This window comes from Rhinolophus hipposideros, assembly GCF_964194185.1.
Source record: "Rhinolophus hipposideros genome assembly, chromosome: 19".
Classification (NCBI taxonomy): domain Eukaryota; kingdom Metazoa; phylum Chordata; class Mammalia; order Chiroptera; family Rhinolophidae; genus Rhinolophus; species Rhinolophus hipposideros.
In genome coordinates this window covers 45458410-45746767 of record NC_138065.1, presented here as the reverse complement: position 1 = coordinate 45746767, position 288358 = coordinate 45458410, and positions in this window count along the sequence as shown.

The following is a 288358-nucleotide window of genomic DNA, read 5'->3' as shown; positions in this document are numbered from 1 at the left end:
AAGCCAAGCCATTGAATCACAAGTTATTAAGAAGGTAACAAATAAGAAACAAAGAGAGAGAAGAGCTTTTTCAAAGAGAAAAGGCTAATAACTAACGCGATGTCAGAGTTTTGGATTAATTGGTGCCTTTGAACTCGAATTCCTATTGTGTCCTTACTTGGAACAGGAACAGGGAATTGCTGTAAAATTAAAGTAGGAGAAACCACCTAAGAGCTTAGGTAGAATAAAGATTTCTTGTAGGTTAGAATCTTGTCTCTAGCACTTATCAGCCATTGATCTTGAGCAACCTCTGAGCCTCACTTTCTTCTCTACAACATTGGGATGATAATCTCTCACAGGGTTGCATGAGGTTTAAGCAAGGTTAGAATAAAATGAACCTATCATAGTAGGACCACCCAGGTTGGAATAAATACCTAAGATCACGCAGGGAAGTATGGGAGATCGGCAGGTTGTTATATGTTTGTTGCGTCGGTTGAGTAAACTGGAACAGAAGAAGTAGGAAGCTCAAATAGGAAGAGAGGCTGGAAATGCCTATTAGTTGGACCCCTCTTCTGACTGGGGCAGCTGTTCTCCAAGCCTGGCATTCAGCCATTTTACCAAGAAGGACTCCTAAGCTTAGGGAACATCAGAACTTCCCCAAAGTCACACAGTTGGTCAGGGGCAGAGTTTCTAATCCAAGTGCATTTGGGTAAAGAGCTCAAGATAAGCGCCAGGGAGCCAGAAAATCAGTGAGTCTGGGGTCCTAGCATAGGAAAGTGCAACCATATGGGGTTGAGGCAACATGGCCAGTGTATTTGCATTTTTTCTGTGTCCTGAGACAGAATGATCTATTAGTAATTTAATTCATTTCCTGCAGTCGGTGCAACATAATTCTCTGACAACGTGCATTCAGGCCAGTCCACAGGGGGACCAGAACAAATGAAGCAGGGCTGTCAGAAATCATGTTCTTTACATGAAAATAGATCAGGCAGTGGGGAGGGGGCAAACCAGAAATAGCCTGACAGAGTGAGAGACAAAACCTGTGAAACAGTGAGAGGGGGCTGAGACAGCCGTGATGTAGTGAAGGAAAGGCAGCTACGGACAGAAGAGCAGAGGGAGGAAAGAGATGGAATGGTTTGTTTTGGGGATTCTGATAAACCATCCGTTCACCCCCTTTGGCAAAACCATTCCTAAAAAGACAGGGTATTTTAAAGTATGCCAGAGTGGTGAAAGGACCACTTCCTTGGTAGTCTACATGGCCTTCCAGGAACATGCATTTTTCTGAAGGAAATAAATGGATGGCGAGATAACATTTCCCCCCAGATTTGAAATTATTACATGTTTATTATATAATATTTGGAAACTACAGAAAAGTATAACGAACAAAATCACCCATTCCACCACACAGATGTCACCATTAGCATTTTGTATGTTGATTTCATGCCGTGATGTTGCAAAATAAAACATTTACGAATCTCCAAATTCCTGGACAGAATTGCATGCTGCCGAGGCTCCTGAAATCTCCAGCTCTCTGTGTTCAAATTCTTACCTGCTCACAGATTTTGAACTTTGATTTTTGCCTAGTCTCTTCTATGTCATAAAATATATTTAAAAACATTAGTGAAATCCACCCATTCTTCCATCTACTGCCTCATTTCTCAGCTCCACTTCTTGAAAGAATTGTTTTCATTGATGTGACTTCATCTCTAATTTATTATTATTTTAAAATTACTATACAATATATACTTTTATATTCTTCATATAATTTCATATTCTTAGTTACTAATTCTGATGGTTAATCATATGAGTTTATAAGTTAATAATGGCTTGTTTGAAAATGTTGCTTCATTTTCCACGTACTCCCACAATGTCCTCCCCCAGTGACCCTGTATCAGCAATCACCACTACCCTTTGCTGTTCCTGGGGTTGGAGAGAAATCTGGGGTTCTAACTGCTCTTCCCTGGACTTCCATCCATCATTTCACCTCATCCTCTCAGTGCTGCTATGGTAGATTGGATTAGTGGACCTAATGCTTCTCCCCTCCCTTCAACTCTGCCCTTTGCCATGTGACTTTGCAGTTCCTTTCACTTAGGAGTCAGAGTCTATCTATCCCCCCATGCCTTGCATTTAGGCATGGCTGTGGCACTTCCATTGACCAACAGAACAGGTATGAGTGACCAATCTGAACCTCGTCATTAAGGAGTTGAGAATTTTCACATGTGTTCCTGGACCTGTGCCTTCATCATGAGACAGACATGACTGTGCTAGTGTGCGGCCTCAGGAAGAGGATGGCAGACACGGGGAGCAGAGTTACCCCCGCTGGGGAGCCTGGCCAAGCCCAGCCTGGAAAAGCCCCAGCTGACCCCCGCATGCATGTGCGATCCCACTAATATTCAGCTGGGTGAACAAAAGTGCACACCACTGAGGTTTTATGATTGCTACACGTGTTCATTATGATGATATCTAAACAGTGCACCTTGTTCCTCCAAAAGCTGAGGTTATGGGGGGTTGGGGGGGGGATATCATCTATTTTCTCTTTGTCATCTTCTTTTCAAACACCACTTCTCCTAATTCACCTGATTTTCATGGTCTAAATTTTAACATCTCTCTCAGTTTTTCACCCTCCCATTCACTTTTCCCTTCCCAACATCTACCGTTTTTATTCCTTTTATTGTCATTTTCAAGGATTATTCCAGGGTTGGAGAAATAAGAGATAAATAAATGTATTTAATCAGAAGTCCCTCTTTCCAAAAACACTTTGCTCTTTTATGATGACAGAGGCAATGCTGTAGTTCACCAAACAATTTTTCTTCCTCTTCTGGGTGCAGCCCTCCCAGCTGCTCACATGTTGATTCTGGCCTAGATGACTAGGTTTGACCAATATAATGAAATGTGAGCAGAAATAATTTACTCCACTTTTGTGACTCTCTCCTTTCCCTACCATATTATATGTGGTATATTGGAAGTGATTATTCATTTAGTCGTTAGATTACAGAATATAGAAAGGAATTCTGCCTGTGCTGGGAAAGGAAAGGACATCTTTCACATATGGATACGTGGGATTTGTATCTGCCGTTTGGGGGAAGAGGAAGAGTAACTTGTTATTCATACAATACATAAACACATGCTGTTCAGTGGGTGCATGATGCTGATATTGTTTAAATGTTAAATATGAATAGGAGGGTGTGTTTGGACACCAAACATCCAAAGGGGTGAACTGTAGTAGATATTATTTATTAAGCATTGTATATTGCCTGAGATTCTCAGCTCTTCTCTCCACTTATTCTAGGGTGTGACGCTTAAAATAACATTGTTCAGACTTAAAGCCAGTTTCCAGTCTAGATTCTGCTAAGTAGAGGCAGTCCTATGACTGCCCTGACTTCCTCAGGAAGCTGTGATGTTCAGACCTCATCCTTTGTGAATGAGCGGGCACACGCCACTCAGAGGCACTGTTTTCTCTTGATGGGTTATTCGTAGTCCAGCCAATCAGGTGACTCAAGGGAAGCCACCGTACTTTCACCTTATGTGATAGGGAACTTCTGGACCCACACTCCTTGCCATGTGCTTTCTATGTACTGGCACTATGCCACTTTGTTCATCTTAAGCTTCAAAGTGCATTCAAGAATCACAGCATCATTGTGTGGGAACAGTATGGATGTGATGGGATGACTCAGGGTCCCTGCCAAGATAACTGGCCCGAAGTATGGAACAGACAGTAAGGATACTTCCAGAAGAGAGAGTAGCCCATCACCTATTCAAAAGGAAACATCGAAAATCACGAGAGGCAGAAGTATTCAATAATTCAACTTGAATACTTCCAGGATAATTTTCACATAGGTCATTATGAGTTCTTTGGTGTATTCCTCCTAGGTGGTGACCTCCTCAGCTAATCTGTCATGATGCTGGGCTTGCTGCTTGGTACTGGTTGTGCTGGGGGGGACTTGGTAGCCATTTTAGTGTGTGCTGATAACACCAATCCTTTATTTTTAAAAAAGATTTTTATGAAAATATACCTGACGTGCAATATTATGTTAGTTTCAGGGGTAAATCACAATTATTCAACATCTATATGTCTAAAGAAGTGACCACCATGATAATAAGTCCGGCAAACATCTGATACTGTACCACATTATCACAATATTATTGACTATATTCCCTGTGCTGTACAATTCCAACCACTTGGCCTACTTCTGCAGCCTTCTGGCAAACTCCACTAAATTACATGACCTAGTACCCTAATAATGAAATGATCAGCAATGAATTCTAGGACTGGAGACTCAGCGAGCCATGCAAGATGTCTCTTCTCCCATCAGTAGTCAATGGAAGAGACTTGAGAATAATGCTTCAAACCTGACGTAGCATTTTCTCAACCCCTGGGCTATAGCTACCGATGTTTTTGACCCAGTTATACTTATCAGACTGAAAAATATGCCCTTTACAGCTGTTCTTATGAATGGACTTCCCTCTTTGCCTTGGATGAAAAGGATCTTCCTCCCGGGGGTAGGCAACTGATCATTACTAACCACCTGCCAGCATCTCTGAAAGTGACCTCAGTGACTAGTCTCACAGCTTTCAGGATTGAAATGGTATAGATTTCTGACAGTGGGATATAGTGCGTATATACCACCTTTGGAATCAGAAGTAATTTAAGAAATCAAGATTCATCTCCTTCAGGACTCCAGCAAAGATCCATGGAAACAGGCTACAGCCCAGGGCTTCAGTCAATCGGTGCTAGTCACGCAGAAGGCAGGCACCCCAGGAACCTGGTCAAACCATGGGAGGGTCTGATATTTCCCTAACCAAGAATGTTAATGTAGGAAATCTTGCCAGAAAATCACCATGTGACACAGCTGCAATTCCAAATCTTAGATCTCAGTTTCCTGCTCACATCAAGAGTAAGGTTGGTACTTCATCAACCATAAACTCAGCGCTGGCAAAACTGGGGGAGAGCGAAATTCCACCACTCCCATGTTGCTGAACTGAGGCTACTGATTGTGCAAGGTGAAGGATTGATGCTTTCCCAGTCACAGAGTAGAAGTCCCACAGCATAAGGGCTAAAGTCCAACATTTGGCCCCACTAAATTCCTAGGCCTTGAATGTAACAGGCAACAGGGAACCTGAATACGTATAATACCTATATCTAAGAGGTTTTTGTTTTTTTTCCCCAGGGAATGGTGCTCCAATAAGCTTAGTTGGGTTGCCAACTTGCTGTCTGCCCTGTTTTGCATGGTACTCGATACTCTGGTCTTTCTCTCTCTCCACACTCTTTTCCCTGATGACGTCATCAATTTTCATGGTTTAGAGTGTCATCTATATGCTGTATTTGTACCTTCAACTTCTTCTCTGACCTCAGGAATTTCATCCCCAACTACTTACTTAGTATCTCCATCTGAATGCCTCATAGACATCTCAGATTTATGGCCCAAGTTAGATCACTTTATCTCTTTTTCTCCACTGCTACTCTGCTTTTCTACGCCATTCTTCTACCTGTCACATGGATGTCATCATCTGTCACCTGGAATACAGATTCATCTTTGCCCTCCGCTGCCCCCCTCTCCTACGGCAGACAAAGTGATCTTTCAAAATGTAAACCAGTTCATCCTATTTCACTGCTTATTGGTTTTTGACAGAACAAGTGCCGAATTCATATGGTGTAAAAGGCTCCCAACTACTTCCATGGTAGCACCATCTCATCCTTCAAGACTCAACTTGAAAATCACCTTTTCTGACCACTTTCTTATCATCTTATCTAAAGAAAGTCCTCATTCGTATTCTTTAACTAAGTACCTTTAACAGTTTGTAACCATTTGTTCGTTTAACTGTGAGAAGAGTTTGCTCCATTCGTTTCACAAGGGCAAGTATCATACCTGTTTTATTCATCATCATTTTCCCAGATACGGGTCAATGACATGTATACAGTAAGTGCTCAATAAATACTTATAGACAAAAATAATTGACACATACCTAGTGTGTGTTTACTGAGCATATCCTTACAACAATTCTTGCCTTTTTGACGTTTGCTGTTCTTCTCTCAGTTGATGACCATTTTTTTAAACAAAGAAATAATGCTATTTTTAATCAGTCTAGGAGAGTTGAATGTTTATTCAGTTAAGGAAAACCACACATATGAATACGCCAAGGTACTGATCAGATTAGCTATCTAGCTCTGTGATGTACTCTTCATCTTTCTACTTCAACACAACTAAAAACTGTGACATATCACAGATCTTTGGGATTGCTTAAAAATAGTTAAAACCATAAATATGAAATCTACCAACTCCAAAGGATTCCCTATGCAGTTTTGTATTAAGGTTTGTATTTTAATGATGACTTCCTATGTAATTATTAAAAAATTATTAGCCAAAGAATATCTTTAATTTCTTCAAAAAGGATTAGCGGGTAGTATACTTACTAGTGCCATATAAAAATGTTCTCGGTAACTGTTTGGTTGGGTATAAAACTTGGGCTAACAATCTTTCTTCTCACAGCTACCAAAATTCCAGATGTTGCTCCATTGTCTTCTAGCATTTATTGGTGAAGAAAATCAGTTGACACCAACCAGCCTAATATTAATGCCTCTGTAGATATTCTCTCCATTTGTTTTCCTCCTATTGTCAGGGGTACTGATAGGATTTTTTCCTCTTTATAATTCAAAGATTATGCTTGACTATATCTGGGTATAGAAATCATTTTATTAATTTTATCTGTACAAGTGAGCAATTTTGGCCGTCCCAAAGTGAATTCCTTTTTCAAATCAAGAAACATTTTTAATAATATCTTTCCTCATTTAATCTGGTTCCAGTGGTTTGGGTTTCCTTTTCAGAAGCGCTTCTAATTATCTGGTAAAGCTGCTGTCTTCTATCGTCTACATTCATAATCTTCTTTCTCATTTCCCCCCTATTTCCTCTGCATATCTAAAGAGCTTCTCAAGTTACTCTTGCCAATTGTGATTCAATTTTTCCCCTCAGCCTCAAATCTATTCCTAAGTGCTTCTAATGCAAAATCAAATTCTTCTACAGGACACCCTGATTTATAGTTACTAGACTTGCACTTCTTCATTCCCCCAACTTGTATGCTATTTCTTTGCATGATCACAGTAATGACCTAAACTAGTGTTTAAGATCTCCGAATGACTCTGAGTGACACAACACTAATACTATTGCCATGCCGGCTCAATTACCACACTTGGTTAGCTAGGGAGGCATATCCTGCAAGCATGTTTGAGCTGTGAGACTCTCATTCACATAAGCTCTATAGCGAGGCTCTGAATGAAACAGAGCAAAGGAGGAGCAGAGCGGAGGTAGAACATGGGCACCTCCTCTGAGGGCACCAATTAGGCAAATGCACTGCCTCTGGCAGGACCTAGCCCTGAAGGTGAGCAGAAGATACCTTTGGGGAGACATAATCTCGTGCCAAAGAGCACAGCTTGGGGAATGGAGCAAGGGCTGGATTCCTACCTGTCCCCTTGGCGGGGCACCTGTGCTTGCTTTGCACAAAATATGCAAATGTACATGGCAGCTCTGGTTCCAGTTTCTCCTAAGGCCAGAGTTATCATTTTATGACTTGGTTGTATGAGTAAATAAATCTTTTGTTTGTTTAAAAGAATTCTATCACTTACAACTAAATGAAATTGGTCGTCCCAGACATCTGTTATAATTATTCCTTTAAAGGCTAACTAATAAGGTGCAGAAAGTGTTGGAGTCAGCAATTGGCTGAGGCACAATAGAAAGTCTGAGAACAGCCGTTGTTGCTACAGACTGAAGCAGCCTTACTACATGTTAAGGAGTAAACTGAGAGCTAAGGTTACACATATCACCCAAGGAACCAGCTATCAGGACATTGAATCTCTCAGACACCATCTCACAGTATCCTAGAATTGGGAATGAGGGTCATTTCCTTAGTTACAGGCACCAACTTAATAAGACAGAGTACAGTATATTTATACCATCTTGAACAGTCTAAAAGAAAATGACATAAAAATAGGTCTTCTGGTCTACAGTGGAGACATGGAAGCTACTTAGGCACAGTGAATTGATCTAGTCTCTGGGCCCCCGCCTTTCCCCAGTATGGGGATCGAGCTGAGACCAAATGCTTGCTTAGCTCTTTGCCCGCCCTGTCCTACTTCTCTCATTCCCTTTTTCAGGAGAGAATGCCCTGTATAAACCAAGGGCACTCAAATCCCTGACCCAGGCTCTGCTTTGAGGAAACCTAACCCCTGACAGACAGTAACAGCTGCCCCAGAGGGATGTGATCAAACATAACTGGGTCTGGTTCAGAAGTAAAAGAGCTGTAGTAGTTTTCCTACCATTTGTAACTCTAGCCTCCAGAATTATTTTGTACCCTAACTGTCCTGGTTTATCTAGCTGACCTACTCACTTAAGCTGACGTTTTGGGGGTCCTCCAGGCTCAAAAGTGTTCCAGAACTACCTCTTGTTTAGATGGTCATGGTCTTTTGTAACGCAGGCCACATCATGCTCTGTGGTGACCTATACCAGCGAAATTCTGGATTGTCCAGAGAAGTCTTACAGCCTCCAAACAAAGCTATGCAACCTGTGGGTGTGAGGTATGTAGGTGTCTGTGTGTGTGTGTGTGTGTGTGTGTGTGCGTGAGATCGAGAGAGAGAGAATGTGAAACATGCCCTGCCATAGGACATATAACCTAAAGTAAAAACTAATTTGCCAGGCTGAGCCTGGGGATAATGTCAGGAAAGACACTTATTCGCTGGGACTGCTCTTTGCTTTCAGGCCACCGCACTTATTGCTGCTACTATAACTTATATAAAATCCTATGCCGTTGTGTACTAACAATGCCCCTAGCAATGCCAGTGCCTGGAAACCTGCCTGCCATCTTCACTGGCACTGATGCCACCATTCATACTAGGCTGCTGTTTCTGGATTAATCCGCTTTCATGTTGGTGGCAGAGAGTCAGCCATTTCTTAACCTATGCCGTTAACAATTTGGATGCAAGTACCAAATGAGACTCATCCTTTCAAAACTTTGAATCATGTTTACAGTTCTTTACTTTCTGTTTCCAGGACCACTCTGAACTCCAAAATGAGTCAGTATGTTCTTTTTGCCAGGATAAATGGCTCGTCCATGCCCAGAACTCGTTTTGCCTGACTGATTTCTCATCTCCACGTAGCAACAATTCTTTAGCCCTTCCCCCGCCTGCTTCCAGTTAGCTACCTCTGTCTTGATTTCAATCAACCCGTTACATGTCGGTTGTGCACTTTTTGTTCTGACACTTTTGCCATCTAAATAAAGATTATTCCAGATACAATGTACTGCGTGCTTCAACATGACACTCTGATTGGCAGCATTTGTTATTAACACAGAAGCCATGTCCCCAAAGTCACACTAGCCAGGGGTGAGTCATGAGAGTTCAGCTCACACCAGCAACGCCATCCTCCCCCCACCCCCATACGTGCCCGCAGAGCTGTGTCCAGTCTTCTCTAAGACAATAAGGCAGAGAACTGGTAGAATCATCTAGATAATCAGGGCAAGACTCATCTCTCGTATGGAGGCATGTACCATCAACATCTTCAACAGGGAAAATAGCATCAAGTGGGCATGGAATCACCTCCCATCCATCTTCATAGATTTGGGTAGCACGTCTGGCTTCCCCACCGAGTCCCATTTGAGCGGTACAGAGGCCAGTCCCCTGAATGCAAATGCTTCTACTTAGAATGCCCTTTGTCACTGCAAGACAGGATCCGCATATTGGGAGACCTGCTAGCACCAATTTATTTCAAAAGAAGAAATTTATGAGCCATTGGTGCTCAGAGTCATTTTACATTCAGTGCCTCAAAGGGAATCAGAGACGTGGTGAGGGAACGGGCACAAATGCTGCTCTGGTGCTTCCTTGTCTAGAACCTTCAAAGCATCAGCACACGAAGAGGCATATGTGTGCTGCTCTGAGTTGTTGGGGGCTTTTCTAGTCTAAAAATATTTACTCTTTCGTCAGGCCTTACAAAATCAAGTTTGGAAAGACCCTCCTTCTCCCCGCCCTCTTTTCTATCGACATTCACAATTCACAAACAGTCCGGATGAACAGATGTATAGACTATTCGGTGGAAACTAACACGGTGATAAAGGTTTCAGTATCTAGTGCAGGTAGTCAAGGAGCAGATCTCCAAGTAAAACAACCACTTCCACATCTAGTAACAAGGCAAGGAAATATCATCGGCAAGGTTGCCTCAGAGGCATTAACATACAGGAAAAGGGCTTCTATTTCATCTCATTTTACCTTGGTGTATGAGCATGGCTAATACCCAAATCAAGATACGTATTTATGCCATCAAGGAGAATACATTTGTCCACATCATCTTGGAAACTAGAATGGATCATGGAATATTGATGAGATGGTAATAATAGAAGGTGAGAGTCCAGAAAGCAGACTAACAATGTAAGAGTGTTTATCCAGTATCGTCCAAGAGAAAATGACACTATAAATGTTGAACACCATATCTGCTACCTGGAGAACTGTGCCCTAGAGTAAAGCAAGGGCAGTGGACATTCTCTGCAATTTCCTGGGCAATTTCACCCACTCTTATGCCTTCATTTACAGCTGATGACTCTCAAAGCAAGCCCCAGACCTGCTAGACATCACTACATGGATATCCCGTAGACATCTCACAATTCATAAATATAGAAAGGGCCTTCTCCTCCAGTGCAAACTTGGAGCTCCTTCTCCCTCAACTGCCACAGCCAATCAATCAAAGTCCATTAATTCTTCCTCTGTAATATGGCTCAAACTCCATCTTCAATATGGATCTTTCTATCACAAATGCTACGACTTTAATTCAGGTCTATCTCATGATTATTTCAACAGTCTTCTAAATGGTTTCCCTGCCTCCCACTCCGTCTACATCAATTCATTCATCTTCAAACGTCTCCCCCCTCCACCATCCAAATGATTTTTAAAACCACAAATATGCTGACGCACTTGCTTTGCAAGGATTCCTTAGTGCCTTCAGGCTGAGTCCCAAATGCTTCATAAACTTCCCATCCAACCCCAAATATCATCATCCTCTTCCTTGTACTCTACAGTCCACCATCCTACACAATTTTGATATCCTGGAGAAGCTACTCACCCTCTGCCCTGGCCCTTTCCCTTCTCTTTTACCTAGCTGGATCCTGTTCATCTTTCAAGACTCCACTCAGGAGCCTCTGGTTTGGACATCTTCCCATAGAATCATTTAACATTACATAGCACATATTGTAAAGGTCTCCTCTGATGAGGCTCAGTTCTTGAAGATATGCACCAGGTCTTGGCTCAGCAGGAATATGCTCAATTTAAAAATCCTGGTCTTAAAAAATCCTGGTCTTTTGTAGAGCATGGGACATGTCTTGTAAAACTCACCAACTCATTTTTATTCAAAGCTCTCTGACTAACTTCAAATTGCTACTCCTGTACCCTGTTACCTTGATATGGAGAAGAAATATAGTCTACAAGACAAAAGCATCCCCAATTTTCATAAGACAAATTACTCTTTGTAAAGAAGAATCTGAATTACCAAACTCCACACTTAATTATTCAGCATATGTCAATTCTAGGATTGCTTCCCCAAGATGAACTGAAGAAGGTGAGGGGCTGAAATGTCAAAGGAAAGTCACTCTCTATACTGCGGCATATACCCCCAAGGACACAGGCCATGTGACTTGTCAGGGTGCATTTTTGGCCTGACCCGTGTTCTCTGGCTAACTAGCTGTAGGTGGCTGGCATTATCATGAAGGACGTGACAACACAGCAAGCTCTACCTCCCATCGAACAGTGAGGAAAATGGTGGTTGGAAGGTATAATGAGGCAATGGACTTGCAGGGCTTTCTGTCTTCACCTCCATGGAAACTGTTAAAAAGTTTACATCGGATTTCCTACTGATACAAATGGGACCTCAAACTAAATACCTTCCATTCTTCTCACAGATGTGCAGTCAGTGGGCATGTATCAGATACAAAGGAAGCCATCTGTCTTTTCCACACACCTATTGTTAGGAAATCTTGAGGGGCCTTTTAGCATTTAACCCAGTCTGCCCAGGGCAGCACAGCAGGGGTAGCCTTTCTGGCTCTGACCAAGGGCACTTGGAGAACGTATTGGGGGGAAAAAGAGACCCATAAAAATGATAAAAAAACAACTTATTTGCATCAAAACAGATGATGTCTTTAAATGCAGCAAATGAGGTCACCTACCAATGCCCAGTCTCAGCCTGGATCTCTATAGACAAGAAGCCAACAGTTTCAGCTCTGCTTCTCAGAGAGGATACAAGAGAAATGTCCTACGTGAGGATTATCAAATATTAGAATGATTTATTCAGCGTGAGGAATACCATTTCTTATTCTGAAAAGCTATAAAGAGAGAAGAGAGCCAGTCTATTTGGGATGGCAAGTGTTGACCTGTAGGAAGGCTGGGGCATGGAAACCATGGGCTCTTAGATTCCCTTCTGGCCCCGTGATTCTATAAATCTTTCTAATAGAAGATTGTCAGATACACCGTGTGATTTTTGTTTATATTTTCCTCTGAGTTAAAAAAAAAAAAGAAAAGCTAAAAACCACGGCAGGTGGCTCATCGGAGGGGCAAGTTTTCAGGAGAAAGGAGGTCTTTTCTCTCCTGTATAAATACCCACTGGCCATCCCGTGGACTTGACTGACACTTGTGAAGAAGAGCCTTGAATAAAATTATAAGCCAGGAGAACATACATGGAGCAGGCATTTTTCCTAACATTGATAAGAACACAGCCATGTTATCAGACAAGCTAAGCTGGTGCCTGATAATAACGTCTTTATTGCTAAAAACATAACACTAAGATTTTGGAACGTGAACAGAACCTTCAAAAGAAAAACAGCGACGAGAAAAATGAATGAAAATTGCCCAAAAGGACCATGTGAGATTCTTCTATACTTAGGAGAACACAGAAAAGATATTTCAGAGTGTGTCCCATTGGGTGAAAGTTGACACTCTCATTTTAAAGCTTCATAAGGGAGGCTGTAAAAGACCAATAAAAAAAAAATTCTTATAATTAGGAGGAGTGCACTAAATTTTAAGATATATTTATGGATGTTTGACTATGATGGCTAAAATCCTATAAAATGTGAAGTCATTCAAATATTTTGTATTCAATGTTGTATGTTTAATACACATAGTTATTTGGATACCCTTATGTCTGCTCAGTAATTATTAGCAATGAGGCAAAGTATCACCAGAAAATGCCCTGCTGTTATGAGCGCATATTATTTTAAAAACATAAATTAGAGGTTAAAAAAATATATATCTGGGCCGGCCCAGTGGCTCAGGCGGTTAGAGCTCCGAGCTCCTAACTCCAAAGGCTGCCGGTTCGATTCCCACATGGGCCAGTGGGCTCTCAACCACAGGGTTGCCGGTTCAATTCCTCGAGTCCCGCAAGGGATGGTGGGCTCTGCCCCCTGCAACTAAGATTGAACACGGCACCTTGAGCTGAGCTGTCGCTGAGCTCCCGGATGGTTCAATTGGGTGGTGAGTGTCCTCTCAACCACAAGGTTGCCGGTTCGACTCCCACAAGGGATGGTGGACTGTGCCCCCTGCAACTAGTAATGGCAACTGGACCTGGAGCTGAGCTGCGCCCTCCACAACTAAGATTGAAAGGACAACAACTTGACTTGGAAAATATGTCCTGGAAGTACACACTGTTCCCCAATAAAGTCCTGTTCCCTTTCCCCAATAATATATATATATGAGAAATATATAGAAAAGATTACATCTAGGTGATAAGGTGATTTCTTTTAATACATTCTCAAATGTGTAATACATCTCCATTTCAAGATTTTCAAAGTACTGTTCTGACATTATTAATTAATTGCCACAACACCAAAATTTGGAAGGAGAAGGAAGGAATTCATTTCAAGTGTTAGGTGAGAAAACAGAGGGAGCCGAAATCATTGGCTTGGCTTCTACCTCAGTAAGATGGGGGCTTGGAAGAACAGTAACGGAAGATAAAGAGGAGAAGACAGTTCTATCCGTAGGTAGCCTGTTCTGCCGCTTTCTCCAGTCTCCATGTCCTTAGAACCCAGCCTTAGGGAGTGTCAGGGATTCAGAACTCCTACGCGAGTTTGTCATTAGTTCAGAAGACATGGCCCTCCTGTAGAAATCAATGCCACACCTTGGTCTCACTTGCAGCCTAACTGTGTCCAATCATCTGGCTATCACACAGCAGCTGAACACCCACCAGCCACAGAATGGCTGAATGAACTCTAAGAATGCTGTACTGTGGCAGTCTATGCAGCAGGTATAAATAACAAAATCCATGTGTGTTGACATATAAAGTTCTCGGAGACATATTGCTGACTGAGAAAAAGCAAGCTACCGTATGATATACACATTATGACATTATTAATGTTAAAACACACAAATGATACTATATCTTTCTACATGTAACCGGCTTATTGAAAAATCTGATTCATTGGGATACAGATATGGAATCGCTTTTTTTTCTTTCTTTCTTTTTTTTTTTTTTTCCAATCACTGCCTTTAACTGTGTTGAATCTCCATTTTCAAAGCCTCAGTGACGCCAGGACAGATACCCTAGATTTCTGATTCCTTTCACATATTAAACACTCCAGTTTAGTCTCATCTACTTATCCCACTTTAAGTCATCAATTTCATGCCCTTCCTCTAACCTAAGTCAGTCTGACCCCAGCCGAGGGACTTGGAATCGGGGAGATGCCTGGTCTACTCTTTGGTTTCTTCTGCTCTTCCCCCCTCTTCTGGGTCTCTCTCCTCCAGTACACTGGAGTAGAGAGGTGAAATTGGAGTCTCTGCGCCTTTGAAATCCTTTCTTGGTTGACATCCACTGGCCTGTAATGCCAGTGAGTTGGCAGGCATCTTTCTTGCATAACACGAGTGAGTGCTTCCTGAAACAGATGAAAAGCTCTGATTTGACCTCTTCTGACCCACCTTCCTAGTGGTTCATACCACATTCTCTTGCTGACTGGGGCCCTTCTTCTGGAAGTCAGCCATCTTGGTCACGTCCTCCCTCTATGTCCGCTGGAGGCACAGAAAACCCCTCTATCCTTGCCAAACCAAAAAACGCGTACGTGGCAGCTTCCTATTACCTTCTCTATTCAGTTCTCTTTACTCTCTGCTCAAATAGGTGCTGAGTGAAGATCAGCAAGTCCGCTCCCTAAGCACATGTCCCATTAGGGACCTGTCTCCTCTTCTTGCAGAGACTCTCCAAATATAAAAGTGGTCCCCTTGGAGCCATCCTGCTTTGGCTTGAGGATTAGGCTAAAGTAACTGCTCTGGCTCCCTGTGGAGATGGAAGAGAAGACCCACAGCACTCTCTCTCTAAACTAACACATACCATCTCTACTTCCTTTCATATTCTCTTGAGGGGGGACTTGTCTGGTGACAGTAGCAGGGTTAATTATACTGCGTCTTAGAGAATCCTGCAGGGAGGTCCCCAGGGACTCCTCAGAGGCACTGCCCTCCAACACCCTGTTACAAACAGCTACCTGTATGTTTGCAAAAACTGATTGACAGTGTTCTCCTCTGGGTAAGGACCGGGGGTGATGTGTGGTGGTAAGCTGGCTTTATTTTGTATTGTTTGGGTTTTTGCAAAAAAGAATGTTTTCGTGTATTTCAATTCATTAATTCAAACGAATATGGACTGGTCTATAGAGATACCATGGATGTTTTAACCAAGGCAGCCAAAGTTGGTACCTCAACCTTGATCACCATCTTGTGCTAAGCATTGATTCTACACTGATACATTTTCTTCAAGTTTCATTGGGGAGCTGCACTTCCTCCAAGAGCATAACTGGCAAGTGGAGCCATGGAACACAGACTCTCTTCACCCACGTTGCTAGCAGGACACAGATTACAAGTCAGCATTACCCTCCATGGTCCACCTGCCATAAATCTGTGTGATCATCTGCTAGACTCTGACTAATGAGAACAGCAGAAACCCTGCAGGGTGGGAGGGGCAGTCTGGCAAGAGCGCACAGAGGGAAAAGGTGGCCTGGGTCTCTCATGCTGGGTGCCTCCCGGAGTTACTACATGTCAGGGCTTCCTGACACGCATGTAGAGGGCTTGGGAGGGGGCTTAGTCAACAAACAAGAGTCGTGGAATGCTCTCTGTGTCATTCTGCATATCCAGAATAAGAGAAGGTCCCCAAGAAACCTCTGTTGGCAAAGAAAGGAAGCAATATAGTCAGCTTCTACTGGGGTGGCAGTAGGCACAAAAACACTTCTTTGCCAAGACTTAGGAATCCCAGGGGATATCTGGAAAGGACAGGAGTCTCCCATTTCTAAAAAGCTTCACTGACATTGGACAGATGATACAAATGAAGATTTCGAAAAAGAAATTGGAAGGTTTCAGACAGCAGCACAAGTACTCTAATTTTGCTTTAAGACAAGTTTACCCTAGAGAGTATGGAGCTCTAAAAACTCTTCCAAAATTTCCTCCATGACCTCGCCCTTTACCATCAAATTACAAGACAACGGTCATCCTTTTGTTGTAGAAATTCAAACACATGTTCCTTCATTCCTAGTTTACCATTTGGGTTTCTATTATGACACCTCTTTGCGCAAAGACATACAAAATTTGGTGCTAGAAAGGAACTTGGGAATAATTTGGTACAGCCACCTCATTTCACAGATGTGAAAGGGGGAGATGTGAAGTTAGCGGCCCAAGGGCTCACTGTGCTGGCAGGTGAGGCAGTACTGGATTCCAGCTTCTCAGATGCCCCAGTCCCTCCTTTTTCACCATGTCGTCCTGCCTCTAGTGGCACAAAGGAATAGTTCAGAACGGTGTAATTCACCCCACGAGCGCTGTCCTCTGACAGCGGAGCTGAGCTGAAGGAGAGTAAGAGCGCCTTAAACATCTGCAGACTCTCTCGATTACTTTCACATACACACCTCATTGGATTACCACTCTGAGGAGCGAGCAGCACGGCCATGGTCAGGCCCATTTTACAAATGTGGCAACTGAGTCCAGAGAGATGGCATAGTTTGTCCCAAATCACACAGAAAGTGTCAGCTCAGGCTCTTAGTGTAACTTTACTTCCGTATCATCAATCACAAGCCTTTGTATTTTACACAAATTGTTAACATCCTGACTGGCTACTTCACGCCTGAACTTGATGTTTTATTCATCGCCACATGGATAAGCCACAGATTAACCATGTGCTTATTTTCAGATGTGTCTGCTAGAATTTTATCCTGAGAATATGGTGTATTGAATTTAACAGCCAGAAAGAAGTACAACATGAGCCTTGATTCAAAGAAGGACAATGTGAGCCTGCTTTTCATTTTCTTAGCTGGGCTGGATGTCTTTAGAGACCGGTTTCCATCCGTACAGACTTACAGATAATGTAGGAAGAGCGTGGTCAGAGATCCAGAGGTGGTGTTTCTCCCTCTGTCCGCCTGCTTCACCCCCAGAGGCTTCCGCCCCCCACAAAGCCTCCCTCAGCTGATTCTGTGAACAGTAAAATAAGTTTGCTACACCAGGCAGGCCTTGACACACGGCTTGCTCAGCCTTTGTCACCAACCACTTGGCCATATTAATTTCTGTTACGGGGGGAGAATTGGTCAGTGCAATCTAAATGGGCTTTTCCTATTTATTGATACAATTTCATGGCAAGAGCAATTTTCTGAGCTTATTTTCCACTCCATTGAATCCCATGTTACTGCAAATGAATATATTCCTTGGTCAGTGCAGTGGCAAAACACAGTCGTAAGTGCTTTATGCTTCATTTGGATAAAGAGTTCAGGATATTACCAGTATAAAAGAAGTTGAGGGCCATATTTCATTAGAAAGCTGTCTCCCCTGTTAATAAAGCCTGATGTTTGTGGTGGATGTGTAAAAAACTGGAGCATTTCCCACCAACACTGTGTGTTATGGATTTGTGGCTGTGGCTGGTATTCAGAAAGAGAGTACAGCGGTTCCAAACAGCACCCGAGGAGTCACCCCCTACCCCCACCCTCACCCTCTGCAGTCAAACCAATGACAACACTCCAGCCTGGGGATAAGGAAGAAACTGGATTACATGCTGAACGTTTTACAGAACATGGAAACTCCCACCCCTTAGGCCGAGGTTCGTTCTCCTTCAGGTGATGGCTTTGCTGCCACTAAAGGAAGGCTCATGCTGCCATCATAAGTACAGGAGGTACCAGGTAGAACTGCGGTGCGCTCATGTGTCGTGGACTTTAAAAATGACCTCGTAGATGAGCTTCTTGTATTCTATCTGTTGATTAGATAGAGGAAAACGTGGCCACATCTCATTTCTCGAATAGGAGAAGTCAGGAGCAGCCCAGACAACACTGGAGAATTCAGACTTTTATAAAAACTAGGTTATTCTCAAATTAAAGGCTTCCCATTGTCATCAACAAAGGATGAAGAGAGCACTCTGTTCTGAATCTGGACCCATGACCCAGTCTTACCTGTCCCCCCATCTCTAGCGCGCATGGGCCACATCGTAACACTATCCCAGTTGTAATGGGTTCACACTGAAGCTAATCACTCATTTTAGTCGCTAACGCCCGAGGAACAATAGGAGGTATTGGCTTTCACAGGTGATAGTAAGAATACCTTCCAAATCCAGGATATAAATGCTCCCTTTGATCAGTTACCTGACAGTTAACTGTCCCACACTCCATCCTCATTGAACTCCCCCAAAACGTCCAAATCCAGGTCAAGAGTTGTGTCACTGGCCTAATGCCCTCTCATCGTCTCCTTGTCAGCCACATTCATGCATCCTGCCTGTCAGGCCCCCACCCTCCACCTTCCAGTTTCCTATCCTGGAGGCGAGCTTTTACCCAGATTGCCATTTCAAATGCAAAAGCCACTATTTCATCAAGCTCATTTTTTGACTCAAAGCGCAACACCTTGGAAATAGCCACATCAAAACCAATTTGTAACAAGATCTCATCCAGACTTCCATTTAATGCATATGTTCTCAAAGATACAAAGGATGCCGAAAACATGTATGTACATTTTAAGAAAGGAAAAAAACTATTAAAATTGTAATAATATATACCGATAACAAAAGATGAATACAAGTCACGTTTGACTTCTGCAATTACAAGAGGTGCTCAAAGTGGTTACCATCAGCGTCCAGACACTTCCGATGATGGCGAACTACTGCTTGAGCAATGCTGACCAAAGTGTCCTTGTGTACACATTTTTTGGCACCCCCGACATGCATCCTGACCAAGGTGAGATAGTTTGTCATGTTTTCCCTTGAGATTTAGTAAAAGACGCTTTAAAGAAAAGTCCAAAATCATTTTGTCTGAATTAAGGGAGAATAAACAATTTTTGGCTACATTTTAAAATCATAACTCAATCAGCACAGGCAAAGCCTTTCTCACAGAGTTAACAAATGTGAGTTAACATTGGGTCTCACACAGGTGGGGCTCAGTACTGGTCCCCTTGTTTCTTTCCCCCACTAGGAATCTTCCCGATTTTCTACCTTTCTTTCTTAACTTAGAACTTTGTTCTGTCATTTAAGATGAGCAGCGTGAAAATAAGACCATCGAAGGAGAACTCTTGGGTGTCTAACATTTGCTCAGGAAGACCTGTCTTGTAAGGTTTTATAGCGGTTTTTCTTTTTTCAGTATTTGTGCATTTGTTCATACATTGTTTGAAAATAGATATTTATTGAGCACTCACCATTAACCAGGCACTGCGCTGCGTACCAGACGCCCTAAATCCTGGACTTGAAGACTCTTCCTCTCTGTGGGAAAGACCAAGACAGAATAGATAACTTTAATGCTGTTCAGATGGTGTGACAGGACCCTAGGATGGTTCTGATGTAGGCATACGGAGAGCGCCTGTTTGTCAAGTGAAGCCCAGTTACAACGTAGGGGCTTCTAGTCCCGGTCATGAACCACCTCAAGTGCTGAATCCAGTATTTTTCTGAAGAACTGCAATGTGTTGAAAGGCCTGATGAGAAAAGGGCATTCATGGGACAATCATGAAGAAGACTCGTCGTCATGACAGTGGGAGGGGCTTGGACCATGATGGATGATGAGCAGCCGCGCAAGAGCCAGCGGACACAGAGGTGGGGGAGGGTCCCCTCAGCAAAGGTGAACATCAGAAAACAGCCATAGACCACATATCAGAAATTATTAGAGTGCTTGGAATTTCAACGACCGTGGGGTTAAGGGAGAGGAGGAAAAAAATCCTAAACTAAATATTTTCCCAAAAAAATGAGGAAAAGTTTGCCTTTAATGGGTAAGATTACAATTGCTCACATTGGTGGAATTTCAGATTTAACAATTAAGGTAAATTCAGATATAGGGACATAGAGTTCCATTTCTACAGCAGAGTCTATAACGATGGAAATCATGCCATCTACATAAACATGGTGATTTTTACGGTACTAGATGATGAGCTTCTGGGATCAAAGATTTGGTATGGCTCATCTTTTGAAGAGTGAGAGGAGTATAGATTTTGGGAATCAGTTCATCTGGCATTTGAGATTTACCTCTATCATTTATTAACTGTATAAACTTTTGGAGTCTGTTTCCCCATTTGCAAATTATAGATCATGAAAGTTACCATCTATGAAGGGTGTTGTGAAGATGGAAGTAAATAATGTGGGGAAAGTGTCTGCTCTCAGATCAATTAATGTTTTCTTTTCCCCTTATATCTCCTCTTTCCCCAGCACACAGAAAAGAACATAGCACATAGTAGGTACTCAGTAAACACCTGGCGTATTTTCCCTTGCCATCCATCTGCCTGTAATAGCCTCCCATTTTGCATTGCTCACAATGGTCCTGGAACAGCAACTCCTTCCTCTCCCTTAAAACATTTTTACGTGAATCTTAATTAGATTAAGTCCTTTCAATAACCTAATGAAGCGGTTATTTTCCCCCTGTTGCAGATTAAGAAACTGAGGCACAGAATGCTTCAGTAACACAGCTAGCAAGATGATGAAACCAAGGTATATCCAACTCCTATACCTCTAGCCACTTTCCTCTCCTGATGCCAGGTCCATCGAAATTCAAGGTCACTACTCCTCCCACTCTACACGTGCCTTCCTCTCACAGATCAGTTTTTCTTCTTATAAATTCCTCATTTAGTTTGAGATAGCTTTGAGGAAGTTAAACCTTAAGCTCCCAGGAGAAAAACTTTGTGATTTTGAGCTCTACAAAGCACTTTGGCATGCAGCCACCTTTTCACATTTTTGCTAAATCAGCCAGTAAGCTCTTAGTGAGAACCAATATTTAGTCTTAGGTTCTGAGGGATTCTGAAACTGCGACTAAAGATCTTGAGCCATGGAGACAGATGGGACCCTGAAATTAGCCTAATCAGTGACATGCAGTTCCCTTAGACTTCTGTTTTCTTCACAGGTGCTGTCGTCTGATGGGGCTTGGCTGCCCAACTCCAGGAGAGGGAAGAATCCAAAGAATCCAGTTCTTTGGATTTTCTATTTTATGAGATGATAATCACTGATGTTTCCTTCTGCACCTTGAATATCAAAATGAGGCCCTCTCATCCACCAAACCTGGCCATTTCCGGCACAATGTCAAGTTTAATAGAGAAGGGCTTGTTCTCCACTGTATCCCGAGAGCCTAGCAACAGGGCGTGGCACATTGTAATCCCTCAATAAATATTCACTGCATTAATAATGAAATAAATTTTCCTTCTCATTTTGAAAACTCTGACTGGAAAACAATCTTTCCCAGTTGCATTCTTTCCCAATTGACTCAGTTTGGCCGGACAGGGGAACGGGAGTGACATACACTGACCGTTACTCTCTGCCAGGTGCAATGTTTGCAATCCACGATGTTATTCAGCCCTCCTAACAACATATTTTTATTTTGCACCTCCATTTTACGGATAAGAAACTAGATCATAGAAGATAAGGTAATGAGCCCAAGATAACACAGCGGGAAGTCACTTCTATGTCAATGATTTTTCCACCGCACTGTGGAGCAGTTCTCATAAAGGCCAAGAAAATGATTAATTTTCATGGTTTGCTCTCTTTTCAACAGTGCTATCAGACAGTTTGATCTAATTATCATTACCAGGAAGCATAATATTTTTTAGCACTCACTATGTGCCACACATTGTTCTGATGCTTTACATGTATTAACACATTTAATTATTTCAATATCCCTATGAAGTGAATGATATTATTCCTATTTTATGGAGAATGGGTGGGAAATTTGAGCACAATCAACTTGCCCAAGGTCATATACCTAATCAGGTCCACATTTCATATCTAGGCAGATATAACTTCTCTCCCAAATCTACCCCTATTGGATGTCTGCTAGGATCAGCTCAGGGTTACCCAAGACTAGCCAGAGCCCACCACCAGAGTGAAGGATTCCCCTGAAGCAATACACACCTCCTAGACACCAACAAAGTAACTCTGGCAAATTCTGGTTTGGTTTGAACTGGGTAAGTGGCCCTTTCATTTACACCAACTAATGTGTGACATAGCCATGCTTTCTGTCTTCTCAGAGCAATCACAGTTTGGAACGTTGCTACAATTTAGCTGGAGAACTAGTTCTGTGATTTGTTAACGGGAGACTTAACAGTTGTGAATTGCACCAAGTTTTGTCACTTCACTGATGAACATTCTGCTCAAAGTCACTAGATGGTCACATTTTAAGAAACTTCAGAGAGTAAATGACACAGCTGAGGCCACTAGCACATTATACAGTAAAATGACTCAGGATGTAAATCAGACAGAATAGTTAAAATTCCGGAAGCAAGAAGTTTGGGAGGTATAATTCTCTGAGGAAATAAAAGCTGACCAGGTGGAGATGAACCAAAGTGCAGAAGAATCTTCCTTCAGTGTCCTCATCTACCTACCACTATAAAAACTACTCTTGTCCTCAAAGCTGAAAATGAAAGTAATCTTTAAACAGGAGACTGAACATTAATTTTTCTGGTGACCTACCATGTGAATACAATAAATAATATCTTTTCTATTTTTTGTTATAACTGTCCAATAAATATGGGGAATTCTAGTTTTCATTAAAGTCTCTAGAGTCACCCGAGGATTTAACCAGGAGAGGCTAGGGATATGTCTAAAAATATATTTTCCCCACATATGGTAGCCAATTTTTTAAATCAAGGGCACTGACCAGCAGGTGAAGAGCCTGCAATTAACCTGAAATTGAAGAAGGTTACCCTAGAACATTACAGGCAAGCTTTTCCTTTTAAGCTATCCCTACTCATGGGTGAGGCCAAACAGGCACTGTACAAAGGGATTCTTCTCCATGTCTGTTCTAGCAACACAGCTGGAGAAAGGAACAGACATCATCTGCCACTAAGGGTTAATTCTCCCTGGGCCACAAAGGTCTTCTTCTCTCTTCACTTTCCTTTTGCCCCCTCTCTCCCCTCAGCCGCCACCATGCTCCCTGCCACACACCCAAGGCAATGCACTCGTATAACCATACATTCTAGAATGACAGCCAAGACCAACGAGGGTTCCCAAAGACGACCTGAATTCCAGGGAGCTTCAAGGTTACCCTCAAGTGAACCAGTCTCACATAAACTGAGAAGGGCTACTGAGAAAAAAAACGAGAAACATTTCTCCCAGTGAGTGAACAAGCCAAAGACTGACAAGTCTAAAAACCCAGCCCTATCCTCTTTCCTAGCATCTACAAACCACATTAAATTGGACATTAAAACACACACGCACACACACACAAAACAAAAAAACCCACCATTCTTGTGTAAGTAACCACATGCCATTGAACAGCCACTTCTCTTGACTGTGTCTCTACTTCTCTGTGTCTCCATTCCCTCATCCATAATGAAAGGATACTGGATTAGTAGATTAGATGAACGATCATGAACTTCTCGTCCTCAAAAATACTGTGATTCTAAAGGCAAGCACATTGTTTCCTTCTTGTTGATTCATAAATTCGTATTTATTCACATAACTTGAGGACCCTCGGCCATTTTATTTTTTTATTTTTAGCTCAAACATATCCATACACTCCAATGTGTCTCAGCATTCGGGGTCATATTTCCAGGGACAGATGGCGTTCAATTTAGATTTTGTGTTTCTAGACTGAGTGATGAGTGAGATTCTTGAAAATCAAAGTCATACATTTGGAAAGGGCGGTATTTTGAAAGCATGGGTGAGAGAGATATTATTGGTTGAGATGTTCCCGAAGCAGGCTTATAGTTGTCAGTGAATGCCACCCATCAGCAGGTGACCTACATTCATAATTTATTATTTACTACTGATGTCTGTCCAACCTGTTAGAAGCAGACGCACATGTGGTTCCTGTCAAACACAGTGATAAGTAATATTGACTCATGTCAGTGTCACCACGTCCAAGTGAAACATTAGCACTGGGTCAATTTCACAGGCACATCGACCAACACAGCACAACGTCTGCACAGAGACATTGATGCTATTGAGAGAGGCTAGAGATTTTTCCTGGACCTTTACTGAGCTTGACAAGAGATGGTTTATAGGCAGAAGAGACAGTTAGCTCTGCTGAATGTCCAAGATACATGCTACATTAAATACAGTGCTTTTTTTTTTTCTTAACATGTTGCCAAGGTTGCTTACGTAAGTTTGGGAACATTGAAGGGTTCACTGAGTTAATATTAAAAAACATGAAATACTTGACCCCAGGAAGAAGAACATAAATACGGCCACTGCTCTTCTGAAGTCTAGACTATATAATGGCAGTGGTCCCTAGTGTACTTTTGGGCATCCTTTTCATTTCCCTCCCGTTGGAATAATATAACCAAGGTTTACGATATGGTACATGTATAATTAAATGCAGATGATACGGTATTCCTGGCAGGACAATTCGAGATGTTGGGTTGACACTACAAAATGTCACGACCACCCTGAGCACAGAATTGTTCTTCCAGGAAATAAAATCTATAGTAAAATGGCTCACTTATAAAAAAAAGTCCATGCTGCTAACGCTGGTGTTGATTGGGAAGTTTAGCCATTTCAAGCATTGTTGATGCATTCATCCACTTGACAAATATTTGTCGAATGCCTACTATGTGCCAGGCACTGTGCTGGGCGCTGGGCATGTAACAATAATATGTACCCACATGCACTTTACAGTCTACACGGGAGACTAAGAGCAAACTGACATAGTACCACACAGAACAGTTATGGACCAGGGTAAGTTCTATGCAGAACACAAGCATGGAGATACTAGAGGAATAATGGAGAAAGGCAGCAGCTCTGGCCTATGCTACCAGAACAAATGGGATGATCAAGGAAATTACCTAAGGAAACTGGTAAAAGCCTGTTGGCTCCCTTATATGAATCATGGAGGACACTGGTACTGGTAGATGCCAGAATGGCCGTCACGAGGCTGGGCCTGGAATATAGTCAGTGTACCTGGGAGGCAGCATGCTGGCCAGGGTTACGGATCGGAACACCGGGACTCAATTCTGGCTTCTGCCCATTGTTCCTGGGATTTTTCTCATATACAAAGTGGGACAATATGTGTTTTGCTTATGTCCATCATGGTAGTGGCGAGGAGCAAATTAATATAAAATTATAAAAAGCTACACAAGTGTTAGTTGTGCTACTATTAGGTCAACCCTAGGAGTTTCACGTCCTATCTCATACCTTCAGGATGCCAGCCATGGAGACATTATCCTGTCCTTTTCCTTCCGGCTTTCTACATAAAATGCCAGGAATGTACACTCTGCCTTCTGGCAAACTGCACTCTCTGACATCCAGTGTGCACAAACTTCAGTCCGCAAGCAAGAGAGGCATCGTCAGTGCTCTACACACCAGGCGTCGGGAAGATGTTTATTAGTCAGTTGTTTGAGGTCTTGCTGGTGACTTCTTTTCAGTGATCAAGTTATATAAGGAAATAATCAGTAAATAGAAAGAGTGCCTCATTATGCAAAGTGAAATACAATCTGCCTTAGAAAGGAGAATCACGCCGAGAAGCTTGCTGAACAGACTCTGCCTCCAATTAAGCTCCGATTAAAGAGCTGTATTTTCGTCGGAAATCCATTCTCCAGAATGACTTTAGATTTCCAGGGACACGGTCCACACCAGGAGAATAATGAGAGCATGCTGTTCTCTACCATTCTTTTCCCCAAGGAACTCTGAGTACCATCCTGACATTGTCTCAGCTTTTATCTTCAAACCCGTTGGGAGGATGAGGAGTAGAGATTCTCTGCTTCTAGACAGAAGCATCAGGGCGGAGGTGGGGAGATCCCATGGGGTTTGTCTGGGGAGCCAGGGTAGGAATTAAAGCCAGGTTCCAGGTGCTTCCTCACCAGTCTTGTTGGTTCGTGTCATTTAAGTACCGATGGGTATGCGGGGTTATATGAAGAGTTATAAATAACAGAGAAACTGCCTTGGCCTCTGAGACAACAAAGATGCTGGTGTGAAAAAAGCACCTGGATAAACACTGAACAAATACACAAATTAAATCCCAGGCATCCAAGAGCATCTCATAAACATTATGATTGTGCTCTAGCATGCAGTGTTCCACAAAGACCAACAATATATTAATACCATATTTCATGAAATTGAAGGTGATCGTCAAGACACACTATTATCGTTCCTTATGCTAAGAAAAAAAAATGTTGCCAATTAAGCTCTGAGACATTGCTTTGCTGACATTGATTATAGAATACACCTTGATTTTAGAGATATGAAAATGTTTTTTAGGTAAATTGATAAGTTTGTTCTTTTTAGCATATCCCTAAAAAAGACACACGTGAGCTAGGAAAATTACAGAACATTGTGTAGCTAATTTCATAACATTTTTGAGGGTCTTCTCTATGAGGAAAAACAAGGACTCCAGAAAAATAGGGGCTTGAGGATGGACATGAAAGACACCTACAGAATTGTGCAGGGTCCAGGGCACACAGCACGAGGACCTGCTCACCAATCCTGGAAACCCAGAATTAGTGGGAGCTCATACAGGATTAAAGGAAGAAATTTCAGAAGCAAAAGGATGTGTTATTTCACACAGCAGGCAATCTACATAAGGAACTCATTACCCCTAGAGACAGCACAGACTGAAAAAAACATAATTTGGTTCAAAAAAGGATTTTAGATAAATTCGTGGATGTTAACGCCATAATGGAGTCCATCCTCTATCCACTTCAATACTCTTATTAAGACATCACTTCAGCGTTTTCTTTCTGTGCTAAATAATAGTGCTTCCTCTAGCTTTCCCTAGTAGCCCTCATTTCCTAGCCCTTCAATTTTATCCGTCCTCTTTTAAATCAGTGGTTCCTTTTAATGAGGTTTCCCCCTTTTAATGAGTCCCTGGAAACATAACCATGGAAAGTTCAGGTATAATGTAATTCTAGGTCACTATTAGAGTTTAAAACTCATTGAGGGCAGAGACATATCATCTTTATCTTTGAAACTTCACAGCACGCAGCACAGAGCTTAGGATACATTTCTGTTGGATGGATGAGTGAATGAATGAGCGAATGTGTGTCAACCCGGTTATCTGGAACCCTTAGTGAGACCCAGATTGCTTAGGGGTCCCCATGCTTTGTGTGGATTGTTTGTGTGCGATGGCAGAATTTGGGGGCAGGGGTTGTGGGGAGGGGAGGGTACACAGGTTTAAAAGAAGAGGGATTTGGGTCCATTGCCAAATGCCCACATTTGATTATAACTCCTACTACCACTACATTTAGGGGATATGGGAGCTCATCACGAGCCCCCAGTCAGGGTTCTGTTCTTGCCATGGGACTCAAGAACAGATCAGGTGGACAGGTAGAAAAGCAGGCAGGCTGAGTTGGTTTTTGTTTTGGAAGTGGGGGAAGAGATGTTTCTGCCCACAGGAAAAACTTCTTTTATAAAGCAACTGCACAATGCATGATCTGCAATGATTCTGCAGCTGTCAGCGGGGTCAGCCAACCGACTTCCGGAAGCGAGGCGGTTGGAGTATCACCCTGCTATCACTATGCCCTGGGGATTTCTAGTTTACAGAGAATCAGGAGCTTTCAGTTATGATATACCCCCAGGGCCAGAAGGGAGACTGGAGAATTAGGAGTTGTCTGAGGTAGCAAGGGGCTAGCAACATGAGGACATAAAGGTTGGCTTCACTTCCTCTGAGAGTAGAGGGTCCCCCGCTTGCTCGTGGGCATGGAGTGTTTATGGATATTTTCTTAATTAGAAAGACCATTCCTACCTAGAAGGTGGCTACGGTGACCTGGACGAGAATCATCCAATAAGCCTGAGCTGTATTCCAAAAGCACAGATATGGCCTGTGACATCATTTAGGACACACATAAAGAAAAAAGAACGGTGAATGTCGCTGTGATCTCAAGGATCATGTCCCTTTGGCTTCCTTATTCAGCAGTCTAGATTCCTGCTAACGAGGACATACTAAAGGAAAAATAATTACACACACACACACACACACACACACACTTGTGTGTATTCATTTCTTCATAGCAGCTTGGTAACATCCTTTTTCAGACAAGTTCTAAAACCTCGCTTTGACAACAAGAGCTACTTTATGAACATCTGCCTATTCCCCAGTGGCCTGAGTTAGCACTCATCACTGTGTTCTTTATATACTGTATTTATGGAAATGACACCATGTGAGAATGAGATGCTTTATGGCTGGAAACCTCTGTCTTGTTACGTAGGATTTATGTGACCTGAGGGGGCAGCCTCCATCACTGGCCTTAAGCCTGATGTCGACGTTCTATACATTTTCCCTTCTTCTTTGTTAAAGAATTGGGGATTCATTTTATATTGTATTATGTATTGTATTGATTTTCCTGCTTCTCTATTTGCTAAATATAAAAAAATAAATAAACCAGAGGAATACTGCTGAAGGCGTGTCTTTTGTGATGTATGCATGGGTCTGCGTGCGTATGTCTGTCCCTATGCACGCGTGCGTGCGTGTGTATGTGTGTGTGTTTCTGTGTCTGTGTGTCTGAGTGGTTGGGACTTCTTGAGACCACACAAGGGACAAATCCTAGTCCCAGATGAAAAACACTCCATTTCCTCTAAACATCCATCTCATTTGAAGCAGTCTGAAATTCTTCAAAAAGCACAAGGAGAGAGGCGACATCCTGCTGCATACACTGACCACATTTGTGAGTTTCCTGAAACTTCTCATTCTCTAAGTCCCATTTATGTTCACACACATTTTGCCTTCAGTGTCACTCATTGCACATCCTTGCTGCTACCAGTTTCTGCCTCTCTCCGAGGACAAGGACAGATTATTTGGTGTCCCCGAGCTTCTAGACAAGAGGTTTGTCTTCTATTAGGGTCAAAAACAGCTAGGGCTCAGTTGAGTGGACCAGAACCAGGAACTGTCCAACACATTTATACTTAAGGACCTTCCTTCAAAGACAGTGTGGAGAAAGCAGGAAGAGAAACCAAATGTGGAGACCTGTGGGCTCTCAGGCTCTCACTGCTTGCCTTGACAATCTTTGTAGGGACTAAAACAAACTTTCCGACTACGAGCAAGGTACTGTCTGAGAGCGTCCACATCTGCTACTGCTCTAATACAAAGTGGCACTTTCCAGGCCTCAGTTTCTGTATGTGTTACCTCCGTGTTGTAAAGAAATTGAAGTGTGGAGAAGTTGAACGGCTGGTCCAAGAGCAATAAAGGAGAACGATGGCCAAGTGGGGAGGCAATCCCAGCCCAATCCAGCAACCCAAAGTCATGGCCAACAGCATGGCACCCAGAGCCCAACACTGCCTTCTACTCACGTCCTCCCTGACGGGATGTCTCTAAGCCTCAGGTATATCCTAAGTGGAATCACTAATGAGGGCCGATTCCACCTCATATGAACTGAGAAAGGGATTGAATCAGATGATGAATGTAGAGCCCCTAAGCAGAGTGCCTGTTCCATAGTAAACTACAATATTTTATTCTTATAGTTTATACCATTATTCTCAAAGGGAACCTTTGAAAGTTTCACGTGGTCCCAGGGTATCACATGGTTCATTCTGATAAAGTGATTAGAAACATGCACATTACCCAGGAGACATGGAAAGTTAATTTTTCTCTGATATATAAGCTTAGCATAAGGTTTTTATGAGCTAAAAATGTCTAATAAAAAGGTTATAGAGGGAAAAAAAATCACCAAATCAATTATTGCCTGGGGCAATAAAAAAAATTAAAGAAATATCTTTAATTACATTTGTAAGCTTCTAAATTCTAAAGGTTATTGGGGTCTAGCCTTCCTTGCATACCCTCAAAAATTAATCCTGGTTATGTTCCGTATTCCAAGCAGTGATGGTCCAAGTATTTTCTTTTGCTTTCATGAAATGTCCTTGCTCTGCTCTACAGCATGGCACATTTTTACTTTAAAATTTGGCATTACCCATCTTCCCTCCTTCCCTAAGGAGGTTTCTAGGGAAATAAAGACCAAAATATATAGCCTTTAGATTTAGGTGAGTCTTCAGTTAGATTTTTGCTGTACGATCAAACATCCTAAAAGGGAGAGATTTAGAAATATCTCCATTTCTTTAGCTCATGATTCTCTTAGGTGGTGCTTTTGTCCTGGGTTGGGGTGGGCTGAGCAAATCTCTGCTAGGAATGCCACATTGTACTCAAACGGATAATCTATTAACCCGAGTCAACTCACAGTGCCTGAGGGATACACATTGAAAGCTGGTAAATACGTGGGTTTTTTAAAAATAATAAATTAATGAATTAGCTCATTAATGGATGAACAAGTGAAGTTATCTGCACTTGGCTCTTTTTGGACACTGTATGGCATAGGGCCCCCTCTTGGAGAATTGCAAAGCAATTAATTTATTTTCCTCAGCAACTTCCTAATGCTCCTTATCTCTCCAATACTTTCTGCCTTCCCGTTAGACACACACCCAGCGCTGCCCTCCCTGAGTGCTGCGCTAAGTAAATTGCATCACTTCTCCCAAGTCTCCCTTCCTTCTTTCCCTGTAAAACTCGCATTTTTTCAATGCTCTGTGAAAAAGAAAGTCTTCCCCACTTGATAGGAGGAACTACAAAGTCACGCTGCAAGGGCAGGGATACTGGGAGGACACGGTGGCCATTTTTGTCATTCACCACAGATTATATAATTTATGGGTTCCAAAGTGCACCATGTCACCCCAGATCACTAGGTAGCATAGAAATGTTGCTATGGAAAAGAGAGCCGGGCACCTCTTTCTAATACTCTTCTTTCTATTTAAAAAAGTGCTCCTGGGTGTCAGCAATTCTCAACCTAAAATAGACGTCTCAGCCCCAAACAGCCTTTAAGCTCTTTAGAATACATTCATCACAGACTGGAGAAGTGACAGACACACTCTGAAGAGGAAAGCCCAGGACCAAAGCCATCATCTGTCACTTCCGACAGAGGGTGGCATGTGTGCTGGGAGGGGGAGCAGAAGCTGGAGAGGATGAGGCTATGGGGCAGGCCGCCCTGGGTCACCGCCCACTGCTCTGAGGAGAAAGCAGGGCAGGGAATTGGGGGCCATGCAGAAAATGGGAGAAAATCGGAGGCCCAGGTCTGTGAAAGTCTGCTTTAAAGGAGCTTGATTTCTTAGAGTTTGAAACAGGCTGGGCGTGACTGACGGTGGGACTGGTCCTCTACTTAACTGAACGGGGCTGGCGATGATGCTTGGTCGCCTCCCTAAACCTGAAAGTCGGTGGACCATCACCAGATGCTTCTACTTCCAACAGGGTAAAGGAAGGTTCTAGTAGACGGTCTCAGTGACCAAAGTTACCTGTACTTTTCAGCTCTGAGATGCATCCTAACTCGTCACACCGACACTTCCACATGCTGTCACAGAGCTCTGGCACCGTGACTTCCGCACATTCTGTGCGCTCTGCTCTCCTCTCTCCGTCCCCACCGCCAGACCTTACACACCCCGACTGTGGCTACACAGGCTCCCAACTGAGCTTCCTGCCTCGGGCCTAATGCCTTTCTATCAACTCTGCCCTCTTTCTAAAACGTAATTCTGACAATGTCACTGTCACCCCGTTTTCAGGTTCCACACAGCCCTCAGGATCAAGTTCAGATATTCTGGCAATGCCCTCCCATTTCTCTGTTCTCCCCAGCTCCACACACCTTTCTTCCTCCCACCCACCCTTCGCTACATACCTCCAACACAGTCAGTTGCAATCACTTGTGATTCCTTAAAATATAACACGCTGCTGTAGGCTTCCAAATCTTTGCACATACTCTTCCCTCTTCCAGGAAAACACTCTCTCTGCCCACGTCATCCAAGGCTTACTCATCCTTCTAAAATCAGCTCAAGTATCACCTCTTCCAAGAAACCTTTCTCCTTCTTCCTAATCTGATATAGATGCCCCTGCTCTGTGCTCCTCTCATCGTCTTGCTATCTCTGTCACAGCTTTGCCACATTCAACTGAAATGGGTGTTCTGTTAGCCTGTCTCAGCCACCACTCTGCGTGACTGTGTTTATTCGACTCTCCCGGCGTCAAGCACAATGTGAAAGCTGGCTAACTGTTTTTTGAATGAATGAATGAATGAATGAATGAATGAATGAATGAATGAAGTTATCTGCACTGGCTCTTTTTGGACACTGTATAGTTCAGGGTGCTCTAGGAGAACAGCACATGCCTAATTTATCGTGGCCAGCAACTCTCCACCACCAATTTCCTCTCTCTTGGGTTTTTCCAGCATATTCTGCTCCCAGTTAGACACATGCCGAGAGTTACCCATGACAACCCTGAGAAGTAAATCATGTAATGTCCCCCAAATCATCCCTTCCTTCTTTTCCTTTAAAACCCCCCTTCTTTCAGTGTCCTGAGGTAAAGAGAAAATTGACAGGTAATACCATTTACAATATTTACAATGAAGTGGGAACAGCTGAAAATAAAACCCCTTACAATTCCATACCGCTTTCCAGCTTATGCAACTCTCATTTTCATCATCTTTATCTTTCTAACAGGCAACCCTCCAAGGTGGGCCACGGAACTCCTCTCCTTTCATTATATACCTGAGAAAACTGCAGCTCACAGAAGTTTTGTAACTTTGCCAGAACCCTATAAGTACTTAGCAGGAGAACTTCAACTCGGATTCTTTTAAATGCTTTCTTTCCCATTTCAGTTTTCAAAAAATTGTGTTTGGATGGGTAAGCCAAACCTTACACATAACAGGAAAACAATGCTAATTATGAAGATAGAATAGAGGCAAAAGGACTTCTCTAAACTTACCAAATAATACTATGTAGATTGCTTTCTCTCCCCCTACATGGCTGAGCAGGGCTAGTTAGAGGTAAGATGGTTATAGATTCTAGATTCTTTGATTCCATATGTATCCACAGTGAGTGTAATTCTACAAGCAAAGTTCATAGAATAAGAGATACTGGAAACTTTACAAAATCACATTAATATGTTGATAAGGGTCTTGGCTGATGTCCTGAGGCCCATGGTTGCCTCATCAAAAACCCACAGCTTCTCATTACAGGTAGATTTCTCCCAGAGCCTGTATCCAAGTCCATGACAAAGTGGTCTGCCCCACAGATCTGTAAGGAGACCATCCTAACACTCACAGGAAGCAGGGGGTCTAGCATGAGTGAGAGAGTGGAGAATGAAGGGAGAGAAGAAACAGGAAGGAGCACCTGAAAAACTCTAAGAAAAGGAGCTCCAGACTGTAATTATTAGCCTTGCATCGGACCTATATGATTATCACCCATATCTACAAGGGACAGAGCTGGTTCCGGGCAGGAAAGGGGGTGTACAGTGTATACTTTCCACCTGCACCTCCTCCCTGCCGCCGTGCCCCACCACCCCTGAGAGCATCTCTGGCTGCACTCGATACCTATAAACACTTACTGACTGATTGACTCCTTCGCCCTGTTTCATTCGGAAAAGGAACTTCCATGATGCATGCTCTCTGATGGGTGTTAACATGTCATCTTCACATTTTGTGTCCACCCTCACATGCCTCAATCCCACACTTCCTTAGTCTCAATCTTCTGTATATATATTTTTCTCATCAGCTTTCCAAATCGTTTCCACCGCCCACAAATCCATGTACATTCTAACTTTCACTCAACACAGAGGATGACTGCTCAGACTAAAGGCCTGCCTATTGGGAAGAGTTTTCTTGACAGGGTCTTTCCAGTCCACCCCGAGTGACCACGTACTGCCACTGTTCGCCAGCCAGCACACACCCATGTAAAGAGCTGAGCACCCTTAAATCAAGCTCAGTCACGTTCCCCTTCCACGAGCTAGCTGAAAGAGGCCATTGGCGTGAACGAGGAGAGGGGCACTGGTGCCACAGCGGCAGATGACATGGCACAGAGGCTACCTGGTCACACTGCTTGCTCATGCCCTCTGTCCTTCCCCTGCTTGACCCCAGATGTACAACATACAATGACATATTACACTGAGTTATTGCCAGACCTGTCCAATCTTTCTCAGATCCCGATGGGAAGTTTTAGATGCGTGACCACGGGTGCTCTGTGATCTCTGTCTCTATTCTGTCTCCACCAGGCTCCCGCAGCACATCAGATTTTGCAGAAATAGTCCAATTCTTCCTTGCAGAGAGCATGGCCCCCGTTCTAGAACCCCAAGGTACCTTGTTCTTCTCCTGTTGATCTTGCCACAAACTCCACATGGCATCTTTTCTCACCACTAATTCCTCGGATACTATAACATCTGCTGTCGTGTAGGACCCACGTGGCAGGCTGCTTAGCCCGTAACCTGACCCTGTGGAAGCGCCCTTTGCTGCTCTGAGCCCTATTCAAAGCTGGCAGCCTTTTGTATAACCTGCCACATGGATAAAGCAGTATTGTCAGGCGTGAAATGTGCTGCTTCCAGGGTCTTCCAAGGACTACAGGCCCATGCTTCCTGCTTTGTGATGGGAGGAGCAAGATGCAATGATTTGCATTTATTTTGGAGGGGATGTCCTAGAATGCCCCCGTGATTGGCCTCCTACAAGCTTTACTGATACTACAGCCTCCTGAATATTCAGAGTTTAATCTTCCCCCTTCTTGAGAGCACGTGTCCTACCAAGGTCTCCAACGTGCTCACCACTTCCTGCTTACTCAACCCGATTAGCATAATGTCTTTGATACAGCATATCAAGGTGATGTACTTTGGGACATCCAACCAACCCAAATCTCTTTGGTTTGTATGATGACCGAAGACAGAAGAATTAGCACAGCCATGGGGGGGAAATGCAAATACATATTATTGTCCAGTCCACAGAAACACAGACTGCTTCTGATTCTCTTTTCCAACAGGGATGGGAAACCAAACATTGGCCCAATCAATGGCCACAATCCATGTACCTGAAGCCATGTTAACCTTTTCAGCAAGAGATACCTCATTTGACAGGGCAGCTGCAAGAGGGGTTACAACTTGGTTGACTCTGTATAAGATCAGTGTGGTTTTTCTACAGGTACCAGATGGGGACTTAAACGGAGTTACGATGGGGACCATCACTCCCGATTCTCCTAGCTCCCTCCTGGTAGCACTAACTTCTGTTCTCCCCACCACTGGAATGTAATTTTGTTTTGTTTTTACTTACTATCTTGTCCAGGGGTGGAGAAGTTTAGGCCCTTGCTTTGACCTTCCCCATTGCTTCCCCACAGATAGCATTAACCCCACTGGCCAAGGACCCAGTGTGGAGGTCACACCAGTTACCAAGTATTTCTATCCCAATTATGCTTTTGGGGACTAAGGAAATTACTACCGGGTGATTCACAAACTCAAGAAACCAACAGTTGCCTAGACCTTTGTCAAAGTCCATATTTTACCCACAAATCTCTGTCTTAACAGAGGGACCACAAAACTATTCCACATCTTGAGGGATCAATGGTAACTCTAACACTGTGTCCAACAGCCCTTGGAATGTCTGGGGATTCCTTTTCCCCGGTCCCTGCATAAACTGCTGAACACCCCTTTGGGGAAGAGCTGAAGAAATCCTGACTGGGTACCTGGCCATGGCATTGCAGTCTCTCATTTCAGAAGCCCTGTTTCCTCTTCACTCAATGAGTTTGGGATTCTAAAATTGGTTCAGGCCCAGAAAATGGCAAAGAACCATGGCTTTTTATTGGGGTGAATGCCCTGAGCCCCTTGAGGACCAGTCTTGGTTTCCTCTGATGGGACGAGCTCAATAACATCTTTGTGGCATGCACATGTCTTCTGCCTCTATGGACGCCACAGTCTGTGACAATTCATAACTCTCGGCAGATCACATCTTCTTGACTGCTGTTCCAACCTTGTGGTTCTTTATGAAAATTACAGCCACCTGGCTTCTGATTGTTAAGTGCTGCCACCTGGCCTTAATTTTTTTAAGGGGTGCAATCATCCATTGATATCACTGAGCTCTCTTCTATGATGGTTTCTCCTATCATTCTCCACGGCCTATAACCAAGAGGCATCACTGAAGTTCTTGCTGGTGGTGCCCCTCTCCTCAGAGCTTTCTGTGTGGCCGTGGTAAACTGTATACTCTCTGGGTCTTCCCATGATGGGGTTTTTGGCTTTCCATAGTTTATCCATTTCAGCATGCCTCCTTTCCCCAGTCTTTGAATCAGTTTGTCCATCTTCTTTCATGGGAATTCTGGCATTTCAGCTTCATTCAGGGTGGGCTAATGATTGTTCATGCTTCCAGACTTTGTAACAAGTCTGCTGTATCTCAGGGGTCCTTGACACAGCATTACATCCTATATCTCGGAAGATGACACCTAATTTAATATAATCTCCCTTATCCAACCATGTATTTTAGTTCCCTGGATCAAGCACCTCCAGAAACAGGCTGTGATACAGGGACTCAGCTCCTGCTCCCCGCACAAGAACGCAGGACATGGTGAGGCCAAAAAGGAACACCCACAGAGCCATAGATGGGGGAGTCATACCACTACATTCTCAATGGCAGCTGGTCGAGACACAAAAGCAAACATCCGCCAGTACCCCAACAAGGGGTCTTCCTGCACCCCAGTCTCACTGGCAGATGGGCAAGACACAGAAAGCAGGATTCACACGATCCACAATCCACCATCCATGCTTGCTAATCCACACTTGCCAGCCGCAATCTGCCGTCTGCTTCTCTGCCAACCAACCGACCCCTTGCTAGTGCAGCCATGACAGTTATATTAGTGGCTCATGGCTAACTGGTGACAGCTGATGGCCATCTGATGACAGCTGACGGCCATCTACTACCCGAGCCAGCACCTTTCCATGTGAGGTCAAGAGCCTGGAAACTGCTCTCTGGGATTCTATCCCCACACAGGCCCCACTCCTGCCAGTACATGCTGGCTAAGTCCTGCAGCTTTTTCCAGGTATCATCACTGTCTTTTCTTCACAGGCCCCGCACTCTCTGGCTGCCAGTCATAGGTCTCGTGGCCAGGAGGGGAGATGGGACAGATCTTAAGGGGAGCACATGTTGTTTCTTGAGGGACAGGTCTCTGCATTTTCTTCAAGCAAGAAAGGGTGTGTGTTAGATCTAAATCAGGATAGGTGGGTCATTTCTATAGGCTCAGAGAATTCAGAAGAATCTAGAAATTCAAGATGGTTAGAGTCATCAATCCAGATGTCCCCATCCTATGTGTCAGTGCCCCCTTCTTTCCTAACTAGAGCCCTGACCTTAGCATAATAGACCTTCCTTGGAGTTTAACCTTCTTTGGAAGTCAGTTACTCCACTGATTAAATTCTGGTTTAGCTCCGCAGCTTTCTCTGCCCTCCCACTACATGAGGTGAAAGCCTTTGTCAAAAGGTCTCCCAGGCTTCACATCTGCGTTTATAATTGCTTGTTAATCATTCTAACTCTGCCTCTGTCTCTTGGTCTTCTGTGGAGGTCAGCAAACTTTTTCTTCATAGGGTTGTATAGTAAATAGTGTAGGCTTTGAGGCCATAAAGTCTGAATCACAACTATTCAACTTGCCTTTGAGGTACAAAAATGGTTATCAACAGTATGTAAATGATGGATGTGGCTGTGTTCCAATCATACTTTATGTAGTAAAATAGACAGGGGGCAGTATTTTACCCGTGGGGCATGATGGTTTGCTATTCTCTGGTGTAGTGCATCAGTCAAGCTTAGCAATAGCCACTGAATTCCACTGTTCTTCTAGTTGCCATTCCTCCCATAATTCTGAAACACTTGATACACAGTAGCCCTTTCCACTGGCATAGCCTTCAACCCTGGTGAAAGTCTTAAGACCTGAACTTCCTCCTCGTGCCAGGGGCTATCTGTGCTCTGTTAGTGCTGGGCCTCAGTGTTAGAGAAGCACTAAGTCCTGAAGCTCCCAAATTCCATCATCACACCTGCTTTCTTAGACCAACTTTAGCATCAGCTGTTGCTGGTTGAGTTGTCTGGGAAGCAGAAAAGGAGGGAGCTTAGTGCAGAGGCTGCCCGTGAGGGAAGTCACTGTGAGAGGGCAAAGAAGAAAGACTGGGCTGCAATACCAACCCAAATGACAGCCGGAGCCAATCCAATGGGGAGCCCTGGGGCTCAAATGTCCCAACAGAGTTGCCCTGCATTGACCCTAGGTGGCCGTGCCTATTTCCTCCTGCCTCTGTCAGTTATTGGATGTAGGTCACTTTAGGAAGAGGTGGCCTCTGACAAGCTGCTCCTTGTGGGGACCCGATCCTGCAATGATCTGAGAGCTGAAGGCTGTCTGCACACAGTACTCCCTGCAGCTGAGGCAATGATTTTTCTTTGAGGGAGGACTGGGTCTGCATGGCTAAGGACATCTCAGCCCTCTAGGCTTAGCCCGCTTACCCACCAGGCTCCCCTTCCAGCTCCGGCCATCTAGGTTAATCCTGCCCCACCCACACCGGCCCTGCTCCTGCCTCTTCACTGATTCCAGCTACAGTACATGTCATGGCATTTCACATGGTCTGCACCCCAAGTTCCTTCCTTCTTTTGCGGACTGAGAGTCAGATATTTCATCTGGCTTTCATCACTGATATCTTTGCTTTTCTCAGAATCAAAGCCTTCCTTAATACTGATTTGCACTGTTATCTCTGCTGCCACTCCTGTTATGTTTCTGAGCACGGTGAGTGGGTAAGCACCTGTGGGAGGCTTTTACCAGTATTTATGTTTGTCTTCAAAAGCAAATAAGTGCAGACTTACTGGGGGTGGGAAGGAAAACCCACAGACAGATAAATCCAAAGCTTTGATATAAATGGTCAGACAGGTGACAAAATGGCCTCCTATCGAGTGGGACCAACAGAGCTTGCTTATCTAGAGATAAATCGGCAGCGGTCAGCCTGGGCTAATTTGTCCAGTGCCCCGGGGCAAGTCATTTGTGCTCTATTTCCCACTCCTGTCAGCCCATCCGTATATAGGGAGGAACAGAGTTCCTCACCTGCACTTCTGTTCCCTGGGGGGTTCATGACCATTAAAAATGCATGTTCTTTTGAAAAGGTAATAAACAAGTAATATTTTGAAGAAATGGAAAATATGGGGGTAGGGAAGGAAGAGATACCCAGGACAAAACTATAGAAAATGAGTTAGGTTTGGGAGGAAGCTAAGCAAAGTAAAATGAAAAAAAAAAAAAAGTGGAGGAAGTATAATGGATGAAAAATAAGGTATAAGCAAGGACACTGAAGAAACAGGAGGAAGAAGAAAAAGAGGGGTACACAGATGATAAGGAGGAGGGACAGAATGGTGAAGAGGAGAAAGAAAAGAAAGAAGAAAAGGGGGTCATGGAAAACCAGTGTGAGCAGCACCCTCTCTGGAACAAACCATCGCACATGCAGACTGAGACTGAATCTCATCACGGAAATGAAATTGGCAACCTAGAACATGGAGGAAAGGACGAAGCCAAGGTCTTACAATTTCTGCAACTACAACCCTGCCTTGCCCCTTGTTTATTTGTCCAACACAGCTTGTTGGCTGGGACACAATTCTCCCTAGAGTCCAGAAGGCTAACCTGAAACACGTTCCTAGAAAAATCAGAAAAAATTTCAGCTTCTAACAAAGATGAGAACCTTCAAGGGCAGGAAATTAACTCCTGTAACGTGGATCAGATTCTCTGGTTACCCATTCCACTCGCTGCATCATCCGTACTCATATTGGTTCCTCAACAATTATGGGAAATTCTTTTTAAGGCCAGGAGAGAGTTGCATGTTGCCTTTGCCTGCAGATTTAGTACTCAAAGAATACCATAAGAAATTTAAGGTAACGGGAATTGTTTTTTTAAATACAGCTTTATTGTGCTCTACTCCCCTGCCAGCAGTAAAGTGGACTCCCTAAGTAGGCTTTGTAAAAGCAGATTATAAAAGCAAAGATTTAAGATAAGCAGACATGCAAGCCCCCTACCTGCTGTATACCCCAGTCATTGAGAACCTCCGAAGGCACATGCTAGAAACCAGCACAGATTTTTATATTCACTTTGCCTCAGTTATACAGGTATCAGACTCCCAGTCAATCTCCTTCACCTTTGGCAGTAATTATCCCCCATCTCTGAGTTGACTCTCTTCTTCCCTTTCTCCCCATACAGTAGTTTTAGCCCTCCAGGGTATAATTATTTCTTTGATCCAGAGGACAGAATCAAATTTGGTTTTATAAAGAATCTCTCATGGCTATAGCTCAGAAAGAACACTTGGAAAGGCAAGGCTGATGCTCCAATTTTAATACCCCATTTCTCTGTGCTTACTTGGATAGAGAAGCCTCTCTGACCCATTTTCACCCAGCTGTTGGGGCTCAGACCACACCACTATGAGATACAGAGGAAGCCCTGAATGATCCTCAAACCAAGGAAATGGACTCTCCTTTCCTGGCATCGACTAGAAAGTAGTCAGTTGTATTAGCTATTGTCTCCTTTTATTTACAAGGTCTTTGAAGCTCATGAGATTGCATGAGGAAGTGGGTCAGGTGGAAAGGAGGGTTTGAAAAGCTCTCTGAAATGGGAAGAAATAGCGAGGATGGGAAAGTCCTGAGGGCAGTATATTCTGGAAAGAGATCTTAATATTTCCCCTTATTAAATGCCTGCTACGTGCCAGGAACTTTATATGAATTATCTCTAGTCAAGGTATGAGATTCAGGCCAAACCTGGGTTTAAATCTTAGCTCCATCTCTTACGAGTTGTAGGATCTTGACAAATGAGCTTGCCTCTCTGCGTCAGGGTTGTCTCATCTGTTAACAGGGATAATAACACCTACTTCACAGAATAATTGAGGACTATTACTGCCAGTTAATGTAATATGTTTACTAAATAGTAGTCATTATTCTTATCATCATCTTCAGTACAACTCTTCTATCTATCCATTTAAAAAATAAAGAAACTGAGGCTCTAGAGAGTTTAAATAGCTTGTTCAGGGACATAGAGCCAATGAAGAACAGGCCTGGGATTTGAGCCCAACTCTGCATGACTCTTCGCACTGGGAAAGGACACCTCAGAGCACCCAAGATGGTATCCCTGGCAACTGCGGAGCAGCTTGGTGATGGTTTTTCTAGTTATCAGCAATACAACAATTCAACGTCCAGGTGTAAACATCTCCATCCCCTACTCCTGCCTCCTCAAGGCTTGGCTTAGCTTATTGCACTGACCTCCGGAGGGTTTATTTTGGTTCAGTGGAAAAATACGCCAGTGAAAAAGGAGTCATGGATAATTTTCTATCTTACATTGGAAAAACATCTGACATTAAACATTAGAGGAAGACCCAAGAAATGTATTGCTCAGTAGCACTTTGCCTGACAATTTCCCTCTTTGAAGTCTCCATTTTATTCATTTATTCAACTAATATGTATTGAGCAGTTACCACCTGTCAGGCTAAGAATACAGCAGTAAACAGGAAGACAAGGTCCTTGCCCTCAAGACTAACAGGAATCATTGCAAAGACATCTTAACTGAATATCAAAACAAGAAGGAGCCTTAGAGGTTATCTCACCAACACCATTCCGTCTAAAAGAGTCTTCAATAAAAATATATAATTATAATAATTGAAGAAACGCATAATTGAAGTAATTACATGAGTTAAATGAGAAAGAAAGAAGGGTCACAGATTTTAATAGAAGCATGATGGATGGATTTAGTTAATTAGATAAAGCATCTTCTTTACACTAATCCCCCCTAAAATGGGCTTGTCAGTCATGGAGCTTGCCACATTCGCCATCCCTTCAAAGGAAAATTGCCTTCTCGTGTGGGGAATGGCACTGGGGTATTTTATAAATAAGGGCTGGCCACTTATTGAACAACATAGAAATCTGACCCAAGTGTGGTCAGCCTATGCACTAGTCACCAGCCCTTTGATACTTTTGTAGAAAAAAAGTTCTACACAAAAGAGGTAATATAATTTTACAAGACATACAGTATCTTTCCCCAGAGTTAGAACAGGGGGACATTGACAAGACATATTAGTAATCAGGACTTTAAATATATAAACTCACTAGTTATCCAAACAAACAATGAGGGAAGTCCCGTTATCGTCCATATTTTACAGATGAGGGGATTGAGGTTAAGTAACTTGCACAGCTGGTACGGAAGAGAGCGAGTGTCTGAAACCAGGTATTTTAATTTCAAAATCTATGCTCTTAGTCATAGTGGATCTCCAAACAGTGGAAGGAGAAATGAAAAAAAGGCACAAAGAGAAGCATCAACAGGGAATGACAGAGTCTCACGAATGGTGTCAGAGTGCAGATCTACAGATTCGCGCTCCTAAGGGGACAACAGAGGGGGCTCAGGTGCTCAGCACTGTCTGGGGACACGGATGATAGATGTTCCTAGATTCCCTGAGGATACAGTCTTCTCTACGGCCGTGTGTGCCCTTTCAAGAAACTTCCACAACTAAGATACCTCGAGCAAGTTTCCTGCAGCCCTAGTACCTAGCGCTCTTTCAAGTATGAGTTACCTATATATAAAATTCTAGAATTCCAGGGTTTATAAGCCATATCTTTTGAAACATTATATCCATTTTTTAATCTCTCTCTCTCTCTGTCTCTCTCTCTCTCTCTCTCTCTTTCTCTCTCTCTCTCTCTCTGTCACACACACACACACCCACAAATGTAAATTGAGAATTGCTCCTGATGAGAAGATCTCGGGAAAGTGCAACCTGGAGGGAAGCTGACTACCTGCACCCCTACCGTTTCTGTGTTCAGCACATGGAGAAAGCTGGCTGCTGGCTGCAAATCTCCCTAAGGACACTGGGCATCATCCGGTAGGAAATCTCAGCTAGCCAAGCCTGCCATGCCTCACCTGTTTGTCACATATACTGGACTCAGGCCAATTTGTAAAACCTCTGGACATCTGTCTGCTCTTCCCCTCACTTGCCCATGTTCTTTTGTCCATCCCAGACTCTCGACCCAGACTCTTACTGCTCCTTCCTTTCCCATATTTTGAGGGTGCCCTCTGGAGTTCTCATTGCTTATAAGTGAATTGCAGTTAAGTATGTCCCTTCCTTTATACATAAAACAGGTCAATTAATGGTAAGTGCTTTATCCTCACTGTTCTATCTTCTGAACCTTTTTTTTTTTTTGGTTGCTGTTATTCTTAGACATACAGTCTACATATGCAATCTCCTCTAACCCTCTTCAAAAACTCTTTCAGCTTCTTTATTCATTCAGAGCAGTCCACAGGCAATAACTACCATTTGTCTTTTCACAAAAAATGTATAGCTGTTTAGATAAAGGAAGATCTGAAGATAGAATTTCATTTGTGCTAAAAGTAGAGGAAGATTCTCAGGTGAGGATGGACCTTGAAGACAACGACCTCTCTTACTTACCATAATTGACTTCAATATTAGTCCTGGGTACAAATTACTCTAACAGAAGATGAAAAGCATTTATTGCTTGCAGGACAAGAACAATCTTTATCCACCATTCCTGACTGGAATAGGAATACATCTCTATCCCATATGTCAATAGGATGGTGAGATTGAAATCTCCATAGGCAACACAATGGCATTGTTAGCAAGGAGAATGAAAACATGTAAATAACAACTCCATGTTATTTTAAAAGTTAACTAACTTAAAAAAATACAGTGGAAGTTTTCTCCTTCAAATTTTCCTTGATTTTTCTTTTCTAGTGAAGGCGACAACCCTGCCAAGTTTGAAGCTTATAGCTTTAGACATTTCTGAGTTACACAATCACAGGAAAGAGATTGACGTATATTCTTTGAGAGGTGGACTTGAAGGGAAAAAAAGAAAAAAAAAACCTGTGTGGTCTGACTTAGAAGCAGAGAAGCTGGTGGAATTGGATCAGTTAAAACTTTCAAAAAAAGAAAAAAAACAAACTCACTTCAGGATGAGACATGAAGCATGGCCATTGCCAGGCTAACACTTTTTGTGATGAGAAAGATGAATAAGGTGAAATGTCAGAACAGAAATGGCATATGGGTCATAATTACCCAGGGTTTCTCTTATGTTCTGGATTCGAGTCCACAGCTAACTCTAGCTGACTCGAGCAATAATCACTCACATAAACACAGCAATTTATGTGATCACATAAACACAGGAATAAATATGTTCAAGGACTCTAATATCCTCAACTCAACTCTTGGATATGGGTCTTATTAAGCCCATTTTAGGAAGAAGGAACCAGAGACTCACTAAGATTAAATCACTTGTCTAAGGACACGTAGAGGTTAATTGGCACATCTCAGAATGGAAACTCAGTTTTCCTGACTTCAAATCTGGGGCTCATTTCATTAGGCCGTAGAAGAATGGGTGTGCTAGCCAATTAGGCTAAGTCATTGGATCATTGGATCACCAAAGCAAGGTGCTACTCTGCATATATCTACCAACATAACCAGGGCTGTAAAACTCAAAGTAGATTTTGGCTCATAGACAGGAATGAGAAAACTAAAAGATTCATGCCAATGGTAGCATAAGTACCATAGTTTGCTCTACTCCAGCTCAGATTAAAGGAGAAATAACTTTCTAATGGAACATTTCATCTAATGACTTTAGTTTTCCATGACACTTAATTTTTTATGTAAACTTTATAAATCCTAGAGGGAAAGAGTTGCATTTTATCATTAATCAAATGTTATAAAGTTCTAATTATGGAACAGGCATTGTCCTAAGTCCTGGGAATATAAAGAAAAATAAAAGTATCGTGACATAAACTACTTCCTAGTAGTGTAGAAAAAAAAGAGCTATTACACAATATAAATATAATAAAACAGAATGAACAAAGTACACTCTTCCAGGGGAGTCAGGATAAATCTTTATAGAGGTGATATTTAAGCTTAAACTAAAAAGGAGAAAAGAAGTGAAGGTACATTCTACAAATTAGCTCGTTTATGTTATTGTGAATAACATTCGGGGCCAAGTCTGACACGTGGGGAAGGGTTAAGTGCCTAGATTATGCAGCATGTTCAGAGATTTCCAGTATTTTCTCTTGTGTTGTGGTATCAGGTTGGCTTCACATTTATTATCCAGTTTTGACCATGGCTTCAGGTTTTAAAGACCCAGATTTTAAAGACTTCACCCACAGAAAGACACCAGAATTTTTTTCCCCCAGCTTTAATAAGATATCATTGACATATACCATTGTGTAAGTTTAAGGTGTATAATGTCTTGATTTGGTACACGGAGATATTGCAAAATGATGACCACCACAGTGCTGGCTAACACCTCCATCATCCCACTGTGTGTGTGTGTGTGTGTGTGGTGAGAACATTTAAGATCTACTCTCTTAGCAACTTTTAAGTATATGAAAAAAGGATTATTAACTATTATCACCATACTCTACTTAGATCTCCAGATGATGGATTTTATTAATTGACATTTTGAAAAAGAATGGAACCCTTATTTTATATAGGATACAGTATCCTCTTGGATTAAGAAACTAAAAAAAAAATCTCAGTAACAGCTATTACAAACTCAAAGATCTGTGTCTGGAAAAGTCCAAGGGAACTAAGTTTGCTCAGGAAAGAAACTGGATTTGCTTGAAAAATACGCATCATCTTATTATCCTACCAGAAGCTGTGGGAGAAAGAAAGAACAGCTTTCCTTAGGAGATCTTAGAGGAGTGCCTAGACCTACCTGAATGTGAAAATAAAATCTTGGGGGCCAACAGACAGACATGAAAGGAAAAAAAGTGATGTTTCTGGATCAAATGGCTCAAAACAAGAAAAGGGGAGGGGATGTTGTACTTGTTCTAGATGCAAAAGGGTTGTTCCAGTCCAAAGGAATCCCACAGAACAACTGAACACGTGCCTAACCTTACCTGTAGTATCTCCCTAAAAGGAGCTCAGATCCTAAACCACTCATTTTAAAGCTGAAGACAGTCCCTACTTGCAAAAGCAACTGGGGAACCACTCTGGAAAGTTGGGATGGCTATATAAAGGATTGCAGGAAAAAAAATAAACAATTTTAATAAAGACCAGCGTAACTACTCATAGCAATACTGGGTGCCGAGTGTAAAAACAGCTCAGTTTTTTTAGGGGGGGTTAATGTTTTATGGTCTTTTTATCCTTCAAATTAACAATGAGAAATTAAAACACTTGAGGGGAAGTGTCATAGGTTATTGCAGGTGATTAATGTTTAACAACCCAGTCTCCAGGGGAAAAAAATACTAACTTTATTTGCAATGTATGCCAATTTCATGATATGAATACTCCCTCCGTGATTTATTTCAAGGTTTCAATCCTGAATGGGGACTTGGGAAGAGACGCACGTGGTCAGCTTTGTGAGCCCATTTGAGCCAGCTCCAGCACCCCACTGGGGCACGGATTTATTGGATTACGCTCAAAAGGTGAGCTTTGGCCTCTAAGGGAATCCGAGGCACAAATAAAACGTAGTAACAGGGACCTGGGGAAGACAACAAAAGACCAGGTTCTGGACTGCTTTGAGTGTTGACCTGCTACAACAATGCTTCCTGGGTGAGGTTAACCAACTCAGGGTTGGACATTGAACAACAGATGATCTTATTGAGCAGAATGCACTGACTTCTCGTGTCTCACTGCAAGGGCTCCCAAAAGAAAAAAATACACAAACGTACATTTTTCAAAAGCCAGTGTCTGGGACTGGACTGGTACTCAGCTTGAATGTACTGGCAGGTATGTAACAAGCTGCCCATATGTCTCATCTGCAATCAGCATCTCTCTTGGTTGGTTGGTGCCCACGCTCTACTGAAGGTTAACGATTTGAGAGTTGTTCCTGTCTAGGCCAGAAGTTAAAAGGGAAAGAGGAAAGGGAGAACTTGGTCCAGTAAATATCGCCAGCCTTCTACTTGGTAGAGAAGGAAAAGAACTAACTAAAGAAGGAGGCTAAACTGTCAAAATCTCAGCTGAACCTTTCTCAAAGGCACAGGGGAACTAGCAAGGAAAATGAAACACCAGAGTCCTATCCCATTATTGCAGAAAAAAAATGATGGGAGAAAAATGTTACTGAAGGCCTGTAACACCCAAATGCAGTGGGAAAATAAGAATCACAGGGCAGATGTGCTTAAGGGTACAGACTTCAAAAAAGGTCGATTGCAACTTCCATTCAGGAGTCTTCCAAAGGTAATGCTCTAGAGAAAAGTGAGGGCAGGGCAAGGGTAAAAAGCTTCTTAAAAGACAGATTGCCTAGGATTAAACAATGCCTCCGAGAAAGGCACTGGGGAGGCCACTGAGACTCAGGATTGATGTGTATTTGCGCAGGGAGCCCTGCAAAGGTTGTATCTTTAAACAGAGCCCACACCCAAGCTTGTTCTCAGGCACTCTTGTGCAGTAATAGCTACTTCCGGGTAGTGTGGATCCAAGAGTTTGGCGCTCTTGGTGAGGACTTGTGCCTGGCCCAATTCTAAGTTGGTTACTTCACCTAAGATGCTACTAGATGTACTAACTTGGTCGGCCTTTCTCAGCTGGCTTTCCCTAAAGAGTTAAGATCTAATGAAGAGCTAGTATCTTAAAGCAGGAGTTGGCAGACTTTACTTAAGGGTCAGCTAGATCATATTTTAGGCTTTGTGGGTGTTATTGTATAGATTTTTAATTCTTTGTATATTATAATGTATGGACATCTTAAAAGAGAAAAAGAAAAAAACAACCTTTCTGGATGGGGAGACATTGCTGCTCTCAGGGCTGATCAATTTTAGAGAGAGCAAAGGGCCCGCCTGGAGCTTGCCTTCGATACAAAAACTAAGCACTCCAGAGCCATACCTCCTCTATCTGGCCCCTGGTACTCCTGGAATCGACATGACATGCCTTTGCTTAATCATCCCCGGGCAAGGTACCAGACACTTAGAGACCACCCAATAACCCAATACCCTCTGAATCATTCAAACTAGCCAATCCTGAGCTACGCTGTTTCCTCCCAAAATAAGACCTACCTGGACAATCAGCTCTTATGCGTCTTTTGGAGCAAAAATTAATATAAGACCGGGTCTTATATTGTGCTATATTATATAAGACCCGGTCTTATAGTAAAATAAGACCGGGTCTTATGTTAATTTTTGCTCCAAAAGATGCATTAGAGCCAGTTATCCGGCTATGTTTTATTTTGGGGGAAACACGGTATTTACTCTGCTCTGCTTTGCTTTTCCAGAAGAAACCCCAGTAAAGGCCATGACCTGCATGTCCTTTCTGCTCCTGTCTTCTGCCTCCTGACCGCCTTGGAGCCTTCAATATGTGGTCCTGCATAACGTACCATGGCTCCCAGCTCTAGGGCCTATGAGTACAATAAGCTTTGTTTTCCTGAGTCTCTCCTCTGTTTCCTTCTGTGGCCACACCTGACTGACCACCTCATAAAAGAATACAAAACAACATGTCATACATTCTCTATGCCAACTACTCAACTCTATCGTTGTAGCATGAATGGCATACACACACACACACACACACACACACACACAAAACATAAACAAATGGGCATGGACATGTTATAACAATACTTTATTTACAAAAATAGGCAGTGGGCCCTCACTGGTAGTTTGTCAACTCTTGCCCTAAAGCATCCACAGTATGTAATAATTTATCTCCTCTCCAGTGCATCTAGAATTATACTAGTTATAATAACCTTAAGAAAGCTGAGAAAATAATACCTTAAAACATCTTCTGTGTTGTGTCTTCAGATGAGGAACCTTTTGTTGGGAAAGGTTGTACTTGATAGTCTAGATACCTTGATTCAAATAATCCCGTGCAGACTCTAAAACGTCTCTCTTACATCATTTCAGCTCTACTGCTCCTTCACACAAACCTATTCCCTCTGGTTTTGCCTTATCCTGGATGGAGAACTTAACATTTCTTCAAACTGCACCACGGGAATCCAGTCACCCTCAAATAGGGACTGGCATGAACAAGTGATGGAGTAGGAGTTTTACATACGCTATCTCATCACCAACTTCGTAAGTGTTCCCATTAGAACATGTCTGTACCTCAAATTCTCTTCTCAGTCATGTCAATACTGGCGTTTCTCTGCATATAATTCCACAACTGCCCTTCTGCCTGCCACTTACTCCTGGATCTTTTCTTGTCCCAGAAACTTCAACTTTCTTTGTCCTCCGTATGTAAAGCAATTCTGCCTGGTTCCAGGGCTATACGCTCAACTCCAACTAACCAAATCCACCCCAGACTTCAGAAAAAACAAGGCTTAGCTGTTGACAAAGTTAACCCAGCTTAGAAGAGGGCTGATTTACAAATGGAAAATAAACCTTGTTATACAGCTTGTCAAGTCTTCTAAAATTGTGTGTGTGTGAAGGACAAAGTCATGTATATTTTTACTATTCATGTTATCTACAAGCCATGCTGTCTGATCTTGGGACCCAAGCCTCATCTGCCATCCATGACTGAGGACACCCTACTCTTGGACAAATCTTGCCACACGAGTGAAAGCCTAATGCACAAGACATGTGACGAGGATGGTGAAGGTGCTGGAGGGAGAGCTGAGCAGAGGGTGCTGATGTGACCCACAGAGGAGAAAACGGATCCTGGGTGGGTAGCCAAACACACAATTACGTAAAGAAGCACAAGCAAAGTGTGTGAGAAGAAGCATGTAATCATGCGTGAATCATTCAAGTGCATAATTATATATCGTGTTTGAAGAAACCTGACAGACCGAAGTAGACCGGGAGAGAAATGTGGGTAATACTCCTTTCTGGGATAGTTCCAAAATTAATGACCCTCTCACCAGAAGGAACTCGAAATTGGCCGAATGACAATCAAGATGAGTGTGTGTGTGTGTGTGTGTGTGTGTGTGTGTGACTTCTTTGTGTCATCACTGCCTCCTGCTGACACCCACCTTGCTTCTTTGGGTCAGTGGGTTAGGGTTGTGATCCGGTTCTGTCCAGCCATGAAGTTCACACAAGCAGGCTTTGGAGACAACTTTAGAAAAAGGGATGGCAAATAACTTTGAACTTACATTCTATCCCTAGTTGGTAGTGGCTACTTCTTAGATGCTGTGTTGAGAGAGATTCTGAGGTCACATCTGGGATAAGCAGCCCAAAGTTTCGTCTCCTTTGATATTGTAAGGCTGTTCTCCTGCCCTCACTAACAAGGATATTTAAGGAAAAGTTTGGTAGAATGAAGAAAACATGACTGCTTTGGAGAGAGACAAGCCTAGGTTTGAAAGCTGACGCTTCTGCTTAGTATATGCATGTGTTAGCCAAAGAGTTTAAAAGCCTCTCTGGGTCCAGGTACCTTTGTTTTTGAAATGGGAACAATAGCACCCACCCAAAGAGCTGCTAAAAAATGATTGAGCACATGTTAAAAATCTAACACAGTCCATGGCACATGGTCAGTAACTGAAAATATGTTAGTTCTCCTTCCTGAGGAAAAGGATACCGTACTCTCCCATGCGAAACTCTCATATCTATTAACCGGTATAAAAATCATCTGATGGGAGCAGGACTGAAACACTAGGTCTTTTCAGCCTGGGACAGAATGTTAGAGACCCATGTCACTGTCAACAAGTTTGTCTCTCTTAGAGGGACCCAAAATTAAGAAGCAAAGACTTGATGTGAATGAAAATGCAATTTAAATCACAATCAAATAAAAATTCTATACCTTTTGAATCAGAGGATATTCTTGGAATGGACCCTTTTCAGTACTATAAATTTATCCAACTGACTTCTGTAAGTATCCGCCTTGTCAACCTTTTGAAATGAAGGTTGATTCGGTTCAATGGGAAATCTGCATTTCATCATGAATGGGACACAACGTCCTTGGCTTCGTCTCCGGAGAAGCAGCAATTTGGGGCACTATGTGCAAAGCATGAAGTAACAACACAGGTAGCAAATTTATTTCAGGCATGACAAACAGGAGGCATGCATATTCATAGCCCAGGAAGCATGGGAAAGCATAGCTTCCACTCTTACTGTGCAGACTTCCCGGAAAGGAGAGCTCCCCAAAGGGGATCGGGTGGGGGGTGGGGCTTCTCCAGCCTTTTATTGTACAAACAATACTTTATGAGAATGGAGACATTACAAGGAAAGGAGTCACTTTAGATTAAGTGAATTGATGTATTTAAATATTGAGGGGGGAGAAGAACTCAATTATCAGGGGGTACATGGAGCAGCAAGTCTTGTCAAAAGAAACCAAGCCCCATTGGGTTTTTTGCAAACCCTCCTTCTTTCGAGAAGGTTTAATGCACAACCCAAGAGACTCGGACTATCTGATAACCTGAACAAATAAAAGTAAAAACAGTGCGGTGGAAGAAAAAGTGTACATTATCACACATCTCATTTCTAAAACCACCGTTGAATCGTGAACTAGATTTAGCAGGTTAATTAAGGAGTCTGTCAGGACTGAAATACAAGCCAGCACGCTCCCCATTCCGGCTGATTCTAGCCAAGACGCAGACATAAATGATGCTTCTCAGTTACAAGCAAGAGGGTGGTGCGTCACCTAATCCAGAGAAAACGCATTATCCTTAACAGGCTTCACGTCAGATTGGAGGCCGAAATGGTGCCAGTGTTTTCAGACCAAATAACAGGCATCTGAAAAGCTGAGTAAGCTGTTTGGCTGAACAGTTACAACTGAGGGGATAGTTTGATGGGCTGACACTGGTTAAGAGAATCATTAGAGTCAAGTTCATGACATGTTGTTCCTCAATCCCGAAACTTTAAATCAAGTTGACCCTCCCATGGGACAAGTGGCTGGTGGCCAGTGAACATGGGAGGTACAGGTGCCTGCAACTGCTCTGGGCCTGAGCACCCATGCAGCCCACTGAGCTTTTGCAGCATTAGAGCAGAGCGCAGCAGCTAGGAAATGCAACCAGCTGCAGTGTGCATTAATGAGCACCCAGCATTCAGCTGGCGCCTTGCTTGGTCGTGGGTGCACAGGTGAATGAAACATGATTTGCCTGCAAGGAGCTCGCTGTTGAGTGGGGAAACAGATGGCACATCAATAGTTATAGCGTGTGTCGTGCAGGGTGTCAGGCGGGGTCTCAGCTCCGCTCCCCACATAAGAACGCAGGACATGGTGAGGCCAAAACGGAACACCCATGGAGCCACAGATAGGGGAGTCAGACCACTGTATTCTCTCTGGCGGCTGGGTTGGAGACACAGGAAGCAGGAGCCATACTATCCGCAACCTGCCATCTGCTTCCCTCTGCCAACCAACCTCACTTGCTAGCTGAAACCCGCCGTGCTAACTGCAATCCGCTCTTGCTAGCTCAGCCACCATCTTCTTGCTAGCCCCCATTTTCTGCTAGCGTAGCCACAGCAGTTATATTAGTGGCCAGTGGCTCACTGGTTACAGCTGACGGCCAACTAGCCACAGCTAATGGCCATCCAATCACAGTTGATGGCCATTTACTACCTGAGCCAGCACCTTTCTATGTGAGGCCGAGAGCCTGGAAACTGTACTCCGGGCTCTGTCCCACAGTGTGACATGGTAAAGTTGGATATAAACAATTACAGAAACTGAAGGACGGCTGCTGGTAAAACAATTGGGTGAAATGGAAGCCAGAGAAAATGATAAAGAAGTGGTGGTCTTTAACCGACACCCAATCATCGAGAGTCTGTCCTGAGGGCAAAAAGGAGAAGGCATTCTGAGCAACACAGACAAGAACCAGTGGGGAGGGGTGACGAGGCACGGTTGGCTCGGAACAACAGTGCGGACGTGGGGTGGTTAGCGTGGAGAAGCCAGATCCTGACTCTGAGATTCTGACCCTTTGGGACAGGGCAGGGGCGTTCTGATCCCTTCCACTGTGCTGTGGGAAATCCCCACCTAATTGAGACTCTAGTCCTAAGGAGACAGCATCCTCCATCCTCCACTGCCTCCTCTAATGAGATTTAATTGGTTTTGTGTTTTTTTTCTTGAGCAAATATTTTCTTTCAGCAAATATGCACTGAGCATATTGTGTGCTAGAATTATGACAGGCACTGAGTGAGAAGTATTGTCCTTAAGTGGAATTAGCATGGGTTAAAAGGGAGTCTGGGACCAGACGGCCTGGGTTGAATGTTTGGTTCAAAACTCACCAGCCGTGTAACTTTAGATAAGGGACTTCATTGCTTTAAATGGAGATGGTACTGTATTTCACTGCAGCATAACCATGAGGATTAAGTGAAACAAAGCATGCGTCATACTTAGAGCACTGCCTGGTACCAAACAGGTGCCCAGTAAATGTTGGCCTTATTCATCATCTTTGGGTGGCAGAATAACACTGCACGAGTACCACTCAACGTGACTATTCTATATGCGTGTGTATCTCTTATTATCCTTCTCTGTGGTCTCCTCTCTGTTCCACCCACGTTTCATTCCCTGAAACAGAAGTAACACCCTTTCTACATGGCTCCAAAGGGTTTTCTTTGGATTTCTGAAGAGCTGACTTTTGTCAGGCTATTTCTCCTAGGAAATCATATTCATTTCTCAAATAGCATCAAGAACCCCTAAATCTACACACACCCTTCTCAGCTTTATCCCACACTCATATTCCCACTGACAGGCAACAAATGCAATTTGCAGCACCTGCAAAACTCATTTATTTCAACATGAAATCAGCTTGTTCCTGATGAATGGCAGCAAGAAAGGTAAGGGCCACATTCAGAGGTTGGTGGATCACGGCATGTTACGACCCAACGTCTGAGATTGGTGGGAGCCATCTGATTTTCACACTTAGAAGATTCAGCAAAGGGGGAAGACTGGAAAATTCTGTCTGTGTTTGGCATGAAACAGGGACAAGCGGGGAGGTGACATGAGCTTGGGGACACTGTAAGGAAGGAGTCAGCAAGACCCACAGGGTCCAGGCAGCTTATGGCAGAATTTGAGTCCAAAGAAACCTAGAAGTCCTAGGGTTAGCCTTAAAGGAGGTGTTTCTTCCTCTGACTTCTATGCCTGAATGATTCAGAAGAAATCCAATGCATGGGGGAGGAAGAAGGAGGACGGAAAGGAAAATCAAAGCGATCATCATCAGCAAGAAATAATGAGAAAAACCAGTCCAGGCAGCATAATAGGTAAAACTCTGTGCCAGCATCTCTTAGCAGCATGCCACCTGCAAGCTGGTCACTGTGACATTCTGAGAACCAAATCAAAGGAGGCGTTCGTGGTAACGAGCTGTAGACTCAGGGATACGGCAACCTGGGCAGAAAGTAACCAGCATTACCCAAGAGCTCTTATACATAGCAGGGCGTCTGAGGGTGGTTACCACAGGCAATAGATGATTTAGATACAGCCTCCTGATTAACCTGCCAGAAACTGAAATATAAGATCAGGGAGACAGACAGGGAAGTACTAATGAAGCAATGATTTAAAAAGGAAAACCCCAGTCAGTCTTCGACAAGTAATTTGCTTTCCCTGCCACAGCCCAGTCTCATTATTCCACCACTCCCCCGCTAGGGAGCAGGCAGAGGTCACCTTTCTGAAGAAAGGGGACCAAGTTGTCCCCTCACCCCCACGTCTGGTCACCACGAGAAGTGAGGGCAGAACCCTGATCTCAAGTAGCCTCCCCGGTAAAAATCGTCTCTGGAAATCTCTCTTCTCTCAGACTGTAACACAAGTTCCCATCCCTAGCTGAAGACCCCAAATTCTTTGAAAACGCAGATATCTCCAAGAAGTGGTGGCATATGAAGCTCATGGCCCTTTAGACCTTAGTGAGAAGAATTTACAAGCGGGTTTGAAAATAGCAACGTAGTTCTTGCTCGATTCATGTTTGCTAAGTGAGTCTGTTTTCAAATTCAAGAGAAAGACATAATACCGAGATAAGCTACAACATAGAACTGGTTTAAAGAAAACAGAACTACACCAAAAAATGAATCACATAGCGTCAGAGTAGCTGGTCAAATTTCTAGTCACACATAATACACCTGTTTTTCAAAAAGGGAGGAAGCAAGGAGAGAGGAGATGAGAGGAGCAGCCGCGAACGGTGGCATTCTGAGGTCGTCGTGGCCGTGACTGATGGTCCCACGCTGTACTCTCAGTCATGTGGGAAATTAGAGAGGGATGGCTCTAGATATTGCCCCCCTCTGATTTCCTTCTTCTGTCCATCCCCTGTGCCCAGTCACTCTCCCATCCCGCCTATGGGTCTCATTATTCAAAATTCCAAGCAGAAGAAAGCAAAGCCATTTCTTGCCAGTTCTCGCTCTTTTCCACTGTAAGGAATAAAACCATCGTTTTGAGGAATTCTTCACTCAGTGAGCGACTTGAGGGAACTTCCATTTCTCTTGGTGCTTCAGGTTATTTTTCCAGAGGGTTCAAAAGTGGCAGTTCCTTCTGAGAGCGTCTCCATCACATATGCCATAGAGTCATCGCTGCTAAATTGGCCTGATGGTCTCTCCACTCCTCCGTGGGGTCCCCACACATAGCCTGCTTTGGACCAGGCAGGATGCGTTGTGTAACTCTGCCTCTCCATTTAATTCGTCTGCTACAGTTTTAGGTAGAGCTCACAATAGTTCAGCTCCCATCCCAAGAGATGGCAGTTGAGCATATATATCCCTCATGGGGTCCAAACTGGGTCCCACTTTGCCCTGAATCCAACCAAGTGGTGGCCATCTACAAGCCACTTTCACAAGACACCTCCAGGAAGGGGGAATGTTGTAGCGTCTTTCAATTTAAGGGAAGAAAAAGGTCATTCTAATGAATGACAAATACTGCACTCACACTTACTTTCACAATCTCTGCTAACATATCATCTTCTAAAAAAAACCAAAGTCCATTGCAAAATTTGGAAAGTATGCATATTTCAAGTTGTGATTGGTTTACTATTTTGTTTCAACATGGAAGCCTGAAACACCTACCAACCCAGGTTAAAAGGAGATTATATTTACCAAAATTTGCCACAGAACATTCATGCCAACCAACCGATAAATGAAAAATGCATACCTCATCAACTACACATAAGTCTGATTTGAGGCAACCAAACTGTAGTTTTACTTTGTCCAGGAGAAACTTTCTTTTTACACGAACCCTTGTCATGAAGCAGACACATTGAGATTCGAGGTTTCTAACCTTACTGCCTAAGAAAAAGCAATGTGCTTGCAGCACAGCAGGGGTCTGAACACACAGGAAAGAAAAGGGGGTTGAAAAATGCCTCTTCCCGCCCTCTCCCTTTGGTGCCTTTTACCCCACATCAAAAACACTCCAGCTCTGCTCTTCTCAAGTTCACATCAGCACTGGGAATAAATTCCAACCAGCTGGGGATACACGGCATCCGGGGTGACCTCAGAAACAATTAGGCTCCACACAGGTAACACTTTATAGATTAAACCCAGCAACTTGAATTGCATGAGGCAGTGTGGCAGGGCAGTGATGGACAACAGAGCTAAGCCCTCCCCAGGCTGGACAGGTAGAAAGGCCACTGGAAATACCAAGTGTGTCTCCAGTGAACTTTATTTTTAACACGAAGACCTTTCTCTGCAGGAGGACACTTGCTGAAACGTGATCTAAACTCACTTCAAGAAGGAAAGTACATGCCTGGAATGGAAACCAAGAGCTTTCTTTCCACTCTGGAGCCCCTGGCCCTCAGGGAAGGTGACCCTTTTGAGCTTGGTGGGAGGCCAGCCTTAGAACAGCATGAGAGGCAATTTGTCCCCAGTTCCTGCCTAGTTCTCCTTTCTACCCTGCCTCCCAGCCTTGATGTCCCCTGTTCACTTCAGTACCCCTCCCCACCATGGCTTTGTTCTTGCCTCTAGTTTTGGTTTCTGCCGCCAAATGGGCCTTTCTATTGTTAAACCCCAAATCTTTTTTTTTTTTTTTTTTTAGATGTTATGCCTGCTTTCTCTGCTCCCCTTCCTGTTCTTTCCATTTTATGGATCACCTATGTGGTTTTTCTCCCAAAGAACTGGCAGTGATGTAGGAGTCAGTCTGCCAAGCTCTCTCCTCTTCCTTGTTTTCCCCAAGATAACCATAAAGACCCTTTTGGTTTTAAGGGTTTGCTTTTAATAACTTCAGAAAGAAAACAGCCAAAAAAGAAAAGAAAAGAAACAACACTGAAAAAACTAACGGTGACAATAAATACAGGGAAGTTACAAATCTTAAGAAATCCTTCAAAGTTCTTACAGCATTGGTCTCTAGGCTATGGTTATGGCTCCCCTTAGGTTGTAGCTGAAAACTACATTTGATTTCTGTTTCCTGTTTTTATTTTTAAAGCTGGAATCTACCAGCCTCCCACCCCCCTGACACACCGACTACCCTTAGGTAAAGCATGGGCCATGTTAGTTGATACGGACCTTGCTCACTGAGTGGCCTCCATTTCTCTTGGCCCTTCATTCTCATGTACAATAGGTCCTTGGACCATAAACATTTAAATAAACGTTAAATCTCTACCTCAGGTCCCAACTTAAATACCCCAATTTAATTTGGTACTGAAACTTATTTATATCAAGGGGCTAATAACGATGTACTATGCTACCTATCTAGGGATATTTCTATTTTAAAAATATAATATTCCAGAGAAGAACAGAAATAAAAGGAATGACACTCTAGCGGGGGAACTTTAGACATTATAGTCACAGGTGAGAGGGGAAATTGACTAATAACATTTGAACTGTCCAAATGCCTGAGATGGAAAACCCTACTTCTGCTCTGTCTCTGTCCACTGTTAGAAGCTTTAAATATTAATGTGGCTCGTCGTCAAGAGCTGTTCCAGCACATTCTTCACACCAAGATCAGAAGAATGTGGCTATAAAATGGGATCTCAATCCCAGTGGATGCGAATTGTAGTTAAATAGACCTGAAAGGAGCCAAATCAAAGAGCTACCATCTGGCGTTCAGTCTGGCATCCAATTAGTGTGGACGGGGCCTTCGCAGTTTGCTCAGCACCATTCTAGGCACTCAGCAGATCAGAGAACACCTTTGCCCTTCGTGAACTTAACTGAAGGTATACAATGGGCAAATACAAAAATCAATGCCTGACGCTACAGGCGCCTGTTAGAAAGCACCGGTGCAGAAAATCAACAGCAGCAGATCACTGGAAAAGTACACACGCCCTGCTCCCTGCCATGGCTATGGGCAGCAGAAGGAAAGAGGAAGCGCAGCACCAGGCAACACACGCAGAATACGCTTCTGGAAGGAAATAGAGGATGTGTCTGTCGGGCAATGATGTGCAACATTGCAGCTGCCTTCGCAAACTGGTGTGAGCGAATGTTCTGTATGTTTAATTATACGTGTTGGTTCAAAGATGTAACTGTTTAACATAGATCAGTTGTAGCGAGGTTCTTAAAAATTCAGGTGCTGGAGTCCCTTGTTCAGAGAAAGCCCAAGGGAGAGAAAGATAATGCGAATCAGGACAACAACGGCAAAACAACAGATAAAAGCTGAGGCCTGGAAATGGGGCTATGATGCCTTCACGAAAACACATTTTTTGTTTGGTGCTTTATGGTTTGTAGACTTATTAAAGCAATCGGTTAAGTAAGAACTGTCGCCTTAATTTCTCACTCCATTTCAGACTGAAGGAGTTGACTCAAACCCACACCAAGAATTCCTTTGTCTCAAAATTCACACAGGTCACCTCTGGTGGCCTTCATGCGAACAAAGGCCTTACTGGGTCAACCTCCCTCTGTGTGTCAGAGCAACGTAATGGAAGCAGTGACAGAAGAGTGGTGGTGTCCAGGCTTCAGCTCCCCTTCACCAAGGCCCCAGCCCCCACCGTCATCACCCCCAGCTCTGCATCTCCTCTTGGAGGGCCTTGCTCCTTCCATTTCCGCTGTGGGTGACTGCTCCTCCTTCCCCAAATGAAGAGGAGGACTTCCCACCCAGGGGAATGGCTCTTCCGGCTTGATCCAATTGCAAAATGTTTGCCACTCCATTCATCTCCGAGATGAGTGAATGAAATCCCACAGGAATCCACCAGAAACCTTACTCATCTGCTTCTTCCCCTGAGATCTTAGGTCCAGCAAGGTCCTCTGACTTTTCCCACATCAGAATAAATTTTCTGACTTCCTGGAGGGCAGACTTTGAAAGAAGGTGAGCTCCTTTCTCAGGGTTCTCCAAAGTTCCCATCACAGTTCTTCCCAAGTGACTTAGGAGACGTTGTGAAAGCAGAACCACATAACCTGCTCTGGCATCACAGAATTCCTGAGGTAACTATGCAGATTAGACCCCTCTGTGATCCTGGACGACTTTAATTTAAAGCAACGTGCTAATTAAGTACTAAAATGAGTGGTACAGGCAGCAAGTGCAAAGGGAGTTCAGAGTAGGGAGAAAGTTCATGTGCCTCTCAGTTAAATTTATAAAGAAAGCCAAGGAATTTTATTATCTTTGCCCTTGAATTTTCTCCTTATTCCCTCCTTAAATCCCCACCCCACACACACACAAACACCACATTTCTCCAAAATAATATGTGGGTCTAAACCCCAGGAAGTCCTTACCTATGGGAGTATTCCCAATCTAAGCATGACACTGGGCCACCAAAGTCATTTGGCAAGCATACAATGAACACCTACTATGTGTCAGGCGCTGTACTTGACTCAGGGAATACAAAAATTAGTGAGATGAATTGACCGTCCTCACGAAGCCTATAGTTGGGGTGAGGGGTGGGTAGGCATGACAGTAGATGACCAGGTTTATGGTGAGAAGTGTTTCCATGGTGATGTGTCCAGGGTGCTGGGGAAGGACAGGAGGGGAGGAGGGACCGGCACACTTCAGGCTTAGGCGAACGATCCTCTCCCCCAACTCTGAAGCTCCCGAACCCCAAAAACCCACTGGAAACTCAAAACAGAGCATGAAAGTATAGTGGGTGAATACACATACATAGATTGGATGTAAAAGTGAGGGTAATAAGATGTCAGATTTTCAGAAAGAATGGCCAAAGTGGTGTGCAGAGATGAAACAATTTTCAGATGACTTGTGGCCAATACCAGGCACCTTTTGGTGTACATTTGTAGTGAAAAGAAGTTATAAACTCTAACGGCAGACATTTCTCCTAAGATTTGTGTTCTTCCACTGAGAAACTTCACATCATGATGATTTAGATAACTGGAGTTTTGGGGGCACAAGAGCAACAAGCAAATAAATGTCATAATTAATACTGGAGGAACTCTAAAACCAAAGATGGAGAACTTGCCACAAAATTATGAGGGACAACCACCAACATGAGAGTCTCTATCTAAATTCCAGGGTGAGACACTCCTCTAACTACGGAACCACGATCACAAAAGCCTGGACCTTTTGCACATGACTGGGATAAATTATTGGTCAACTGGGAATAAAAAGCAAACTTCACTAAAAGATGTCGGCACCACAAAGGTCTTAAGTAACTACCATTTGATTAAGTCATAGACACACACACACACATATTGTCATGTCTTAGTTAAAAATTATTTTTATATAATGAAACCGAACCTATCTGACTGAGTATCATCTTCGAGTGTCCCCATCAAGCACTCAGTGTTCTAGGGAAACTAGAGTCCTGACTGCTCAAACCATCTACTGCAACCCCAACCCTGTCAGATTTTTCCTGGAAAAGCCTAAAGGCTGGAACTTCCCCTGACCAGGCAGCATGGAAAGTGTCCCCTAACGGAAGCCACTGTCAGCACAGAGAGGTATATATGTTGTTCACAGACCACACCTGCACCTGCAGAAAGGAGCTGAACTTGACACCTCACCCAAGAGTTCACTCCCCACCTGGGACAGTGAGGTGGTCTCAGTATGTAGAATTAATGTGGAAGAGATGATCAGAAGTGAGCTTCATCGTGGAGGTGGAGAAAGAATTGAAAGTGACCAGCCACAGGACTCATCACTGATGTCAGGGTACGGAGGTACGGAGGTCCCACCAATGGCGTAGTGTTCTCTGAAGAACTCACAAAAGTGGCCCTGGGAGAAAGCCAACGTTTCAGTATCTGCTATACCCAAAGACATTCAAAGCTAGAGAGAACCCCTTGGAGTCCCCTCATGGACCCTTCTGGATCTTCCTTCCTTTTCAACTTTATTGGCACCAGAATGCCATCATTGGGCCGGCTCTCTTCTCATTCTGCGTACTCTTCCCTGGTCATTTACTTCACTTATCACCTTCCTTCTCATTACTTCCTGGCCCAGGAGGCAAAATAAAATGCGTTTCCAATGCTCCCTAATGGATCAATCTCTTTTAATACAAAGTTCTTTGAGAACCATATATTTATCAGGATGAAGTGCAAATAGAAATTGTGGCCTAAACACCTATCCCTAATGGTAGGTTCCAGATCATAGTCTGGTGAGGCTCTGGTGATGGGTGGGATGGTAATGATTCACCTTGAAGCCATACTTTGGCTTTTTCCGGTGTCTTCTTTGGGAGTAAGTTTGGGGATGCAGTACAATGTGAAATTCACCCAAACAGTCCCCACATCTCACAACTTTGCACAGGGACTCAGTCTTCTCATTGGGGGCCTGATCCTCCGTGGTCTGGCTCCCTCATGATTCCTGACAGGTTTGTAACGCTTGCTCCATCACCTCAGAAGTGGAATCTCGAAGAGGGATTTTTTTGTGGCATCTATCATGAACACACAGAAAGAACTTAACACAAATGTGGCAAGATAACAATTTGAGCTATTACCTGTGGGTCTCCCACCACTTACAATGACCGTATTGCTCTTCCCTCCCCCACTTGGTAGAAACATCCATTTACCTCCAGTGAAGATTGTTAGAGCAGAAATGCTGAAGGACTGGATAGCTTTTGAGTCTCAAAAAACAGTTTTAAAACAACTGCCAGAGACAATCATTTGAGGGAGAAAAAAGGTTGTTTATGTTCCAAAATCTTGACTTTTTTTTTTTTTTTTATGTTCCAACCTTTCAAAAGAGTTTGACTAAAGTTTGTTCCATGCAAACACAGGCTCGGGGAGAACAGAGAAAGGATCAGGCCACCCTACCCCGACTCAGTGAAGAGCCCGTTAGCGGGGGTGAAGAAAGACCATCAAAAAGGAAAAGAAAGGAACGTACACGCCCAGAGTGTGTACTTTAAAGAAGTCCTGTCCTACACCACATGCCAAGTTTTAGGGGAGGGAACTTTAGAAATGCCAGAAAAGCCTGGGAATCTAAGAGCAATGAGGATCTGTGCCTTAAGAGCCCAGGGAAGCCCCGACACACCAGGGACCCCATGGCCACAGTAGGAGGCACGTCAGGGTAGCAGCAGATGGGACATGTAGAGAAAGGAAGGTCCTGATGCAGCCCCCCTGAGTTTCCCAATTCTTGAAGTGCCCTCGAGGAGGCATATGGATTTTCCCATGTACTCAGGAGACCTGAGGAAGTAGCTGTTGGAAGACCAGTGGATCTGAAGCTGCCTCCCAACTTCCATGAGGAGGGAGCAGAATGATCCCAGTGGAGTTCTCACTCCAGACCACCTGAAAATACAAACTTTCTCACGGATGCCAGGAGAAAATGTGGCAAAGACCCACCACCACCCCAACTATACTGACATGACACAAGCCCCTTGGATCTCAGCAGCCCTGAAGAGAGAAGCAGGAGGGCGGAAACTGAATGGACTGAATTGCCCAACCTTAAATTTCCTCACCAATGAAAATATGATATAATTAATTTCAGTTATAAAAAATAGATTAATTTATATTTTGACACACATGGACTGTATGGACACCTATGGAATTTATTGACTTAGATTTTGCAACTCCTACATGTTGTTTTGCTGAAGTGAATTAAAAAAATATATATAGTAGGACCCTGGAAGTTGTGAGTAATCTCATATGACGTCCAGGTCTCTCAGGGATGCCCAGCTCACCAGTCGGCCTACATCTCTAAGCTTCAGAAGCCCTACCATCAGTGTAACTTCCAACACCCACTCTCCTCCCTGTCCCCCTTCTCCAAAAGACAATCGGAATGACTTAAATGAAAAATGAGGGTGAATACTGGGTCGGGTGAGGCAGAGTCTGTCCCAGAGCCAAAGCCTGAATGTGGTAGCATCTATATTCCTTTAATAAAAATCTATTAGGCAGAATGGAAAAACACTGCACAAAATGAGCAATCACACAGATCCCTTTCGGGGACACTGGTTGTGCTGCTTTCTGCCTCAGAGCTACTGCTGAGTGGGAAGATGAGGGCGTCATTAGCTCAGAGCTGCTGGCAATGGTGCTCCCCCAGCCAGTCCTGCTGCTATGGCTGCTGCTGTTTGCAGTTCTGCCTGTGACAACTGCTCAGTTCTCCCGCTGTGTGCCCCCAACCCCAACCCACCCTCCAGCCTTCTCAGAAAAAGCTGCAGAACCAGGACTCTGAGCCTCCCACTGGACGGGACCCTCTGTCCTGCGTCTCAGGTCCCAGGGCTCCTAACTGCTCTGGGCAGGCCCGGAGAGGCTCAGCCAGGATCTCACCAGATGAGAGCCCTCCTGTGGCTGAACTCTTCCAACTTTGAAACAGACTTGATTTTCTCAAGGCACTGGCTAAGAAGAAAGAGTCACAGAAAGCAAAAGAGCCCCAACACTCAGGAGTTCGCATTGTGAGTCAGCTCTAACCAAAATGGAATTTGAATGTGAAGGTAAAAATCTCAGTCTCTCAGAACTAAGCGGGACTTTCATTACCCACCCCCGCAAAAAAAAAAAAAAAAACGGAAAAAAAAAACAAACCCAGGATATTCTTGGCCAGCTGCTTTCCCTTGAGGAACTGTGAGGATTAAGTTAAATTTGATTAATGGACGAAACAAAAACTCGTTGGTTAGAAAGTGATATTTAAATAGAAGTTACTACATGTTTCAACATTAAATCTGAAAGGTGTCCTCTGCTGCTTAAAATAAGTGAGAAAGATGTGATGTAGTCAGATTAAAGACATACTACTCTTTTCTAAAATAACTAATCACTGCTGGGACAGGTAGCGGGGTTTAGGGAAAACAATGACTGCCTTGAATATTTTCACTCTATCCAAATATAAACGGAATGTTTGCAAGCTCATTAACTTTAATATTAGCAACTTGCTTGCTTCTGAATTTCCTTGTTCCATCCGGAAGAGGAAAAGAAAATGATGATTTTTGCGGAATACATTTCACCAACATATATGGGGCATTCACCAGGGGCCAAGCAATGCTAGGGATACAAAGAGGATTAAAACACAAGCAAAGTCTTTAAGAAGACTCAAAACTATCTAAGGATACATATTCGCAAATATGTATAATATAATAGGAAAATGGTAGAACTGTTATAAGAGTACCATATAATGGAAATCCAGGGAAAGAAGCAAATAATCCCCAGGGGTGGGTCAAGGAGACAGAGAGAAAAATAGGTAGTATTAGAAGTGAGACCTCTCAGGGTATGGAGGAATTTGTCCGGTGGAGAACAAGTATTCTTGGCAGAAGGAAACACAAAGAAACTCAGAGAGATGGGGCACCCTTGCTGTGTTCATTCCATCTCTTCAGTTCTTAAATAACTGTGGCTAAAGCTACACCGGACAGAATGATAAGAGGCTGGAGAAGTAGATTGGGGCCTCATACAGGAAGAGATCTGTATACAGACTACACAATTTAGGTTTTAGCCTAAGGAATCATTGATGCTTTTAATGAGGGCAAAGACTTGATTAGAAAGAGGACAGGGGTTTCAGGTTGGAGCAAAGAAACCATATAGGAAGCCATTTCAACAGTACAGGCAAGATGGCAGGGGTGGGGGGGGTGACAGTTTTTTGTTGTTGTTTTCTTCTGGCTCAACCTAGACTCATCAAACGAGTATCTCACCAAATTATTGATTCAAATATTTATTAGTGACCCAACAGAAAGTATAGTTTGAACCATATGAAACTGCCATTTTTGTAGGTCAACAATGGTTCAGTAATTTCACAGGATTCAATATAATATAAAATGATGGCCCATAAGCTACTCTGAATTTAGAAGCCATAAAAGAAGCACATACCCTACAAGAATTAAATTTCTAGTACTAGGGATCATATCTGTGAAACTTGCTTTGTACCTTACAACAGAATTGCCTGTAGCGAGATTCCTAATGCTCTCACACGGGGGGAAAAAAATCTGTCAAAAATATTGCTTCGAGTTTTGCTATTTCTTCCGTCTCCCCTTTGTTGTTTATTTATTTAGAAGTATGTCATAGAAGAAAAAAATCACAATGTATATAGCATGAGTAAGAGAAAGTGAGCTTCAAGGTGGTAGGAAGAAGGGAGAAACGAAATCGAGGGCAGAATTTGCTAACTAACTAAAGAAAATGAGAGTTACATTGAGGGGGTGGATTTGCCTGAAGGAATTCAAAGAGGATCTCTCTGGATTTCAGCTGGAGAGGAAAGAAATTCCAGGCCAGTGATGAGCAAAGGAGGATGATATTCCAATGGAGCTGGTGATGTGGGAAGAGGATTTGGTAAGATTTGGGGTGAATGTTTTTTCTACCACAGATACAGCATGATTTAGTTTGAATCTAGTCTCAGGAACAGCAGTTTCCACCCCCACAAACACTGAGCACATGCACGCACGCGTACACTCTCACACACACACACACACACACACACACACACACACACACACACAAAGAAGGTTCCTCTTCAACTGAAAATTAACATTGAAGTGTTCTATTCAAGGAACCAAGATTCTGCTATCACACCCAAAGAACTGACAAGTTGCAATTTCCCACCATGTGGTGCTACCCAGAGGGGGGCGGGAGGGAGAGCAATCCGAAGAGGCAGAATGCAAGCGGGCCGGAAATGCTGAGGTTATGTTCTCACACTTTCCTCCCCCAACATTACCCCTCACCCATACCATATGGCATGCTGCACCTGTTCAAAGAAATGAACTGACACACAGAGTACACTCCCTTGACTCTCCCCTGGCACCACAAGCATTCACAACCCACAGAGGGAGCAAGTGGTCCCAAATCAGAGAGCATTTCCAGATCCAGAGAAAATTTTAAAGAGCCAACAGGCCTGCCAGGTGTCACATCAGGTCCTGTTGTTTGAACTTACCCACCCAGATCTGCCATCAAAGTTAACCTTAAGGCTCCACCATGACCCAGTGTTTCTAAGGGTGGGAGTGCAGTGGCAGAGGTAGTACCACAGAGTCCTGATGGAGACGCAAATAACAGACTGCACAGCCTGTGGTGAGATCGGAGGCTCATCTGCTCTGATACACCAAGTGGCAGATACAACTGCTAGGCTGGCCACAATACCTTGCAGCTCCTCCCATAAAGAGGGGGCTATTTCCCTAACGCTTGAATCCGCTGGCTTTGTGATCTGCTCTGACAAAAGTGATGCTGTGTGTTCTGAACCTGAGCTTCAAGACCCCTTGGGAACTCTCAAACCATCACCACATGAACTAGGTCAGCTAACCTGCTGGATGACAAGAGACAAATGGCCTATTACCCCAGCCAACAGCCAGCTGCCTGCCAGACAGTGTGAGTGAGGCAGGAACTGCCAGCTGAATTTAGATGCAGGAGCAAAGCCAGTTGAGACACACAGAAATTCCCAGCTGATCCTAGCCAAGGTGATGAACTAAAACAATAGTTATTGTTTAAAGCCACTAAATTTTAAGGTGGTTTGTTAACCTGTGAAAACTAATAGACAGAAAAATGGTTGAAAAAAGTGCATAATAAAATCATTATTTAAACTTCCTACGAAAGAATATTGTCCAGGGGGGAAAAAGGTATCTTTTTTATGAACTTTCTAGAAAAATATGAAAGTTTCTTGTTTTAGTTATCTTGGATAGAAATTTTTGTAAAAAGGGTTATGCAATTTCCTATTCCTTTAAGAAAAAAAAAAAGAGTATAGTTTAACTTTTCTTCAGGGTTATAAAATGGGCATAAAGTGACCACACTGTGCTATAGACACATGAAGACTTCAAGGCACCAATGAGCTCTACAGAGAAAGCCAGAGTAGTATGAGTTATTTCTCTCCAGAAGATGACATCTAGGAGTTTCTGTAATATATACCATGTCCATGGATAGGAGTCTCAATATTATATCAATTATCCCCCAAATTCATCTTCATATTCAATGTAATTCCAATAAAATATTGAAGTTCTTAGAAAGCCTATTCTAAAATCTATGTAGAAGAACAAAGATTGAAGAATAGCCAGGACACTTCTATACAAGAGAAAAATATACATAAAAATATCAAGAGGCACTAAAAAGCTATGTAATTAAGTCAGTGTAGTATTGGTGGTGAAACTGATAATTTAACCAAAGAAACAGAATACAGAACTCAGAAATAGACTCATGCAAATAGGGAGTCTTTGTGTATGACGTAGGTATCACTGCAAATCAGTGTGGAAAGAATGGATGATTCAACAGATATAGGGATTTAGGGATGTTAGGATACATACATACATATTCACCTAGAAAAAACTTTGATCATACCATATCATACCATATATAAGGTGAATCCCAAAAACTTCAATAAGAAACCCAAAATTTTATACATTTGAGTATATAGGTGAATATCTTTGAAACATATTAACCAGTTTCCTAAACAAGATATAAAGAGCAGTAAGCATATGAAAAATATTAATTTTCTCACTTTATAATCAAACCTTTCTATTTCAAATAAATCACAAAATAAGCAAAAGATAAAGCATAGAGTGTGAGATTACTGCAACATATCATGAAGATATATAAAGTGTAAAAATATTATATGCATAATAGATAATACACATATAATATATAATATATATTAAATATAAAAATATATAATACATATTATATATAAAATATATATAATATATGTATTACATATTATATATTATATATATTATATTTTTATATATTTTATTATATGTATATAATAGAAAAAGTGGGCAATAGAAATATATAACAGAAAAGTGGGCAAAAGACATAAACAGTTATTCTACCATAGAAGAAACTTAAAGGACAACCATTTGAAGAATGTTCAATGTCATTAGAAATTCTGAAAATGCACAATAATTAACCATTATTTTACTGCATCCGGAGTACAAAATATGCTAAATTTGATAACACAACGTAATAGAAAGTAGTGAAATGGCAAGACCTCTTATGTTCTGCTAATAGCAGTGTAAATGTGTGCAACCACTTTGGTGTTATTTTGTCAAGCTGAATATGCTCAAGCCCCATGGCAATTCTACTGTTGGCATGGTCCCTAGAGAAACTCTCACACAGTATGTGACAACAGTGAATACAATAAAAACGTTCAATCAGTATTATTTGTAATAGCAGAAAGCTGGATATCATCTAAATGCCAACCAACAAAAGAATGGATTAATAAATTATGGTACACGTAAAATTTAATATTATATAGCAGTAGAAATGAATGAACTCCAAATATATGGAGAACATAAATGAATAAATGTGTATTTTCTTTAACAAATATAGACAGCATGATCTATATGCCAGGCACTGTTCAAAGTGATTTACAAATACTAATTTATTTCTTCTTATAAAAATACAGTGAGATAGGTACTATTATTACCTCCATTTCGCAGAGGAGGACACTGGGCACAGAGAATGTATGTAACTAATTAAATGAAAAAAAGCAAGTCCAGAAGACTACACATGGCATACCTTATTAAAACTAAAAAAACAAACAATACTTAAAATTATGTTGTTTAGGGAAATATATATATAAGAAAATGTTTTTCATAGAACAGATGAGTTACATGCCCCAAATTTGGGAGGTTAGCTGTTCTAAGGTGGGAGATAGCTTTGAAAGTATCTAGCTTTTAGGACAGGTTATGAACTCATAATGATTATTTCATTATGCTTCATGACTTATGTATGCATTATATACAGTTTTGCTTGCATCAAAATTACATTTTGAGAAATTTAGCACCTGCATTTTGTGACATTTAGATGAACCGTTCGGAGGACTCTTTTGCTGATTTGCTGGTTTTCAGCTGCACTCCAAAGAGATGGGATGGCTAGAGAGCCGATTTGCAGAGAGGCAAAGCAAAACTACGCATTTCTGTGTGTGTGTGTACAGTCATTCTAAAGATAAATCAAGTTCAAAGCCATGCTTATATGGGAATGAATGATCAAAACCTGATTTTATTTTTCTTTTGGGCACAGCATATACAAAGCCAATGTGACCATTGAGAAATACAAATTAGCAGTTTCTACCTCGTCTCCCTGAAACCAATATGCCTACCTTATTGTAAGAGCTGGAGTAATAATGGTAACAAAAATAACCATGACAACTTCTAGTTTCCCCTCCAACGTGGAAAAAGTTGAGAAGCTGTCACACTTGTTCTTATGACAAGCAAAAGCCAGACAAACTGAAAACCAACGACTTTTCTTGAAACCATCGGAGAACTGAGTTTGTAGGGTTAACTGCCACCCCGTAATCTGAACAGACAGGGTCCTTCAGAGAGACACATCCAAGGTCTGAAGCAGAAGTTGCCAAAGCAACTAATAGGACCATTTCAATGGCAACTGTGATGAATGGTTGGTAACTGAGTGCAGGCTAGCATGAGAGTAAGAAAATGGTGACGATCACAGTCTTGGGGTTCAACGCATGTTCCTGAGTTTTACCTCCGAGAATCCCACTCGGCTCCCACAGTGAAGATCCAAGAAACAAACCTTTGCAGCTCTGGCTGGGGTGGGGAGGGGAGAAAAATCACTGTGAACCGCCCTCAAAAAATAACACAGACCTACCCTCTATGGAAAAAGATTATACGAACGCCTTATCCCAGCTGGGAAAGAGCATTCCTCCCAATCTAGCCCTTTCTAGTCTTCCTGTCTCACTTTAAGGGTGAAAAAAAAATGGTGCCCCTGAAAAAACACTTGTGAGAGTCACAGTCCAGAGGTGGAAGCCTGGTCAAAGAATGAGATTTAATCATAGGATTATACAATGCTTTCTCTCCCCACATCTGACAAACACACCAAAGGGGATCCAGAGAATAGAGGGTCACAGCTGAAAGAGTTGCTAGATGTAGATTCTCTCTGAAGAGGGGTATTGAGGGTATTACAAACTCAGGAGAAAACACAATCACAAGGACATTAGAGGCATTTGAAGTTTCAAGGCACCTACAGCTACAGCCATTATTGAACACAAATTTATAGCCAGATTAATATAAATGTTCACACTAGCAGTCTACATACCTCAGTACTGGTTACTTAATACAACATGTCCAGCTTTCAGCAAAAAATTACAAGGCATGCAGGGGTGAGGGTGGGTGGGAGAGAACTCTGAAGGGACAGAGCATGCATGAGAACCAGACTCAGATATGACACAGACATCAGAAAGAACTATTAGACAGGGAATTTAAAACAACTATGATTAATATGGTAAGTCTCAAATGTAAAAGTAAACAGTATGCAAGAACAGATGGGTACCATAAGCAGAGAGATGGAAACACTAAGAATGAACCAAGAGGAAATGAGAGAAATTAAAAAAACACTGTAACCCAAAGAATGCCTTTGATGGGCTTATCTACTGTACACAGGCAAAGAAAAACAATCAGTGAGCCTGCACAGAGGTCAACAGAAACTTCTGAAACTCAAATGTAAAGAGAAAAGAGAAAGAACAACAACAAACAAACAAATAAAAAAAGCTATAACAGAACAGCCAAGAAACATTGGACAATTTCAAAAGATGCAGCATAATGAGAACACCAGAAAGTGAAGAAAGAGAAGAAATGTGTGAAGAAATAATAAACTTTCCAAAATTAAATAAAGATACCAAACCACAGATCCAGTGATCTCAGAAGATACCAAGCAAGCAAGATAACAAAAATAGCAACAAAGCAAACAGTAAACCATCCCTAAGCACACTACATTCAAACTTCGGTAAACCAAAGACAAAAATCTTGAAAGAAATCAGGAAATGTCACCTTCTCTAAAAATACAATGGCCGTCTCGTTAGAAACCATCCAAGCAAGAAGGGAATGAACTGAAATACTTCAAGTGTTGAAAGAAAAAGAGACACAACTCTAAAATTCAAAGCCAGTGAAATTATCCTTCAAAGGTGAAGGAGAAATAAAAAACTTTCTTAAACAAACAAAACCTGAGGAAATTAATCCTTAGCATACTCCTATATGATCTGCAAGAAATTTTAAAAGTTCTTCAAGGAGAAGAAAAGTTAGACACAGCAAAACTGCACATTTACACGAAGCAATGAAGAGCATCAGAAAGGGAATAAATAAAAACAGTCTTATTCTTTGTGTTTTTAATTGATCTAAGTTAACTGTTCAAAGTAATAATGCTAAAATATATCGGTTGATTATATCATATGGGTAAGTGAAATGAATGACAACAATGGCATAATCGAAGTAAGGGAGGAATTAGGAACATTTTGTCATATCCATATGACTTCCATGGGCAGCCAGGGTTTCATGGGCCACGTGTGTTTAGGGGTGAAGCCAGCATGTGAGAGACAAACCCACCAGTAGGATTTGCAATAACTTTAATAAGAGGCACTTGAAGAAAACCATTCAAGAACGTGAACTGATGAAAATTGTGGCCACATAAGAGAAGCAGCGTACTCTTTCATGCCCCAGCCTTCCATCCACTATTACCCCGCCACATCCTGACCTTCCCAAGGAACTTCCACTCATGCTGGAAGATTCCATTCAAATGTCACCTCTGAAAAACCAATCCCAAGCAGACTAACCTGTTCTGCCTCTTGAGATCTCACAGATCCTGGTCACTATTTGTATCACAACTCAACACATTCTCATTTCGATTTATTATATTTGTCATTATTATAAAGTCCATTACCCATCACCACAGCCAGCCTCCCTCTGCCTCTCCCGTGCCCCCCACACACAAAATTTTAGGGCAGAGATTTTGTTTGATTCAAAAACAAAAAGTGTAGCTCCAGACCTTGCACAATGCCTGGCAAATGGAAGGAAGAGAGAGAGAGAGAAAGGGAGAAAGGAAGAAAGAGAAAGAGAGAGAGAGAGAGACAGAGAGAGAGAGAGAGAGAGAGAGAGAGAGAGAGATCCTAAAAGACTCCCATCCTCTAACATACCAGCAAACATACCAGAGCTCAATACACCACCTGTTGTGCTTAGCTTTGTTTCACCATTTGCTAGAGCCTAAGAAATTAGGTTTTTCACCACATGATTCTTGGCTCCATCCTCCCAGGCAACCTCCCCACATGGCACAGGGCCTATTTCCACTGAGATCTCTCTCACATCCTTGTATTTCCCTCCAATCCCTCATGCACGGCAGCCCCCTAGTAAGTAGCAGGCCGGTATTTGAAAAGTGCGAGCTCACTGTGATTTACATTCCAGCCACCTTCTGGAAGGGGCTGTGGTCCAGCTGCACATTTGTATATTCATTGAGCCGTACTCCTTATTCCACAGCCTCCTGACAGCTGCAGATGGCAAAGCCATTTTTCATAAGGTGCGTGAGAGATGGAGAGGGACAGGCTCAAACATCACCTGGAAGAGACAGCAGCTTTGAAGCAGGATTGATAGAGAATTAGAAACTGAATAAGGAGCAGATACTATCTTCTCATTCTATTGACATCCACTTAAAGCTACTGTACAGCTCCACTGTTATCAGTTACCATTACACGCTGTTCAGAATATTCTAAATACCCTGGAACTGTATTCAGGAGCTTACAAGCAAAGACACTGAACTTTAGCTTTCTCTCTTTCTCTCTCTTCTTCTTTTTTCAGGATGATCTTGCTAATTGTCAGCCCTGGAGTGGACCGAACAAGAATGAAAAACAACAGGAAGTTGGAACGGCTGAAAGTATATAGAAAGCAAGTGAGTAAAACAAGATGGTCAGAAACCTGGTGTTCTTACCAAGACTAGGGTCTGCAGAGGAGGAATTACCCAGGGGTCTTGGCTACCATCTATCTCTGTAACAGCAAAAGCATTTGATATGTCAAAAACAAAACTGCTTGCCCACTGGACAAGGAATCAGTGAACCCACAGCTGAACCAAGAAATGTGTTTCTCTGATGAGTGAGCCCGCATGTTGAGAAACAAACAAATAAAAAAACAATGGGGCACCTCTACCTGGGCTGCTCTCTCTCCTGCCATAATCTCTAGGAGATTATGGGAGGATAATCCCATAAATTATCCTCCACATTTTGGCCCCTGCTTACATAAAGCCTAATATGACCCACTTGTGCTGTTTTCTATATGTTCCCTTCATAAATCTAGTCTCTCGATTACACTCCTTTAGGAAAAGAACTCAGTTCCCCCATTTTATTTTTCAACCCCAGTATCATTTAACATGGCTGTGGGAAGGGACGGGACCCTCCTCAAATCCTGTCCTTCCCATGAAACGTCAGGCCAGAATAATCACACTTAGTTTCCCTTAGGAGGAGGCATATTATCACTGCATTTGGAAGTGAATTTTCTTTTGCTTCATTATTTTACACTGGCGTGGATTTCCATTCATTTAAATGCAACTCTTACTGACAAATTAGCACAAATCCTGAGCTCTGTAACTTCCGTTGTCTTTCCTCTTCCCTGTCTCCTTTGTTCTCTCATGTCTTCCATCTAGCCATTGGATCCCTCCAGTAGACTGAAGGAGTGTATTCTGGATTCGATTGAGATAAAGCACATGTATCCTATTTAACCACAAGAGGAGCAGAGACAGATGGGAGAGGAACGGCACTGTCTAGTGAGAGGTCAGATCGGGCTTCACCTCACATCTGGCGATGGCTTCATTCAGGAAGGCTCGTTAGTGTGCCACAGAAGCCACACTATTTTTTTGTGCTACAAGGCCACATGGTGCACACCACATAGGAAGACGTACCTGTGGAGTGCAGGTAGAGATGATTGATGACAATCCCACATACACAGAAGATATGTGATATTACAAAAAAAAAAGAATAAATCTTAATGTGGAAGAACAAACTTTCTTCTCTCAGAGGAGAAATTTGAGGATCAAAACGAATCTATTTGGAAGTGGCATTTTCATTGCATATGATTCAGATGCCATTTTCCACCAATGTAATGGCTACTTGTAATAAAAATTGCCTCAGAAAGGAATCAAATGCTCCTTACACAATACATTCAGGGTTTTTATTTCTCAGCATGTAGGTTTAAGGTCATCTCAATAGGAAGACTATGCTTTCCTCTTTCAGGGACTAAACAGATTGTCTTCAACTCACTTACCAAGAAATGTGTGTATTTGGGAAACTCAGGAAGAAACTGAGTAGTCCTCAATAGTAGAGAGATGGAACTGGAATCAAGCATCTTTCTCACCATCACTCTCTGAGAAAGAGCCAATCTGTCTCAATTTAGCATCAACAAATCCCAGGGCAGAGGAAAGAAGGTACATTTTATCCATCTAAGACCAGGAATGCCAGTGTTTCCAAACTCAAGCAGACTTAGAGTCTCTAGATTCTTTTCTAGTGAGTTTTCTGAAAGAGCAGTGTGGCAACCTCACAGCTGGGGAGAAAACCTTGAAGAGGGATGCATGAAGAGGACAGGAGGGAATGCAGGGACTAGAGAGGGTCTGTCTCCAGAGGGTGCATTCACGTGGGTCTCCCTCCAAAGGCCTAAACTATGAAGCCGAGGTCCCCCACTCCTTGTATTGTATGACAATGAGTTAGTGAGGAAGGTCCCAATGCTTGGTCCTCTCACTGCACTGTCTCAGGACTCCTCCCATTCTGCATGGAAAGAGTTGCCTACACGTCCATCAGGATTCTATCAGGAATGGAGCATTTTCAGGAATGGGGCAAGATCCTCATCAGCAGGGGACTCTGGCAGGCAGGAGGCTGGTGAGGGAGCATGGGGTCACCAGTGTCCTCACCCTGTGAACCACTATTGCTTAGGACTATTGACTACTAGCAGGAGACTCTCAAAGCATAAGTTCCACCATGAGGCCAATGGGGTATTGAGGTTCACTTCTTCTACCTGGTGGCAGAGAAAGGAGGAGTCCTGCCGCACCCAGAGTACAGTGAAGGTCTTGGTTAAGCACCCCAAATAAGAATTTGACTTGAGCCTGGAAACATACACACGAAGCTAGAGTGTGAAAATCAAGACCTACTTATCAAGGAGACAAAGGGGGGAAAAATTAATTAGAGGTAAACTATGTAGCTCCAAAAGATTACCAGTAATTGAGGCCAAGAAAGAAACAGGAAACTGAAGAACAACCGTGGTTAGAACACAGCTAGAGGATTTCAAATTTTCTGAATTAAGAGTAGCCTGATCCAGTCTCAAGAGATACCTTATATTATATTTATGTCCCACTTTCCTATAACTTCTCTCATGTGATTCTCATAACAACGTAGATAGAGAAGACTGATACATTCATCCTAGACTTTAGAGATAACAAAATAGATAGGTTCTTTGACCTTCCTTCTGGTCTTGCTTTTTCCTGTGTCCTTCCTGTTTCAGGATCTATGCTTTTTTTTGGTTTCTTTTTTAAGACTTCACTGTGTTATGGTGACTTCTAAGGTACATATCCAGCCCATGCTTGTTTCTCTGAGAACTATCCACTACCCATGGGCCCAGCTGAAGAATGGACAAACCTTCCATGTTGGGGTCATGTGACCCTCCCTCTCTCCCAGGACACAGCTGAGTGAATCTTGAATAAATTATTGATCCAAAGTGTACATGTCAGATTCTCTCTCCCAGGAATTTGAAGTTGAGAAATAGAGAATCTAGTGAAAGGGATTTAGGCATGTGGTCTAAGAAGTTAAGTAGGAACTATAACCATGGAAGCCACTTTATACCTCAAAACTGCCAGATAAAAGGCAGGTAAAATGGGTCTCCCATCACACCTGAATTCTCAGCGACTCTGACACCACTGGCCATGCTTTACTTGAAACTCTTATTTTCTCTGGGATTATTTATGACCTCTTTCTTCTGTGGACTTTCATCCTTTTGTATATAACTTGTATTCTATGGTTCATCCACCAACATCTTTCTGGCTTGCAACTTGAACTCCTTCCACCTTGGTTCTTTAACTATCTCCCTTAAAACAGATCCCCAACATAGATCAATCTAAACCTCCACATTTTGCATTCTTACACTTCAGCAGCTTCACCTACTTTGTTAGTTTCTTACACTTCATAGCTCTTTTTCTACCATCTGCCTCTTAAATGCTTACTGTTCCCCGAGGATGCTGTTTTCCATCCTCTTCTCTTTCCATTCTGCATATCCTCTCTGCATGGAGTTATTTGTGTTCACAATTTCATCTACTGTGGATAAATATATGGCTTTAAAGTCTTTAGATCTTACCCAGACTCTCTCTTGATTCATACCAAAGCTGTTCATAATACATTTCCATCTAGAGACTTCCATATACACCTCAAACTGAGCATTCCTCAACCACATTCATCATCAGTTCTTTCCCTTTACTTATTAACTCATTGAAGACAGCCATATCTATTCAGTACCCCAAACCAGACATTTCCCTAATGTTCATATCCAGCTTCTACAATGTCTTTTCTTTCTTAATATGCTTCATATTATCTATCACCGGCTTTCCATGCTTGCTATCATTTCCCGAGTCTATGCATTCACATTTCTTGCTTAGACAGTTGTAGAAGTTTCCTGATCAGTTTCCCAAATCCATCCTCGTCCTTTTGCAATCTGCCTTATACGCTAAAACCGGAGAGATCTTTCTAAGATACACATCTGATCATGTCACTCTCCTGATGAAGACCATCCTCTGGTTCTCCATCACCCTTAGAAAAAAGTCCAAATTCCTTAACATAATCTGAAAGATCTCTTTATTTGGCTATGGCCAAGCTCCCCTGTCACACTCAATGTATATTTGGACAAGTGAATTAAATGACTTGCCCAAGGTCACACAGCTGGTAAATAGTGGGACAAAGGCTGAAGTTTAAACTCCCTGACCTCCATGCACAGCCCTTTCTTCATTTCTCCATCCTGCCCACACCATCGTATTAGTGAAACTGAGAGGTGTCACAAGACTCCAATTACTATGAATAGTCCAATTTTCCTAGTCCTGTCCATGTTTTGAAGTATCTTCTCACCTCTGTGAACTACAGTTTAATGTTTTTGTGGTCAGCTAACCAGAGTCTCCATTACAGGATGAAAGTTGGTCAGTTTAGGCAGGCACAGCTTCAGGTTCTCAACAAGCTCTGGGAGGAAAGAGAGTTTCTCCAAGAACTGCGGCAAATGAAACAGCATGAAGGGGCAACCAATTTCTGTGCATCCCCCAATTTTGCCTAACTTGGACAATTTTTAGGTTTTCTATTTCTAGATAAGACATTTTAAACCCTTGTTTGTTTTGTGTAAGTGGATGGGTGGGTGAGAACAACTCGTTTGTGTTTGCCTGGTACGAAGATTATTTAATTACTTTCCTGCCCTAAAGGAATTAAAGTGCAATTTTCATTCCTTCTGGCCTATGGAGCCATGTCATTTAAGCCCCTCTTTTTGCTTATCCTTTTAGTGTTGTTTCCAAGTGAGAATCCTCTCCAGACCTTTATGAAGAAGGAGAAGTGTGAAGACACCTTCAAGACGCAGCCAGATATCACCCAGTTACCTCTGAGCAGGGTGCACCTACAAAGTTCCAGGTTATTTCACAAAACGCTTGGACTCACTCCCATCCACTGCCAGGGAACCTGCTATAGTGAAAGGGAAAACAACTGCACACAACAAACCCAGCCGAAGCTCAGCACCGCCCTCCCAGGACTTGCTGCGACCCGTGTCTCAGCTCTCTGACCTGAGACAGGGAGAGAGGAGAGCCTCCATGCTCCATGGAGGTGTCAGAGTGCAGTTAGAAACTCAGCAGGAGCCAGCCGCAGAACCCAGCCATGAAGACAGGTTTGGTGAAAGAGCCTGAAGGTCTGCTGCACCTCGCAGTAGCTTTTTTCCCCTCTCAAGGAGTGGGTGTAAAGTCATTTAATTACTGAGTGCTAAGTGAACACCTAATTATGTCAAGTTGGGGAACTCTAGGATCCTAGGGGCTGGTAGTGTCTGGTTTTTATATCTCTTTATAACCGCCATTTTGTCTTTCTCTCCTCACCCTCAGCAGTGTGGATCTTTTAAACTGTCTTAAAAAAAACAGTTGCATTGAATAAAATAGTTATTCAATGCGAAACAAAACAATGGCAATATTCTTCAAAGTTTTAACACGTAATTGTTTAAAAACTGAAAAATGTGACAACGGGGGCGTGAGAGCTCTGGAATATAAAAGATCCAGGTTCAGATTCCACCTTTACCATTTGCTTGCCATCTGTACTGGGTGCATGACTCAACTCCTCCGAGCCTTCGTTTCTGGCAAATGAATATAAAAACAACTTTGAGAGTTTATCTTCCTCCATCTGGCCAATAAATTTGGAATTCCTAAAGGCTCATTTCTAAGCTTCTTGTCTTATTTACATTGTTTTCCTTGGTAATCATAATCACTCCGGTGACTCTAATTGCTTTCTTTGCACAGGCACCTTGCAAATTTCCATCTTTGACATAGATCTCTCCTCTGATTTACTGATACAGGGATCCTACTGCTGAATGGAAAATTCCATGTGGCTGCCACAAATGAAACTCTAACTCAGCCTTTCCTCTGCCCAACATGGCCTCTCCCAGGGTTCTCTATCTCAGGGGATGGCTTCACTAACCATGCCGTTCCCCAGACCCAAAACTCTGGCGTTCTCCTTGACTGCTTCCTCTCGTCATCCCCAATATTCAATCCATCATCGACTTCTATCGATTTCAGCTCCTCATCTTTATTGAATACATACCATTTTATCCACATCCTTGGGTGCCACCTTACTACAAATTGCCATCATTTCCCACCTTTGACATCGTCTCCCTGTATCCATTATGGCCACCTCTCCAATCCATTTTCCTCGTAACATCCAAAGTGATCTTGACAAACAAAACTTTAATTCTCTACTATCATCTACTTAAAACAGTTAAGTGACTCTTCATTGTCTTCATGGTGGAGACCAAAATCCCTTCCAAGGTTCACGAGTTCTGATCTCTGCTCCTGTTTCCAGCCTCACTTCCCACTTTGCTCCCCAATAGTCCCTGACTTCTAGTTCCACTGGACACTTTGTTTTTCAAGTGGGTCCTATTTCTTCCTGCCACAGAGCCTTTGCACACACAGGTCACTTTGCCTGGGGCAGGACTGCAAACCCTCAGCTCTACCAGATACAAACATACATTTTCATGTATTTACACTTAGTTTCTCCCCCTCTCAGATAACAAGAGTCCCAACATCATTTCCTCAAGGAAGCCTCCAGTGACCCAGAGTTGCTGTGTTCATTTGGCAGATTGCACCCTACATGACAGCATCTGGCTGAGGAGCAAGTGACAGGGGGAACCCAGCCGCACTCCAGCGCCAGTCCCTAGATTCTGGGACAGAACTGCATTTCCTAGGACTTCTTTATCTAATTCTCTCAAGATGTGGTGTTAGCTAGTTGGCAGATCTGCTCTACTTCCCCAGACTAAGTCAAAGCTTTGTATTTCTTGATGTCATGATACTATATATTCTCATTCATAATGCTTCTTATAATTGCAATTTTACATTTGCTTCTATAAGAGTATATATTTAATGTCTGTCTCTCCCAGTAGACTGTAAGCTCCTAGGGACTGTATTTGATTTGGTCACCATTATATCCACTACCTAACATAATTTTTGGTATCTAGTATATGCTCAATAAATAGTTGTAGAATGGATGACAATGTTACTCTGAGGATACATTTTTGTTTGTGAGAGCATGATGCCATTGCCTAAAACCTAGCGAACACTCAAAGTTTGCTTGTTTGAAAATGAAAATGAATTATCTGCATCTCAGATATTGCTACTCAACCAGGATCACAGCAATATTAAGAGGTCAGTGTGAGGAAATGCCTGAGGTGACCACTCAGCATGTGGAGGGGCTCAGGGATCAGGTTTCTCTCAGTATAGAGGGCTTTGGAGATTTAACGTGTGCACCTGGGATACCAGACCCCTGTCATTCTTCACCAAAATCACATGTAAGGTGACATACTGAGAAGAGTGGGCTTTAGGGGCTGCCTGCTTGCTCTTTACCTTTCGACAATGGTCAGATAAAGCTAAGCCTTTGGTTGGTACCACTTAGAAAAATTAAACTGACGGCGGAAGTCCAATTAGACCTTCGTCACTGTCTCAGATAGAAATTGTTAGGATCATCACGCTTCCATGTATTGAGTACTTCTGTGGCAGGCATTATGATAAGTGCCCCACATGCATTATTCATTGCACCTAGAACAATCTTATGATGTATTAAGTTGAGCTACACGAAATTGTCGATATTTGACCTGTTTGACCTGCCCAAACAGCAATTTTATGTTTCAACCTAATAGATAACATTACCCCCATTTTAAAGATGAGGACTTGAGGTTACAAGAGCTAGGATTAGAACCCAGGCGGCCGCAGGACCCGACAGTGAACAAGCGTGTCTGGTCTTCTGAGGGGCCAGTCCTGGGCAGGAACTAGCAACTGAGATGTATGTCTCTGACCATGAACAATTATTTTAAGCTTTATAAGTGCCTATGTTTGCTACCTCTGGTGTCACAAGTGTGTCTTTGTGCAGACTCAGAATAAAACTCTGTGCCCTGACACGGGCTCTCTGCAGGAAGGCTGCACCCCACTTCCTATCCAGATCCAGGGCAACAAGGAGTTTCCAGGGGGGAGTGAGTGGCAGCCGTGCTGAAGACGAAAGATTGCAGCAGGCTGTCTCCAGGCCCTACAGGAAAAAGAACTAAGAGGACATGGTGCCCCTGCCAGTGCCTGCTGGGAAGGACAAAGACCTGGGCAGAATTTCTGATAAGACCCCAAGCCCACAGCATCCAGCTGTGGACATGCCCTTCCCACAGCATCAGCTGCCTGGGGACACAAATTCCTCCCCTCGTGAGGTCTGAACATTACCACCGGGAACACAGAATTGGCGAGAGCTCTGCAGGTTACATGCTCCAGACATCTCTTTGTAAAGACAAGAACACCAACTAAACAAGCATTTGCCTACCACAAACCAGGCATTGTACCATTTCTTGTACCATTAGTACCATTTCTTGCTCCTAAAGGTGTGAACCAGAAAGATAAAGCCCCGACCTGCCCGTACAGGGTTTACACATTGAGCAGGGCAACAGTGTGTCACACTTAATTACAGAACCAGAAGGGCTGAAGGCCCAGGATATAGTTATAACAGTGCGTATCCAGGTGTGTACCCTTCCCGAGGAAATGACTTAAACCAAGCCTTGAAAGATTTGCTCAGACTACGTAGGCACGTGAAGAGCAGCTGGTGACGGAACGAAGTGGTTTGCATAGGCTCGCGACATTAGCTCTGTGATGCTAGGCAACTCACAAGACTCTCTGTGCCCCACCGGTAAAGGGGAGACTATTGTTTAACTCATGGAACTGTGAGTATTCCACGGGCAGGTACATGTGAAACACTTACAGCTGCTCAGTGTCTGCTCCCTGTTCCCACTGTGTCCTGGTCCCCCATATTTTCTGCTACATGACCTTGCCTTTATTCCTAGGACACCGAGCCCTTCAATGTCCATCATTTCAGTGTGCTTTGATATCTGTTGAACTCGTTGCAATGTTGTTCTCACAGACTGGGCAGCATGACTGTAACATCAGGGCCTGTCTCACCACTGGGCCGAGAACAGTGTTGCAGCCAGGAGCTGGAATCTAGTTTTCATCTCAAACAGTTATCCGTGTCCTCCCATGATCAAAACCATTTCGTTTTGAAAGTAGAAAAGTTTCGCAAGTAGAAAAACTCACTGTTTCGGGCATGTCAACTTTGCGATATCACTCTAAAACGGCCCTATGGTCAGCCAGTTAGAGAGGCCCTGCTTGGGGGGGGGGGGTCCTCTTCATCAATAATGTGCCAATTATTATTATCAATAATTTTATCACAACATAACAATGATCAATAATGTCAATTATTTTATTATAATATTAGTGTTGCTATTATCATTGTAACTATGAATGAATATCTTTCTGATGTACCCGTCACTGTTCTACGATCATCAAATGGATTGCCTTATTTAATAATCCTCCAAATGGTCCTCTGAGATGGGGGCTATTATTGTCCCCATCCTACACATGAGGAAATGGCGCTCAGAAAGGGGAAGCAGACACAAACATACGCTTAGGCCCGATGATGCTATGATGATGAGGGCACCGGGAGACTGAGGAGGGTGTCAAACCTATCCTGGGGACACAAAAGGAAGCATCCCAGAGGATGTGTGTCCCTGAGCTGAGTTTTAAAGATTCACTTGGAATTATCCAGATAGGGAAAAGGAGGAGGCTTATCATGCAGAGGAAATAGCATGAACACTGGCCGGATACCTGATATGACTGGAAAATGGTAAGAAGTATCGCAGAATACAATGAGCCAGAGTGTGCAGGACAGCGGAAGATGGGGGCAGGTATGCAGGACATCATGCTGGAGGGTGGGCAGGGACCAGATGGCGAACAGCTCTGCCTGGCTTCCCGAGGAAACACACAGCACACAATATGTGACAGGGGAGCTATGGAGTTTATGGCAAAGGAATGAAACGATCAGATTGCAGGACAGACAGATCCCTGAAGGAATAGAGACGATGGATGGGAGGCGTGAGGATCAGTTGGGAGTCTAGAAAAGAGATGATGAGAGCCTCTGCTGGGGCAGGGCTGGCAGGGATGGCAGGAAGGGAGGGATCAAAATATCTTTAGCAGGTGAAATCATCCCGATTCGGTGAATGGCTTACAACGGAAGGGGCTTGATGGAAAGGAGGAGGAATTCAGGGTGGCTCCACAAACTGAGAAGCAGAGTAGAGAAAGAAAAGAGCAGACTGAGCCCAGAGAAGGTTGAAGCTGCCAACTCAGTGTAAGGTGACTGTGGGACAACCAGGTAGTAATGCCCCACTGGCTGCTGGGATAGCAGGCCAAGGCTCAAGTCTGAGGTTAGAGGGAGAGGAGGTATCTTCATATACACAATGAATTCATGTACATATGAATTCAATGAATTCATATACAGCCCCAGAATTGGATGAGAGCTGGGACAGTGGAAAGGGTGAGAAGAGAAGGGGCAGACAATAAAAACCTGGGGAACACCAATATTTGAAAAGCTAATAGAGGAAGAACTTTCAAAGGATGGAGAGAAGGACTGTCAGAGGAGCAGAAGGCGGAACAACAGAGTGTGATGTTCTGAAAACCAAGAGGTACCTGGTGCTACAGAGAGTCCACAGAGATGCCAACTGAAACATAGGCATTGAATATCCACGTAGAGGTCACTGGTGACCTGGGCAACGCAGGCTTCTAATGAATGATGGGCATGGAAACCAACGGGTGGAGAATAAATAAGATGTGAGGGCAGAACCTTCAGCACCCAGTTTGATTGTGTCCTCGGGTGTGATATCAGACACCAGAAACCATATTCTATTACTCTCCTTTCTCCCCCTTCTGCCTCTCCTCCAAGTTCTCTTACTCCGACTTCATTTGTACCCCAAGTTCCTGACCCAGCTGTGGTCAGGATCTGAAGCCCTGGAAAAACAAGACCAGAATTTCAAAAGATCCGAGGTGCTCTAATTTCAATATGATATTGTAGGGTCAGCCCTCAGACTTGTAAAGCAGAGTGTCATCTTTCTACTCTGACAGAGATTGGGGTGATTTGGGGAGAAGGCCCCCTCTACCACTGGCCCCTATTCCAAGCTACCATCATTTCTCTCTGGACCAAAGCAAGAGACTCTACACCCCTTGCCCCCTTACGTCCATATTCTGCACCACAACCAAATTATCTGAGAAGGAAATCAGACCACGTCTCCCCCTGCTCAAAGCCAGTCAATATCTTTTTATTTCACCTGGAATGAATCCTAGTCCTCTCATTGCTGAAAAGTGAGGACTGAGCAATCAGAGTGCTGAGCAATCTGGCCCCACTCTAACTCTGTGACCTCATTTGTGGTACCTCTCCTGCTTGCTACTACACTTTGGTCACACTGGCCTCCTTGCTGCTCCTCCAACATAGAAAGCATATACCTGCCCCTGGGACCAGGCAATTATTGTGCCTGCGATGCTCTCCCTCTAGAAATTTGCATAGCTTCTTCCCACACTTATTTGGGACTCTGCTTAAATTTTGTGTGTGTGTGTGTGTGTACATATAAACATATAGTATATATTTATAGAGGGTGCCAAAAATGTATACACATTTTAAGAAAGGAACAAACTATTAACATTGTAATACTCAATATATACTGATAACCAAAGATGAATACAAGTCATGTGTATACATTTTTTTGGCACCCATGGTATATATGAACACACACACACACACACACACACACACACACACTTTCTCCTCCCGAAAGAATTTAAGCTCTGTGAGGGTATGAACTTTGTCTATATCTCTAGCTCTTAGAATAGCACGTGTCATTTAATACATAAGTATTGAATGAATAAGGAAGTGAATCCCTAAATGCAGCTATGAAGGATGGCCCAGAATCAGAAACAAAATAGAGTGGATCAAACAGAAGCTAAGGCCAGATATCAATCCCCCAGCAAGTGCACACCAAACATTTCCCCTGTGCTGACATGGTGATTAACTCAAAATTGACACAAAATGAGGCTGGTCCTTGACTATATACTAAGCAGGTACTTAAATGGAGTAGACATATTCAATAATTAATGGATGAGACAGCTTATTAAAAAGCATTGACAGTAATTAAATGAAAACTCTAATTAGCTAATAAATTTGAATCCCCTTGCCCTGGACCACTGGATGTTTCCCACCCCTATCTTTGCTCCTACCCTCTGCCATAACATCTCCTTTCTCCACCACTCTCCCCGGTAGGACCAGTGACAGCAGCCCTCGCGTAACTCCTTGCTCACTCCCTCATGGAAGGAGCTTCTCACTTTGCTACTTAGGAATTGCCCAGTCAGTGGCCTTCTCCCTCCCATCCTAACACGTGCCCCCTTCAGAGTTGAAAAAGAGACTCAGGGATCTCAGCAAAGGAGAAAGACCTGTTATTAAGACCACAGCTGATGCATCTGAGACTAGTTAGAGACCTAAGCCATGTGTTTAATATTGATTCAAAAAGATTATAATACCAATATATTATGAGAATTTTTGCCTATCATCCATCCATTAGTCAGAAATTACCTACGTGGTTATTAATACGGCCTCACTGACTCTAAGACAACACCAAAAAAGGAAGTGAAAAACACATATTTACCCATTCTCCTGTGGATAGAGTGGTGCAGAAAGAAGTGGGTTGCTGAGGATCAAGCTATTGGAAGAAGAGGTCAGGTCTCCGGACACCTGGCCTGCTTATCTTCTCTTTATAGTCACTATTGATTGGTGAATGGGGTCTCAAGGTTCAGTGAGGGAACAAGAAGATCAGAACTGATAACTTTAATTTCTTTCTAAAAAAATTTGGGGGGCCAGGAGGGGGTTGAAATATTTTTTTAATTGAGGTTCCATTGGTTGATTACAGTGTATGTTTCCGAAGGGCAACGTTATAATTAGACATCTGTATATACTCCAGCGTCCTCACCACCAAAGGTCTACTCCCCATCCGTCACCATGTAATTGACCCCTTTACTCATTTTGCCCTCTCCCCACCCTCTCTCGCTCTGGTGACCACAAATCTGTTGTCTGGTTTTATGAGTTTGTTTTCCAGTAACTTTGATATCTTGGCAAGGCGTTTGCCTCTGCAGGCTTTCCTTCCAACAAAGCCCTGTAAGCAAAGCCTCACCATATTACACCAACAATTTGAAAACTATTATATACATGAGGATACGTCAACTCCAAGATGAAATCAGAGAAAGCAAAGATCACACTACAGTAACCGACTGAAGAATCTTTTCTTGTTATGGACAAAAGTCAACATAGTAATGATTGACCTCATTTACAACAGTCAGCCAGCCCTGTGATTACTCCCACAATAAAAATAGAAAATAAAGAAGTCTGATACAATGTTTTGATATCTCTAGAAATGGGAGGTTTAGGATGCTTTACCTGTATTCTTTCCTGAATTCAGAGGCAAGAATTAGATTCATTTACTCAACTAGCATGTATTAAACACAGACAAATAAGCTAGAATAAATAGGGGGAAAGAAGGGGTAGTGGGAAGGTATCATTTTCTTTCAGCAGCATTTCTAACTGAAAAACAGACATAGAAACAAGAAAGGGCATCAAAGGCATCCAAAAAAGGAGCAAATATTATAACGTAAGCCATGTTGATAAGAAAGAAATGATATTTAAAAAGGCCTGAGTAAAATAAGTCAATACACCTATACGACATCCCTCATACAGAGAAGCATAAAACCAAGACACTACCTTAAAAGATCTTAAAATTTCCCGGAGAAGATAGACTACACAAATTAAAGCTAAATAAGAATATGTGCAGTATCTTTGCTAATTGAGCGGTAAAGTAGTAAGTGTGCTTTTCAAGAACTGGTGAGGAGAAGACACTCTGGATTGGTGAACTCGTATAAAGCGCCAAGGAGGAGGTAGGAATTGATCTAGGTATCAGATGAAGCATACAATTTAAACATGTGGAGAGGAAACTCACACCGGGCATCGGGAGCACTCTAAGTAAGTTAACACAGATGAGACAGTATATGGATGTCTGTGGGTAATGCTTGTTACTACAACAACACCAACAATCTCAGTGGCTGAACAAAATTAAAGTTCATTTCTTGTACATAGAGTCCAGTTCAGATGTTCTCAGTGAGTAGGTCATTTAAGGACCCAAGTCTTTTCAGTTTGTGGCTCTGTCCGCATCTAGGTCTATGGAGTCCTCTCCCTTTAGCTCGTGGGTGGGAAAGAGTAAAAGGAAGACTGATGGCACACGGGAAACGTCACGGGCCAGGCCCGGAAGTGATACACCTCATTCTTGCCCACATTCCTTTGGCTATAATTCAGTCCCAACACCACACCTAACTGCAAGGGGCCTTGCCGTGTGTGTCCAGGGGGACAAGGAAGTGGGCTGTGGTGAACACATAGCATGTTTGACAGAAAGAAAATAAACCTAGGTGTTTGGCTGGAGCAGAGAGCTAGAGAAAGACATGAAATCAAAGATGGAGAATGATAAAACCCAAGATTGCTCTCTAAATGTTTAGGGAGTAAGGATAGGCACACATAAAAAGTTTAAAAATGAACACACTAAAAGGCATATGCTCGATTCTTCTGAGAGTTATACATAAAATAGATGGGAAGGGAATTCATGGTATGAAGAGGTTGCATGGGGTGGCATGCTTAGGGAAGGTTTCAAGGAAGATGTGGAAATAAAGCGGAGCCTTTGGGATGGATTCAGAGAGGCAGACAGTGCACGAGCGGGCATTTCAGGTGGGATAAGTGTAGACGTGTAAAGAAGAGAGGGTCCACACTAATACAGCAGATGAGGCGTGAGGACAAAGAACATGAGCAAGGGTAGAAGGATCATTATAAAGCCGCTGGAGGGAGACGGTCATCAGGCAAACGGCTTTTATCAGTGAGTGCCCCATTGGCACTGGCACTGGGAGCAGAGAAGCAATTCTTCATGTATAGGACTGCCACACATCACAGGACTTGTAGCATCCCTAAACCCCCTAAATCAAATGCTGGTACTGCCACCAAGTAAGTGACGATTAAAATTCTCCCATATTTCCAAATCTCCCTCCTGGGGGTAGGGGTGGAGCAGTGGTGCCTCTGTTGAGAACACTGGCCAGATTGTAAGGAGAGGTACGATCAGAAAAGTGGTCAGGACATCTTTGATCTAGGGTCCTGATGTGAGGTGAAGGAGATCAAGCCAGAGAAAATCCAAAAAAGGAAGCTACTATAGGGCTCACGTAGGGACTGGGCTGAAAACAGCATTCAAATCTGTTACCTTTAGGTTCAGTGTCCAAGATGGTGGCACCACTCATTGGAAACTGTTTCAAACGCAACTTGAAGCAAAACTCATGAAAGACTTGTAACGAAATCAAGCCAATTCATCCCAGTGTCACATATGGGCACTCAAATATTAAACAATAAATTTCTGAAGATTCAGGATGCTACTAAATTAAGACCACTAAATCAGTCTCCTACCTCTCGAGGCTGGGATGCTATGTACATGCAAGTAACTTCCAACCTAATGAAAGAAATCAATCTGGCAAGAAACCAGAGAAGTTAAAGTAATTTGGAAGTGTCCACATTTCCTGTTTACCCAACCTTATTGCATGATTGTTTCCACTATTTAGAGAGCCACTGCGGATCCTCCAGACTTGTCAGGCCCCTCTTGTCAGATATATCTGGCCCTGATTCCAAACCATTGGGAATGATTCTCTATCAAATAATGGGATTGCTGATTTGCCCAACTACGCTTTTGTACCCATATCCTTTGTCCCTTAAGTGGCCTTTAAAAATATGAGTTTTTAGCTGAAGAGCACGCTGAGTGAAATAGGGTAACCCACTGGCCAGGAGTGCTCACTACCCCTGAATCAGAGCCTGGTGTGGGACATCAGGGAGGTCGGTCAGAAACACCTGCAGACCTGAGGGGACATGTCACTCAAACACCTGAGCTGTGAGAGACACACCTCAAAAGGGATGTTTGAAAATAACCATGAGACCCAGAGACAGCACACTTAGAAGGTTTTGGAGGGACAAAAGACAGGTTCGCAACGAAGCAGTTCTACCAGAATAGCTCTCATAAAGGGAAGCAGGCAGTCATTTTCCCAACCTACCTGACTTCTTTTAAAATTCTCTGGTAGGTTTTCATGATATTCCCGAGATCACAGTATCATGTAGATGAACAAGCTCCCTCTTTTGAAAATCCAGACACCTCCACGAGGGCTCTAATGTAATTATTGGGACATCAAAGTAAATTACTTCAGATCATTTTCTTCCTTCTTCCTGCCTTCTATTGAGGGAATGGGGTTTTGACAGAGGAAGAGAAAAGATGGGTAACTCTGACGCACGTGCAACTTTGAGCTTTAGGGCATTAGGAAGGTTTGCTCCTTAGGAAAAGAGGAAAGTGGGAGTTAAGAGGTGGAGAAAGGAGGGAGAGTTCCCGTCCACGTCTCCAGGTGTGTCTCTCACTACCTCTGGAAGCAGATTAGAGGGAATCAGTTACGCTTTAAGACAAGGGGGAGCTACCATTCTTTCCACTCACAAATGTTTAGGGGGTGCTTATCTGGTACCAGGAAGAGCCATGTTCTGAGTATCCAATAGTGAGAACACAAACAAACAAAACTCCTCTATCGTCTGAAGGCAGAGAAGGGATGTCATCAAATGGGAAACTCAGCAGCTTCTTTGGAGAGTAGGGATGGTTGGGAGCCATGGGTGGGAGTCACAGAGAGTGAGCTTGTGGGAGACTCTCACTCTCAAGGCCTGTGGGAACAGGTGGAGGTAAAGGTAAGGAAGCTAAGGTCTGATGCCCTTGACCTTCTCAGTAAAGCTGGAGGCATTTGCTGAGAATAAAGCTTGAGAAGGAAGATAACAAAGAAGTGTAAGGAAATATAGAAAACATGTTCTTGACCTTGATAAGTCTAGCAGATTGCCTGCTTTTCACCCACTAGAGCAACGGTGCCCAAACTTTTTTCAACGTTTTTCACCAAGCGCCATATGCAGTAAAATACACAAACAGCCGGGCCACTCACTCGAGGTGAAGTACGTATTGCCTCACCTGGTTTATTTAAGTAAACTAAATATACAGTTTTGGAATTTGCTGCGGGCCAATTAACAATGGATTGCGGGCCGCAGCTGGCCCGCAGGCCGCAGTTTGGACACCCCTGTGCTAGAGGTATGCAGTGTTTTATGCAGCCTGGTTGCAGTGTGTTGATGTGCAAACATGTGATAAAATGCTGGTGATCAGCCTGCTATTGTCACCTGCCTAAACAGTCTATGGTACAGCAATGTGCTAACTGTTCCTTTTCTTTCAGGCAGCCTGTGTACTTTCTGATCTTGTAAGAGCTCATCCAGGGATCTCTTTGGCATCATTTAATCAGTCTTTAGTATCAACAAATGATTACTGAGCACCTGAGAAACTGCGCATAAAAGTTCAATAGTGACTTTACTAGGAGATTCAGACCAGCTCTCTCCATTCCAACTGTCTGAATGCCCTTGTTTTTGATCAAATACTTTGAGTACTCCCATCTCAGGGAGTTTTCACTTGCTGTTTCCTCTGAAAATCTTCCCGGAGAGAAGCAGAGCTTACTCCTTCACCTCCTCTTCCATCAAGTTTTGTAACCATCTCAGCAAGGCCAACCCTGAAATTCCTTTTTATCACTGCGAACATACCCTTTTCCCATCGTCCCTGTCCTCGGCTCTTTCCACAGCACCTACCACCTTCAACATAGTATATAATTTTCTTTTTGAATAATATATGCCTCTCCATCCCCTGCCAAGAATGGAAGCTCCATGAGTACGTACAGTTGACCCTTGAAGAACATGAGTTTGAACTGTGTGGGTCCATTTATATGTGATTTTTTTTCAATAAATACCTACAGTACTAGAAATGCATTTTCTCAATTTTCTTAACATTCTCTCTAGCTTACTTTATTGTAAGAATACAGTATTTAATACAAATAACATACACAATACGTGTTAATTGACTATTTATGTTATTGGTAAGGCTTCCAGTCAAAGGGAAGCTTTTAGTAGCTGAGTCTTGGGGGAGTCAAAAGTGATATATGGATTTTTTTATTGCGTGGGAGGTCAGCACCCCAAACTTTGAGTTGCTCAAGGGTCAACTGTATGTAGTTTTTCTTTCTCTTTATTTTTACCACACTATTTCAGAAACCAGAACAGTGCCTAATGTGAAATAAAATGTGTTAAATGAATGAATAAGTGAATGAATGATTGTTACAGTTACTTCTATCTCTGAAAAGGAGAGTCTGATAAAGCAGCTTCTTGCAAAATTTCCAGCCTCTGAGATCTTTAGTAATTGGTTCTAGAGTAAGATTATAACCAACAAAGTGAAGAAATATCTAATGTCGTTTATTGAGAACTCTCATCAAAACAACCTAGAAATAAAGGGGGGCAGGGAGAGGATAGGAAGAGAAGGCAAGAGAGAAATGAAAAGTCAAAACCACCGAGGAGTCTGTGCAATGAGAAGAACAGTACATGATTTAAAAAAGGGAAGACAGCCTGTGAAGAGGTGTCAGATGGGCTGTCCTCTGCCATTTTCCTGCCTTTGTGCCACTGGGGAAAGTGGAGGAAGAGGGCATACCACAACCAGGCTGGGAGCTTTCACCTGCCACCTGCACTATAGGACACAGTGTCTCTGTCCTTGTTACTATGCTTTAATTGAACTGGGAAGGATTAGGTGGACTGATTAGCCGTGCAGCCAATGTTCACAGAAGTTTGCTTTGAGAATTAAATGCACTGTAGACTGCAGATTGACAGAGACCAAGTGCTTCTCTGAAGTGAATGTTAGGACGCATAAGGGTTATTTTTATTAGGTCTTGTAGTCAAGGCCTTGAATTTCAGTTTGTGTGTTTCCCAAATAGGAGCAAAGCGTCAGTGTCAAAAGAAATGTGATATACAAATATTAGCTTTATATTGTGCATAAGCAAAGGTCAACTTTTGTTTTCTGGGGGACTTTTAAAACCCATTCAACTCTGATTAACTTCCAACAAAACATAAATTGGAAAGTCTACAGCTGTTTTATTGTATATACATACCCCTCCTGTCCCCCCTCCGAAAAGAAATCCTTTGAGTTCATGTAGAGCTTTTTATCGCACTTTTCACAATGGCAGATTTTAAAATCTGGGGCTGCAGGTGAGTATTAATCTGCTTAATCAGTACTCTGGTTAACAACACACTGAGGCTCAAAGCTGTGTATGGCTCTCCGTTTCACTGGGGAGGGCTATGTATAAGCTTTCCGCAGTGGTAAGAAATGGCTTTCGGGGTCTTATTATTTATACCATTTGAATCCCATCTTAATCCTCACGATAACCTTGCATATCCTCTCCTCTAAATCGGAAATAATAATCTATGCCACATAATTTAGGAATATCAGAGACAAAGTACATAAAGTGCCTGGATGGGCCTGTCACACAGTTGGATTTCAACAAGAAGCAATTCCATTCCACCTCTCCCTTCTTGACCTTCCCATCTTCTACGATTCTTTTCTCTTATTCAAGGCTGCCATAGATACTGGGTTCTATAAATCCCTACCTCTTTTTGAACCCAACCTGATCTCATTCAAAGTACATGACTGCAACAGGGCTGTTGATTCAACACAGTTCTATGAAAATGTCCTCATGAGACAGTGAGTGATTAAAACTACACTTTAGGAGAAGATTGCCCCACTCAGCTAGAGGCGGTCTCTGTTTTGTTTTCATTTTGAAGGGAACACAGCCTTATAAATGTTAGTGTATAAGATTTATAAATGTTAGCTATTTTATTAAATGTTAGAATTTTATCCAATAAAGACATTAAAATATTAAGCTGTCGGTCTCCACTTCATTAAAATGTCTCCTATATAAATACAGAAAGAAAATACTTAATATCAATCATTCTAAAATTAGAGGAACCTCACAGGACGTACCAGAGAACGCTCTATAATAATTTGAATAAATATCACTTATTTAGTATTATGTGCCAGAAAACATTTTCTCATTTAATTCTTATGAAATGATCTTCAGACATATCTATTTCTACATTTGCAACAGTATAATTAAGAAAAAATGGCCATAAGGTTAAGATAGAAGAAAATAAGAAAAATAAGAATAGAAAATAAAACATAAACAATAAGAAAAAATGACAAGGTCAAAAGTTAGTGTTTGAAAAGATGGCAAAACTGGTAGAACCCTGGACATGTTTATCAAGGAAAAATAAAAAACATGAAAAAGTGCCCAATATCACTAGTCCGCAAGGAAATGCAATTTAAATCACCATGAAATGAAAGCATCCAACTACTAGAAATGTTAAAAATTTAAAAGACAGACACACCCAGTGTGGGCAGCCCCAAACTCTTACATACTGTGGTGGGAATACTGAATGCTACAACCACTTAGAGAAAAGATCTGGCAGCTTATTATAAAAGTAAACACACATTTGCTGAGAGCCCAGAAATTCCACTCCTAGAAAGAACAAAAGAACGGAAAGAACTAAAACATACATCAAAAAAAAAAAAAAAAAAGAAAAAGTTTTTAAAAGATGGTTCATAGCAGTTTTATTCATAAAACTGATTTTCCTTTTCTTCTGCTCACCAGGACTCAACCTCTATTCGTCACATGAGGTGAGTTCAACTCCAGTAGGTTGACCAGCTGCCTCACTCCCGGGAATACTCGGATGGACAAGCCATCACCAGGCAGGCGGAGCCTTTGTGGGGAGCCTCGGTGAGTCTGACTGCATGGGAACTGAGTGCTGTACTTACTAGCAGCTGCCACAGTAGAGGATGTGCTAAAGCTCTACCCTAATTTCAGGGAAGCGGGGAAGGGCTACGTGTATTAGGAAATGAGGGGCTGGAAGTATGTCCAGGAAGTATGTACCAGAGAGCGGAGGGCCAGGGCCCTATGAACGAGGTACAGTGGGGTGTATTTCCACGTAGAGTCTGAGCCTAACAGCTAGTGCTTTGGTAGCTGAGCTGGGAAGCTCAGTGACTATGCAGACTTTTACTTAGTAACCTTGGTTGTGTACAGACTCATACCCCACCTCAGCTGCACTTTGTGCTCCTGAGTCCAGACTTTCTATATGGCGGTGTTTCCCTGCTGTTGGCCCCACATCCCACTCAGCCTTCAGATGTATGTGGTACCTCCAAATCCAAGGCTCTCTGAGGTCTTATGGTGTCCGTAATCTTCCTTCCTGGTGCCTTACTCCATTGTACTAGCTACACACTGCCTTTTTCCAGGGTGCTAAATTAGTTAATACTTATTCATCTTCTTGTATTCTTCTGATTTTTTTTTTTTTGGTTATTCATCTTCACCAATCATCTCTTCCCCAACTCTGTTTGTTCTTTTAGATTTACCCTTTTTAAATGTGCTTATTGTAATTGTATTGATTTTCAGGATCTATAATTTTTAACAGAATATTCCCTTCCCTATATCTCCTGACTTCTCTCATACTTTTCACATTGTTTGTAGCCCACTGAAAAGCTTTTTTGCATTTTGATAATTAGCTCTTCAGCTAAGCGGCATACACCTATTTAACCAAACTATTATGTTCTATCTTATATAGTTCTTTTTTTTTTATTTGTAACTTTTAACTAATTCCTTTTAGAAACGGCTGAGTCTTTTTATAGCATCTTGCTGGTCTTTGTATTTTATTTCCTTTTTCTTTCATTTATTTAATCATTTGAGACGTACCTCTCAGGTTGTTCAATAACCTGAAATTCTAAACAACCCCATTCTCTGATGTTATTGTATCTGCTGACTCTTACATATGGCGGAATGTCCCCCGGTATTACGTAATTTGAGTTTTGATTTAATCTTCAATAGACTGTTATCTGTGGAAATACAGTGCAGATAAGGTTGAGGATTTATTCCTCAAGAACGGTTTTCTGTTTGATTCTGCCAGTCACATCCAGAAAATCACCAGCATGGGACTGAATTGTATGTTAATTTCTTAATTTGGCATCTCTCAGGAGAAGAACCTAGTATAAATCTACTGTGCCTGTAATTCACAGGCTGAGGCTTAAAATAAATCAGGAAATACTTTTTTCTATCCAGAAGCTAGGCTGCGACATATAGATGTCCTTGTAACCTCTCTGTGATCATAGAGAGATTGTCTGGATAACGTACGCTCTCACTGAGGTTACAGCAGTTTACAGCTTCCTACTTTATATGGGTGCGTGTGTGTTTGGCAAAAAGATGCTGTTACCCCTGCCATTTGCCTCTTTTAGATCCAAGTCTTCACCTCTCATTTCTGCATGAATAATAAGAGATAAAACATGTGCTTTCACTTTAAGCCAAGTTAGAGTAACTAGAGTTGACTTGCCATCGCTTCCTAAAGAACTATGAAAGAGGAAAAAAAAAAAAGAAAAGAACTATGAAAGTGGACAAAATACATGAGGCACGAAAAACAGGCCGAGCGGAACTGTCAGGGAAGGGAAATGCTCGAGTCAAGCCTGTGTTCCCAGAGCTCTGTCGGGTGAACATGGGGCCGAGACGTAGAGTGAAAAGAGAGCACAGATCTTACTGCTGAGGACGCTGCAATCAGAGTTTACAGCAGCTGAGGCAACTGGTTTGTGGGCCAGGGTTTATAAGAGGGACCGAGGGCACACATATCAGGGCCCCAAGATCTGCAGAGACATTCACCTTCAGTTCCTAGCCAAGGGCTGAACTGAGTAGGCACAGGTGAAGTTCCGTGAAACCTATCATGGAATTTAGCTGCTACAGAAAAGAAAACCAAAAGTTGAATGGAGAAAGCAAAGGTCATACATATTGGGAGATGCTAAAGTTCCAGCCCAGCCCAGGCAGGGTAGAGAGACCTCCCTGAGCACCCCTTTATTTATTTGTGACTCAAAAACCTGTACACTCCCAAGCAAAGACCAAGCCCCAGTGCAGAGGTCACAAGTATTTTCTGCAAAGAATCAGATAGGAAATATTTTAGGGATTTCCCGCCACATAATGTCATCTTTGCTCCTTTTCTTTCTCCTCACCCTCCTCCTCCTTTCACCCTTTAAAAATGTAAGAAAACAGTTTTAGCTTGGGGGCCATGAACTTCAGTGTGCAGATCTTTGGCGCAGAGTAAAGGTCATGCCCCAGAATCACGTTCACTTCCTGAGGGACGCAGCCAGCAGATCAGACAGCTGACAGCTTAGGACCTTCTCGGGTCTTTCCTGAGTGTGTCCTCGTACACAGGCCTGGGCATACATATGTCCAATGGAAGTCAACATTTTTCAGAGTCCTTATGCCCCCAACGTCTCAGTCCCCAATTTTTCTCCCAAGCCCCCCTTCTTCCCCCCCTCACCACAAAGTTTTTATGATCTATTGTTTGCCTTAACTATTATCCATTGCTCCTGGCAGCAACAACTAATACCTTTGCCTGTAAAAGTTGTGGACAAATGCCTCCTGAGTCGCTGTGATAGCACTGGGATAGCTCTGTGTTCAGCAAGATAAAGGCAAGCCTTTGAAGCTAGTCTGCGAGGAAGGCACCGGACAGGTCATCCAGTACAGAATTTTGCTAATGAAGCCCGTTCTGCTCCCTCTGGTGCCAGCACCAAAACACAACCTTTACTTGCAAGACTACCAATAAGCTAAAGCATGTGGGGGTGAGTCCAGGCTATGTGAAAATGCCACAAAGCTCACTGAACTTACTGGGATTACACTGGATTTTCATAAGTAAATATTCCCTGATTGCTATAGGATTTTTATCAGTTTCCAGAGTTCCAAAAATGTTCATTCAGACAATTTTGGACAGTTTTTACATTGATTTTTTTTTGGGGGGGGGATGGACTTTTGGATCTCCTTTACCATTTTTCTCCTTGCACAACAATTTTAAAGACATATGGATCCCTGATTTCAACCAAGACAGAATAACAGGGACCAGATTTACCCTCCCACTTGAAAAAACTAAAAACCTGGGGAAATAAACGAAGCAATGGTTTTTAAGACATTAGGTATGAATCAGTGAGTAAAAGAGATCCCTGAGAGAATGAAAACAAATGAGGTAAACCCTATTAATGCTTGAGCCAATTGCCTGGGAAGAGTTTTCTGGCTGTGGCACATAAAAAAAGAACCCAAACAGAACCTACTGGTCTTCCTGAGTTAATGAGACAGAGCCAGGAATATGAGGAAGCACAGACAGAGTTCACACACACACTCACACACACAGCGCGAGAGAGAGAGAGAGAGAGAGAGAGAGAGAGAGAGAGAGAGAGAGAGAGAGAGAGACTGATTTCTAAGTTGCATTCCAAGCTACGTTTACTTAGGGGAGGGTGTTCAGAAGTGATGGCACACCAGTAACAACACATTATGCCCATATCTTGGTTTCTAAATATTATTATCCTTACTATGAACCGAAGATCTCTTAGAGAAATAATGATTCCAGAGCGAATGCAGGGAAAGCACAAAGCCTAGAGTATCTCATTATGCCAGAAACTAAGAAAATACTAAAAAATACACACACACACACACACACAAACCATGAAGACCTATCAAAAGGTCACAGGATCAGAGAAAGGGATTGTTCACTGGTCAAATCTGGGACAATTTGAATTATCAAAGAAGAAATGCATCATGAGCAAGATAGAGTGTGAGCTGTGTACCCTGAATCCTGGATAAAGTTTTACTAAAAGCAGGGAGGTGGACAGCATTTTGGGAGGACAAGGCAAAATACGAAGACAAACAGAAGCCAACCCATCATGACAATAACTCTTTCTATATCTTTTAATCATTTTTAAAAAGAATCTGAGATAATTTAAGTATCAAAATAACAATAATGTATTATAAATCATTTTAAAATTTTAAAAATCCTTGAGTCTGCCATCATACAAATATATAAATAGTGAACAAAGAAATATTTTCCTTATAGAATTAAACTAATAAATATAAAAAGACTGATGGAGTTAGAAAATCATTAGGTGCTAAAACTAGTAGGTAAAAGTTTGATGACAGCTGTATATTCACATATTTTTAAAATACTTCACCAAACTTACTTATTAATTACAAAGGGGAAGTTTTTTTTAAGTAGAGAAACCCAGAAAACACCGTTTTATCCAAGTCATCAAAGCTAACACAGCCAATTTGGGAGCCAACTGACATTATGTGCCTTTTAATAAGATTCACTAAGGAAGACACACTATCACTTCAGTAGGATTCTTGCCAAAAATACATATTCTGAATCTAATCATAAGGATACATCAGACAAATAAAAATTGACAAAGATTCTACAAAGCAGATGGCTTAAAGTCTTCAAAAATATCAAGGTCAAGAAGCAAAAAGAAAGACTGAAGAACCGATCCAAATTAAACACTAAAGATGTGTGACAACTAAATTTAATACAGCATCCTGGATTTGATCCTGGATTGAGACCAATCAGTTGCTATACAGGACATTATTGGGACAATTGACAAAAAGGATAAGATGACAGTATTGTATTAATATAAAACTTCCTGGTTTTTATAACTCTAATCTGATTATGTAAGAGAAAGCCCTTGTCCTTAGTATTTGCAGAGACATATTTAAGTATAAAATGACATATCTTGATTTTGCCCTCAAAAAATTTCTCCAGGAATAAATACATAATTACGTATATACATACATACATATGTATATGCAGAGTGAGAGTGAGAGAGAGAGAGAGAATGCACAAAAATGGGTAAAATATAAACAATTGATGAAAATGAGTAAAAGGTATATGAGAATACCTTATACTATTATTGAAACTTTTCTATTAATTTGAAATTACATCAAAACATACTTCCATTTGAGCCAATATGGAATAACAGGGTCTGCATTCACCTTCTCACTTCAACAACTAAAAATTGCACAAAATGTATAAAACAATGGTTTTCAAGACATAAGCTATCATGATGGCAGTAGAAGAAAATGATCCATGAGAAAAGAGAAACAAACAAAAGGAGAATTATAGTTGTTCCATGTTACTGCCTGGAGAGAACTTCCAAGATTCAGGGTAAGAGAGGGGGAACCAAGACCAAGACCAGTAATTTCCTTTAGTTGAGGAAATACAGATGAGACACTGGGAAGGCCAATGTGACCAGAGTTCAAATGGTAAGGTACTGAAGAGGAAAAATCTTCACAAAAGAGAACCGCAGAGGATCTGCCTCAAGTCTTCAGTTGAGTACTATTCAGAGGATGTAAAGAAGTTACCCAAAACTGGGGAGAGAGATACTTAAAAGGAAAAAGGAAAAATTATCAGAGCTCACACATGTCCAGAAGTAGTTCACAGTCCCACCAACAAAGTAGAAAGACCTTGTAATTCACAAGGACATGCTGTAGTGCTAAGAAAAAGCCATACCTAGATAAAAGCTTCTTTGGTGCCACTTAACAAAGCTTAAAAGTATGCTTCCAAAAGATCAAATGGTATTCCAGTAACTTAACTGTGTCCCCAAACTCAAGAATATTTACAGAAATATGAAAATATCCAGCCTTCCAACAAAGTAAAATTCAAAATGGCTATTATCTAACAAAAAAAAAAAAAAAACTGAGACATGTAAAGAAGTGGAAAAATAAAGCTCATAATGAGGATAAAAATCAATCAATGGAAATAGAGACATAATACATAATAAATGACATGAATGATATAATCAATAGACAGGGATATATATTAGAAGATATTAGAACTATCTTCCAGTTATTCAAATAGGTAGAAGATTATAAATGTTAAATACAATAGGAACATATTAAAAGAATGCAAACTGTTCTAGAGATAAAACAACAATGTGTGAGGTGAAAAGTATACAGGATGAGATTAAAAGCAGATAAGATTCTACAAAAGAAAAGCTTGGTAAACTTGAAAACGGAACAACAGAAACTAATCAAAGGTAAACACAGAAAATAAAAACAGCATCAATGACCTTCAACTATGTAACTAAAGTCTCTTAAGAAAAGGTGACAAAGCATCCAGAAAGAAATATTTGAAGAAATAGCAAAAATTTTGATAAATCTAAGTATTTCAATAAACCCCAAGTTTAATAAACATAAAGAAAACTACATAAAAGCACACTGTACTGAAAATGTTTAAAAGCAGTAATAAAGAGAAAATCTTAAAAACATCCAGAGAAAAAAAAGAAATGTATGTAAGAATGACAACAGACTTCTTGTCTGAAACAATATAGGAAATAACAGTAGTGCAACACCTTTAAAACATTGAAAGAAAAATCTGTCAGTAGAGAATTCTTTACCCAGTAATAGTATCTGTCAAACTAGAGGCAAAATAAAGATTTTTTTTTAAGACAAACAAAAGCTGAAAAGAATTCATTTGAATCAGACCTGGACTAAGGAACTGAACTTCAGTCAGAAAGAAAACACCACATAGAAATCAGCATCTGTACAAAGGAAAGAAGATCTCTGAAAATGGTAAATACATAGATAAATATAAAACACTTTTTCTCAACTTTGAAATCTCCTAAAAGATAATGAACTATTTAGTAGGAAAAAATAAAAGTGGTGTGTTATGGAGTCTATAACATAAAAAGTATGACAATCATAGCACAAAAAAAATGGGAGCGGGAAAATGGAAGTTTAACATTGGAAAGGTTCTTATAATATATGAGAAGTGAAAAACTATTACTTGATGGTAGAATGTTGCATTTAAAAATGCATACTATAAACCCCAAAGCAAATACTCTAAAGGAAAGATTTATTGCTAACAAACCAAAAAAAAGGGGGGGGGGATAAAATGAAATTATAAATATTATTAAATTAATCTGAAAAAAAGGAATAAAAGAAGAAAAGGGAACATAAAATGAAATAAATAGAAATAGTACAGATTTAAACCCACTTGTATCACTGTTCATTAAATGTAAATGGCTTAAACACTGTAATTGTCAAATTAAAAAAGCAAGACCCTGTTATATGCTGCAACCACTTTCAAGATAAGGATACAAATAAGTCAAATGTGAAAGGATGGCAAATTTGTACCATAACACAAATCAAAATAGTATCAAAATTAAAAATCACTAGACATATCAATAAGCAGGAAAATGTGACTCTAATATGGAGACAAACCAGTCAATTGAAACAGATGATGGAAATTGTATACAAAGACTTTAAAACACCTGATTAATATTATGTTCAATGACATTAAGGAAAAGATGGAACTAATGTGTGAACCAATGAAGAAATCTCTGCATAGAGTTAAAAACTAAAATAACCACCAAATACAAAGTCCAGATATATCTGACATAAAAATAAACAAATTCACTGGGTGGGTTGCTTCTGCCACATAGTTTACAAAATGAAAAATTGAAATCACAAAAATAAAATAAAATCCAAAAAGTTACAATTCTCTCTTATAAAAGAGAGGTGACCCAACATTGCTTGCTTTCTTGTTGGAATAATAGCAGGAGAAGGAAGGTGCTATACAAAGGGTAAGAAGAAAAATAGCTGAACTTATACAGCTCAGGTGAGGGTTGGCATGACAACTGATGATCCCCAGAAGCCTGAGACTCAAGGAGAGTCGGCATCCACCCTCAACTCTGTTCTATGGGTCTTTCCTGAGTATTTTTAAGAAAGATTGGGGTCAGAGCAAGAAGAGATGTCACCCTTTGAGGGGCAGGTGAGAAGGACCTGCAAATTCTCAGGGTGGAGCAGAGGAATTGCAACTCCATGATATCTCCAAACCTTCCATTGACTTCCAGGCTGTGACTATGTACCACAAAGAGGCAGAAGCAAAGCTGAGCGAGAATGCCTGAGGTGCAGGCTCAGGAGACCTGCTAAGTCTGAGGGAATTGCAAGAGAACTGCAAGAAAGCCCATGAGTATTGTAGGCCTCTCAGTGAATACAGAATGTGGCCGTTTGGTTGCTAGCAAGGGCAGAACGATGAACTGAGAGTCCCCTGAGTAACAGCAGTGTGGGTCCTGCAGAACTCTGAAGATATACCATGAAAACAAAGACAAATAACACTTGCACTCCAGGCCTTACAGTGAGTACAAAGTGACTGAAAGCCTCTTCCCTTGTAGGAGGGACAAAAGACCTGGAAAAGAGCCACCGAGGTACAGGTAAGCATGGCCTACTGAAGTCTAATGTCAGGCGACAGAATAAATATAAACCGTCAAATCCAAAGCCTTGTTAAAAGAAAGTGTCAGTGCCTGCCCTCAAATAGGCTGACGCCTTGATGAGTTGAATCTAACAAAAACAAAAACAGCTTAATCCAAAACCAACTCCAGACCACAACGACTCCACCCTCTAAAACCGCCTTAATAGAAAAAGCAGTATGCCATTTTTCCATGTCAACATTACTTACTTTAGTCTCTACTATCATTTTACACATGATATCCAAACACTTGAAAGAAGTAAAAATAAATGGCCCACTAGCAAGAGAAGAAATATCAATACGAACAGAGAGAAGATCCAGATGAAATAATAAATGTATATATTTCTAATGGAAAAAGTGAAAAATAAACAAAAAAGTGAATGGATGAAGAATTTCATCAAAGAGATAAGAACTGTAAAAAGAGAATCAGGGAACTGAGCGCAATCTCTCTCCCCTAAGTATTCCCTCTAAATAAAGTCTGCTTTATTATGGTCTTAAAAAGGAGAAGGAGAAAGAGAAGGAGGAGGAGGAGAAGAACAACAACAACTGTATTGGTTGCTGTATATGAAAAATATAATATCCGAGATAAAGATATTTTAATTCAATTATCATTGTAAACTAAGAACTGTATTCAACAGATGAACATCAATAAACAAATGTCCATCAACAAGTGAGTGAACAAGTTGCGGTCTATCCATACAATGGAATTCTACTCAGACATTGAAAGGAACCAACCACGGGTACATGCTACAATAAAACTGACCCTCAAAAAATTATGTTCATGAAAAAGGCAGCTCCTAAGAGTACTGACTGTAAGATTCATTTATATTAAATATCTAGGAGGACAAACTTATAGAGATATAAAGTAGATCAGTAGTAGCATAAGGGTGGAAGGGTAAAAGGGGATTAACTGAAAATGAATATGAGAATTTATGAGTGCTGCAAATGTTCTAAAATGGGATTGAGACGATGTTTGCATATTCTATAAATTTATCAAAAGCACTGAACTGTACACTTTCAATGGATAACTTTCATGTTATGTAAGTTACACCTCAACAGCTATTAAAAATATCTTTGGGAGTAAGTTTAACAAAAATGGCAAGACCTCCATGTTGGAATCTACATAGCATTGCTGACAGAAATTAAAGAAGACTACTGAGAGATCCAGTGTTGTTATCATATTCAGGATCGTCCCAAATAATACTACAAATAGTCTTTGTACAAAAATGACAACATAATTCCAAAATATTTACATGAATGCAAGGTGTGTAGAATATACTAAGAAATTCTGAAAAAGTAAAACCAAGTTAAAGATTTACACTGAGTTTATAATAATCTATAAAGCATTGTGGTATTGGGTTAAAAATAGACCTGAAAAAAATGTTAGAAATATAACTACAATATAGAGTCAATTCATTTTCACAAAGATGCCAAGATAATTCAGTAGGGGAAAAGAAAGTCTTTACAGCAAGCATGGCTGGAACAACTGAATACTATATAAGAAAAAGTAAAATTTCAACCCCTACCTCACACTATACACAAAAAATATATTTCAACAAAAATTATATATAAATATAAAAACTTTTAGAAATAAACATAAGAGAATGTCTTCACAAAATTGGAATTGCCAAAGATTTCTTAGAGGACAAAATAAAGTATTAGTACTACAAAGAATCACATATAGGAACTGTTAAGAAAAATAAGGCATGTCACAATCTAAAAGAAATATATGTGATACATATATCTGATAAAGAATTTGTATCCAGAATATACAAATAATTTCTATAAACTAATAAAAGAACAACCCGATTACAAAATGAATTGCAGACTTGAACAGACATTTCACACACACACACACACACACACACACACACAAAAAAAAAACAACAATGAGCACATACTATAACACATAAATAGCACATAAGTAATTATCAAAACAAATTTATCAGGGAATTGTAAACTGAAAGAAAAATGAAATGCCACTTAACTATTTCAAACCTAGTGAAAGAGCTAACCTTAAAAAGCAGATGACACAAAATGTTGCTGAAAATGTGGAGCAACTGGAATTCTCACACATCATTGCTGGCAGACGCAAAAAATAGTCAACCACTTTTGAAAAGTGTCTGGCAGTTCCCTACAAATGTAAATATGCACCTATCCCAAGTCCAATAATTCTATTCCTATATATGTAATTAAAATAAATGAAAACATACACCCATGAAAAGACTTGTACAAAAATGTTTCTAGCAGTTTTATTCATAATTTAAAAATAGAAAAAAATCTAAATGTCCATAAGCAAAATAAATGAATCACAATTTATCCAAATAATGGAATACTATTCATTAATAAAAAAATAATAATAAACTACTGAAACACACAACACGGATACATCTTAACATACTGCCTTGTGCAAAAGAAGCCAGAGAGAAAAGACTGCCCAGAGTATATCATTCCATTTATCTGCTATTCAAGAACAAGCAAGACTAAGCTACACTGACACAAATCAGATCGCTGGTTGCCACTTAGAGGTGGGAACGGACTAAAATGGGCAAGAAAGAACTTTGTGGGACATGCAAATGTTCTGTATCCTTATTGTAGTGTTGTATATACTTAATCAAAATTCAGTAAAATGGATGCTTAAACTTTCTCCATCTCACGTTATGTAAATGTTGCTTCCCCAAAAGAGAGTCAAACTGTTAACTAGAAAAATTTTACAAAGGAAGTAATTCTTAAAAATTAACATTTCTTTGGAACAAATGCTCATCCTAATATTTGTCTGTCAGTGAATCATCTGAAAATTCACCATATACTTTGCACGAAATGATCAAGTCGGTCTTCAAATAAAAAAGCCCTCTAGTACTAAAATTGCACTGTACTGACAATCCCTCCATCTAAAGGCAGCTGTGCCATCAGATTATGCAGAAGTGCAGTGTCTTCCCATTTCCATCCCTCCTCTATTTCTACTTTTACCTCCTAATTGCTACTGTACAGATATTTGCAATGCAGGCGAACAGGTCACGTGACTGTGCCTGTATAATTCATCAGATGCCTGCTCCGGCTCCACAAGACAGTAGTTTTGTTTTGTTTTGCTTTGCTTTGAGTCTTGCATGGTTCTAGGTGAGAAATAAATATTTTCTGGACTGCCTGGAAGACTTTCTCTCATTACTATAATACCCAATTATCTATGGTGATTCCTGCCTCACATAGTAAATATCTCTCAACTAAAGACTGAAGTTAAAACCGTTATGTGTGACAAAACGCAGCCTTATTTCCCTTTATTGATGTATAACGAGGACTTTGTTCTTCAACGCTTTATTGCCTATATACATGTGTCACACTTGGGCCTAATGGATATCACCTCTCTTGGCAGAAAACACAGGAAAGGTGGCAATTAGAAGAGTGAGAATCATTCTGTTTGCTTTTCTCTGACTTTCACACCACAAGCAGTGAACCCCAACTTTCAACTGATGAAGCAAATAGAACTGGCAGCCCCAATCTTTATTCAGTCAGTTTTTAATTTCTCCTTAAGTGCTGAATAAATAAACCATTAAGACATTTCCACCAGTAGTTGCTTTCACCCTATATTCTGCCCGGATTTGAAGTCGAGCAATTATACTCTGTCAACCACAGTTAAGCTCTCTTGCATACAGCGCTCATCATTATGCCTACAAATTCTGTGTGCCACAGTATAGCATCCACACATACAGCTCTCACGTCCCACACTTGGGAGGTGGTCACACAGTCAGTGAAGGGAATACAGGTACAAGACCTTGAACCTGTGAAGTATGCGAGTGGCTATTCGGAATGACGTAAAATCGAGGAAGAACTCAAACATTCAGAAAGGACAAACATGAGAACAAACCTTAATGAATAAAAATAGAAAGAAAGGAAGAGACTTAAGAAAATGTAAGTAGGGTTTACGAACAGGAAAAGAAAATGAAAGAGAGAAGAGCAACACCAGAAACTCTCCAGCAGGTCCAAGCAGAGAACCAGAAATATGCTGATGTCAGTGTCTAAGACAGGAAAGGTCTAAAATAAAAAATACCAAAAAAACGCAACGTTACTAATGGACTTTCAAAAGGAGCTAAAAATACTGGGGGTTACTGACTTCTGGCAAAAGAAAGCAACACGCAGATTAAATGTCCTTCCCCTATTCAGGGAGGGAGGGATAAGTGAATAGTATGGTTTTTTTTTCTGAACAAGGTGAGAAGAACTTCACGTTTTAACTATCGGTATGATAGTAAATCCCAAAACTGTTCACCTGGTGGAAAGAGGGAGCTTTGAGTTATGTTAATTTTACAAATCCAAAACGGAAACTCCTTGGGAAAATTTAGAAAATCTAATAATATTCCTATTTATTTCTTGATTCTACAAGTCAAGGTCAGAGGAAAGCTCTTAAGAACTTGCCATCACCACCGCTCACAGTGCTGACCTTATAATACTCGTCACCATAGAGGGTGACAAGCCATGCTCTCTTTGACATGGGGAGGTGAGGCCATTTTTCAAATCCAGTATATGCCCCATTATTTCAGAATTGTTGATATTCGTGATCTTGACAACTAAAGAAAAAGAAAAGCATATTCTAGAGAGATGACTAGTTAAAAGGGGGGGGGGACCATTTCATGATCATTATAGAATTCATAAGTTTCCTTAGTCACCAGTCTTCTAGATCCTATCTGCCACACATGGCAAGCATCCTTTCTGGAACACTGTCTATATTCACATTTACTTGTCCAAACCCCAGTGGTTTTGCTCTCCTTCCCCATCTCCATGTGACATCCTTTATGGGCAAAACCAACGATGCTGCTGACCGTCCATTAACAGGACAGACACCGCTGAGAGCAGACTGACAGGTAAGTGCCACCGGGACTGTTTCTCGGCTTTCTGTCTTGCCAGTCTACCCTCCACATTCCTAAATTCACCCACCTTCCCCAAATCCAAATCTGTTTCTGTCACTCTCCTGTTTAAAACCTTCAGAGCCACTTCCTGTCTTCAGCACCAATTCACACGTCACCCAATGGCACAAAAGGACACTCGTGACTTGCTTCTTGCCCACCTTCCTAGCCTTATTTGTTGACCCTTCCCACAGTCACCAAGACCTCTGCATTCCCCACACACATCATGCTGGCGCGCACCTTAGCACCCTCCCTGAGAGATTCCTCTGCCCCGAGCAGCAAGCCCAGCCCTACCTCCACTACAGGGTGGGCTGGGGGGGCTGATGTCCTCTAAGGTCCCTTAGCAGCTCAAGTGTGCCTTCCCCTTCCTAACGCTGTGCCCGCAGGAATAGATCACCACCACTCCCTTCCCTCCTCTCCCTCTTTGCCCCACACCAGGAAGGCTGTGTGGATGAAGGCTTGTATTTCTCCTCCGTCCTTCATGCACATCTTTCTCACAGCACAACGGCACCTCTTTTTGCTTGCTTCTCTTTCCCCACTACACCTGATTTATGCCAGGCCTGTGTTCATTTATTTTTGTACCTAACAGTATATATAGCTCATTCATAGGAAATGTGTAATAAATGCAGGTTAAAAAATTATTGGAAAAAAGGAAGAGAGGGAGGGAGGGAGGGAGAGAAGGAAGGAGGGAAGGAGGGAGAGCGGGAGGCAAGGAAGGAGGGAAGGAGGACAGAAGGCAAAAAAGTAGTATGGAGTGAATGCGTTCCCCAAAATTCATGTGTTCAAGTGCTACCCCCCAGAGTGATGGTATTTGAAAATGGGGGCTTTGGGAGATAATTAGGGCTAGATGAGGTCATGAGGGGGAGACTGTTATGATGAGATTAGTATCCTCATAAGAGATGACAGAGAGCTTGCTCACTCTCTTTCTCTACCATGCCATAAAAACACACAGCAAAAAGGCAGCTGTCTGCAAGCCAGGAAGAGATTCCTCACCAGGAACCATATCTACCTTCTCCTTGATCTTGGACTTCCAGCCTCCAGAATGGTGAGAAATAAATGGCAGTGGTTTAAGCCCCCCAGTCTATGGTATTTTGTTATGGCAGCCCAAGTTGGCTAAGATAGAAAGAAAAGAATAAACAAATGAATTAAGTCAAAAAATAGATGAGTGAGTGAACTAGTGGAGATGCCCCAGGTACACTTTGTAACCAGTGGCTCCGGGCTGCAGGTGACCGGCCACATAAAGAGATTCAGTCTGTGGTTCTTCTCTCTGCAGGGGTGACTGGCCCCTTGGAGAGCCACACTATTTACCTTGCGCTCATTAGTGCCCCAGGAGATAATCGGAAGTAACAGTGTGGATAAAAGGGAAGTGAGAGCCATAAAGCAGATGGTTGTCTGTGGGTGAAGGCCATGAAGGTCCTTTCCATCCTTTACTAGCAACATTTAACCTCTCCCTTAGGAGACACGTGTGACATTAGAGACATATGTGGGGTCTATAATATCCACGAAATCGTAAATGATGAAGAATATTCATACTAAGAAAAATTTGAATTAAATAAAGGAAACGCCATTTTACATAGTGGTATTTCAGCTTCCATACTTGCTTCCCATCCTGCCTTCCTTCCCCTCCAAAAAAGTCCACTCATTCTACCATGATGAAGAGATTTTTCTAAAACTGTCCTTAAACATCCCAGAGCTCTTCATTGCCTTCATGATTCAATGCAAACCGCATGGAACTTGTACTTCATAAAGCGGTCTTTACCATCGGAGCCAAAAAGAAGAATGCCAGGTTTCCTCTCACCTCTTCACCTTTGTATATGCTTTTCTTTCTACCTAGCACACCTCTCCACCCATAGCCACCTATCCCCTAATCATCCTCCAGGTCTTAGCTTACGTATCATTTTGCCCAGGAGGTTTTGACTGACCTCCCAAAGCTGGGTTCTAACAATACACCTTCCTTCCCTCTAGCAAACTGTAATCACATGTACTTTATTTGCTCATTTCCACTACAGAACAGAAGCTCCTGTAGGGCAGGAACTATTAATATTACATTATCTATTCTAGCCATATGACTGGCAGACAGTAGTGCTCACTAAGTAATTTTGTTAAATGAGTGAATTAACACTAAGGTTCTGGAACTTGTGAATAGTCATCAGTCTAATGACAACTCTACGTTTTACGTTATCTTATGGTTGACTGAGTACATTCACAGCTCATTATCTCATTTCACTCTTAGAACAAGCCAGTGAAGCAGGCCGGGTATGAATCAAACACTGTGAGTGTCCACTCTATAGCCATGTCATTTCCCCTCCATATTGGCAGAGCCCCAGTTTTCTTCTGAAGGCCACTCCTCCCCCCTGTCACGAGGAAGAATCCTGATTGGCTTGAGGTAATTGTGGTGGTTGTGTCAGCCTGTTTCCCTAGGAAACAAGGTCTGAGGCCAGGTGTAAGTGTGAATATGTTCCTGGGAGGGGTGGTGCCTAGAAGAGTGAAGGAAGAAGGAGGTGGGGCAAGGAAGAATGGGAGGTAACTAAGAGTTGATGCTTTTCCAGGTTGGCCACCATTTCACAGAGACACAAAGTTACCGAGCCACGTGAGATGTCTGCAGACAAGCTACATCAAAACCTGTGCTTGAGAACAGGCCATCCCAACGGGGAATAGAGAAGCAATTTGTCAACCAGTCCTTGCCCACTCTCTGTCTTCCACTGGTAAGAGTTTGCCCCGTAAGGAGTCATGGCTGGCAGGGTGCCTCACCTAAGTGTAGGTGTGGTTGGAGGAGCCAGACACTCAGCCTGCATGGACCTTGCTCAGGGGCTACAGCCGCTGCTGCAGATGTCCAAGGTCCAGGAGACAGGGGAATAGGTGGACTTACACAAGAGGAGACAGATACAGTGGTCCTTCCAGGGACTGGGTGAAGGGCTGGCATGCGGGAAGTCTGCTGGCAGAGGGGGAACAGGAACATAACGGTTTCGAGAGACAGCCTTAGAGACACTAGGAAACTATATTGTAGACTGCATTTCATCAGTTGGATACCTCAGGATGCGTTTGACAATAAATAACCTGTCGTAATCTAACTCGTAGTGCTATTTCTTTTGTGGTGGTACATAAAATAATGCTGCATGTGACAGCCAATGACATCTTAGAATCTGAGAAATACAGTAGTCCCTGTGTTTGCCTCCAGACAATGGTGTGTAATACGTGATGGTGAGAGCTACAGCAGCCCCACTGCCACCATGAGAGGAGCTAACCTCACAGTCCGAGGATGGCAGAGCAGAAATATGGAAAGAACCTGAGATTTTTTCAGTGCGATCTTCTCCCCATCTGACAGATTAAGAAACTAAGAAGAGAGCACTGATATGACTTTTCCAGTCAGATGGATGGCTTAACAGTGGAATTGCAACTTTCACCCATGTCCCTGGTGTTCTCCCCCAGACAACTATAGCACAATACCTTTCACAGCTGGCCCGTTTACAGACCTATCTGTTCATCTATTCCCACACGTCTTTCCTAGTCTTCAGTTATCTGAAACTTGAGGCTTTGTGAAAGCAGTCTGTTTTCTCATGATTCTTTCTTTTTTTTTTTTTTTTATTAATTAATTTATTTATTAGTTTCAGGTGTACAAAACAAGGTAATACTTAGACGTTCATCATTTATATCCCTCATACTGTGAACCCCCCTCCCCCCATCCACTATCCCTCCGACCTCACACTGAACCATCACATTATATATATAAAATTATAGTTGGCATTCATTAATGTTTAGCTTCTGATGTACAATGCCATGATCAGGTATCCACAGTATCCCTGAGGTGGTCTCCCAAATAGGACTCATGTCCATCGGATACCCAACAAAATCTTTACAACATTATAGAATACCTTCCCCAAATTAATTTTCAAAAGAAAAACCCTGAGGCCATCTTGTGGTTACCAGCTGCTTCCAAATCCCTTCACCTTTCCCCTTATCCCCAACCCCCTCCCACACACCCATCTAACCACTCTCGGTTTTTTCTCTGCGTCCCCAAAACTGACTCTGATTAGTTCATTCACATAGTCTTTTCTTTAGATTCCATATATAAGTGAGATCATATGGTACTTGTCTTTCTCTTTCTGACTTATTTCACTTAACATAATGTTCTCTAGATCCATCCATGTTGCTGCAAATGATAAGATTTCTTTCTTCTTTATGGCTGCGTAATACTCCATTGTATAAATGTACCACAGCTTCTTAATCCAGTCATCTACCGATGGGCATTTTGGTTGTTTCCATATCTTGGCTATTGTGTAAAGTGCTGCAATAAACATAGGAGTGCATACAGATTTTTGAATTGGAGTTTTGGATTTCTCCGGGTAGATGCCTAGGAGTGGAATTACTGGATCATAGGGTAGTTCCATTTTCAGATTCCTGAGATACCTCCATACTGTTTTCCATAGTGGCTGCACTAATCTGCAGTCCCACCAACAGTGCACTAGCGTTCCCTTTTCTCCACATCCGCGCCAGCATTTGTTGTTTGTTGATTTATTGATAATAGCCATTTTGACTGGAGTGAGGTGGTATCTCATTGTGGTTTTTATTTGCATTTCTCTGATGGTTAGTGAGGTTGAGCATTTCTTCATATGTCTTCTTGCCTTCTGTATGTCCTTCTTAGAGAAATGTCTCCCCAAGTCCTCTGCCCATTTTTTAATTGGGTTGTTTGTTTTTTTGGAGTTGAGTTGAGTAAGTTGATTCTTTCAATGTTTGGCCAAAACATAGTGAAGAATGCCAGTCTGTTAAAGATTTATAATAAAGAAAGGGCAGCGATCTGGGGCTTTATCTCCAGCCTTTCTTGAAATAAAAATTGCATCCATATAAGGTATATATCTCCATCCTTTCAAGATTCAATTTATAGAGGGCAATACCATCTTTCCTTCAAAACACGTTGGTGCCGCTCCCAAATCCAGATGTAATATTCAAACCGTGAAACGACCGGTACTTCAGGTAGCCACCCATTGGAAGAGGTCCAGTGGGGCTGCGTCACACATGTGTGCCAGCCAAACACCATAACTCAACCCCAGCTATTCAGCCCCAAAGGTCTCATTCACAGCTACCAGTGACTCTTTCTCAAGGAACTGCAATGTTGTCACTGGCCTACTTTGGCTTATCTTACTCTCACTTGCAAGTATTTCAGCTCAGGTCAATCACCAAATGTCAGGGGAAGTTTGAGAAACCAGAAAACAGTGTCTCTATCATAATCCAGGCATTGGTTGTCCTGAGATGGGGAACGTGATTTATCCCCAATTTTGCCAATATGGCCAACATCAGAATAGTACTCCCAATGAGCCGGACACATCTACTGATGAAGCAACTTAATGACTTCGTAAATTACTGTTCAAGAGAAAGCCTTTTTTTTTTTTTAATTTTTAACTCGCGAGGGCATAAAAACACTCTACAGACACAAAGCAGCTGTTTCTGTACGTGGATGCCTCCAACACGCAGGAACTTGCAGCTGGCTGTGCATAACGAGTATCATTTCCCACCTTTGTCAGAGAAGGCTGCATGGTTTCAGGATCCCAAATCCTGGGGGCACCCACCTCACAGCAGCAACTGCAATAAGACAATCTCCCCAACTTGCCAACCATCCCCCAACTAAGGTAGCAATCGCTGGCTTTTTTCCTTTTATACCTAGCATCATGTGTCACTCCTCCAGTACCTCCCCTTGATAGGAAGAGGGAAACTGCAGTTATTTAGGGATCCCCTTCCCATAAATAATGCAGGATGACAATGAAGCCAAGGACTTTTTGTCTGACTGCTCCAAGGAAGCCCAGCATCGCGAACCTAGACAATTCAAAGGTTCTCTCTGTTCCTGTTGTCCCTCTCTCTTAATTGGGGATCTGGAGGTGGGATGTGACAGAGGTACTTCCTCATCTTATATTTACTCCAGTTCTCCAATGGCACAGAATTAAGTAAATACTGACGCATGTGTTGCAGGAGGTACTGAAAACCACCTTCTGGAAGGTTCATGAAATCTGGTGTTCTTAGGCAATAAATTGCAGGTGTTTAGTTCATTACGTTCTAAGCAGAACCGAGGGGGAAGGTGAGAATACGATAGTGACGGTAAGTGCACTTAGGGTCTGGTGCTACGTGGGAGCTGCCAAGTGAAGAAATATATTCATCTTGCTTTTCCACTAGCTTCCTCATGAAGTAATCACTTAAGTGGGTTCTCAGAGTTCAGGGGACTTGGAAGACCAGCAGTCAGAAGAGAAATACCTTGAATTTTCTTCCAAGGCACTCCGCGGGCTTTGCAGACACTATTACATTTAGCAGCCCTCCCAGGTCCACACATTTCCACCCCCCAAGAAGATGTCGGCCTCGTGAGGAAGGAAATCTTCCTTTACAAGCAAGATAAAAAGGAAACCAGAGGATTGGAGACTCGCAGGTGTGGTTCCTGCAACTTCCAGAGCCTGGGATTCTGAAATCCCAGTCCATTAGGGAACGTGTCAGTGTTTTAGAGAACTCCTTTCAGGAACATGAAAGGGAGAGGGCAGTGTTGACCCCCACACTTCCTCTCTGAAAGGAACACATCTGGAAGTCAACCAAAATGCCAGCTTCCTCTTTTCCCACTCCTGCTCCCCACCGCTCTGCACACACACACTCTTGGGTAGGGCTGCTATTTTGGGCTCCAGCCTCATCTGCCTTTCACATGAGGCTCTGCGTTAATTATGATGCTTCAGTGAAAACGAGCCTTCTGACAACCTCGGGCTTGGAGAATGGAGGGAGGAATAAAGGCGACTCCAATTACAGGCCGTTAGCCCTAATTAATACCCACTTCCATCACTTGGTATTCTAGACACAATCGCCCCCCTACTGGGAGAGGAACGCAATTCACTCTGTAGCACAAGGACCGACAACATTAAGCCAGTCTCTTGCTGGTCCCCATGGAACATGCTCTTTCAGGCAAAGAAGCAATTTTTATGCAATAACCAGAAGGAACACATAGTCCTGTGCTTCTCCTTTTAAACTATATTTTGACATTCTTGTGGTACACCTTTTTTTAGGGGACAGAGAATACGGCCTTTTAGAAAGCAAAAATCCTTTTCCTTCTTTGGTTCTAGACATCAAGTTAATCAAACAAACAAATACACACACACACATATGTATAATTGGTTGTTTGACATACAGGTATTAAGCACTCTAATAGGCTCTGAGAGAAATATAAAGGATATAAAATTGGGTTCCTCGACTCAGAACTATGCCATAAGCACAAACCTCACTAAATCAGTATGTCTTCTGGGCAAGTAATACTCCCCTGCTGCTTTCTGAAGGACTTTAGCAATTAATTCTGCAGGAAGTAAAATTCATATAAAGAACCAGGCTGCTGCCCAGGCCCCTGACCAGAGCCCTATTTAAAGCTCTATCCTGCTCAAATTGGCAGCAACTTCTGCGTCTCTGCCTGTCTTCCTGCTGTCTCTTTCCCAGCTGGGTTCCATTCCATCCATTCCATTCAGTGCAGTTCCACAGATGGTCACTGAGGGCCGACCAGACCACTAAGCGGCCCCAGGCCAGGAGCTGAGCAGACACAGTGGGCCCTAACTAGGGTTCCTTTACTCTGCTGCTCCTTAGAATCCACTGTGACTCTACATCTCCATATCACTCTCCACCACCAGACGGTAAAGCCCTCAAGGGCAGGATCACGCCACAGTCATCTCCCGATCCTCAGAGGCAAGTTCACAACCCCACACACATGGGCTCAACAAGTGATAAAGGAATTAGTAAATGATTGCGGTCTCAGAGCATCTGCGGATAATGCCCAGGTCATCCCCACGTTGCAGAGAGTAGGCTCCTTGCCCCCCACTCACCCTTTACTCATAATTTACCTACCAGCACTTACGTTCTTAGAAGTTATCCTGCCTGTTCATATGCTTCTTTGATTGTCTGTCCTATGAGAAAATAAGTTTCTAGAGGGCACAGTCTGTGGTTTGCGTCTGTACCCTTGGCACTTAGCACAGTGCTTAGTATAATTAAAAAAAAAAAAAACACTATCTTTCATGCATGAATGAATGAGTGAGTAAATACACAAGCACATATCTAAATAATGTGTAAGATTATCAACCTATGAGAAAAGTTCACACCGCTGAATATTTAACCAATTAATAGTTGTGATACGGAGGGCTAAAAATAGTAACTAAAAAGATAAGTAAGACACTGTCTTGAACTTCAAAGAGTTTACAATTTAGTAGGGGCCAAAAGACAGACAGACAGACAGATACACACACACACAATTCTGTTGTAAGAGCTCTTACAATGATGAAAATTAAAACACTGTAACAGTCACTGGGAAATATAAAATGGTCCAAACCTCAGGGGACTTATTTGCTAGTGGAGAGACTAATAGCATACATGAAATATAACTAACAGTGAGAGCCAGTTGCATGGGAGAGCCGGCCATGGGAATCATAACCTCGTGGGAAACAGAAGGAAATGCTTCCAAGATTTCCTTCTTCCTCTTCCCGCTCCAGGGGAGGGGGCAGATTTGACCTATGCTCAGGAAGAAGGTGTCCCTGATGACAGCTCTGTAAGTATCAGTGTGTAGGGAATCTCAGAAGTAGGGACCCATTCATCTCACTCACCTATTCAAAGAAGGCTTTTTTTTTTTCTCTTTTAACTTTATGTTCTTCGGAGCACTTAACACACCACCAGTTTGCAATAAATTACAATTAGTAATAACAGCATCGTTATTCTGGGTTTTATTATTAGAGGCATTAATTTTTAATGTTTGCTGTACTCAGACATGTGTGGAAGACTTGAAATGTATTTAATAGTGATAACTTCCATCTTCTGAGCTCTAGTGATGGTCTAGGGGGATATAACCAAAGTGCACCACATTTAATGCTCTGAGCCGAACACAGCAGCAAGAAAGAACAGGAAACTGAGGGGAAGTTCTGAGCTGAGGAAGAACGTACTCATACGCGCCGTAGGATCTGAGGCCCAGCAGGCCTTCACCTGCCGGTCAGTGGTACGCTCTGCAGTCTAGTTGGTCTCCCTCTGACCCAGCCTGGCAGGGCAGACCCTAAGAACCCCCACGGTAAACAGGCTCAGAAAGACTAACTCTGTGTTTGGAATGGAACATTAGTAAAGGGAGCTGAGAAAGAGCTCTTCTGGAGTGAGAAGGCAGGAGACTTAAGGAAGAGGCGTCCCACTCCATTCCTTGTCAATCTCCAGACTGCGGGCACTTTGGGGTTTTGAAGATGGGATTACCACCAGTTCCAGTTCAGGCTGACAGACCTCTCTCTTCGTCTTCCAACCCCCGGCCAGATGAGGCTATATGAAGAGGTTTCCCCTTGTCCACACAGCAACGTGCAGTTGGGGGTGAGTGGCTTGTGTCCAGGTTTTATTCTGACTCCCTGTGGGGCACTGAATATCAGTTCCCTCTGTTTAAATTATGCTTTCTCGACCCTTCCCAAAAGCCACTGGCCCCAACCTCTTGATGATGTCAATTCACCCTGTGCAGCAGCTGCAGCTGCATTTTCGCAAATGAGTTTGGAAAGCACCAAAATTGGCCTTCAGCCTTGGTGCTTAGCCCAAATCTGCACTTCTGTTTGAGCTGCGGCCATCAAAAGACTCCACAGCGAAAGGCCCATTTCAACATCATTCCTGGGACCCCTGGACCTGTGTGTGACCAACGACTGTGTAACCATCTAAATCATTAGCTTGTCTAGTCAACGTAAACAAAAACAACCCAGAAAAATGAGCCATGTCATTTGAATGTATTGTTAATATCCGAACACATACTTTTCAAACACAGGAACGCATTGCACAGGGACCTTGGAGTGAAAAATCTCCTTACGAGCTTTATGTGTTGAAATTCTACCAGTCAGTTACATTCCAAATATACATTTATTATTCCAAGGGTAAAACGCTTCAAAAATTAATGGTGATTGTAAAAGCTGTTAATTTTAAGAACAAAACTAATTATATTTACAACTTTCAAATTGCTGAATAAATGGGAAAATGGGAACTTAAGGGGGAGTTAATATGGGTGTGTTATCTAGACAGCTTTAGTGAAACCAATGCATCCTTGTGCAACCATGACTGTTTAGTACAACGTAAACCATTCAAGGCAGAGTGATCGAGATTAGATAAAATATTTCTAATCTTGGATTTGTTTTAATCTGGTATTTATAATGCTAAACAAAATAATATTGAAGAAAAGCATTGGCTATTCAGTTATTTACTTTCTTTTAGGCATGCTTCCTTCTCCCCCACCCACCCCAGTGAGAGGTAACTGGGGGTCTCACAGCTGAGCCAGGCGCAAGTGGAGCTGAAAGAGTATTGCTTCTGCCCCATGATCTCAAACATAAAATATGACTTCTAAAATCTGCCATACTAAAATTTTTAGAATGACTGCATTAGAATGACTGTTCTCAGCAAGAACAGGTAACCCCTTCCCAGTGAAGTCTACACCAAGAGCCTAAAAAGAGTTATTAAATGATCTCCAGGTCAGGGCTCCCTACACTGCCTTTCTCCCTCCATAAGAAGCTTCTATCCATTTAAGTCACATAGGTAGTCTGCCCTCACCTATGTTTATGCCTTTCCAAAACCCCGGGGGGCGGGGTGGGGGGGCCACACTCTGTGACATGGAAACAATGCACAGCGCCTGCTTCCCCGGGCCTCATTCTTCATCACGCACTGCTCCTACCCAGTTCAGATGTCCCGCTTTGCCCCACTGTTCTCTCCATTTCCCTCACGCTGGTCTCCCACCCTTGTGGGGTACCCTGACCGGCAGATCCACAGCCTGTATTTGCCTCAGGGGTGGACATGTTTTTACATATTTACTGGCCTCTAGGACTGAAAAAGCTATGAACTTGGAGAACTCAGGGTCTTCCTCTCTTTGAATCAACATTAAAAGAAAAGCTAATGCTCCCACATCCTGAGTCCACACGCGATCACGTGCTGCGCTGCTGCACATACACTTACGTGACCAACCCACCCATGCCCGCCATCCCGCTACCTCCTTAAACATGTTACCACTTTGCCACTGCAAAGCGTTGCCGGTGCAACCTAGAGCAGTAAACATGCCAGCGTAATTAATGTCTTAACAACTTATTACAATCCTCAGATAATTAATCACAAAAGCTAAACATGCAGTCTCACCCTCCTAATGTGCTAATGCTCTAATTATTATGCCTCAATTAAGAGGAAGTCAATGCTCCTTGCTTAGAAGTGCATGCTTAATAAGGGCTCATGCATGGCTCGAGCAAACAGTCGTACGCGGCAGGGAAGGAGAAGGAAGCACCGTCTTAATGAAGCTTTATAGGCAGCTTCAGGCAAGAAGCTGACAGCCCCCTTTTCTGAATGTCATCCACGGATGAATGCTGGGTTCTGAGAAGCTATCGGGGCTTCGAGATGTCTGCCAGAGGTGGAAAAACCGTTCCAAGGGAAGTTGGAGGTGCTGGCGTGCGTGTGTGTGTGTGTGTGTGTGTGTGTGTGTTATCTGGGATTGTGAGCTAGACAGCAGTCAGTCCCTTGCCGAGATTCCTGCATGAGTATGGTCCATGTGGCTGGTTACCTCTGGGAAAACCTGGGACTCAGTGTGCTTAGCACCTGGGGTGGGGGCTCAGGAGTGCACTGTCTCCCTCTAAGTTAGATTGGCCTTGCCTCCAAATTGTCTTGAACCGTGGTTTCCTTTTTTGGAAACACATTTTAAACTTGTTTGAAATTAATGTTACATTGCTACCTGGGACATACACATACACATCTATAAATACATAACACGAAAACAAACTTTCCCAATAATAAAACCATCATTCATGAAGGCATTTTGATACTTTAGTCTGTTTTACTCGGTTTTTTAAAATGCCGGTTGCAACCCACTACACTGACCTCACAACACACTAATCCATCTCAATCCTGAGGTGTAAAACACTCGGTCTGGACGTTAAATAGCCCGCGAGGAGGTTCCCCTTTTCCTAAGACTCTCAGTTCACTAAGACTAGATCTGACTTCCTAATCCCAAGGCTCATTTATCAACTAATCACCAAGCAGTCACACGGCCCTCACCTCCTGGAGCTTCGCCCGTCTGTCTCCTTATCTGGCTGTTCAGAATCCGTGGCAGGTCAAGAATGACCAATCAGTCCTGAAGCCTAATTACACACACACACACACACACACACCCATAATTTCAAGATAATAGTAACTTTAAAAAAAAACAGTTTGGGACCCAAAGTTTTAGGGAACTCTTTTAAAGCAAATAGAATTTTTGAACCACTCAGAGCACTGAAACTAAGTGAAACTATAAATCACTCCAGCCCTTGCTTGGAGCCATTTTGTTTTGTTTTTAGGTTTTTCTCTTCCCTTACTACTGCTGGAAAGTTCCGTCTTGAATACCACGTAGACCACAGCAGAACATTCTGCCGGGAAGAAGCCCGTCCTCTCTGGACACACACATTATCCCATGAGAAACTGGTCTGGACTTTGCACCTGTGTCACCTCCGTTTGTGGCCAGTCCCCGGATTCTTCAGTCCCACGCCCATCCCTGTGATGGGGACAAGTCTTCTGGATAGGAAGGCTGAGATTCCATAATCCTCCATCAATTCATAATGATCGTTTGTGTTCCTTTTGTGCCAGACACTATTTCTTGAACTGTGGGACACGTTGAGAGGCAACAGACACAATTTCAGCTCTGTAACAGGCTACAGACTTCTTGGAAAGATGAGACACAGAAGCCTTACCGATAAAAAGCTCTCCGTTCGGGGCAGTTTCTGATAAATGGCCCATCACTGGCAGTTGTTTAGAAGAGACAGAGATTTCTGGAGTTGCAAAGCAGCCTTCCTGGAGTAGCAAGTGCTGGCCTTGGCTCTGGACGGAGGACAGATACCACTTTGCAGGTCTATCAATCTTGGCGTCATCCCTCTCTCTTTATTCTTTCGCACTCACATCCAAATTCTGTTGGCTCTACCGTCAAGCTGGAGACAGAACGTGCCTACTTCTTCCAACCTCCGTCACTGCCCCCGTGTTTACGTCCTCCTCATCTCCCACCTGGAACTGCCTCTCAGTTAGTCTACTTTGGGGCCTGCTGCCTACAGATGATGGTGCACACAGCAGTCAGGGAGGTCCAGTTAAAACTTAAGTCGGATCATGTCATGCCTCTGGCTTTACATCTCACTCCTTACAGTGCCCTACACGGCTCAGATGATGTAGCCTTCCATTAATTCTCTGATCTCACCTCATCTACTACTACTTTTCTCCACGTACCCCGCCCCTTGCTCTGTTTCAATCACACTGAGCCTCTTAATATTCTCCAAACACACCTGGCAGACTCTTGGAGTCCCCCCAGATTATGTGCATGGCTCGCTCTTTCTTCCTTCAGGTTACTGCTCAATGGCATCTTCTCAGTGAGGCCTGCCCTGACCACCGTATTTCACACTGCATCCCCCCTCCTCCAAGATGCCCTAATACCCATCTCTGTTATTGTTCTCTGTAACTCGCCACCATCTAATGGCACTGATGTATCACAGTCAGCCTACCCACAGAAACACAAGCTATATAAAAGGAGAGTTTGGGGCAGGCTTATTTTATTTTATTTCTGCACAGCACCTAGAAGAGTGCCTGGCACATACGAAGTGCTTCTTAGCTAGGATGGCTGGGACAGGACATGAGGGCAGGAGAATGGTGTGAACAAAATCACAAAGGTGGGAAAGCACCAGGGACTGTGAGATGGACAGCTAGTGAGGAGACTGAGCTGGCGGGAGTGGGAGCTTTGTCTTGAAGAAACGTGCGAACTGAGGCTGAAAAGGTGAGGGAGCGGGCGCTTTCACCTTCTAGGCTATGGAAGATGTCCTTTCATCTCCACCCTCTGCCACAGCCATAGAAAGCTGACATCCCACTCTTCACATCCATCACAAATACCAACCTTTTTGCCAGGAGGTACTATTTTTCATGTGTCTGAAGTCTTACACAGACCGTATTCTGATTTGGAGCCTCCTGTGAACACAAATAAAACTAAAGGCTGCCCTGGGCAACACATTAGACACTTTCTTCCTTGGCAGGAAATTCAAAGATGACTTTAGTTTTCAGACAGTGCATGATGAGTGGGACAAACCACTGTGCCTTTTACATAAGTTTCCTCCCAGAATTCAGCATGCTCCCCAGGAAAACTGCTTGGGAAACAGAGATGTCTTTGGACTTTGATACGGTGTCTGTGGGGTGAGTAGGGGCAGAGTCCATGGAAGCTGTGAGAAAACTTTCAATCGTGGGCTTTCAAGAATGGGGCTTCCTTGGGTCAAGGTTAGGGTCAAGGTGTCTTCTCTGCCCTGGCATTACTCTGAACCGATTCAACTGAGCGGTGAGAGAAGAGTAGGAGTTAGCTCACCCAGTGACAGTGAGTGTGTGTGTGTGTGTGTGTGTGTGTGTGTGTGTGTGTGTGGATTTACCGAGAGCCAATACAATACATCAGTAATTAGTTATGTAAATCAAGAACTCTCAGGTAACAAGGAAGATGGTGTTTCCAGGACTCCTAAGCTGTCTTGTCAAATGGCTGCCTCTGAACTCTCTGATCGGAAAAGTAAAGGCAAAGTAGCAGATTCGAGAGGGCAGGAGAGTTCATCAGAAGCAGACCCTTGTTTGCATTCCTATTCTGCCACTTACTAGCTGCATACCTAGGGCACATCAGGAGACTTCTCTGAGCCTCAGTTTCCCCTAGAGGTATAAAGACGGATATAATTTCTATCTCATAAAATTGCTATAAGGTTCACAAGGCAATGCCCATGGAAGTGCTATGTACGGTGCTGTGTCAGGTTGCTATCGCCCAAGATGTGTTGCATAACAAAGCACACCCCAAACTTAAAGCTTTATTCTCACTGACGTGTGGATTGGGCTGAGCCCAGTAGGGCTTGGCTGAATAACTTTCCTGATCTCAGCTGGCTAGACTCATGGGTCTGGTGGTCAGATTGGACTCCACAGATCTAGGCATGGCTCAGTGAGGGAGATCAGCTCTAGTCAGCATGTTTTTCTTCCTCCTTCTGGAATCAGCAGGCTACCCCAGGCTCGTTCTCCTCATGACAAAGGAATAGGCACGAGAGCAAGCCCCGTCACTCCAGAGCTTCTCAAGCCTTTGCTCCCATCCTACCTGCTAGCATTCCATTGGCTGAAACGAGTCACACTGGTGAACCTGCAGTAAACGGGTAAAGGAGATGATGTGCTTCCAGAGTGGGTGCAACTGAAATGTTCCACAGTAAAGGGCATGGATGCAGGGAGGGTAAAGAGGTGGGGTTGTTGATACGACCTAACTGTAAGTATTTTTAAAATGCAAGACATTATTGCCAATGTGTTCCAGAGAACTGGGGAAGAAGCAGGAGTCTTTTTTTGCTTCTCAATGTTGGACTCTTCCAGATTCTAATGACTTATTCTTTTCTGCTATCAACCCCTCACCCCCACCTCCAGTTGGTCAAGTTCAGGAAAATTATTCACTATTAGCCTTCAAAGAAGGCAAGGTACTGCACTGGTGAAAAGCACAGACTCGGTGGTCGGATGGACCAGAGTTTGAGTCCCTGATCTGCCATTGTTCAATGAGGTTTAAGTTATGGAACTTCCGTAAGTCTTATTTTCACTTATTTGTTTGTTTGTTTATTATTTCCTTGGTTATCTGGCTCATGGCTGTAAATACTCTCCATAGGCTGATGACACTAAAATTCCTGATGATACTAAAATACAAACTTCATCCCCAAACTCCGTACTTGTATCTTTCCCACTCCACATCTATACCTGGATATCTCACCTGCATCGAAAACTGAACAATATCTAGAAGGAGCTCCTCATATTTTCCCCTACATCTGCTCCTCCCATTCTCATTCTGATCTCACGCACGGCCATCTTCCAATTGATCACACCGAAGGCCTTATTATCTTTCGTTTATATTCCATGTCCAATATGCAGGGAAACCCCATGGGTTCTACCTTGAAAATACTCATATATCCTAAACCCAACCTCTTTTCACCAAGTCCATTTCTGGAACCCTCGTCAAGCCATCATGTTCTCTTATGCAGATTCTTCCATTAGTTTCCTAATGGTCTCTTTAGGAACACTTTCAGTCAAGCCACTAAGTCATGTTGTTCTGCTCAAACCTTCCAATGGCTTCCCATCTCAGCCACTGCACAGGCCGGATTCCTTACAATAGCCTACAAGGCCTCGTGACCTTGACCCCCAGTACCCTGCTCTCTACTTTTTCCATAATAGCCACAGTGGTCTCCTTGCTGTTCTCCGGGCTTTCTACTTTGCGTTTCCTCTCTCTACGATATTCTTTTCCCCAAATACTTACATGGCCCACTCCTTTTCCTCCTCCAGGTCTTTACTCAAAGTTCATCTTCTCTCTGAGGCCTTCCCACCCACCTTGTGCTCCTTCCCTGCCCTATTTTCTTCCTAGAAACCTTATCAACATCTAGCACACTGATTATTTTATTTATTTATTTTGCTTATTATCTGTTTCAGCTACCAGCATATAAGGTCCATATGAGGTAGTATTTTGTCCGTAATATACATTGCTGTCTTCCCTGGGCCTGGAACATTCCCAGGCACATAGTAGGTGCTCAATACATATTTGTTGAATGAATGAATGAGAAGAGTAGGAATATTGTATAGATTAAATGAGATAATACCTGTAAAAGTTTAACATAGTATCTAATGCATAGTAAGAGCTCACAAAATGATAACTCAATATAAATAGCAACTAGAACCCAAAGCCCTGAGATGCTGGCGCTAAGCTCTGACTCTACACATTGTGATTTTACTGACATTGCCTGATGTACCTTTTCACTGGGGCCCAAATCAGTTGTCTTTCCCCGGTACCTGGCACATAGCACATGCTCACGATGTGTATATTTTGACTCCATCACAGGAAAAGCAGATGAGTCTGAAGTTTCGGGTGACTGGTCAGGTTGATCAGAGTCTAGAGGGAGCTGCTGTTCTGGGGGTGGGAGGTGAGAGAGTCACGGGGGTTGCACTGGGCCCTGCCAGAGCCAGCTGTAGGCCTTAAGACCCAGTAGGCATCAGAGACACACACGGGGCCTTTAGGGAGGAAGATGGATGCCTGCTTACTCTACAGGCTCTCTCTTTCTCCGATGTCCAAGGTGGCCCCAGAAAACCCCATTTCCTGTGAGAGTAGAGAGCTATTTATATTCATAGTTATCTCAAGAACAATAATAACCACCACAGAAGAAAAATTCGTATGTCTGTAGTGCTCACTTTCTCTTAAATTCACAAGGTACGTGAGCATGATTCATTCTTCCAAAGGGAGACTGACAACTGGGTATTTCTAGACCTGCTTGACGAGCCCCCAGCTTCATTCCCTGCCACTTCCCTTACCGAAAGAAAAAAGGATGGTGCGTCTGTGAACAGCGTCTCCTTCTCAATGACACAGAAAAGTACCAACAGATAGACCTCCAATGCCACATCCTAAATCTGAACTTGTACAAAGACAACTGTATCTGGGGGCATGTTTTCATTTCTTAACACACAATTCAGCCTCTACCCCTAACTTATCTGGGCCATGGCACACTTTCATCATCACAATATGCATTTATAGAACACCGACTGTGTGCTTTGCCCTGGACCTCAGGTTTCAGAGCCCAGACATGATCACAATGGAAACTCAACAAAAATTCTAGAATTCAACAACATGAAGTAAACCAAGAAGTGTGACGAAGCGGTGTGTGATCGAATGTCCAGTGTCACCTGCACAATATACGCTTTTTGAGTTCATTAGCAGTAGATTGCACAGGCAGAAATCCCCATGGAAAGGCTTCATGGAAGAGGCAGTACTTGAGTTAGAGGCTTAAGAAGGGAAGGATTTGAATACACAAAGAGCGCAAGAAAGAGGCTTTATAAACAGGAGCGAGCAAGGCTTTTGAGTTTGAGGCCCACATTTTCCATGCATTTTACACAAAAATTGTACCATTAATAGAATGTCAAATATAACTAGGTCCTACCTGCAGTAATATCTCAAATGTAAATGTTACTGGTGGTAAAAAAAAAGTCAAAAAGTAAAACATAATTGGGCCAACATAATTTTTAAAACAATACAGAACAATTAAAACTTTTTCTCAAGTTAAAGGTTACCCCTGGCTTATACAATGACTATTTCCTGAAAATGTACTCCTAGTCATGACTCTGATGTTGCCTTGCCATTACATCTCCATCAGCAACAAGGTGAGCTGACAGCTTCCCTTCCTTTACCCACAGATCACTGAGACATCTTTTTTCTTCTTAATCTCTGAGGATCTCCTGGGCCTCTTGCTTTATCTCATAAAGCCCAGAGCAGCTTTCCATCACTGCTCTTCCTGGCAGATCCGATGCAGCAAAACAACTGCTCGCCACGCATTCCCCATTCTCCAGGCAAAAAACCTTCCTTTCTACTGCTGCTTGCCCCAAGCAGGGGCAGAAAGAGGCTTAAGCCTCAGCTCCCATTGAGCTGCACCTTTCATAGTATACTAGAACATGCCTGATCCTTTCCAAGGACTGGGGAATTTACAAACCAAAGTCCTGACATACTGTAATACAAGAATTTCGAAAACTATCGAATATACCACAGAATCATTTTCTCGATCCGTTTTCTTAGGACCAGTGAGTCTTACACCTGCAATGTATAGCAGAGATAAATCATCTTTATGTTCTTGAGGACATATAACAACTAAATTTTCCAGCCTCACTTTGCAATCAGATCAGAGGTCATGCGACTAAGTTTTGGTCAATGAAAGGTAGATAGAGGAAATGTAAGGTCACTTGAGTGATAGCCCATGACAGCAGCACGCCAACATCTTCTATCCCTTGCTTTTCTTTTCATTGAAAACATAAGTCCCAGTTGGCATAACCACATGATGAAAGAATCCCAGATCCCTGAGTCACCTCCTGAAGGAGACCACCCAAGCCATGTCACAATATGAATTACGAATAAACCTTTCTCATGTCAAGCCACAGATATCTCAAAATTATTTGTTACTTTAATGTAGTTACCTACCCTGATTAATACACCCTAGAGAAGAAATGACAAACTAAACTCAGATTATTGCTTTCATTAATAATAATAATAATAATAATAATAATAATTGCTATTAAGGGACTTCTCTATGCCAGGCTCTGTGAAAGCACCAACATATAAATACAAATATTTTATCTATTTATGTGTTTGTTTGTTTATTTACAACGACCTTGGCATTTTGTATCTGTTTTACAAAAGGGAGAATTGAGACTCAGTGAGGTTTACAAAAAGCTGCTTCAAAGCCAAGCAATTAGTAATGAAGACATTCTGATACCAAAGTTCACGTTATTTCAATAACTTGATACCGTCTCTCTCATGGTCAAGGTTCCCTCTTCCCATTTTTGGTAGGATGAGATTTCCTCAGTTATACTCATTTTTCTCTTTTCAACGCCTGCTAGTATTTCTCTACCAAATTCAGATTTTTCTGCGTCCTGCCTCATTACTTGCTCATAGAGTCACCGAACACAATAGTTCCCAGCACATTCTGTATCGTTAATCATTACGGAAACCCAGTGAGAACTGTCCATCACTCTTCGTCTGTCTTCTGAACATGAGAATCTATCCACTAATTTAGCTGTGATCCAATCAAAAGTAAGGTGTTATAGGGAAAGTCACTATGTGCTTTGGTCGATGCCATTGCAGTCATTAAAATGGTAATTGTACCCACACCCATCTAGATAAAATAAACTCAGTCCACACATAGGTATTGAGCCCCCTCTGTGTACAGAACATCATACAGGCAAAATGGTTCCATGGTTTTCACCCGAGCTCTGGGTCCTAGTGAACCCATCAAACATGGCCTTAGGAAACAAGCTTGGCTTCCAATTCATAGACATTTGTCACATTAAAAAACATTCAACCTTCATTTCTACTACTAGAATTAGAAAAAATGTATTTTGGTAGTAGATAGCATGTGTATATAACCCCGTGCTTTCATACTTACAATTAATTTTTTATAGTTGCAGCCATCCTGTGAAAGAGCTGAAATGGTTGTAATTATCCCTGTTTGGTAAAATTGAGGCACCATGTCTTAGCAAAGCTCGCACAGAGGTGGAACCGAGAAGGAGCTCGATCTCCAGGCGTATCCCGCGGAGCAACCTGTGCTTTTCTCACGAACAAGTACTTAGTATCACATGCCATTTCCCAACACTCCCTCCCCTACCAATCACCAGCTCAGCAGCCGCAGCCCTCTGTCAGAATCGGGTGCAATCAGGTCAAGCTTTCAGTGTTTTCCAATGTCCCATTTATCCCACCTTTTCTTGTCTCACTTCAAAAATAAGACTTCTGAATCACAAGGAGATGAGCCACCATGCCACTTCCTTTGATCTTTTTTCATTGGCGAACACATTATTCATATCAAAATTTTATCATCTTTTGGGCTCCCATAAGCTATGCGTATAAAACCTATAACATCTTGGGTCTCCATTCTAAGTAGAATATTCTGTAACATTAGGTAGGATGGCAGCTGGGTACTGGACTTATCAGGGGGACCACTTCATAGACCACGTAGGTGTCTGACCATTGCGCTGTACACCTGAAGCTGAAGTAGAATAATATTGAATGTCAACTATAATTAAACATAAATAAGTCACAGGATGTAAAGTACAGCATAGGGAATATAGTCAATGGAATTGCAACAGCATACACGATGTCAGACGGGTAGCAGATTGGGGCGGGGGGTTATCCCTTTGTGAGGGGTATAAATGTCTTAACTATTACATAGTTTTGTACACCTGAAGCTAATAAAAAATTAAAAGAAAAAAAACAAAGTAGAATATTCGGGCCCCATTTTGGGTTTTTTTCAGAAGTAAGCTTCCATTTGCTATAACTAATTACTTCTGATGAAATTTCCATAGCAGGCCCCTGAGTGACCATGAAAGAAAGGTCCAGGCAGGTTATAGGCAAGGTGAACAGATGGCTCCTTTACCAAATAATTCATTTGGAAACTGCAATATCTGGTGTTTCCATCAGAATTCCGGTGGTAAATGCAACGTGTACAAATGGCTTAAATGAAGAGACCTATAGGAAAGGGTTACCTAGAGTGGTGAGTGAAGATACTGAGGCACCCAGATGCCGGCAGCTGAGGAAAGCTGTGACATCCCCGGGGCAGAAAGGACAAGGGCAAGAACTAGTGTAACCCGTGAAGGCTACAGTCCCAGCAGGCTATAGCTACTGCCAGAAATGCCATCCGAAAGCAGGGAGAGAGCAAGAAAGAAACACCATACTCTCTCTCCTCCGACCCTCTCATCTCTTGCTGGTGGCTCCTATGAGCCAAATCCAATCAGGCGCCAATGGGCAAAGGGGCCCAGGTGATGCAGTCTGAAGAAGAGAGCCTCCAAGTACAGAGCAAGGCAGGGAAGCACAGAAAACGAATCCAGAGTGGGAGTCCATGGGGATGGCACAAACAGAAAAGCAGCAGTACATATGGTTATTCACAGGCCTCCTGCAAGGGTGGGAGATTCTTTTTATAAAGATGAAGCCCCTTGTCAACATTCCACCATCTGATGTACACATAAAATACTGGTGTAAAACTGGCTCTGGCCTGAATACACATCAATGTTTTTTAATGTGTTAGTAAATACAGTTGCTGGCTGTTGCAGGAGAGAATTATGCATCATCAACTGACATAAAAGGGAATGTAATGCCATCTTAAATTGCTGTTAGAAGAAACAGCACGAAATTATGAGCGATTAGGAAAAGAAATAGTGTATCCCTATGGCAGCTCAGGTTTTACAGAGAATCCTTTTGGACCTGTTATGTGAGCTGCCACATAAATGTTCGGGGCCCACGCCCAGGCAGAGGAAAGAGTTATGACCTGGGAGTATGTTTCCATGGTAAAGCTTCAGGGAATTTAATGCCCCGAAGTAGTCTGGAGCACATCGATGGCACAAGGTCAGTGAAAAACCTGTGCGAAACAGGAGGAGTGTTTACAAGCATTCTGTAAATGTGATTTAGAAAACTCTTATCTCATAGATGCCAATATTTAAGATAACAAATGACTCGTGAGAAAAACAAGAGCAGTCCCCTCAAGGGAGCCATGTGCTAAGGAATTACAGATCTGGATCTAAGGGAATGGGAATTGGGGCTGTGGCTTAGTTCTAAATAAACAGTATCTGTCTTCTGAAGTGGATTTTCAATTTGGGGTTGACCATACACGGTGACTCTGTAATACCAATCAATTAACTTTCTCCTTGAAAAAAGGATCGCAGTTCTTCTAATACACATTTGTTCTGAAATAGGGGAAGGCCTAGTATTGACCTCTGAAATACTGTTGAAATAGAGCTTGAGCTTTTTGAACTATGAAATCAAATGCAATCTCTTTGCCCTGGCATTCAAGGCCTTAATCCATCTCAGGTTTGCCTCGCAATGTTCCCCTACAAATGAGCCGAACTTAATCCTCTGTGTCACTTTGATTTTGTTTTGCCTATCACTAATCCATCTCTGCTGATCATAAATCTGCTCATCCTTTGAGACTACCTTCTCTATAGCACGTCTCGACCTCTGCAAACATATGAATTCCTCCATCTTTTAAATACTCATCACATTCAATTAGTTGATGTAAATGGTACTTACTGTATTCCACCTTGCGTTATTGTCATTATGATCTTGCTTGCTGTTCTCTAAGATGTTGGATGTTCTTTAAAGGGAGAGTTTGCTCCTTTTGTAAACCCTAAAGAACCAAATATGTTGACTATCATATACTAAGGTTTGGTCAGGGTATTGAATTGGACTGAGTGGGATGAAGGAATGAATGATATATGAAAATAATCTCAAGATTTTCTCTCTCACTGAGTGGTAGATTAAAGGGATCTTTCCAATATTATCAGGAAGATGCTTTCTAGACAAAAAGGTCTCAACACTCTAGCTTGCTTTACCAGTCAGCGAGATGGTAAATTCCAAGAAGGCATTTGCTAAGCCATCTTAATGCTCTCCAAAAGTGACTTCATTCATACCCACCTTCCATCAATCCTATATGCTGATAATTCCTCAATATAAATTCCTAGATCTCACTCTCTCCCAAAATCCAGGCCTGTATCACAACTTGTCTCCTGAATATATCCCCGCAGATGTCCCAAAGTCGTCTGGAATTCAACATGATACATTTGAAATTCATGGTCTCCGTTCCACTTTCCCCTTGCTCCCATCCTCACAGCCTCTCTGCATTCCAAATTCCTCAGCTCAGTCAACAGCAGCTTTATCTCTCATGTTTCAACGATCTAGGTGTCATCCTGGGCAGTTCTCTGCAAATACCTGCAAGGCTGCAGTGAAACAGACCTCCCCATGTCTTCATGGAGACCCACCTTCAAGTTTGCCTCCTCCTCTAAATGGAGGCTTAATCCTATCACCCCAGCCTTCACACACTCTCTGGTTTCCACCACTTACAGAACAAAATTGCATCCTGTGGCGTGACACCTGAGACCCTTCGTTACCTGGCCCTAGCTCCCTTCCCAGTTATATCTCCGATGAGTCACTTTCCTTCAGAACCCCACATTCTCCCTCTTCTTGCCCTTCTTATGCATTTTTAGCGACACAGTTTAAATACCACCTCCTCTGCAAAGCCTTTTTCTGATCCCCTTTCTCCATACCGCTCTAAGGAAGGCTTACACATTCTCTTCTCTATTTTCATGGTTTTATTCCTTCGGTCTCAAAATACTTGGGGAAAGGGTCTATGTCCTCTGCATGGAGATGGGCACAGGGGAGAGAGGAATGAACTCACAGATGGACTTGCCCTTTGGGTACACCTCACTAGGGAGTATGTGTGTATACACCGCATGTAGTATGTAATAACTTTAACACTGTCTGTCTCCCTCAACTTCCTTCCCATCACTGATTATGATTCAATGACACAGCCAGTGTCTTGGTTATTCCAGGATCCTCACCAACTCTGCTTCTGATTTTAGTTATTTCCTTGTATCCTCATCTTATGGTACCTAATACTTTCTTAGGTGTTCAGTAGACATGTGATAAACACTGTTCATCAAGGTAAATGACTGGCTCATTGTCTAATCTCCTCACCTCTCAGACAAAAAGATGACTTGCTTTTACAAAGATGATCTTTGCATTTATTGGTAAGACAACTCTACTCAGTTGTCTTCTTGGTACCAAGCAGGGAAAACAGGTTGAGACGCAATTACTTTAGATGATCTTTCTCTAGGATAAGGCCACACTTTCTTCATGACTTTCCATGGAATTCGCAAAGGTTCTGTGTCGCAAAGACACCTTAATCTGTGGTGTCTGAAACTGATATGAAGGCAAAGATTGCAGGTTGTAGAAAAAGAGAAAAACACACAGGAGCCTCAATCTCTAGGACTAGCTCCGTGACGCAGTCAATTAGGACTTAGACCCACTTAGACCCAATTAGGTCAATAGACCCACATTCAAGTCCAATTGTCTATTTTCTACTCGGACCACTTTAGGCAAGTCACCCCACTTTTCTGAGCCTCTATTTGACTTCATCTGTAAAAGACGGATAATAATAGTTACCGTATAGTATTGTTGAAATTAAGTTAACTTTTGATTATGAATTATAGTGCTATGGTTAAAAGATGGCAGTCTAGTAGATATAGGTATGCTTACTAATTGTGTGACCTTAAGCAGGCTACTAAAACTCTTTGGAGCCTTAGTTGCTTTATCTGTAAAATGGACATAATAAGGGTGTGATTTAAAATAAAATGAGATCATGTATGCAGTGTTTAGCACAGTACCTGATGCAAAGCAAACACACAATGAATGATAACTATTTTACAATTATAAACAAAATGTAAAATTCCATCCACATGCGTGGAGCACATATGCACACAAATGCATGGACTGATGGAGAGAAAGGTGTCACCACCAGCTGCTCTGCTTGTACAGTAAACCACTACTGAGGAAGAACTACAAAATCGTATACAGAAAACATAGCTTAAGATCTGCGATGGAAACTTGAAAGTATTAATAGTAGCATCTCACAAATAAAGTATGTATAAGAGGCAGGATTACAGAATGGGTGAATGATGAAAAAGGGCTATGAAAAGTACAAGCAAGTGACATGGAAGAAGCCAGGTATGAAATCCATAAATGATGAGAACAAGTTGTGTGGGGTTTACATGCAGCCAAGGTCATTGCTAGCCCAGGAGGAGACCCTGAAAAGAGCTAAAGTGGGGCTCCTGAGAGGAGGACATCCAAGCAGAAGGAACAACATGAACAAAGCTGGTGAGGCATAAGAGCCTCAGCATGGACCAAAGGAAGATGGAAAGTCACCTTTCCCTGAGGTGAGCCTGAGTTAGACTTTGCCCCGGCTTGGTGTACTCAGAAGTCAGGGAGACTCTGATTCTTCAGTCCTCCCTGAGCACAAAGTGAAAGGGGAAATGAAAACATGTATGTGCCTTTTATCCCCAAATCCTGCTGCAGAACAGAAGTCTGAGGACATCATGAGTCACCTTTCTCGGCTACAGATGAGGATGAGGCAAGTCACAGAGTAAATTCCAGCAGACAGCGGGGCCTCAGGGTGCAAATGGGCCATCTGGAATGCATGTTGGACCAGCACCAGATGTCCTGTCCAAGGCAAAGCCATCTGCAGAAGGCTGCAGCTTGCTGATCTGTCATCTCAGGTGCCCAGCACAAATGCCCTCCGGGTGACCAGGCTTCTGGCAGAGGACGTGCTCTGTGCTCAGTGCAATTCTGTCCAGAGTCTTGCTCAAGAAGGAAGGCTGAGGAAACGCCCCTGGCCTGCTTGCTGGCATATATCTGAGGCATTAAAAGAGAAAGTCGTCTAAACAAGTTTGGGTTGGGAGTCTCTTCTCTGCATTTTCTAACAGGGAAAGAGGTATAGGCCAGCATTCTTCTCCTCTGGCTCCAAATGATCAACAACTTTTTCCATATCCACGGGGCCTCTGCCCCAGGGGAAAACCTTCCCTGAGAGCCGCCATTCACAAAGACCCCTGTCCCCCACAACGCTGGGGACAAAGCCTCACTCATCCTCCCTCACCCATTAAATCCTGAGCCTAATGGAGTTCCATTGATCTTACAAATTCAGCCCAGGCAGAAAACCCAGGGCTCCGTGCAGTGCGGTGACTTCTTAAAATATCCTTATAAATCTTCACCATCGTATTCATTAATTACAGCCCAGCTGTTCCTTCTGGGTGGCAACTTCATTTATTCCCACATTAAATGCTTTATTTCCATGAAGCTATTTCAGTCTCACGCCATTCCATAGCTCACCCACCATTAAACCCCTCCAGCCAGGTCATCAAGTGATTTTTTTTTTATTAAAAAAGGACCCAACCCATATTTTAAAAACATGTTAGAGAAAATATCTATGTTATTCTTAAACTCAGTAGTAAACAGGACCACTAGATAATACCCACTAAACATTTATTGAGTCTTAGTATGTCCCAAACACTGTACAAAGGACTTGAAATATACCAGCCCATGTAACCCACAAAACAATTCTATAACATAAATGCTGTTGTCCTGGTTTTATGGATTGAGAATTAGAAAGATTAAGTGACTAGCCCAAAGTTAACTGGGTAGGGTCACCACCGGAATCCAAGTTCGTCTGATTCCAAAGCTCAAACTCTAATCGACAGAACTATAGTGAGTAATTACAAAATCGCAACTGCATGCTTTCCTTAGCCATCCCATGAAGCTGTGCACTGAAAAACAAATATAGCATTTTGGAGATAAAGAGAGCTTTAAAATGTTTTCATCCAGTCTCCATACTTAGCAGGCAGGCCCTGGGTCCCCCCTGGTGGGGCCCCGGGTCCCCCAGGGGTGAGACCCTGTGCCCAGGGTCACAGCTAGGAGAGGCAGAGCCAAGACTGGGACATGGGCCTCCACATTTTCAGCTACATGCCCTCGCCACTGTCGTCTGCTGTGGCCCAAATGCTCTATTACACTGGAATTTGTTTTCCCCTGGGTACAAATGAGAGTTGAAGGATCTGTGGAGTGGTGTTAAGTGAATTGAATGTTCCTTCTGCAAATGAAGTGAGAGGCTAATGAGATTCCATAATCACTCTTTCCGATTAAAGTCGCCCTTCCTCCTCGTCCAACGTCCACACCTCTGGCGTCCCTCAGTTGAGATGTGCAGTATCCCTCACTTTGTCTCAATGTGCCTCCTCACACATCTGTCCTGATCACAAAGCCCGATTTATTTCATCCTCTAACAGCCAAAGACTGTACTCGGCTGGATGGGGGCTGAGAGCCTGAAAGCATGCCCGTTCTATTGTGGAAAGACAGCGGATTCTTACTCTAGGATGGGAAAGCTGTGGCTCAGAGGGTCTAAACTCAGAATCTCTCACAGAGGTCAGGCAGGAGACAGACATAAGAGAAGCTGGTCGGTACTAGGACATACCGATAGCTCAAGTGAATGCCAAGAACTGTAGTGAACCAGAGGGGACACACACCCTAAGAAAAGGAGCCAGTCCCCTCCAGCCAATGGCTGCTGTGGATTCTGTCTTCTTGATGGTACAATAAGTCCCACGAGAACGGACACTTTGTCTCATACCCTGCTGCATTTCCAGTGTGGAAGGCAGGCCTGGCACATAGCACATACCCAGTGGATACTTCCTGAACAATGGAGTCATGCTCAGCCCCAAAAAGGAAGGAAATGTTGCCATTTGCAACAACATGGATGAGCCTGGAGGACATTACGCTAAGTGGAATAAGTTAGACCCAGAAAGACAAGTACTGTGTGATCTCACTCACGTGGGGAATCTGAAAAAGTCAAACTCACAGAAACAGAAAACAGAATGGTGGCTGCCGGGGGTTGGGTGAAAGGGGAGATATTGGTCAAAAGGTACAAACTCTGTTAGAAGGTGAATACATTCTGCAGATCGAATGTACAGCATGGTGACTATACTTAATACAGCACCGTATACTTGAAATTTGCTGAGAGAGTAGATCTTCAGTATTGTCACCAAAAAAATAAAATAAAATAAATAACTATGTGAGGTGACGCATGTGCTAATTAGCTTGATTGTAGTAACAATTTCACAATGTTTACATATATCAAATCATCACGTTGTATACCTTCAATAGATACAAACTTTGTCTGTCACTTATACCTCAGTAAAGCTGGGGGAAAAATAAAGAGCCACACCTACCACCCATCTCCCCTAGCTGGTGTGTGAGTCCTTGTCATAAGCTCAGCAGCCAGGTAGACGCGTGAACACCTAGAGCTGCTTTGGACACGACTCCCACGGACGGCTTGATTCCCTCAATCTCGGGATCAGTGCATTGACAGCAATGTGGACCCACTGAGGACTTGCACCGAGATATAAGCGCACACCATGTGTAAACAGAGTAATTTCCGTGCAAGCATATGAGCCATGCCCAGCCAACACGCGGTTTTCACGGGCTGAATGCCTGATCTCTCCATTTCATTGCTATGCTCTTCTTATTCTATGTTATTTACAGCAGATGCTGCCCCTGAGGAAGAGACCCGGTTGTGTCTTCTCCTCTCCTTCTATTCCACATGTAGTATATGGACACGTGCGTGTGCACGCACAGGTGAAATTGTAGTCACTTTGTAAAATGTCAAGTGTGATCTAGCCGCTCATTAATAACACCTAACTCTGCATTTCTGGGTAAATAACTAAATTGCTACGGTTTTTTGTGTGTGTCATCTCTTCCTGCCTGTGTTGTCACTTTGGTACCTCAAGGGATCAAAATGTGGCAACACTTTGAGTTCCTAAAAAATGTTATCTTCAAAAGAAAAACTCGACGACTGTCTCGAGTTGACGTAAATGGCTCCATATCATTATTCTCCTCCGTGCAGATTTCAAATTTTAAAATGTAATTTGGTGGGGTTTTCTGATATCACACATAATAATTGGTTATAATTAGGAGTAAATTGCTTCTGGGGATGAGTAAGGCATCTAATTGCGTTAAAAAGAAATATGCCTTTAAAGTCAAGGCAACTTTCCTATTTATATCGAGTCCATTACATTACCCCAGTAAGGAAACTGGAAGTTTTCTTAAGTGAGGACTGAGACCCATCTACACTGAGGCCCAGGGAGGGAAGATGAAGCACGTGTCACGGAAACTGCAGGCCCATGTTCCGGAACTCAGGGCACAACATGAGACCTGGATGAAATGAAATCCAATGTCCCATTTTTTTCCTTTTAGAAAGGAGATTGAAACCAGAAGTTCTATCAAGAGGGGTGATTTATGACATAGCCAACCACAGAAATATTTGAATGAGACCAGAACACTCTGCCTGGAAAGCAGCAATGTTACAGCCATGGGGGTGAAACAGACGCAAAATGAATCAAAGCACCAGTGAGTGAGATTGTTTACCATCACCCAGGCTTTTAGGACCCAAACAGTCTGGGAATCAAGCGTGAGGCTACGGGGCCTGAGATGAGGATGTCGACGAGAGACAGACACTGCAGACATCCACAGGTAGTGCTGTGAGTGAAATACCAGTATTTCCTGCTGTGGCTCTGAGCGCCATAAATCCCTAGCTAATAAGGTAACCATGACAGAGGTGCTTTTTAATAACTTCTAGGGTGCAGTAATGGATGGCAAAGCCAGCTGGTTGCTGTGATCAGATATAAATTAAATCATCTTTATTGTTTTATGTTTCCTCTCACTCCCTACCCCCCACCCAGTCCAACCACCATTTCAGCCTCTTTTAACCAATCCTGAGAGAAGAGTTTGTCTGTATCACTTGTTAAAGGACAAGAGCCAGAGGGCAAGAGACGGGGAAATTGGTGGGAAACAAGTTTTAAATGATTCTCAGCTTCTTGGGCCAGAAATTCGTGTCTGTTTCTTCTTCTTCTTCTTTTTTCTTTTTTCTTTCTTCTTCTTCTTCTGCTCCTCCTCCTCCTCTTCCTTTTCCTTCATCTTCTTCTTCTTTTTTTTTAATGCTGAACAATTCCTTCCTGGACTTTCCCTGTCCACCTGTACTACAGGCCTAGCAATGCCTAAGCAGCCCCTCACCTGAGTGGCATGCCTGGAGGGCTTCTAGCGGGCCAGGCCCTGTGCTAAACATGGGGCACACGATGGTAAAGATGACGTCATTCCCTCACAGAGTTCACCTCCAGGGTAGCAGGGAGGGAGGGGTGACAGACCGTTGTGACAACGTGAGCCAGGCACCACAATGGAGATATAACAGAGAAGGCAAAGGAGAGTGAGGGAAATGCAACCCAAGTGGGGAGAATTCAGGGCAGGGTTTTAGGAGTAAATGGAAGAGAGGCGAGAAGGGACAATGTCCGGGACGGTCCCAATCCAACAAGGCTTGTTCTGCGTTACCTCCCCTGCCTCTCTCACTCCCTCTTTGTGACGAGATAGTGTCCAGGCAGCAAGTGAGCACCTTAAAGCTAAGAGACAAGCCTGGGTGGTTGGCCCTGGCTGCCTCTCGGTACTCCACCCCCCTTCTTTCATTCAATCCCTCGATAAATTTCTGAGTGCCTGCTAGGTACCAGGCAATGCGTCCCGAGCTGAGGACAGTGAGACACACAAGAGACACTGCCTGCCCCTGAGGTCGCAGCCTAACCAGGGAAGAGCCATGTAAACAGGTAAAGCCCCCCTCCGAAAGGGGAAGTGATGAAGGCCCACCCAGGCGCCGAGGTCCATCACCCGGGCTCTGCCGCGAGCAATTCACTGACTCTCTGTGCCTCATCTGTACCAAGGGACAGCAGTAGTCCAAGCCCTGCAGGGTCGTTGAGAGGACTAGACGAGTCAATAAATGCTGAAGTCTTAGGACAAAGCCTGGTACTTGTAAGGAAAGGCTGTGTAAGCACTGCAGAGAACATACTGTTATTAAAATGAACGGCATTGTTAATGGAACTAGAACGGATGTGCTTTGCAAACATGGAAGAAGGAGCTCTGTGCCTTGGCAATAGGGAGGCTTCTCAGAGGAGGCAGCATTTAGACTCACTAACAAAGAAGTCTTTACATCCTTTCTGTGTAGGCACCTACCCAGGAGCCAGCCAAATGTCACTACTGGGACACAGAGAAAGGGCCTCAACATAGAGAAAGGAAGGGCTATGAGTGACGCAAAGATGGCTTATGTGCTCAGGAAATGTGTCCCCGAGCAGTCAACATGTGACAGAATCCTATGTTAAGGCACCAGGAAAGCTTCCAATGTAGAGCAGCTCTGTCTAAGGTGAGCCACTACCTAAAAACCCACTTTTATTCATACATATGCATTTTAACTATTTATCTTTATTTGGTTATAGAGACCTTTCCCTATTGGGTTGGTTTAAACTTGGGGCAAGTTACTAAACCTCCTCAAACCTTCAGTTTTTTTCATCTGTACTACGGGGATAAATGACAGTGCCTTGCTAAGGTGGCTGAGATAATTTAAAGAGTTTATTCTCATGAAATACTTGCATAGTGACGAAGTAATAAATATTCAATAACTCATGGTTACTGTGTTAAGTTACGATGCTGATTCTGGAGGGGTGATGGTGATGGCAAGAACGTGGGAAAACAAGATCACAAACGGGTGATAAAATGCCCTGATGCGTTTTAGCTCTTCCAAGGTCTTGCATCTCTAATATTTGTAATCATACCTCCATTAAGTTTAATATTCTCTGTAGGCTGGCAGTGCCTCTTTTCAAAGAAATGTAGATTAGAGGCCCGATTGCCTAAAAAATCTGAAAGGGTGACAATTTAGGGAGAAGGGCGAGACAGACATGCTTATTTACTCTGAGTCCTTAAAATGTGTGGCTCTGGCTCCCCACTCATAGACGGCAGCCGAGCAGACAAGGGTGAATGAACAGCAGTGAGCTGGCTGTGATCAGGTGGGACTATCAGTCATGATTAGTGTTGAACTTGCTCAACAGAGCACCTGTGCACACGACTCACAATACAGGCAACCTGGAAAACACCATCTTGTGAAATAAGCCATGTTGCTGGCCATTGGGCCGCAGTTCCTTCCGCCCCTCCATTATGGCTTGAGCTGCTTTCTGGCTCCCACGAGAATTCCAAGGCTCACACAAACACTTCCCTGTATATCTTACTCTCTATAGAAGGGAAAGGAGGGAGGGAGGAAAGGACGGAGGGAGAGAGGGAGAGAGGGAGAAATGGAGAGAGAGAGAGAGAGGGAGGCAGTGAACTCCTGTGCTGAGAGGTGATTTAGGGAAATCAGGTGTTAGGTAGAGCTGACCTGTGGGTGAGCGGGCAGCAGGAGCCAAGGCTGGCTCTCTGAGTAGGTGGCTGCCTGTCATATGGTCATTTTTAGGGTTCCAGAATACTGAGAAGCCTCCCCCAACCCCTCTCCATTTCAACTTGATGACACATGAAATGGCGAATTGGAAAAGAAATTCTTTCTCAAAAAGCAGAAACGCCAGTCCCCTCAATGAGAGATAACCACCAGGCTTATGTTAATGGAAGCAAATTTATCAGCTCCTGGATGAGTCAGTATTAATGGTTCAAGGGGTGGGGAGGGAGGCGGGTTTGCTGTGCTGCACTGAGTACTAGTAAGTCAGAAATGCTGGGAGAGAGGCATGGGAGGCCCGAGAGAGGAGGCAGACACAAGAGAGGGCAACATCGCCACTGAGAACGTGCCTATTTCAGAGCTTTATGTCCGGCTGGCCTTGCCTCAGGCCCTAAGGATGGCAGAGGACTGAGGTGGGGGGGGAGACATGCAGACTTCCAACTTGGCCTCTGTCCAGAGATTTCCTGCCCATCCTACCCCTTCCACATCAAACATATGCAAATGGCAACAGTAATAAACTCAGATAATGATAGAGTCAGCATTTAAACTCACCAGAGAATGTATAAATTACAGGGGAGGCTGTTACAGATGTAAAGGCTGGATGCTTTATTTCTGGGGAGAAGCTATTCTGATTTGCAGGTGCTAACTAAGTAGCTCGTGCCAGGCAGGGAGCCACATTTCTTAAGGATTCCTACAGAGCAAAGAAGTCTGAGCCCAGGCTATGCTGCTGTTGGACATGGAAGTTACTCTGACAGCTTCAGTGGTCTTTTTCACAGCCAGCAACACACCAGCTAACTCACACCATCCCAGAGTCACAGGCTGCCTTGTTGTTCCTGGAGCCTGACGGGCACACTCTTGCCTCTGTACTGTTTCCTCTGCCTGCCAATCCTTCTTGCTCCAGATTGGCATGGACTTCACTCCTTCCCTTCCTTTGGGTCTGAGCTCAAAGGTCCCTTTTCAGTGAGGCTTACCCTAACTACCCTATTTATAATTACAACCCTCCATGCCCCTTAACCCTTGTCCATAGAATGTGTCATCTTCTAACATACTAGGTAATTTACTTGCTGCTATATACTTTACGTAGTTATTGTGTATATTGTTTATTAGCTGTCTCCCTCGACTAATATAGAAGCTGCTTGAGAATAGGAAATCTTGTCTTTTTTGTTTCATACACAAACACACAATCCCAAGTGCCTAGACAGAGCTTGGTACAGAGTAACAGAATATTTATTAATTGTTTGTTAAACATACTATTCAAAGCTGCCTCCTTTTAGAAGACAAAAGGAGGAGAACTTTCTTCTTAATAGAGGTCACTGAAATTTACAAGATGCTTGTATTCCTGTCTCAGGTACTCTCTTCTCTCCTAAACCTGTGGTTTGTCACTGACTCAGGACAGGATACTCTAACCAATTAGTATAACACCCATGATTCCGAAGCATATCATCTCCCCAGAATAAAAAGCAACCAGAGAACCAGGGGACCAGAGGCAAATATGCATTTGTTTGATTTCCTCTGTGCTCCCATAAAGACCAACTGGGAGAGTCATTATATATTATGACTTTTAAAAGTGGGAATGTACCTACATCCTGTCCAATCATCTGATTTGACAAATAAGAGATGGGGAGATTAAATGGCTTGCCCAGGCTCACTCCTCCAGTTGGTGGGAACAGGGATATGAACCCCTGTATCTGTAATTCTCTATTCAGTACATGCCTCTTTTCCCCATGTTGCCTCTTATGCTGTTGTACTACACAGGGTGAGTATGTAGGCAGCCCATACAACACCAAGAATTCACTCTGAGCAGTTCTTTTTAAGGGCCCTGTCAGGAATCTATTTTAAACAGGACCAAGAATGTCCCTTTTTCAGCACCTCTACATATGGACAGCAGCCAATCTAGCTTATACTAGCCAAGTTAATTCTTTACTGAACATTTGATTCCTTTCACTTCTGTTAACACAATTAGCTAGTGCTCAACCTTTGCTTTCACAAAGCAAGCCTTTTCATATAATACAGTAATGTCATCTACACTTTTATTTTTTTTAAAAAAGTAAGTCTTTTCAGAAGATTTGATTTCCATTTTATTGCCATTTCTCAGTAAATAGCATGTCTAGTGGTCTAGACAGAGTTTTTCAGCCTATGGGCATTATAGTAGCAATATCCAAAGGAAAATCTGAAAACTAGTAATTCTTAGAAGGCTATCTGGCACTTTGGTATTAAATGTATACAGATATTCATATATAAACAAATGTAAATAACTTTCCTTCAGTGCCTATTAAAAAGTACGTTACAAATTTCCAAGAGATGTGGATAGCAAGTGTCATTTCTTGATCTAAATTGACCATGAAATCTTTTATTGTGCAGCATCTCAGAACGGATGAGAATGTGCTTGGGAAATGCTTTTCTACAAGACCAAAATATCTAAGGACAGGAAGGAAAGACATATGGGTAGCATTGGAGAAACAAAGCAGGGGCTAAGATAAATAGACAATAAATTGGCAGTCATTGCAGTCTAAGAATAGTGGAGCTATGGAATAGTAAAAATATAAGGACGAACCAAAGATTCACCAGATCTTTCGAGACAAGAGGTCTCTCTCCTATTCTCGGAGTGGAGCTTCCCTGCTAAGTTGTGCAGCCGCTCATTAGCAGGGCTCAAGTCTTTCAAGTTCCAAACACAAATCACCAAGTAGCTGAAATCTAACCCTAAGACTCTGATTTTCGCGGCTTGTGCCTTTCCAGAAGAATTAGCTTGCCTCCTGAAATGGCTCCTGCCTAGGGCTAGAAAAGTTTGAATAAAACGCATTTAGCTACTATCTAAAGATCTTAAGGCATTGAGCTAAATGCAAGAGGCTTTTGTTAAAAATCACACTCAACTAGATATTGTGGTTTATTACATACTTTCTCCAATTTTCCTTCTCCTTTTATGTTATCTCAGCTGGGCTGATTTGTCTGCATTCTTTCCAGCAGAATCTTCTTTATTACTCCCAAGACACAACAGAGAATCACTAACCCTGTACAGAGGGGCAGATGGATGCATCTGGATTAGAAAAAGGGGTCTATTTATACCCAAATCAATAGGCAGATTTTAGCATAACATTTGCAGGCTTTCTGCAAAGAGAATGAAAGAAAAGAAAATGCAGTTCCTTTCCCATTCTTCTTTACTGTATTATTTGCACCATAGTATGTGTGTCACATGGCCCAGAGAGAACTGATCTAAAGATAGGGTTGCTTGGCACAAGGGAGGGGAATATCCAGCTGCACTGGGGGTTACAGGGGAATGTCTCAGACAGCTGGCCCAGCCTTCACCCCCTGTGTGTTTTAGGGTAAACAAGCAAGATGTTCCCTGATCTCACTTGCATATAAATCCTGCTAGTGCTAACCTGCTCTAGGTCATGGCCATTCTGAGCTTCTTGCCTCACTAACAATCAGAGGATCAGAAAAGTAAACAAACCTGAGGCCACAGAAGCCTTTGATTCCATTCCAGTTGGGAGGCCCTCCAAGTTTGTGCTCAAATCCTCAGGACTGTGGTCTCCCAGCCCAGCTGTAAGGAACGGCCAAACAGCCTGCCTCTTTGTGCAGCTTTAATTAACCCCCGTGCCTTGTCAAACCACTGGGAAATGCATCAAGACGAGAGATTCGTACATCAAATACTTGAAACTTTAAAAGGAAAGAATGGGTGGCCCCCCACATAAACCTGAAGGAGGAAGGATAGAGCATGGACTTCCTCTGCACTGGTTCTCGGGCGCGCGAGGGTCATTTTACCTGCGTCAGGACAAGACCCATCGAGACAAAGTGCCAGGGCACAGCAGAACCACAAACTTTGTAAGTCTGTTGTGCCAAGCTCTGCCAGTGCCATCTGTCCTTCTCAGGACAAAGTCCCTGCATTTGTCTGTTTGCACCTTCTAGTCTCAGTGCCAGGAACTGTATCAACCCATGCCTACTCGGTCACTGCATAAAGAAAGGCATGTATGAAATTACCTGGCTTTCCTGGCTTCTGTCACACAACCCACTCTCCCCTTCATCTTCCAGGACACTCAGCCTGATGGGAGAGCAGGGACTGTGGGATATTCTGTGTCAGAGACACAGAGTCCAATGGCCCTCCCACCTCAAAAAAGCTACTGAGGTTTCAACTCCTCTTCCTCCCTAATCACACTAGCTTGTGAGCCCTTTTTTTTATATCCAATGATAGCGAGAGTCCACAACTAATAGCTTATCTGCTCCTAAAATTGTCACGATGAACTATTGCTAAATAGACAGAGAGATCTCTGCCAAGAAGCCACTGTGCTGTCACTTCAAAACAGGGGAGAAAATGGGAAGAGCATCCCGTTTCATCAAACCCTTGGAAGAGAACATTGCAGGGTTCCAAATCATAACACGAGGCTATGTATCGAGTCCCAGGAAGAAATTAAATAAAGAGAACTTTTGGTACAGGAAAATATGGCAGACATAAAATGTCCAGAAGTTCTGGGCTTTTAAAACACCCTTTTGCAAAATGTCTCAAGAAGAAGATAAGATACATTCCTGCCCTTATATAGAAATGTTGTAGACGGCATAGCAATGTGCTTTCCTAATTACCATATTAGAAAAACATCTCCCAGGCAATATACAAAAAATAGAATAAAATACGACTTTAAAAAGGTGCATGTCATTATATAAAGCCATAGATCAGAAGGCAACTTCGTTCAAGGACTCAAACTTGGATGAATATGAAATATGACGGAGGTCCTGATATGCTTAGAATCATGCAGCACGGAACATCTAGTGTGATTTCCTAGTGCTTCTGCCCTAGGAAATGGGAACAGGACTTTCTAGGATGAACACCTAGATTAAGTAAGTTAGGGGGACATGCACAGCTATAACAGACCAATTCCAAAATGGCAGTTCCCTTCCGAAATAAAAGTGTATTCCTCACTGACGCAGCATTCCAATGTAGGTGTTCCTGATAGATAAGCTGCTTTTCCTCAGTTGGTCATTGGAAGACCCAAGTTCCTTTGAACATCTTGTGGCTTTCCCCCCAGAGCCTTGAGGCCATCTGGTCTACTCTGGCAGATGGAAAAATAGAAGGCAGAAAAGTCACATCTCTTCTTGATATCCTTGGTGTTGAAGTGGCAACATTATTTTTGTTTATTTTCCATTGGTAAGAACTAGCCACATGGCCTCTCCAGGTGCAGAGGAATGTAGGATTCCTGGATGTGGAGCTGCTTTACAATGACAGCACAACAGTGTGGAAGGACAAGCATGAATGTTGCTTTCAAGTTTGCCATCTGTGCCACTAAGGCAAACCATGATGACGTGACTTAGCCAGGCGTCAGCATAGGGGTCCCACATTACCAACTACTCTGTATTAGTTAAAAGGAGACAAGTGACTCCAGGAAAGAGGTAAAACAGGTATTCAAATAATCAACAAATTTTAGTCCTTTGGCTTCTCCCTTAGTTCTTGTTTCCAGACCAGTTACTTCATTTTGATTAATATTAAGCTACTAAACATTAAAAGGGGATTTTCATGTAAAGCTGGAAGAGTGCAGGAATTTTTATTCCACAAGCCTCCTTCTAAACTCGCCCACAAAAAAAGAATTTTTCAAAACACCACTTGTCTAGGAAATAAGCAAACGGCTATAAAGAACGCGGCATATGTGCCAACACTGAGAAACCTGGACCGAGATGGAGGTTTCTGGGAACTGACAGAGCTTCTCGGTTCTTCAATAAGATCCTCAAAAGCAATTATCCAGGAAAGACGGATTAATAAAGCACTGGACAAAAGTATTTGGAAGAAGCAGACAAACCTTACAGTACTCGGGGGAGAGAAATTTAAGAAGAAACAATGCTGGCATCTCCTTTTCTTGTCTCTGACTGTAACCCCTAGCTAAGGGAAATCACAGGGGCCAAAAAAGACGTTGCGATTACAACCATCAGATCACCAGATAGGAAGCCTGTGATTTCTGGGACCTTACTCTAAGCTGGACCGACATCTGAAATGCTGAAAACTGTGGGCAGCTATGACTCCCGGAGCAAAATAAAGACCTGAATGAAGGAATATGAACAAAAACATGTGATGATCACATTACGCATTTGCGAGGACTCATCAAAAGAAAGGCAATATTATTTTAAATAAATAAGTCTCCATATCTTCAAAAACTTACAACTGATCTCTCGCTAGATAAATAATAATAATAAATGCTACACACATTCAGTGGAAAAAATAGAGTTCAAAGAAAATATTAGAAAACAATAAAAGCAAACACAAAATGTTCCGAGAAAAAAAGATTCTTCCATTCAGGCCTCATAAATGTCCCACAGAATGTGTTCCAATAAAATGAATTCACAATAAAAGTCACAAAACTCAGGGTTAAAAAACCAACATTTATAAAAATCAGCTAGGAACAACAGTGACAACAAAAAAACAACAGATTTCAGATATTGGAATTATCAGATAGGGTTATGAAATTACTATTTTTAGTATGTTTAAAGACAGAGAAAGAAATTTATAAAATAAGTAAAAAGCAATAGACTACCAACCATGACCAGGCAGATTTGAAAAACAACCAAATATAACTTATTAAATTAATAATGAAATAACTGAAAAGTTCAACAGAAGTGACTGGAGAAAGAGGCACCAAGAAATTTTCTGGGGTAATAGTCATGCTTTTTATTTTGTCATCGATGGTTGCTACATATATATATATGTAGGCTATATATAATTGTCAAAATGCATCATACTAAACATATAACGGTGTGCTTTATTTTATGCTACTTTACTTCAATTTAAATAAAATCTCAATGAAAGGATTAAACAGAATAAATACATCCAAAAGTTAACTAGACAGAAAAATCTAGAATGCTACTCAGAAATATTTAAATAGAAAATATTAAAGAGAAATTAATAAACTCAAGAGTACAGAGTCAGAGATCAAACATAGATATAATCTGAGCTCCAGAAGAACACTGAAACTAGAGAGACAATCGTCAAAAAGCCAATTGGTGAGAATTCTCCAGAACTGTTAAAAGACATGAAACCTCATTTTAGGAATCACAACAATTTCAAATTCACCATAGCAAATTTGCAGGACACCAAAGATAAGTTGAAGACCTCTAAAGCAATCAGAAATAAGAGATTATTTGCATAGTCATAATAATTAAATTGACAACTCACATCTCAACAGCAGCAGAGAAGCCAGAAGACATATAATACTGCAATCTTCCCTAAGCGATGATGAAAAAAGACTAAGTATAGTAAAATCCCTGCAGTGATGCACTTTTTCATAAACTGAATACAAACACATGAATAATACAATTGGAGATAGGCCCCTTCTCTGGATCAAGTTCTTACCTTGTATAGACCACAGGTTAAAGAGGTAGAGAGAGCAGGTAAAAGGTGAATCCCAAACTCTCAACTAACTAGGAGATCCTTAGAATCATTGCTACTCTTTTGGAAATCAGCCAACCACAAGACCCAGAATTGTCACCATCTGCATTTAAATTGAAGTACACATAACAGATTGTCACTGTAGATGGTCTAACTAATCCTGGGATCTAGACAGACTTGGATCATAGAGCTAGAACCTGGGAACTCCCAGCTATCTAGGTGCAACCAAATCATCTCGACCTTCAAATAACGTGACCCTGGTTTGATAAAAATAAATACCTATTTGGGCTCATACTTATTGCATTATGTTAGGGTTTTACTGCATCAACCTAAAATTGTACACTACACTACTATAAGCTATATCTCAGGAACAGAGATGAAATAAAGATATTTTTCAACTATAAAAATCTGAGTTTATCACAATTAGTTTGACCTTTGCTAAAGAATATTTCAAAGAATATGTCTCAAGAAGAAAGAAAAGAGCAGGAAGAAACTGTGACATACAGGAAAGAACATGAGTGAGATTAAAAAGTAAATATATGGATAAACTTAAATAAAAGTGGATTCTATGAAACATTAGTAAAGTGTCTAACTTACAATCTAACAAAAAAAGAGGGAGCTAAAAGAGTGGACATCTAGACACTGGTTAGGGGTAACTAGAATTAAACCATTCTAAGTTCTCGTATTTTGAGGGAGGAAAGTAAAAATATTAATTAACTTTATATTGTGTTAAGTATGCATTTAAAAATTTAAAAGGTAGTCACTGAAAGAACAGAAATAAAATTAATATCTTTAATATCAGTAGAGAGGGAAAAAAGAAATACTTGAATCAATTCAAGTAAAGACAAGAGAGGTAGAAGGGAAAAAGCACAGCAAAAGCAAAACAAAGAAGCATAAGATAAAACAGAAGAAATAAAGCTAAGTATATCAATAATTATAATAAATAAAAATAGACTTTCTGGTTAAAAGGCATATATTATTGTCAGGATTTTTTATGTAGTATATGTTTATAAGAAATATACCTAAAACATGAAGACACAGAAAGGTTTCCATATTAATAATATGGAAAAATTATATAAGATATAAATATTAACCAAAATAAAAATAGTACAGCTGTGTTCATATCAAGCAAAAATGGACTTCAAAGCAAAAGCATTATTAAAGATAAAGAAAAATCCTTTCATAATGGTCAAAATGTTCAATTCTCCAAAAAGATATAATTTTACATTTGAATATATCCAATAAAATAGTTTAAAATGAATAAAGCAAAATATGTAAGAACTACAGGGAGAAAGAACATCTACAGTGTTATTGGGAAAGTTTAATATACCTCTCTCAGAAATTGATAAGGGTATGAAATATTTGGATAACGTAGTGAACAAACTTGAGTTATATAAGATATATAGAATACGTAACCAACGACTTGATATCATATTTCTTCACAAACACACAGGGAACATTTATAAAAATGGATCACATACTAAGCTATAAAGCAAATTTTAACTGCTTTCAAGAATTACTATCACGAAAAACAGATATTTCTGACCACAATGTTAAAAATAAAAAGCCATGAAGATAAGCACACATGTACACTTCTTAATAATCCCTGGGATCCCTGGAAAAATTCCTAATGGAATTTATAGAATATTTAGAAGCAAACAGTAATGAAACTACCAGTCATCAAATCTTGCAGTACATAGGCAAGGTAATGCTTAGAGAAATCTTTATATATTTAAATACTTAGAATACAAAAGTGGAAAGGGTGAAACCTAATAAGAAAGAAACCTAAGAAATGAGAAAAGAAAGAACAAGAAACCCAAATAATGTACAATGAAATGATTAAAAAAGAAAAGAGAAGTTAGTGAAATAGAAACAAAGTTACTAACAAGGGGTTCCTCCAACCCACAGCTCACATAGTCTGGCCCATGGTGATGTTCAAAACTGACAAATCCATCCATGTGTTCACAGTTTCCAAATAAATTTTTAGGCTCTCACTCTGAATCATTATTAACAAACAATCGTGGATTATCTTATGTACAAGGAAAGCCTCTGACACGAAAGGCAAATAAAATTGAACAAATGGAGGGGGAAGCAATTTGGTAAAGCAGAGATTACACCATGGGAAAAAAGAAAACCTTCCAAAAAGTTATCATTAATATCCTCAAAGATGTAAGGAAAGACAAGGCTTTACTAAAGCAATAACAGAATGCTACAATAAAAGGAAAATATAGGGAACAAAATTGAATGTATAATAGCAGAAATTTAAAAACAAAGAAGCGGCTTGCAAAATATGTTTAAGAAAATTTACAATAAAATAAAAAGATGATAGGTTGATCACAGTAAAAAATAATGATAATAATCAAATTAGAGAGCCATTTCAATATGTCCAGCATCCAAAAAGAGAGATAGATAAAATAACAGAGGATGCAATAAATGAAATAATGGAAGACTTATCAGGAATGAAAGATATGATTTTCTAGATTAAAAGGGCACGTTAAAATGAATGGAAATAAGCCCACTCTAAGGCATATTACTGCAACACTTCAGACCAATGAGGACAAAAAGAAGTTCCTAAAACTTCCAAAGGGAATAAACAGGTTACATAGAAAGGACCAAGAATCACAATGACTTCAGATATTTCTACACCAATACGAAAAAACTAGCAGACAAGTAACCACTTCAAAATTCTGAAGGAAAATATTATTTTCTAAATTAGATTTCTAAACCAACTAAACACCAATTAAATGGTGTGTGGGGGGGATAGTATATAGATATTTTCAGACAAGGATAATCTAAAACGTTTGCCCGCTACATACCCTTTCTCAGAAAGCTATCAAAGAACATGACTGATCACAGCTAGGACGTAAAAAAGGGACATCATGACACAAAAGAAATGAAGGTTCAACACAGAAGAAATATGAAAGTGATCCCAAGGTGACACTGAATGTGTAGGTGTAAGATGGCAGACAAGCCATACTGGATCATGTGTGACACGTTTGGATAAGGAAAACTCGGGATCTCTCATAAACTCAGGTCACCATTCCTTCTAACACATAAATCAATGGAGAACCAGCATTTGTCCTAATGAGGTCCAAAGGATACTGGTATAAAGCCGAGTCTGAAAACTGAGACAACTAAAGAATATGTTCTTAAAACAAGTGGACTCACGAAGTCTAGTGATTCTTTTGTAGCCAACAGTTAGCAAAAACTTTCGATACCCACACACTGAAACACAATCTGAAACATAAGGTAATTTATTCTACATACGCATATATACTTGTACATGCATAGAATATTTCTAGAACAAAACATCTGATTGCTTTTCAAAGAGGAACTTGGGAAAGGGATGGGGAAAACTTATTTTTCACCATTTACCCCTTTGTTTCTTTTGAATTTTGTAACATATAGACATAGAGCCCGCCCAAAATGAATAAAATATATTCCCTATATCCTTTGATCCGATAACATCACTTCTAGGCATTTATTCTAAGATATATCTGCATATGTGCAAAATAATGCATGTACAAAGCTATTTATTGCAGTGTTGTTCTTAGTAGCAAAATATTGAATATAACCTTATATCCTTTAATAAAAAATAGGTAAAATAAATTATATATATATATATATATATATGCATATATATATATATAAAATACAGGATTATACTATGCATCTACAAAAGAGAATGGAAAAACTCATTATTTTCTGATATTAAAAAAAACTCCAACATATAGGATAAGTGCAAAAGGTAAGGAGAATGAAAGCATGTGTAGTACGCTACCATTCAGCAAAATGTAAAATTATTTATTTATATATACTTATATTTACTTATAACTTATGTATCCTTATCTAGAAGCCTATATAAGAAATTTATAACATTAGATATTAGAGAGCAACTTAATAGCAGGAAGAGGATGAGAAGATATTCCCACTGTATGTAATTCTCTACCTTCTGCATTTTAATTATGTAAATCTATGCAAACAAATGCACAAAATAAAAATTCAAAAATGAAGACAAAAGTATGTAAGAAATTAATATATGAAATAAAAGGGACACAACTGATACTGCAAAGTGGTAAAAGATATACATAGATTAGTCTTGCTAATTTTATACCAATATGTGCTAAATTGTAGAGAAATTTATAAATTCCTGGATAAATATAACTTATCCAAACTGGCTCAAAAACATACAAAAACAATGACCATAAAAGACATTGAACCAATTATTTTTAAATCTTCCACAAAGAAAGCACGGATCCCAGGCCATTTTGTAGTTAAATTCTACCAAATATTCAAGGAACAGTAAAATATAAGATATATAATGGCAGGGATTTTTATCTGTTTTGTTCTGTGTGACATTGCCAATCTCTAGAATAATTTCTGATGTACAGTAGACTCTTAGTTCACATTATGGGATTAATATGAACTGAATTCTGAAAACAGACATGGGCAGTATATGCACAGAATATCTTCCTAAACCTAGTGAACGGCATCTTACCAAATACCTGACAGAAACATCACCTCCATGGAAAACAGTTAGAATTACTATTTGTAAAATTAGTAACGGAATAAGGTTTATGAATAAAAGAACTCCTAGTCAGCACTGGAGGAGAGTTTAAACAGACCATAGCATTAAAGAGAACAAAAGCTATAAAGATTAGAATAAAAGAAACAAAACTGTCATTACTCCCAGATGACATGATTATCTACATAGAAAACCCAAATGATTTTGTAGATAAATACCTAGAATTAATAAGAAAATTTGGCAGTGGCTAGACTAAAATCCATATACAAATACTTCACTTCTATACAATAGCAGTAAGTAGAAGACATTTTTAAATATATAATTTTAAGTACCACAAAAATATAGAAGGTACCTGAAAATAAATATATCAAAACATGGGTAATGTTTTCAGGAAGAAAGTATAAACCAAAAGTGAAAGACAATAAAGAAAAATACACAAATGGAAATTTAGACTATATTTATAGATAAGGATACTCTCTACCAAGAAAATATTAGTTGTCCTATGTTTTACATATAGATTCATGCAATCTCAACACATCAACTGTCTTTCAAGAAATGTTATAGGCGATTCCAAAATTCACATGGACATGCAAAGGAAGAGACTCCAAAGCACATAGAAAATAGCAAAAGTCAAGGGAGCCTTGAACTAACTGAATTATCAACCAACTTGACCTAATTGATATATACAAAACATTCTACCGCACAACGAGAAACAGAGAAAACAAACGAAAAATACAAGAAACTCACTTCAAACACAACAACGTAGGTAGACCAAGGACTATTATCATGAATTAAGAGGGACTTTTTTAATGATAATAACTTCTTAAAGACAGAACAATTCTCGGGTCCAGGTCCCAGATCTCTCATTTATTCTTATATCCTTGAATAAGTTGCTGCACCTGCTCTAACTCAAGGGGAAAATTACCTGAAAATCACAACCTCAAAGATGTGACCATGCCCTGGCTGCCAAAACTGGGCCTGAGGATTAGGTCAGTGGTACCATTCCCTGCATCCAAAAGGGGTAGTGAGATCACGCATGATCCTCTGCTCGGAAGGTCCAATCTGGTGGGCAAAGAAAATGCTCCAGAAGAGGTGGTAGGTGCGGGCTGTGACTGAGTGGCAATGCGAAGTAGTCAGGAGCACAGGCTTTGGGGTCAAAGCTTTGTGGATTTGAATCTGAAGTCTGTCACTGGACTAGCTGTGTGACCTTGGGTAAACCATGTAACTTCTCTAAGCCTCACTTTCCCCATCGGTAACATAAAGATAATAATCCTGCTTTCATAGATTTAAGTTTCATATTGTTTGCAAAACACCCGTATAGTGCTTGATACGGAGTAGGCACTTCATAGTAGTTCTCATTTTCAACAAATTCTAAGCCTCTTCAGATGTGAGCCAAAGGCTGTGGCTACGTGTCCTGTCCAAGTTAGCACTGGCTTAAAACTGAACTGGGCTGAGCCTGTAGGAAAAAAGGCATTCCTCACGCCCTGTGAGGAGCTAGGTAAGGCAGGAGCAGACATAGTGCCTCTTACCTTCAATTTTGTCATCTCTACGATAAAAGGATTTGACCAGGCAATCTCTAAGGACCTCATAGCTCACAGCTCTAAAACTCTTTGATCTGTGAACCAAATCTAATGTGTATTCTATGTTTAGAATTGATATATTGTTAGATCAGCTGGGAATTGCTAAAATCATATCATCTATTGATTTATACAAAGGGTTATGGTAAATGACCTTGGATAAAGAATATAATCTAAAATGGTATTTGTAACATCAAATGGAGTGTAAAGATTTAATGGCTTACCCTTTGGACTCAGGGCCTCCTGGACTCATCTATTCTTACAGTTTAAAGGGATCTTAGGAGCCAACTTGTCAAACCCTTCCGACCTTTGGAGGAACCACTTCTATTGCATCCCCACCACGCTCACAACCTGCCTTGAATATATCCCAGGGACCTCACTGCCTCTCAGATGTCTTTTCCATTTTGGGAATCCTATTATTAAGGCACTCTTTAATGCATGTTTCTAGATCAACACTTTTTTGAGCCCCCAAATTTGTCCTTCTTAATACAATAATACCCCTTTCTATTGCAGCAACTATCAAGTTTCCCCTTAATCTGTCTTCCAGGCTATGAATCCGTGTAGTTGTGTCGTTCTCCATGTATGTTTCCAGACCCCACAGCATCCTGACTACCTTCCTCGGGACCACTTTGTATCTCAGTTAAAATATAGTCCTTGAATTAAGTACAGTACTTCAAATGTGGTGTGAGAAGGAACACTCACCACCACCACCCCCACCCCCAGGTGGGATACAATGTCCCTCTTAATGCTGCCAAAGACTTGAATACATATTCTCCAAAGAACACACACAAATGGTCAAAAGGTATATGGGGAAAAAAAAGTTCATTGTCACCAATCATCAGGAAAATGCACAGCCAAACCACAATAAGATATAACACCTGTCAGGATGGTTATTAACAAAATACCAAAAGTCAACAAGAGTTGGCAAGGATGTGGAGAAACTGAAACTTTTATACACTGTTCATGAGAATGCAAAATGGTGCAGCTGCTTCAATAAACAATATGGAAATTCCTGAAAAACGGAACTACCATATGATCCAGCAATCCCGTTTCTGGATATTTATCCAAAAGAATTGAAATCAGGATCTGAAAGACATAATAGCTCTCCTATGTTCTCTGCAGCATTGTTTGCAAACACCGAGATGTGGACACAACCTAAATATCCCTTTGACAGATGAATGAATGAAGAAACTGTGGTTTATACACACATTGGAATACTAGTCAGCCTTAAAAAAGAAAGAAATACACAATATGGATGAACCTTTAGGACGTTACACTAAGTGAAATAAGCCAGTCACAGAAATACAAATACTGGATGATTCCACTTATATGAGGTATGTAAAATAGTCCAATTCATAGAATCAAATGGGGGTGTTTTAGGGGTAGGGGAATGGGAATGGGGGCTTTACTAATCAATAGGCATAAAGTCCCAGTTAAGGAAGATGAACTCACCCTAAAGATCTGCTGTGTAACATGGTACCTACCATCACCAATCATTTTATTAAGAGGCTAGAGTTCACGTTAAGTGTTCCTTCCACAATAAAATCTTTTTTTATTTTTAGAAAAGGTTTTGTGTTCCAGAAGCCGCAGTTCACTAGCGGCTTATATACCACTCGTTACTTTGGCCATGGTGTCCTCAGTTATAAAACAAGAGCTTAGGCTACAAGGCCAATGGTTTTCACTTTTTTAAAGTCGTGTGAACTCTTACTTTAAATTAAACTACTTGTGGATCCCTCCACAAGGACACAGAACCATGGCCGCGTACTGGTTGTGCTTTGCCCCCTCAGATCCTGCCCATTCAGTGCCCTCAGCCCACCACTTTCTGAGGGGATCTGTCAGATAGCCCTACAAAGCCATAAATAGCCTGATCGCTCAGGTTCCTTCAAGCCTTAACATTCTAACATTCTCATTAAAAAAAAACAAAAACAAAAGCAATTTTTCATCTGAACTGTTGCCATGGATTACAGCACGGTGGTTACCAAGGTCACTTCAAATCCCAGCTGTGGGTCTGTGACCATTCTGTGAATATGTGATGGTGGGGAACTTTGGGTGCCTGCTTCTCATCTGTAGAACGGAGACAGTAATTGCCCTTACATCACAGGGATGGTGTGAGGATTAAATGATCTGACTCATGCAAAGCCTTTAGAATAGTACCTGGTACTTTGTTAACCTCACGTCAGCTGCCAGCTCAAGCCTCCCCAATCTTGACTCACATAATTACATTTTTGAACTTAAACTCAGGACATTAATCTCTTCTATATTTAATTGTGTTTCTTCTTGGTAAGGACTCAGCATTCAAGATTCAGGTTTAAGATAATTCTGAATCTTGGTCCCCTCCTCTTTTCTCTTAGCTACCTCTTGCCATGACTCTGGCCCTGGCATTTTTGATAAGCAAATACCCTGTGTTTCAGCCAGGTCACCAGTCTCTTCCTAAAGATAAAATTTGCTAAAAAGGTAACATGGCAGTGTTGAGCCAGTGTGCGTGTGGATATCGTAACAGTAATGTTTGGGTAAAACTTAGTAAAGTCAGAGGTCAGGCAATCTGGAAATAAGGTATAAACACGCATTTATCACAATGAATTAGAAGTACATATAATTTTAGAGACTAGCAATTACCTAACCTTTGAAGCAGCCCAGTTTTTTTTCTAATTGTTTAGAAACCAAAGAAAAGTTGAGAACCACAACAACTAATCATCCACAAAGTGTTAAGAAAATTTCTAAGAGAAGAAGAAATGAGCTTTTGCTTCTTTCCAGTGTCCAGGGCTCCAACCATTTCTTAGCAGTGGCAGAATAAATCTGCACTAGCTAAAATGGCTCACAGCGTTTTTCACAGCTGTGACCCACCTACCTCTCTCGCCAGTCTTCCAGCCACAGAAAATGAGTTGTCCTTTCCATGAACATACCACATACTTTTATACTTGTGCCATCTGATATGCGATTCCTTCTGCCTACTACTATTTCCACCCCCTTTTCTCTCCGTGGCAAACTTCCACTCATTCGTATAGACCCAGATCAACTGTTACTTTTTCTGTAAAATTGACTCCAATTACAAAACCGTTGCTGCTCCCTCTGAGTTTCCCATTGGAGTCTGTAATTCCTCTTTTATAGCCTCTTGCAGCATTACGTTGTGATCAGTTGTTTCCAAGCGTGTGCCACTGGCTAGCGGACATTGTGTGACACCTCAAGTAATGCCCTCAGTTTGGGGCATGTTGTAGAGCTTAGATTTTGAGGAAATGTTACAGGGCTTACCTACCATGAATAGCATTGTCTCTATGAGAAAATGTGAACAGTGTTCTAACTAGAGGAATTCTGATTAACTTTGGAAACACAATCCTATCAGTGATTTCTTTCATTGAACAAATGTTTCTTGAGCAATTGCTGTATGTGAGGCATTGTTTGAGCCATCAGATATCCATCAGTGAGCAAAGCAGTCAGATATCTTGCCCTCGTGGGACTTATATTCCAATCAGGGAAGATAAAATAAACAAGATAGAATACATTTTAAAATATGGTAGGTAATTAGAAAATGATCATGGTAAGGTGGGAAATAAATCATGGTAGAGGGATAGAAAATATCAGGGGAAATGGCTGCAATTTTAGATAAAGCAATCAGGGAAGGCTTCTCAGAGATGGTGCATCAGAGTAAAAATATGGAGTCAATGAGCCATGTGAATAGCTGGGAAAGTAGCATGCCAGGCAAAGGAAACAGCAAGGCCAAGACCTGGAAGGGAATGGCTGCCTGGTGTGTTCAAGCAGTGAGGCAATGTAGTTGAAGTGGGAAGAGCAAGGGTGAGAAGACAAATAACAAGGACCCAGGCAGGCGAGATGAGGGCTGTGGGTTTTAATGATGAGATGGGAATCCAGTGAGAGTAATAAGCAGAAGAGTGATGTGATCTGATGTATATTTTTATAGGGTCCCTCGGGCTGCTTTGATATGAACAGGTTTGGGGGAGGCAGAAGGACAAAGACAGAAGAAACACACCAGTTAGGAAGTTACTGCAATAAGACAGGTGAGATGTGATGGGAGTGGTGAGAAAATGGTCACAGTTTAGATGAATTTGTCAGGATTTTCTTCATCAGAAGATTGTGAGAGAAGGGGGAGAGTTAAAAGCTGAGCATCAAGTTTTTTTTTTTGGATCCTAGCAATTTAAAGAATGAAGTTAAATGAACTGAAAAGGGGAAAAGTATAAGACAAGCTGGTTTGGAGAAAGATCCAGAGCTTAGCTTTGGAGACATTAAATTTGCAATTTCTATTAGACATCAAAGTAGAGATGCCAAGTAGGCAGTAGGATATATGGGTCTGGGTCAGGGAAGACATCTGGGTTGAAGATAAGAATTTGGATGTTATCAGCACAGAGATGCTATTTAAAGCTACAAATCTGGACTAGATCACATATGGAGTGGTTATAGATAGGAAAAAAAAAAAAGAAGAGGTCCAGGGACCCCTGGGGTACTCCAATATTTAGGAAATGAGGAGAAATCAGAAAAAAAAAACTACTGGGAAGGAGCATTTATAAAAGTAGTAGGAAAGCCACGCAAGTGTGGTATCTTGAAAGCCAAGAAGAGAAACTGTTTCACAGAGAGTGAACAGCTGTGTGTCAAGTGTTGTGGAGATTTTCAGGAAGACGAAGACGGAGAATAACACAGAAATCCAGGGTGACATTGACAAGTACAGTTTCAGGAGAATAGTGGTGGTAAAGGCCTGATTGGGGTAGATTCAGGTGAGAATGGAGGAGAGAAATTAAAGTAATGAAATAAATTTAAGGTGTTTTAAAGTAATGAGAAGGAGACAATAGCGCGTTAACTAGAATGGGAATTGAGGTCGAGAAAGGTTGTTTTTTTTTATTATTTCTTTTACGATGAGAGAAACAATGGACTGCATGCAGCAGAGAGGGTACTATTCACTACAGAATATTCAGTACAGAGGGGAAACTGATGATGAAGGAGTGTGTATGTCGGAGCGGGGAACGGCCAGAGTGATGACCTTGAGCAAGCTTGAGGGAATGTAATAGCAGAAGCTACATGGGAGCAGTGATGTGGGTAGAATTTGGACAATGGCCAGACACTGGGAAGGACACATAAGCAAGTTACAAACCAAGGCTAAAGGATGAAAGAAAGCAAGGATCAGCGATGTGGGGTGAGGCTGGAGACCACGTCAGGAACATGCACGCCAAGCCAAGGTAACAGGAGGACCAGAGTCAGAGGAACAACCTAAGGCTGTCTCTAGGAGGTCGCAGGAAACTAGAAAGTGTCACCGTAGGACCAGCCAAGAACACTGCACAGAGAGCACTGTGCAGTACCAAGACTCCTTTTGAGGGCCTGTCATCCTTTCCCAGGGATTTTCTTCCTCTGGTTCCTGAATCTGATGGCCAATATACCCTTTTGGAGAGATTGTGCCTTTATCATTCTTTCAATGAAGTGTTATACTTGTTACTGAATGTGTAATGCACCAGGAGCTCTGAAAATCAGGTGGCTATCCCAGCAAGTCTCAGCAATGCTTCCAAAACCCATGGAAGCAGTCACACAGCAGGGTGGTAGACTTTGTTCACTCAATCATTTTTGACTTCCTGGGAACTCTCCTCTCTACCTTTTCTGTCTCTCTGTTTCTATCTGTGGTCGTATGACACTGAAATGTTGATATTGCAAGAAAGACACAGTCTGAGTGGCTGAGCCCCTGGGTCCCTGAAAGACACCAGCCCAGAAGGTCCATCGGACCTGGCTCTGATTCTGATGGAAACAAGGAATACATCTTTGTTGTAGAAAGTCACAGACACTTATTTTCTCCCATGTTACATACAGCCTAACGTGACCCTGACTGCAACGCTGACACACCGTCCTAGCAAAGAGAACTAGTTGGCCTATAAATGCCAATCCATTAAGTCATAGCAAGCATCACAGATGCTTCAATAACAAGTTCCCTTAGGATATAAAACATAATTTGATCCACAACCATTTGGTTTTCACACAACACATCTGGTTTTCAGGAATATATCTATGAAAATTGAGTTATCTCTCTCATGATATTATATTTGCAGCTGAGAAACTGGAAAGACAAGACTGACTGTGGGTTAAATAAAAAGTGCCTAGGTCTAGTTTGATTGGCTCTCTAAGCTTCTCTGATAACATATGTAAATAGCCTGTAGGTAATTAGATTCTAAATTCTTCTTTGCTGGAATGATCCAGGTGTCATTGGAATGATGGTTTAAAAAGAAAACAAAAAGAAGCATTTTTCCTACAGAAGGTTGCAGCATATGATTTTTTTTCTTTTTTAATTAAACCTCTACATAGTCAATAATGCACCTGATTTAGACGTTCAAATCATTCCAGAACCCCCCAAACTCAGCTAAGCAAGCCGGTCTAGCTGATTCAGGCAATTGCGTTGCTTTATAAAACACTGTCCCCAAAGAATCCTTTATAGTTACTCAGAGCCTGCATGGACTCAATTATTAAGGCTTCTCCCTGTATTGCTCCGTCGGCACTTCTCACCTTTGCACGGTCCCTATTAATCTGCTGGGGAACCACTCTGCTATTTCTGATGCTGAGCTAGGGATTGTTGAGGTATCCATTTGGATTTCCTTTGGTTGCTTAACAATGGAGAAAAAGAATAGAAATGGTAGGAGCAGGAAGATGTTTGGGTGTAGACCATGCCATCTAGGCCAGATGTTGGCGAGAGGGCCGCTGGAACATATCCAGTATCATGAAACTCTTACTAAAGCACTTTCTACTCCACTGATAAAATGGCATGATTTACTGACCAGAGTTGATAGCTACCAGTTCTTTTATCACTGGCAGTATGTTTCCATAGAGCATTACTGCCCCAAATATTTGTTGAAGGCTTAAACAGTTTCAAATGTGTGCTTCTTCATTTAATTTACAGCTGTTCCTGAAAATGTACCATTCAGTGCTAGATGAAACAGCTTATGCCTCCTATTCATATTTCATATTTTGTTTTACGCTTTGCTAGATTTCACGGTGATCTCTCTTTAACCAGTAAAATTTGTTTTAGGAAAGAAAACACACTTTCTATAAATATGCTGCAGAAACAGTCCTCTATCATGAAACCATTTCACTGGCCTACACATCAACAGTTGGTCCCACAGATCTTTGTAAAATAGTTGGGCCTCCTAATTCTCATAGAGTTTGGTTGCATTCTCTCCCAGCTTCACTTCACAAATGTGACTGTGGTCGAATGGAAGCATACTGGACTCAGTTGACCTGGGTCTAAATCCTGACTCTGCCACTTACAAACTCCAAAACTTTGGACAAATCATTTAAATTCACTTAACCTCAAATTCATCCTCACCTGTGAATTGAGGTTAGTAACGCTTGTCCACTAGGTTATTCTAAGGAGTCAATATAGTTCCCATGTAAAAGTGCTTAGCACTGAGCCTGGTCCAAAATAGACAAACAAGATTCATTATTAGACTCTCCAGAGCACACACAGTCCATCTGGAATGAGAGCCTATGAGATAATAATTTGCGTGAAGTCTTCTAAGGGGAAGTGATATGGAGAACTGCAGGCAATTTGAGGTGTCCTGGCCGTTTAAAATTTACCTGATTTATATTCAACATCTTGTGCTTATTCTTCAGTAGCACACGTCTGAAAGTTCAACTTCTACTATTTTGTTTTAAAACCTTTTATTTTTACCAACCCCATTCAAGAACCAGCCCTGTGGCTTCACTACGGGAGTTCTGGTTTCCTGTCTCTCCCCACCACCTCTTCCTCAGTAACAATAGAGCACAAGAGATAACCAGCAAGACCTTGCTTTTAACCGAGAGATGCCCTGAACACTGCAAACCATTGCTTGAAGAAAATAAAGAATGCCTAAATAAATGCAAAGGAACCCATGCTCACACACTGAAAGATTTCATATAGTGAAGATGTCATACTACCCTAAGCAATCTATAGTTTTAACACAATTCCTTTCAAAACGCCAATGGATTTTTTCTGCAGAAATGAAAAAGCCTGTCCTCAAATTCACACAGAATTGCAAAGCGCCCGGAATGCCCAGTTTTGAAAAAGACAAAGTGCCTACACTTCTTGATTTCCAAATCTACCACAAAGCTATAGTAATCAAACAGTGTGGTGTTGGCAATGAGGGCAGACATACAGACCAACTGGGAGTCCAGAAATAAATCCATACTTCTAAGGCCAATTGATTGTTGACAAGGGTGCCAGGCTCAGAAAAAAAAAAAAAAAGAGAGAGAGAGAGAGAGAAAGGACACAAATCACTAACATCAGAAACGAAAGCAAGGACATCACTAGAGCTCATGATGGGGAACATTGATAACGAGCGACGCAATGCATGTGTGGGGACAGCTGGTATACAGGAAATCTTTGTACTTTCCTCTCTATTTTGCTGTGAATCTAAATCTGCTCTAAAAAATAAAATCTATTAAAATATTTTTTAAAACCCTTTTACAGGATGGGAGAAAATACTGGCAAATCAATATATCTGAAAAGAGTTTAATATCCAGAATACACAAAGAACTCTACCACCCAACTACAAAAGACAATGAATCTAATTTTTTAAACGGGCCAATTATTTGAATAAATATTTCTCCAAAGAAGATGTACAAATGGCCAACAAGAATATGAAAGGGTGTTCACCATCACTAGTCATCAGAGAAACACAAACCAAAACCACAATGCTATACAAGGTCATACCTATTAGGATGGCTACAATAAAAATAAAATGAAAAATAACAAGTGTTTGTAAGGTGGAAAAACTGGAACCTTCATATATTACCTGTGGAAATGCAAAAGGCTGCACTGACTGTGGAAAACAGTTTGGAAGTTTTTCAAGAAGCTAAACAGGATTACCATCTGACCCAGCAATTCCTCTCCTAGGCACATACCCAAACGAAGCAGGACTCAAACAGATGTGTGTGCAACAATGTTCACAGCAGCATTATTTTATAATAGCCAAATGGTGGAAACAACCTAAGTGTTTATCAACAAACGAATAATACATAAAATATGGAATAGCCATACAATGGAATATTATTCAGCCAAAAGAAGCAATCTGATACATGCTATAACATGAATGAGCCCTGAAAAAACATTGTGCTAACTGAACTAAACAAAAGAGCAAATACTATATGATTCCACTTACATGAAATACCTAGAATATACAAATTCATAGGAACTAAAAGAATAGAGGCTACCAGAGGCTGGGAGAAAGGGGAAAGAGGTAGTCATTGCTTAGTGAATGCAGTTTCTGTTTGGGGCGATGAAAAAGTTTTGGAAATAGATAGTGATCAAGGTTGTACAACACTGTGAATGCAATTAATGCCACTGACTTGTATACTTAAAAATTATTAAAGTGACAAATTTTATGTTATACAATATTTCATTCACAATAAAAAAAAATCTAAGTAAATCTTGAAAAGGATAAACCTAAATAAATCTACACCAAGATATATCATAGTCAAGTTGTGAAAATTAATGACTAAGAAACAATCTTGCGAGGAACCAGAGACACCTTGCCTATAAGCAGAAAAACCATTTGAGTGGCAGCATATAACTCTTCAAAACCACGGCGGGCAGAAGGAAGTGGCACAACATTTTTCAAATGCTGAAAGAACAGGATTGTCAATCCAGAATCCAACAGCCAGTGAAAATATCCTTCAGGAATAAAGGGAAAATCACGGTATTTTCCAAATAAGGAAAACTAAAGATTCATCACCTGCACATCTATCCTAAAAATAATAACTAAAGAAGTACCCTAGACACACGAACACACAATAAAAGAAAGTGATCTCAGAGTTCTTCCTCGGAAGGAAGAATATGGTAAACAAAATGGTAAACAAAAAAACCAAAAACATTGTATTACATTGATTATTTTAATACTGAACCGAGCTTGCATTCCCAGAATGAACTCCATTTAGTCATAGTGTATGATTCTTTGTCTATATTGCTAAATTCTATTTGCTAATATTTTGTTAAGGATATCTCCATGAAGGATATTTGCATGCAGTTTTCATTTTTGTACTGTCTTTGAATGATTTTGGTATCATGGTAATACCAACTTTATAAAATGAATTGGGAAGTGTTGCCTCCTTTTCGAATTTCTGAAGGAGATTGTTTAGAATTATTTCCTTCTTGATGTTGATAATTTGTGTCTCCTCTGGTTTTTCTTTTGTCAGTATTGCTCGAGGGGGGGCCAATTTTATTGATCTTTCTCAATCACCAGCTTTTTTTTTTTTGTATTTTCTCTATTGTTTTTCTGTTTTCCATTTATTTCTGCTTTTATCTTTGTTATTTCCTTCCTTTTATTTGCTTTGGGTTTATGTGTTCTTCTTTATTTTTAAATTCTTGAGGAGAGAGTTTAGATGATTCATGTAAGACTCTTCCTCTTTTCTAATGTATGCATTTAGTGCTACAGATTTCCTTGTGAGCAGTGAGGACGACCTCTACTATCTGTACAAAATTACAAGCAATCTCTCAAAAGCTAACCATATGTGCCAGCACCCCCTCTTAAGATGCCATCCACCTATCCTGTTCAAAAAAAAACTGAAATACTATTTTATAGATTGGGGATGAGAGAGGTGAGAATAATGGAGTAAGAACTAAGGATCTCAAGTTATCCAGTGCCACTCTCAACCCTTGTGTGATAAGCCCTTGGACACCCAACGATACATTCTATTCAAGGTCAATCACAAAGCCAGAAAGGTAGTGAGACAGACATTAAAGGGAGAAAGAAAACAGGAAAAGTTAAAATAGGAACACAATAGTCTGGAAGAATTATAGGCTCTTTCCGAGACCTGGCATGTGGGGAAAAGTATAGTCCAGCACCACCAGATAAGAAATTAATTTGCCGCTCATCATAAAAACACAGAGCTGCCACTTACAGGTACATTTATAACCCCTTAATTTCAGAGAGATATGCAGTAGGAGACAGCAGGTCCATTCTGTCAAAGAGAGGGATGGCAGAGGGTTTTGTTTCATTTTGTCTAGAGCACCTGAAGTAAAAGAAGGAATAGAAAAGAGGCCTCAGGACACTTAAGAAACAGAAGTGATGGCAAAGGCTACTGACATTCATTGAAGAAGATGTGAGGTCTTCCTGAGCTAGAACCTTAACACCTTTAGACAACCAAGGACAGGGCTTCATGCAACAAGAAAACAGCTGAGGCTTACTGGTAGATAAGTGGGCACAAGACACATCTCTTGGCCTTGATTTGTTGTGAACATTAATTATTCAAATAAACACCATAGATCCTCACGTATTGGCCAGTTACGTAGGTTTTCAGAACTTTTAGGATTTTAGAGAAGCACCTTACAAAAAAGGAAATGCAATTCTTTTCTAACGAAAAGCTAGGATTTGTCAGCAAAAGGCATTATTTAGTAAATGGCAAGATGCAAGAGAGATTCCAAACACCTTGGAAAGAGCCCATGCAACTTACAGAGAAAATACATAGACTTCCAGGGGGAAGACTGTCTTTCTTTTTGCCCCTCAGCTTTATTGAAATATAATTGATATATGATATCGTATAAGTTGAAGATGGGTGATGTGGGACACTCTATATTGTGCAATGATTGCCACAATTTACATCTCCATCACCTCACATCACTTTTGTGTGTGTGTGTGTGTGTGTGTGTGTGTGTGTGTGTGTGTGGTGAGAACATTTCAGATCTATCTTAGCAACTTTCAAGTACATAATGCAGTATTAGTAACTAAAGTCACCTCCTATACGTGAGATCCTCTTAATTTGTTCATCTTATGACTGGAAGTTTGTACCCTTTAATAAACATCTCCCCATTCATTCCTTGGAAGCCAACCCCAGTCTTTGGAAGCCACGATTCGACTGTTTCTAAGAGTTTCTATTGTGCTTAGTCAACTGTGATCCCATTCAAATTCACATAATGCTGGCACTGCATTAGAAATGTATAAGAAAGGAAGAAAAGTTTAAAACTGTGCCTAAATGCAACAAATTTATAATCGAGAACCAAAAGCCCTATAGTACTGTATAATGATTAACCTAGAGATTTCAATTTGCTAAAGATAGCTAAGAGATTTTCTATATGTATATTTCCACAGAACATCTGAAAGAGAAATTTTCGTCTAGGTTCAAAATCTATTCATTCAGTAAATTAACATGAAACCCCGCTACATGGTCAGCAGTGTGGGGAGCACGTGTTGCAAAGATGACGATCATACATAATCAAATATGGGAGAGAGACGTATAATGAGCTGTTTTAGGGTGATTTTAAGAATACAGACCTACTGAAAAATAATGATTAAATTCTCAGGCTCATGGAGAAGACGCAGTGGAAAGATGGAATGTTTGTGAAAGGGTAGAGGACGCAGTCAAAAAAGTCAATGACTGTTCTTCCGTTATGATACAACTAGCTTGAAATGGGAGCAGGAATTGTACAGGCAGGAACTGTGTGCGTCATTGGCTATTACTGAACAAAATTCCAAATAATGACTGCAGTTATTTCCTTGGTATTCTCTGGATGTATTTGATTTACTTCCCCAAAGTATAGGAGTAACATTAGACTGGCTTCTTCTATGGGACTTGCTTTATTGAGTTTGATGATATAATACTTATGTGAATTTTTCACTGTAATTTTCCCCTCTACTTTTCCCTAACATTGTGTTTATCAGAGAGTAATTGTAAGAAAATATGTAATCATCTTGACTCAAGACCATCATACTCCTGATTTCCTGGCCTTTGTCTCTTTCCTATAACTTTGGTACAAACACCAACACCAGTGACTCTGAAATATACCTATATATCTACATTTATCTATCTATCTATCTATCTATCTATCTATCTATCTATCTATCTATCTATCTATCTATAGAGAGAGAGATGGTTGCTATACATGCTTTTCTTCCAAAGTCTAAATTCTATTTCCTATTTCGGGGCTGACACATGATTCCAGCTCTGTTTACGTCCTCTGTTGTATTTCCGAAGACAGCTGAAACAGGATACCAAAGTTTGAGGTTAGAGCAAACTGCACTGAACCATCTACAATAGGTTTTTCATACTAGAAACAAAAGGAATCTATCCGTAGCCAGAAGCCCATTTAGCTTGGCGTGAGGCAAGAGTAAAACCAGGGCCACTGGCTAAAAGTCCCAAGCCCACAATTTTCTCCTCTGTTCGCAATTTCTATTATGCACTTGGAGATAGGCCCCTGTGCTAATGAACAATTATATTCTGCAGTTTGCATTGTGCTTTGTTTGTGGAAACCTGGAGAGATTTGTGGACACTGGGATCCATTAGGTGAGGTTACGTGACTGTTCTTCACTATTCAGGGTGATAAGAGCTGGAAGCCTTTGGACATCAAGAGGAATTATTTTCAGGAAATGAGCAGGGGTGGCGGATCATGTGATGAACTCTGGGAACAGAAATAAGTTATGGTCTGAAACAGCTTGGACATTCGTTATTCGTGATGGAGCTGGAACCTCGTTTGGGTTTGGAGATTGTTGTGATGTATGCACCTCAAGCAGAAAATTCCTCAATGCTTTGTTGCAAAGTGAACTCATTAGCTGACAGCAAAGTATGAGCCACCAATCATTCTAGAGTTGAGAGTTTTTCTCCTTGCTCTCATTCCCATATTTACTAGACATTGGAGAAGGGTTCCAAAATTAACCCCTTCTCAATACATTAAGCCATTAGGAAACTGGGTTTTAGACTGGGTTACATGAATTTGAAAATCCTTCCTCTAATTTCACGAAGCCAGTAAGATGCAAAAAAAGTTCTCACAAGGACAGTTTGAAGGCCTTTTATTTCAAAGGTCATAACAGGAACAACCGATCTTATTTTCCTTTGGATGAAGCCACTAAAAATTGAGCATTTCGTTTGGGGCCCTGCAGGTGTATAATGAACCAATGAGAAGATGTCCTCTCTTGATGACATGATAAAAGTCTAGTCAACCCTCTGATGCTAACTTTTCATGAACTGTGGCTTCTGTCTTAGAATAAACTTTTGACAGTAACCAAACTGGAAAGTTTCAATTAGGTAGTACAGACAGCAACCCTGTTTTCATCTCTCTGGAGGAACTCAAGAGATGAAGGGAAAATAACGGCAGTGAACCTGGGACAGGCTGCCTCACCAGCAGTCCTTTACTTGTTCCCAGGCCTATTCTGTCCTCCTTTCTGCCTGGCCATGTGCCCTCAGCTTTGACTCCTGTGAATCTCCCCTTGGCTGACTGGCCCACTCCGGCTGCTCCAGCAGCTCCCCTAATTAATATTTGTGTGGACATTGTACCCTGCCAGGGGTAGATTCCAGAGAGAGCTCAGCCTTTGACCTGCAGGTCAAGGTCATAGTGTGTAGAAACACACACACACACACACACACACACACACCCTGATTGAAAGTGTGTAGGCAGAATTGAGGGAGGGCAGAAAACCAACAGCTCCCTGTGGCTGAGATGGGACTAGAATCCGGGTCTTTGAACTCCAAGCCCATGACTCTCCACACCACCCAGACAACTCCTTATCTGTGTTTATACATTCTGCTGCCCTTGACACGTAAGGACAGAAGCTCCAGTGATGGCAGGACATCGCAGGTCACTGTGGTTTGGCAGATGGCTGGGCCACAACAAATGAAACCAGAGTTGTATGTTCAGTCCCCATATGGGTCAGGTTGTGGAGGGCCATGTCCCCAGACACAGCCCCTACAGCTGTTTCACCGTCTGGCAACCAAGAGTGAGGGGCCACAGAAGCACTGAGTGGGAAAGAGGCAGCAGAAGAGCATAACTGCTCCCCGATACGGTCCATGTCCTACCGTGAGAGCCTGTAGTATTGTCTGCATACGTGAAAGTCCACAGTTTTCGACCACGCTGTCCTTGAATATTCTTTCATCTAAGCAGGACCCAGTATGGTGGCTAATGCATATGAGAAAAAAGCACCTAATCACTAAGAAGGAGAAATCAAGATTCATTTCTGGAGTAAGCTGGTGTAAGTGTTAACCTTGTAATTCCTCAAAATATGTCTCTTTTTACTCAGGCTTGTCTCACTGCTCAAACAAAGAAAAAATGAAGGCCAAATACATAGGACATTATGTCACCCTCCTTGGATCTTGGAAGCCTTTTTTCTACTGCTGTTACAGCCCGAGCCCAACTGACATGAGTATGTTATGTAAGTGTCTTAACCTCTACTATGCTTAACCTCATTACAGGGAGGGATAAGTTGATCTTCCTCATATCTCATCATGTACAACACAATGTCTGGAACAAAATAGGACTCCAGCAAATAACTGCTTAATTGGAATTGACTTTGAATCCCAAACCCTGTGACCAGCTTGAACCTAGAGGCTAGCTGTGACAAACTCTACTCTAGGCTACACCTCGTCTCAAGATGTCGTCTTCCTCGGTCACTGGTCTCTGCTCATAGACACGAAGCCTAATATTGGCAATGATGCTTGGAGCTGAGGCCTGTGCTCATTTGAGTTGTCAATCACTACTCCATATGCTTAACCTACACAATGTATTGATCCTGATGGCCTGAAAATGGAATTGAGAGGGGATAGGTGACATTTCCAAGGAGGACAAGATACTTTCAAGTCAATTAGAAGCATCAGAGGATTCAGTGCACAGGGGAGAAACTCCCCTGGAAGGAGCAGCCCCTGAGAATGTGAACTGATGTAAGCCCCCTCTTATATACAAATCCTCTAATAACCTCTGACATCTAAGAGACATGGTTGCTTGCCCCATCACACGTGCCACAGTCAAGGTACCACAGCTTTTGGCACCAGACATAAAAACTACAAAGTGGGTGTGATTGTCAGAAGGACAAATGCAGAAAATATTGATTTACTTGGAATCCCAAGTTAAGTACCTAAATTCTCAGGTTTGGAAGATGGTTGCTTTGACTACATAAAATAAAACATACAAAATAAAACATAATCCCTTCTGCTTGCAAAGCACTTTGTGCTTATCAGACAACTTTAACCTCTTGTTGAATCCCAATGGTACCCACCATAACCCTGAAAGACAGAGTGTGCTACCATAATTACGTCCCCATGAGAGATGAGGAAATGGGGTCTAAAAAGACGTGACTAGGCCAAATTTACCCTATTAGGTCGTGTCCAACTTTCAACTACAGTCAGACTATTCCAGGGATCTTCTACTTCTACTTACTAAACTTCACAGATTTAACCCTGAATGAAGAAGAAGAAAGAGGGAAAAGGGAAGAGGGAAAAGGGAAGAGGGAAGAGAGAAGAGGGGGGAAGAAGAAGAAAAAAAAGAAGAAGAAGGAGGAGGAGGAGGAGGAGGAGGAGGAGGAGGAGGAAGAAGAGGAGGAAAAAAGGCCTCAGGAAAGACAAGATACTCCAGGGGAGTTTAAGTTCTGTGCATAAGAATTTAAACAAATGTTTGGGAGGCTCCATCCATTGCATCTGCCTGTCGCTTAGACACCAGACTTACAGTCAGGCCAAAAGAGTCCTACCCTGGAAAGCTAGATAGCTACAAGGAGCATAGGTTCCCAAAGACAAGTCACACACCCAGGGCAGATTCAGGACTCATAGAGCCTGTAGCTTATACAACTTGAGAATTTCTCGTTTAGAGAAGAACACAAAATGGCAAATTCAAAAGTACATGTAAAAAGTGAACATGTGCTTAGAAAGAAAAATAAACCACAATAAATTGCATATTTTAAAAAGCTGCCAAGTACCACAAACATCAAAAATTTTTAAGTTTTTAAAAATAATCTAAAGCTTTTATTAATTGCCTGACACATCTCTACTTTGTTTATTTTTTCATGCACTATTAAATGCCTAATCACCTCTTCATATGGCAGTTTTAATAGTTTCCATAGAGAGAAGAGACAGATAATTTAGTCTTTCCTCTACATAATTGATGAGCATTTGTTTTTTATTAGTAGTAATTCAGAAGTTTCTTTCAGCTTCATAAGTTATAATTAGCCATGTCATGTAAATTTTTAGGCTTGTTGACAAATTTGGGAAAACTGTCAAGTTTCTTTCATATGTGAGCTATAAGATTTAAAAGAATTTTCCATAGACTAGCTTCTAACTCTACATTTCAGAACTCGTTTCTCCTCTACAAACCACCTGCGTCCAGCACCAGGCATCAGGGCACATTTTCATATCATGATGTGACTTCTAGTCCCACAACTTTGGAGACTGGTGAGATGCCACAGCAGGTGACAGAAATATTCCTGTAGGCCATTCCTAAACTGGGGCAGCTGGCAGTAACTTAACTATGCATGGAAGTGACAGTGACACATATTAACTTATCTGCAAAACCTAAACCTCTCAGCTTCTCCTTAGCTGCATTCCAAAATGCCCACGGACATTCTAACATTTCCCTGCACAAAGAAAAGTGAGGCAGAAGGGAGCCTGGAGTTGAAAGAGAGAGTGATCTTTTTGTTTGTTTGTTTGTTTGTTTATTAGTTTCAGGTGTACAAAACAATGTAATAGACATTTATCATTTATGTCCCTCACACAGTGCTAACCCCCCATCCCCATCTACCACCCCTCTGACACGGCATACAGCCATATACATATAGTTACAAGAAGTAGAGTTCAGCATTAGGAAAAGAGAGAGTGATCTTAATCAATCGTGGTAAAAAACAAAAATACTAACCAAAATGCATAATCATATAAACACAAGGCCCTCTCCCAGGGGCCTTGGAAGAAGCCTCTGCCAGTACGGAACTCTGCAAACGTCCCCTCTGCCCGTTGATCATTTTGCCCATCAATAAAATGAGGCTGCCAATCATTTCTACTCCTCGAAGAGGACACACAATTGACCTGGAGTAGAAGTGAATTCACTGGGACTAAAAATGGGTTCTTACATCCTGATGAGGATGTCGGGTGCCTCCCACACCCAATTCCAACTTGGCATGTGAGATAAAACCCAGATCCATTGAATCCTGTGTGGGGTACAGAGAGCATGCTGACTTCCTTGGAGAAAGAACAGACGCAAGTCAAACAGAACAAATGCAAACAAGTTGTTTGGTAGGCTCCCCGGGGTCTGCTCGAAAGGCTGCTTCACTCTGGCACCGAAAGGCTGATCGGTGAAACCCACCGTACCCTGGCATCCATCTCCCTCCAGTATGTCGGCATTAATGCTGAACTGGATAATGGCTCGCCCCTCCTGCAAACAGGCCAGGCAGCCCAGTCTCGCTTTACTCCAGCAAATCTCCTACAGCCCCAGTAACTGCTGCCACTCACTGCTTCTTTCAGGTCTTAAGAAAACTGGCTTAATCCTGCTGGATAGAATCCGGCTCTAGGAGGGCAGGTTCTATGGAGGGTGCAGTCACAGGATTGTGTGCCCACCCCCACAGGCCTCCAGCTTCCTTAGCATGACGTGCACTGATATGCACTAACCGCCCCCCCAGCCCCCACACTGCCCTGTTTACTGCCGTATCGTCTGCAGCACTGCTGTCCTCTGCTGCTGCCATCAGCGCCTATCTGCATGGACCAAGTTGTGGGTTATTCTAAGCAGAGTGCAGAAGTGGGAGGGGAGGGGGGAAAGGAAACAAACAGCAAAGAAAGACGGATGTGGAAAAGAGAAGGAAGAGTTAGAGAAAACTGTATCAAGTCTCTAAGGAAATCAGATGAAGATGTTCTTTTAACTCAAAGGAAAGAGGGAGCTTGTGTTTTTGAGCCTGCAGGCTGTTGGCAAAGAAAACAAACCTAACAAACCCTGAATCCAATGGCAGCAAAGAGAAATGCATGGGAAAGGGAGGACAGGTGAGTGGGGGGCCTGGGGCACGACTGGATTTTCCCGAAAGGATACTAGAAGAATCCTTTGAATGCAGTGTGGCTTTACTCGGCAATACTGGGCACCGACAGACTTCAGCCACGAGCTTTCCCACACAAGTTGTGGACCAGTGAACTAGACTAGCATTTACATTAATGTAGAGAGCAAATGTGTGAAGCCTGAGTGTACCTGGGGTCTGGGGAAGGCACATGGGAGCTTCGTGGTACGTCAGACCCAAATGATTATACCTGTCATTGTGGTCACCATCATCAATAGCGTCACTTTCATCATAATTGATCCTTTAGATGAGAAAATCCTTCAAGAATAGGTTCCTGTACGTTCCAGCTTCCCTCCCCATCCTACGTCTTCTGCATTGACAGACCCCAGGGTACAGAAGCACCGAAATCTTTCCCAGGGAGCTCTCTGCTCTTTCCCCCATCCCTTCCAAGTCCCTCAATGTAAAAGATTGTGTAGATTCCAGTGTGAAGCCAAGTGTCATGGAGCTGTGGGTAGGAAACAGGAGAAAAGAACAAAGAGGGAAAGACATGGGAAAAGTAACACAATCTAAACTTGGAATTGCCTGAAAAACGTGAGTGCTGTTTATCTAGGTACTCAAAAGCCATATGCAGATCACATGCAAATGAACCTGTGGCCCTCTTAACTAATTCGATACACCTGTATGTGGCTCTTAGGAAAAGCCTAATGGAGACACCTGCTATGAACACTGAAGTAATAGTCCCCAAGGTGGTATTTCACCCCTTCTGTTTCTGCCACCAATTCTAACTGGGGGAAGTAATGAGCTGGTACAAAACAATAACTAAGAGTTGGGGGGAAAAAATAGTAACCATTGAGTTTCATTCAAGCTGTCATTATTTTGTGCTGAGAAATTACCAGGAGGCATCAACCTATCCGTCAAACCTCAAAACGCAAAACACACTACACATCCTATGACAAGGGACTTAGGGCAAATTCGTCAGAGATGCCAGTGTTTCCAGGCTGTCTTCTGTGATGGGAGTGGGAGGGGCCCAGTATCTGCGGCCTGGGATAGGAGAGCCTTCATCTCCCGCCGACTCCCAGTTGTCAGCAGGATGCCAGGGAAAACAAGTGGACCAAGTTGCCTTCCTGTTTGGAACTTTCTCTGATCTTGGACTGATTGACAGATCTGTGTTGCTCCCACACTACATTAAGAGAAAACAAATTATGCACCCTCCCCCCTTTCAAGTTCCTGCCCCAACTGGAGGGGCTGCTCTCAGGGTCTGTTGCACTCACTTCCCAGCGAGGCCCATTCCTTGAAGTATCCCGTCTACCTAGTGCCTGCAAAGAAGTTGGTCTATTAGGCTTAAGACAATTCAGGACCAAACAGTCTCAAATTTCCCAAAGATTCAAGTGCAGAAATGGCAACAGGGATGAGAAGGAGGAAAATATGTGCAGTCGAAGGACACCTGACAGGCAGCTGGGAAGACCTTTGCAAGACTCATACAGTTACCCACACAGCAAAAATGGTTTCCCATATGTGTGGAATGTACAAGTGATGGGTGGGGACTGTATCCCAGAACGGAAAATGGGAAAACATGTTTGAGAGTGCCATCATGCATGCCCTATCCTCAGGTCCCCAGGCAGCAGTTTTAAGGGGGTCCAAGGGGCTCACATCTCTATTTCAACCTGTATCGATCAGCACTCAAAGAAGGAGAACCACTAGGAGACTTGACACATAGACAGGCAGGCAGGCCGACAGACAGGTGGATAGACGGACGGATGGATAGATTTGTTACAAAACTTGACTTTCTGCAGTTGGGAAACCTGGTTAAGCAGGTTTCTTCTGTACTTCTGTACAGCTGATTTTGGAGTTTGGGGACCACAGGACAGGCAGTCAGGAAAGTGGGGGAAAGTAAGACCAAGCGGGAACCACAAGGACGGACTGAAATGCATGTTAGCTCTTGCTCCTGCCTTGATGGTGTGGCTGTCCTGAAGCCAGGGTCCTTGACCATGGAGCCAAACACACACACACACACATATGCCCTAAGAATCCTGGACCCTGGAAGATCCAGAAGAAGGTAGGACAGCTGCAGGCCCAGATGCTGCTTCATGCTGACCAGGTGAGTCAGCAGATTGGTGACAATGGAACATGAGCGACAAAATGGCCGTGGCTTCCCTTTCTCCCTCCAGTTCTCACACAAGAATCTGTCTAGTGTTTTATCCTAACAGGAAACCTGTAGGAAAGGGAATTCTGGGAAACGTAGTTCAGCCCACCCAAGTCCACACATTATGTAAAGCCACCACACTATCTAAAGCCTCTGTCTCTCAGTAGCAAGGGACTAGAAGCTGGGCTCACCCAGCAGGCTGAGTGTCAGTGTGTCCTATGCAGGAGCGCTAGGCTTGCAGTGCGGGTCCGGGTAGGGCTGGCAGGACACAGAAGCACGGCTGAGAGTTTGCAGGGTCAGTCACCGAAACGTGCCAAGAGCCAGTGATGGAGAGAGAGGCCGGCTCTGACACAGCCTCTGCTCCTCCTCCTTCCCCAGCCACAGGGCACCTGGACCAGTGACGTGACAGCATGCTGCTCTCTTTCCAACCCTCTGGCAGAAGCTGCTGTCTCCTCCTGGGCTGGGAACTTGTTCCTTTCATCATTCAGCTCTGACTGCTGTAGAAGGAGACTTCAGCCCTGCTGGAGGGAGCAGACAGGAAGGCTTTCTAGATCCTCAATGTTCACCTTGACAATGGGTTTCATTGCAGGGACTTGCAATTAGCTGGGTCTGCTAAGTGCTACGGTGAAAATGAAGGGAAATTGACCGGGGTTGGATTGCCCACGTTGGCACACACAGAGATGATTAGACTCTTCATTAACCGAACCCGGGCTTTGCCAGGACCTGGGCAGGTGGTCTGGGACTGAGCACGTGTATGACTCACACAGGAAGAATGCATCCAAAAACTGCCCACGATGGCTGGGGGAAGGACAGCTAATTCCTTACATTCTTGGTGAGGCAGGCCTGGGAAATGCATCCTTTCCCTAAGAGGCCATGGAACCTCAGCTATTCAATCCTAGAGAGGCCCGTTTCAGCGCCACAGACACACACCCCAGCTCCAATGCTCAATCTAACTTACCAGATGGCATTGAAAAGTCACAGCTTCCATTTTTCTTACCCTGACAAGGTTTTAGAGGGGTAGAAATGAAACACTTCTTCCAAGTGAAACAGTGTCTGCTCTGGCACCTGGGAGACTTTGTTCCAATACCAGAGTGCAGAGGCTTGCATGTGCGTGAGTGCACGTGTGTGTGCACGTGTGTGTGCATGTATGTGCACCTGTGTGAACCTAAGGCTGGGGCAAGGATCGGAGACAGTGTGATTCCAAAAACTCTCCTCTCTTCTCATGTCCTTGCAACCTCTAATGCGGAAAAATGAAGAACTTGGGTCACAGAGCACAGTCACAACGTATGTCCGGTAAAAGCACATTAAGTGTACAAATGCTTCACTCAAAATCAGTCCTCACAGCCTAGAACATCAACAGTGTCATCTGAATCAGGGAATCAGGAAAGTCAAGTGGCCGGGACAGAGACACCCCAGGTTGGAGCTGTTCTCACTGCCACGGTACCTTCTATCAGCAAGCCAACCTCCACTGTTGTAAATAATGTTGGTCTGCCAAGCAGTCCAGGGGAACTAGCCAAGGTCATCAGGCATGCTAGAGCAAGAAGTAGGCTGAGACAAGGAGAGGCCAAGGGACTGATGAACTGGAGCAGAATAGGCAGCGAGAGGTTCAGAAGATACAGGCTTAGTCCCCACTCTGCTACTTCCAGGCAATGCAGAGCAGACCCCCAGCTTCCACTTCCCCAGCTATAATTGCAAGTTAACAATATCTCTGTCAAAGATTTTTTTTCCCAAATAAATACGAGACAAGGTATGCATGAACATGTATAACTGACAGAGAAAAAATATTTGAGACTTTCCAAACATTCAGAGTAGCTACTATTTATACTCATTAATTACTCGATCCTTCGAATCTCTATTTCACACATGAGGAAATGAAATCTCAAGAGATGAAGAATCTTTCCAAAATCACACAGATAATAAACAGAATGGCTAAGATTTCAGTGCAGGCTGTTGACTTCAAAACCCACCTGCTCACCTTTATTCCACTCTGCCTGCCTTTCAATGCCATGCTTGGCCACAGTCAGCCAAAAGCAGGCCCTTCCCCACTCCCACTTCCGGGTTCAGGTTTTCTCCGATCCAGGACACCACAGAAATGTGGGTAGAGTCCATTTCATATTCATAGCACAATGTTTGGAAGCTGCACCTTTGTTGAATTCAGCTCACTTGAGCCTGGATTTCAGAAGTTTCGCCTGCCCCAACTTGCTCCTTTATCTTCAATTTAGACCCTATGTGTGCCTCTTGGAAAAACCAGTTCTCAGTTCTTTTCTTGGCTCCCTGGGACCTCCTACAACACCTTCCAGGGCCAGCCTCTAGTAACAGTGGCCCCTTAACTCTACCTAAGACTTACCCTTGCCCACTCCAGTGGTTAGATTCCTATTTCTTCCCACATCAGATGCATGCATTCTGGGTCCTGCCTTCTTGGTGTCTGGCCCAACAAATTCATTTGGGCCTTTGCACCTGAGTTGACCCCAGGACAAGAAACATTACTTTTCTTTTTTTTCTTAAATCCATGTGGATTGGTGAATGGGGTATTCCCAATCACCAAGCTTGAGCCTCTGTGAGGAAAGCTGATCCCTGCACTGGTCAGAGCAGGAGGAGGACGGAGCCAAATTTTGGCATCATTAAATTGGTCAACTAGCCGCAAGACATTACCAGCTGCCGTGTTAATCATTAATGAGGCAGACAGCGCCTGTCGCCTGCCTAGTGAACCAAACATTATGACTTGGGTTTTCATTCCATTTAAAATTAACTCACTGAATGAAGGATCAGTCTCCAGCTTGTGAGAGACAGAGCTGCTGGCACCAAGAGGGGACCGGCAGGCCAGAAGCACAAAAGGAACAAAAAGTCCCTCGCGGATACGATCCAACTGTTTGCACGTAGGCCATGCCTTTTAATTCAGTTCCATCTCAGCTCCTCAAAGCTGCCTCTCAAAATATTTCTGTGTTCCCAAGCAGAGCCTCCACGTGTCACAGCTCCTTTCTGCTGTGGCATGTGCTGACGCCTCTCCAAATTCCTTTTACTGTGCCTTCAAAGCTAGGCAAAGCAGGAGTGCAGCCCTACTCTATTTTCGGATGGCATCTTCTTACTCAAGAAAAGCAAATGCAATTTTTAAAACTTATTATTGTGTTTAAACACACAAAGTCAGAATAATATAATGAACCCACATGAACCCACCATCCTCCTTCGATAATCATCAACATTTTACCAGTCTGGTTTCATCTAGCTCCCTAAATGTGTTGTTTTTGTTTTTCCTGGACTACATGTTAAATCAAACCCAAGACGTCATGTCATTCTACTCAAAAATTTAGTACACATTTCTAACGAATAAAAACTTGACCTATCTCTATATCTGACCTGCATCTATAACCTCTATGCCATTATCAGACCTAACAAAAATTACCAAATGTTTATTATCATTATCAAATACTGAGAACTGAGAACACCTCCAAATTTCCCTGACTGTCTCAAAGATGTCAGTTTACAATTGGTTGCTCTTTCAGGATGTAAACGAGGTCTACGTGCTGCATTTGTTTGTTAGGTTTTCTTTCATAGCGCTCCTCCCTTTCTTGTTTTCACTCTCTCAGCCTTTTGCCCGGAACAGTAAAACTGGATCATTTGTTCTCTAAAATGTCCTATATTCTGAATTGCGCTGATTGTTTCCTCGTAGTGTTATTCAACTTGTTCTTCTATCTTTTGTATTTCCTGCAAACTGGAGTTTAAAACTGAATGTTTAATTAGATTCAAGGTCAATGTTTTCTTTTCTTTTTTTTTTTTTTTATGAAAACCATTCATAGATGGTGCTATGGTGCTATTTCTTATTGCATCATATCATAAGGCACGTGATGTTTGAGATCCCATTTTTAGTGATGCTAAGATTGATCAATGGGATCAGTGGATCCCTCCATCATCACATTCTTCATGAATCTTTCACCTAATGGATCAACTGATGATCCATTGTCTCATTAGGGTGGCAAATGAGAATTTTCAATTCCATTATTAGCCTCGCATCTTTTAACTGGAATTCCGTAAAGAAGGACTTCTCTTTATCAGCCACTGATTTCCCTGTATTAATCTAATTCCTTCAGGAAACATAAGATAACTGCTTAACTCTTTCTCCATTATTTGCCAATCTTCAGATTAATGAGTTGTGCTCTAGAAAGATGCAATAGTGACCAACTTTTTTTTTTTTCAGTATCAGTTGGAAGTCATGGGTTTTTACATGTTTGATGTGTCTTAACTAAATGTAGTTATTATTCTTTTTAGTGATCAACTTGTCCCAATGGGAGTTGGGAAACCCTTCAACTTGGCTACATTGTACTTATGATATGAACATTTGTTGTTGTTGTTGTTATCATGATAAAATATATATAACATAAAATTTTCCATTTTAACCATTTTAACTGTATAATTCAGTGGCATTGATTACATTTGCAATGTTGTGCAACCATCACCACGATCTACTTCCAAAACACTTCTAGATTTCCCAGATGACAAAGGTTCTTTAAGGAAGAATAGTCTCAGGGCAAAGAACAAATTTAGGGCACTGCAAGTGCAATGTGACCTCAAGGTAAAGTTCAAATTAATGATGTGGCTACAAGACCCCTTGTTAAGACTTTGGAAAGATTTATGGTGGTGTCTCTGGACACCGTTAGTGAAACCTAAAAATGCGTCTAAGGACCTTGCGGGCATTGTACCAAAGCACCCCAACTTGTAGTTCAAAGTGGAAGGAAATCTACAAATCTAAAAATCTACAAATCTCAAAGAGATGTGTAGATGTGGCTTTGTATGGTGCAGTAAAGCCTCAACATGATTCGTAGAAAACATATAAAGGTTTTAAGATGGTTTTATTAATAAAAGCACCACAAATTTGAACTAAAATGCATAGAAACAGTACACAAAACTTCTATGGACGTAAAGAAGGCTAAGAATACTATTCAGCTGAAAATTCAGACCATTTCCCAAGAAAAAGGAAGGATATCTCAGAGACCACACGAGTAGTCCAGATCCCAGAGGTCATAGCCAAAACCTAAAGAACCAACCTTAAGGAGCAGACTGGGTTTTTATCACAGAACGTTCCATGTCCCCCCAGAGTAGGGGACACTGTAGACATATGCCCGGTTGGGTTTTAGAATTGTTATGGACCACTGACTGCTATGTGCCTTCCATTCCCCCCTTTTTAAATAGCAGTGTCTATGGCAGTAATTCTATCACTGTCTTGTTATTTTATGGTGGGTGTGGGGGATAGGAGGGGAGGTAAATTTTATCCAGATTGAGACGAGATGCACTTGGGAAGCCTCATCTACATCTGGACTGGATGCAAATCATGAGATGCTGGAGTTAAGCCTAATGCCATAATTACAAGAGATTTTGGTGACTTTGGAAGGAGGTTATAATGTAGTTTTCACATGGGAAGGGATGTGAACTGTTGTGGCCAGAGGGTAGAATGAGATCGACAGTTGCCACAGATGGTCCCCTCAGTTCTTCCTGTCCAGTACACACATGCTATTCCAAATACTAAGTAGGGAAATTTCAGCTGGACTTGTGACTTTCTTTGAACAAGAGAATGTATCAGACATTATGTTCTAGGACTCATGGGCCCAGATTTTAAGAGTACTTACAGCTTTCCTGTCTTCCCTCTAGGAAACCAGGTACCATCTATTAAAAACCCAACTACCCTGAGACCATCAGTTGCTAACCTGTAAGAAGCCAAGCTTAGGAACATGGAGAGGCCCCCCAGAATGACAGAAAGAAGACCACTCGGTATTCAGCTCTTCTGGTGAATACCCTAGTGAAAGCACTGCCATTTGGGGCACCAAATACATGAGTAAAAAGTTCATAATAGACACTCAAGGCCAAGCATGTCCACATGGAGGGGAAGAACTGCCCCACAGAGCCCAGCCCATCGAGCTTCATCTCCCCTGTTCTTTAAACTCTGTGAGTCTGATTTTCCTTCAGTTAGTTATTAAAAGATGTCGTGCTCTCTAGCCTCTGATCACACTGTTCCATTTGTCAGGAATACCTGTTTCCTCCTCCCTCATTGTGCCTAACTCTTAGCTTACATATTAATTCTTCCAGGAAAACTTTGCTGACCCCCCCCACCCCTCCGATTAAGTGCTTCCCCATGAGCTCACTTACCATTCTGTATCATAATTGCATCTTTACATGTGTGCATTTCCCACTGGATGATAGGTTCTCTGAAAGCAGGAACTATGCATGTCTTATGAATTCTTACATCACAGCATATAACAGAATCTGTATATAGTGGGTACATAAGAAGCATTTGTTCATAAATGAATAAGTGACTGAATGAATAATTCATTCTAACTAGTTGTTTCTTCTTTTAGAAAATGTTTATCATACACCTATTAGGTGCACAGCATAATGCTGCATGCTCTTGGAACAATACTGTATATCCATCATCTATAACATACAGCTCCTAGCCTCCAGGAACTTACATCTAGTTGGCAAGGACAGAGAAACACACAGAAGAAGCTCAATAGCATCCAAACATTCAATAAAAATAAGATGGTCCTATGGAAAAGAAAATAATTTCCATCAGAAATGAGAAAATCAACTATTTTAACAGTACCAGTGTTGCTGAGAGGACAAAGGACGTAAAATCTGACAATGGGCCTTTATGTTTGACAATTAGGAGGCTATTGGGAAACTCTGAGAGAGGAACTTCAGAATTTGGTGACAAGAGATTGCTGGGCATTTGGAGTGAAATTATAGTGAGGAAGCCCAGTCTGTGGGTGTAGCCCACATATTCAAGAAGTTTGGCAAGGAGACAACAGAGGACCTTTCTTTTGGAGGCAATAGATCGAGCTGGATGAAAGGCAGATGGGAAGGATCCCACAGAGAGGGAAAGAGGTTGAAAATGCCAAGGAAAACGCAGAACAGAGCACCTGATAGAACATCACTCTGAAAGAGGAAATAGGGACCAGTGCTACCTACTGGGGCCAGGAATGAGCTAGGAAAGGGGACTCCTCCTCCTCCTCCAAAACACAAGAACAAAGGCAGAGACTTTGAAGGAGCAGGCAGAGAAGAAAAAATCTGCCAGAAGGTTTCCATTGTCTCAGAAAAGCAAAAAGCAAGACCGTTTGGTGGGACAGCAAAAGGACTGCTATTGTGGGAAACTTAAGGAGAGTGGAGAAGGTTTGGAAAAGCAACTATACGGTAAGTGTCCTCTCTTGGAACACGATCTCTGTCAGATGTCCTTGCTGTATTCAGCAAAACAGGGCAGATTGATGAGGGACACCTGACAGAGAACCTTCCACGGTGATGGCGCTGGTTTCTCCCAGACAGGCTAATAAAGAACACTTATAGAGGAGCCAAAGGCAGATTCAAGTGCATCCTAGGGTGGAACAGTGGAGAAAGGAAAGGAAGCCCGGGGAGTATAGCATCAAATCCCCAGGAGCAAGAAAGAACTGCTCAGTGCCTAATCACAAAGATGCAGACGAAGCTGAGTAGGGAAGACTGGAGCAGGAGCTGAGAAGCAAACAGAAACAGGCCTGAGCACCGGAGGTCTAACTAGTGCTGTCCCGGGAGCTCTCCTATCTCTCAACATCCGACCAACGCTGTTTGGCTATATGCTTAGCAAGCTGTTCACAGTTGCAGCCACTTTCTCCCTAGAGCGTTTTAAAGGTGTGCTTGGCCTTTGGCATCAACAAACAAGCAGGTGGCACTAGAGAAATGTGTCACAGCCAGCAGGGCTCAAGGTCAATGTCAGGACTCTCGCACAAAACAAGTGTATAGTCCTGGAAAGAACGAAAGCACTAAGACTTTGTCAAAGCAGGACTGGCGAAAAGGGAACACGTCGAAAGCTTTACACTAGAGTCGAGATTCAGTCTGACGATTAGTCCTTGCAGAAAAGGTAGAGTAGGCCATGTACTCACATTTGGGACAGAGAGGGAACGGGGACTTAAGAATATGACAAATCGTGGTTTCTCTCTTCTAACTGGTCAGATTGCACGAACTGCTCCTTCTACCATCCACATGACTTCTGGAATCCGAAAGGATTGGACCAGCAGTGACAAGGTATAGGCTGAGGGCATGGTATAGGCTGACGATGGATTTGGATGCAAAATCCCAGCAGCGCTGCTTGGCCAGAGTGAAGCAGCATAAGACCCATGGGCTCGACTTAGAACCTCCATGCCAGACAGAGCAAAAATAGTCATCACAACTGCATGCAGAAGTTAAGACTAACGGCCAGAAGCAGGCTGACATTCGGGCATCCCTGGAAAGAGAAATGTAGGCAATGGCAACGAAAGAAAGGAAAATCAGTAAATGTTTAAAAGGAAACTAACTCAAAAAGATATATGCACCCCCATGTTCACAGCAGCATTATTTACAATAGCAAAGACTTTGAAACAACCTAATTGTTTACTCATGGATGAAGGCATAAAGAAGTTGTGGTATATATACACAAAGCATTATTACTCATAATAAGTGAGAAAATCTTACCACTTGTAGCAACATGGATGGACCTTGAAGGTACCACGCTAAGTGAGTCAGACAGAGAAGGATAAATACTGTATAATCTCATTTATACCTATGTGGAATCAAAAACAAAGGACAAAAGAGATAAGTCTCGTGGTTATCAGAGGTAGAAGGTGTGGGGGTGAAATGGAGGAAAGTGTCAAAAGATGCAAACTCCCAGTTACAAGGTGAATAAGTACTAGGGTGTAATGTACAACACGATGACTGTAGCTAACACTGCTGTGCGATACACAGGAAAGTTGTTAAGAGAGTAGATCCTAAGAGTTCTCATCACAGGAGAAAATTTATTTCCTGTTTTATTTTTATTGTATCTATATGAAAAGATGATGTTAGCTGAACCTACTATGATCATCATTTCACAATACATGTAAATCAAACTATCCTGCTGTATGCCTTAAATTTATACAGTGAGGTATGGCAATTATTTGTCAGTAATCTGGAAAAATAACTGAAAGAGTGGGAGGGAGTAGAAAGGGAGGTAAATGCATTTACATGGTCAAGCATTCAGAACACAGGAAAGGCGTGGAAAGGTGTCTCAGGAGACAAACTGCAGGAGGTATGCTTGCCAGGTATCAGCCATTCTGCTGTAAATCGATGGGATAATCGTGACCGGCCACGACATTCTTCGCTCCCAGGTTTTAAGGCCTGTGTCCAGCCCAGGGAACCAGTCAGGCCTCCATAGAAGCATATGGTACAGGCATCAAAAGAACACAAAGGATTCAGCACAAGGAAGCTTCTTTAGTGAAATCACATGGTGTATTAGTGGACCAGGGCTATATTCTGAGAGAGCTCTGATCTTGGGAAATTGGGAATGGGAAATTACACAGTTTGGCAGTGGTGACCCAAGTTAACTATTGCAATGTGCAATGGACAAATGTATTGTTTTGCTGTCAAGCATCCATCCTCTTTCCTTAAAAGGAATATCCTTCTACCTGTGTGTATGTGGTCTTTTGCATGCGTGGTTCTCAGGGCCCTCCACGACCCCCTTCCATTACAGAAGCTGAAAACAGCCAGATCCCGGTTCCTCCCATGCTTTGCCATCCTAACATGTGGGCACTGGTCCCTATGCTCAGCCAGTTGGAATCTAGGTCTTTGAATCCTGAACATATAGACAAAAGAAAAGGACTGGAGGCTGTGGTGGGGGTAGTAGGGTCCTTTGTTCCTTCTAATTTTATAAGTCAGGTCCCTATCTCATCAATTCTCTGACCTTTCAATGTATGCCCTTTCTGCTGAAAATTATCAGAGACAGTTTCTATCACTTGCAATCAAAGCCCTGACCGGTAAGAAGGCTGAGAGCAAATCTAGTTGTCATCAAGGGCAATATTGATGTAACTGACCTTGAAATAGAGATTAGACTAGAAGTCAAAAACACAAAAATAGATGTTACTGGTTGGGGTGAAAGTGGAGCGTTAAAGGGTCAGAAAGTATGGGCATCAATGGGTGTTGGAGAGAGGGAGACCACCATAAATTAGTGATGGTTTTGGAAAGGATGAGGTATTATTGGGGAACACACAGACCTTACTGTTTAGCAAAGAAAAGATACATAAACAATCACCATAAAATATGATCAATGTTATAGTTGAGAATACGAGCTTTGGAGTAAAATTATCTATATTCAAATCTCACCCCTTACAAGCTATATGAATTCTCTGCACCTAAGTCCCTTTATTTGTAAAATGAGGTAATAACACATACATAGAAAACAATTAAAATAGTACAGAAAACCTGGGATATACTAAAAGAAAAAATGCTATTTCTTTTTATAGGGAATGTAGGATGTTCTAAAGAAGCATAAAGCCATTCACCTAACCTAGTTCTGGAATAGGGGCAAAAGTCGGTGGTATTGAAGAAAGTGGAATTTAAACCGAGACCTGAAAGCAAAGTGTTAACAGTACTGGTAGTAATAATAATAGTATACTAACATTTATTGAGCTCTTCCCCTGTGCCAGGAATACTATCTCCTTCACTCCTCACATGAAGCGAGGCACCAATAGTATCCTTATTTGATGGATAAAAGAACCTGGTGTGCCTGGACCCAAATCACTGCGTTAACGGGGGAAAATGAAGAATGGGAGAGAGGCGGAGGGATCAGTGTATTTGAAACCATTCAAAATAAACTTCTGATCTGGAACCATGTGCAATTCCTCATTGCCCAGACGCTGCCTTCACCTCCATGTCTCGGAGGTAGTTTTCTGCATATGAACATCCTCAGTTTTATAACAAGATGTGCAGAGGACACAATTCCTTAGATGAAATTTTGTTTTCCACCCCCCTTTTTAAGAGCACATATTTTTCATAATCAAACAGTAACTTCTGTGGTTATTGATCTCGGTAAAATTAAATATTTTTCCTAATTAGATTCATATCAGAGCTCCTCTCAAAGCAGGCTCTCAGCGAACCTGCCCGCTTGCCTCTTGCTTCTGATGAGAGCGAGGAAAACACATGCTAACTGCCCTCCCTTCCATTCAAAAAGAGGCCACATTTGTCCAGCACACTAATCAAAGAAATGCCCTACCGTCTTGCCGCATGTGAGCCCTGACTTCATTACTAAGAAGCGGTGTCTGCTGAGGTGTGTGACTAGGGCAGCTGTTCAACATACGCCTAGCAACACGGAACAGCCCCATTAGTCCAGGAATTGAGGGACGCCCAATCCCTTAAAAGCTAAAGGGGAAATTCCATGTAAGCATAAAGTAATTACCCACTTGGAACCTGTCCAGGCCATGTTCAATGCAACTGAAAGCTTTGTCCTTGATGCCAACCTTCCTCAGCTTAGGGAGGTCAGAGACCTTGGAATATTTTCATCACTCTGTGCTGCAGACACCTGATCAGCTTTGAAGATCTGTCTGAAATTCACTGAGGTCGCTGAGGGGAGGTATTACCGCCTTTCCAGCCAAAAAACAACCAGTCTCCCGAGGTTTAATATCATTTCAAATGCTCTTTGGTTCGTGTTAAATATTGCGGCTTTCTCTCTCCCTGTGTGGAGTGGTGTGCAGAGTGCCTTCCACAGATATTATCCCACTGTAGCAGCACAACCGTGTAGGGGAAACAGGGTCTGTCTTTTCTTCCCAATTTACAGGTAAGGAAAGTTGATGATAGAGAGGGGAACTCGTTGAAGGAGGATAGAATCATGGTTGTATGAGTCTTGCCATCTGGGCAGTCGGTGTCCTTTCTTGTTTACCCTCTAACAGCATGATTCCCAACCGTGAGAGCTAATCTTCTATGTCTATTTCACTGGATCAAGAGGTGCCCAGATTACACATTATTTCTGGGTGTGTCTGAGAGGTTATTTCCCAATGAGATTAGCACAGGACTCGGTGGACTCAGTAAAGCAGATGGCCGCCCCCAGTGTGGCGGGCATCCTCCAATCCTTTGAGGGCTTGAACAGAACAAAAAGGTGGAGGAAGGAGGAATTCACCCTCTGAACTGCCTGCTTACCTGCTTGAGCTGGGACATCAGACTTTCTTGCTTCTGCTCTGGGACTTTAATGGTTCTCAGGCCATTAAGTTCAGATGAGAATCATACCACCAGCTCTCCTAGGTCTCTCGCTTGCGGACCACAGGCTGTGGGACTTCTCAACTGCTATAGTCCCCGGAGCCAATTCCTCATAATCTCTTCCTACCCTTATACTATTGGTTGTCACTCTGGAGAAGCCTAACATACCTACCAAGCCTCATGTGGGACCATCCCAGTTCTCCTTAAATCGCCTCAACTGTCTTCAAGAAACTGCCTCTTCAAAAAAACATTTTTGAAAGGAAAAGTCATATAATGTAGTATTGTTAAAGATACACATTTAGGCTGCCAGATACTATGAAGATGATGACCTGGTACCTGCTGACTCCTTTCTCAAATTCAATGCTGGAGAATGTGAAGAATCAGGAGGAAAATATAAATCTTCGGAGCTAATAAAAAGTCATGTGGAGCTCACGAGGAGGCCGAAAGATGTGTTGACCTGGTAGGTTCATTCTGAGATAGAAGACTGAAGAGGTAGCACTGAGAAGGTAGATTGGAGAGAAAACGATTCACTATGGCTCTTGCCTTTCCCCTTCATTTTTTGAGAAAATTATCACCAGCCTCTTCCCTGCAGGAGTCCTTTTACATCCCAGGTAATTGGTATTGGCAGTAAAATCAAAGCAGTGTAGATGCATGTTGGAGTGAGGACATGCTGAAAGAAGGGGCCATTGAGCAGGCACTCTTGGAAGGCTGCTGCTAGAACATACACTACTGCTAGAACACACATGAGGGAAAGGCACCCGTTCCTCCCCATATGCAGAGCCTCACACCAGGGTACACAACTTGGGAATGAAGGTGGGTGACTGCCTGCTCCCCACTCCCTCATTACTAGGGGCCACCTGAACAATTATGAGCAACAGCCCTAGCCCTTCCACATCCTGACCCCGAGTTACTCCTCCAAAGTCCCAGGCCTGGGGCAATAAGTCTGTGGAGACTGATTCATTACAGGTGCTGCTTCTCCCCAGTAATTCAATTTAAAGGAGAAGGGAAGTTGCCCGGGAGAAAGGCAGTAAGTAACTTCCCTGACAAGGGAAGTTGCCCAGGAGAAAGGCAGTAAGATGGAATGATAGAAAGTGCTTTTATGCTGCCTGTATGTCCTGGGGCTCAACACTCCTCTTTTTTAAAACACATCTAAATAGGTAGAGACTAGAGCCTGAATTTGGCCTTTCCTGACAAACATTACCAGGCAGAGTAGCTGATATCCACAGTAGAGCATGAGCTTACAAACCCAAATAACTAGAGTCTAGTGAGGAAAGACAGAAACAGAACATAATACACTATCTGAAGCAGAACTATTTGAACAAATGGAAGAAGAATATAACAGTATGACAACTATGTTTAAGGAGATGTGGAAAGATATTAATGAAGCAAGAATAAGAAATCTTAACTTGAAAAAAACAAACTGACTTTTTGTTCTTCAATTTCTTCAGAACATTAGGAAGTGTGGCTATTTCCCAAGTGAGGATGGAGGAGAAAATATTGAGGTTCAAAGAGAGAAGAAAATACAAGAAATACTCATTGGGCAGATTAAGGGCATGAATGAGTAGGGAATGGTATATGTTTGCTGGTATACCAGAAGCCCACTTAAAGCCATCAGTTAGCATGGATGTGTATTTTCTGCTCCCAATGTTGGTCAACTCAAACGTAGGCTCACAGAAGTAGAGTTAGATTTAACAAGGGATGAGGTTCTGCTAAGTGAGTTTATTTTTTAAAAACTTAAAAAAAGGGAAAGTGGAAGGAATAAGGGTCTTGAGGGTTTAAGGTGGTAAAAGAGAGAAGAAAGGACAGAAGGATGGTGAGGCAATATGAAAAGTTGGTAAAAATCAATAAACTCTAGGGCTCAGCAGGTTTAATGGATTGTTCTTGTTGGAGGTCCTAGAGGGAGTGAGCTGGAAAGATAGGATGTGGTGGATGAAAGTGGGATCCTAATTGAAAAGTGAGACTAATTGAAAAGATGTTTTTCTATCCCTGTGCTAATATAGATGATTTTAATCACTCTAGCTATTGAATAAATCATAACGACTTTAAAAAGAAAAAGAAAAGAAATCTTAAAAAGAACAAAGTGAAATGTTAGATGCAAAAAAAGATATAGTTGAAATGGGATAAATAATAGGATGGAATAGAGCTAAAGAAAGAATTCGTGAATTGGGGGATCAGAATGAGAAATTCTTCCTAAAAGCAACAGGAAGGAATGGAGAAAAGATATAACTAGAGAAAAATTCAATAGCTAAAAAGTATGAAAAATAGAAGTAAAAGTACTGGCAACCAGATAATAGGATCCCAGAAGGAATGGGGTGGAGAAACGGAAAGAAGAAATATTTAAAGAAATAATGAAGTGAAATGTTCTAGGATTAAGAAATGATAGAATCCTTCAGAATGAAAGGATCTTAGAGGACCAAATAGGAGAGAAAAGAAGTAAACTTCACACATATTCACATTATAATGAAATTTAAAAACAAAGCAAAAAATACTGAAAATTTCTAAAATGGAAGGGACAAAAGGTCCCCTATGAAATAAGAAGAACCAGGCTAACACTAGAATTTTCACGAACACTGAAAGTAAGATGATAGTGAAATTATATATATATGTATATGTGTGTGTGTGTGTGTGTGTGTATATATATATGTACATGTCTGTGTGTGTGTGTGTGTGTGTGTGTGTGTATATATATATGTATAATGGCATATAATTTTCAAGCACTGAAGGAAAATTAATTTCTAACCAACCCAGAATTTTATTATCTTTCAAATATGAGGGCATAAAAAAATATTTTCAACTACACAAGATCTCAGGACATTTGACGTGCAAAAACCCTTACTAAAAACACTCTTACAGGATATATTCAAATAAAAAAGTAGAAATGCTGCAAGAGATGGACAAAGTAAACTTAGTCAAATACCTTGGTAATGCTTATTCCTCATTGTTCAAGCTGGTTCTTTGAACAGCTCAGCAAGACCAAGAGATCTCTGGTAAAACTGATTCAAGAAAAAAGAGGAAATACACAAATAAATAAAATACAGGGGAAAATAGCAAGAAAGTATAAATACAACAGAGGTTCAAATAATAATATTGTGAAAAACTACATATTGATAACTTTGAAACCTAGAAGAAATAGAAAATGTGAAGTGCCAAAATTAGTACAAGAAATAAAGGATATGAATAGGCAAACAAATATTTTTAAAGAGTAAAAACTAAATTACAGACCTTCCGTTTGTTTTTTTTAAGTATAATCCCTGTGTTCATCTTGTTTTAGAAGTGAATTCTGCCAAAATTCCAAAGATTAGCTATTTCCTAAATTACAGAATTTTTTCAAGAGAAAAGAAAAAGAAAAAACCACCCAGCTAATTTCATGAGGCGACAATACTCATTCTTTTCTTAAAAACCAACTGAAATCATTTAAGAAATTAATCATGTTAAATGTGGATGAAAAATCTAAACTCAAATATAGCGCAATGACTAAACATAAATGCATCAGAACTGCATAGTAATTAAGCGGTCTTAAAGATGTTTTCTTTGAAACATACCCAATGAAGCATTTTTTGATGAAATAATAAAATGTCTGTAATTTGTTTCAAATAATCCAGTCTGGGGGATGTGGAAAAGGGCAACAGATGAATCAAGATGGGCCATGAGTTGATACCCACTGAAGGTAGGTGGTGGGTATAGAGGAGATGGTTATACCATTCTCCGTACCTTTTATCTATAATTTTGTCAAGAAAAATAAAGAAAAGGATTATGTATCGGTTATTCCAGTATTGAAACAGTGATTTCAAAAATCAGAGAAATCTATAAATGTAATTCACAATAACAATAGACTAAAGGATAAACATATGATCCTCTCACTTGATGCAGAAACAGTATTTGACAAGGTTCAACATGTTATCGAACCTCAGTTTCGGCACCTCAGTTGACGATGACTTTGAAAAAAAAAATCTTATCAAATCAGGAATCCAATCAACTTCCTTAATTTTATAAAGGTAACATCACAAGAATCTATAGCAACATTGTATTTAATGGAGAATTTTAGGCGCTTTCCATATAAATTGGGTGCGAGAAAACGAAGTCATCGCTGGCATTACTATTTTTTAACACAGTACTGGAGGTCCTAGCCAAAACACTGAGGAAAGAAAAGGAGAAATAAGAGAAATAATGTTTTCCAAGAAAGAGATAAAACTGTCATTATGTGCAAACAGATGAAAAAGAGAATTCACCAAGTTTGGAGAATACAAGATCAATTTATAAAAATCAATAGAGCATCAGAAAGATGGCAGTTTTCTCCCAAATTAGCCTATAAATTTAATGCAACCGCATTCAAAATACCAGCTGGAATTCTGAGGAACTCAATAAATTCATTTGACATATTATATGAAAAATTAAAGATTTGCAAATATGTAAGTCAATCTTGAAAAAAGAAGTGTAAAGGGTGGAAATAGGGAGTTATTCTATCAGATATTTAAAATAGTAATAAAGCCATAATAATTTAAAAACGATGATACTGGCCCAAGAACAAAATATAGACAATGGAACAGCATTGTTCCATTGAGAACAACAGTAGTTCTGAGCAAGAGAGCCAGTGTATGTATAAGAACCTAATGTATAAAAAGATGGGACCATACATCAAAATGGAAAAAATGGTTGGTGAATACATTTGGGGAAATTAGTTCATTACATGGAGAAAAATAAAACTGGATCTCAACTTAATATCTCATACAAAGCTGTAAAGTGGATGGATTAAAGATCTAAAGGTAAACAGTAAAGTTAAGCAGGAAAAAAAACCTGTAGAAAAATATCTATGCGGCCTAGGTGTGACGAAGGACTTCTTAAAAACTTCTAAAACTTCTAAAGCAGAAGTCATAAAAATCAAAAGGAAAAAAAAAGATTTGCATCAAAACTAAATATTTTTCTATTCAACAACGAGCATCACAAACTTAATAAAGAAATAATAGATTAGGAGAATATATTTACAAAGTCTCAAACACTCCCCCAAAAAATTCCACCAGGAATATACAAGGAACACATACAAACCAACATTAAATATACATATGTAGATACATACATATACATATATGTACACACATACACACACATACACATACATACATACATACATACATACATACATACAGGAACATCAATTTGCAAATGGGAAAAGGATAGGAACATACAATTCACAGAGAGGAAACCTAAATGGCTACCAAATATATGAAGTCATGCTCAAAATTAGCTGTAATCAGAACACCGCAAATTAAAGCAACAACAAGGTGTCACTTTACACCAAATAAGATGGCAAGAATGAGAAAGGTGATGAATGTCAGTGTTAGTGAAGGTGTGAGATCGTAAGAACCCTTGAGTACTTTGCAAGGCCATTCACTGAACATGGCTTGAGATGGTAAGCAGTTGGAGATGACCAATGGGAGAATGGACAGGCCAAGAGCGGTAAGACAGCCGCAAAGGAGCTAGTATCATCAGTATGATACTCTCGGTCTAGATGAATGCACTTCATGGAAAAAGTTAGAAGCAGCCATGTATATGTACATATAATAACATGGATGAATCTGAAAACAACACAGTGCTGATATGTGTATAACATAAAGCCATTTATGTAAATTGAAAATACATATGTAGAAAACAATAATTGACATTTTAAGATAACATATACAAACAAAAGGTTGCACATTAGACGTTATGGATACAGAGAAAAAAAATGGGGTAAAAGGGAATGAATGAATGAATGAATGAATGAATGAATGAATGATCTTACACAGACCAACAATAAAGTACCATGAACGAAGCGGTATGATTAACTTAGCACTCATCAAGATAGCTCATAAATAAATAAACAAGAAGACACAAGTACCTGTGTCAGATAGTATTCGTTAGAGAAATACACAGTGCAGAGATGAGGCAGAGCAGTGAAGCACAGGAGGTAAGATGAGCTACATGCAGCAATTAACCAAAGGCTGAAAACTCCTGCTTTGGTGTGTGGTTTACACACTCGTTTGTACACACTTTTGTCATCAAGACTAGAGTTCCTGAGAAGCACCACCTCTGTTTATTCTCATCTCTACATCCTTTCTGAGAGCCTGGGAAGATGACCGCAGCTTTTTATGAAAAGCTGAAGAAGACTGACACGAGCAAATGATGGTTCCTACCAGGAACATTAGAAAGACCTGCCATGGTCCCAAAACATTTCTCACTTTAACCCCAAATTACATAATGAAGCTTTGGGTTCCTAACGTCTAACAGGGAAGTAAAACTGTAAAATAATGAATGATGAAATTTGTGACACCAAGGACCATCACCATGTCCAAAGAGCCTTACCCTGAGGTTTGGATCCCAGCTTCCCAGAGCTCTTGTTTCTCTTTCTCTTCCCTTCTGCCCTGACTTACTGAGAAAACCAAGCAGGAAGCAAAAATGATATAACCTGGTTTTGCCTAAGAAGCACTTCCAGTGGACCTATGCATTACCGGGAAGTTAGAGCAGCTTGAAGAGGCGTCATCTTTACAGCTATGATAGTTGACATCCTGGCATTGACTTTTTCCTCCAGCTGTCCCCTCCCTATAAAGGAAGTCTTCCCACCCCTGTTGTCCCCATGCAGATACACTCTTAATTATGCCTTAATTATAGCTCTGCTTCCCAAAAGTCTAACCTGTGTAGATTCCATCCATGGGTTTCCTTGTCCTCTGGCTTCCAGTTGAGTTTGGCCCATCGGGAGCAATGGCCGAGACCAGATGGAGGCAAGAATTCCCCTAGTCTCCCTCCTGAAGGGTTGCTGTAGGCTAGCTGCATTCCTAGAGACCTCAGCTATAGACAAATGATGCTCTCCAGAAGCCCCGTTTGTCCCAGGGTACCAGAAGCAACTTGCTCTCCCTACTCCTTCAGACTGAGGCGGCTGGAACCCCACTGCTGTTAACTCCAGGGTACTGCACTACCATTTATAGTTCTCCTACACCCACACCTTTGAAGATAGTTCCCTTAATCAAAATCCCCTAAAATCATTCCAGTGTCATTGGGCCATCTCTTTCCTACTACAACCATTACTAATGCACCCAACCTGCTCCATATTTGAGGGATTAGAAATAGGTTCATCTTTCTTTAAGGACCTTTTTAGGCCCACTGTAAACACTGAGTTCGAATTTTTATGTTGATCAGAGGCTGTGAACCAAAGTTATAAACAATACTGGTTCAGGGCTCTGGTCTGGGATCATCCAAAAATATGCCAAGAGGACCCTTGAGAATGACTAACCAAAGCTTTCCTCAATCTGTTCTCAGAGGTATCATCATCCACCCGTCTGGGACATTTTACCCAAGACTGCCCTCTGTGCTTTGATAGGTTTCATTACAATTGTAACAGTTTTGTGTTTCACTGTTAAGAGTTGAAGAGAACTTTATCCATGAAAAGGAAATCATTGCCAATCCCTAGACAAATGAAATGGTCAGCATTGTGACATTAATTTATACGGCATGTGTGGCATAACTTTCATCTGTAGTATCTCAGATTAAAATGAGTTACAAGGTTAAAGAGCATAGTTGGGGCAGGCAGAGAAGGAGCTGGTCTCCAAGACAAACGTTCCAAATGGATATCGATAAGCTAGCACAGGGACCACTTCACCACGCCACTGGGCACCAGACAGCTCGGAGGAGATACACTTCAGCTGTTAACTGCTAGCGCAAAGAATCTCAGCTGAAGAAAGAGAATAAAGAAAAATAGGCTGCCCACAAGTGCTGCACAAGGGGAGTTTAGAAGGCACCGTACAAGGAATACAGCTAGAATCACTCAGGAGAGCTGTGGTGTTCCAGCATGCAACTTCGTCTTGTCCCTTAGCTACACTATTGCTTATAGGAAAGGTTCTGGTGTTACTTCTTAATGCAGCCTCTTCTCACTGCATACACAGCTCAGAGACACACATTCAGGGGACAGATACACCTCAGAGGTGGGGTTCAAGAGTTCCTACCAACAATTCCCTCAACAAATGTGTCCTCCCACGTTCCTACCACTGTCTGAGCACTGGAAAAAAATGAACAGTAAATAAAACAGTCCCTGCCCTTATGAAGTTTCTATTCTAGTTGTCTATGTTGCTGGATGGGGTGGGGAGGACAGAGACAGTAAATAATAAACATATACAGGCACACTTCGGGAATACTGCGGTTCCATTCCAGACCACTGCAATAAAGCAAATATCTCAATAAAAAGAGTCACATGACTTTTTGGCTTCCCAGTGCATATAAAAACTTATGTTTACACTATACTGTAGTCTATTAAGTGTCTAATAGCATTATGTCTAAAAAACAATGTACATGCTTTAATTAAAAATACGTTATTGCTAAAAAATGCTAACCACCATCTCAGCCTTCAGCGAGTTATAATCGTCTTGCTGGTGGAGAGTCTTTTCTCGATGTTGATGGCTGCTGACTGACTGCTGAAGGTTGGGGTGGCTGTGGCAAATTCTCACAATGAGACAACATCTTCAAATAAGAATTGCCGCATCGATTGACTCTTCCTTTCATGAACATTTTCTCTGTAGCATGCGATGTTCTTAGATAGCATTTTACCCACAGCAGAACTTCTTTCAAAACTGGAGTCAATCCTCTCAAACTCTACCACTGCTTTAGCAACTAAGTTTACATAATACTGTAAATCCTTTGTTGTCGTTTCAACCATTTTCACACCATCTTCACGAGGACTTTATTCCATCTCAAGAAACCACGTTCTTTGCTCTTCCTAAGAAGCGAGGCCTCATCCATTCAAGGTTTATCATGAGACGGCAACACCTCAGTCTCATCTTCAGACTCCACTTCTAATTCTAGTCCTCGTTGTTTCCACCACATCTGTACTTACTTCCTCCACTTGCGTCTTGAAGCCCTCAAAGTCATCCATGAGGGTTGGAAGCAACTTCTTCCAAACCCCTGTTCATGTTGATATTTTGACCCCTTCTCACAAATTACAAATGTTCTTCATGGCATCTAGAATGGGGAATCCTTTCCTGAAGGTTTTCAATTCACTTTGCCGGACCCATCAGAGGAATCACTAGTGATGGCAGTTATAGCCGTATGGAATGGATTTCTTAAATAATTAGACTTGAAAGTAAAGTAATAAGTCATAAGATTTTGCATTCACAACTTGGCTAACTGTTTGGCACAGGAGGCCTAGCTTTCAGCCTATCTCAGCTTTTGACATGCCTTCCTCACTGAGCTTAATCATTTCTAGCTTTTGATGTAAAGTGAGAGACCTGTAGCTCTTCCTTTCACTTTCACACTCAGAGGCCATGGTAGGGTTATTAACTGGCCTAATTTCAATATTGTTGGTTCTCAGGGAATAGGGAGGCCAAGGAGAGGGAGAGAGAAGGGGGAATGGCCAGTGGGTGGAACAGTCAGAACACACACAGCTGTCTGATATGGGCACGGTTCATGGTGCCCCAAACAATTATAATAGTAACATCAAAGATCACTGATCGCATATCACTATAAGAAATATAATAAGTTTGAAGTATTGTGAGAATTACGAAAATGTGACAGACATAAAGTAAGCAAATGCTGTGGAAAAATGATGCCAATAGACTTGCTCAACACAGGGTTGCTACAACCTTCAATTTGAAAAAAACAGTATCTGAAAAATGCAATGAAGCTCAATAAAAGGAGGTATGCCTGTACACAAAACATCAGGTAGTATAAAGAGTTAAGGGGAAAAGGTGAACCAACTGAGAGTAATGGAAGATGCCATTCTAGAGAGTTTTGACAAGGAAGACAGTGGCTAGGAAAGATAGACAAGTCAGGTATGGTCCTCTCTGCCAAAGAAAGCATTCACATTTCTTAACACAGTGGTACACAGTAGGTGTACTTAGTACACAGTGGGGCTAATAGACCATGACCACAAGCAGACAAGACTTCAGCCACTCCTAAGATGCCTCTTGCTACTGCAGAAGGCAGCCTGGCACTTCAGATATCCTGGAGAAAACAATGCAGTGCTAGCACCATGCCCCATGATTTCATACACTCAATCTGGAGGTGCAATGACAGGTAAAGCTCTATAGGAAGGGATCAGAGGAAGGTAAGTGACAGCTACCAAGTGAGACCCACAGGCTATAAACCTGTCACAGGGAAAATAAGGATGATAAGAGTTGATATCTGCAAAGCTCTAGCCCCCAGGGAAATTGTGGGTCTTTTCTCATATTCCTTTTGAAGTAATTAAACCTCAAGACCACCCTTAGTGGTACAAGGACGCTCTCTTTGGCTTCATTTCATAGGTGGTAAAACTGAGGTCCTGAGACATTCATTACGCAAGACTAGTAGATGCAAAATAGAGTTGGGGCAGTTGGGTACATTATTAAAAGAGAAACACACACACAAAGAATATGGTGGCTGGGTCTGAGTAATGGAGATTAAAGGGACTAAATAACTATATAAAACCAGTTTTTAAAAACTTGGTTTGGATCAATAATGATAATGTATGTAACGAAAGCAAACCTTCATACCCGAAGTAAAAAATCAAACACCCTATGTATGAGAGTCAAGCGGACCTGCCGTCAATGCTCACCCAGTGGCTTAATGATAAGCCATGAACTTTTCTGAACCACAATGTCCCATGTGAAGAATAGGATAATAGTACAGACAACCCATATCATTTGTTTTCAAAATGATGGCAAATGGGAAGAATGCTATGGTAGATAGCACCAGTCCTTGGCCACAGGCAGTCATCTTTCCCCTCCAAGGCACGTGGAAGATCAGCCACCTTGAAGTTGGCAAAATCATAAGACAAGTGATTCAGGCTGAATCAGCAAAAAGTCTCGGGGAGATTCTCCCGCTTCCCTTTCTCCCTTTGGTAGAGAGTTTAGAGGTCATGGATTGAGATGACAGGGCCAATGGACTAAAACAGTCTGGATGGATGGATGGATGGATGGACGGACGGACGGACGGACGGACGGACGGACGGATGGATGGACGGATGGATGGATGGATAAGTGGATGGATGGATGGATGGATGGATGGATGGATGGATGGATGGATGGATGGATGGATGGACGGACGGATGGATAAGTGGATGGATGGATGGATGGACGGATGGATGGATGGACGGATGGATGGATGGATAAGTGGATGGATGGATGGATGGATGGATGGATGGATGGATGGATGGATGGATGGATGGATAAGTGGATGGATGGATGGATGGATAAGTGGATGGATGGATGGATGGATGGATGGATGGATGGATGGATGGATGGATAAGTGGATGGATGGATGGATGGATGGATGGATGGATGGATGGATGGATGGATGGATGGATGGATAAGTCGATGGATGGATGGGGACAGCTTCCTGGATATTTGCTGGGAACCACGGTGGATTTTGCAGGAGCAAGAAATAAACTTTTGTTGTTCAGCCACTGAGATCTTGGGGTTGTCTGCTACTGCAGCTTAGTTTAATCTCAGCTGATTTAGACATGTCATAATCATTAGTGTCCTTTATCGTAGAGCCAGGAACAGTTGACACCAGACCCTACAGGACACGAAAGCTGGGAGGAATCAAGTGCTGACCTATCTGTCTTGTGAACTTTTAATTTGCGGTTAGGAGCTGGGCATGAATTGCTGGAGAGGAGAAATAAGCCACGATCTACCACTGAAATCAGAAAGCTCAGTTCACATTCAGGGGTCACAGTAAATCTGACTGGCCCGCCTCTGGGACAGAGCTTACCCTAATTCGTGACACTCTCTCCTACATTATCCAGGCCCCCTGTGCATTTTCCCCCAGGAGCCACTGAAGCCCAGAACAAATCTCCTTATGTGACGATTTTACAGGCACTCTTCCCCTTCCTCACAGTAATAGGAGTTGTCTGTTATCTCTAGCTGGGAAATTAAAGTTTTACTTGGCCAAAGCCAAAAGGTAGTACAATTCTATAACTTTGTGGTTTCATCTGTTTCTTACTTACTGTTTGGGGAGAAGACAGTAAATAAAATATCTCTGCATGTAATATCCCCTTTTCCCTCCAGGGATGCATACAGGTTCCAAATGTCTAAATAACCTCTGTGGGAAGCAGTCTGCAAACTGCCCACCAGCTTCTTTACGACTCTCTCATTAACCTCTTCAACCTTCCAGTTCCTGTTTCTTGGGTCTGGTCACTTCTACTTAATAATGTTGGGACAAACTATTGCATTGCCTAAAATAACAGAATAGGCATTTTTCTCACACAGACTCAGTGTGTCAGCGCCTGTGTAATTATAGGACTATAAAACATCAAGAGTGGGCCATAAAATAATGAGGGGATACATGGAGGGACAACGTAAGTCACAGAAAAACGAATCCTGGTCATTATATCTAGCAGCTGCTTCCCACCCCGAGACCCCTACACTCGCTGCCTCCCAGCTGTCTTTGGTACAAAACACAGAAGCCAAAACTGTGCTAAGAGAACCAAAGAGCAAGAGAACCACACCCTCATCACCCTGCCGCCTCCTGATCTCAAGTTTCCAGTTACCATGGAAACAGTAAATGGACCCTGAAAATACTGCGAGGCCCCAGGGGACAACTGATGCCGTTGGGAAGGGGAGATAGCCTGTCACTGACATCTCCACCTCTCCTCACCTGCTACTATGACCTGGACCTACCACATCGCTTCTATAATATCAGCCAGAGGGACCCTGGGCTGTGAGCATTTTCATTTCTTAAAGACTCATGAAAAATCATGAAGATTCCGGGGAAATGGTCATCCTGGTGCGGTTCTTTCCAATACAGTCTGTCCGGCCTTGATCTCTTGCTCCTTCTGCCTCCTCACCGCTTCCACCAAGACAGAAGAGGATTCCCTAGCCTTAACTCCATTACAATGTGACAAAAACACCTTCGTAATAACGCATTAGTTCTCCTAGGTAATTTTAAGCCTCTTATCTTTAATTGTAGAATTAAGGATTTTATTTCCCATGACAGGAATTTCATGCATCAACCAAGCAACGTGCACAATAGAGGCAGACACGTGCCTACAAGGGCTCCTGATGTCTTGGGGGTCCAGAGCTGACAGTGCTTTACAAATGGGGGTGACCGGGGTCAGAGGCGAAGGCATGCGGCACATAGGACTGATTCTCATGGTTCTGCTCCCCAGCTCACTTGTGGTCCTCGGTGCACGTGTCTGGGCTGCTCCCTAACAAGTTCTTGCCTGCAGTGTACAAGGGGAAGTCTGCACTTGCTGGTTTCTTGCACGGCAGCCCCAGGGCCTGGAACCAGAGGCATCGAGCCCTCTCTCACCCCCATCCCCACCCCCACCCCCTGCTTGGCTTTCCCTATCCTTTCTCATCCCTAGATCCTGACAGTACACAGTTCAGTGCTTCTGTCCCTTCCTCTCCCCTCCCCTGAGGCACCATCACTGACCCGTTTGTGCCCCTTCACCAAATGCTCCCCATGCTGCTACCACTTGCCCCCTAGAAAGACTGTCCACTTATTCAATGCCCAGAGTTCTCTGCCTTAAAGTTTTTAGCAAAGGGACGCCTGGGCATGTGGGAGGAGAGAAGGAGCTGGTAACTTCCTATTGCTCAACACATATCGGCTCCAGAGGTAGGAGAGCTGAAGAGTTCAGACAGGGAGCCTCAGCCATGAGGAAGGAGGGGCAGAGCCAACAGAGGGGACCTGGGGAACCTTGTCTAGGACATGTACCACCTCCCCTGCATGTGCGAGTCCTTGCGTGTGTGTGTGTATGTGTGAGAGAGAGAGAGAGAAAGTGTGTGTGTATGTGTGTGCAAGAGAGAAAGTGTATGAGAGTGTGTGCATAAGTGTGTGTGTATGTGTGTGTGCGTGCGTGTGAACGTGATGGTGTTGAGGGAAAATTGATGTCTCTGACAATAATTATAATTACCTAGAAACTTTAAAAGTGAGAAAAAGAACTGAAACTTTGGTGAGCTAAAAGTAATACCAATTACTGTGCAGTCTTTATGTAAATGAAGGCTAATTATCATGTACCACAATAATAATATGTCTATCACTATAGTGTGTCAGATTAATTTCCCTGTAAATTTTCCGTGACAACTCTGAGCTTTCTTCATGTGCAAGTAGGAAGAGTAAATTAACGGGGCTACATTGTCTCTTCAAGTCCTGTGCCCATATTTCCACATGGTTGTTTATCTTTGTCCTTAGGATTTTTAAACAGTCTTTATACATCGAGGAGAGAATTCCTTTATCCGTTCCGTGTGCTACAAATATACTTTTCCAGTTTATAATTTGCCTTTTAATTTTGATGGTGTCTTACAATCTACAGAAGACATCAGTTTGATTAAGTCCTTTATAATCACGTGTCATTTGCTCACTTTCATGCAACATACTCTCCTGCTCTCACAATATTTTAAAAATACAAAGCACCCATTATTACCCATCTGCTGAAGCCTGAAATGCCTTTGAACGGGAAATAATCTTTCATTCCACAACTAGAGCTAAACAGTGTACAAGTGCATAGAGCCTTAGAGATAATACATTCAGTGTTTCAGGTAAATGTGGATACTGATAACGGAGTCTTGCCTATGATGACAGGAGAGGCTTTCATTTAGAAAGTGGTAGAGAACTCAGTGCCAGAATGGGGGAGGGCATGAGGTCACCAAGAGGAGTCCCAGAGACCAAGACTGACCACCTCCTGGAAGCTTCCCTGACACTCGGTCAGTTGGCTACCTCTATACAGCACCCATGTATACCCCTGTCCGAGCCTAGCGATCACATTGTAACGCTGCTACTTACTTTTCTCTCTTGCCCTCTTTACTCTAAGATGCTTGAAGGGCAGGGAGAGCATCTAAGTAGTTCACCATCGTATCCAAAGCACCACGTCTCATAGGCTTTAATAAGCATTCACTGGATGAATGAGTAAAGGAATCAATAAATCAATAAACCAATGTTGTTATTTTCCTCCGGGCTCACATGCCTGGAGCACTACCTCTGTTGTAGAAAGACAGGAAGGAACCGGATATTAAAGGAGAGGAGTCAAGCTGGACTGAGGGGTCCCCAGAGTATGAGCACCACCCTTCCAGGTCCAGCCCCAAAGGACCCAGAAATAAAAACCCCGACAGAACTGGACGCAAACCAGTTCTGAAACCAGGCCTTCCCTCAGAACTCAGATTCCAATAGATCAAGGTGCAGGGGGGAATGCCTCCCTTTCTCTTCCCCAAGAGACACAGGGCTCCCCTAGCTAGCTGTCGTCCTCCAGTGCCTCTGAGGTAAACCCCAAGGAAGGGACAATGGGGTTTAGTTGCTGCTCAGAAGAAAAGACCTCGCTCAGCAGGGACCTTGTCCAGACAGAGCTCCTTTAGTGCGCCCCAGGGATGTTACGCTTGATCTGGCCTGAACTTCTTTACCTTCTTGGAGGTTTGCAGAGCTTTCAGTCGTCCATTAGCTGACCGCAGATAACACCCACCCTGCTCTCTGGATCGCAGGGTCCCAGCTAGACTGTGAGGCCCTGCTCAGCACACCGCCAGGGCAGACCTCTTCCCAGCCTTCCTGGTCAGCTCAGCCTGACTAAGCGTGCGCTCGGCCTAGCTCTGGGCCGTTGTGCAGACATGCATGTCCCCTCCCCTGCTGTCTGGAAACATACTCAGCCCTGACCAACAACTCTGGCCTGCCCACGTGTGAACCTGCTGTGGACAGTGTCAGTTCTTCCCGGCCAGGTTTGTGCCTGTGCCTCGCACACGAGGGGCTTACCTGTTCTGGTTTCTTCTCCCCGCCAGTGCTGTGTGTGTAACCCCGCCTGCTCACCTTGTTGTCAAACGCCTGTTGCCTGGGTTTCTAGACTCCTGTTGTCCCAGCCCTGGCTTGGGTTCCACCTCCTGGCTGCTCAGTGATTCTGTTCCTGGGAACCATGCAGGCTGCCGCTCAGAATTCAGGACTGATCCCCGCTCTGATATCTGACTACAGCGGGCCGCTGCAAATGCTGCCTGAGCACCCTCCCCACTGCACACTCTGTTCTTCAATTCCAGCGAGCACCCTCCGCACTGCTCACCTAGTTCCTCATTGTCCAGACCTGCATAGGGGCCAAAAGGACAACCACCACTTGTGCCACATAGAAGAAAATCAGACTTCTTTGAGAAGCTCATAGGTAAAGCAGAGGAGTACACAGGTTCCCATCCTTTGCCATCCTGGGGAGAGGCTTCTGGGCAGAGCACAGCTGGGCCCACCAGGGAAAGGCCTGCAGTGAAAAAAACAGCAAACCTATCCCACAAATGTTTTAAAAACTTATAGGAGCATCTAGTGGACTGCATGACAATGAAAGATTACTGAAGATTACTGAAGAAATCAGCTATGATAACAATCTGTTCTTCCAGTGAGCTAACTTAGCTGATCCGGCTTCTGTCTAAGCTGCCTCCAGGAGATCCAAATATCATGGCCCCTCAGGCCCCTTTTTCATTCCTGGCTCACTGTCTGCTCCCATCCCCAATCTGAGTCCCTAGTCTTACCCACACAAAGCTATCCTCGGCTCTTATAGAGATATCCATAGCCTGTTCCCTCCCCCCCCATTCCTGGGGTTAGCCCCATCCCCAGGAAGATAAAAGCTTTACAAATGCATAGAGCCTTCAAGATAATACATCTGTGTATTCCAGGGAAATAAGTATGATAACAGTCTTCCCTTTGTCTATGGGAGGGGGATTTGTTTACAAAGCAGCAGAGAATTTCAGTGCCTGAATGGGCGAGAGTGAGGCCAGCAAGAGAAACTCTGGAGCTACTCTGGATTACCCAGTCTCTCCTTGCATGGACCCTGTCCCAGCTTAAGTCACTTTCTCAATCTCCCCCCTTATCAAAATGTATCCACCTTCAATTTCATTCTCCTAGGACCCTGCTCTCTAACAGAACTATAGGACCACAGAAGTTTAGGTATATATGATCTAACCTTAAAACGGACACATAAAGGTCTCTACCCCAGTGTGGGAAAGTCAGAGGATGCCTCTTCTAAGGGGTGGGGGAGGTTGTGGCCTTTGGATCCCCTCCCTTATGGACAGGTCCCATCATTTCTCTATAGCACCCTGTCCCCTGCATCCTTTCAAACAGCAGTTTCACTCTTCATCAGCTATTTGATCCTGAGCAGCTGTCTAAATCTCTTTGTGCCTTTGTTTTCTCATCAGCAAAATGGGGTTATAGTATACCTTTTTCAAAGATTTGCCAGAGGATTAATGAGATAATCTTATGTGAATCACTTAGCATAGTACCCGGCACTTAAAAATGTTAGGTCCTATTATTTATTTAAGCCTGTATGTCTCTTAGTTATTCTTTAAGAAAATCAATCCAAATCAACCCCTCTATTAAGCAGTATTTAAGGGCAGTGTGTTTTTACCTCTCCCAGATAATATAACTGCACTTAGCCTGAAAGGATGTTTTCATTCAATGAAGAATCCCAGGCTTCCTGGCAGATGGAGAAGGGCAGTGTTTTAGGGTAAGAGGACTCACAGGGCCCTGATAACAAGTGAAGTAGGTAAGATGCCTGCTGTCCTAACACGTGGAGAAAGACCTGGACTTGCTGTCCAAATTTCTTAAAGCTACAAGCCTGGCGAACGACAACCAGGTTAGCTCTATTAGAAAAGGAGGTTACAACAGATCATTTTATTTCTCCTGTTCATTCCATATAGTTCATTTCTTTCAAATTTTGCTAAAAGAGTGAAAGCATGACCTGACTGACTTAATTTAAATACCTAAACACTTGGGCTATTTAAAAACCATGGAAACATTTATTTTTCATACTTTTATATTTTTTCTATGCCTAAATCAATTCCAGTATTCTGCTAAACACTGACATCGGTTTTGGCAGACAATGCAAAGGTGTTTCCAGCTTTTCCAAAGGCTGATATTTTCTCATCGTGTATTTCCCAGTCTATCTAAATTCTACACAAACACCAAAAACCCTCCTAAGACGAGCCCCGTACTAAACAGTCTTCCGGTTTTGATTAGCAGGGCTATTTCCTAATGGAAAGCCAATGTCGTACCATGTTTCCTTCCCTGCGTTTCATTAGCTACTCTCTTGGAGGAGTCTTCATTGCTTGTTAATTGTCTGAGTTTATTTTCTTCATTTCTCTTATTAAAGCAGAGTTGGCAGAGGGGGCGCAAGGGAATGCAGCTATACCTCAGCAACCTTCAAAGTCATCTTTAATCTTATAACCATCATCATCCATCAGCCAGCTTCCCTTTTCCCTTGCCTCTGCTTTTTCTCGGTTATTCAGAAAAGCCTTTCTCGTTCTCATTCGCTCACATTAATTCACCCAGATATTTGGCTGCCCTAACTTGAGTTTCATATTCTCATTTGAGTCCCTCTTGTCCCTTTCCTTTCCAACTCAGATTTTTCTTTGCTTGGGGGTTTTTAAGCCACCCTTTGTAAATCCACTTTGTAGAGAGCAGGCAATCTCCAATCTTCTTTTCCAGAGCAATTGTAATCCACTCTGCTTTAATTATAGTGTCTATTCAGATGTTCAAAATTCCATCCAGTTATAGATTTTAATACTTCTTCCCTCTGCACCATATTTATTAGATTGATTAATTCTCCAAATGTGCTTTTTTGAAGTTTAATAACCTAGGTCTTTGAAGCCACTGCTTACTTAAAGAATTCAAGAAGATCGTGATTACTGGTATTAAGTCAGATGCCTTGGATTTAACTACATAATTCAGTTGTTACTATTCCCAGTAACTCTAGTGCTGTTCCACTCTTAGCCTGAGTTGCCAGCATTTTAGTCAAAACACTGCCCTCTCCCTATTTGGGGACACACAGTTATGAATATGGTTTTGCCTATGACCCATGGAGATCTGCACACAGGAAGTTTCACGGACAGATAAACTAAGTAAGAATTGGCTTCTTTTTTGATTATGGTTCACTCTCATCTTGGATGATTGGTAATAAGTTGGAGCAACTCACATTATTTATCCGGACTGTTATTTCCCTATAAGTAACAATGAAGTAGGAAGGCTAGGTGGTTTCTAAGATACCATCTAGCTCTTACAAATGTCATGTTCTACAATTCTAATTTATTCTCCAAAATTGTGAAGTTGTAATTCAGGAACATTAATCTGCACTATGGAACGCTTTATTGTTTAAAAATAAATATTTTATTTTGGATATGTTGAGCAGTTAAAGCTATCTTATGGTTTTTAACAGCTTCATTAAGGTAAAACTGACATACAATAATACACATATTTAAAGTGTGCAATTTGATAAGCTGTTACATGTGTGTCCTCATTGAGCCATCACCATAACCAAAATAACAATAATCAACACCACTACTTTGGAATTAGTTGAGTATCCCTTATGATTCCATATTATCTACCTTGTTGGATATTTAGCTAGAATTCTTCACAGTATTATTTCAGTGGCGGCTGTAAGGTTTATATAATATGCATCTTTAACTTATCACAATCTACCTTCAAGTGATATTATACCGTTTCACATACAGTATAAGAACCTAACAACCAAACAACATAATTTCTTCTCTCCTAACCATTGTGATATTTTTTGTCATAAAATTTGCTTCTATGTATGTTATAAACTCCAACATACATTAATATTTTTGCTTTAAATGACCATTTTATTTTCGAGAAATTAAAATAATTAAAGTCTTATATTTACCCACATAACGTGTTTCCCCGAAAATAGACCATCAGCTCTAATGCATCTTTTGGAGCAAAAATTAATATAAGATCCATTCTTATATTATATAAGACCCGGTCTTATAGTAAAATAAGACCGGGTCTTATATTAATTTTTGCTCCAAAAGACACATTAGAGCTGATGGTCCGTCTAGGTCTTATTTTCAGGGAAACACGGTACCATGCTCAACATTCTTCATTCCTTTGTGTAGATCCATACATCCATTGTATTGTGTTCCTTCTGCCTAAAGAATTTCCTTTCTTATAGGAAGAATATGTTAGTACCAAGTTTTTTTTCAGTTTTTATACATCTGAAAAATCCTTATTTAACCTTAGCTTTTGAAACATATTTTCACAGGGTATAAAATTCTACGTTGACTGTTGTTTTTCATCAGTACTTTAAATGTTGCTCCACTCTTTCTCTCTTGCATTGTTTCTGATGAGAAATCTATTGTCATCCTTAATTTTGTTCCTCTAAACATAATGTGTCTTTTCCCTCTAGCTGCTTTTAGGCTCTTTCTCTTTATCACTGAGTGTTACACAATTTGATTACGATGTGCTTTGATGTCATTTTCTTCATGTTTCTTGGGCATTTGTTGAGCCTTGGAGTTATAGATCTACAGGTCCAAATTTCATCAAATTTGGACAATGTTTGGCCATAATGCCTTCAATGTGGTACTCTGCTCTCCTCTCTTTGAGGTCTCCAATTACATATATCTTAGGCCACTGCAGGTATACCACAGTTAGATGCCCTGTTCATTATTTATTCCCAATCTTTTATCTCCACAGGTCTCATTTTGGATAGTTTCTATTCTGTATTTTCATGTTCAATAAGCTTTTTCTTCTGCATTTATTTTATCTGCCATTAACCCTACCTAGTATATTTTTCATCTCAGAAATTGAGGTTTGTTAAGTCTAAAAGTTCTTTTTCTATATTTTCCATAATATGATCTTTAATATACTCAATCTTTTCTTAGCTTCTTGAGCATATGGAATGTCTTTGTCTACTTTTTTTTGACATCTCTGCCAATTCTGGGCTGGATTTGATGGATTTTTCACCTGATTATAGATCATATATTTTCTTGCTCCTTTGCATGCCTGGTAATTTGTTATTGGATGCCATACATTGTGAATTTTATCTTATTAGGTGCTAGATATTTCTCTACCTCTATTAATATTCTTGAGTTTTGTTCTGCTTCACTATTAATTTACTTGGAAATAGTTTGATACTTTCCGGCCATTCTTTTAAGTTTTGCTAGGCAGAACTAGAGTGGTGCTTAGTCTAGGACTACTTTCAACCTCGTACTAGGGCAAAACTCTTCTAACTACCTGATATCTCATCAATTAAGAGATTTTTCCACTCTGGTGGAAACAGACTACATTCCCACTCTTGTGTGAGCTTTGGAGAGTGTTCCTTCTAATCCTTTCAAGTTATTCCTTCCCCAGACTCAGGTAGTATCCTTATAAGCATGTGCCAATCAGTACCCAGCTGAAAACTCAAGGATGTCTTCTACTGATCTCCAAAGCTCTCTATGTAGCTCTTCTCAAAGCATCCTGACCTGCATAATCTTGCCACATTGGCCTCCTCAGACTCTCAGCTCTGTCTGCTCAAACCAGGGAGACCACCAGAATATTCCTGTATTCCCCCTCCCTATGTCATGGCCTGGATAATCTCTCCTGGTATGTAGGGATAATCATAGGACTTACATCATTTGTTTTCTATCTCCCTGGGATCATTGTCCTTTTTTCTTTGATGTCTAACATCTTACAAATCATTGTTTCATACAAGGTGTCCATGACAGTGGATAAATCCAGCCTCTATTACTCCACCTTGACCTGAAGCATAAGTCATCTACCATAACTGGAACAGCTATAAACCTCTCATTTGGATAAACATCCCTCTAAGTATTTAATTACTATTTGTCATAGACCACTCATTTGCCTTCCAGTGCTACAAGTTCAAGTCATTCTCAACAAACTTCCTTAGCTCTGCACTTAAATATAAGAGAGTGCAAAAGAAAAAAAAGTATACACATTTTAAAAGAGGAAAAAACTATTAAAATTGTAATACTCAATATACACTGATAACAAAAGATGAATACAAGTCACCTTTGACTTCTGCAATTACAAGAGGTGCTCAAAGTGGTTACCATCAGTGTAATTTTAATACAGTTTTTCCTTTCTTAAAATATGTATGTATGCTCAAAGTGGTTACCATCAGTGTAATTTTAATACAGTTTTTCCTTTCTTAAAATATGTATATATTTTTAAGCACCCTCTGTATATTTATACTTACTGTTTCACTGTATTCTTTTTCCTTTAGCAAACAGCTTTTTTAAACATCATTAATGCTTATTGCTTTTTTTTTCATCTTGGTTTCCACTATTTGTAAATCACACTGTTACAGAATTCTCAAGAGAGGTAAGCTCATCAGTATTGGCTTAGTTTCTGTTTCAAGAACCCAGAAACAAAGGTTCAGTCATTTTGATGGCTTCATTCTGATTCTGATCTACATGTTTCATATTTACTCATCTAGTGATGATTTCCAAGGACAGGGGAAGATTTTCTTCTGGAGAAAAAAAAAGCAAAAAAGTGGCCTGTGTGCATAAGAGAAACCCCCCTCTTCCTATTATTCACCATTTTCTAAGTATACACTGGCCCTCATTTCCCAACAATGTCACAACTGAATTGTAATGATTTGTGCAAAATTGGTCCTTATTTCTTTAGCTCTTCTGTTCATTACATATCCTTCTACTCCATCTAATATTTAATGGTCAAACAAACACACACACACACAACCCTATCTAGCCCTTTGTTCATGCCAACATAGACAATTTCTCAACAAATTTTTCCATGCACTATAATTAAAAATAAAAATAAAAAATAAACTAATGCTACAAAATAAGTGACACCAGACAGAACTGAGGTCTTGGGAGAACCTATCCAATTGAAAGCCTGTTAATAGAAAGTAAAACACCCTGTGTCCTAGGAGGAAGGGTGCTATAAAATCCTTAATATTGTTGCCACAGTTACAAGAGCTCTACAGTACACAATAGAGCCAGAAACATTTCCTTTCATCTAGTCCTGGTGATTTCTCCATGTCCTCTTGATTTTGTATCAGGTGACATAATAAAAAGTTTTCTGTCCCAACTCCTGTCTTCCTGGTGGGCCTGTCCTCCATGTTGACAGGCGGTTGTTTTCTGTTCTCCCAACAGCAGGGCAGCATTCAAACACCAGGAATAAGGCCCATGCTGGCAGCCTGTCAGGAGCCCGAGGGCCCTGCCTCATCATCCAGGAACAAAGGGAACCAAGCTGCAGGCTTGTTCTGAGGCTCAGTACGCTCCCTATGTGTTGTCAGGACAATTAGGATCAGACCCTTTCTGAGCTCAGTTGCCCAGAGACATAGAAGGGTCACCCTGATCCACAAAAGATCCATTTCTCCCAGACCCTCTCCCACTCAGGACTACCAGATAAGCAAATGGGGGAATGTTAGACATTGGATTTTCTCAAAAGCTGTTTTCCGCCTGCAAGGTTGGACCTTCATAAACTAATACAGTCAATCTTATGAGGCAGACCTTCCAGACAATGTTTTCAGGGGTGAGTGACCAAAGTGTCTGCTTCCTATCCCTGGAAAAGAATACAGGGAGTGGGAGGCATGCCAATGACCTTCTGGAATATAACAACCTTATATCTTATATGGTTCTTTAAATTAATAAATTTCCTCCACAAGTTAAAAAAAAAAACAAAAACCTACATAGCTTTTATTGGAGTAACTCTTTGCATTCACTTATTTAGCAAATATGTATCGTGCCCCTGTTCTGCAGGCACAGTGCTGGGGGTGTCGAGACGGGGACATGGAGAAGTGAATAGGGCAGACATGGCCCCAGCCTTCCCAGGGCTCGGGGTTTGTTGAAGAATTCAGACAAATCCCAAAGCACCTGCAGTAGGGATGAAGAACTACATGATGGGAGAAGAACAGGATATAAACACATGTAAGAGGGCTACTCGATCCAGGCCTTGCAAGTTCACAGAATACAGCCCTGTGGAAGTCATGCCTCAACTGAAACCTGCAAGATAAGCAATATCACAGGCTAAGGGAAGTGGAGTGGGAGAGAAAGGAGGAGAGTGTTCCAGGCAGACAGACCACCAGGAAACAAGAGTGAACTCTAGAAGTGGCTTCTCGAGACTAGAGCAGCCCTGCACCCATTCTCCGCTGTGAGGGCCCAAGGAGGGTATTACGTAAGAGAGAAGCTGAGGCATGAGATGAAAAGGGGCTTTTCCTCCATGACTCAAAGGAAGTTCATAGCTAGGTCCCCAATTTCTGGTCCAAAGCTCCAACCTTCTGACGTGATGTCCTTTATAAAGGGAATCTCTGATTTTACATGAAATGCCAGGCAGTGGTTTGGAGGAGGTCCAGAGGCCTCAGAGCTAGAGACATTTTAAAGAAGTCGATATATCAATAAATCATGCAGATATGCAGAGGCTCCTGAGGGCAGCTTGTTACCGTCAGGCTTCATGGGTGCCAACTGCTGTGCTTCCTCAGGAAGCCAAGGCGAGCGGAAGGCTGGTCCCACAAGCCCCAGGGGCTGCATTCGGCCCACCTACCACTTCCCTCTGCTCCTTGCTCCTCCAGCTGAGGATACAGAGCAATGCCTCTGCATGCTTTCTCCTGTCATCAGTGCTGTTTCATCCCCTAGATGTCATCTTTCTCTTCTGACCTCTGTTCCGCTCCTCTTACCACCTGTGTGCCACACAAATGAGAAAAGATCCACTTTCTCGACAACCTGAAAATGTGCTGTGCCTCCTTCGGGCCCCCAGTCCTGGCTGAGGACTGCAAACAGATTCTCTAGGACACTGTGACCACCCTCTGTCCTCCAAACCTGCAAATGCTCCCTGACTGGGCTGTGAGTTTGCTAGGGAACTCTCTTTCCATACAAACTGTAGAAGCTATGCTTTTTCTCAGAGAGCTGGAAATGTAAACAGACCAAAATGAGTGTCAGTAAAAGGCTCCAGAGGGCCCCAAGGAACTAATTATGAATGGACATTAAATATTTAATCTCATCTTTAACCCTCAAGGCAGAGTGGACCTGACTTACTCCGCAGGCAAAACTCCACAAAGTTTTCCCAAGTTGATTTCTGCTCTGTGGATAGTTTGGCCTCAATACCAGAATGCACCCCCATGTCTCCCCACATAGGAAAAGAGACTCGCTCCTACCCCCAATCACAACTTCCTTTGGTCCTTTCTTCTCCCCAGAGACTCTTTCTTCCTCAGTGTTAAAAATCAGTGGTTTTATGTTAGCCCATTTTTATTAACCAAATAATAACCATGACAATGACTACAGCTAACATCCACTGGATATCTGCCGTGTACCGGTCCCGGTGGTGCTTTTGGAGCAGCATGTATGTGAGCTTATGGAATGTCCATAAAACCCTAGAAGGCAAGTTTTATGATTCCTATTTCACAGGCAGAAAACTAAGGCTCAGGGAAAACAAGTGGCCCATGTTACAGCGTGTGTAATCCGCACAGCTGGAGTTCAAACCCAGGTCCCCGACTTCAAAGTCCAGGCTCATCTAACAGAAAAAAATTTCTTTTCATACAAATTTACTCTAGAACCCAATGGAATCCTGATACCCCTTTTCAACATCAATGATCCCAGCTTAACTTCAATTCTCCCCAAGATCACAGGGGAAGATATGCACTTCAAGGCAAATGAGGCCATTTTACCAAGTACAAAGAGGAGGGGAGATATGCTGAGCACCTTGGAGGTGCCAAAAGCCTTTAAGCATTTTATCCTACTGAATCGTCACAACCTCCATGCAGATGGGTGTGATTACGTCAATTTTTCCAATGAGCGTTTCAGGTAACTTGATATAACTCGTACCCATTGTCAGGGACCAAGTGAGCTGTAGCACAGAGTTGCCCTGCATCACTCTGACTACCAAGCATATTCTTTCTTCTAATCCCAACTATCACCACGCACAGAGAGCAGAGACACTTTCCTCATCATCAATTTCCATAAAGCACCTGACATGAAGGTCAGCAGCATGTGAGTAGGCAAAGCCTTTTGTCCCTCTGAAGTAGATCGACAAAACCTTGACCCCTGACTTTGCCCCTCGTTTCCATCTATTCTAAGAACCACACGTTTCACGAGGGCCTGGGAATGTGTCTGTCCAAAAGGAAAGGTAACTGTCGGAAAGTCACTTCCGATGTGGCCCAGTACACACTCATTCTGACACACGGTGTGTCTGTCAGACCAACCTTCCCTCAGATGATAACGATAAACTCTGGGCAAATCCAAAAAGGAAAAATATAAAAGTAACCTGAAGACTCTAAAGAGTGATAAACAAAAACAGGCAGATTCTAGAGGGGTGGCAGGACGTTGGAGAAGGAACTTACATGGAATGAGTTTCCCGTTTGTACAACTTCAAGAATGAGCCAGAATTGTAGAAGGTGGTTTATACTAATCAAAACAGAAAGACATCATCTTTCTGGCCTGAAGGACCAGAGGGCAGAGTCTGGCACTACCACTGGAAGGAAGGAACAAAAGAGAGCCAAATAGATGCAGCCCCAAATTCTGTTCATAAACTCTACCCAACTCTCTGATCACTTTTGAATTACACGATTCCAGACAGACTCAACAGCAGTTCGCCTGAGGATAAAAGCACTACAGTTGACTGTTGGCCAAAAGACAGAATTTTCTGTTTAAGTCCGACCAAGTTAATTGGGTGGAAAAACAAAAAGCCAACATTCTTCAAAGGTATATACCCTATTTTCCTGAAAATAAGACCTAGCCAGACAATCAGCTCTAATGCATCCAAATCTTATATTCATCTTTGTTCCAAAAGATGCATTAGAGCTGACTGGCTGGCTAGGTCTTATTTTCGGGGAAACACGGTAACTGATTTCAGAAAGTCCACAGTAAAACAGCCACTATGTTGAAGGCAAAGTCAAAATTAGCTGACATTCTAGAAACCACGAAAACTCAAAGAACCAAGAGAAAAAGTTATCAGCAGAGATTATTAACAGGTTGACCCAGGCATTGGAATTCGTGGAGAAGGATTTTAAAGCAGCTAGTACAACTACGCTCCATGGTATAAGGTAAAAATATGCTCACGATGAAGAAATATAGGAAATCTCAGCAGAGAAGCTATGCTTTAAAACTGGAAATTCTGGAACTGAAAAATACCGATTCTGAAATGTTAAAGTCACAGAATGGTTCAACAGCAGAATGAGATGACAGAAGAAAGAGGAAATCTGAACATAGGTCAATAGGAATTATTCAACCTGAAGATTAGCTGAAAAATTATTTAAAAATGGACAGAACCTTAGAGCTGGGAAAAATATCAAAATATCAAAACTTATGCATAATTGGAGTGCCAGAAAAAGAGGGGATAGACAATGGAGCAAACATATATATATATATATATATATATATATATATATATATATATATATATATATAGAGAGAGAGAGAGAGAGAGAGAGAGAGAGAGAGAGAGAGAAATAATGACCAAAATTTCCACAAATTTGATAATAAACAGATTCAAGAATCTCAGGGCTCTAAGGAAGATAATTAAGAATAAAACCATACCTAGGCATATCATAATCAAATTGCAGAAAGTAAAGTGAAAATCTTGCAAGCAGACATAAAAAAGCAACATATTACATACAAACAACAAAAATAAGAATTACTACAGCCTTCTTGCTGGAGAACTTGCAAGCCTAAAGATGATGGAACAACATCTTTAAAGTGCTAAAATAAAAATTGTTAACCCAGCATTCTGTATCCAGCAAAAATATCCTTCAAGGATGAGGCAAAATGCAGGCATTTTCAAATATTTTTTAAAGTGAGAATCCATCACCAGCAAATTTACACTATAATAAATGTTAAAGGTAGCTCTTCAGGCTGAAAGAAAATGATACCAGATAAAAACCCAGATCCTTAGAAAAAAATAGCAAATATATGAGTAAATAGAAAATACTATTTTTTCCTTTTGATTTCTATAAAATACATGACCTTTTAAAGAAAAATTGTAAGCTATAGGATTATATAATTATAACATACAGTTTTATAGGGTTTATGTCAATTTAATACATATGATAACTATAGCATAAACATCTGGTTCGGGTTGGGGGAGGTAAATGAACCTATACAGTTGCATAGTTTCTACATTTTACATAAATTGTTACAATATTAACTCTTACTTGATTGTGAAAAGTTAAAGATTTATATTACAGTCCCTAGAACCATTAAAAATGCAAAAAAAATGTAATTTGATAAAAAAAATTCATGTGAAATTCTAAAAATTATTTAATCCAAAGAAAGCAGGAAAGGAGAAACAAAGTGCACAAAAAGAAATGATAAAAGGCAGACCAAAATAAAGACATATCAATAATTACATTAAATGTTAATGGACTAAACATTCCAATATACTCATAAGTCAGGGATTGTAAGAATGGATAGAAAAAAAAGTGAGATCCAACTACATGCTGCCTGTAAGAGATTCCCCTTTAAATAGAAATAAATAGGCTGAAAGCAAATGGACGGAAAAAATATATAGTACTCTGAAAGTCATAAAAAGGAAGAAAACTGGAGTAGCTATTTTAATATCAGATAAAACAGACTTCAAAATAAAAAGTAACATTAAAGATAAAGAACATTTCAAAGTGATAAGTGGATCAATTCATCAAAAAGACATAACACATAATAGAGCTGTGAAACGCATAAACCCAATTTATAGAATTAAAAGAGAAATAGACAATTTCACAACATAGGCGATTTTAACACCTATCTCTCAACAATTAATAGAACTCTTACAACACACACACAAAAAATCAGTAGAGACATAGATGATCTATATCATACTTTCAACCACCTTGACCTACAACTGCAGAATATATATTCTTTTAAGTGCATAGTATGTTCATCAAAATAGACCATATGCTGGGTAATAAAAGTTTCATAAGAAAAATGTTTCAATAAATTTTAAACTGAAAACATAATAGCCTTCTGCAGATCCAAACATTTAAGCTCTTTTAGATCAGAGACTTTGTTTTGTTCTCTGCTATATCTCTTGATCAGGCAGGTTTCTCCAGAGAAACATACCAATAGGAGATAGATAGATAGATAGATAGATAGATAGATAGATAGATAGATAGATAGATAGATAGATAGATAGATGATAGATAGATAGACAGACCTTGATGCATACATATACATACACATATATTTATTTTATTTCAAGCGATTTCTTTTAAGGAATTGGCTTATGCAACTGTGAGAGCTGGAAAGTTCAAAATCTGTCCCTCAGGCCAACAGGCTGGAAACACAAGCAAGAGATGCTGCTTCAGCCTTGAAGCAGAATTTCTTCTTCAGAAAACTTGTATTTGCAATTAAGGCCTCCCACTGATGAGATGAGAAGAGCTATCAAACACATAAACCACATTTTATTGAGGGTAATCTTTACTGAAACTAACTGCCGAGGTTAACCACACCCACAGCATACCGTCACAGGACCACCTGGGCACGTGTTTCATTAACTAACTGGGTACCATCGCCTAGGGAGGTGGACACATCAGATTAAGCATCACGATCTCTAAAGCCAAGAACAGTGACTGACACTTAGAAACTTTCAATCAACATTTGTCCACCGGATGTGCATATATAATTATGGGATCACATGGCCATAATCTGAAGATAGAACATAGCCTTAGAGTCTGTCTAGGTCAGAATTCTCACGCTTCAGAGATTCCCCACGTTGCATGCTCCAGAGCACCTACGTCAAGGGTTGGGGTGGAGTTTAGGAAATGGTTTTTAATAAGCCACCAGGGCCACCACAGGTGGATGTGCGAGTCATTCAGTGCACTATGCAATCCCATTGCCCTGTCAGCATCCACAGATGACTCTACGCAGGTGGCCCACACATCACAATCTGAGCACTCTGAGCTCATCTGTTCATCCAATACAATAACCCTCTCGCCAGCACCTCCAAGGACCGAGCGCTCCTCCCCTACTCCAGCAGGCGATTTTGTCTTCAATGAGCTGACTGTTGAAGCTCTTCCTCATAATGGGGTCCACACAGGACTTCCTGGAATGTTTGAACATTGATACCAGTTCTGCTTTGTGCAATTCACAGTATTTCAGTGTCCATGGCCTGAGCCACAGATGACTGACAGGGCAGTTAGGTTCAGGGGACAATTCAGAAGACCTGTAACAGCTCTTGCTCACCTGTTATAAAATGATGAGTGTGTTAAAAAGAAAAAGAAAAGGTGCATTTGTATAGAGGACAACAGGCAGACCTTGTGTTTATGTTAGAGCTGAAGATGAACAGAAGTTTACTGAGAGCTCTAGGCACAGGCATAGAGAAAGGCGTGTGCAAAGGCTCAGAGGCAGGAAAGACCTTGACACACAGAAGAGTCTGAGAGGATGTCTGTGCAGTGGGAGTAAGAGTGAAGGGAGGCTGTGGTTCGAGGTGAGAGTGCAGAGGCAAACAAGACTGCTGCCTGGTAAATACCTGAGTAAGAAGCCATTAAAGGACAAAAAGGCAGAAAGTGGCATGATTTAATTCACGGATTCCATATTTGTGAATCCCCTGCTCACTAAAGTTTACCCCCAAATCAATATATTTTGAAGAAGGTGTCTTAAAACAGAAACACACATAAAATGCATTGTGTAGTTGGCAAAACTGTCGTGCCCAGAGGCTCACAGGACCCTAACCCTGTATTTCTCCTGGGAGCAATGGTTTGGCATTTGCTGAGTCAGTGTTCTCAGTAACTACCTCAAATAACAATGACTGCTATGCCTGCTAACGGAACAAATGAAAGCAACAGATATAACAGAATCTGTTCACGAGCTGAGGGCATGAGGCTTGAACAACTGCATTATTAGTGGCATCATGTGTGGAGATAGGATATTCTAGAAAAGGAACAGGTTTGTGAGGAAAATGAAAAATTCCATTTTTACATGTGTCTTTTAAGATATCTGTAAGGCATACCAGCCGAGATGTCAAGTAGCCAGGCGGATATATGAGTCCGGCTCTCAGAGATCTTTTTTTTTTGGACTGGAGACATAAATTTTTAAGTCGTCAGCACATAGATGGCATTGAGAGCTGTAGGGATAGAAGAGGTCACAAAGGAAATTAATGTAGGGAGAGAAGAGGGGCCAGACTTGAGCCCTTTGAGCACAGCCACACACAGAGAGCTGTAACCCGAAGGGAATAGGACATCCGGGAAGTGTGTGGAGTCACGGAAGCCAGGAAAGAACTATGCTGAAAAGCACAGTCCTCCATGGTGGCCTAGAGACTGATGAAGATGAAGGCTGAAGCTGCCCTTGGATGGAATGATGAAAAAGTTGTTGGTGACCTTGAGCCACCTTCAGCGCAAAGGAGCAGACTGAAGAATGAATGCAAGAGGTGAGAAAATAAAAACACAATGACACAACTTTTAGAAGAAGTTTGATTTTGAAGGATAGCAGAGAACTGAGGCATTGGCTGGAGCCAATAAGGGGTCATGAGAGGGTTTTAATTTGATTTCATGTTAACCTGGAAAAACACTACAGTGTGTGTGCAAACTGTTAGAACTGATGCACTAAGAAAGGGAGAGACTGACGAGGTCAAAGACAGGAGAAAAATGAAGACCTTACGGAGGAAGTAAGAAGAAAAGGGATCCAGGGAAAATCTGCAGGAGCTAGTTTTTGTTAAGAAGAGTGATTACCATCCTTGCCGAGTGTGTGCACAGCACATGCACAAACACACACACACACACACACACACACACACCCCTATACCTATGCAATTGATTATCATAACTTAGTGTAAAACTCTTCTACATTCCTAGTATGTTTTGATTCTCAGCAAAGTTCCAACAAGTACCCGTATTTTCCCTCTAGTCTCTCTAAGTTTACATCCTTCTTTTTTCCCATGTTTCAGCCTTCAGAACTTTCACTCCTGAAATTACTTATCTGGGGTTCTTCTAAGGCTTTTTTTGACTCTCAGTTCTTTCTGGAAACTCATCTTCTATTCCCTTCTCCCAGCTTCTAAAGATTTGAGTCATGTCTTTTTTCCACCAGAGGCACTGCCTAAAGGCTGAGAACTAACCCCGTGCAGCTCTTCGCTCCTGCTTCTCTGCCATCCCCTGGGGAAGTCCCCGAGCACCCAATGCCCCCAGGAAGGGCAGGGTTTGGCTTAGAGTAAGGGCTGTGGTTTCCTTAGAAATGCCATGTCTAGCAGTTCTATGCTCAACTATTTTCCCCTGTGTTCAGAATTAATCGGAGGCATGACGGTACTAATAACTTTTAGGTTTCACTTGTCACTCACCCACCCCCACCGAAGATATCCACCTCTCTCTGGATCCATTAAAGCACATGACATCCAGGGACCTACCATGGGTTCTGGTAGCTGCTTGACACGTTTTAGCTCATTCGTTCCTCATAACATCCTGTGAGGGAGGTACCATCACTCCCAGTTTATGGGGTAGGAAACTGACACGTTTCTCAGACGAGGAGTCATGCAGCTAATAAATCAGGAGTCAGGATTTGAATTCATGTCATACGCTGAATTCTAAAATCGTCCCCCTTTCACAGGCCGTGAAGTGGCTGGCAGTGCTGTCTTGGCACATCTTTTCATCCACCGTTTTATCCCATGTATGTTCTAGCGCCCTAAATCTGCAGAGATTGCCATCAAGGAAAATAGCTATTGAAATCAAGTCATATCCCCACATCGTTCAATGCTGACCCAGTCAATGACTGCTGGTAGCTTCTGGAAGGTCATGGTTGTGCCTTGTCTTTGTAAAAGAAAACAAAATAAACAACAACAACAAAAAAAACCACTATGCACTGCAATTTTAAGCATTCTGTTCAATCTAAGTAACAGAAACAAGATGGGACTGGACTTATTTTAAGTCCCTGGCAAATGACTTGGCACACTGTGAGAAATGGTGTTGTAGAAGAGGCCTAGTCTCTGTAAAAGTGAGGAATAAATAACGAAACTCAGCAGCGCAAGGAAGAAATGACACCACAATGAGTGGAAAGGGGCCGTCTTGGTTTAGAATCCGCTGGTCAAGTGTTCCCAAGGTGGTGGGAGGGACGGCCCACTGCTTTAGGTGCCGGAAGGAGACCAGGCGTGCCAAGCCATACCAGGAGAAGAAAGATGGCTTTATGCAAAAGAGAGGAAAAAGAGGAGAGCTCCAGCATAAGAAACGGATGCTGAGAGCTGCGTGGGTGTTCCCGAGGCCTCACGGCTGTCAGTAAGTGTGAGCCTAGAGCTGGGGCCAGAATGAAGCCACAGTTGGAGGGAAGGATAAGGAAGGCAGAGAACCTGAAGACAGACTTTGAAAACCTCAGGGAGCCATGAGAGGACGTTGGGGCTTTCTTTGGAATAAGAGAAAGGAAATCCAAAAGCAGACTAAGAAGTGATTGATAACAAATAAAGATTAGAGCCGGTACCGATCTTGACATCTTTTTTTTTTTTTTTTAACCCAGAGTCAGGTCGCTATAGATCAATTTACACTTTATTCTACTTTAATAAAGAGTGTTCCGATTGTTTTTTTAAAGCAGATGTGATTTGATTATGTGCTAATCTCAGCCCAATTAATAGTGTTACTCGACTGTCTCCAAAGTACATCAGAACAACTAGTTGAAAGAAAGAATTAAGTCAAATCCATTTTTGGCATTAGGTGTGTGTCGGAGACATACCTGGGGATGCCGGATTTCACAGCCTCTTTGTGACATTCAAACCACCTTGCATGCCTAGGCACAGGCCCAAGACAATGACAGCCAGACTTTCCCATCGAGCTGCTCACAGAGGTTTGTCTCAATAACGGCACAAATGTGGGAGTAAAATCCCACACCACAACCCAAATAGTTCCTCACCCTTTCAAACGAATGTTCTGAACAAAGAACTTTGTAATGTTCAGCTGCACAAGACAGAGGGGGTGAGGGCAACACAAAAGCACGACACACACAGAACACACAGCATTCAGGGCACACCATTGCTAATTCAGGATTTAGCACAGAAGAGAACAAAACCAACCTCAGGACATGCAAAGTTTAAAATTAAAGTTTTTGATACAATTGTTACCTGAAATCACTTGCTTCACAGCAAGATCATTACCATAACTATTGCTGTTAATATTAATAACCAAAAAAATAAGTATTTGCATAACACTTTACATAAATTATCTCATTGGGCTTTGAAAGATATTTTGCTAACATTTCCAATAAACAGCCAAGCTACAGGGAACAAAAAGAAGAGGAAAAAAAAATCTTTGTATTGGGGCTCCAAGGCTTTCTGTCACCAAAGACCCCCCTTTATTCTTTTTCCTATAAGGTTTCCTATTTTTAATATGTTTTTGTCTAATTGACAGCCTTTATTAAAGAATATTTCATTACCTTAGCTTTAGTCATCAAAGAACAATCAGTATGCAATAATCCACATTACCTCGCTGAGCTAATAAAATTCCATGAACGTGGCATTTGAGTTATATTCTTATGCCTTATTATCAGTAGATTAATTTTAGTCCGGCTTTTCGATACAGTAAAGATAACTTTAAGGTCCCCAGTACCCCCTTAAAGGACTTCTAGGTGTTTGAGGGCTCTAGTCGGGGAAGAACTGATTGAAATCTCAGATAATATTTAAGTCTTCCTCATTCTTTTTAAACTAAATATGTGCTAAGAGGACGAGTTTAAAATTTTTCAAAGAAAACTCAGAAGTCTCTTAAATCAGATATCACAAAGCAATTATTTGGGGACACACACACAAACACACAGGCAGGCAAAGAGTTAACCCCGGCCAAAATCACTCTCACCAAAAACATGGCAAGGCCACTCCCAGCATGATCTAGCAGATGCCAATTTGCCTAACTTCCTATCCCGGCTGTCATTTCTTCACTACATTGGAAACTTTCTAAACTTCTCAGGCCCTCAGTTTCTTCATTTGAAACATGGGTTCATAATAGACCCACATTTTTAGGGCTGTGTGGAGCTTCGATGAGTAAATACATATACATGATGTCTGGCATGTGGCAAGTAAGCAGTTCATTTTAGCTGTTACTATCATTATAAGCACATAACTTTCAGAACCTGTGGCTGGTTCCCAAGCGTTCCTCAGGGCCACAAAAAGGAAAATCCAGCCATTCATGAAAACTGATTTGGTTGAACTTCTCGGTCCCAGCATGTCTCTCTGCTTTGATGCTCTGTGAATCTTTAGAAATCTAAAGCCCAGCGTGCATAGAAGTTTGGGATGAAGGCTGTAGGGGGCAACTGCCTCTGTTCAAAGACCATCTCTAGTTCTTACCGGACAGGAAGGGCTGCCCGTAACCTATAGTATATTACTCAACCCCTCTGAACCTCAGTTTCCTTATCTGTAAAATAAGGATCATAATTATCTCTGGAGGTGCTAGAGATTTAATGAGATAATATAGAAAGTGCTTAAGCACTTTTGATGGTAAATCCCCTTCCCCTCAAACAAAAAAATCAGTTCTCATGATTACTATCCATTAACACATGAAAATATATTTGCTGAATCTAGTCTCTGGTGCAAAACAGAACACTATCGCAATCCAAATACATTCTCACTTACTAAGGCAAAGCACTTAAATAAACCAATAATTAGCCTTGGAAAGCTCCAAAGAAATATTATTGGTTAATTTTTTTTTTTTGCTTTTCTTTTCCCCTTGTACACATTAACTACAGCTTGATCTTGAATTACATCAATATTCCTCAACTGGTTCAACGGTTTTAACTGATCTACTTAGTTATTGCACGGGTTGCTTCTGTTAAACGACGGATAAGTAGTCAATTAGTAGCTGGCCAATTTAATCAAAAGTATCCAACACGTTTTTCCCTAATGATTCAATGGTGCCGGGGACCTAAGGAGAGAAGAAATTCTTTGCAGATGGCCATGCACTTCCTTGCTTCTAAGGCTGCTCAGAAGGGCCCCACGTCCAGCCCCTCCCCAGGCCCCCTTCCTCAGACGACCGTACTTTTTGCCAACACATTCTCCAAATCAAATCTGACAGGGAGGGCCTTTTCCTTTCTTCTGGACTCTAAACTGAAGCCTTTATAGACCCGCTCCATATTTCTATGGGGAAAACCAAACCCAACCTAAATAATAAAATGTGGATAAGTTTCCCCAGGCAGACTGTCTCTTCCGCACCTTGATTAGCTGGGCAAAATGTAGACATAAAATGCAATTGCTTTTTTTCCCAGATGCTAAAAATGTCAGCCTTGATTTACCCCGACACTCTGACGGACTCACAGCAGACATAAATCCTTCACGCCCAGCGCAATCATTTTTTGACCTGTTCAGCGGTGGAGAGAAGGAGGGCTTCGAGTTTATCTTTCTGGTGCCAGTACCTCGATCCCAATAACTTTTCTTTCATCTACCCCTGTGAGAAGCAAAGGCTAGAGGAGTAAAGACAGAGAGACACGTATTTATGATATTTTTTTTCTGAAACATCATGCAACAAGGGTATTTTTTAAAAACAATTTATTAAGACAGAGAGGGAAGAGGAAAAGAAAAAGTATTTTTATAGCTCTATTTCCTCTCACCTGACCCACAACCTCACCCCACAGCTACTTCATCCTTGATTAGGACAATGCAGGAACACCTTCCTCTTGGGAAGCCGCTGTTTTTCTGGCTGCAGGAAAAACACCCAGTGCCTTTTTGCTGGGTACCTTCCCAGGGCAGCACATGTGACATTCCTGGACTGACAGATAGCCAAGCCTGAAAACTGCCATTGATTGTAGTTTTCCCAAACACAGCCAGATAGGTAGGGGGGCTGTCGGTTTGGAAGTATGGCCATGGAAACTAGGCATGTGAAGCACAATCCATGAAGCAAATTGATACCGAATGGTAATGGGGAAGACAGGGGGTCTGACCTCACATTTGCCCCTTACCAAGAGAGGCTTTGCACCCATCATTTCTTTCCTCATAATTGGCCTCTGGATCCTCAAGATTGTCCCACACATACCCATCCTCACCTCTTTCTCTAGAGAGATCTTGTGGGGACAGGGCCCCAGAGAGCAGTGTCCAGGCTCTCACCCTCATGCTAAAAGGTGCTGGCTCAGCTAGTAAATGGCCATCAACTGTGACTGGATGGCCATCAGCTGTGGCTAGTTGGCCGTCAGTGTAACCAGTGAGCCATTGGCCACTAATATAACTGCCGTGGCTACGCTAGCAGAAAATGGGGGCTAGCAAGAAGATGGTGGCTGGCAAGAGCAGATTGCCGTTAGGATGGCGGGTTGTGGACAGTGTGGCTCCTGCTTCCTGTGTCTCCAACCCAGCCTCCAGCGAGAATATAGTGGTATAACTCCCCTAACTATGGCTCCGTGGGTGTTCCTGTTTGGCCTCACCATGTCCTGCGTTCTTATGTGGGGAGCGGGAGCTGAGACCCCGCAGGCTGCCCCGTACGACACATGGCGCAGTGAACAGGGTCTCCCGCATGATGCGCCACATGACAGATCTCGTATTTTGAAATGCTTTAAGCTCTTCTGAAGCAAGGGGAGATGTAAACTGATGGTGCTGTTCTCCCTGCTCTCGGGGCTCTGAGCTGGAATGAGGATGCCCATTGCTCCCAGAAGAGACGGTCTCCCCTTCGAAATTCACAAAGTATTCCATGTGCGTGAGCCAGCTCTGTGTCTCATGTAGTTGTGCGGCATGCTCAGCCCCTCATCCATGCCCTTCCCCAAGGCCGTGATGGCCAAGCGTCTCTTCCCAATGTCCCCATTTCTCCTCCTACTTCTGTCCCTTGCCATTGAGGTTTCCTTTATCACCTTCCCCTTTGGTTGAGTTTCTAGCATGGGAGTATCTTAATGGCTGTATTCCCACACCTAGCATACAGTATGTGTCCAATAATGAGTTAATGCAATAGGTTCTGGTCTTCACAAAGATCCAGTCCTCCAACCCTTGGCCAAACAATCCTCTCATAAGAAAGATCCTGCTAAATCTTTCCAGAACCAAATGCTTGCAGATTCTCCTCCTGCACATACACTCCTATATATCCTCATTTCCCTCTTTGTATCTTTCTCTCCCAGCCTACAGAGATAAGGGTAAAATTAAATCTGGGGCCACTAGAGGAAGGCAAAGGCATACCTCTCCCATATCTCCATGACCTCCCTCCAGCTGACCCCCACCCCCCCACGCACCTCTATCTGCCCATAACAATTCAGGAGGTCTGTGCCTGCTTACATTCTCTTGGCTCTCTCAAATGGGGAGTGGTCTCAGAGTTGAGAGGGCAAAACACTTTGGAGTTCCATGCATGGTACTGAATAAGGACAGTTAAGTTTGTAAGCACTACAACAGGCATTTGTATGAGTTGTCATTTATCCCCAGTGCAACACTAGAGACAAGTTTTCCCTAATGTTGTGAAAGGTGAAGGTCAATAACTTTAATCATAGCTCTCTGTCTGGTTGGGCATGGTCCTATTAACACTTTCCCTAACCCTCCACTTTCTCCTGGCTTCATCTGGTCAAGGAGGAGCAAAGGCACCAAAGCCTCTTTCACTTATGCCCCAGGTAGACCATGAAGACCCACACCCCATGTAGAGATGAAGGGCCCACTTTAGCAGCTATTTAGGTTCTAGCTTAGAGTATATTGCCATCCAAGCTCCGTTCTGCAAATCCGAGAGGAAAGGGGAGAAAATTAACACCAGCACTTAAGATGTTATAGAAACTGGAACATGTTCTGCTAGCCAGCCCCTGGCCTTGGAATCCATACATTATTTAATGGGAAGGAAGACACAGACTAAATGAGCCAGAACAATTGCTTAATGGGGGGAGGGGAGACAGTGGAAGAGGAAGGATTGTGCGTGTGTGTGTTTAATTTTTCAGACCGTGCCCGTTAGTTTTGTTTCTTATTTAGGATACAGCATTAATCATGCTAATATTTTACAGCCGGGCTTCACTCTTTAGTCATTACTTTAATCAAACCCATCAGCGAATGAAGGAACACGTTACCAGGTGGGAATAACTGCTACCGCTCGCTGTTAATTACTTTGCATTTTACAGCAATCAGCAGCAGGGGTTGAGATCATAATAAATTCATGACTTATGGGCCCATAAAATCATTACCGTAGGAAAATATGTTTTATCGGGGATTCGATGGGCCGCTGCTCAGAGAGAGATTTCTTGAAGGAAATGACACCCATGAAATTAAACTGATCCTTGCAGTCAGCAGAAATGCAAATGCACCAAGAGCAAAATTTTACTGTAGGAGAAAGAGGCTGGTGGGAGCCTGGACTGGGTACAGATTGAGTAGGAAAGGGTGCAACCTCTGAGGGGTGGGGCGTTGGGGGCGGGGCCTGAGAGGGGCGACACCCAGAGGTGGGGCTTGGAAGAGAATGTACCACTAAGATGCTCCTAGGCAGGAAAAGCACTTAGAGCTGGGGGAGGAAAGAGACTGCGTGACCCTGGGCTGATCCAGAGATCTGGGACAGCAGTCCTTTTACTGTGTTATAGGCTCTACCCTCTCCCATCCTCCTTTATTTCAGCCAACTCACTCCCATTGCCTTGGGTACTGAAACTTAGGTGGTCTCAGGGGCCAGACATTGACGATGTTAAAGGCAAAAGGACAAGTCAACAAATCATCCCTGCAAGAGTCAGAGAAGGGAGGGAAACTCACTCCTGTGTCTTCTCCCCTGGCCTCAGGCAACTCAGGTCAGATGTTTGATGGATAGCGGCACTCCTTAACTGAGGCAAACCTGCCCCAGCTTCTAACCCCCACTGTCACCCCACCCATCCCCAGCCTAGCTGGGAAGGTCTTTGTGTTCTTAAAGGCCACCTCTGGCCTGTGGGAGAATAATTAAACCCCTGGTGTTTGTTTTATTTGGGAATTTCTCTATCTTCAAACTTCTCCCAAGATGCATTCATGCTTTTTGTTTGGAAGTAACTGTTTCCCTTTTCTTTTGCTTCTTCTAATTATGCTAGACAAACACAGGCCCTTATTGAGTGTTATTTAAGCATGAAATTATAACAGATCCTTTTAAATGCTAAGGCACTAAAAATAAGTCCTTTTATCAAGGAACACCAGGTCCAGATCTAGTAGCTCATTAATTTCTGTAACTCAGACAAAATGAAATTCGAACAAAATCCAAGAGCTTCCCATAGAAGGTTTATTCATTCTTCCTGGAATGATCACCATCCTTGTTCATCATTATCACTATTGTTCACATTTCTGAAGGGCTAAGGAGGGGCTGTCCTCTCAACCCGCGTGAATAGCACAACTGAAAGAGATCAGTGTCATCAGAAAGATGACAAGGAGCCAACATGAGTCTGAATCCCACTCTTACCACTTACCGGTTGGGGTGTTAGGGAATTTATTTAACTTCCTAGACCTCAGTTATCAATTCTGTAAAATAGGGGAAATTACACTTAACTTTAAGGAAAGAGTTATTATGGAAACGAAATGAGCTTACTGTGTCCATGCAGCACAAAATAAAACACTAGGCAGGTCTTCAGAAACTCTCCACCACCCCACCCCAAGGTCAGTCAAGGTGAAAACACCAGCTCCTGAAGGGAAGTCAGATGTTGAGGAGCTGGCTGGGATGAGTTGGCCCTTGGACAGGACTTCGGACAGCGGCAGCCTGTTACAGGAAATGATGAATGAATGGTGGGAATTTGGCCACATTCCCACCTGTCACTGTGACTCAGGAATGTGTACTGCACTCCTCCATTCTTGGGACATTCTGAGTCTCATAAAAAAGAGATCTGCTTCAGAAGCAAGGGGCAGGGACAAAAGACACCAGGCTCATTGGGAGAGGTGGAGATGCCCAGAGAAGCTGGGCCTTGGCTCCAGGATGGATTATGTCTTTTTTCCATTACAGTCTCCTTTTCTTACATTTACCTTGTTGAAATTATTGGTAGTAAGAAAGAGGGAGGCCTCTTGTCATCATTTTCCCCAGCATTCCCTTTCCCCTAATCAAGAGATGGCCTCAGACATTCCCCCCGACACACACACTCATCCCCTCCCCAGAGGTAGTACTGGCAGCAAAATTCATCAAGGATGCCTGCTCTTCCTAAGCTAACAGCTGCCAGTACAAACAATAAAAGCAAAGCTGGACCTGCCTCCCCTGCCTTGTTCCTACCCTAGCCCCCAGCCCAGTCCACTACCTAAACACTAGGGAAAGAAAAACAGATGAGAAACTATGGGCAAAATTAATAGTTTTAATCAGGAAAGCAAGGAACGCAATAACCCACCAGTGTTTCTTCTCTCAGGAGATGAGAGTTCCAATATGATTTTGGATCACAAGTGAAATGAGTTAGATGGATGCTGACCTTTTAGCCATACGTGTGCCCTAGATAAGTGGTGTAAGTGAACCCTTTAGAGTGGGTGAAATAAGAGAAGATTCAGACGTGTATGGTGTTTTCCCCTCATTTAAGTTTTTTAAAGCGGTGTGGGAGCAGCTGTGGCACGGTAAAAAGAAGGAAAATATCAGAGTCAGCACACAGGTTCAAATCCTAGCTCTGTCATGTACTAATTAACTGACTTTGGGTGAGTTACTTACCCTCTCTGATCCTCAGTTTCCCCATCTGGCTTATTGGGATTATGCATCTTCCCTTCAGAGTTGTAAAAAAATAAATAGTTAATGTTTATAAAACATTTACAACAGCATAAATTTTCACAAATGCTCATGGTTATTTCTAAATTAGCACTTCGTCATGGAAAAAGCTCCAAGGAACAATTGTAATGAGTATAAGTGAGGATTTTAACCTACGTTAGAAACCCCCAAAACAGTCTGTGCTATAAAACCCAATATGTGCTACCAGAAGACCTGTATCAATTAGGATCCTTTGTTTGCAAGCAGGAGAAACTTATTGCAGACAGCTTTCATAGGAAATATCTTTATTAAAATAGATATATAGCTCAGTAACTTGACTTTGAATCTCAACTGTCACTGGATGATATTATGAGGGATTTTAAGGAGGAGATTTGACCTAACCAATGTTGAGTGAGCAAAGAAAGACCCAAGAGCCAAGGGAAAGAGGAATAAAGCTCCATGTCTCTGTCTTCCATGTCTTCACATTTATGCTCTAAATATGTCAAGTCATCTGGGCTACAAAAAAAATGTTTATCCATCATACTTAAATAATGGCATCGAGGCACTGTGCTTTAGATATCATGCACAGGTGCCATTTCCTATAATATGTTCTATGTGTTTTACCACCTCATAGGAGTTTGATAAATACACTGATTGATATTGTTTTAACAGAATAAAACTTTCAGTGTTTGACATTAGTTTGGGATGACAGTAGAGAAACTTTTTTCTTCAAAGGGGGAAAGGGAGAGAATGTTGTAAGACACCCGTTTTGTGTCCTGTGTTGTACTAGGTATTTATACCTACTTATTACACTTGATACTAAGGACAACCTAGGAGGGACGGGTTAAGATACTAAGGGACATCAGAGAATGCCAATGTCATTGTGTTATTAAAAGGGAAAGACAGAGAAAGAGAAAGACAGTGAAGAAAGAGAAAGGAAGGAAGGAAGGGTGGAAGAAAAGAAGGGAGAAAGAAAGGTTTCAAAACCAAATACAGATAAATATACGCTTGAGTGTTAAGAGAAACCATCACAAAATCAAAATCAAAAGTATATCAATATACCTAACGAAAAGCATGAATGAAGAAAAAAAACAAAAAGTATAGTAAATGGAAAAATAAATAAGATGATAGAACTAAGTTCTAACATAACAGCAATCAGAATAAATATGTTAACTCGTTAATTAAAATATGTAATAGAACCTCTCTGTTTCTTTCTGAATCCAATAATACACTGACTGCAAGATACAGATATAAAAACATACAGATTATGAGTAAAATGATGGAAAAGATGTATTAGTAAAATCTGAATCAAAAAAGGCTTAGTAATGACCTTACCATCTGGACAAGATAAAATTTAAAACTGAAAACTTTGAAGGAAACAAAGGACATTACCTATTCATAAAAAGGGGAAGAAAATAAAGAGAAAGTATAGCCAACATAAACATATCTGTATCTAATACAGCTTCAAATATGTAAAGCAACAATTGTCCACACTATAGAAAGATTAATCAAAATTATACTGTTGGTGGATTTATTAGAAACCAATATATTAAACAGAAGAAAATAGCAGAGATATTAAAAACCTAAATAACATAATTAGTAAATTCTAGCAAGTACATAAAAATACATATGGGAGCTCTGCCCCAGAAAATAGAGCATATGGTTCCTATCACACCTCAATTCCATAAACAGACCACATAATAGACCATTAAAGCAATCTCTATAAATTACTAATGAATAATATCAAACAGACCACATTTTCCAACAATAATGAAACAGAAATTATCTGCAACAGGATAACTTCAATAACATATTTGGAAAGGAAATCACATTTTATTAAACAGTTCTTGGGTTAAACAGGAAATGATAGAGGAAATTTAGAAATATTCAGGACTGAATGATGATTAAAACACCACCTGTCAAAATCTGTGGGACATTAGTAAGGCTGTGCTGAGAGAAAAATTTATAGTTTTAAATAAATTATCAGGAAACAAGGAAAGTGAGAAATAAATTAGCTAAGCTAAACAAGCTGGAAAAAGAAACTTACAGCAAAACCAAAGAAATGAAGAGTAAAGAAGTAATAACAGGAAGGGCAAAAAACAATGAAACAGAGAACACACACAATAACAATAGAAGGTTAACCAAATATAGAAAATGTTCTGCTTCTTTCTTAATAAAAATAAAATGTAGGGCTATCTGGCAAGACTGATCAAGAAAAAAGAGAGAAAAGCTGCATGCCCACTCCAGGGAAGAAGGATGGAAGGAAGGGAGGAATTAAGACAGAGCTGTAAGTGAATATATTTGAAAACACTGATAAAATGAATAAAAGATAAATAATTTTTAAATACCAAAATTGTAACAACAAGATTTTGAATGCTTAACAAGGCCAATAAATATTTAAAAGAGCTAGGAAGGAAATTCAATTACTTTTCTGCCCCAAACTAGCCAGGTAGTTTTATTGGAGAGTTCTACAAAATTCTCAAGGAATGATGAATTCCAATTCTAAACACTGTTTCTAAAAATAAAAAAAAAAGACAGAGAGAGAGAGAGAAACCCAACTGAACCCAGTTAAGCACAATGTAAGAAGAGAAAATTCTAGAGCCATTTTACTTATAAATTTAGATGCAAACACACTAAGTAAAACAGTAGCTAAAAAAATCAGTAATGATGTGTGTGCGCACGTGTGTGTATCAAGCTCAAGTGAAGTTATCCAGGAATGCGTCAAAAATCTGACAACATAATTTGCCACACTTGTAGTGAAAATTATATAATAATTATATATAGATTATAAAAATTGTATCCATAAATTATATATAATATATAATAATTATATATAATATCAATTGATGCAGAACGAGTAGTTAACAAGGTTTAACACCTATGATGATGCATTCCATCATCACTCCTATTTTAACCTAGTACAGGAGGTCAATGTTATAAGGGCAAAAAAAAAGAGGTAATTTACAGGCAAGCATTTAAATTGTCTTTTAAGAAGAGGTGATAATCTACCTAGAAGAACCAACACAATTAACAGTTGCTAGATATAAGATCAATCTACAAAAATCAAAATGATTTCTCTAAACCTGTGAAACCCCACTAGAAAATGTCATTCAAAAGGAGGAAAATACCAATCACAATATCAACAAACAACTACAAAGTGTCTAGAAATTAACTTCACCAAAAGCACACAAGACCTCGACAAAGAAAATATAAAACTCGAATAAAGGAAAGAGGATAATGCACATGTAATAAATAAATGAGATTCTATGCTCTTGGATTGGATGATTTAATATTCTAAAGATGTTGATTATTTCTGGATTAATATATGAATTAAAGCAAGTGATTTAAAATCTTCAAATTTCAAAGTCTTCTAATGTTTATCAATGAGCATGAAAAACATACTCTAACATGCATATGGAAAAATATCTCTGCCAATAGACATCATCATTAAAAAGACTAAATAGAAAGGTCTTGCCCTGTGAAATACTGTTATAAGATGATAGCTAAATAAAAAATTAAGAAAAAACAATACCCTATAGTATTAACACTAAAACAGGAAATAGACCGAAGGAACTAAAGAGAATAATCTGAGATCTTAGTAGCACTATCAACCAATGAAGAGAATTATTTAGTCATTTGGCAGAAATTGATTCATTAGAGAAAATATAACTGAATTCCCTAATTAATATCACAAAAATTACAGGAGAATATCTTTGTGACATAAGAGAATAGGATTTTCTAAATAAAATTTCTAAGTGGAAACCCTAAAACAATAATTCGATGAATTATGGCAATGAAATTTATTATTTATGCCCATGGAATGACACCATGGACAGTGTTAGTTATAAGACAGATATTTTCAATGTTTAAACCTGTAAGAAATTAATATCAAGAACCCAGAACTGTAAATTAACGTGAGACCCTCTCCATTAGAAACATGGGCAACTAATGTAAACAGACAACTCATAATAGAGGAAACCCCAAACCTGAGAAGCCGATCAAGAGATGCTCAAACTCACCAGTTGTCAGAAAAATGCAAATGAAAACAACACTGAGATTTCACTCTATACCAATTCAACTATCAAAAACGAGAAAACTGGCTAATGCCATACATTGGGGCAGGGGATGCGGGTATTGGAATTCCCTTGCATGGTTGGTGGGAATATAAACCCATGCTGTTTTCAGAAAAAAGTCTTGCACTACTTAAACTAAAAGCACCTACCTTAGAATCTAGCAAGCCTGTTCCTAAACTGCATACCTAAGAGAAATTTTCATACCTGTCCCCAAGATAAGGCATTCAAGGGGTTCACTGTAAGGCTTATTTGTACTCTGTGCAAATGGCAGCTCCTGGAGTGGTGCAGGTGACAACCGAGCAGGCTGTACATGGTGGCCTGCTGATGAACTTGCTTGTCCATCACTGGGAGAGTGAAAGGGGGAGGATGGGCACTCCATAGTCTCCTGTAGTATCAGGTGCAACAGATATGTATATTCCTACCAATAGTAGGAAAGCGTAAGGCACAGTTCTTAGTGGAAAAGTCAGAAGGATTAGGAGAGACACATACTACACAGTATACATGCCTTTCAAAAACTAAAACAGCACATACACAAAACAAAAATAAACGTTTTATAAGAATACATAAAAACAAAATCATTCCCATTTAAAAAGTAGATGGTTGCCTATGGGAAGGAGGGGAGTGGAAGCTGGATAGGGGGATAAAATTTAAAAATAAAATGTAAACTAAGAGGGCCCTTCTCAGACTCGTGATAACAATATTCATGAACTAAGAGTATAATTAGGCATAGTTTGTGGACCACTGATTTGGGCCCCCAAGGATACACCCAGTCGATGCATTAAAAAACTCTTTGTTATGCAGACTATGCTCACAGATCCCCAAATCTGATGATCTGGCCTAAAAACTTCCAATGTACTTTTGCGAGCAATAGAATAAAGAAACAAAACTGTCTCCGACAACCCTTGGATTTAGTGTCTCCGACTCCAGTCGAGAAAAGGAGAGAGATACAGTGGAAAAGATCTTTAAATAGGATTATTCTTATTGAAACTCTATGAGTCCTTAAAATTGCTCCTTTCATGGGAGTTACCAAATCCATAAAAGAAGCAGAATCTGGTCAGGGTTCTGAGTCCTATTAAAATTTTTATGTAAGCAGGAAATGATAGATTCTAGGATTCCATATTACAGTCCTACAATCCTATAAATATCTTCTTTTTATTCTTCTGAGAAGTGAGTCCGAACAAAACATATGAAGCAACGTGACAGGCTAGTAGTAGAATATAATAGAGGTTTAAATGTCAGCTGAAACAATGTTCGCTCCCTTTAAAAAAAAAAATAATCATTTGCATAGCTCTTCAAGACCCAAAATGGACCTCTTGCAATTTGAAGTTCATCCAGAAAATCCTTTTGCACAATATTTGCTGAAACACTGTAATGTAGGAATTGCAAGGGATTAAGGCTTGTTCCATTTCTCCACCCCGACAATGACTTCTGCAAGCCAGAAGCTTAAATTTGTGTGTCGGAGACCTACTCTCCAAAATCAACATATTCCTATCCCATTCCCACCAATACCCAAAATGTTACAGAAGTGGCCCACTTATAACTACAATCTGCTTCAGTCAGCAGACCAATGGTCCTTCGTACAATTCTATTAGCCCCTAACCATCCCCATTAGATCCTCTTTGGTCCTTCTTATATTCTAACATCGGTAAGATATTAGATTGGCTCTGACAGTTCCGGCCCTCAAATCACCACCCAGCTCAGCCACTGAGCTTATGGAGGGAACAGCCGTGTGGCAATGACTCCCAGTACAGTGGTTCAAAGAGGGGAGACATGAGTTTGGGCGGCAGTGGTCTGGGGAGAATCTCTGGGGAGATTCAGGATGGGGCCCACCTTTTACAGGGCCAAAGGCCCTGGAACAAGACTTCAAAAGAGGGGGAAACGCCAAGCAGGGAGGAATGGCCTAAGGACACTGTTTAAACTACAGTAAATTAGAAGGTGCACAAGCACTTTTGTTACGGGGGTGGCATTTTGTTACGAGGGTGGTTTACGGATTTTTCACTGGCTGCTTGCTACCTTTTGTTTGTATCGACTTGTCTCCGTAGAAACCCCTGTCGTAAGTACAGACGTTACAGTCATGGGATTTCCCACTCAGGTACTGCGGCTTTCTTATGCTGCCGTCTCATCGAGCTTTATAGCTTCACCCCAGCCCTTGGGTGCACGTTGACCACACTCCACATGGAACATGGGTCTTAAAATGTATTAAGGTTTTCCTCACATTTTTGTTATAAACCTATGGGAGAATATATAAGAAACAAACGAAAAAAATGTATCAACCGAATCTTCTCTCCACTGGCTCTCATCCCCTTAGCCTCTGCCTCTAGAAGAGTCCTCTCTCTGCATTGAGTGACAGGAAGAGCTGGGAAAATGAAGTGAGGAAGCTAGGGAGCTTTCTGAGGAGAGGCCCATGCGGACGCTGCCTACTAAAAAGCAGTGAATCGCTCACGAGCGCATGCTGACGGCCCATCATACATGTGATCCCCGAATGCTTTATCCCTGTATTTAAAAGAAAAGTATTCTGGGCTATAAAACACGTTTCAATACATTTAAAAGGATTCAAATCATCCAAAGTATGTTCTTTGACGAGAATGGAATTAAATTCCAAATCAGTGACACAAAGCTATATGGCGATATCCCCAAACACTTGGAGACTAAATAGCACAGTGCCAAATGACCCGTGTGTCAAATAAGAAATCAAAAGGGAAATTAGAAAAGTATTTTGCATCGAAAGAAAATGAAATCACAACATACCAGATTCTGTGGGACGCTGGGAACACAATAGGTTGATGCAATAGTAATTGCTGTTTTTACAATTATTTTTAACCTTTTAAACCGCAATTAATTTTGCACCAACCTAATGCTTAAAATGATATTTGTAGCACTAAACACTCATATTAAAAAAAAGAAAAGTCTCCAGTCAGTGACCTCAGTTTCAAACATAATAAATGAGAAAAATGAAGAGCAAATTAAGCCCAAAGCAAGCAGAAAAAAAGGAAATAATAAAGGCCGAAACACGAATCAATGAAATAGAAAACAGGAAAACAACAGAGAAAAACAATGAAACCAAAAACTGGTTCTTTGAAAGAACCAATAAAACTGGTACATCTCTAGAACACTGATGAGGAAAACCAGAGAAACAAAAAACACTAATTACCAATACTGGGTATGAGAAGTGACATCATTACAGATTATATTGACATTAAAAGGATAAGGAAATATTATGAACAACTTTATACATATAAATTCTACAAAGACAAAATGGGCAAATCTCTTGAAAGACAAACTATCGATCTCTCTGAAGAATACATTAATATACAGCCTAAATAGATCTATTTCTATTAAATAAATTGAATTTGTACATAACAACCTTCTCACAAAGAAATCTCCAGGCCCAGAAGGCTCCATCGGTGAATTCTAATGAATGTTAAAGAAAACAAAGACGCCAAATTCTAAAGCAAATTTGTCCAAAAATTTGCAGAGGAGGAAACACTTCTCACCTCAGGCAACAAGGCCAAAGTTACTGTGATAGCCAAAACAGAAAAGGCATTACTAGCAAACAACAGACCGATATCCCTCATGAACATAAGTAATACATTTCTAAACAAAATTTTAACAAATCAACACTCTGTAAAGAGGATAATATATTGTAAACAAGTAGAATTATCCCTGAAATACAATATTGATTTAACATTCAAAAACAACCAATGCAACCCGCTAGTTAAAAAACAAAAAGAAGAAAAAACATAAGGAAAACAAGAAGAAAACAAGAATCAAGGATGATGCCTAGGATTTTGGCCAAAAAAATTGGGTCAAATGTCACAGAAGTTCCCAGTAGAACAACAGAGATGCCAACCACTTAGGTTTGATATTCAGGAGAACATTCATAGAACTTGCATAATAGTTTCAGTAGAAGGATGGGGATAGGCCTGATGAATCAAGGTGGGGTGGAGGTGGGTGGGAGTAAATATCACCCCTGAATAAGAGATCGCTCATTTCTACACAGTCCCCAACCTCAACCATAACCCGTAATGGTCAAAGAGGAATATATCTCCCCACTTCCTATCTGGATATAAACTACAACAGATAAATATCCTAAGTCTTTAGGCAACATAAATTCAGTCTTGGTCCTACATAAACCCTAACTATACTTATAAAGTGCTTACGGAGAAACATGCTAAAAAAAATTCTTAGCCACAAATTATCTTTCAGAACAAAGGGATGGGGCAGGGAATGTGGTGGTACAACACTAGAAGCCTGAGACCCAACTGACAAATTTAGAAACAAATAAATTACCAGGAAGAGATGGCACCTACCCAAGGGTCTGACGGAACTCAAGGATGAAATTGTGAAGCTGTTGGCCAAATTGCAACCTTGCAGTTACAAATGGCCCCATGCCACCGGAGTGGCAGACTGCCAGAGTGACTTCTCTCCATGTAAGACCTGCACAGGAGACCTGAGAACCACATACATCCAGGTGAGTATGTTGTTAGAAACTACAAGGAAGGAGGCCTACTACACACTGAAGAAGCCTAAGTTCTCATTTAGGGCATCTCTCACTCTCTGAGGGGTAGCCTGTGGTCTAGGGAACACGTAGCAGGTGCAAATTGGGAGAACCACTCTGACGTCTGTTCTGCCCCTACTGAGACAGTAATCATCCTGGGTCTCATCTGCAAAATGGGAATAATATCAGCGCTAAATACTTCATAAAGTTGTTGGGAGGTTCAAGGAGGTAGCAGAGATTATTATGCTTTATGTTCAAAATCAGTAAATAGGCCTGAACAAAGCCGTGGTAGTCATGTATCAAAGAGTAGCACTAGTAGATGTAGTTGTTGTTATTATTATTTCTGTTCTACTAAATGCCTGTAGGAAAGAGGGTAAATCTCCACTCATTGTTCTTCCATTCCAACCTTGCCAGCCACTTATTTTTGTCTCTCTCTTCTCCCTTGATTTTCACTACTTTGAATGTCCTACCTTCCACCCCAGGTGACTATTTTCAGTTGCCTCTTTGACATCTGTGTGTCTTACCTGAGCCCCATTCCTGAACTCATCGGTTTTGTTCCCAATGTTGTGCCTCCACTTGTGTCCCCTGTTTCCGCTAATGGTACAGCAATTTTACCTATGACCCAGGTTCAAAAGCTCAGGGCAGGCTTTGAGACCTCCTTCTCTCCTCCACTACACTCAAAAATGTGCACATACATGTACACACATGCACACACATTAAAATGTTTGCTAACTATTGTCAATTCTCTATCACGAGGCCTCTGGAATCCATGCCTTCAGCCTGTTCCCCACAGCACTGACCTAATTCAGCTCCTGTTATCTCAATCATTCTCTGAATATTTACCGAGGGTCTATGTGCCAGGTATCATGAAAGATACCGGGGTGACAGTCAATAAGGCAAGAGTCTTGCTCGAAAGTTTCTCAGAATCGAGTGCTGTGGGTGAAGCTTTCTATAAAAGGAAGATCACATTATGTGGCAAGTTTAACGATAGAGGTGAGAAGAGGGCGTTGGTAACGACAGAGGTTCTAGGAGAAACGAGGCATCTAACCCAACACAAGGTGGTCTGGAAAGGCCTCCTGGGGAAGAAGTTCCTGAGCTAAACCTTCAACGTGGAGGCTGTAGGGCTTTTGAAGTGTAGAGGACAGAGGAAGGTGTGCAGGAAGAAAAGAATTGCACTCAGAAGCGGCAAAAAATGTTCAGGAAATTATTACCAGCTCAGTATGGCTGGAACAGGATTCATGAAGGAAGTGGCAAGACAGAATTCTCAAGAGGGAGGCAGAAGCCAGATGTTACTGCATTTCCACTTAAGGAGGAAGGGGAGACAGAGCCATGTGAGGGTGTTATGCATGGAGGTGGCACATGGTTTCTTTCAGAGCCCAGCGCACACCTCAGAGCCTGGGATCCAGCCTCAAAGGCATGGCACCCACCCCGCTTTGTCTCTGCACCCAGAGCACATGGCTTGCAAAATGCCTCTCCACATGACTGCCTCCCAGAGATGGGGCTCCCTGTCAGGGTACAGATGATTCCTGGGGGACCAGGCAGCACATCACCTCCCTCCCAGAAGACTGTCAAGACCTCCTGCATTGGCAAACGTGCCGTCACATGACTCTGCCTCCCTAAATAGGGACCCTCCAGGGCTTTATCCTCTTCTTTTCCCTTATTCCCGAATAGCTTGGTATTTCCTCTCCCTTGATCCAACGTCTCCCCTGATCCAACTTCAGGCACTCACATTTCTCCTAAATCCTTGCCTATGCTCTCTGGAATCTCTACTCCTTGATTAACAAAAGCCCTTGCGCCCTTAAATTTTCCTCTGAATGTTCCTTTACTCCCTTACCTTGACATGCCTGTCCCCTGAAAACCCTTATTCCCCCGGAGCCACCCCAAGTGGAGGCTTCCCATTTACCTAACACCCATGTCATGAAGAACTGGGAGTCAGGTCCAGAATCTTCTAAGCATATTCCACCCTCTGACACAACCAAACCCAGATCCCCCTCCCTGGCACACGGCGCCATCCTCAGTCGTGTGGTCCGCTGCTCTTGCAGATGCTGTTCTTCGTGTACTGAAATCTTCAGCATCGCCACCAAGTGGCCACCATGCTGACTGACTGGTCCAAACACCCTGACTCCTGAGGTCTTTGACTTTCTAACCTCCGAAGAAGTTCTCTATCTAGTGTCCTGTCTTCACCAGAAACCCTTTTACCTCCAAAAAGTGCACTGTAATAACCATACAACATTCCATCCTTCCAGTTTCCTCTCTCAATGACTCCCATCACACCAGTTCCCTCCCTTCACTGGGTCTTCCAATCCATTGGCCTCTCTCATCTCTCCTCCACTCCCTTTGCTCCATGCATCTAACACTCCCTCACCCATTATCGAATCACTCTTTTCCTGATATGCTATTCAGTCGCCTCCCCCCCATCCATGGGGGATATGTTTCAAGACCCCCAGTGGATGCCTGAAACAGCAGATAGTACCAAACCTTATATGTACTATGTGTTTTCCTATACATACACACCCAGGATAAAGTTTAATTTATAAATTAGGCTCAGTAAGAGATTGACAACAACTAATCATATAGAACAATTGTAACAATCTACTGTCATAAAAGTGATGAGAGTGGTTTGGGGAGTGTTATTAAGTAGCACACGGGTTACTTGAACACAAGCACTGTAATCCCACCACAGTAGAACTGATCACCAAGACGGCTATTACGCGACTAACAGGCCGGGAGTTACACAGTGTGGAGACGTGGGACAAAGGGATGATTCGCATCCTGGGTGGGATGGAGCAGGGAGACACGCGATTTAAAACTTAGGAATTGTTTATTTCTGGAATTTTCCATTTCATATTTTCAGACCACAGTTATTTAATATTTTGACCATTTGATATTTTGACCACGGGTATCTGAAACTGTGGAAAGCAAAACCATGGATAAGGAGAAACTACTGTATTAAGTCTTTATAGAACCAATTCAATGAACACTCCCATTTGCAGAAACCTCTGCCCTGTGCTTAATGGGGTATACCTGCATTATCTAAGGACTCCTAATCGGTCTCTTCAGACTCTAAGATTCTTTCCACTGTACAATGTCTAGCACAAAACTTCCTAATTCATTTTCCTAAAGCTGAGCGCTTATCACCCTATTACCCTGCTCACACATCTTCAAGTGACCCCCACTGCCTATCAAAGTGACTCTGACCACCTGAGACTTACATTCCAGAACCTCCCCAAGCCAACCCACTTCTCTGCCCTTATCTTCTTCTGCTCCTGTCCATCTGAGTGTTTTCTAGTTACCCCGATCTCACTTCCCACCCGTGTCCCCAACACCCCATACTTTCCTCTTCTTCCCAAGGTTAAACTATATATTCACATATCTTATGAACCATATCAAATTTGGGCTTGAGTTTAGTAGTGGTAAATCCAGCTCAGTGCCAGGCCTCTCCAAAGTCTCCCCAGATTTTTCTGGAAGAACCCAGGAATACCACAAAGTACCTTCCACCACACGTTGGAGCCAGTACTTTGTCTCCCTCTCTCGCTCCGGTCCTATGAGCATCGTTTGTCACGACACACCACGTGCTGACCTCCCCCCAGACACAGAGCCATTTACCTGGCACAGCCCGCTGTACCACTCTGAGCTGCAGTCAAGCCACAGAAGAGACACTTCCCTTTTCCCATACACCCGAGGGAACCATGAGACAAACTTATAACCCTAAAAGAGAGATTTTGGGTATTCCCAACACAGAGGGCTTGTGTGAAATCCACATTTTGAGTTTCTGCTTGCAATCTCTCTTTCTAAGAATCAGATGTAAGGCCGGAGAGACTGGCTGGCAGAGAAAAACCTCTGTGAGGAAAACAAAGTGTTTTTCTCTGAATTCTTTCCACTCCCATTCCCCATCTCTGTCATCCATATCTCCTCTGGAGTTTGTTTCACAGGCCCAATCAATAAAAGGCTTTCTTTTCAAGGTGAAGCTTTCTGTGAAGTTTGATAGAAAACACTAGTCAGTAAGGCCCCACCAGGCCCCACCACTAATGACCTTGAGAGGGCCACTTGACTCTTTCGAGTGGCACATCTCATCGATAGCAGAGTTGCTGTGAGAACCATCCAAGATGATACGGGTAAAATAATGCTATAAATTATCAAATATTATAGACACGCAAGCTTCTCAAGGGCATAGATCTTGGCTATGTGACCTAGAGCAAATTTCTATTTCCAAACCTCAATTTCTCAATCTATAAAATGGGCTAATAGGGATCATCCCATAGGGCCACTTTGAGAATGAAATGTTGTATAGAAGGTGACTAATAGTGAACTTGTTACCAGAAGGCAGTCATAAATCTCCATGTTGGTGCAGCAGTGAAGGCAATGGTGATATTCCATGACAAAAGATAATGATGGCCTTCCTATAATGAATCTTGAAGGTATTAGATTGCTCATATCAATGTCTAATTGGATCTTCATTGATTTGCTGATATTACCCAAAAAAAACAAGGTACCAATTAACCCTAGAAATTTCCAAAAGGAGATTCCTCATTGCTTATAAAACATTTGAAGATTTTCTATTAAAGCAGTTTTAAAATTCTTCTATATTACGGTATTTTCCAATACCCATAAAACATCATTATATGTAATGGCAGATGCAATTTGAACATTTCAAGATATTTTTAAGATATTTTAAAAATTCTATTGTTATAAAAATATGTTTGCAATGTTGGCATATGATACAGACATACTTTTATAACATCAGTTTAATTGTTTAGGGCCACAATTAACTCTTCTGTGTGGTGTATTTTTGTACAAGATTTAATTTGGGGCTAAACAGTTCAATATAAGCAGAGCAGAAAAGGCACCACGTGCTAATTTCATATTTTCAGCACATTGTGTCTGGCCATACATTTTTAATATCATAAAATTGGCCTGTTCTGTAATATTTTGATTAGAGATTTATGTATACAGTTGCTACATTCTTTAAACAGATGTGAAGTAAATTTGATGGAAAAAAACAAATCTCTTCCTCCTGAAACTAGGACACTTGCTCATTTAAATAATATAGAACAACAACAGTCACTGTGGATGTTTTAGAAACACAGAATGTTCTATAAAGTAAAAGACCTCGAAATGTGAGGTCACAGTTTTATTCTCAACTCATTGCAGAGCTTCAAAACTTCCAACTGATGTACTACGACATCTCCCACAGGGGTCCCTCACTCCTGCCCGTGTTGTGTCAAGTTCACTAGAAACGCAGACACCACAAAGCAAGGAGACGACTGGCCTTCTTAGTCAGAAATTGTGGTCCAAGAGGGGGTTACACTGACTGTGTCAAGAGCCCCATCACAGCCATTCTTAGAGGCAGCACAGAGAAATGAAGCGATGCCAGGCTTTGGAATGAGAAATGCTGGGTTCCTGTCCCAGTTCTGGGACTTACTGTCCATGGAACTCCGTTCTCCCTCAGCTTCCTCAAATGTAAAATGGGGACAATAAGACTTACTCTGTATGAAGTGGTAAGAGTTTAATGAACTCGGTCAGGATGCCAACAACAGTGAGTGACAGACAATAGATTCTCTGCAAATTATATTCAGTATAATTTATATTTTATTATTATAATCATTATCTTGCTAATGGGGATTGTTGGTCTCCAGGAACACCAGGAGACAGAGCGAACAGATCTTTACAAATCCACACCAGCTACTAGAAAAACAACAACAGCCAACTGCAACAACCCCATGCCCATTTCCTAGAGCTAATGAATCCTATAGGCAGAATAACAATTACCTTAAAAGCCTCCCCAAAGCCACCTTCTTTGAGAAGTTTTCTTGAAAGTTGTGGTTGTAAGTGGCCTTTGCACACCATTTTGAACAAACTTCCTAATTACAGAAACCATACACTGTAAAACACCTGAAATGATGTGCATATTGAGTGTGACATTTTTATCCAACGCTTCATCTACAGTAATCCACAAGCAATCGCAAACCTCATTTAAATGATTTGTTTCCAACTCCTCCCCAACTAAGGCTTTTACTAAGTTATTTTCACCAGGATCCAAAGGGATTGACTTGAGTTCTTTCTCCTCTGGTGAAGGTGCTAATGAACCCCAATAGTCAAATGCCAAAACACCAACGGGAAATGAAGGGGGTTCAGATTACCCGCAGAGGATAAATAATTAAACAAAGTATATTTTAATTTCATACCTTACTTGGCCTCAGCAAAGTTTACATTTGGAGTCACTCTGTCAATCAAACCCTCCTTTATCTGACGTCCCCATTTAGCTACCATTCCATATCCCAGCTCCTCTTAATACACAAATTTTCTCGAAAGAGTTGTCTTTATTCATCACTTACACTTTCTCCTTCTCTTTCCTTCTTGAACCCACTTCAAACTGCTAGCTCCACAAACACTTCACAGAAATGGCTATTGTCTAGGTCACAAATGATGTCTACACTGACCGATTCAATGTCTTCAATTGTCTTTCTTTTAATTTAGAATTTTTTAGGCAATATCTAGACTATAAAATAAGTGTAAAAAATTCAGCATAATTTGTGTATCTACCATCAAGCTTAAAAAGTAAAATACAGTTGATCCTTGAACAATGGGTTTGAACTGTGCTGGTCCAGTTATACATGGACTTTTTTCAATAAATATAGTCAATGTATTTCTCTTTAAGATTTTCTTAGTAAGACTTTCTTTTTCCTTGCCTATTTCCTTGCAAGAATACGGTATGTCAATGGAGGAAAGACAGCCTCTTCAATAAATGGTGCTGGGAGAATTGGATAGCCACGTGCAAAAGAATGAAACTGGACTGCTATCTGTCACCAGGTACCAAAATTAATTCAAAATGGATCAAAGACTTAAGCATAAGACCTGACATAATAAACTGCATAGAAGAAAACATAGGTACTAAACTTATGGACCTTGGGTTCAAAGAGCATTTTATGAATTTGACTCCAAAGGCAATGGAAGTAAAAGCTAAAATAAACGAATGGGGCTATATGAAACTTAAAAGCTTCTGCACAGCAAAAGAAACCATCGACAAAAATAAAGAGGCAACCAACTGAATGGGAGAAGGTTTTTGCAAACAGTGCCTCCGATAAGGGGCTAATATTCAAAATATACAAGGAACTCATGCAACTCAACAACAACAACAAAAAAACAACCCAATTGAAAAATGGACAGAGAACCTGAAGAGACATTTCTCTAAAGAGGACATACAAATGGCAAATAGACATATGAAAAAATGCTCAATATCACTAATCATCAGAGAAATGCAAATAAAAACCACAATGAGATATCACCTCACCCCAGTAAGAATGGCTATCATCAACACAAATAGTAACTAGTGTTGGAGAGGCTGTGGAGAAAAAGGAACCCTCATACACTGTTGGTGGGAATGCAGACTGGTGCAGCCGTTATGGAAGGCAGTGTGGAGGTTCCTCAAAAAATTATGAATAGAATTACCATATGACCAGCAATCCCTCTCCTGGGTATCTACCCCAAAAATCTGAAAACATTTATCCATAAAGACACATGTGCTCCAATGTTCATTGCAGCTTTGTTTACGGTGGCCAAGACATGGAAACAACCAAAATGTCCTTCGATAGATGAATGGATAAAGAAGTTGTGGTATATATACACAATGGAATACTATTCAGCAGTAAGAAAAGATGATATAGGAACATTTGTGACAACATGGATGGATCTTGAGAGTATAATGCTAAGTGAAATAAGTCAGACAGAAAAAGCAGAGAACCCTATGATTTCACTGATATGTGGTATATAAACCAAAAACAACAAAAGAACAAGACAAACAAATGAGAAAAAAATTCATAGACACAGACAATAGTTTAGTGGTTACCAGAGGGTAAGGAGGGTGGGGGGAGGGAGATGAGGGTAAGGGGGATCAAATATATGGTGATGGAAGGAGAACTGACTCTGGGTGGTGAACACACAATGGGATTTATAGATGATGTAATACAGAATTGTACACCTGAAATCTATGTAATTTCACTAACAATTGTCACCCCAATAAATTTTTTAAAAAAAGAATACGGTATGTAATACTCGTACATATAACACACAATATGTACTAATTGACTGGTTATGTTATCAATAAAGCTTCCAGTCAATGGTAGCTATTAGTAGTTAAGTTTGGGGGGAGTCAAAAATTATATGTGGATTTTCAACTGTGTGGGGGTATCAACACCCTAGCCTGTGTTGTTCCAGGGTCAACAGTATTACCAACAGTGTTGAACGTCTCCTGTGTATCTGTCCCAAATCGCTTTCTCTTCTCCCACTCTTAACTAGTATCCCGAATTTAGTATGTTTCATTTCCGTGTACTTCTTCATACTTTTACTATGTTCGTTTCTCTCAACCATAGGTTTGTTTTGCATGCTTCAAACTTTATAAATGGTATTCAACTGTACATGTCCTTCTTCAACTTTCCCTCTTACTACCATGTTTGTGGGATTCATCCATGTGACCCTAGATCATTCATTTTTTTTTCAGCTGAATAGAATTCCAGTGAGCAAACATATCACAATGTATTTACCCATTCTCCTGTTGACAGACATTTGGGAATGCCTCCAGTATTTTGCTAAAAATACACAGCGCTTTTCTGAGCATTCTTGTATGTATCTTGCATTGATCCCAACAGTCAATTCTCAGTGTTCACCTTACTTGACCTCCTAGAGACATTTGATACAGGCGATCAATCACTCCTTCCTCAAAATGGACTTTTAACTTGACTTCAAGGATACCACTGTATTCTTGTTTGCTTCCAACACCACTGCCACTTCTCAGTCTCCTTTGCGGGCTCCTGCTCTTCCCAACCTCTAAATATCAAGGTGCCCTGGGACTGTCTCTTCTCTCTTCCCTCTTTTTCCTCACTCCCTAGATAATCTTATCTATTCCTATGACTTGAAATCCCGTTTTGTTTTGTTTTGTTTTTCTGATGATTCCTGAGTATCATCAGCTCTGCCCTCTCCCTTGAAATTCAGGCTTCTCCATACAACTTCCTGTTCAATATATCCACTGGGATAGCTAAAATTTAACATATCCAAAATTGATTGATATCCCAAAGCTTTTTTTCTCTATGTCCTCTCCATGTCATTGAGTCAAATCAATCATTTGCTGAAAAAAATTAAATTAAATTTTTAAAAAAACCTTCCATTTTTTTTATCCTGTGTACCATTTCAAACACTTCAAATCCATAAAAAGGTCCTCTGGGATCCACCTACCAAATATATTTCAAAGCAAACCACTTCTCACTACCTCCACCTCTACCAAGCCACCATACTCTCTCACAAGAACTATTCAACAGCTTCCTAACTGGGTTTCCTACTTTCCCTCTTGTCTCTCTATAAGCTACTTCCTACAAAGCATGCCGAGAGATCTTATAGAAAAGTCACATCGTTCCCCTGCTCAGAACCCTCCAATGGCTTCCCAATCTCACTCAATACAATCCAAAGTCCCTGCCATCGCCCATGAGGCTTAAATGATCTAGCTCCCCAATTCCTCAGTTTCCCAGTCCTCAACCACCCTCCCTTTGCTCACCATGTTCCTATCACGCGGATCTCTTTGCAGTTCCTCAAATATGATACTTGATGCCCAGGTCCTTTGTGTTTGCTATTCCTTCTGCCTCCGCTTAGATTCACATAGCTTGCTTTTTCATGTCATTCAGACCTCTGCTCAAACATCTCCTTCCCTAGCCATCTTATCAAATACTTCTCCCCCGTTACTCCCTCGGCCCTTACCCACATCCCTCTGCTTACGTTATGGTTGAGTCCTGAGGAATTATAAGTTCTCTGACTTGCCCTTCAGGTGTTTGGGAATCAAAGTCACAGCAGAATTTTTCAATATTTTTGTTTGACATTTACATTACGTACTATGATTCTTCTCAGACGTAAAAAGAAATGGGTGCCAGATCAGAGCTTTGAGAGTATTCTAAGGGATACATGTTTATTCTGTTTTCATGTCACCTACACCCCTGTCACCCAACTCAAGATTCCCTAGAATATTGTTATAGACAAAGATTCGTAAATCCATCAACTGAAACCTACCTCAGACCTTCATGGAATCATCATAGAAATCTGTTGATACAAACCTCTTTTGGGAGCTTCAGAAATAAATCTGTTCACGAAAGTACTGGACAACCATGAGGCGCAAAGTACCACTCTCACCCTACACAAGAACACGAGCGTGTGAGGCATGGTCTCCACCCAGCCTCATGTCCCAGAGGCTCTCCATGAAGTAAATGACACACTGTGATATCTGGGAAGTGATACATCAAGGGCAAATAACAAGAGCTGTGCTGCAGAAGTTCAGAGAAAGGAAGTCATTAAATAATAACAGCTAGCAATTGTTAAGCAATTGGAGTATGACAGGCTTTGAGCTATTAGTTAACCTTAAAAATAATCCTTAGAAGTAGACAATGCTTTTATTGCCATTGTGCAGATAGAAAAATCGAGGCCAAGGTCACACCACTAGAAGTAAAGGACCTGGGTCTATTTCATTGCAGCTTCCAATTCTTTACCCCATGTCTGCACCGAGAGGCTAAGCGCAATGTCATCCAGTAGGCGGTCTGACCTCTGAACGCTCATGGGAGTCGCCACAGGAGAGCTTGGAAGATGGAAGAACTAGGATGCATTCTATTCATAAACATTTAGTGCCAGCATTGTGTGAGGAACTGGGGAAATACAGACAAATCATAGCCATCACCCTTACACAGATCATAGTCAAGTCCAGAAAGAGACATCATTAAAGGTTGGGTGGTAGGATTAGGCCATCCAGGTTGCAATCCTGGCTCCTGCACTTATATACAAGTCACTTCACCTCTCTATGCCTCAGTCTCCTGATCTGTAAAGTGTTGCCTTGTTCGTGCATTTAGCAAATCATATGTGAGTACATGTCATTTGTTCTGGGTGCTGGGACAAAGAACTGAACAAGACCAACCAAGCCTCGGTTTTCATGGACTCTGCAGTCTAGTATAAGATCAGAGTTTTCCCCACAGGTTTGTATAAACATAAAAGGGGAGAGTAATCACTTAATATATGTCAGCTATTAATACATTTTCGGTGTATTCATTTATTCAACAATGTGCCAGGCTCTGGTTTACGTGCTGAGGATAAAACAGTGACCAAAACAGGTCACTGAGTTTGCATTCTAGATGGAGGAGACAGAAAATGAACAGATAAATGTATGATACAGTGTCAGGTAAGAACCATGAAGAAATACAAAGCAGGGTAAGGGACTAACGGGTGACAGGGACCAGGAGAGTAATGTGAGAGAAGAAATAGGTGAGGGAAGGCCTCTCTGAGGAGGTGTCATTTGAACATGGGCCTCTGAAAGGAGAGCATTCGTCTAAGCACTGAGAGTAGAGAGAAGAGCCTGACGCAGGAATGTGCCATCCACATTTATAGAACAGCAGGGAGGCCCGAGTGGCTGGAGCACAGGGACAGAGTAAAAGGAAAATAACCTGAGGTTGTTCATTCAGGGCTAGGTGAGAAGGTGATGAGGACCCAAGTGACATGGCCTGATGGTTCGTGTGTCAACTTAGTAGGTGTTTTTGAATGAAATTAACATCTCATCTAAAAAGGTGAACTTTGAGTCAGCAGACTGCCCTCCGTAATGGGAGAGGCCTAATGCAATCAGGTAAAGGCCTGACTAGAACAAAGAGACCAGCCTCCTTGAGCAAGAGGGAATTCTCCAGACGACCATCCCCAGGCTTCACCTGTATTATCGGCTCTCCTGGGTCTCCCCGCTGCAGCCGTTTGGACTGAAACTGCATCATGAGCACTCTTAGGTCTCCAGGCTGCCGGCCCATCCTGCAGATTTTGGACTTGCCAGCCTCCATAAGCCAATCCCTTATAATAAATCTCCTCTTATATATACACACATATCCTGTTGGTCCCATTTCTCCGGAAAACCCTAATACATATGGGAAGCACTGGAGGTTCTGAGCACAGAAGTGACACCATTTAATTCATGTTTCATAAGGATCAGCCTAGCTCTTATGTGGAAGATACACTGTAGGGAGGAACACAAGGAGACAAGGAGAACAGGTCAAAGGGAGCTCAGTAATGGTGAGGAGAGGTGCCAGTGACCCTCACTGGAGGGCAGAGGTGGATGGGGTGGGACGCGGTCGGGTTTGGAATGTAGTATTTTGAAGGCAGCGCTGACAGGATTTCCTGATGGATTAATGATTATAACCACTGTAGAAATAGACTGTGACAGAATATGGCCAGAGCCATAATTAAGGGACACACAAGGTCACGTAGGATCAAAGATTAAGGAGAAACCCGTTCCTCCAGGAAGGGGAGAGTTCCCAGTCTGAGGAGCAGTGAGATACATTAAAGTGCCTTTTGTGTTGACCTTTGAAGAAGAAGTCCCATGTAGAAGGCAGGGCCAAGGGACATTCAGGCTGACAGACAGACACATGTGCAGCAGTAGGTAGACAAGAACACACAAGGAAAATGTCCAGGGAAGGTCCAAGTAGCCTCGTGAGGCCTGAGCAGAAGAGTTGACGGAGAAATGCCCGGAAAGGAGTTTGAAGAGAAGATTGGAAAGGTAGGCAGGGATGTCGGCAGGTACTTTCTCCTATCCAAATCAGACGGTAGTAAATGAAATAATGCGTGGAAGAAGCGGCTGGTCACGGACTTCCGGGGCCTCCCCAGCCGATGGAAGAACCTGTACAGGCATCTCCAACCCTGGCTGAAAGTGGCCAGAGACCCTGAGCCTCATGCTTTCTACGTCCTGGAAGCAATACCAGCAATTTCAGAACCGAATCAGACTGATAGCCATCATCTAATGCCAAAGAAAAAGTTATTTCATTCTAACAGCTTAAATGTGCCCTCACCGCCTGCTAAACACATATTTTACAATTTGGCAGTGATCTCTGCCTATTAAGCAACTCTGGCCACAGAGAGGTGATATTGATTTATTTCACTTTTATGGCTGGAGGTACGTATTCCTATTTGCACCCTTGCTTCTTCATCGCAATTTTTTTCTTTAAAAAAAAAATCTATGGTGGTAGTAGATCCTGGAGCCAAGATTCATGGTCTGGGGATAACTGGAGGAAGGGATCCTGCAGGCTGGGTAGATGTTTGCGATGGCTTCTTCTTAAAGAAAGACGGAGTGTGCCATCTTTCCTGGCTTCGCTAGACAAACTGGAAAAGGACTCAGCATGAGTGAGAAAAGGAGGGTCCGGGGTTTCCAACCAGTTATCTCATTCTTTTATATCCTACCACATGACAATTGCTGTGCTCAGAGCTGAAGAAATGGAGACGGCGGCAGGTGGAAACTTTGCCCACAAAGAGTGTCTAGTGGGGATCAGATGTGCCAATTAAACAAACCATGATGAGAAGACGGGCATTGCTTTAATGGCTGTGTGAAGGCTATTAAGATCCGTCAGTGGGCACACAAAAGAAAGAGTCTGCAGGTCGCCCCAGAGAGGTCAAGAATAATAGGTTCACTGGTAGGTGACTTGCAGCTGAGAGGTGAGGGACACAGCCAACGAGGCAGATGGGGCGGGCGTCCCATGCTAAAGAACAGCAGCAGAGCAAACGAAGCTCCTAACACAGTCTAACAAGAACATTCCAGCAGTCTTTCCGCCCAGTAAACGTTTACCAAGGACAAAACTTCAGCAGCTTATTTCACCCTGACTACTCCGATAAGACCTCGGGACCCTGGTTTTGTAAAGAAATACAATAGCAAACACTTTGTATTTCCAGTTGTCAACAGAGTGTCTCCATAATTGTCTTTAATTCTTTAAGTGCTGGCTTTGTAGGCATCCTTCCTTCCAGGATGCTTTCACTGGGATCAGAAATGGCTTCAATGGCAGCAGCAGACAGGGGCAGGTATAGGGGAGCCATCAGCTACTCCATTGATGGACAAAGCCATGAGCAAGAGAGAAGGCAGAGGAGAGAGGATAAAAAGAAGCAGAACAGGGGGAAAGCAAAGAGGAAGGAAGATGGGCCAAAAGAAGAGAGAAAGAAGCTGTATTAGAGAGCATGGAAAAGGTACCAAGTGCCTCACCGGTTACTACCCAGCCACGGGACTTATTCTACTCCAACGTGGCTCACTAACGGCAGTCTGAAGGGGTCAGGTCAATCTTAGGGGTCCTCAAGGTTGAGGCAAGGCATAGGGGCTGGCCTGAGGGAGACGCCTGCTGCTGCCTCAGGCGTCCTCCATCCAGAGGCAACAGGCCTCTCAAGAGTAAGAGCTTCCCAAAGGCCTATAGACATGTCTTAAACCTTAAAAAAAAACAAAAACAAAAACAAAAAAAAAAGGAAGGGACTCAAAATACAAAAAGAAAGTGTAAAACTGGAATTATTGAGTGCTTAATTGAATGTCTACAAGATATAATATTATGTCAACTTCATTAATTGTCTAATTTAGTATTCATCAAAAAAGTCATTATATTGGAAAACCATTTAAGTTTTCTCATCTCATGAGAATTCTTGAATAGCCATGTAATTTTCAAAAATCACTCATCATAAATAATTTTAAATAACCAAAATTAGAAAATAATTTTACAGGGGGACAAAAAAAAGATAAATCTACCAGAGAGCACGGAGGCCTTTCACATCACATCATGTGCTTGGGACGTCCAATAAGATCTAGGATAAGGCTTCAAATGTAAGATGACCTAGCGCCTACAAATTCGTAGACGATTTCTGGCTACCGTCCAAGGTCTTTCTTGATCCTTTTTTGGCGCTACTTAACCGGCATCTTTCACCAAGACAACAAAAGCCATCTTGAACCATTTTTGAGTGATTCAGAATATTCTGGGGTAATAAATAGAGCTTACTTGGAGCAATGTTTGATGACATTGTCAGCGCAAGCTCCGATTCTGGCAATGCGTTCTGGGATTCCCGATAAGTACAGAAGCCTTTCCAAGATATCACTTTTCCTGAGGGGGAAATTTCCTTGACAGACAACTTGATGAATGCCTATCACAGTAGTTAGTACTTAATAAATATTTACCAGACAAAAGCTCCTTCTGTGATTCTATAATACTGTATGGATCTCCACCTCTGATGGCACATGTATCACACAGCATCGAGGTGCTTTTATTCCCTTTTGCCTGACTGTCCCTTCCACTTGATTGTGAACTCCAACAAGATGGGAACCATATTTCATTCACCACTGTATATCTAGTACCTAACATGGTGTATTCTAGGTGTCCAAGAAGTATTTGTTGAGTGAATGAGAAGGCAAAAGGACACATAGATAATAAGTCCAACAGATTAAAGCAAGGCTTTCTCCTAAAGGATCAGCTCGTGCTAATTCTAGTTCTAATAATTATTTTAGCTGCCAGTTTCTGAATGGTTACTGCGTGCCACTGCATGCTAAATGCTTTCCCGTACTGCCGTATTTAACCCTCACGAGTCTATGAAGAAGGTAACACCAAGATCATGAAAATGAGATTCAGAGATTAAGTGCCCAAAGTCATACACCTAATATGGCATTTGGACCTGTCCTCCTCCAAACCATCCAGCTTTCTTCTATTCTATGGCCTTGCTTTTGGCAGGAGACTTGAGATCACATGGGCATAAAGTGGGTCAGAATTCTAGCCCAGAACAAACATACATGGAACAACCCCCCAGACTAGCCTTTTCCTGATGATTCTGCCCACTAACCATGCAGTGAGCACAGAAGTGGGTGAAGAACAAGGTCAGAACAAGAGTCAGCACCCACGCAATGCGAGGCTCTGAAACCCGCCTGGGGACACGTGCTATAATGGAGAGGGCACTGGCGGAATGACCCAGGAGGCTGAGAGGCTGAGCTCATCTGTTCAGTGACTGTGTGACCTAGGTCAAGTCTCCTAGCTTCCCTGGGCCGTTTCCAAGGCCTCCTGCAGTAAGTACGTACTAATAATATCCTCTCCATCAAAATGCCCAATCTCACCTCCCCTTTTTTGCATGCCCGGGGATGTGTCTTTTCCCAACCAGGTGATTATGTCATGTCTTGCCGTAAAGAATGAATGACCTCAGAAATTACAGCCTTAACCAGTGTAACTGCCAAAAGGGCTGTTATTCTTCCAACCATCGGAGAGCCCAGCTAAGCATTTGCCTCAGTTAATAGTGAGCAGGTAGGGTTCCTTCACAGGTTAATTATCGTTTGTGTGGAGAGCATTTCCTTTCATCAGCTCTAAATTTGCTCCCTTTTAATTTTGTCAAGTGCTGCCTCTTTCTCTACTGGGGGTGAGGGCAAGAGGAAGCCTGCCGTGGGCTTGCTGCTCCCCACTCATGGCACTCCCCCCCTCAAGAGTGTTCACCCTTTTGCTACGCTCCTTGCTGAACGAACTATTTCATCTTGCTTGGTGTGGAAGTCCCCTCTCCCCCCATATCCATAGCCATCTGCTCTGCCCTTCCAGGGAAATTTTCTGTTTCTGCGGTGTCCTCTCAGAGACAAGGTGAGTTGCAAAGTGAATGAGGTAGGAAAGGTGAGGAAAGAGAGCAGATTCAGCAGACGGAATAACAGTGGTCCCTCAATTGTGCCTGTCCTTCCTCCATACCAACCAGTGTCTGTCTGGTTCGTCTTTTGAGCTGCCGCTTCCCTTTAGAAATGAAATCCAAGAACATATCCAAATAACCAGTGGATCCTTCTTACTAGTCCCAAGAGGGGCTAGTAATTTAAGGCTCAAACACAGCAGTTTCAATTTTTCTCTCCTGGGACACCCAGTACCTTGGCTACTTAGTTGTTTATCAATACATCATATTATCTTTCAAGAAAGAGGAAAGGAAGTTCCTTCTTTCAGGTGAAAAATAGCATAATACACCCAGGCCCAGGAGGCCTTTCTGAACCAGGCACAGAAAATCTGTATTTTGATCTAGAAGTGGCATTCGAGGCCGTCTACTAGAAACCCGTCCCGCAGGCGAGCAGGCCCCAACATGTTACTGAGTGGTTCCAAGTCTCACATTCTCCATCTGATCACTGAACAAAGACTTCCTAAGCACTACTATAAGCAGATACTGTGACAGGCCTTGAAAATACAGGAAGAAATAGAATCGCTCTAATCGGAACAGCTAACAGTTTCTGAGAAGTTGCCAGGCATTCTATCAGTCACTTCATATGTTAGCTCATGTCCCCTTCTCAATAGCTCTAGAAGGAGAACATTGTTCTTGTCATACTCATTTTGTATGTCCAGACCCTGAGGCTTACGAGCTTTGTCCTAGGTCGCACAGCCAGGACCCAAACCCAGAACGTGTGACATCAGATAGCTGCTCTAGTCGCTTCCTGTCCTGGCCCTCCCTCCACGGGGCTCAGCCTGGCCATCTGGGAGTCCATGTGAGCCCACAGAAGCCTTCCTTTAAAGCTGAGTGGGACGCGTTCCTCACACTATGGGATATCAGTCACCTCTCCCAGCTCCTATCACTCTACCATGACGCAACCCATCAATGGCTTTCCGGCTGTGCCCAAGTCTCACGTTAACATCTGAGGTCTGGATTATACCCACGCAGAGGTTTTCAGGCTTCGTAAGTGATGCGAATGGGCCTGAGATTTAAGGCTTTGGATTCAAAAGCCCCACCTAAACCCAGCTCACAATACCATCCTCAAATCAGATGCCAGAACCCAGAACAGGGGAGTGTCTGGGACATTCCTGAAAGCGGTTGCTCACCAGCCCTGCTCCTGGAAGGAGCTCGTGCTGGGCTGCTTGAGGCACCTGAGGGAGAAGCAATGGTGACATGTGCACATGTGGGTTCCAGATGGTGATGAGGGTGGCGAACTTCCGGTAAGCATTCATGGAGAACCAAGCACGGGGCCAGCACTTCACACATGTTACCTCATTTAAGACCCATGGCTACCCTCTGAAGTAGGTGCTATTACCTTCTTTAACAGGGAAGACTGAGACACAGAAAAGTTAATTAAGTTGCCCACGTTGCACAACCAGGTAGAATGCAAAACGGCGTAGCCTGATTCCAACAGAACGAAAGAGGGAAATGTCTCGGGTGCCTGAAGAACAAAGAACCTCACAGACCCCACAGAGGCCCATCCACACAAGCTCTGGCTCTCCCACACAGAACCAGCAGATGGATTTTCCCTCCCCAAGCCCGGGCCAGACGTGTGACTAGAATCCAGGAACAGAGAGAAGACCCTCTATCCTTCCCCAGTAGTGCTGCCTGCCTAGTGCTCTGGCTGTTTCTTACTGACTCCTGATCTAATGGGAGTTGAAATTTCCATTAATTAAGAATATAAATAAATAAATGGGTAGGAAATAAAGTGAGATGGTGGCAAGGTGCCCAGAAGGCTCTGCTGGAAGCAGTCAGTGCACGCTTCATTAGCATTTTGCTCCCTCTCCAAACCTGCCAGCATGGCCTTCCTTCTGAGACACACTCAGGGAACTCCAGTTCATGGGGGAAGCTTTGGTTTCAGCCTCCAGGGCTTCTACGCATTCGTTCAGCCTTTTGTAGTCTTGAAAGGGCCAGCTTGTCCCACACTCCGGTACTGCCTCAGCTCACTCACTCTCCTCCCCACTGCGCCTTCCAAAAGAAAGAAATCATGTCTGCACGTCCCCCAGAAGAAGCCCTCATGCCATCACCATGCAATGGTGTGTGACAGAGACTCAGCTGGTCATTAACGGTTTCGTGGTCAAGTTTTCCCCTCCGCTAGGTCTTTATGTTTCTCGGGTCGATTCCCTCCTCTCCAGCTTGGGTTAAAACAGCACTGCTAAAAGTGAACATTCTACCAGCAGGTTGCTATTATAGTCCAGATGTAAGCAGTGTGGGGGAGAAATGAAGAGGGTGCAGTACGGGGTGGAAGGAGACCATTCTGCCAGCACATGTGGTTTACCTACCACACCAAACCTTTGGTGGAATACAAAAGTGGTGAGAGCAAGTCTTCTGCCCTCCATGTGCAGCCATGCCGGGGAGAAGACAGACAACAGCAGGCAGTATTTCATAAGGACAAAACCACATGCTGTTGACTTTGTACCATGGAGTTCTTGCGAGAGAGATGGCGGTGAGAGAGGTAGGTAGAAGTTCCAGAATGTCTATATGGTAGGGCATGGAGGGAGGAGCTAGGATACTTGTTTCCAAGCTGCACTGCCAGCACAGCACACTGCGTTCCTTTCCTGCAGCTTAGCTAGAGTTCATGGAGATGAGGGAGCCGTCAACACGGCCCATCAAGCTGTCCTTGGTGCCACTGCTCTCACTGAGGGTAATCCAGCCCTGGAAGTAGAGACTTGTGCTGGGCCAAGAAGGGGAGGTAGACATTTTTTTCTGCTTCCCCATAGAGTAACAGGGTGAGCAGCAAAGATGGGTGAGTGGGGCTGGAATCAATGGAGAATTGTTTTAGAAGCAAAAGCAGAGAACTCAGCCACATGCAAAAGAATGAAACTGGAACACTGTCTTCTACCATACACCAAATTTAACTCAAAATAAAAGGCAACCTATTGAATGGGAGAAGATATTTGCAAATCATATCTGATAAGGGGCTAATATCCAAGATATATGAAGAACTAATACAAGTTAGTAGCAAAAAAAAATCATTAAAAAGGGAGTAGAGGCTCTGAATAGACATTTTTCAAAAGAAGACATCCAGATGGTCATCAGAGACATGAAAAGGTATTCAACATCACTAATCGTCAGAGAAATACAAACCAAAACCACAAGGAGATATCATCTCACACCTGTTAGAAGAACTATTAGCAAAAAGACAAGAAATGACAAGTGTTGGCGAGGATGTGGAGAAAAGGGAACCCTTGTGCACATTTGATGGGAATATAAATTGGCACAACCAAATGGAAAACAGTATGGAGGTTCCTCAAAAAGCTAAAAATAGACCATGTAATCTTGCAATTCCAGTTCTGGATATTTATCTGAAGAAAATGAAAACACTAACTCAAAAAGATACCTGTTCCTCTATATTCAGCATTATTTCCAATAGTCAAGACATGGCAAAGGCCTAAGTGTTCACTGATGAATGAATGAAGAAAATGTATACACACACACACACACACACACACACAGGAATATTATTCAGCCATTAAAAAGGGGAAAAAAGAATGAAATCATGTCATTTGCAGCAATGTGGATGGAACTCAAGGGCATTAGGCCAAGTGAAATAAGTCAGAGAAAGACAAATACCGTATGATCTCACTTATATGCGGAATCTAAAAGAAACAAGGAACAACAACAACAACAAAAAAAAAGCAAGCTCACAGATACAGAGAGAAGACCAGTTATAAAATAAATACATCATGGGGATGTCATGGTAATGACAGTTACTAATACTGCATTGTATGTTTTACAGTTGCTGATAGAGTAATCTTAAGAGTTCTCATCACAAGCCAAAAATTGTGTAACTATGTATGATGACAAATATTAACTCGACTTATTGTGGAGATCATTTCACAATATATACAAACATTGAATCATTATGCTGTACACCTGAAACTAAGATAATGTTATATGTCAATTCTACCTCAATTTAAAAAAAGAATTTGATTTGGGCAAGTTGTCAAAATGTCAAAAGTTTTGAACATTTGACTAAATAGGATCATAGATCATTATGAAATAATAATTATCTACTCAATCTAAGTGACAATAGAAGATTTTAAGGGAAATACAGGTTACTTAGCTCTTAATATGGAGAAGACTGGTTTTTCTTAATTAATCAAAGACCTCATAAAGACAATGTGAAGCACAGTAAATTATTTTATTAAGACAAAATCTTTGCTTCCCAGGTAGATAACCCAAAAGGTTAAAAAAAAAAAAAAAAAAGCTTTCACAATCTCCTCTCATGAGCAGACCAACAGTGCAAGAAAACATTGTCCTTTTGACAGAGAGAAAACTAAATTCTAATTTTGCACTGTGTACTTCTGATATTAAAACTTAAAAAAAAAAGAAAAATAGCTCCATTCCAATCTTAGCCAGCTTGACCACACATAAAATTCCTTTCCCAAGATTCCATCTCCATAAACTTCCTACTACCTTTTTTATACACATTCAGATTTTTGTCCTACATTTACCCCCGTCTTTCTCCTTCTGGATCAATAATTTTATGCTAGGACAAACTTACTCTCTTTTTCCCTTAACAAAAACACATCTCCATAGCTCATAACTTTTCTTACCAAAAACATACCCTATTTTCCTTGCATAAAGATGTTACACTTATTATTTCTAGTAGTTTAATTACATATAATTAGAATTCTTAACCCTTAGAATCCTTAACTCCAAGGAAAACTAAGAAGTAAGCAATTGTGGAGTGTCTGTTACAATTTATAAATACAATTCATAATTTCTAGAACTATATTCTTCCTCATAGTTAATTTTTCAATGTGACACAAAACATGTTTATTGTGTTTCCCCAAAAATAAGACCTAACTAGAAAACAAGCCCTAGCATGATTTTTCAGGATGACGTCCCCTGAACATAAGCCCTAATGTATCTTTTGGAGCAAAAACTAATATAAGACCTGATCTTATTTTTGAGGAAACACAGTAGACCCAAATACCCAAATAGCCAAAATGGATCAACCTATGTTTAATAATAAATGTTTCAGTATTTTATCTTATTTGGAAATTATCTAGATATTAAACAAATATTCATCATTTAACTTATCTCAATATAACTTTGAGGTTTCAAGTTCCCAAAAAGATTTTGGAAACTATTTTTAAATAGACATACCATAAAGCATAAGCATGGTTGAAAAAGTCATTTATAAACTTTTATCTTACTTACATCTATTTACTTGTCCTTAACAATTATGTTCAGATTATTCATGAAAATTTCACAAGAAGTTAAACAACCATCATCTTAAGCTATCTTTCTGGCTGACAAATTCTGTAACAGAGGTAACATGAGCTTATTTGACTTTAAGTAAACTGAGGTAGAATAAAAGTATTATATTTAATTTTGATAAGTCTAAAGACACACCTCTTTTAACTAAACCAACAAACTTAAACAAGCTTTTATTTACTGAAGATTATCCTACATCATGTGAACTTGGAAACATTTGGGTTAGTTTCTATATTTCTGAGAGTATACTTGATGTATGTAAATGCTTGATTTTCTTTAAGCCAATTAAATAGAGATTTTTACAAATTAATTTTGGAGGTAGAAAAAAATCATGCATTTGCAACACACATACATAGACATTCAAAAACATAGAGAGATACAAACAGATCTTACAGCTTTTGTTTTAAAATTTTAGCCATAAGATGGGTATGATAATACAAAACTCACTAGTTATAACAGTTGGATCCCAGTTGTTTTTCTGGAAGATGGAATAAGTTTAGATTACCTGCTCAGATGGCTTAAACTTTTTACTAATATTGGTGAAGACAACAATATTTTTTCATTCTCCTAGTTTCCAAATAGCCTTCCCTTTTTTTTCTTTTTTCTTTTTTTTTTGTTTTCTTCTGATAAGAATGGTCTGGGTTCCTTCCAAGACGTGAAGAAGAACTTTTACACCTCAAAGGCACAGCAAAAGAATGCAAGTTCCTCCAAGAAGTAATTTTGTTTCCTAAAGCTAGAATTTTTATAATACCTACAAGCCTTTTGAGAAGAACAGAGGAGGTTTGGGGATGGGTGAAAAGGATGGCTGGGCCTTTTCTTTTCTTGTAAAGATTGCATTTGTCAAAGAAAAGTCGTACAAGTTGTCCTCAATTTGTAGGACAGTTGTTTTTAATTCCTCCAAGAATTGGGTTGTAACCTGAATGATATGAAGGTGCTGACCCACCCATTTAACTATACTACCTTCAATTTGCTTCTTTATGTCAGGGGAAGATCTTCCAATAAAATAGAAATCAAAATCTTCCTATGTTCTAGACTTAGAGCTGTTTGTGTTTGGAGTGTTTTTCTTTCCTTCTTGGTACATAGTTTCATTTAGCTTAGGGAAGATGGCTTTTTTAAATTTTCCTACCAGATTCTGAATATTAGCTTTCAATTTGGCTAACTTCTGACCACAGATTTACTTTAAAAAAAAATTCTTCGAAATATCTTATCAGGTTTCAGCCAGATACACAGCAAATATTCCATTAGTACTGAATGACCCCATGGATGCAAGAGGCGTTCCCCACGAGGATGAAAAAGCTACCACCGTCCTGAGATCCAGAGCCACTCCCAAAGCTAGCCAAAAGAAAGAAAGACCTTGACAATTTTCCTGAGAGCTGGCAACAGCCAGTAGGACCCCAGCAGCAAATGGAGTGCAACCCCCATTTTTGTCTGCCAATATCTACCCTAATATGGGATACAACCCACATTTCTGTCTGGCCAGATTTTGAGGGCCCTAACCTGAGACGGTTAAGCTTCCTGCATGGCAAGGAAACCACCTGCACGTCTCAGGCAGGCAGAAAGCCAAGCCAAGTTCTCAGGATACATAACGAGACAAATAAGAAGGCAATAGCTGTCCCTGGGAGAGAAAGGAATGACAACCAATGAGTACCACAAAACCAAACTCACAAGAGTCTGAACTTGGAAACGAAGCTACAATGTGACATTTTACCTTCCTTTCTCAACCAGGCACTACCGAGTTCTAGCAGAACTGACTTTGGGAAGAATCCTAACCCCTTGCCAGTTGAATTTTCTCAGGATCCACATGCAGGCACCTGAGGAAGTGGAGTTTGAAGGAGAGAGTGTAGCCCTGGTATCTACTAGAACTTGGCAGGGTTTTCCATTAATTTTAATTTCCCCTTGGCCACTTAAGGGAATAACGGGTAGCAGTTTACAGAAGAATCCTTTGGAGTCCCATCAACCCTGGGAGGGGCCCATACAGGTACATGGGGGGAGGGGGCATCTGAGTTGGTGTGGAAGGACTGGACAAAACTTTCAAGGACAATCCTTTTTCCAGTGTCCCGGTTGATTGCAAATGAGACACCAATTTCTGGGCCAGTGGCTTATGATGGACTCCTAGGAGAGAGCAATGGGGAGGCCCAGGTGTTTTAGGTTTCTGGCCTTGGAGCTGTTGAGGCTGTGAGGCCAGTAAGTTGGTGAACTTTTGTCTACAGCCTTGTGGTCTCTTCAGAGAGGAAAGGCAATTAAGAGAGAGGAATAACACCATGAGTACTCGAGGAGGATAAAAGGGAGCATTAGGAGTCACGTCAGTCGTACAGTCTTATGTTTTACGATGTATCTCTAACCTAAAGCCCTCCAACAGCTTTTAAGGGCTTCATCCGTGCCCACCGGTTTCGCATCTTTGGCTTCCGAGACTCCCATTAGCAATCAATCTATTACTTCTGTCACTACAAGATTATTTTATAGTATTATTATAGTATTATAGCATTATTTTTATTATTTTATTTTATTTTATTTTATTTTATTTTATTTTATTTTATTTTATTTTATTATTTTATTTTATTTTAAAAACCCGATGGTTTTTAATACTCTGACTGTACCTATTTAGATGGATGGGCAAAATAGTCCGAATATCTTGTCTTATTTCCCCAGCAGTTTATGCGGTGGACTTACCTTGGGAGTTCCCAAACAGCTGCCACCCAGTGTGGATTCCCACTATAACTGTCCCTAAACCTTTCTGAAAATTTGAATAATTCTCCCACAAAGCTCTTCCAAAATCTCAGAACCTCTCCAAGAACTATATTTGGGTCAGAGAGCTGCATGCAAGGGAGCGGAGCTCAACTCCAAGAGTGACTTACCCAGGGCCCTCGGTTAGAATGAAAGGACAGTGAATTCCAAGGGTTCGGGGGCACCTCCCCTGTGTCTCACAGGCCATTAGCAGTCAGCTTCGAATCCCATTCCTTGTTGACCAAAGCTGTTAAAAAATGATTAAAGAACAAAATTTAGGTGACAGAAACAAACTTGAACACTTCATGAAGTGAACAGTGTCCGGGAACTGCAAAATGGGGTGTAAGGCAAGAAGCTTCTATAGGCTAAAGAATAAAGAACAAGGAAGAGACACATAGAAAATATCTCTGGCTGGGCCCACAGAGTCAAGCTGGCTTGGAGAAGGCGGGAAGTTGACTTGGCATTTGGGGAGTGGCTGATTGGATACACCGTGTTTCTGTTCAGAAGGGGCATGTGCAAGGACAAGAAAGTTAAGTATTAATAAGTTTCAGAGTTTGCCGACATGGCACCCAGGGCAGAGGCAGCTCAATGTTGGGCCTAGAAACATCTCCCAACAGACCTCAGCCCTATTCTTACCTGCCTCCCACACTTTGCTTAACTTCCCTATTTCTTTACTAACAAGTTAGGATAAGGCAGTGCGCTGGGTTGGTCCCCCAGCTCTGTCTCCTGCTTTAACAGTGTAGATGGAACAGACAGACTCGAGAAGCCCCCTTCTTCTAGCCTCTGACCACCCTCTAACCTCCCTCCCAGTCGCAACCGTCAGAACCATCTTCTCGGCCATGCTCGGCCTCCGGGCCCAGCCAACACCTGTGTTTAAGCTTAGTTCCTGGTTGCCGACCAACCATGCACGACCAGGTCCGTCAGAATTGTTCCACGGAGGTGAGAGCCGCCGTCAAACGCCTGGTGGCCCTGCACCAGCCACCTCCTACACCCACCTCTCTCTGGGCTTCTGTTTCCGGCCTGGAGGGCCTGGGCCCCGCGTGGACGGAGAAGCGCGGGCCCCGCGTGGACGGAGAAGCGCGGGCCCCGAGTGTCTCTTGAAGACGCAAAACCAGGACAGCGCTGGCATCTTCTTGCAGAAGCGGACCGGCCGTCCCCGAATGAGCGGGGTGAAACCCTGGCTGCTGGGGGAGCCGCCTGCACCCTGGAGAAGCCCCTGAGCGAAGCCGTCCTGCGCCGGGTGCCCTGGCTTCCGCCCGCGCAGGCTCCGTGACTCCCAGGTCAGCCACGTCCTGGATGAGCAGGTGCAACTCATCAAGAAGATAATGACCCCGGACTGACTTCCTCGGGCCGCTGGCCCCCAGGCTGGCTCAAGCTCACTAGGGGCCTCCTGAGCCCAGTCGCCTTGGAGGGGCCCCTCTGCACCCCCTGGTGTCAGGACTTCTGCCTGGGCAGCTTTGAACCACCTGGTGCCCTCTCCCAAGCTGTGGACCACATGGAAAAATCACAGAGCTTTTTGCAGGGAAACAAAGAAAAAGTAAGGATAAGATTTCTGGGAGTCAGCCTACTTCACAAGGTAGTCTCATCAAAAGAGCTCCACAGTATGGTTATTTTAAATATTGCCCTATTTTGGATTGTTGGAGGTTAGGATCAAACTTCAGAGTCATTCTTTTAGTAGTTGGGGGGTTATTGGGTGGGAATAAGAACAGGGACACATTTTGCACATTAGAAAGGGCTCATCCAGCATTTCCAGCTGTCTTTCAAATTCACAAGCTAACCATGGCCTGCTTCATTCCTTCTCCCTTTCAGTCCCTGCTTTGCCTGAGAATAAGCTCACCCAGCTTGATTGTTTAAATGAGAAAGACGCTGCTATTCTTAGCTGTGGCAGTCACTTATGTTGCTGTAACTACCTGCCTTTCTATCCTTTGCCCTGACTGAATTGCTCTGGAGAGAGGTTCTAATATAAAGCCAGGTAGAGGACAACCGTTCTAATGTGTGGAATAAATTCATCATCCACTTCTATCCCCTCAAAAAACAATGGGCTCCTCTATCTGCTGGGGCAAGGTTCCAGTTCTACCAGTGATTTGCCTAGTTTTGGACAGATTGGTTTTGTTTTTATGTTTTGGGATGTTTTTAATGAATTAGAGAATTAAGATCTTTATCTTTCAGGGAGATGTCAGGATACGACATGAACCAACTAATCCCTTAGGGTTAGAGTTGAATTGGGATCACAAAGCTCCCATTGGAAATAACACCAACAGGTATCCTGCAGGGAGTACACATCTGAGGCAGGAGTAACATGGAAGGAGACAAAAGATGTAAGAACTTAGCACCCTCCTTACTCAATGACCATGAAAGGGTCCCCATACTGGGAGCTGATGGGAGTCTATCCTTTCTCCTCAACCCCTGTGGGAATTCTCACCACAAAAGGAATGAAAGAGGAGAACGGAAAGAGAAAACTGGGGGAAGGCTAAGGAGGAAGAGAGTATGGGAAGGGATGGAAAAGCCAACTGTAAGAAACAGTACTGAGAAGCCCCCAAGTAGAATTTGACATTGGGAGAGAGAAAAAATGAAAGATCGAGAAAGTAGGATAAGCTACGTGCCCCAACCTCTAGCACTCTGACTACCAGTTGTCAAAATGCCCATGGATCACTCCCACGTCTGATGCAGCTCATACAGTTTGGAAAGGCGTTTCCTCAGAGCAGAAGCTATCGTACAGACATGAAATGGAGCTGCACCACCTTTGCCAAGGATTTCTTTACCAACTCACAATGTCCCTTCGATTGCTTCCTGCCTGCAGAACTCTTGAAGATGGGGAAAAGTGGAGAAGAGCCAGCCTACAGGTAGAGTTACACAAATGTGGGTTGAAGTGGCAATCCAGAGACACAGTGTTTGGGGCATTTTGTCATCAAATCCCTTTTGGTTTTCTCTTTTGAAAAAGTCACTGAGCACTTGTTAGGTGTCATGCATTTACACACACATTATCTCATTTCATCCTCAACACAGCGCTGGGAAGCATGATTACCATTCACCTTTTACAGATAAGGAAACTGAATCTTAAAGAAGAGGCATGACTAATCCAAGGAGGTAGAGCCAAGATCAAATCCAGATCTTTCTTTACCCAGAACAGTGCTCTTTCCACTGTACCACAGCGGCCTTTGGATTTAAGCTTCACGTTTTGGTCTAATAGAACTAGAATGTCAGTTTTTTCCTATTAACTTCTACATTTGGAATATGAAAAAACCACTCACATTAGGGAAGTTACTAAAAGCCGTAATGAATTAGGAAACAAATGCCTCAGAGGACATCCCTTTATTACGTTCTGCTCTCTTTCCTATTTTTTTCTCACTCTATTACTGCCTTTACAATAGCCCATTATTGTCCCTTGTCTGTCAGTCAGAAAAATTCCTCAGCAACCTTCCCATCCTGAAGGATTATGTCTAGAGTTATGTGTAAATGTAAATTATTATCTGTAAATTATTATAGCCACGATTTCTTTTTAGTGAGTGCTTATCATGTCAAGAAACTGAACCAAACACTTCATTTAATGCTTACAAATAAACTCTTGAGACAAGTTCAGTTAGTATCTCTATTTTACACATGAGGAAACTAAGGCATAGAATTAATGTAACTTACTCAAAATCTCACAGTCATTTAATGGTTACTCCTGAGATTTAGACCTTAGTCAAACTCCAAAGTTCACATGTCTAAAACAACCTAGATAATCCAGAGATCCCTTAAACTTTCAGGCCAGACTATTCAGAAGTGTCATACATACAATCCGCACCAGAGTTCCACAAAGAAGAATGAGCATGAGAGTAAAATGTTAAGAATTAATCTGAATCTTAAAATGTATATGGAACCACAAAAGACCTTGAATAGTCAAAGCAATCTTGAGAAAAAAAGAATAAATCTGGAAGCATCACACTTCCTGATTTCAAACTATATGACAAAGCATAGTGAGCAAAATAGTATGGTATTGGCACAAAAACAGACACAAAGATCAGTGGAACAGGACAGAACCCAGACATATGGTCAATTAAATTATGACCAAGTAGGCAAGAATATACGACGGGGAAACGACAGTCTCTTCAACAAATGGTGTTGAGAAAACTGGACAGCTTCATGGAAAAGAATGTAACTGGACCACTATCTTATACCACACACAAAAATCAACACAAAGTGGATTAAAGACTTTAACATCAGACTTGAAACCATAAAACTTCTAAAAGAAAACATAAGCCATAAGCTCCTTGACATCAGTTTTGGTGATGATATTTTTAGATTTGACATCAAAAGGAAAGGCAACAAAAGCTAAAATAAGCAAGTGACACTACATCAAACTAAAAAGCAAAGGAAACGAACAACAAAATGGAAAGTCAACCTACCAAATGGAAGGAAATATTTGTAAATTATATATCTGATAAGGAGTTAACATCCAAAATATATATTTAAAAAACTCCTACAATTCAATAGCAAAAAATTCAAACAATTCAATGTTTAAAAAGGGGTAAAGGATTTGAATAGACATTTTTCCAAAGAAGACATACAGATGGCCATCAGGTGAATGAAAAGATGCTCAACATACTAATCATATGGGAAATGTAAATCACAACCACAATGTGATATCACCTCACACCTGTTAGAATGGCTATTATCAAAAAGACAAGAGTTGGTCAGGATATGGAGAAAAGGGAACACTTGTGTACTGTCAGTGGGAATGTAAAGTGTTGCAGCCTTTTTGGAAAACAGGATGGAGAGTCCTGAAAACGTTAAAAATATAACTACCATGTGATCCAGCAATTCCAATTCTGATATTTATTTAAAGAAAACAGAAAACACCAGCTTGGGGGGGGGGTAAGAAATGGACTCATAGATACAGAAAACAAACTCTGTACCAGATGGGAAGGGATTTGGGGGGCTAGGTGGAAAAGGTGAAGGGATTAAGATGTACAAATTGGTAGTTACAAAACAGTCGAGGGGATGTAAAGTACAGTATTGGGAGTATAGTCAATAATATTGTAATAACTATGTATAGTGCCAGGTGAGTACTAGACTTATTGAGGGATCACTGCATAAATTATATAAAAGTCTAACCACTATACCATACACCTGAAACTAATACAAAATAAAATAATATTCAATGTCAAAATAATATTATATATATATATATATATATATATATATATATATATATATATATCTGCACCCCCATGTTCATTGCCACATTATAATTGCCAAGATATGGAAACAACCTAATGTCCACCAATGAATAAATGGATAAAGAGAATGTGACACACACACACACACACACACACACACACTCACACACACACACACACACACACACACACATACTGGAATATCATTCATGCATAAAAAAAGAAATCTTGCCATTTGCAACAACATGAATGGACTTCTGGGGCATTATGTTAAATATAATAAAATAAGTCAGACAGAGAAAAGACACCTACCATTCGATCCCACTTAGAGGTGGAATCCAAATTAAAAAGAGCTCATAGATACACAGAATGGATTAGTAGTGGCCAGAGGCAGGGTTTGGGGTGACAGGAGTGAAATAGGTGAAGTGGTCACAAAAGGCACAAACTTCCGGTTATAAAATAAGTAAGTCCTGGGGACATAATGTACAACATGGTCACTATACTTAATACTACTATATCATGTATTTGAAAGTTTCCAGGAGAGTAAAAACTCTCATCACAAGAAAAATATGTAATTATGTGTGGTGATGGATGTTAACTAGAGTTATTGTGGTGACGAAAAAAAAGGAACTAATTTGAAAATAGGTTTGGTTCTTAGATTTGATGAGAGAAGGACAGGATACTAGAGGCTCTTCTGAAAAATTCACTTGGGGAAAGAGGAAACAGAGAAAGACCATTAAAGGGAAACCAATCACTTCCGGGCAAGAGTGCACAGGGAATTTAGACTTTGTAACATACTCTCTGCTCCACACTCTTACAAATGAAAGAAAAAATACGAAAATAGACAGTAAAAAGAAAGCAATATCAATAACAAGATTAAGGTTTCTGGGAACCAGAAACAGAATAAAAATGCAAAATTGTGAGTGGAGATAAAGCTAGAGTCTGCTGGATCCTGGGTCTGGATGTAAAGAGTTGTGACCAGGAATTTAGCCATCTAGACAAATACATCCAAGAGTGCTTACTTCCTCGGGCTCGGAGTTTGATGGGCAGACTTCCCTGTCCCACAGCTCCCCCAGGGCCAGAGCTTGTAGAAAGCTATAAAGCATCAGAGTGGCTAGAAGACCCAACAGTCCTCTCCTTCAGAAATTAAACTCCGTAGCTCGTGACATGGTGGACGGATCTGTGCTATCACCAATGTCCCTTCAGAACAAGAGTCCCAAATGGTTTAAACCTGGAGTGCCAGAAGCAAAATGGAATAAATGACAAAACCATTGGACAGGGAAGATACGTAATGGGGGGAAAGAAGAAAGAGAGACAGACAGACAGAAACAGACAGAGACATGAAACCACCAATATTTAGCAGAAAACTAAAATTTCAGAACACGTGAAGAAATCTAATGCTAAGAAAAACAGTCAACAGAATCACTCATTGGAACATAAATTCATCCCTGATTAAATTAATTTTATGAAACAATCCAACAAAGACTTTAACGAAGCTTTGTCTAGACAACTAAAAGATAATAAAGTCACAACTTCCATTTTAAAAAGGCAAGTAATTATGAGACTACAGAAAGCAAGTGGAAATGAAAAGGTACCAATTAGCTTGATTATGTAATCATTTCATTTCACAATGTATAGGTAGACCAAATCACCATGTACACTCTAAATATATATAAAATTTTTATTTGTCAGTTATACTTCAATAAAGCTGGGGGTGGATTATAAATGAGAGATATCATTGAATTTAAATTTCAAGTAATGGGATGAATTCTAGAATGGACAAAGACATAACTCATATATTGGGGAAAAATGTACAGAGAAATTCACTGAGAAAGTATTACAGAGCAAATAAAATCATAAATTACAAAGCGGTTAGGAAACACAGAGAATGGAATGACAGATTTCTAGTGCTTTTTCATAGAGGTAAGAACTAAGAATTTTCCAAAATTAGTAACACAAGAGTCATCAAATCAAGACTGCCCTCGGACTACAGAGCAGGAAAAATAAAGAAAGATAAATCCACATCTGACACTGGTAAACCTACAGAATATCCGAGAGAAAAATACTTCAGAGCTGCCAGAAAGAAAAGTCAGATTGCCTACAAAGGAATGACATTTAGAATGACAGCAGACTTCTCACCAGCAACAAAGAGGATAAACGACAATGAAGTCTTTCTTGTCTTTGAAATGCTGAGGGAAAATAAATATCAACCTAGAGTTATAGACAGTTAAAATAGAGTAGGGACAAAATAAAGGTAATTTTCAGTCACAAAAAGATAAGGGATATATAGACATACCTCATTTTATTGTACTCTGCTTTATTATGCTTCTCAGATGTTGTGGTTTTTTACAAAGTGAAGGCAAGACCCTCCACCAACAAAAAGATCACAACTCACTTTACAGCAATCCTCACTTTACTGCTGCAGTCTGAAACCAAACCTGCAACATCTCTAAGGTATGCCTGTAATTATCCACAGAGCCTCACTAAAAAGATGCACAAAAGAATGTATTTTAGCAAAAAGAAAAGTTAATACAGAGGGAAAACATGGAACACAGAAATAGAAATATAAGTCAATACATTTAATACACTATTGGCCAGAAAAAATTCTATATGTTTAAAAAAAAACAGGTAAAGCTAGACTTTAGACAATAACAGATAGGATACAAGAGTAACATTAAATGGAAAAGCATGCTAGGTTTATATTATGTTCAAAAGAAGAATAAAAGCACTTACCTTGAAATTATTTATACCTTTTAAAGGGTAGGGGAAGCTGCCAAAAAAAGAATACAGTCTTTATCTTCCAAACCAATGGAAGAAATATAAGACATTAATGATGAGAATATAGAAAATTTATCAATCCACTCAAAGCAAGAAAGGGAAAAGAGTAAAAGAGGCAAGGGGAAAAGATGATACAAGCACAAAATAAAAATATCAAAATAAGTCCCATTAGATGACTGTGTGAATAAACAGACTAAATTTTCAATGAAACATCAGAAACACCATATTGAAATTTGTTTTAAATACAGATAGTATTGTATTAAACATATACTTAAAACAGACACACCGAAAGCATACAAAAAATTAAAAATAAAGCATATACCACTTAGAGCAATTTAACACCTAGAAAAATCCAAGATGGCCAAAATTCTCACTTCCTGCTAATCACAGAACAGTGTTTTTCAATCTGAATTCTGTGGCCCATTCCTGGGCCATGGAAGCAATTTAGTGAGTCACAGCCAGTATCTTAAAAAAAAAAAAAAAAAAGGAATAGTATAGGACAGGATAGAGCAGAACACATATCAAAGTATGTATCAGAGTGCTTTGCTTCATGGATATAAAGAGCGTTGTTTCATGAAACTTTTATTTTTGGTTTGTATGCACGTGGTTATGCAAACGTGCATGTACTGTGTTGTGATGTAAAAAGAATCTCTTCCCTTTTTTTTACTTTTATGTTTGAAAAGCCCTAGCCTAGGGAAATTCTTGCAAGTGTGTTAACTATTGGGAATGGGGCACAGACAGGTAATGGAGTCAGGGAGGAGTACCTAAAAGGCTTCAAGTAAATCCATAATGTTTTAACAAAAAATATGAAATTTTAAGAGAAATGTTAAGATTTGATCCAGGTAGGAGGATATGTGGGTGTTAATAATTTACCCCTTATCCTTTTTTATATAATTGAAATTTTATATGGCCCAAAATTATAAAGCTTACAAAGTCTATCATTTTTACTCCCTGAGCTACCCATGTGGTCTGGCATGAGCTTCCGCCCTCCTCGAACCACATATTTGTTGCATAATATTCTAAATATTGACCCACTAACTTACTCCTAAGCAAGAAGACATAGTCAACATTTCCATGGTCACACAAAGCAAAAGAAAATTCCCTAACTTGAGCAGTGAGCCTCACAAACTTATTTTTACCCAGGACAGAAGCAGAGTTAGAACTCAGCTCAGCGTATAAAAAGGCCGCCATATTAACCCTGCGTGCTGTATGTTTCCATTGTGCCTCTGATGATCAGAAGATGAATGTATCACTTTACTCCACCTAATGAACATCTCAATCTTCTAATAAACACCCTAATAAAGAAAAATTGAGATTTAACTCACTTTTATTATCCCAACTGACATGTCGCAAGGTCTTAATTGGGCTGAAAACAGCTTCCAATAATAATACCCTCCTTAATTGATTCATTAAAGGGGCCCCTACTGAGACTGAAGTACTAGTTTCAGAAAAAGGAATGAAATAGAGCCCCGATTCCCCACTGAGTGGCTATTATCCCTCTGCCATCAACTCCCTGGGCCACTGAAAGGATGTTATGAGTGTCCAATGCCTGGAATCATTCTCCTAGTGCCTGAGTGGGCACAGAACAGAAACACAATCTCCACACACTCCCCATTCCCTGAGGGGTACCAAGAGAAAGATGGAATCGCCAGGAATTCTCTCGTTGTATGAGATGAATCTGCAAACAAACAACCAGGTGAGGGGATGCAATGATAGCAAGAGATTAAAGGTTTTTACAAGACTGAACAAAAATCAGCACATCTCAGTTGGCAGGGAGGGGAAAGGCAGACGCAGCAGCAGGAAGACTTATGAGGAGCAAATGGACGCCCTCTCTGCCAGGGAGGAGGCTTTCGAGCATATGATATAGATAATACCATGTAGAGATTAAAGGCGTGAGATTTGAAGTCAGGTAGACCTGGAAGTCTGTCCTGCTTTCCACTTACCAGCTCTGTCACCTGGAGCAGGTGAATCCATCTAAATCCCAGTTTCCTCTGCTATAAAACAGCAATGATAAACTAAGTGCCACCGCAGCCAGTTAAGTCAGGTCATACCATTCTTTTGCTCAAACCCTCACAAGTCTCCTTGTTACATTCCTACACTCTGCCCCCTCCATTGCCTCTGTAAGGTCATCTCCTCCTCTGCCTACCCCCAGTGCCTTCCCCCTGCCATTCCTCGAGTGCCTGGAAAGTTCTCGCCTCCAGCCTTTACTGGCGCCCTCTCCTCCAGCTCCCTGTATGGCCACCTCCTTCACTTCTGTCAAGTCTCTGATCCCACATCACCTCCCCCACGACCACCCTGATTAAAATTACAAGCCGTCCTCCTGCTTATTCCAAATACCCTTCTCCTGCTCTCCTTCTTTGCTCTTAAATTCCATAGCACTGATCACCTTCTAGCATACCACCCAACTCATTTGTTACGTCTACTGTTTGTTCTCCCCTGCTGTTTCGTTCACTGACCTATCCCTATGCCCGGAAGAATGAAGAGCATATAGCAGGTGCTTAATTTTTGTTACATGAAAACCCCCGAAGATTGTTCTAATGACTAAATTAGAACGTGCATGCAAAGCATTTAGCTCAATGCAGGCATACAGAAGCATTTAGTAACTATTACCTACTGTTTTCATAGTGGTTACTATTACTGTGATCATTATTATTTTCCATCTAACCTGACAATATTATTAACTAATCAGGCCATGATTCTTCCAGCCATTGGTTCCTGGAGATGGAAGAGCTAGATTTAATGAACTCGAGTTTCCTGACACTATAGGACATCTTGTTATGTGTAGACACCAGTGGCCAATGATTAAAGGTGCTGGTCACCTGCAGAGCCCACCTCTACCCAATATACTCTGCCAGCATGCACAGGGCTGGGGGCAGCTGCTGGGTCAAGAATATATGAGTATATCAAGGTACATCTAGGAGCTGCTGCTGTTCTTTCTTGTTCCTTTACAACTGCACTGCATGTAAACACCAACTCAACAGTACCTGCATTACAGCAAGGTTTTAGTTCATGTTTAACAAAGGGTAAGCAAGGGAACGGGGAGAGGGACTGTCTGACTTGCTTGTTGGAGTCTCCATAATTTAAGCTTCTACCACACAAATGTTTGAGACATTTGTGTTTCTGTCTAGGAAAGGAAGAAAACGGGAACCATCTGCCCACCTCACACCCTCCTAGTCACTAACGAGATGTCTTCTTCTTTGCTGAACACTTAGGAACTCCTGTGACAAAGCACTGTCCTGGGTAAACAATGAATGGAACAGACCCATTAGCTGCAAGTTCAGCTGCATCTTCTGTTTCCTGAACATGGAGTAAGACAAGGGCAGCCAAGGCAATGAGCTGTTCAGTGCTCAGAGCCACAGCTCGTTCTCCATTTCTCAGCTGGTAAACATACAGGGAACGGCATACAGCAGCCATGACACATAATGCAGGTTCTTGCGTGTTTTCTTTCCCATAGTGCCCAGCTCCCTTTGCACACTGCAGATGGCCTCTGTGCAAGGAAACACGAGTTGGTGCGTGTGAAAGCATTGATGGAACCATCAACTTGTCCATCTGAGCAAGAAAGCATTGTGTTCAAATTCTGAATCTACCAATTAGCGTCTGTGTGATCTCAGGACAATTTAGCTCTCTGAGCCTCAATTTCCACACCTGTAAAATGTGATAACGATAATACCTAACTCATAAAGTTTGTGGAGGATTAAATGAAATCATTTAGCACTGAGCCTGAGTCTTGTTATAGATGGGTTTTAGTTGCCATGTACAAAGTATTTTTAAGAGAAAAGAAACTAAAATTTCCAAAAATAAATAAAGAATGCTTTGGGATGTTACAGACTTGTCATGATGGTCTATAGTCTAATCATAGATGCTAATTATAGGCAAAGATATGCAAATCACTAAAGGGGAGTCTTTCAGGTCAAAGGCCTTTGTGGTACTTCAAATTATATACAACAACACACTGGAATTCACAAGCCTTGAGCTGTCCATAAAAAATAGCTCCTACCTGTATACCTTCTAGGACACTGAGTTTAACTCAGAACCATTTGATAAATGTTTACTCCATTTCATAGAGAGAGGAAATCTGAGAAAGGAGAGAAGTCACCTGTAGTTTAGCAAAAAAGAGCATTGAGTCTGGAGCATAGTAAGTGCTCTATAAATATTACTCCAGTTTTGAAGGGTGAAGGGCCTAAAAGGAATAAAAACCTTGGATGTCATTGTATTTAATCATTCATGCATTCAACAAATATTTTTTCAATAGCTACTAGGTCAGTCAACAAATATTTATTGGTTCCAGGCCCAGCAGTGAGCTCAGCAAACAGGACAACCTGTTGTCACAGAGCTTGCAGTCTAGTGGACAATAGTGGCCAGTGTGTAATAGGGACTCACTGTGTGCCCGGCCGTGTTCTCAGTGCTTTACCTGTATTAACTTACTTAATGTTTACAGCCACCCTACAAAGTACATCAGTATTATCTGCACATGACAGATGGAGCAACTGAGGCACAAATCAGTTAAGTAAACCACCCGAGGTCATAAGACCACTAAGAATCAAAACCAGGGTTGGAATCCAATTAGACTGACTTCAGGGCCCATTCTCTTAAGCACTGCATATTGCTTTCTTACAACTACTAGGCAGTGAGCTCTTTATAGGTAGGAAACGCATTTCATTCATTTCTGTATCCCCAAGCACCTGGCTGTGAGAATGCTCCCTGCATGCTTATTGCAGGAATGGAGGACAGATTGTCTTTGAGGCACTGTAGCTGCTCTTTATGCCAGTCTCATGACACCTCTTTATAAACCCTAAATGTATAATGAAAATATACTATTCTTCCTATACACAGACTATTTTGATCTTCTGTCCATAGGCTATTAAATGAATGGCTGTTTTCCAAGAAACGGTGATGAATTTTCCTTGAATCACCAACACACATTTGAGAGAGATATGGCAGGAATTGAACTATATTTTTAAACTCCAGAATATGTGGTGCCATGGGGACAAAATACCCAATATGTCTGCTATTTTATTTTGAAAACCAATGAAGCACCCCAACCACACTCAGCATATCTCAGTCAACACCTGAGTTGTCCCACTTAAACCCCTCTAACTCTTCACTATTCTCAGGACTATTTATGGACAGACCGGTTGAAGTCTAGGTTGGCCACAACTGAAGGAGATGACAGACAACTATTACATTGAGGGAGATGGAGGCAGAAGAAGGAGGAGCTCCCTGGGAGACTAAGATCAACAGTTTGGTACAGCTAGTTAATCTGCACTGAATACAGCAGTATTTGATCAGAAGTAATTATAGTAAGTATTATTATATTATGTTAATTGCATTTATATATTACATTAAGTATGTTTATAATTTATATCAATTATATAGTATACTATTATTAGAAGTGCCATTTATTCAGAAACTCTATTGTGTTCTGATTCTCCTTTACATTATCTCACTTAATCCCTTTAACAATCATAAATAGTAGTAGTACAATCTCTATTTGTTAAGGAACAAACTAAGGTCCTTTAACAAAGAAACCCAAACTGCAATGGTTTGCGCAAGATAGTTTTCTTAATAGTGTAAGAATTTAGAAGAAGTGTTAAGTACAGTCTAAGCTGCTGTAACAAAGAGACAAAAAAAATTGTGACTTAAGATCAAAGTTTCTCCTCCGCATAACAGTCCAGGATTGGGAAGGAAACCTATCATTACCATATGTGGCTTCCATTTTTAGAAGCAAAATGGCTCCTCCACCCCCACCATCCCATCACAGCCAGTAGGAGGTGGAGAGGAACAATGGGAAAACACACCCATTTCTTATAAGGATGCAATCCCAAAGTAACATACATTACCTGTATCCCATTGGTCAGAACTTGGCCGTAGAGTTGTGGTGAGGAATAACTTGAAAAATAACTGTATCAAATATTAAAAGATTTAATACCTGTCCTTTCCAAACTCTTCAGAAAAACTGAAGATGAGAAAGTATGTCCAAACTCATTACATGAGGCCAGCATTACCCTGATACCAAAACCAGACAAGAACACCACAAAATGAACAACAACAACAACAAAAAAAAAAAAAACCAGGTCACTATCCCTAATGAACATAGATACAAACATCCTCAAGAAAATATTAGCAAACTAAATTAAATAATACATTAAAAGGATCATACACCATGATCAAGTGGGATTTATTCCAGGGATGTAAGGACGGTTCAAGACCCACAAATGAAGCATTGCGATACACCACATTAACAAAATGAAGACTGAAAATCATACGATGATCTTAATAGATGCAGAAAAAGCATTTGATCAAATTTGATATCCATTTATGATTTAAAAAAAAACACCTCTCAACAAAGTGGGTATAGATGGAATATACCTCAAATAATAAAGGCCATATATGACAACCACACAGCTAACATCATACTCAATGGTGAAAAGCTGAAAGCTTTTCAGTAACAAGACAAGGATGTTCACTCTTGCCACTTTTATTCAACATAGTGTCAGAAGTCCCAGCCAGAGCAATCAGACAAGAAAAAGAATAAAAGTCATCCAAACTGGAAGAAGTAAAACTGTCACTATTTGTAGACCACATGATTTTATACAGAGAAAACCCTTAACATTCTGCTCCAAACTGTTAGGACTAATAAGCAAATTCAGCAAAGAGTACAAAAACAATATGTAAATATCTGTTGCATTTTTATATACTACCAACAAACTAGCAGAAAAAGAAAAAATATCCCATTTACAATTGCATCAAAAGGAATAGAATACCTAAGAATAAATTTAACCAAGGAAGTGGAAGACCTGCATACTGAAAACTATAAAACATTGATGAAAGAAATTCAAGAAGACCTAAATAAATGGAAAGATATTCCATGCTCATAGACTGGAAGAATCAATATTGTTAAAATGTCTACACTACCCAAGCAATTTACAGAGTCAATGTAATTTCTATCAAACTTCCAATGGCATTTTTCACAGAAATAGAACAAATAATCCTAAAAGTTGTATGGACCCACAGAAAATCCAAAAGCAATCTTGAGAAAGAAGAACAAAGCTGGAAGCATCATGCTTCCAGATTTCAATCTATATCACAAAGTTATAGTAACCAAAACAGTATTGTATTGGCATAAAAACATACACATAGATCAAGAGAACAGAAGAGAGAGCTCAGAAATAAACCCACACAAATATGGTTAATCAATTTATGACAAAGGAGACAAGAATATACGATGAGGAGAGGACAGTCTTTTCGATAAACGGTGTTTATCTAAACGGTGGGAAAATGGGACAGCCACACTCAAAAGAATGAAACTAGACCACTACCTTACACTATACACACAAATTAACTCAAAATGGACTTGAAATGTAAGCCCTGAAACTATAAAACTGGAAGAAAACATAGGCGGTAAGCTCCTTGATATCAATCTTGACAATGATTTTTTGGACCTGATTCCAAAGGCAAGAGATATAAAAGCAAACATGAGCAAATAGGACTAGATCAAACTAAAACCTTCTGCACAGTGAAGGAAACCATCAACAAAGTGGAAAGATAACCTACTCAATCAGAGAAGATATTTGCAAATCATATATCTGGTAAGGGGTTAATATCTAAAATATATAAAGAACTCATATAACTCAATAACAAAACAAACAAATAAACAATCTGATTAAAAACTGGGCAGAGTATCTGAATAGATATTTTTCTTTAAAAGGGTTATACAGATAGCCAACAAACACATGAAAAGATGCTCAACGTCACAAATCATCAGGGAAATACAATCAAAACCACAATGAGATATTATCTCACGCTTGTTAGAGTAGCTATTATTTTAAAAAGACAGGAAATAACAAGGGTTGGTGAGGTTGTGGAGAAAAGGAAACTCCCATGCACTGTTTTAGAATGTAAATTAGTAAAGCTACTATAGATAACAGAATGGAGGTTCCTCAAAAAATTAAAAATAGAACTACCATATGATCCAGCAATTCTACTTTTGGGTATTTATCCAAAGAAAATAAAAACACTGCAGCATTATTTACAATAATCAAGATATGGAAACAGCCTAAATATCCATCGATGGATGAATGGATAAAGATGTGGTGTGTGTGTGTGTGTGTGTGTGTGTGTGTGTGTGTGTATACATTTGTATATATATATACACATTTGTATATATATATATACATATATATACACAAAGATGTGGTATATATATATGTACATATATATATATACACATACACGTATATATAATGGAATACTATTCAGAAATAAAAAAAGAATGAGATCTTATCATTTGCAATAACATGGATGGATTGAGGATATTATGCTAAGTGAAATAAGTAAGACAGAGAAAGAAATACCATATGATTTCACACATATGTGGAATCAAAAATTAAAATTAAAAAAAAACAGACTCAGATATTAAAAAACAGATTGGTGGTCGCCAAAGAGGAAAGGGGGTGTGGGTAGGTGAAATGAGTAAAGGGGATCAAAGGTTCAAATATCTAGTTATAAAGGAAACGAATCCCAAGGATATAGTGTACAGCATGGCGACCATGCTCTGTATGGAAACAAATGGTATTATAACTAATGTTATTGTGGTGATCATTTTGTAGTGTATACAAATGACAATCATTATGTTGGACACCTGAAACTAATATAATATTGTATGTCAGTAAAAAAGGAAAATTAGATGCCTTGAGTAAAGCATTTAATAAATGTCCATTTCTTTTCTTCTCTTTTTGCCATCAATATCTTTTTTTAATGTTGAAAACCAATTTAATTTACACTATACAAAAAAAAAAAAACACCCACTTTAGATAGATTTAACAATTAAACATATAAATTAAGTAGCCAAAGTAGCAGAAAACAGAAACAAGCAGTTATGATATCTTTAGAGGAATTCTAACTTAATCTAAACTTGGAAGCAGTAAATGAAATACCAAAAGACAAAAACAAGAGATTTGATGATTTGTAAATTGTAATATGAAAGATGATTTTAACAAGCAACATTATTTTGCCAGAGGTCATTCATGATGAATTTAGAAGAAATTATTCTGGGCTTTGGGCATTTATTTTTTATTTTTTATTTTTTAATTAGTTTCAGGTGCACAAGACAAAGTAATACTTAGACGTTTATCATTTATATTGCCATCGATATCTTAAAAGCGAATCCTAGTGTTACCATCTGAAATTTTTTTTATTAACTTATTGAGATTATCATCTGAATTATTATTCAGTAAAAAGTTCATTCCTTACCCTTCCCACTGTGGACAGAGATTACTTCCCTGTCCCACTGATGTTAGGCTCAGCCATGTCATTTGCTTTGTCCAGTGGAATATTCGTGGCTCTGATGCAAGCAGAAGCTTTCAATGTGTTGTATGTTTCAGCTGGGTGCCCCAGTGGCGAGTGCCCCAGTGATGCACTATAAAAAGAGCTTATCCCCAAGTAGCTGCTGCCCCTTTTTCCACCTGGGCTGTAAGCAAACTCGTGTGGAAAAGACCTGAGCCCAAAACATAACCTAGACCCAACCATAGTAACCTGAAATGGAGCCCCTTGCTGAACTCAGCCTAGATCAGGTGAATGACAACCAACCAGGAGAACCTGTGAATGTGAACGTAAGTGCGTGTTATTGTAAGTCATGCGTTGGGGGTAGTGTATTATGCAGAATTATTGTAGCTCTAGGTGGCCAGCACAGAAATCGGTGTCGGAACTGGAATAATGTCATAATGAAAACCTGAAATATGGGACTGTAGTTTGGTGATTAGGCAGCAGATGATGAAGAAATTGTTATGGAAAGCTGGAGACATGCCATCCCATGTTATTTAGTGATGAAACACTTGGCAAAACTCGTCTGTGAGGTTGGGCAGAAAAAGGGGAGGGGATTAACAAAGTACAAACTTCGTTACAAAATCTGTCATGGAGATGTAAAGTGCAGCACACGGAATATAGTCAATAATATTGTATAATTATGTGTGGTGGCAGATGGGTACTAGATTTAATGTAGTGATCGCTTTGTAAGGTATATAAATGTGGAATCACTGTGTTGTACACCTGAAACTAATATAATACTGTATGTCAACTACGGTTAAAAATAAATTTAAAAAGTAAATAAATATATCAACAATAAAATGTATAAATTTCTGGTTTAAAGAATACCCTCATTTGTGATAACTTGGAAGATAGAAAATATGCCTAATTTATTTGAAGCATTGGGCAAGAAAATGTCCAGGCAGAGAGTGTTGACAGCGTAATTTGGTTTTGGCTAGTGGGATAAGGCATTGCAAGACAAAGTTGAGTTTATGGAGGAACTGACCAGTTTTCCAGCAAAACTGAGAGCAAATATAGAAAGCCTAGAAATTCCAGAACTTGCAGGTTTGGAAAGTGAAACTATTTTTCATCTTCCCGTTTCATCAGTCTCGAGACAAAGAGGGTCCTGAAGGTCAGCACAGGGTCAAGGGTGTAGTTGTCACTTCCTTTGTTACAACTTCTAAGAGAACTGCAATAATGCCTACCAGTTCTTTTCAGCTGAACAAAGTACTCCTAGAAAGACAGAAGGTATGATCGTGGGCCTAATAATCCCAAGGTAGCCAACACTAAGTCTGAAGAGAGAAACCTGTCTCAAAACAAATCATAGATGTCACTAACATGGGGTTAACGGGAATCAAACACAGGAAATTCACAAAACTTTTAAGACATGGGAAAAACGCCATCAACCTGAGATTGTAACTGTTTGAGATATAAAAAGATCTCTGGTCCCCAATTTTCTATAAGCAGAATGCAGGCTGGAAAAGTTGCTGATCCAGAAAGTAAGGCTTATTCTCTAAAATTCTCTTGAGAAGTGGCCACGTGTGGTTTATGATGGAAAAGGAAGGACCTCATGGAGGCTGGAGCCAAAAGACGGAGAACAGTGAACTGGTGAGTCGCTCCCAGGAAGCTGAGCTAGGGCCTAATCCAGGGGTCAGTGGGCCACGGTCCACAGGCCAAACCCTGCCTACCACCTAATTTAGTAATAAACTTTTACTGGAACACAACCACACCCACACATGTACATATTATCTACATCACTTTTGCTACAACCTGAAGTAGGGAAGTTGCAACAGATACCATATGGCCTGCCTAAAGCCTAAAATACTGACCACCTGGCCCTTTACAGATGCCAACCCCTGGTGTAATGAAAGAATACTCTGTACTTGCACAATAAGGAAATCTGGCTCCCCCTGCACAGAAGGACTTCAGAATTGTTGTGGCTCAGGGACTACAATGCACCTCCCATTCTTCCCTTTTTCCAATGGGAATATTGATTGCAGTTATTCTGCTCCTGTTAATGCTGTATGTTGGGTGGTTGGAAAACAAATAACTTGTCTCTTTGCTTCATAAGTGTCTCAGTCAATAGGAGCCGTATCAGGATTTTGTATAATTTCATTAAAGGATTTGAGGATGGGGAGAAGTATATTTTGCATGTATGTAGAACAATGAATAAGAGGCCAGATTGTGAAGGCTTGTATTATTATTCACTCCCCTTCCCCTCCCATTGTGGGTAGTATATCCTTTCCTCATTGCATGGGCTTGGCCATATGACTTGCACTGGCCAATGGAATGTCACCAGGCGTGGTGGGAACAGGGACGTTAAATGAGTTTATGTGGCTCATCTTAGATCTCGTATTCCAGTGATCTCCTATAAGAAAAGCTTCCTCTACTATCACTTCCTCAGAATAAACACACACGGAACAGGTATGAATCAAAGACACAAGCTTAAGCCAAATCCTTGCCAACCTGGAGCCTGAAGCAGAGCCACCCAGGCGAGGCCAGGCTAGAAGAGCTAATTGCAGTCAGTCTGAAGACCCTTAAGTGATAACATAGATACCTGCTGGGAGCCACTGACTTCTGAGGGGGTTTGTTATACAACATTACTGTACCGATCGCTGATTGAGTACCAGGGCTCCCGTCAAAGGATGAGGTGGCTGGAATCGAGTAAATTGCACTCTAGTTCTGAAATCAAAAACCCTCAGTTCAAGTCCCAGCTCTGCCAATGACCTGCTGTTTAACTGAAGGAAGTCACTATATCTTTCTGAGTCTCAAGGTTTATGTTTTATTTTTTTAATGATAAAATGAGGGCAATCACCTAAATCAGAGGGTCATTATAAGATTAAACAAGATGATATACTTAAGTGTGTTTTGCAAATACAGTAAAGCACACAATACAGGATATTTTCATTATTAACTTCGGTTCACATAAAGCAGCCCTGATTTTTTAAATCGATAGTGGAGAAGGAGTTCTGCCATTTCTGTCCTCTGACCCCTTAAGGTGGCCATGCTAAGTCTAAAAAGATAAATGTCTGCGAGCTGTTATCCTTGTGGTGTCTTAATAATTCTTTCTTGATTTTATTTATCTGATGTCCAGATTTTTCTGTCATGAACATGTATAATTTCATCATAAAACACCAAAAAATATAAAAGTGATTCTTTTAAAAATTGCTGATGCTACCCAAACCTGACACTTCTGAGCACTTTTCCCTTCCCCGCCTCTCCCACTCACAGACCACTCAGTGTCACTGACGGCAGCAACCTAGTATGAGACTAAAAAAAAGTTCTCTGAACCCATTTCTTCCCTCACAGCAGAATGAGGAAAGAGTCAGAATGTTCCCCTTCCTGTACCACCCACAAATCACTCAAAAGCACAACCAGAAGCTAGATTCCCAGAACAGAAGAAACCTCCATGAGAAATAAATGCCTACATTAAATCAGTGTCCACCAAATTATTTTCTGTGGGCGCCAGTGTGCCACACAACCAAGAGTTGTATCTGGGGCATTGCAACCCCATTCTTTGGTGCTCATGTCAAAAATTTTTTACTTTCTCCAAAATCTTAACGGGAAAATTGTAGGTTTCCTAGAAACGACTCTAAATTGTCTCTCTTATCCAAGAGAATGGAGCCATGAGGACACAGGCATTGTCCCCGAGGAAAAGGAGAAAAGGTCAAATCAATATCACTGATGATGTCCATTTGATCCATAAAGACAGACAACATAGGTTTCCGGGGAGGATTATTTGAGAAATAAATCTATCCATACCATTGCTCTCCATCCTCCAGCCAAGATAGCAGAACCCACTAGAAATCAGATCACCCCTCTCAGCCTGCTTTCTAACCGAGCAGCCTAGCTGGGCAATAACATCACAAAATAGTATCATTGATTAGATTAGCAGAGTGCTGCAGGCATGGGGTACAGGACACAGGGCTTCAATGGAGAGGGGAGAATGGCCCCCTAGGGGAATTCAAATACCTATGAAGAGCATCCTGCCTAAGGCAGAGCAATTAAGTGGCCACCTCAGGGCTAAGGTCTGAGGGCCGTTGTCTTGCTGAGGACACCTACAGGCACAGAAGAAGGAGAAGCAGAGGTGGTGGTGCTGCCAGCTCGTCTCTGATGACCTCTAGACAAATCACAGAACCTAGAGACCTCAGTTCACTCATTCCCCCTACAAATACTTGCTGCCCACCTACCACATGCTTGCACCATGCTAGATGCTTCGTAATCAAACACAAATAAGAGATAGTTCCTGCCCTTAAACTTTGTATGCCCCATTGTGCCTGGTACATAACAAAGGCCCGATAAGGGTCCACTGCGTGTTACCTGGTCATTCAGCGTTATGTGGCCTCTTGCTGCTGCCCTCCATAGAACTTTTTAAAAATCCTTATTTAATGAACACTTATAGTGCTCTGAATTTTACTTACTGGTGCCTGTTTTATTTCCCCTATGACACAATCGGATTGCTGAATATAGGATCTGTGTATTCTTGTCATTGCATCTGCTCAATAAATATTTATTGAATGTATGACTATGTAATGATAACTAGTGTGTCACCACCTACGACCATCATCAAAATAGAATGGAAGTTCTAGAGCTTGCAACTGTGAGAGAAAGCATGCTGGGTTAGGAGTCCGGAGACCTGCCTTCTAATAGAAGCTGCTGTCACCAACGGGCTGAGTGACTGTGGACAGCTGCTTGAGTGGCTTGGGCTCAGCTATCAGAGGAAGGAGAGGGCAGATGACCTCTAAGTACCTTCCAGCCTTAAGATTCATCATCTTCATCGTAGGTTACAGATGACATTCACTGAGCAGTTGGCATGTTTCAGGTTCCGTTAAGAACTCTGCCTATACCACGTGTATTATCTCACGTCCTCCTTAGAATAACCCTTTGAGGTATTATGATTATTTCTATTTTACATAAAGAAAGGCGGCCTAGAGAGGCTAAGTAACTCCCCCAAAGCCACACAGTGGTAGACCGGGGATTAGAGCCCAAGTCTGATCAACCTGGAAACCCGCACTCCCCACCACGAAAGCCTTACCAATGTCTCTTCCACAGCCACACCTCAGGCTGTTGAGTGCCCTTCGGGTCATCACTTCTCCTGAACAACTTCATGCTCCATGACAGCTAAATGCTTTAGAAAATCACTAGCAATGCACTTGGCAGAGAGAGACACAGCAGGCAGGTTTTGCACATCCGAAACTGATGGGCACTGAATTTCCCTATGGTTCCCAAGGCTCCTGAGCACTAGTCAGATTGCAAGGAATCCTGTAACAGGAAGAGAACCTCGGCAAGGAGTTAAAGCGGTTGCCAGCCACAGCCCAGGAACATGGCAGTTTGAGCCACATTGGAGAAACCACCGGAAAAGGCAAGAAAAGGAAAAGAAAGATATTATTGTGTTCAAGGAACTTGAGGGAACTGACAAGACTTTGACCATATTCCAGATCCACACGTCTGATGCTTCTGTTCATTCCCCCCATATTTAAAACGTGGAGAGGGAAGCACTTTACTCTTCAACAGACAAGGCTGCAGCCAGCTTCAGGAGAATATGGTACCTCACACATGGGACTCCAAATACCCAAAGGGAGGCGGCCAATCAATGGCTCTGATCAAAGAATTTGGGACAGAATAAAAAAAAATATTTATTAAAAGAAACATACTCTTATAAGGAGACAAAAATCAAATAAAGCTCTAAACCTCTTTTAAAGTTGTACCCCAATTTTTTTAAATGATAAATAACAACAATAGAATCAAGTACGAAAAAAATAAATCCATGCCTCTGCCAAGGTATAGATAATAAATATATGCTGCTTGAGGGAGAAAAGAGTGGGAAATACAGCTCATGTTTACAAAGCAAAAGACACGGAGGAATTTAGCAGGAGGAAAGAGTTGGATTAATTAACGGCAGGCAAGTAAAAGGTCCTCTCTTCTAAACCAAATGACCTTAAACCTAAGGCAGGAAAAGAACGTAAGAAAGGAATTTGGGGGAAAGTGAATGGATTATTAATTGTTTCAAAGAGAAATTTCTAAGTGGAAATCTAGAGGTTCTTTGGGTTTTGTTTGGTGTGTGTGTGTGTGTGTGTATGAGAGAGAGAGAGAGAGAGAGAGAGAGAAGAGAGATTTGCTTGATGACAGAAAAATAGAAACCAGTGGCACTAGTGGCTGCTATTCTCACAGTGAGAGGAGGTCCCATCACATCTCATAGTAACAAGCAGGCACAGTGAGCTTTCCTGTTAGTACTGGGCAAATGACCTCCCAGATATGCCTAAATCCAAACCACACAAAAGGAGCCAAGGCACGGAAAGGCAGTTTGTTCTGAAGCAAAATGATGTTTCCGCATGCTTAAATTACCAATTCCCTCCTCCACGGATCCCCCTTCTTTGAAATGCTGAATTGTTAGAGCAGTGAGCACTGTGGAAACAGGCAGATAGAGTCCATCTTTTACCAAGGAGCAAAGCCGGCCACACCCCTCTGCCTCTGTGGAGCTCTGCTGCCATCCACCCAGTTTCCTCGGGCCACCATCTCTCTGCTGCTCTGTCTCCACCTCTGAGTTGGGCTCCTAGCAACCTCGGCCAGTGCCCCTGGGTCCTGAGTTAAACTGAAACACCCTCTGTTGATACAGCTGCATGTCATCCCTCAACGTGGTCAACAAGTCCCTTTCGGATCAACCCCAGCAAAGCCAAAAACTCAGCTTGGCCGCCTACACCCATGACCGGTCCAGGAGTGGCTGTAGATACCAGACATGGTATGAGGCCATTCTGAGCAATTTCCCTGGCTGCTTCTAAAAAACAATTGCTTCCTATCTCCCCATCTCTGAAGATCAGAATCCACACACACCTCCAAGATTCAAATGGAATATATTAGAAATACTAAAATTAAAATTCTACACAAAGTGTGGGGGGAGGGGTGGAGGCAAGGCCTCCAGAAGTTCTTGGATGGTTTCCTCGGGACTTACAATCATACCTTGGTGTTTTTAAAACTCTGTGAAGAGACTGAATAGATGAACAGAAACAGAGATAGGAGGAGAGGGAGAGTAAGAGAGAGGGGGGCAAGAAGAAAGGAGAAGGGATGGAGGCAAGAGAGAGGGAGGAAGAGGAGAGGGGAAGGTGATGCTCTAAGGGGTTGATAGTAAATTCCCCAGCTCTGTGCTCAACAAATTCACATTGAGCACAGTAACATTGCCACCTAGAGGCTTAAAAGTGCCTTCTTGGACTTGTCCACCAATGTGCAAGATCTATTTATTTGTGTGAGTACGCTTGTTAAGGAGCTTTGCAAAGGGAGAGGTAGATGATGGCAGGGTAGGGGAGTATCAACATGAACTTCAACATCTAACCACTTGAAAGTGACTAATATTTTTTAGGCACCCACTACGTGCCAGGGACTGAGCCAAGTGCTGAGAATTCAAACCCCGATAAGACATTCCTGTGCTTGAGCATCTCAGTCTAAGGAGGAGACAGACACACATAGAAATTGTTCAGCCTGTGATAATTCCCATAACGTAGAAAAGCATTATGTTCACAGTATAGGTAACATTCATTCTGACTAGAGTCACTGAGGAGCATGAGCTGGAAAGAATTCAAGGAGGAGATGCCATTGAACTCAGGAAATCTGGACAGGTGAGCAGAACTCCAGGTCAAGGTAATCGCCCAACCAGACACAAAGAAAGGACACCGGGCTGCTCAGTGTGACTGAATCTCCTGAAGGTGTGCGGTGAGACAATTCAGGCCACGAAGATGAGCTGAGCCAAACTGCAGACGCCTCTGAATGGTGATCGAAGAGCGCGCACTTTTAAGTGTCACTGGACAGGGCTTTGGAGCGGTTTTGTTCTCTCTGTTATACCAGCACCGACTAGAATGTTGGCGTTTAGCAGATGCTCAGTTAGCACCTCAGGAATAATGCAAACGGGAAGCAATGAAGATTTTGGAGAAAAGAATTACTGGGTAAGATGTATGTTTCTGGAAAATACAACTTGAGACAATCTAAAGGAAAGGAAAAGGAATAGAGAGGCTCCATTTGATATCTACTGTCCAAGTCTAGGTATTGTGGGTCTGACATAAGGGGACTGCACTGGGAATTGAACGGCTAGAATGGCCACGAGCAATTTTTTCGAAGTGGAATCTAGAGGTTTTCCACACCAGCCCCCGTGTATGTATTGAACCTGAGTCATGGCAATGGCCAAGATAGAGAATGCAATAGGAGGAATAGTGCTAGGGAGAAGATAATGCATTTCATTTTAGAAATGGAACATTTCAGTTCCTGGGAGAATGCCCTAGGAAATGCCCCACAGGCAGTTATAGGTAGTGTGGAGCTCTGGGAGGACACACGTGGACTGGACACACATAGACATGTACATACTCATCTCAGCTGCATGCTACTGGCATCTTTTCTCATCCTACTATTACAGAGAGGGTGAGCCTGTCACAACCTTGAGACTAAGCTGTAGCCAATGCTTTGGTAGCAGAGCCAGAGGCTGGAGGGAGCTTCCTTGTTTCCACATCTGGAAAATGGGGATTGTTGTAAGGATTGAATGAGCCAACCCCATGTAAAGTGCTTCTGCCAGGGTCTGGCATAAGAGAAATACAGACTAAGTGTTAGTTTATGATCTAAATCTCTCACCATGATGTAGTAGGAAGATTACAGGATGAAAGTTCAAAGCCCAGCTCACCCACTTATCATCTTCATGACCCGAACAGCAAACCTGGCCTCTCTGAGTCTCAGTTTGCTCATCTGGGAAATGGGAAGAATACTGTTTGCCACACCTGCCTCACAAGATAAAATGAGATAATGTACTCAAAACAGTTTGTTCATGTATGTAAAATGGTTTGAAGTCAATTTATAATTATCTATGATTTATCAAATGGAAGAATTGAGGTAGAAGAATCTCTAAATTCCTTCAAGATACTGTGGTTCTAGGTAAGCATGTACCTTTTTAACACCCTTCACCCCAAAGAAAGAGATTCTTCTCTGCCCTCATTTAGCAAGAAATTCCTCACTTGCCCCTTTCTACCTTCCAGACATGCTTTCATCACCACACATTTCCTTTATCTCATCTTCACTTGATATTTAAAAGGGAATCTTTGAAACCCCCAGCTGGTAGAACCACTAGGGAATCAAAAGACTTTTGTTCTCTCTTCTCCACTTTCCCGACATGGCTGACCAATCAAACTCATGCTGGCAATCTGAATTAATAGGAAATGGGGTATTATTTAAAGGAGACAAAGAGAACCACAGCAGAGGAATAGGAGCAAATATGATTATTCAACTTTTGACCCACAAAGAGTGTTCTGTTTGCTCTTTGCACCATCAATTCCCTCTAGAATATACCTGTAATGAAACGCCAAGAAACCTGGACAGCTGCTGGTTTTAGCCTTGTGGCCATCAACCTACTTCTGCGCCTGTGTTCAGGCGACAGGAGAATCATAGAATCATTGGGGTGGAACTGAGGGAAATGAAATATGATGTGACTTCCTCCAGCCCAATTTAGAGCACAATGCAGGAAGTCTTTTTAGAGAGTCAGTGACCAGCAAACATTGAGCTTCCACTGAATCCCATTCAGGACCAGGTGTTCACCGCTCTGTAAGAGGCTCATCCCACCAACGGGCAGGGTCAACCTTCAGAAGGCTGTTTCTGTGATGAGCTGAAGCCTACCTCCCTGACACCGCCACTCATTGCTCTCAGAGTTGCCCTTCGATATTGCCCAGAATACATACACCTCCTTTTCCCCTCAGCCTTCTCTCTCTAAGCAAAGGAGCCCTCATTCCCTCAAGATGTCCTCATATGATGTATTTTGCTCCCTCAAGTCATTTCTAAATAAACACCACATCTACAAAAACACGATCTGCGATCTCACTGTTATCAGCAAACCCCAGATGGCCATTGTGGATTAACTCTCTAAAGTACTAAAATGGTGCTGAATGATGACTACAGAGCCTCCCCCACCCCCACCCACTCCAAGAGGGGCAGCCTCTTTGTGTGATATTTTCTGAGCTATCGCACGCTTGGGGGTGACAGATGAAATATTTGGATGACCACGACCCTACCAAGGAGGACATCTATGGCCACAATTTTTAGAGAAAGGTTTGAGGCAATTTTTCCCACTTATCGCAAACCAAATGTGAGAACAACTCCCCCGCCCTTTCCCAGTTCTGCTTGTGGCACCACTGTTCTCTCAGTCAGCCTGGTCCTGGAGATAGAGACCCAATTTCAAAGGCTCCTCTCCACTTCCAACGTAGCCAGTAAGCTGCCCGCCTCCACCACTTCTCCACCCTTGCACCAATTCCTGCATTCGCTGCTCTTTATTTTGACTATTTGCTTTTACCTCTGCTCAAGGTCTTCTTGTGCTCAGAAACATTAATACTTTCCAAGTTTTCTGATTTAAAAATATATGTCTATATAAAATCTTGAGCACAGCCCTCAGTGTGCTCCAAAAATGTAGCTATCTCCAATCTTTCTAGCCTACTCACTCAGTGCTCTCTGTACTGGTCAGGGTTCCACCAGGAAACAGATGGCACATAGACTAAAAGGTTCAACTACAGAGAATTCACTCATGGGACTTCTTACGAGGCGTGCGAGTAGAGTTTAAGGAACCAGCAAGAGAAGGTGAATCTCGCAGGAACCAGCAACCAAGGGGAAGCCATAACTGCCACCAGGTCTAAAGAAGCAAAGGTAAGGGACGGTGTTGTCAGATTCCTGTGAGAGCTGCAGCTGAAGGAAGATGAGCCTGTGACAGAAGTGTCCCTAGAGGACAGTCGGGCCACAGCTCTGCCAGAACCTCAGCCACTATGGAGAGGGAAAGGGAGCAGGAGAAGGAGGTGAGAATAAATAACCCAACATCTCCTTCCTCCCATCCTCTGATCGCTTGCCATGCCTCCTTTGGGTCTATCCCACAGAAAATCCCAGGGCAAGGGAGTCCGTGTGATCGAACCATAGAAGTCAGCCTCCTGGGGCTCAGAACATAGATAAGAAAGGCAAAGAATAGATTTAAAAAATAGATATAACGGGCATCAGGAGATACATTCCCCTCGCGAGTATCCTATCTTCAATCAAACACACGAGCTCAGTGTTTCCTAACTGCATACACAATTTCCTGATCTTGTGTTTTTGTTCACACCTTCTCCTCTCTGATGCCCTTCCCCTGCAGGGGATACTTGCTCAGGGTCGTCTGAGAGTCACAGAGGGTTATACATTTAAGAGATTCTTGCTGCATGCCTGCTACACAGAGACATGCATATCTGGTAGAATGGAGGAGAGAGGAGGAGTGCAGCTACTGCAGGCAAAGCCCCAAAGGTGGGGCTCATCAACTAGGAGGGTGCTCAAAGGAATCCCTGCAGGCCCTCAGTATACTCTGCTGGAAAGAGGAAAAGCAGGCCCTGGATGTGGACATGTGGACCTGTGTGTGATGACATCTGTCATGGGCAACCAGAAGGCGAGGCCTGTCTCTCCATTGCACCTCTCACCCCTCAGGTCAGGGGTTCACAGCAGGACCACTTGGGAATGTGGGGCTTCAGATCCTGGAACCTCTTGAGCCAAGCCCCCTGCCCTGGCTGGCTGCCAGGCTCCTGCATCCTGATCAGTGCAATAGTAAGGCTGGAGCTGCACTCAACAATTCTTTTCAGAGACAAGGTTTTCCTCCTTGCATAATTCTTGCCTTTTGTCAAGGAAAAGAAAAGAAGAATCAGCCCGGAGTGGCTTCCTTGTAGGCAGCAGATGCAGCTGGCGGGGAGCACACACAGCGTACTTGAAACCTGCTCCTGCTCCACAAAGGTCGGAGGCCCCTGCCTGCACCTTATCAGGCCACCCTCGGGCTGGAGCTTGGTTTCCAGCCTTCACGAGGCCAGAGAAACCACATTGCCTTCCAAGGAGGGTAAGGGGGGCAAGGTGAAAGGCAGCCAGACATTCTAGATGGATCTAGAAAGCTAGTACATGTTCCTGCTGTCATGCAGAACACTTTCCGAGGAACATCAGAAGGATTCAGGAGGAAGCGTCTCATTTATGTATTCAGTGAATAATTGCACGTCGCCTGGCAAAGCAGTAAAGAGTGTGGACTATGAAGCCAAACTGAATGGGTTCAAATCCTGTCTACATCATTAACACGCTGTGTGACCTTGGGCAATGTGGATACTCTCTCTGTGCCCCTCTGCTGGGGGGCCTAAATCAATCCTTGTTAAATGACCAGCACAGTATGTAGTATACAGGAATAACTCTCAAGAAAAATATCTCCGTTTTCAGATGAG